This window comes from Oreochromis niloticus, linkage group LG5 (assembly GCF_001858045.2).
Source record: "Oreochromis niloticus isolate F11D_XX linkage group LG5, O_niloticus_UMD_NMBU, whole genome shotgun sequence".
Taxonomy (NCBI): Eukaryota; Metazoa; Chordata; class Actinopteri; order Cichliformes; family Cichlidae; genus Oreochromis; species Oreochromis niloticus.
The window spans coordinates 39,454,492-39,714,817 of NC_031970.2; the positions used below are offsets into that span (position 1 = coordinate 39,454,492).

Here is a 260,326-nt window from a genome sequence, read left to right on the forward strand (position 1 = left end):
AGAAAGCTCACTCGGACCACTTTGAGTGTGACAACTTCCAGTGATACGAACAACACAGAATCTGTACCCGGTAAGTGAAAGTGTAAATGTGGTTTGCCACCGTTTCGCATTTTAATCACGCAATTCTTTACTAAATAACAGTCTATGGTGAATGGCGTTAGTATCAGCACTAGCTGGTTATTAGCAGCAAAGTCTCAATTTTAACGAAAGTTTACACCCGTGGTTAGTAATTAACACCAGCCGCATGCTGCCAAAACTATATATGGCTTCATTTAATTGTCCCAGAGAGATTAGCCCCAAGGGCTGTAAAAGTCTCAGGTTTGTGTTTATAAAGAACATGTTTTTACAAGTCGAGAAAACTCAAGTAAAAACGTTAAAGGCAACTTTTGCAAAAATACCAACATTTGTGACTTTTTTTTTTTTAGAATGAAAAATAAAATCTAATCACAGTAATTGAATAAAATTGTGACTAATTTTTAGGGGACTTAGGAACATTTTATGTTGACATTTATGATTTTGCATTTGTGTGAAAGAATGTAGAATGAGAAATGTCACTCAAAAATATAATAAGCTAAGTGACACTTTACAGTTTCTCTTATGCTAACAGTTTGAGTGTACATCTGTTCATATTTTTGTCTTATTCAGACTCCACAGTGTTACGTTCAGTGGAATTAGACCAGGCCAGCATCTCCACACAACCCCCTGAGCCACATCTGCACTCAGTCCACACACAGTGGGAGGATCCTTCGCAACAAGACCATCAATACTGCGACAGGTCTCGCAGAAAAGATGTGCAGGATAAGATGACTCAGTGTGATGAAGTTGCATATTTCATTCTTCAAAATGATGCAGACGCTTTGCTGTACACTGGGATAGCCTTAGAAACATTTAACACACTTGTGTCGACACTGGAAGGATATGACAACAATGAATTTACAGTGCCTGTCCGAGATCAAGTCCTCATGACACTTATGAAATTAAAGAGTAACCGTGTAATAGGTGACCTAAGCCGCCAGTTTCATATATCACAAAGCATGGCCAGCAAGATCATCTCACACTGGTTAGACAAGCTGGAGGAAGTTCTCCGACCATTAATTCCATGGCTGCCAAAAGAAACTATTCAAGCAACTATGCCTGAAGCCTTCAAGAACTTTCCAAATGCTACATGCATCATAGACTGCAGTGAGACCCTTTTACAGAAACCCAGAAATCTGGGCTCAAGAGGGGAATCATACAGCCATTATTATTCACACAACACAGTCAAATATTTGGTTGCTGTTGCACCATGTGGACTAATCATGTTTGTGTCTGCGGCATATGGCGGCCGTTGTAGTGACAAATTTATCACAATGGACTCTGGAATATTAACATACCTAAAACCTGGTGATGAAGTCATGGCAGATAGAGGTTTTACAATTAAAGACTTACTCTTTGAGAGAAAAGTTAGATTAGTAATACCCGCTTTCACAAAAAAACGTAGACAGCTAACTGAGGAACAGGTAACATACACACGTCGGATTGCAAATGTAAGAATCCATGTTGAAAGAGCAATCAGACGCTTGAAAGTCTACAAAATACTTTCACAAATTGTTCCTTTAAGCATGGCTCCTAAAGTAGACAAGATACTGAGAATATGTGCTGCTCTAGTGAACTTAAGAGAGGATCTCATTCGTGATACACAATAATTGTGTATGTTATGAACAATTGTGGACTCAGGGATATTAAGATGATTACTCAGGACATCAAGTTGTGTAGTGTAATGTAATTATTTTAAAGTTAAAATTTGATGTACTGTGATGGCCAAACCCGTGGCCACACTCTAAAGTCGGTAACTTTTGTATTTTCATTTCTTCATTTGAACATAGTAACACATTTTAGTTACCAATAACTTTATTGATTGGTTTGGATACATTTGTTCTATTTGTAAGCGCGCACATTTAGTTTACTTATGTATTCACACCACTTCATTATTTTTGATTTTTGACTAACCTTTGTCTTTTTCTTTCTTACCGCCATCATCCCTGGGAGTTGCTGGACAAAAGATGGTAGCCAGGGTTTGACACCATTAAATACAAAGAGGGATAATTGGACCACACCACCACTTCCTGCTAAAGGGGAGAATATGTGTTTTCTTTACTTTAAAAACAAAGTATTTGTATTTAATTAAATATTTGAGTTTAGGGTTTAATGGGGTTTTGATTTTCTTCTTTAGTATTTAGTTTATTAACAAACTAGATTGTACTGCATTGTTTTGTGATTTATGATTGTGTTTGTTTGTTACCCCTCATGTGTCACAATGGTCTGATCAGCCATTATATATACCCTTGTATGTCATTTCATGTTTAGGTCAATTATGTTTGTTTGGGCAGTCATTTGGTTTGTTAAGTTTGCAGTCTTTGCATGAGTTCAGTTTTGTTTCTTTGACCTCTTTTATGAGCTCAACATTTATTACTTTTGTAAATATAATTTGTGGGGGTTAAATAAATGAAAATTATATTTTTTCTAATAATTCCTGGGACTCCTCCTGTTTTTCAACTCAGTCCATTACATGTGGTGTCAGGAGTGGGATCCTTCAGTTGAGGAGACAGGATTTTTTTTTGCATTTTTCTGCCCTTTTTTCTCCCCTGACAAACTTTTTGAGCCATGCAGAATGCTGTGCGCCCAAAGAGAGGAAATAAAATGGAGGCCAAAGAGGCCTTGCAGCAGCCAGAGAGGGAGAAGGAGATGGAGGAAGGAATTTCAGTTGTGGCTGGAGACACTGAAGGACAGTATACCAGGGAGCCAACTCTGCTTGATATTGCTGGGATTCTTCAGGCTTTCATGGGACAACAGGAAGTTCGAGATAAAAAGCAGAGAGAGGATGCTATACTGCAAGAACAGCGTTTTAAGAGTTTGCAACACCAGTTTCGGCTTTTGCAAATGGAAGTGCAGGCCAGAACCACCCCACTTCCAGAGCCCACATCAACTGATCCAGAGCCTGTTGAAACTCCAGCTGATTATCAGACACAAGCAACATCTCAGCATGAGGGTTCTGGCTCAGCCTCCATATTAACAGGTCAGTCTGTGCATATTCATCATCCTAAACTGGAGAAACTAGCTGTTGAAGATGATGTTGAACATTTTCTGACCACTTTTGAGAGAATTGCAGCTGCTTGTCGCTGGCCAGAGTCAGACTGGATTTTCCACCTCATTCCTCTTCTGACTGGTAAGGCTCGAAGTGCCTATGTTAATATGGATGTGGACGATTCACTGCAATATGAGAAGGTAAAAGCTGCCATTTTGCAAAAATATGACATAAACCCAGAAACATACAGGCAAAGATTTCGCTGTCTTAAAGTTTTTGATGAGAGTCCCAAGGAACTGTATGCAAGACTGAAAGAACTTTATGAGAAATGGATTCAGCGTAAAAACAGAACTATAAAAGAAGTTGGTGAAATTATTATCTTGGAGCAGTTTTTGAGAATGCTGTGTCCTGAGCTTCAGGTCTGGATTAAGGAGCATAATCCAAAGTCTGCTGCAGAGGCCGCCACCCTGGCTGATGTGTTTGTAGCTGCTCGAAGTAAGAGTCAGCCATGGAGCAACAGTGCATGGAAGGCTGCCCGAGATTCGCGTCGGTCGCAACCCCCTCAGCATCCTCAGAGGTCAGCGACGGGTGTGGGTAAGCCATTTACAAGGGAAAACCAGCTTCCAAATACCTTGAAGCCAGGTAAAAGGCCACCAGTGTGCTACCTTTGTGGACAGGAAGGTCACACTAAGCCCATGTGTCCTAATAATCAAAGCAAATTATCTCAGATGTGTTTTGTGCCTCATCAGAATGTGGATATTAAATCTGAGAGAAAGCAGTCAAATAAAATCACCACAGTTAAGATTAATGGACAAGAAATGAATGCTTTAATAGATACTGGCAGCACACAGACTCTGGTACACAGGAAATATGTGTCAAATGACTACACATGCCCTTCTGAAACCATATCAGTTTGCTGTATACATGGTGATGAAAGACCATACCCTACTACTGATCTGTTTATTGAAGTGCAGGGGACATCCTATCTGTTAAAGGTTGGTGTAGCTGATAGTCTGCCCTATCCTGTAGTTCTTGGGGAGGATCTGCCAGTCATCTATGATCTGTTGAGAGAAGTGCAGGAGTGTAATGTTGCCATAACAAGGGATCAAACTAAAAATCAGGATGAGCATTATGCAACCCTCAGTGCTTTACCCTTCTTTGAGGCTGAACTAGAGACAGAACCCGGGAAGTCTCGGAAGCCACGCAGTCAAAGTGTGTGTGTGTATATGTGTGTGTTATATATATCTATCTATCTATCTATCTATCTATCTATCACACACACACACACACACACACACACACACACACACACACACACACACACACACAGTGTTGGGAAGGTTACTTTTAAAATGTATTCCATTACTGAATACATGCCCCAAAATGTATTCTGTAACGTATTCCGTTACTCAATGAGAGTAACGTATTCTGAATACTTTGGAATACTTAATATATTATCATGCTGTTTACAACTACATGAATGTACTATTGCTGTGATTTATTACTGATACTGAAGGTCCGCGGCTCCGAACCGTAGTAAAGGGACCTCTGACTAACCCCGTGTTGGGCTGGTAGCCGAAAAATAGCTTTACTTTGTTGTCTGGGTCAACTTTGCTTGCCCGAGACAGAGAGAGGCGTTGAAAGGCTGCTCCAACGGAACTTATTTTTTCCGGAGGTAAACACGAACACAGTGTACAGTTGAGTCTTAATAGCTTACTTACAGCTGGGCTCGTCAGGCACTCTTCTTGGCTGCAGTGGTTATTATTATATTTACATGCTTCCAGCTCCCGTTTTTGCTCCGTGACAGCTCGGACTTTTCCTTTCTCTCCCTCCCTCGCTCACAGACACATAACGTGTATGGTAGTCCATTCTCGCTGCGGCACGGACTACACCGCCCATGAGGCTACATTCTTTAGGGCCATGCCTGTAGCATTCTGCCTTTTAGCTTAGCACAACAACAAAAAAGCGCTCTCTCTCACCCAGGAAACACGCAGAGAGAGAGCGTCACCCTGTAACCATGGCAACCGTAACGCTGCCGCCTGGAACAACAGAACAGCTGTCAAACAAACCCAAACAGTCCTGACCCGCGACAATATGAAACAGGGAAGTACCGCCGTGTAATCCATTTATTTCAACAAAGTAACTGTATTCTGAATACCACCTTTTTAAATGGTAACTGTAACAGAATACAGTTATGAGTAACTGTATTGTAAATACGTAACGGCGGTACATTCCGTTACTCCCCAACACTGTATATATAGAGAGAGAGGTGTGTGTGTATGTAGAGAGAGAGAAAAATCAGTTGAACAATTACTACTTTTTTTTATTCAACCACAATGTGATAAGTTCTTCAAATGAAAGAAAATGTTTTTCTCAAATCTACAATAATTAGTTGTGCATTCTTGACATTTCTTTGTGTTGGAAGATTACAGAAATACAGAACTATTCACAACATTTATTGTTGTCAGTTTGTCATTCATTTCCCACCATATGTTACAACTATGTACATTTTAGTTGTATTGAAATATTTAACAGATTTCATATTGAATGTCTCCTTTCATTCACAAGACGGAGACCAAACTCTGCAGACATGTTGGTGTCTGACTGTCCCATTTATAGTTGTAACATGCATTAAACCTTGCCCATTATCTTCAAGTATCTCTCATTTAACTGAAACCGTCCTGCTGCATACTCCTCTACAAGTCGAGGTAAGAAATATGAGAAGTAAAACCCTCTCAAGCGCTTTACTTGTTCCTTTACAAATGCTTCATCATATTGCACTGTAAATGAAACATACTCAGTAGGTGTCCAGATCACAAGTGTGGCAGTCTTGAGCCCTGTGCAAAACATTGTAAGTTGCACTTGCATGTAATAGCCTCTGCTGCCAGTTTTCTGCAGCTGCAGTTCTCAATCTACCAGTTTGATATCGCTGCATTTCTGGGTAAGCTGCTCCGTGAGTGAAGGATAAGTCGGCACAGGACATTTTATATCTAGAAGCACATCCGAGACAATGACCCCGTCAGGACTCGCAGAGAGCCATGGCTCCTGGATGCTGATAACACTACCCATGTGAAGGATGTTCATACTGTAACTCTCTTCTCTATGGTCTACCTCATAAATCCCTCCATAAACTGCAGTTGGTTCAAAATACAGCTGCTCGTATTATTTCCAGAACCAGATCCACTGAACATATAACACCTGTTCTTAAACAGCTCCATTGGCTCTCAATTCACCTCCGTGTCAATTTCAAGATCCTGCTTCTCACTTTCAAAGCACTTCATAACCTCGCTCCTCCATATCTATCCGATCTTCTCCATACATACTCACCCCTTCGTACACTCTGCTCTTCTTCAGCTTCCCTTCTGTCAGTTCCACCTGCTCGCCTGACTACCGTGGGACTCAGAGCCTTTAGTTGTTCTGCCCCGAGACTTTGGAATGCACTTCCACTTGCTCTACGGGCCACACACTGTCTCACCTCTTTTAAATCACTACTCAAAACCCATCTGTTTAGAATTGCATACACCTGATCTGTCTTAGGCCATTTTTACCTTGCTCAGTTTTTATATTTGCTTTTATACTTTTATGACTGTTTATGTCTAAATTTTATCTACCATGTTTGCTATATATACACATTTTTTTTAATGTTTTTTTATGGTATTGTTTACGTGCTACTGTAAGGTGACCTTGAAGGTCTGAAAGGCGCCTATAAATAAAATGTATTATTATTATTATTACCCTGTTCTTTCAGCTGATGACAAGCTCTAACTTCATTTTCTTTACCATAGTTTGTTTCATAATTCCCACGAAAGAAAGGGTACATGTGCTCAGATAAAAATTTGTCATTTTTTGTGGTGGCACGTACTGGAACTTTTTTAGCGGAGCTTGCTGTGAATCTGATTTTCCTGCAGTTGTGCCACAAATCAGATGCACTTTGCTCTTTTGTTTCTTCTTGTAATTGTTCTGCTTGCTCTTCAGAAACTTGAATGCATGCCTGGTAGAATGCCCTGCATGGATTACAGCTTAGTTTGTAACTGTGTGCTTGGTGTGGCTGAAAAAATTGCTCATCAACTTTACTGTTGCGGTGAGGACCTGCAGATGGCGAGGCATTGTAACACTTTCCAATTAATGTGTTCTTGAGGAGGAAAAGTGGCTTCACTGGTGCTTTGCTAACACTGTCAATAAAGTCTTGATGTGTAAGGTGATATGGTGTGTTAGGGAGAGATTGTGTCACTGCAGTCTGGGAGTTCACATCGTACTGCTGCTCTGCCCTGTGATGTCTGAAGTTTATCTGGCTTAGACGTTTAGGTTCAAGGTTCTTTGCTGTCCCTGCATTCCACCTGTGCTGCTCGTCTGTACACGCAAGCCCTGTCTTTCCACTGATCACAGCATTCTGCACCTGTAACAAACAATAGTTTTTTCTCACTGTCAATACTCAAGATTTAACATAATGAGGAAATTTACACTAACAAAAGCAGTACACGGTCGGTGTCCTGCATGTTATAGATATGACCCTGGGTCAATACACCTGAATCATATCCAAAACAGATATAAACACTGGCAAAGTCACCCATATTATCTATTTCATATTAATAGTCAGTTACTTTTTGATGCAAAAATATACATCCACAGTCTAATTTTTTTCAAAGTAGTGTGTGTGTACAAATATACATATATATAAACAAACATGTATTATACTACCCTGTGTCACTTCTTATAACTATAGTTTTTCTTGTCTTGTAAATTTGCCCTTAATGTGCAGTCTTTTATTTTTTTATATATTTTATCTTCGTGTGATTGTACAGCATACAGCCCACACAAAGTTAACGAGTGGCTTTCACATGTAAACAGTGCTCCACGTAATACTTGGCTAGATGGCAGTAGCGTGACTCCTTAATTACAGCCTTTGACCAGTTTCTGTTTCAGTGATTTAAACATTGTGATATCCAGATAAGTGATATACCTTCCACAGAATAGCAGCCGCATGACTACATGATCTCCCTAATCCGGCGATACAGGAACAGCCGACTGTCTCCACTACTCCACTTTCTCTTAGCATTACCCATGCTAAGTGTTTCGCTTGATTAATGCTCTGGCTCGGCTCTACAGCTGCTTTAAGAAAAATAAAGTCGCCTTGTTTGTTGAGCAGTACTTTATCAATTTTGTTGCTGTGCAGGTAATTATACGCCTCGGTGCTCTTGTAATTACGTAATTCCTCGCCATCAACGCCTTCGGAAAATACAAGGTAATTAATAATGTCGATGTAGCTAACATCGGGCCATAGTTTCATGTCATCTACCCACTCCGTGAGAAGTGACGGGTGAGGCACTGCAAGTGAACTGTCCTCGCTGCTTTTTAAAACATCTCTACTGTGTATCCACCTTCGATGTGTTGCCATTTACTCCAGGTAAAAGAAACTGCAGTGAGAGAAATCTTTATCAACAGTGAAGGTGTAACCCCGCAACTGTCAACAACAGCGCAAGCGGAAGTAAAAAAACGGCTTCCGCTATGAATCGGGGTAATGGCGCGAACTCAGAAATACTGTGGATAGAAACTCCATCATGCTAGCTAGTACACAGTACGAGTTATTGTAACTGACGGTAAAAAGTCAGCACAATGAAAATAAACTCCACCTAAACTTGGTTTATATCTGACCCAGATAGACTGCAGGTCATAACTTCTTACCTGAAGTTCAGTTCACCTGACACTCGGACCGGCAGCCGCCCCGGGTCTCTCCTCCTCCTGCCTCCCCTTTCCCTCATCCACCTGCTGGCCTCTGTGGAAGCTCCATTGCCACCACCAAACAATGGCGTTACTTTTACACACCGACCAGGGGCCCGTTCTTCGTACCTCGCTTACTACATCCAAGATCAAATCATCGCGCTAACTTTGAGCTCGCTAATCCGGTTCTCCGAACACACCTGTTGTTGACGATTAGTATAGCTGGATGAAGTAATCTGAGATCACTGGGTGGCTTAAAAGGGGCTACGCATCGATAGTAGAAACATTGATCGGCAACCCTGTGATTGGTCGGCGAAGATGTCGAAGGAGCGCGCTCAGTATTTCACGGCAGCAGACCAAGAACTCTTGATTGAGGGATATCAGGAGTTTCAGAGTTTAATTAAAACGCAGGGGAACACTGCAAAGGCTGCAAAAGCAAGGAGAGAGGGCTGGCAGAAAGTTGCTGACAAATTAAACTCGTAAGTGATCCATGATATTACATTATATCATGTGATATTATATTATACCACATTATATTATATTACATTATATCCTCTTTCACATTAGAGCCACAACAGGACCCACTAGAACATGGGAACAAGTAAAAGTGAAATATAAGAATATTCTACAGAATGGTAATATTTATCACTTATATTGCTTTTAGTCTATGACAAGAGACCCTGAAATAATCTGTTTGTTTGTTTATAACAGCAACCAAGAAAAGGGCAGAGCAAATAAAGACAGGTGGTGGTCCTGCACCCCCTCGTCACACCCCTTTTTGTACTGTGACATTTATTGACATTGTGGGTTTTTTTGTGTGTAGTTTGACATAACACTCCATCACTTTTACCTGTTCCCATGCAAGGGGTGACTGAAGCATGCACAGTAAGTCGGGAGTAAGTATATACAGTACAGTAAGTATATATGTATGTATATGTATATGTGTATATGTATGTGTATGTATATGTGTATGTGTATATGTATGTGTATATGTATATGTATAGAGAGAGAGAGAGAGAGGAAGAAAGTAAATAATACCCTCACGGGAAAATCGATATCTCTCTATGAGCACACCGTCGCGCTGAGCTAAAGGATCCTGTCTATCCCGCAATATACGCTAAATTCTGTAAACTCTCCTTATCAATCTTGCACCTTCCTTGCTCGCGTACAAACGGACAGGACATGGCTGCGACAGACTTCCCAAATCCACCTTCGCTTTTATAGCCGTGGTCTCTCATCTTGATTGCACGTAGTAATTTACTATTACTACTCTAAAATATGAATTACATCTGACATGATCTACTACATGTAATAGAATGATTAATAGTACATTTCCCTTTTTTTCGAAAATGACCTGTATGTATCTGTATGAAATCAATAACAGAATCAAATGCTGCATTATCTTTAGTTACATTGATAATATTTATTTATGGAGAAACAGTGGCGACATATCGCTCTTGCTTTCATATAACTGCAGCGGACATACCTGAGTGGCCGCGATCTAATCCTGTTTACATAAAGTAAACCTGCTCCCGAGCAGGTTTACGCTTACGGATCTGTTGCTATGACAGCAAGTCCCAGATGAGCTTCGGAGAACCGAACGATCCAAGATCACGCGAAATCGTCAACATTCAAATCCGGCTAACTTACTTAGCGAGGTACGAAGAACGGGCCCCAGCATCTGGCCAATCCACCACCTTTCATTGTTTATACCGTTACAAAACAAACAATCGGCCCACAAATACGAAAAATCCTCATCAGCCTATTTGCCCGGTGGGCTGATGGCCAGTCCAGCTATGCCTGAAGGGAGGGAAGCTCACCTCCAGTTATCCTTTTGGAACACAGCACCATATACTACTATCATTTTATTACATTAATACAGCAGAAGGTTCAGTTTTGCACAAATAGTTGCTAGAAACATCCTACTTTTTACGTTCTTTGAGCACTTTTCAGAACCTGTACTTTCACTTTTACTTGAGTAAAAAAGTTTAAATCAATACTTTTACCAGAATGTTTTTAATAAGTAAATTACCTTCTACTTAAGTACAAAATGTCTCTTTTTTGGCCACCTCTAACACACACACACACACACACACACACACGTGTGTGTATTTATATCCTTGTGGGGACATCTCATTGACAAAATGCTTTCCCTAGCCCCTTACCCTAACCATCAAAAATGAATGCCTAACCCTGACCCTGACCCTAAACATAACCTAATTGTAACCCTGACACTAAAACCACATTTTGAGTCTCAAAAATGTCTTCAAACTCGTGGGGACCAGGATTTTGGTCCCCACGAGGGCCGTTTGTCCCCACAAGTATAGTAAACTACCAATTTTTGGTCCCCATGAAGATGTTACAGTTTCTGCCCGTTGCTTGAACACATTTTGCAAAACTTTGCTCATTGTGCCAAAACTCTAAACACATGACACAACACTGGGAAATATACCATTCACATCTGTGCCAAATTGAAACTCTACTCTCAAAACCTAACATTCCTTTGTCAAAATGTAACTCTGTTGACAAAGTGACACATACTTGCATCATATGCAAACACTTTCAGATCAGGGGGAACACACTAGTCTACTTTATATAAAACACTGCAGTCTTTGATGGTCATTGTTTATTCAGAAGGCATATTTGCAGGAGACACATTTTCAAACAACCAAAAAAGCAAATAGGCCTACTCAGTATTGTACATTGCAGTACCATGCAGTCAGATAAAGCAAAAAAAACAAAAAAAACAAAAACACCATAATACAGTAATAGAAAAAAAAAACACTATACTGTAAACAAAAAATCATGACAATTGTGCATACGTGGGCTCATGGATCCTGCCGTCTGTTGGGGTCTGGCCACAGGACCTCATCGACATCGCAAGCAATGTCTTCTCCCGCTAGGCACCGGGGAAAATATCCCCTTGCATGTCGAAACCATCCATGGATTGCTGTTACCTGAATGTCGCCGCAGGCCTGTTCCATTGCCTGCAGAAGAGGCATGCGGGCATGTGGTTGGTGGTCATATACACGCCATCTCCAAGCCGAAAAAAAATTCCTCTATAGGGTTTAAAAATGGTGAGTAAGGAGGCAAGTGTACCACTTCAAGTTGATTGTGGTTGGAGAACCAGGCCTGGACCAGAGCAGCCCGATGGAAACTGACATTATCCCATATCTCCACAAACCTGGGCTGATCTGGGCTGTTCTGTACAACTATATTATGGAGAGCATCTAGAAATGTGAGTATATGTTGCTATTGTATGGACCTAGTTTTGCATGATGATGCAGAAGCCCTCGAAGGCTTATGGCGGCACACAATGTGATATTCCCCCGCGCTGCCCTGGCATGTGCACAATTGCCCTTTGGCCAATTACATTACGACCCCGTCGTCTTGTTTTGCACAGGTCGAATCCAGCTTCATCAATGAAAATCAATTCATGAGGCTGTGCAGCTCCATCCATGGCCAAGATTCTCTGTAAAAAAAAAAAAAAACAGAACATATTACTGTACTACAGTGCTACACATACAGAACCCTCACCCCAGCACACAGGTACCTGTGCAGCTCTCAGAATGGATCCATGTGGTGCTGATATGGTACATATTCAGCTGCTACTGGATTTCACCAATACTGTACTGTAAATGTAAAGGACAGTTACACTTACCCGTACATATTCAGCTCGACGTCCTTTGACCCTGTCACTGTTCCTCTCAAATGGGACTCTGTAGAGCTGCTTCATGGTGATGCTGTGTTTTCCCAAGATGCATCTGATGGTGGTGATGCTCACATGGTTTATGTTGTTGAACACTTGCCTGTCTGCAAGTATTGTCTTTCGTAGCTGGTGGAGACGGATGGCATTGTCTGCCCTCACTAGGTCCACAACGGCAAGTTCCTGCTGTTGTGTGAACAGGCGTTGGCGTCCTCCCCCAGAAGGTCTTCGAGTCATTCTAGAGACGTACAACCACATATTGTCATCGGTTTGCTTATTTTTCTTACAGTACTTTACTGTATATACTGTATCATCCACTGTACAACACTGTACTTCAATATAAGTAATCATGGTATGTTTCACAAAAACTACCACTTTGGCTGCAGAAGAAGCATTAGCACTCTGCAATATCCTGTACACTTGATATGGTCATGTGATATACTGTAGAACAGTGCTATAAGAACCATCTGAGTAGAGTAGAAGGTAGAGAGGTGACGACATACCTGTTTTCTAGTCAGAATGTTCTTATTACAGATGCCACTGTGAAGCGGCTTAGATGTGGGTGGACTCTCTGCCCAGCTTCCCTCATGGTCAGGCCATGGTTGATGACATGGTCCACCAAAGTTGCTCTTATATCATCAGAAATATGAGTCCGAGCATGGCCTCTTCGACCTCCTCCTCTTCCTCTCGCTCTCCCTCCATCCATGCTTGCAAAGTTCTTGAAATGGCTAAACTGAGGGCTTTTTGTAGTTGGCTGATTGGTGTTCAGTTTTGCAAGTGCCTTCAGGTGTGTATTTGAGTGGTTGCAATTACCTGATGTGTTTTGTATTTTGGATACATGTGTTTTCCAAATGGCACCCTGAAATTTCATTTTTGAACAAAGTGTCTTATGTATGAAATAGAGTGTAGTATGCAGGACCATGTGTGTTGCATAAAGGAGTAGGTGTGTTGCATAATTGCAACTAGAGTGCAAAGCAGCGCTTTTGTTTAAGGTATGGATACATGTGTTTGAGGTATGGTAACACAAGTTTCAAGTTGTGTTACTTTAGTCTGAGCATGGGTTTATAGTTTTCAAGCAACGGGCAAAAACTGTAATACCCGTACACACACACACACACACACACACACACACACACACACACACACACAGAGCGTATCCCACTGGTGAAATAACGTCAGTGCCAAACACATATCGCAGGCTTGACAGGCTTCAGTCTAACTATATTGACAGCGCGTTTCCATTACATTCAGACAGACGGCAAGAAGTTTCAGAATTACAGTAACTGAGGAGTAAACAACGTGTCGATATCACAGGCAGCAGCTTTTTGAAGTGAAGCTCATAACTGACGCTTTCCCATCATTTGTGCAGAGAGGAGGCCCATCTGCCGGTGTCCGCGTGTCCCCTCCTCCTCCTCCGAAGAGTAGCTACGTCACATTTTGACGTCGTGTTGATTTTGAGCGGAGAAGTAATTTATTTATAAACTGACGCAAGGGCGCTAAATCTAAAATAAACCGTGAATAAAATGTGAAAATACATAAATACTTTTGGTGAAGCAGCTGCACGTATGAAAGGTTCGAGAAATTTGACCTTAACACAATAAACTTGCTACGTTAGCGTTAGAGAGCGTTAAATAGAAAGTACAGAGGAAAATGACTTGCTAGCACAGCCGGTCGGGCTACATTTTAGCTAGCTAGCTAGCTAACCGTAGTAAGAGTGTTGTTTTTCTGGCGCCACCCTGCAAATACTGTTTGTGGTAGTTTGTCGTCTTTTATTAACCTTTCCGTTGTTACGTTGTGGACTCATGGACTTAGAACTATGTTCAACAGGGTTATAAGAGAACGCTAGCATTAGCTGGCTACCTGGAGGTTGCTCAAGAAACAAGCCACGGCCAGCGATAACTCCGGCTAGCCGACAGTTTTAGCATCCCTGTTTCCACTTTAGTTAACTTGAGTCTTTTGGGGGGGGTTTCGTGTCATATGTGTGGCAGAGGTTAACGTTACTCCATAGAATTATGGCGCCTCGCGTACAGCTGGAGAAAGCGGCTTGGCGTTGGGTGGAAACTGTGAAACCAGAAGAAATCAGGCAGGAGCATATTGAGCTAGCATATCGAATCAACCTCCCGGCCTGCAAAAGAGGTGCCTGCAGGTACAGTATCAACATTTCTAAACAATGTTTGTTGTGATAGCGCATGTTAGTGAAAATACCCCATTTGTTGAACTACATTATATTCAGATTAGTTAAAGGCTTAATGGTCGGCTGTTCCCTCGCTTGCGGACAAGCATCAAGTCTGTGGAGCAGTTTTATAGACTGTAGGAAAGCTAATGTAGACCCACTCTCGAATTTGACATTGCACAACTTAGCTCAACCTAGCACACAGACACCTTGCTAGGTAGTGTCTTGTTACGTTCCGCACTATTTGCTATGGTTGCGGTACAAAAACATTATTGATCTCACCTCGTGGCCCCTACCTGTATACAAATGTGTGGGTGGCTGTGTTGTAAACTATGCGTTGTTTAAGAACAATGTAGCCAAAGTGTGAAACAGTAAAGTTAATAATATTAATTTACTTTTCCAGGAGGAACTGCAAAGGGAATCCCAACTGCCTGGTTGGTATTGGTGAACAGGCATGGCTTGGAGAAATTGATGAAAGTGCTTTTCACAGTATCGATGACCCAAATTCAGAACGTCGAGAAAAGGTACTGCAAATGATTTTCTCACATGGCTTTTTTTTTGACTGCCTTGCTTGATGATTGACAGTCGAAGTCCTGGCCACATGTAGAAACAGTATATGTAAAGATACAGGTTATTTCTCTCTTTCTCTGCCCCTTTCTAGAACACATTTGTTGGGTTGACCAACCTTGGTGCAACATGTTACGTCAACACATTTCTGCAAGTATGGTTCCACAACCTGGAGCTGCGTAGGAGTCTCTATCAGTGCCAAAATTCAAGAGCAGAAGAACACGACACTGAGTCTGGTATAAGTCAAAACTAAGTACTGGGTTGCTTCTTTGTTTTTATTTGTTTTCCAAGTTCACTCGGCAGGTTTTAGCCAGATTTGGACAAGTGTTGTTGCTATGTTGTACATATACGTAACGTAGTACACGCATCGGTATGCAGTAGTTGGCACTTGTTGCTTGCTTTCATAGATTTCTACTGATACTGGTGGCTGTAGCTCAGGTGGTAGAGCAGGCAGGTCACCTACTAACCGGAGATCCCAGTCTGCATGCCAAATATCCCTGGGCGAGATACTACCCCCATGTTGTTCTCCGATGCATCCATCAGAGTATTAATGCTGTGCGAATGTTAGTTAGAAAGCACTTAGTAACAGATTAGGAAAAAGTACTTGTGTGATTGGGTGAATGAACAAGTTGTGTAAAGCACTTTGAGTGCTCAGAGTAGAAAAGCGCTGTATAAGAACCAGTCCATTTCCCATACTGGTTTTTACCCAAAGTACAAACATAGGGTTGATTGGTAGATTCTAAATTGGCTGTGTGTGTGATGCAAACGTGTCCAGAATCAAGCTGTTTGTGAATGTATGAGTAAATGTAACTTTTCTTGTAAAGCACCTGGGGCTCAGGTGGTAGAGTGGGTCTTCTACCAATCCCAGTGTTGGAGGATCAATCCCTGGCTCCTGCAGTCCTGGTTTCTCTGGTCTGTGTGGATGGTCCTTGGGCGAGATACTGAACCTGAGTTGCCCCAGTTGCACCTGGCGGTGTGAGTGTGTGACAAAAAGCCAAAGACTGATCATTACGTACACCATCACAACAACCAAAACGGAGTAGAATACAGTCGAGTAGCTACTAGAAGAAAAGAGGCATCGGACTCACATTCACTGTGATGGATGCATTGGAGAGCAGCTTGGGGTCGGTATGTTGCTCAGGGGTATTTGGCATGCACACAGCAAAATTCAAACTTTCTTGTGTGAAATGTGAAAGGCCCAATGCTCTGCTGCACTAGTACTCATTTCTACTGTTTTGAATGTATTTTCAAGTAATTGACATAATTTGCTAAAAGCAAAAGTTAACGTTTTATGTTAGCTACTGTGACAGAGCATATACAATATACTGTGAAGGCTTATCCTCTCTAATAGGCATCTCTGTCTATTTCAGATTACGAGCCCCAGTCCATCTGTGAGCATCTACAGTATCTGTTCGCTCTCCTGCAGAATAGCAACAGAAAGTACATCGACCCCTCAGGGCTAGTGAAAGCACTTGGTCTGGACACAGGACAGCAACAGGTACATTCAGTCCCATTTATCTATGCTTCCAAGGAGCCAGGCATCTAGCTTTGTCAAAATGATCTCACAATATCTTTTGAGACAATCTGAAGTTCTTTGTTGCACGCTGCTTTTGTTTCAGTCCAGTCTTTGTACCTGACCATTTTCAAAGGAATGTTTGTTAAGCCACTAAACACTGATCTGTGAATCACTCAAGCATTAAAAAGCACATATAACTCACAGGATGAATCACTGTTCTGTCTACACATAACGGAAACTTGGCAAAACTGTATTTTTAGCCGCTTTGTTACTAGAAGCCACAGTTTGTTCCCATAAGAGGCATGTTCAAATTACATTATATTTGAATAATATCAACACTTAGCGGTAAATCAGGAAGAAAAAACCCAGATATAGTCAATTAAATATTTTGCTGTTTGTTTTTGTTGTTTTTTTTAGGTTTTTATGTTTTCAAGGTAAGTCACCTCGAGAACTGTGGGCTGTATTACAAAGTCAGTTCAACCAGTGTGAGACCTGGATTCACTCCCTAACACTGCCAAACTGGATAAACAGTCAAATGAAGCTAGTTATCAACTAGTTAACCTAAGGTTTCCCCTGCTTGTGGCGTTGGCATCATGTGACCAATCTAAAACAGCCACTTCATGGGTCATTGGAGGCTTCTTCCACAGAAAATGTGCCACCTACTCCAGTCAGACATCTTCAGAGAACTGAGGTCACAAAATGCAATGCTGTTGCAACAAAGCACGTGTAATTAATGCTGTAGAAAGTGGCTGTTCTGTTGATTTAGCAGACAAAACGGTAAAATAAACATTTTAATTCCAGGGAACTATTTCATGGCCGAGTGTGTATTTGGTGCTGCTGTTTGTTTCTAAGGTCATGGCTGCACATTTGAGCTCCCAACTTTAAACTGGATCCATTCAAACGTTAAAGCGCACTGTTCCATATATGTGGCCATCGTGTTAGTTTGTTGCAGATCAAAGTGAAATGAATTTTACTCGTTGAACATTCTTAGTGTTCTGTGTTCCAGTAGCTGCAGTTCTAGCAGTGTAAAAACGACCGAGCAGCCGATTAGAAACACGTATACAAATGAAATTAAGAGAAAATTTGCCTAAGAGTTCAAAATGTGTTGAAGAATAAAGGTGGTCATAGCAAATATTGGCTTTCAAGCTTGTTAGGAATGTACACACAGTCTGTTTTTTGTCCTACTGACTTCAGAGCCCTTATTTTCAGGATGCCCAGGAGTTCTCGAAGCTTTTCCTGTCTCTACTGGAGGACACACTGTCCAAACAGAAGAACCCGAACCTGCGGAACGTCATTCAGCAGCAGTTCTGTGGACAGTTCTCCTATGTTACTGTGTAAGGCTTCTTATTACTTACACTTGTTTTAACCGAGTACTGCTTTGTGTGGATTTGTTTTTCACATGTGACATACTATTAACTTCAAAGGGATATTTACAGTGGACATGAAACATGTGTAAATGCTAATTTACACCACAGAGCCCTGCTGTCAAAACCTGACGTAGATGGCTGAAGCTCTAAGTGCTTAACATTTGGAGAACATGTTCTTAGAACATGTTTAGTGTCAGTACAGAACATTACATCACGTTACATTGGTTGGCAGGTTGCTGTCAATACACCTTTTGTACACATTAGTTTATGTTAGCTAGCTAATAACAGAAATAGTAACTTATATTGTATATAAGCATTTCATACACTTTTTTGCTGAAGATTAAGTTTTCCATCAGTCTGTATCCCTGCTAAACCTTACAGAACTGTAGTTTGAACCCCAACTGTGAGTGAGTTGTTGGGCCTTGGCTCATCAGAGTGGTATACAATGGCTTTTCTGACTTTGACACAAAACTATACAGTAATTTGGACACAGGACATTTGTGTGTCAGGCTGGTTGAATGCAGTAATAAGGAAGACAGGAAGGCTTCCTGTTCCTGGAAGCCTTCCTGTCTTCTTGGGAAATATTAATTATTTTATATCAGAGTTAGCATTTGGACTTCAAGATGAATCATTCAAAGGTGCTCAGCAGTTTTATGGTTTTGGTTTGAAGAAGAATGGGATGCTTAGTAAGTATTTAAAAAACTGGTAAAAGCTGAAAAACCTTTTAAAAATCACCGCCATCGCAAAAATGACCCAGCTGACATTTTTGAGAGTGCATAAAGCAGAGATGTGGAAATGCTGTTGTTTTGGCTGTTCATCAGGTGTAACCAGTGTGGACGATCATCTGCTCTTCCATCCCGGTTTTACGAGCTAGAGCTGAACATCCAGGGCCACAAGAACCTCACTGAGTGTGTCACCGAGTTCTTAAAGGTATCTGTCATTCAGCTACAGTCAGTCAGTTTGCAGATGACATTATTGCATTAGTTTATTTAAAATCAAAGTCAGTCACATATTAGCAAATATTAGAACTGTCCAGTTTGAATTTAATTGCCTTTAAATGTTCTGACTTTATTTTCCTTGCACCTCACTTTGCAGGAGGAGAAGCTGGATGGGGAAAACCGCTACTTCTGTGAGACGTGTCAGAGTAAGCAGAATGCCACCCGAAGGATCAAGCTGCACAGCCTTCCTCCAACCCTCAACCTGCAGCTCATGCGCTTTGTCTTTGATAGGTCAGCCATCACTCTGTATTTCTCTGATCTTTAATTTTTATGGTGGTTTCATTTAAATGGGGGCAGGATATCAACTAAATAATAATATTACATAAAAGTAATCAATTGATTTGGATGTCATTAAGTGAATTAAGTACTTGATCTCCTATAAGCCAGCTAGAATAGAACAGTCAATCAGTTCAGTGATATACTCCTGATCTGAACTCATTTTGTGTATAAAGCACACATATCTACAGGATGAAAGGTGAATCAGGGTTGGAGGGTTGGCTGTGGCTCAGGAGGTAGAGCAGATCATCTACTAGGTTAGTGGTTTGGTCCCTCGCTGGGATTAAGGATGGACTCCAAAGTATCCTTGGGCTGAGCCCCAGTGTGTGGGGTCAGTGGGTAAATGAGATATGCCATATAAAGGTTTAAGTGCTCAAATAGAGTAGGAAAAATAAACAACACCATTTAAGAACTAATTCAAGAATCACCCCCAAACTACATGGATAATTAATAATCTGAAGACAAATGGGACCACAGTCACCAAGAATACAACTGGTAGCTTCCTTTGCCATAATAGATTGAAATCTCGCAGCTCCTGCAGTGTTCCCCTGCTTAAGAAGGCACAGGCCCGTGTCAGTGTCGCCACTGAACATTAAAGTTATTCATAGAAGACATGGAAGCAATTATTGAAACTGAAACTACTGTGATCAGTTAAATCAAAAGCAAAATCTTTGGCATTAACTTGACCTGCCGTGTTTGGAGGCAGCGAACGGCTGAGTATGACCAAAAGAACAACAAACAGGAGGTGGAAACATTATGCCCCGAGCCTGTATTTCTGCTGAGGGTATAGAAGGACTCCAGTGTAATTAGGGCCCAGTGGACGGACTTCTGTACTGTAAGATCTTAGACATGAACCCCCTTCCTCGTCCAGAAAACTAAAGGTGAGTCGTGGAAAAAAACAGAAAAGGTGGGTCTGCCAGCATGACAGTGACCCAAAACATATCGCCATGGCAGCAAAGAAGTGGCTAAAGAAAAGCACGGTCATGGAGTCTAAATAACTCAGTCCCATAGACGATCTGTGATCTGAAGCTTTGAGTTGATAAGGATTTAGAGAGTGTCTATAAAGAGAAGGCTGAGGAAAATGTTTGTGTGCTGCTCACTCATTCTGGATCACAACAAATGAAAACTTGCGTTTTGTAGATCCTGATCACATTATGCTTTAAAAAGTAGGATTATCCATGAAATGCTTAACACAGTTTCACAGGCCGGCCCAAACTCCCATGTTACATCTGTTTTGAGTTTTAAACCAAGATGGGATTCACTCATCTTCAGACTTCAGAGTCGAATGGATGATGCTGGAGCAGCTGTGTTCACCTTTTATACTGTCTAAATAAAAATACATAGCAGTATTAAAATTGAATCTTATTTTTTAAAAAAATCTCTTAAAGTTACTTTTTTTAAGGAAACTAGCTGGAATTAATTAATTTAACTATTTATGTCATTGGTTTCTTCTGCTTTGAGGTCAGAGGATTTACTGACATGTGTTTTCTCCTCCAGACAAACAGGCCACAAGAAGAAGCTCAACTCTTTCATCAGCTTTCCAGAGCAGTTGGACATGGGGCCTTTCCTAGAAGAAAAGCAAGGTATGAGCAGTATCTCTGTGGGCCACAGAAAGTAGCCACACTGATTCAACAATCAGTTTCCACAAGCTTGTGGCAGCTTTACAACTGGAATGTGGTCCAGCTTATAGATAAGCAACTGTGTCTTGAGTGATTCAGTTACACATTGACAGCTACATTAGTTCACACCTAGTTATAGCGTGCCTCCATAGATCAAATGTGGATTGCACCTATGTATTTGAGGTACCTAAATAAATGAATAATCTGTTGTGTGCCACTTGTTGCACTTTAACAAAGTGACATGTAAAAAAGTTCACTTGCAGCCTGTCTCTGAAGTGGCCCCAGATACATTACGTATGTAGACACTGGTAAACTAAAGGGGCCCTATGCAGCACAGACCATCTCTGAATCTGGTCTGAGTGATTATATCTCATGTATGGTTGAGGAGTGTCTTACTACCCAATAACATGACTTATAATGTTATGTCTGTTTGTCTCTCCAGATGAGAAATGTGTCTACGAACTGAGCGCAGTGCTGATTCATCGGGGAATCAGTGCCTACTCCGGCCACTACATTGCCCACGTGAAAGATGCTCGTACTGGCGACTGGTACAAATTCAACGATGAGGAAATTGAAAAGATGGAAGGCAAGAAGCTACAGCTTGGTATTGAGGAAGACATTGGTAAGTAGTAAGTAGCATGGAAATGGGGACACTTCAGTGGTTCCTTTATGAAATCCCCATGTAACGTTATGTTATTGTTGCCAAATATTATTTATTCTAATGTATAATGTTCTCCCATCCATCCATTTTCGTCTGCTTATCTGGGTCTGGGCAGAGAAGCCCAGACCTAGCCACCTTCTCCAGCTTGTCTGGGGGAGCACCGTGGCATTCCTCGGTAAGTCGGAGAGATATAATCTCTCTCGCCGTAGGGCGAGTCCTGGATGTGCCCCATGGTCTCCTCCCAGTGGGACATGTCTGAAACACCTCACCCAGGAGGCATCCTTTTGACGTGAAGCAGTAGCTGCTCCACTCTGAGGCCTTTTGGATGGCCAAACTAAGGGAGAGGCCAGACACCCTTCAGAGGAAGCTCATTTCTGCTTTTTGTATCCATTTAATTCTTTCAGTCACTACCCACAGCTTGTGACCATAGGTGAGGGTAGGGACATAGATCGACCGGTAAATTGAGAGCTTTACTTTTACACTCAGCTCTCTCTTTATCATGACGAACCAGTACAGCATCTGCATCACTGCAATCCGTCTGTCGATCTCCCACTCCTCTCTCCCTGTACTTGTGAACAAGACCTCGCGATACTTAAACTCCTCCACTTGGGGCAGCAACTCATCTCTCACACAGAGTGGGCACTCCACCCTTTTGATGAGCCTCCATCAGTCTTGGAGGTGCTGATTCTCATTCCCACTGCTTCACACTCGGCTGCCAGCTGCTCCAGTGCGAGCTAGAGGCCATTATGAAAAAAATCTTTGACAAAGGGCAGTCCACCCACTGGGAACCAGTCCAACATATATAACTCTAACCCTATGCAGACAAAGCTCTTGCAACAGTTGTATAAGAATCAATTGGTTCGAAGCAACGGGCCAGACACTCTATGCTCCAGAAGCTCCTCCCACAGGACACTCCGAGGGACAAGGCTGAAAGCCTTCTCCAAATCCACAAAACACCTAGACTGGTTGGCCAAATTCCCATGCACCCTAAAGTATCCTCAAGAGGGTGAAGAGCTGGTCCAGTGTAGGGTTGGGCGACTGGACGAATATATTAGGGCTGCCACAAACGATTATTTTGATAGTCGACTAGTCACCGATTATTTTTGCGATTAGTCGACTAATCAGATCATGCATCCATTGGACGTAAAATGTACACCTGAAAATATGTTAAACGTTTATTTTGTGACCCAGAAAGAATAATAATTGTAATATTAAAACTAACTAGCTGCCGCCATTGTTGACAACTGCGCTGGGCCGCGCTATGAATTCTGGAACACAGTTTCTTCTTCTTCGGGGTTTAACGGCAGCTGGCATCCTTGTACATGCAGTGCTGCCATCTTCTGTTTCAGTCCGTTATTACACTCTTAAATACTACTACTTATTCCTGCGTCTTTTGGGATCTTACAAAGCTTCAAACGACGCGTCGACTATTAAATTAGTCGTCGACGATTTTAATAGTCGACGTAATCGTGACTAGTCGACTAATCGTGGCAGCCCTAGAATATATCGACTATCAACGATAGGCTGAGCCCATCAGCGATCGTTTTCACAAAGGCAATTATTTATTTATTTGCCCATGAGTAAGTTTGCTAATAATGATGGAACTAATAGAAGCAGTCAACAGAAAAAAATAATAGCGCTGTTTTAACAGCACCCTCTTTCATCTGCGAGCAAATGCCCCCTCCTCAGAGTGCGCCCAAATGACGGAGCTGCAGAAGCTGCTGATAGCCGCATACTCAGCCGGATGGTGGACACGTGCATGCTCATGCACGCTGGTCGTGTTTGAGTACTTTGCTCGCACTATACGTCTGCACAAGTGGCACACCGCTTTGGTTACATCCTTAGGTTTACCTCTTTCATCCCAAATGGGCAACTTTTTTTTTTTCTTTTTTTTTTTTTAGTGCTGTCAGCATTAACGCGACTAACGCGATTAACAGTTAACCCATCTGGAGCGCAGACTAAATCAAAACCCCTGAAATGTCTCTGTCAACGCATTTCGGGCAGTTTGTCCAAAGTTTGTTCATTCTGTGCTCCAGATGGGTTAAGTGTGTTAAAAATTTTAATCATGATGACGGCATTAACACTGACAGCCCTAATGTTGTAAATACCCAAATCAGTCCGTGCATGATTACATTGCTCCGCCCTTCAAAAAGTCTGCGCATGCGTGAATGCATCGCTCATCATCGATTATTGGACTGACAAATGTCGGTTGGAAAATTTTTACATATCGCCCAACCCTAGTCCAGTGTCCGTGACCAGGAAGATAACAGAAGATAATATCAACTAAGGGAGGGACTCTCCTTTCCAGCATCCTGAGCATCCATAGACTTTCACGGGGGGGGGCTGAGGAGTATGATCCCCCTATAGTTGAAGCTTTTGGTCCCCCTTCTTAAAGATGGAAATCACCACCCAGGTCTGATGGTTTCCCAGAAACTCTTCAAGGCAGTCAAAGTCTTTTTCCATGCCCTCTGTGAACTCCTCCCACACCCGGGTTTTTGCTTCAGCCACTGGTACACCTCCACCATCTGGTTTGGGGGTTAGCACCATGACGGGCACTAACCACCTTGGTGATCAGTCTGCCAGAGTCTTTGCCCTTGGCCTATGCCATTCACATTGTGGACCCGACCGCTATGGTGGGCTTACAGGAGGGTGGGCCCATGTCCCTTCTTTGCACTGCGCCCAGCCATGGCACTTCCCTTCCGGTACCCCAGGCCTGGCTTCAGGGCGGGGGCCCATGCAGAGTGAGCTGTTCCCTAGATTTGTCACTCATAGGGGTGTATAATGTTCTTTACTATTAAAAATGTAAACACAAGGTTTCCTAATAACAGCGTACTAGGTTTTTTTTTAGTGTTTTTTGTTTTGTTTTGTTTTGCAAATGTGTTGTCAATTTTACCACCTGAGGGATGTATACACTTTCTTATAGTTGTTTTTCTTCTTTATTCCACTTGTTTCCTAGCTGAGACGGTAAAATCCCAGACAAAAAAACCAAAGTGCAGTAAAGGCTATCACTGCTCCAGAAATGCATACATGCTGGTGTATAAGGTCCAGCAGGAGGAAAACTCAGGTCCTTTCAGGACTAATGTGGAGGTGCCAGGTGTGTAGATTTTGAATTGACTCTGGATGATCTCTACAACTGTTTGTGTTAAAGGTAAAAACAAATGGAGACCTCTGTGTGATGCATGTCTGATTGTCTTTTCTCTTTTCTGACCAACAGCCTTTCTTCAGAGGTTGGTAGACCAAGACAACCACAAGTTTGAGGAATGGTGCAGTGAGATGACTGACATGAGAAAACAGAGTGTGGATAAGGGCAAGGCTAAGCATGAAGAGGTGAAGGAGCTCTACAAGCTTTTACCCGCAAGAGACGGTCGGTAAAATCATGCCTTAATCATCCACAGTCCACTTAACAGAAACACTTAGAGTGTGCACATGTTTGTTACAAAGTATTCTTACATGCACACAGTGTGCTGTTTCCCAAATGTAATCTATACTTCGTCAGGCTGTTCAGGTATATTATTGGCTCCTCGAGCATCTTCATCTTCCGAAACAACACGATGGATTCACAAAAAACTCCATACCACGTTTAGTCTCTGGTGTCACTGTTGGACATTTTCCAGCTCTACTGTGTTAGACTGCAGCTGTCAGTATTAGTCTTTATGTTCTGTGTGTATTGCCTAGAAGGTCAACAAAGAAAATCAAGCAGGTGGAGAACTTGTGCTGTGCTGCTGAACAAGGTTTTGCTATTGATAGCTGCAGTCCAAGGCAGTGGAACTGCCTGATTATTTTTGCATTCGTGTTACACAGTGCATGTGACGTGTGAATAATTATTTAATTTATTATTTATGTCACACATTTTATGCGTGCGCACACACACAAACACAGCCATGTCAGGCCACGAATAGGATGTGATTTGTTGATGTCACAGTCATTAGTACAACAGATCCCCTCCCTGTACTGTTAAGGCACACGTCTTGGGATATAGCAATGGGTGGTCCGGACGTTGGCATGCTTTATGTGATGGAGCCATTGCAGCGGACCGTGATCCAAACAGAGTGTGAAAGGGTGGCCCGGGAGGTAGTAACAGAGTCAACCACCCACCAGATTGCCAGGCACTCCTTCTCAGCTGTGCTGTCCCAGGGTTCCTACTCTGACAGCTTCTGGCTGATTTAACCGGGCGGTCCCGCCCCCTCCCCACCCCCTCCCCACCCCCTCCCCACCCTCAGGAGCAAAACTGCCTACAGCACTCTATTTGAGATGTCAGTCTGCAGAATAAAAGGGAAGGAAACATTAGGAGTGTGGTGCAGGGGCTTCCCACGGAGAGCCTTCTTCCCCTGCACGAATGCCACCTGGCACTGCTCTGTCCACTGGAGCAGATCTGTAGCGTCCTTTCGGGTGAGACTGGGGGCTGGTGTGGTCCATGAAGTTCAGCACGAATCGGCAGTAGTAATCAGCCAGGAACCGTCTCAACTCTTTTTAGGTCTTGTGACATGGGCAGGATGCGACAGTTGTTGTTTTCGCACCTGTGGGTGCAACTGCATGCCTCCCAAGTGGTTACCCCAGATACTGTACCTCCTTCCATTCAACTCCAAAACTTCTTCGGGTTGCTGGTGAGCCCCGCCTGCCTCAGGGACTCCACTCCACTCACTCCTATCTTCAGCATTTCAGCTAATTCCTTCTGAATAATTTATCTGTGGGAGGAGGTAATGGTGGAAATTGGCACCTCCGGCTCCAGCTCATCTCTCTCCTTAACCAGGCTCACCAGAGAAATGGTTTCAGCCACTCTCCATGCTTGAAGGAGGTTGAGTTGATATACTTGTGTATACCTCCCCTGCCTGACTGTACCAACTCGTCACACGGCGAGTAAGTTTGAGGTCGAAAAAGGGAGTAATAGAGTACTTTGTCTTTCATTCATTCTTAGCTGGGCTTGGACCTTCCCCCCACTTTTTTTTTAATTAGGTACAACACTCCAGCTTTCTGATGAACAGCAACTCAAAGGGAGAAAATTCCATGGAGGCCTGGGGCACCTCCTGCACTGCAAACAACAGAGGGCCTAACCAGTGATTCCAATTGCGTTCATCCTCGTGAATGAACTTCATGGATTCTAAAGTCTTATTCAGACGCTCCACCAGCCCATTGGTCTGAGGGTGGTAGACGTTGGCCCAAACAGATTTAATGCCTAGTAATTCATACAGCTCAGTTAGTGTGCAGGGAACGATATGCCCTGCTCACTCAGTATCTCTTTAAGAGGGCCGACCTGAAAGGTCCAGAGTTTTGTCATATCCCATATGGTCCATTTGTTCTCACAGACAAAGGGAGGGTTTTGGAGGGCTGGCAAAACAGAACACCTCCCCCACCTCCATCCCTTTGTACTGTTTTCGAACGTCTCCTGGTGCCTGCACCTCCGACACTCCTTCCCCGATGTACGTGCAGCTCCCGGTGAGTGGGGTCCAGTGTCTGAAGCCGCTGAGACCAATGAAGAAACAGCAGAGAGAGAAGGGGTATTCTGTGCAGGCAGTGGTGACCGCAGTGGTGTTATCTCCCAGAGCCGCCTCCTTGGCACCAGATCCTGACAATGTCCTGCCACCTGTTGTGGCCATAACAGATTCTCTCGCCCGTTACCACGATGTTCCAGTTGGCTGGTCGACGTCAGTGGACGCACTCCAATGTGTCTGCCAGGAGCCCCTCCACGAACTGCTCAAGCAGAGTCCAACTGCCTAGCTTGCCAAGTCGTGCAGCCACCTGGAATAGGCCTGTTCCTCCGGCCACATTAGCTCCTTCCGGAAGCATCAGTGGTGGTCCTCTGGGAAGAGCCACAGCCAATCCACTATTGCCCATTGGATGTCCTAGAAGCTGGCTTTCGCCGCTGTGGATAGACTGAGAGCCGAGGCTTGGGCTTCTCCAAAAGGAGTGACAGCAGCCGCAGGACCCACTCCACTTCGGGCCACTAACACACCTCCACCGTGACTCGACAAACCTCCAAGAACGCCTGGGGGTCCCCCCCTTCCCTGATCCAGTAGAGAGTCCCACCGGAGCCAGGGGGAGCAGCAACGGTGCCAGTGAGGACGCAGACCAAGCAGCTAGCCTCTGCAGAAACTGCGTCTAGGATTCAGCCTGGTCTTGCAGCTTCTCCATTTGCACCTGCCCCATCACCACTTGCTCTTGCTGCAACGTTGCTAGTTCCACCACCGTCTGCACCAGTAATAGGACTGGCTGTGCAGGCTGTGTTCCCACATGCCTGCCTGGGTTTTGGCACCACTAAGACAAACATGTGTTCTGGGACCCCAGCATCACACACATACAGTCAGGTTTACAGGCCAGTGATCATTTATTTGCAGAGGTGATCCCTGGTGAGCTTTCACAGCTGCAAGTTCAGCTCTGCACCACACACACACACACACACACACACACACACACACACACACACACACACACACTCTAGGCCTCAGCAGCTACTGAAATGGGAAGGCATAGCATGATGGGTGTCAGCCAGCCTTCCCTGGCACTGTCCCCTGAACCTGTCGGTTTTTGGTTTTGTTTTTTTGCGAAACTGAAAGAGTAATTTTTACATGTGTAACATGATAATGTTAACACATGTATGTCTGGGATAAGGTACAGGGAACCTGTTGTTACCACAATAGAAGCCTGAATTTTTCTCCTTATGGGTGTGTTCCTCTGCTTTCTCTGTGTACAGGCGAGCCGTATGAGTTTATCCCCCTTGACTGGCTTAAGAAGTGGCTTGATGACTCCACTGCCACTAAAGAAATTGACAGCTCCCGCTTCTTGTGTTCTCATGACAAACTTCACCCAGACAAAGTGGGAGACACCAGGAAGGTTTCCATGCAAGCTGCACAACTCCTCTATGAACGCTATGGTGGAGGGCCAAGACTGAATGGTTAGACTTTTCAAATCATGAGCTCCTGCACCCGTCATAGTTTCATTTCTTCAAGTTACACATCCATCGCTGTCATTTTTAAACATCTCAGACTAATGAAAAGTGAACTAAGAGTTTCAAATTATACTCAAAATGACAAAATGATCTTGTTTCAGCACAAACCGTGTCATTGCAGCACATTTGCCACTGTTAAGGATGTCTAGTGCAGACACCTGTCAGATTCACTTATTACATGTGTTTAAACAGTTTTTGATAGGGTGTGCCTGGGAAAGCAGCAAACTGATAACATTTGTTTAAAAAAGTTTGTTATTGCAGAGAGGTCAGTAACCTCACGAGTATACTAGAATATGAAAATACTACAGATTACCTCTGTCTATATTGTATGTTCTGTACAACAGTATAGGTGACTTTGTGTGTTTGTTTAGAGTCGTCTTTGTGCAGAGAGTGTGTTAGCCAACGGTGCAGAGTGCTTCGGCTGAAGAACCAGCTCAGTGAAGATTACAAGGAAATCTCAAACCTGGTAAAGCGCACGTTCAGGTAAGCACACTCTGGCTAAGTGTAGGTTGGCGAATCAATGTCTTGACTTAAGTCCATATAAAAGTATATTTTATTGCACTGTGTATCAGTGGTGCAGGCTTCTGGGTAGGCAAAGCCTCTCTGCGGAGCTGGAGGCAACTGGCTTTGGAACAGCTGGAGGAGGATGAACATGAAACCACACACAACAACAGCCAGACCAATGGACAGGGACCACACACCAACAACAGTAAAGGTTCTAATAATCCTTACAATTGTATTTTTTCTTCTGTGTCCTCCACTTCCATTATTGTGTTTTTGTACCTGTCAGCCAAACTGAAAATAATAAGATATTTACTGCGTTTCACTCAGTCATCATTTGCAGATTTGCTGCACATAATATTCCTCATAATAATAATATAATAAGTATTGATTTTGACCTGATTCTGATGCTAATGCTTGTCCTGTTTTTGTTTTGATCTTCCCCAAAGAGAACTCCCCAGGATTGTTTAGGCGTTCTGTAAATGGGGTTTAATTTGCTTGTTCATAAAATGTATCTTTTTCAAATGGCCAGAAAAGCCAATAAAATCCATAGATTTTTGTTCATGACAGACTCTTGAATATACTCAAAGGCCATTTTATTAGGTACATCTGTTCAGCTGCTTGTTGACACAAATGTGTAATCAGCCAATTCCTTGGCAGACACTCGTGGATTTAGCCATGTAGACGTGGCCAAGACAACCCGCTGAAGTGCAAACCAAACATCAGAATGACATGTTCGCAGGGGCTAGCCACGCTGTTCCCAGTATTTCAGAAAAAGAGAAGCTTTTATTGTAACCAGCAAAGTGTCCAGTGACTATGTCTGTGCACCAGTCATGCTTTACATGTGTAGCCATGTTTGGCATCTGCATACTTGTTGAATGCAAGCGACCATGGTTTTGGATATGAACATCAACTGTTTGTTTGCAGAGTTCAGCTCAGAGCTGTCAGAGTGCACTGAGGATGAGATGAAGACTTTTAATGAAGATATCGTCTGCAGTCACGGTATTTGCCACCATCAGTAGTAATTATTAGATATGCAGATGTTTTAAACACTTTAAAAACAAAACAACATTCACTGTTATGGCTGTGCTAACATCCCTAATATAATTCTTATGCACCTACTGTGTAGGTGGTCTGAGTATTCTGGAAACTGAACGGAAGTTGGTGTCGCCTGAAGTTTGGACCAAGTTTCGGGAATACTTCCCCAAAGCCCCAGAATTTACCCAGGACCAAGAGCCCTGTCAGCAGTGCCTGGTTAGTCCACAGTAGTGCATCACACTGATCCCCTGTGTCGTCACTACAGCTACATTATGTTTGAAATACATTTTCTTTAAGCCTGCATCACAATTTGATCAGCCGCAGTTCATGTTGTATAGATTAAACATGAACATTTGTTTACAGTAAATGAAATGGTTTCATCTCCACACAGCTTGAGATGAAATTGGGATTGATGTGACCCTTAAATTAAAATCAGCTGGACAGCCTTCATGATTAATGCATAAAAATATTGATGGTTTCCACCAGTGTATTGGTATTCTATATTCAATACAATATATATTCACTACGGCAGCACGGTGGCACAGTGGTTAGCACTGTTGCCTCACAGCAAGAAGGTCCTGAGTTCAGTTCCACCATCAGACTTTCTGTGTGGAGTTTGCATGTTCTCCCCGTGTCTCTGTGGGTTCTCTCCAGGTGCTCCGGCTTCCTCCCACAGTCCAAAGACGTGGAGTTAGTAGGGTAGGTTAAGTGGTAACTCTAAATGCGAGTGCGACTGGTTTCCTGTCTCTGTGTGTTAGCCCTGTCCAAGGTCTGCCTCTCACCCTAGGACAGCTGGGATAGACTCCCCAGCAGCCCCCTGGAAAAGAATGGACGGATATATTCAATACATATAATGATATTGGAAAATTAATATTTTGTCCCTCTGACGATAACTACAGCTGACAAACTGTCATCTTTTAATATTGAGCTACTGCAGTCGATCAAAACCAGAAGAAAACCAGGAATCAACATGTGAACATTAGCTGATGCTGCTGAAGTGAAGCAGAGCAAAGTTACAGAGGTTTGATTAGAGACACTGCTAAGAGTTTTCTAATTTGGCATAATTTTAAAAAGTTTACAGTTCTTTGGTATTGAACAGCAGAAATGAGGCTTTACTGTCAGAGGTCTTTTTTGAAAAGAAAAAAGAAAAACAGCAGCCGACAGCGCTGAACACAACGGCAGACTGGTGCGTAATAAGCAAGCGAATAATGCAGAAAACAGAGATTTGATGGTAAACTGGTGTCTGAGCACAGAGAGAGAGAGCTGTGCAGGAAGTGTGATTTTTATCATGGTGGAAACAAGACAGCCAAAGTCAGAGGGAATTCATGACGATGTTTATCAAACCTGAAGCGTAGTTTGGATCTTCTGTTGCTGCTGGTTCAGTCAGTCTTGGTCAGAGTGATGAAACCTGCAGCATCAGAATCTGTGAGCTGTCGGCTTCCAGCCCGACGGCGTGTCTGTGGACGATCCACGCTCTGTGTTTACGTCTTTGTGTGGAACCCGTGTTCCTGCTCTCATTTACTGTTTTAGCTGTTTGGAGGTTGCTGAAATAGTTTTGTGAGCTTTAAGCTGAGATTCTGGCAAAATACATTTATATTTAATAATCGATTGAGCATTTAATGAATCTTTATCACTTTATTCAAACTGAAATAAAATTTTTTAACCCACCCCTACAAATGAACATGGACCTCTTCACCATTACCAGGCGCTGGTAGTTGGTAGATGTGCCATTTGGTCAGCTGTAGAACTGAAACATGTGTTTTCTCCAGACGATGGAGCAGGAGGAAAAGGACAATGAGGCAGTCAGTAAGATGATGGCCCTAGACCAGAAGAACCAACTGCTCAACCTCTTCCATGAGAAAAATCGACCAGCGCTCACCAAGTGGCCTCAGGTAAGCACAGAGCCGAGCACCACGTACTCGACACCGTACTCTCTTCATATCAGTAATACTGTTTGACTGATGATGACAGAAGGTAAATACAGACATTGTTTTCTGGTTTGTGTACCCAGGGCACAGATGTGCTTTATATAGTCCCTCTGTTTTTTGTGGATGAGTGGAGAAAATTCATCAGGTATGTTTGTTTTGACAGTAAAGTGATTATATGATAATACAGTTTGACTGTATGCACCATTCAGAACTGATTTTGAATCCTTGCCATTCTCCAGTTTCACTTTTACTTCACGTCTGTTTTTCTCTCTTCTGTGTGTTTTACACAGGAGACCTACAAAATCCTCCCCCGTGTCCAATGTAAGCAACACGTTGCTGCTCTGTCCACACGGAGGCTTCATGTTCACCTACGACTCGCTGATTAACGGAGAGGCACAACAGTGAGTTCTGCCTACATGTCCCAAAGTTAACCCATGTCTTACTCTTAAATTTGGGTTGTGTGTGTCGTTTTTACAGGTGTTCATTACATGACCTGCCTTGTAAAATGTTTTAAAATCCCAACAGTTTTTCTGTTTGGAAACGTCCATGAGCTCCACACGATGAGCATTTTGTTGGCAGTCGAGATCAAAGACGTTGCAGATTCTCTCTGCAGGATGGCCAATTAAAAGTCAACATGCAGTAAACGAATCATAATGTTTGATTAATGGCTCAGGTTTTACCCTGCTGCTATTCTTCAGCTGTTGGAAAGCTGGAGTCAGTCTGGAGCTCATGATCTTTGTTTTTGATGGTGTGTTGACAAAAATAATTTTGTTGGTTGTTTTGCACAGTGTAGCTCTGCTGTGGCCAAACGAATGGGATGTGATCAGCAGACTCTTCATCGTTGACCAGCCAATCTCCATCCACTGCTTGAAACGGACTACACCAAGTGGCTCCACCACCCAGTACACCACTCAGCCTGGTAAAAGTCCAAAGTCGGGTTAAGGGTCGAGCAAATTGAAGAGAAGAATTAAATTCCACTGTAATTTTTATAATCATTGTAATATAGAGCTGTGGATACTGCATGTGGACAAACATCTGAGGTTTTCACAAACCGTGGATACGTTACTCCAGACACCAGATCTTCATCCAAGTTATCACATGATATCATGTTTTATTAGGTCACAAAAACCTGCATGAAAGTGAGATCACTGAGGTAGTTTGATGTACAGACAGTACACCTCACATGTGGGATCAGCCCCCTGTGTGGTTCATTAAACAGCACCTTAAATATGCAGGGCAGGCTATAATACAGGAACAATTTAACCAGCTCATTCAGCTAAAGGACCAATGAGCACTCATGGTTGTCTGTCTGTCCAGGAATCACGACTCACACACTATCACTGTAACGCGTTATTAAGTAACGCGTTACAGTAACTACGTTATTATTGTGGTAACGAGCACGGTAACTAGTTATTATGCCAAAACCAGGAACGCGTTACTCGTTACTGGGATTTAGATAGGCTCGTTACTCGTTACTTCGTGTGGTGGATATCGCGGAGCTTCCACAGATTCAATAACATTAGCAAGTGGTGGAGGCCAGCAGGTGGATGAAGGAAAAGGGAGGCAAGAGGAGAGACCCGAAGCGGCCGCCGGTCCGAGTGTCAGGTGAACTGAACTTCAGGTAAGAAGTTATGACCTGCAGTCTATCTGGGTCAGATATAAACCAAGTTTAGGTGGAGTTTATTTTCGGTATGCTGACATTTTCGTACTGCGTGCTAGCTAGCATGACGGAGTTTCTATACAGCTGGGTGGGTGCTATGTTACTGATGTTGAACTTTATTCTGTTCATACGGTTAATTATTAGAGTTGCCAACCGTCCCGTAAAAAACAGAATCGTCTGGTATTCAGAGAAAATATTACGCGTTTCGTACTGAGGTGAAAAGGAACACAGTTTGTCCCGGACTTCAGCTACAATGAAAAAGACACAAAGCTGAAGCTGCACAGCTGCCTCTTCTTCTCTCATTCTCTCCTGTTTCTACTTCAATCACGAATAGGGTTGCCAACTCCCTGAAAAATAAATAAGGGACACCTGGTGGCCAGGGCCGGGCGACCCAGTGATCTTCACCCTTCCCAGTGTGGTGAATTTTGTAGCTCTTTTTTTTTTGTGTGTGAAATTATTTTTTTAACCATTTGACTTGAAGTTGATTTAAGTAGATGCATATTCTTTGTGATATGAACACATGGGAAACAAATGATCATTTAGCCATTTATCTTTAGCTCAAAATGACAACATTAACACAATGAAACAGGTCTCTTCCTTAAACAGAAGCCTGTCATGCTTAACTTTTGAGAATATAAGTAAATCATTCTTTAAAAGAACTCTGTCCTGCTTAACTTAAAATTATAAATTAATAGAAAACAATAGAACGAAACACATTCTTGTAACAGTGCACATATAGTGCTTTTAGTACAATTGGCTTCAGTTGAGGTATTATTTCAGCTTTTCTAATGCTAATCAGCTGCTGCCGTTTGTAAACCCGCTTGTTCCCATGATTACGCATCATAACTCATCATCATTATTCATCTATGTATTACTTTTATGTATTAGTCATCTATTTGTTGTAATCATCTATCCTTGCAGTTGTTTATTACACAAAATAAATTATATTATCACACTTCTGGCCACATAGCGCTGATATTCACTGCACATGCCCATATTAACCTTAACCAGAGGGTTTAAAAAAACAAACCAGTGTTTACAGACCATATCTGCTTCTGCCGTGGCCTGGTGGACAAAAAATTGGTTAAGGGTTCCCCGAGCTTTCACGCCCCTCATGTTCTTCATGTGCCCACCATTAGAAGCATGCCTATGGAAAAAGTGCGCCGGCACACAGTGCAGTGCGCTTTATAGGTGTTATCGTGCACTTTTCCAGCCAGGTGTTTTCCTTTTCCCATTCCTCCCAGTACTTTTGCAGCCTTTTTTTTCTTTCTCTGAGGGGAACAAACATTGCTGGTCTAATGCTGGGCTTACACTGTGCGATTTTTGGCCCGTTTTGAGCCGATTTTTGAGTCGTGCGACCGATTTGGTGATCGGCCCGAGTTTGGCCTTCATCGTGCGTCGTGCATCGTGTAGTATACATGGGGTAACGAGAAGCGATTAACACCTCACGACCAGCCCCGATCATCAATCGCTCGTGAGGCTGTCACCGCAGCCGCTCACACTGCGCACACGCAAACACGCAAACTTTGGTGAAAAAGACGGAGCAGCACGGCTGTGCAGCGTGTGATCTGGACACAAGCGATGGAGGCACTTGTAGGACTTTGGAAAGCTCATCCGAGCCTTTTCGATGTGGCCTCACAAAATTATCACGACCACAACAACCGTGAAAATAGTTGGATTTACATTGCTGCTCAATCACAGCTGCCTGATCAATGTTTTTCATTAGCAATTTAGCAAAGTTGATGGTGGTGGTGTGTGTGTGTGTGAGTGAGAGACAGAGAGGGAGAGCGAGCGGCAGACTTTCTGTTATAACCTTCATTTTATGGAGGCACAGTGTGAGCACTCAGGTCACATCAGAGCATCGGGCCGTATAGTGTCAGACCCTGCATCGTGACCTATGAACTTATAACCCCTGCGAGTCAATCGTGCAGTTTGAGCAGGAGCTGAATAACGTGACTGAAGAAATCGCAGTGTATGCCCAGCTTTAGGTGTACTGTCGTCCGAGACTTGCACCGCAGTGTCGGCGTTTGTTTCCCATTTGGCCATGCTTCTTGTGGTCATCTGTTGTCTTCCGGTATTTTCTCCGTAAGCGACCTTTCTTCGACCAATGAGATAAGCGGTAATCTGAATTGTCATACTCAGCTCATTGGTCACAAAGCAGGAGAGGGGCTGGGAATTATGTTTTCAAACAAAGTGTTAATTCCATTAAAAGTTATAGACTACTTTTGATTCTCACTGTATTACGGGACAAAGTGCGTCCCTTTTCAGCTCAATACGGGACGTGTACTTTTGTTTCTAAATACGGGACGATTCCGTTTTTCAAGGGACGGTTGGCAACCCTAATGATGAAACTGATCAATGATCAGCTGATCGGCTTTTCTCTCTTGTTTATTTATCGCCCACTTTGCACCAGAAAGAGGAAACCAGTGGATGTCACGCTAAACAACAGCAGCACGTTTAAGCTTGATCAGCTGTTGTTAGAATTTATTTAATATTAATTTCTAGTATCAGCTGATGTTTGCTGGAGCCACAGCTGTAAAGCTGCTGGTCATGATGTCGGTTTGGTTATCTGGTGAGAGGGAAACATGCAGATGAAACCAGGAGATGTCCTTACTGAATCATCAGAGCTGAACAGGTGATGGAGAAACAGGTTTACCTTTTAGGTGACATGAATGAGTTGAAGGGAAGTTATGAACTGTTTCTGAGAGACAAATAACACCAGGATCCTTTTCTAAGTAGCTGACAGCTGGTAACTGTGCAGGGGCGGGTCTAGCAAAGTGTTGCCAGGGGGCCATGTAGGGCATTAACAGGGAAAGGGGGGCACAAGGAAATACTTTTCTTTATTATTCTCATTTAAAATGTCTCACTTTTAATAAATAATTATCTGAGTCTTACAACAAACGATTGATAGATTGATACATATATACCATCAGAACAGTGTACATCACTGTCACAACAGTGTTTATTTTCATTCAAAGGCTTTATGATTTTTCCTATAATGGTGGGCCGGTCTCTAGTCAAAATGCCCGGGACGATTGTTTTGTCCCAGTCCAGCTCTGTATGCAGCTCATCTGCAGTCTGGTGTTACCTACATCTTCCTATTCAGAAGGCAGAATTTCCAAGTTCTGAGTACAATCAAAAGCACCACGACTGCAGTTTTTGTGTTGGATGTAAAAAGCAGGCTAGAATCATGGCGGCGGTCAACGACGGTCCAGGCGTGGGATTTCTCTCGTGGAAATGTGCACATTATTTTTTCCTTTCTATTGGTAGGTGGCACAGTGCACTTGTGGCAAGTAAGCAAGCTAGAAGACTGGCAGTCTGGCTGGGTATCCAGTTACGGAAGCAACACATTAACAAGAGAAGTCTGAGTAAAACCAAAGTTACTTTCCCTAGTAACTAGTTACTTTGAAAGTAACGAGTAACTTGAAGTAACTGAGTTACTTTTGATAGAAGTAACTAGTAATGTAACTAACTTACTAATTTAAAGTAACTTACCCAACACTGCACACTATTGGTCGGATTTTAGTGAACTGCTAACGGGTCTTCACCCAAACTGTGCTGAAGGTCACATTGATTGGTTCACAGGCACAGTTCACCTGTGAGCCTGATCAGATACTTCATCAGTGATGTTCTGGTTTTTGTCCTTGATTTATTTCAAATGGATGTGTTTATGTGTCCAGATCTGTGTTGGGAATGCAGAGAGAGCTTCCTTTTCCAGCAGCAGAGGGACCTCAGAGAGTATACCCAAGCCACCATCTATATACGCAAAGTTATTGAAGACAAAAGAGTAAAGACCTTTTAGCTCAAACATTTTCACAGCTGCTGCGCTGACTGTGTCTAACAGCGTCTTCTGTTACATTTATTTAACTGTGCATAGATGATGAAGGAGGCTGCACCAGAGCTGAGTGTCAGCAGCTCTGAAGCAGAGGAGGAGAAGGAAGAACATCCCAAACTGGATGGTGAGAAGGACCCCGACTTCAGCCAGGTAACCACACAAGCACCGCGCGTTTGCAAGAGAAAGGTCTCAGTAATTATTAGAGATGGCACGATACCACTTTTTTATGTCCGATACCGATATCATAAATTTGGATATCTGCTGATACTGATATGAATCCGATATAGTGTGTTTTTTTTTGTTTGTTTTTTTTTAATCAGTAAAACTGTTTTTTTTTTTTTTTATATCTTGCTGCATTTTGTGTAAGTTCATAAAAACTAAACTAAACTAAAGCTATTCTGTTATACCTGTATGTATAAAATACACTGCAGCCAAAATATTTCATAGTTCAGCAACACTGATCAATCTAATAAACTTAAACCTGCTCCATCCTCCCTATTCTGGTATTTTAAAGAGTACTTAGCAGAAATATTAAGCAACCTAACTAATAGGGTTGCAAACTCCCAGCAAAAAAAAATAGGGAACCACCCCCCACCCTCCACCTCATGATGCTTAATCAATGTAATCAACTTTAATTTGATGCAGGGTGAAACAAAATGCACAGAAATAAATTATTTTTCAAGAATAATTAAATAGATTCAACATCTTTCTTCTACAGAATTGCAGACTGCACAGATGGTACCTTCCCAAAGGAAAAAGTACTATAGCTTACTAGGGTATATTAGACTTAACAGTTACTATATACAGTAATGGACTTTTATACATTTTACATCAGATGAAAACTTTGGGTGTAAGATTCAGATAATTATTTATTAAAAGCTAGACATTTTAAATGAGAATAAGAAAGAAAAGTATTTCTCTGTGCCCCCTTTTCCCTGTTCATGCCCTATCGGCCCCCCTGGCTACACTTTGCTAGATCCGCCCCTGCACAGTTACCAGCCGTCAGCTACGTAGAAAAGGATCCTGCTGTAGAAAGTAATATTAAATACATTCTAACAACAGCTTATCAAGGTTAAACGTGCTGCTGTTGTTCCGCCGCTGGTTTCCTCTTTCTGGTGCAAAGTGGGCCAAAAACAAAGAAGAGAGCTGATCAGCTGATCATTGATCAGTTTCATGATTGAAGTAGCAACAGGAGAGGGAGGGGGAGAGAAGAGGCGGACGCTCCATATATCGGTTGTTAAGCTTAACGTGGGAACGCTTTACAAACAGAGATGAACTTACACACTTGCTTTACTTCTCTCTGGGATAACTTCCTCGGAGATGAAATGCTGGTTTGGTAGCGAGGCTACAAATGCTCAACCAGACCACTGACAGATCTCGCACGCCACCGCCGCTCTATCACGTGACGCATACTGATCCGACGTGCTACGGTTCTGAGCTGAGTTATGCTATGTCGTAAGTTTTGTGAGGTGCTTTTGTGATATTTAATGGATCGGATTACATTTTTTATTTCCCTCCGATATCCGATCAAGTAATTTAGGTCAGTATCGGACCGATACGTAATATCGGATCGGTCCATCTCTAGTAATTACTAAGATTTCTGTCTAACTCAGAGCATCCAAGACAAAGGTAATCTAACAACACACGCAAAGCTGTACTGTGATGTTTATGAACACACTCAGCATGGTGGAGGGGCTGCTTTGCCATTCAGGGCAGGACGTCTTGGCTCAACAATGAACGATGTGTTCAAAGCTGTCAGCCGAGAAAGTGCACAAGGCTACATCGGGCTCTCTGCGTTAACACAACCGAGAAATATGAATGAACCCAGACAAAAGTATCTCATTATAGTGCAAGTCTGATAAGCAGCTACAAGAAATGTCTGAATAATGATGATGCTGCTAGTAAATTTAGGAGTTTGTTGTTACAGTCACTCCTGCCTGTGACGGGTCTAAAACCTCACGTGACCTTAAAAAAAACCCATTAAGTTTGTTTACTAGCAGCACACACAAATATCCCTGAGTCTTTGATCGTTTTGGAGGGTTTTCCCCTAAAACTTGTATCTTGGACTAAAATCCATTATCTCTTACAAATGAAGACTTTGTTTCTTTCAGTCACAGGACGGTGCAAAACGGCTAAAGTTGAGTGACAGCAGTGTGTCCACAGCTGCTGCTGGTGTTGTGACCAACGTGGCCAAACCAGGTGGAATCAGGAGGAGCACCCGACACAGGAAACTCCGTGGAGAGAAAGCACTCATCGTTTCAGCTAATCAGACTCTGAAAGAGCTGAAAATACAAGTGAGGAATTCAGATTATTGAACACAAAGTAGTGAGTGGGCCAGCTTGACCAGACTAAATCCACTGTGCCTGTCATTGTCCAGATCATGCACGCCTTCTCTGTGGCTCCATTTGACCAAAATCTCTTCATTGATGGAAAAAGTCTGACAGATGACTCAGCCACACTGGGTAGCCTGGGAATCATTCCAGAGAGCATCATCTGTCTGAAGGTACACATCAGTTTCCTCATCCTGACACAACAATCGCTAGAACAATAATCTGACGTCTACAGGGATTCCATACATTTTCCTTTTCCTCCAAATATGTTCTGTTGTTTGGCTGCAGGCTGATGAGCCAATAGCAGATTACGCTGCAATGGATGATGTCTATCAAGGTAAGTAGGCCTGTGTTTGCTTCCACTGCAGCTGGATTAAAAGAAGGATTGCTTTCTGAAATTGGCTGTTCTACTTTGTTCACAGTGAGAATGCCTGAAGAGGGATTTAAAGGTGAGCATGCTTCCTCTTCACTTGTTTTACTTCAAACATAATAATGGTGTGTCACAGTGTAGGGCACAGAGGCACTGCAGCTGGGATATGGACCAGGTGAAGAAAAAAAAAGTTGGAATGACACCAGTAAACTCTTTCTTACTAACAAGCCCAAATGTTGGAAGTAGGAACCACATGTGGGCTGTCCCAAGTTCCTTGTGTCTGAAACAGCCTGTATATTCAGAATAAAGGATTTAGCCTTCAGATCTGAAATCTGCCCTCTTTGTAATAGCTGGAGGAGAGTCACAGGTAGGGGTGGCTGTAGGTCAGGGGTGGGCAACTCCAGGCCTCGAGGGCCGGTGTCCTGCAGGTTTTAGATCTCACCCTGGGTCAGCACACCTGAATCACATGATTAGTTCATTACCAGGCCTCTGGAGAACTTAAAGACATGTTGAGGAGGTCATTTAACCATTTAAATCAGCTGTGCTGGATCAAGGACACATCTACCACCTGCAGGCCCTCGAGGCCTGGAGTTGGACACTGCTGCACTGACTGGATACCTGGCTGCTCCAGTCTGCATGCCAAAGTATCCTTGGACATGATACTGAACCAGCTGATCAGAGTATGAATGTGTGTGTGAATAAGCGCTGCTGCTGCAGAGCCGCCTGCATGTATAAAGAGAGACGACGTGTTTGTTTTCTAATGATGATCGCTGTTAGAATCAAAAAGGAGCTTAAAGCAGGGTATTATTAAAGACAGGCCTACCCGCGTCAGCAAGTTGTTAGCCAGTGTCCATGTTTTTCCCAGTCCCATCCACAAGTTGGCAGCAGCAGAAAGTCTAAGGAGCTTGGAAAAGAAAGCTTGTTGAAGACGAGAAGCTTCCTCAGAACTGAAGAAGCTTCTTGGATGAGATCTTAAAAACGTCTTTAAGAAACTTAAAGAAGTCCAGATGCTTTTCTGTCCAAGCTCCTTGGACTACGATGACCTGGACGACTGAGATCCTTCAGACATAAACTCAAGGACTCACAATAGGATTCACAAACAGCTGATGTTAGGGCTGTGCAATATGACCAAACTCTCATATAAGACATTTATCATCCTGATAACCAGATATATCACAAAATAGTGCTTTTACTCTAAGCTCTGTGAATCTCAACTCGACCTGTGTGAAGTGTTTTCAGCTGGGCGTCGTGTACCTGCGGTCGATTTTGGCCGATGCATGAAGCTATACATTTTTAGATGCAAGTTGTTTCTTTGTGAGCATTTATTACACGGCGTGCTGCAGGGAAATACCTGTTCTAACGTTTGAGTCTAAGGTTTATGTGGAGCACCTGACGGCTCTTTTTTCGTACTCTGTCACGTGATTCTTGAGTGGGTGGTAGAAGAGAAAAAAATATTGCCATAAACAGTGTATTTTGCGACACCACGAAGCAAACCGTAGTGTATATTATGAAACGATAGATGTTTTTTTTATATTTCATCATATCATTCGTCATACAGACCTGTGACACAGCATGTGACTGGACTGTGTTTGTATTTCATTCTAATCACTGTGACCTCCTCTAGGCACCGGGCTGCTCGGGCACTGAGGACAGCTGTTGGTAGCTGTGCTTGAACTGGAACGATGACGGATGGAAACTTTAAAAAAGCTTGAATATGTGTGTCCATATAAATAAGCTCTTTAATTTGTTCTGTACTTTGTTTTTCTACATTTTGAGTAGGCTTTCTTTGATAAAACTGTGACTATCTTGCAGAGTTTCTCTACATGAGGTTGTCTGGCCTTTGGTATGAACGTTTGTAAAGAAACCAGGCTGGAGACGCTGTACTCTGAGACCTGGCTTCAGTTCAGATCTACTGTGGGTCAAGAAAATGTTTTATTTTTGAATCTTTTAAATTATGACAGAAGACAAATTGAAGATGATGCTCTTTCTTTCTGTTATGTGTAAGCTTATCTTGTAACTGCAGAGTTTTCAGGTTTGTCAGAAGAATGCACTAGTTACTGTTAATTATTGCAAATATACTGGCTCATAAATCTTAGAACATGTATTACCTCCACACAGTCATGTTATATATACATATATAAATATATATATATATGTATATATATAAGCATATGTGTGTGTTTGTACACACACTCGATGTGGCGTTTGCAGTTACATAGCTACAAAGTATGGAAATCATACGCTGGAAAGAATGAAATGGTGAGAAACAAATGTAAGCAGTGACACGTTGTCTTCTTTTCACTGTTATTTCTTATAAACAATAAAGTTATTTTCAAAGCACCCTGCCTTCACGTCATAATTTTGTGTTCATTCATGGCCTGACACCGCCCTCTCAGTTCATACGATACTTACTGAACAGTGTTCACTAACAGCCAATGAATGAACTTGCTCCAGGTTGCAGCAGCAGGTCATCTGCGTTCATATCATCCTATTCCTAGCATCGTCTTTTCTTACCTGACTGAACTGCATCCATGTAGTCTTCCTCTGTGGTCTTCCTCTTCTCCTCCTGCCTGGCAGCTTCTCACTTCATGTATAAACCATGCCAGCCGCGCCTCTGTCCCCAAACTCTTACCTGTGCTGTCCCTTCATTACTCACAACAAACATTTGACCTCCAGCTCCGCCTCTTGTTGTTGTCGGTGCAGCGTCTCCAGCCCAAACATCGGACGCCTCTCACTACCATCTTGTAAATCTCCCCTCTCAGATATTACACCAACACCTCTCCACCCTACCTGCACTTTCACCTCCTCTCTTGTGTACTGTGCTGTGTTGGACACCAGGAATTTAAACTTGCCCACATTCACTACTTCCACTTGTTACAGTTTCACCTTTCCACCCGCCTCATGTTCTTTTACCCATTTTCATTCCTCTTTTCTCCAGACCATACCTCCAGCTCGTCAAGCTCTCACGTCTCACTGTTGCTCAGTGTTGTCTGTGGGTGTCACAGTCCATACAGACTTCATCTGTTAACCCTGACGTAGTCCCACCCCCACCTTAAACCCACCCTCACTTTTGTGTGCTTCCTAAGTTCCTCACATAGTATCACAGGTCTTGCCTCAGCTCTATTGTATATTTTCTGTAGATCCACTGAGAGACTGTGCAGCATCTTTTTGTGTTCTTGATACTTCTGCATCACTAGAAAGCAAATATCACATCTGTAGTGCTCAGTATGAAATCATCAGACCGTGCTGCATGCTGATTATCACCTCTCTTCATAGCATACCTTGCAGTGGTGTGGCACAGCTGCTTATTGGATGGAATCATACATGGTCACAGTAGTTGAAACGTGCACCGTTATTTTTCCTGTTATCTAAATTCTAGTGAACCACTGAAATAATGACTTCTTGAACTTGGGCCTGAGATAACTGAAGGATTCTTTGTTAAACTGTGGATCGGTTACACTAGTTATGTTTTTGTTTGCATTGAGTGCTCTCTCTGAAACATCCCACAAATGCAGTGAACTGAAAGTAAGTCACAGAAATGTTCAAAGCAACAGTCGCTGTTTGAGAACAGTTGGTTATAAATAAGGTCCCTGTGGTGAATGAGCCGTTTTCTGACATTTAAACCAGCGCTCCCCAATCTTTGTTGCTCCACGGACGGTTTAATGTCAGACAATATTTTCACGGACCGGCCTTTAAAGTGTGGCGGATAAATACAACAAAACAAAAGAGAACAACTGTAGTATTTTGTAAATATAGTAATGAATTCACTGAGTAATTGTGTAACTTTATTAGCAGCGTCCTCCTGAAATGCACCAACAACACTGAGCGTAACATCCTCCTCTCTGCCCCTTAATGCTCTCTGGTCGCTATGGTAACGCGTAAACAGTTCTTTCAAAATAAGAGACACAACTACAACACGGGAAAGACCCAGGGAAACGGTGTTAACGATAAAAACCCTGAAAACCATCAACTTCACACCCGAGCCTCAACTCTCGCGGCCCGGTACCGGTCCGTGGGGACCGCTGATTTAAACCGAGCATCCGCTGTATTACGAATATATGACAGATTCTTGTTCCAGGCAAAAGCTTTTATGTATTTGTCGTTAATTTAATAATTTGTAATGAACTGTAGGGCTGTTGTTTTGTTTGACACGAGCCCACACCGGGACGTCCCCGGATAGAGTCCCGCTGCGGCTGTTCTGAATGAATACTCCGATAAAGGCCCAACGATCATACTGTGAAATGATTAAATGACGGATCATATCGACAGGACGGTTTATAACAAACCAGCTTTGAAGCAAACCGCTCGCTGTGATGAGACTTCTTCAACCGGAAGTGTCCCAATTTGTTCACGTACTGGTGTCGCCATTTTCAAAACAGTTGAGCTTTATTGCGCACAGCAGAATTGTTCAGCAGAGACGTTTAAATAAAGACTCGGATTGAATAATTGAAGGTACAGCCCTTAGTGAACGCTGCGTGCTGGGTGATCGTCTGCGGTTTATTATACTGGGAGCGCGCTTCACTAATATTACAGTAACTAGTTACCTTCTCTGGATTACATTAGCAACCTTAGCTAAGGCTACAGCTGGATAGCTAGTTACATTGTGGTAAATACAGGTTTAAGAAGACTGAACTTTAGTTGCTGATAAAACGTAGAGCAGTTGTTTGATGACACAATAAAGACACCACGCGTTACCGTGTCCGTCATTACGTGGTGCTTTTAAGACACTAGATTATGTTGTAATAAAAAAACATTAGCTTTTTACACACTGGTCAAATAAACTGTGCACCTCTGTGTGAGCTTTTCTCATCCCCGTATTACTTCAGCATGTTGCCAATGCACAGAGTGAGTACGTTATAAACGTAGTGTTAGTAAAAAGTTCCGATAATGATGCGAGCCTGATTGTGTGTTTGAACATGAAATGATTAGAGCTGTGGTTGGTGCAGTCGCCCTGAAACCTCCAACATGATGGAGCTACCCAACTACAGCAGCCAGCTGATGCAGCAGCTGTGGGCCTTGAGGAAGGAGGACCACTTCTGCGACTGCACCATCTTGGTGGGAGAGGGTCGTCATCGCGCACATAAACTGGTGCTGGCTGCCTCCAGCATGCTTTTCAGGTAGACCGTGATGACAGGTGACTCTTCTAAAGTCATATATTTGGACGTTGTTAATCTAAATAATCTCAGCAGAGATCATTTTGAGCCAAACTCAAGTCATGAAGTTTTAGTTTTGCTTTTTGTCAGCTGGACAAAAATGTTGTATTTATTGAGGAATGTGAAATATAACACGTGAGTAAAGTTTCTGACCAGGTGTTACAGATGTTATGTACTCCTTTTGTTTGCTCCCATCAGCACGGTGTAAAGCTGGCTGCTGCAGTCACTGTTCACTTTTATTAAACGGGAGCTTTAAAACAGAACGGTGTTGTCTTCGTCAGGTCTCTCCTGGATGGCTCCGACACCATCTCCATCGACACAGCTGTGGTTTCCTCGCAGGAGTTTGGCTGCCTCCTGGACATGGTCTACACTGGGAAGCTGCCTCCAGGCAAACACAATGTCAGTCGCATAGTCTCCGCTGCAGACAGCCTGCAGATGTATGACGTGGCTGTTGGCTTTAAGCAAGTCCTCACCAGCCTGGTGAACCAGAAGCCCCCAGTATCAGTGAGCTCTGCTCATGTGCCAAACCTCACCGTGACCAACAAAGCCCCGGATATGAACCCTGAAGGCTCAGCCTCGCCCAGCAAGCACAACCTGACTTCAGACCAGGCGGAGGTGACGGAAGAGCTGAAAAAAGAATCGTTTGAGCATGACAGCGATGACGCAGACGAGCCAGCGATTAAAAGGGCCCGCATGGAGCTCCCTGACACATCAGGTCGTTCTTATGTTTAAACCCATAGTTTGGGGAATTTAATGGCGGGAGTTAAAAGAAGGAATAATTCAAATCACACCTTTACTGGAAATAGTCTAAAACAAGCGTGGGCAACTCCAGGCGTTGAGGGCCTGCAGGTGGTAGATGTGTGCTTGATCCAGCACAGCTGATTTAAAGGCTAAATGACCTCCTCAACATGTCCTGAAGTTCTCCAGAGGCCTGGTAATGAACTCATCATGTGATTCAGGTGTGCTGACCCAGGGTGAGATCTAAAACCTGCAGGACACCGGCCCTCGAGGCCTGGAGTTGGACACGCCTGGTCTAAAATATTCTCCCTATAATAAATATGACATCAACTAGATTTTATTTTCTGTCCACAGGGCCTGAAGACATCAAATCCTCAGAAGGTGCAGACACGTCGGCAGCCAGGCTGTCCAGCGAGCCCGGTCTCCTCGCCGACATGTCGTCTGTTGTGGAACTGCTGAGCCAAGCTGCAGAGAGCCTGACAGAAAGAGAAAGACAGGTACAACAGGGGGCTTCTTCAGTTTGAACTCCATTTAATGCCATCTTCCCTTAGATCACGGCTCGGCTACCTTTCACACCCAAAGAGCCATTTGGACCCGGTTTCATAAAAAAGTGTGTTGTTTATGAAACCCATGAAGTGCTACAGAGAAAACTACATTTTATTCATGTAATAAACACATTTTGAACTCTTAAAATAATAACAAAAAACAAACACAATAAAAAAGCTGAACCTAAATGATCCAAACATAAACTGTCGTGAGCCTCATCCTCATATCGCCCCTGGGCTTTCTGAGCGCAGAGCCTCGACCTGAATCTAAAAATTAAATAGGAAAAAAATGTCACTAAACAATGAAAAATAAATATTTGCATCAGCATAGATATTTATCTTACCTGGTTAATGGGACGTCAGCTCCTGAGCCTCTGAGACCAACGTCTGCAAATCGATACTGTGTGAAGTTCACGCTGTCGTCTGTGAGGCGTAGCTGTTTAACATAGTTCGTATGTGGAACTGAAGACCCACGTTTATGTGTCGGGGATGGCATTCCGTGTTTCAGTTATTCCGGTCTCTCATCATTCCAGTTTTTCTCAACCACAGTGGGCTGCTGATGTGAAGTGTGACGCTTGTTTGAGCGATGAAAAATAATCAAATATAATTTTATTTTAATAGTTCAAGATCACAGTAATCTTCCAGTTTAGAACTACAATTTTAAAAAAGAACTAACACTAATAAAATTCACTTCAGTGAAATACTTGTAATTTATTGTCCCGAGCTACACGGAGCCGCACGTGGCTCCAGAGCCGCGGGTTGAGAACCCCTCCTTTACATAGTCCTTGTATTTGCAGCATGTACCTGTTTCAACTGTAATACGCACGTTGTTTAACATGTTTGTATCTTGTAGACTTTGTTGTAATCTTTTAAATGAGTCCTGAACGATAGCTCTCCAGGCTGTCCTCCTTTGGACTCTGGCTGCTTCTTCACTGATGCTGAATCAGTGTTAGCAGTCACTCAAACATAAACCAAAGCACTGAACTCCAGGGATGAAGCTCAGTTGTGGCAGACAACAACAATGAAAGTGTATCTTTAGGTAGTAGATGCAAAAGCACATATTTGTTCCCATTTCGTTTTTGACGCGTCTCACCGTGTGGAGAACCAGCACACTTGCTGTGCAGCTGTTCAAACCTTATGCTGCTGCTTGTTGTCTGCGTGTCAGCACGATGCTCCTGGCTGTCAGCTGCAGCTCTGTTTCACACCCACAGTCCCAGCATCCCGAGCCTGTCTGACCGCACCACCTCATGGTCAGCGTACTGTGACCACACAACTCATTTAGAGCTAAACCTGTCCTGTGATGACTCAGTGTGTGTAGCTTTGCTCTCATTTTACTCGGGCTTGGACCTCCATCCCAATCCCAACACCCCTGTGCTTTCCTGCTAAACAGCAGTTCAAAGGAAGAAAATCCCACAGAGGCCTGGGGCACCTTCCACAGTGAGCATGGATTCAGTGTGGGCGTGGGTGTGGTACGGCTCCATTAATGTGGGGTGGCTGTAGCTCGAGGGCGCCATCTACTGACTGAAAGGTTGCTCCACAGTCTACCGAGGTATCCTTGGGAAGACGCTGAGCCCCACGTTACTGTGTGTAAACGCTTGTATGTGTGAGGCATGTTGTCCCACAGTCACAGAGACTGCTCTGATGGACTGCAGCAGTAATGCTAAGCAGAGTGACAGCTCATGAACACTGCAGATCAGGTAGCATGTGGACATTTACTAAATGTTCAGTTATATCAAAGCAGGAATTTCATTTTGTTTGCACTTTGTGCTCTTTCAGGTTGTGTGTCAGTGCTGTGAGGAGGCTGATCCCAGCTCCGTGTTGGAGAAGCTGATGAGTAAAGTGAAAGAGGGTCAGATGGGAGAGGAGGGGCTTATCAAGCTGCTACGCACAGTCAAGCAGAGCGCTTCATCCTCCTATCCCACACAGCTGCTCCCTCTGCTGGAGGAGCTGGAGAGGAGCATGCGGCAGCCCGATGACAGCCAAACTGGAGGTAAAGACGAGCACTCGAGCACTGGGAGTAACATGAAAGAGAATGTGGTGGTGTCAGTGTAGTTCTGTCTTCATTAAGGACCGGTTGGTATTCATATACATATCTGTGTCCGTCCAACAGATCGACAGGATGTGATAGAGTGTGATAGGAAGCTTTTTTAGTGGATGTCTCTGCGTATTTTGAGTGTGTTGTCCATGTTTGCAGCTGACTCAGAGCAGAAGAACAGAAGTGAAGATCGTGTCCAGGAAGAAGTGGAAGATGAAAACAGTGACGAGGTGGAGAACAAGGAGGAGCAGAAAGATGCAGCTGTAGCAACAGAGTGTTCCCCTCCCTGCTCCTCTCCTCCCTCCTGTCACTCCAAACCTTACTGCTGTCACTGGTGTAAGAAGAGTTTTGATTACAAGTGTCGAATGCTAGCTCACATGAAGCGCTGCTCCCTGTCCCAGGAGTGTGGGCAGCAGTGTCCCGAGTGTCCTGAGAAGCTGTCTAAGCGGGCCCTGCAGCGCCACCGGGCCGAGGCTCACCGCAGTGCCGCTCGGGTCAAGAAGAAGGTGGCCTGTGACCTCTGCGGCCGCACCTTCGCCCACCCGTCGGGTAAAGTCACGTGACATTAAAGCTTTACTGAACAGGCAAGATTATTGATGTGATCAGTGTCTGTGCCCAACTCTGCACTGGAGCAAACAGCGTGCTAAATCCATCTCACATGTTCCTGCCACCGCACAGCTGAAGCTGTTCTCAGGCTGAGATGTGAGGGCTTTATCTACAGTGCCAATGTTGGTGATGATCAGAGCAGAGTAGGAACCAACGATAAAGTACTGACTTGTTTCTTATTATGGCTTCTGGTTTCAGCGTTTACTGTACAGAAGCGTCAGAAACAGTAAAACTACCTGAATTAGCAGGCAAATATGAATGTAGGTGAATTACCAGCAGACTGCTTTGCAAACACGAGGCTGCTGGTTTAATTCCAGTCAGAGATGGAAGCTAAGCGCTGTGAGCCAGCACTGCTAACTGCTGCACCACAAACCTCTTTTTCCTGCCCTCCACTGTTTCTTTGGTTGAGTGGAGTATAACTTTGTGTTGTGCTGCTTTACATTTGATGTTGGTTTTAGACTACAGGCTGTACATTGGGAAATCTCAAAAGGACTTAAAACAGGTCATTTTACCACCAAACAAACCTTCTAAGGCAGGAACACTGTACCTGACAGATGTGTGGTTTCCCCGCTGTGCACTCGCCTCTGGTCAACACAGCTGCAGTGCGTACAGCGTAGGCAGCAAACATGTCCGCTGTTTCCCTGGTATGACAATGCAACATGAACTCTGAGCTCAGTTCAGCTTGGTGCCAAATCCTGAGTGCAGTACAGCCATCGTTTCACTTTGTTCCATTTAATGAGTATTTCTCATTTCTTAGGTATGATTTACCACAAGCGCACTGAGCACTTTGAAGAGAAGCCGTTTGCTTGTGATGAATGCGGCGCCAAGTTTGGTGCAAACTCATCTCTGAAGAATCACATGAGGCTGCACACAGGGGAGAAACCCTACCACTGCAAACACTGTGACATGAGTTTCAGCGTGGCTGCTGCACTTGCATACCACACCAAAAAGAGACACTCTGAGGGTAAGACACACACACACACACACACCTGTGGGGTTGTGTGATATACAAATGGTGATATGTGTCTTTCACGTGTAACATCTTGTCACTGATATGAGAACAAAACAAAGATTCAACATCCAGGACAAACCAGAGAGATAAAGTCTCGAGACTTCAAACCCACAGAGTTATGATGCTGTCTGACACAAACACACAGGAGCGTCGTGTGTGGTTATTACCTGACACTGTGTGTGTGTGTGTGTGCCAGTCGATCGCTGTCTGTTATACACTCCTTGGTCTGAGTCTGCTGAATCCACCAATCAGGAGCTTGTATCTGCTTCCTTAGGCCCTTGTTATGCTCACGTGTGGCGTGATGATTTTCACATGACGTCCTGTGTCATGGTGGCGCGTCAGACGTACGTCGCAGCTGGGTTGAGGACACGAGCGTACGATTTTTTTGAAGCACAGAGACACACAGAGGTCTGTGCGACTGAGCTGTGGGCAACAAAACACAACAGCACAGCCAAACTGGGCAGTTTCCAGTTTGGCTGTGCTGTTGTGTATTTTTTTACCCACCTTTAAGACCTTTGGGTATCACTGCATCTGTGTGATGACGGTGCAGCGGTGAGCCAATCAGAGGGTCTACTGGCACCTCCAGGCTGTTTGCTCTGCAACACCCAGAAACCACCAGGATGCACTTATTCATGATTGACGGTCATCTGTGTGATCATCTGTTCCTGATGATGCAGTATTTCTATCATGCATCATGAACAGACAGCATTTGTGTGCTTCTTTGATTTTCCAGGGAAGATGTATGTGTGCCAGTACTGCAAGGCTGTCTTTGCCCAGTCCATAGAGCTGACGCGTCACGTGCGAACACACACGGGAGACCGGCCCTATGTATGCCGAGAGTGCGGCAAAGGCTACAGCCAGGCCAGCGGACTCACTGTGCACCTGCACACCTTCCACCGTAAGAACAGTTTGCTTTTTATTCTGAGTAAAAATACCAAGTTTGAAAAAGTCTAAAAATTATCTGTATCTGCATTTACATACCGGCTTCTTTTAAAATATGAAGGATTGCCACTGATGAACCATGAATGAAGCTGTTTTTGGGTTGGGGGGCACTTTTCATTTAACAGCCGTGTGGTCAAAGGCTGAACTTGAAGTTTTCCTGTAGCGGCTTCAGGCCAACGTGATTAATAATAGAACTTTATTGAAGGTGAGAGACTGCACCTGTACGTGCCAGCTGAATATAACAGGCACGTCAGACGTACGCTGTTGTTGTGGCTTCAGTCTTGCAGACGGCCTTTCTGGTCCTGCCAGTGGGTCACATCTCACCAAAGGGTCTGTTTTTTGGTGCACAGCAGTAACAGTCTCATATGTACAAATCGTGAATAATGTGAAACATCCTAAAGGTGAAACCCAGTAGAAGCGTCCACATGTGGATCTGATCTGCTGCCTGGGTCTTGACAAATCACCATCATCATCACCCTGCAGCCGTGTTTCCCGACCTGTTGGAGCACGGCGCACCTATGTGCCGCGCTCCAACAGGTCGGGAAACACTGGTCTACAGGATAAATTCAGGGTGGCTGTCTAGCTGGAGCCCGATTTAAACTTGTGCCAGTTATCAGAACACATCATGAAGAGGTTGCACCAAGGTTCAGTTTCCTTTCTTACTGGGAGCAATGGGATTGTTCAGGAAATACCCCAAACATTAGTAACCAGTGAGGGCTTCATCAGTATGTAACACAACCAAACAGGTGTTCGCACAGGTTTCAGTGACTGTGTGTTTGCTGCTGTGTCAGACCTGTCAGAGCCCCACGACTGTCAGAAGTGCTGTCTCAGCTTCTCGTCGCTGGAGGAGCATCGGCAGCACATCCAGGAGTTTCACCCAAAGGAGTTCCACAAGTGTCCCACCTGCAGTAAGCTGTTTACGAGCGCCGCCCTCCTGGACAAACACAAGCCCACGCACACTGGGACAAAACCCTTCAGCTGTGACCTCTGCAACAAGTCATACCAGGTACACCGAGCCAGTTGGATGTAGCCACCGTGACGGCTCCATGTTTGTAGTCTTAGCTGCGTCACCAGATGACAACACACTGCACTGAACACTGTGAAACGCTGTTGTATGGAATACTGGTGCAAGACGTGCAGTGCAACTGTTTGCTTTGCTAAACGCTCCATCATTTGTTCTTTTTATCATGTGGTTCAGACATAAACGCCGAGAGTGGCCGTCTCCTCACTCCTCCACACAAGTGAGCAGTCAGTGCAGTGCCTGTACTGGAACTGGACAGCTGGGTGAAGACTGGCAGGCACAGCGTTTTACCCAAACCTGAAACATGTTTGAGCCAGAATAGATCAGTCAGATAAACATATAAGAAAACAAAAGTGGAGCACAAACGTGCTGGGTGACCTGTGTCACACAGCAAACAACAAATATTTCCAGGGAATTAAAGGCAGAGGTAGCAGCTACTTCCTGTGTTGGCCTGTCAATCAATGCATGGCTTCACCCAGCGTGTGTTAGGATGTGTGGCTGAGGATGGACGTGCAGTGTGTTGGATTCATGTTTCAGCTGTGGAGGCCCCTTAGGCCCACACAGGACAGTATTGGGCAACTTGTGACTGCACAACTAAACACACACATTCATTTGTCATCTGTCTTCACATGTATTCATACATATACATATATTCTACAGAGTATTTGACATCTTTCAACCTGTCTTTTGCCATAGCAACTGTCAGGACTGTGGTACCATAACAGGACTAACCACCCCGATGTGTTTGCCAACCACACCCGGCAGCTCAAGAACCTGCTCCAGTGTGATGTCTGCTTCAAGTTCTTCCCTAGTTCCGTCAGTTTGGCCAAACACCAGGCTGCTGAGCACCAAGGTGAGCACAGGCCCCACACAGGCCCCACACAGGCCCCACACAGGCCCCACACAACCAGCAGTCCTGTGACAGAGCCGCGCTGTCCTTCACTGGAGGTCCAACAAAAACAGAATCTGTCTTTAATTCAAACACGAAATAATAATAATCATAATCATCTCTGTGTTTGCAAAAGATGACACAGACAATATTAAGCTGTCTGCATGTACTGTGAGTTATTTTTCTCCCACACTCTGGGAGGGGGGAATTAATGATGCATTCACAACCAGAACATTTTCTCTGTTTTCTCCACTACACATGCAGAGTGTTTTAAACTCCCCACACACCACAGAACACAGTAAATACACCAGCTGTGACACCTGTGACTGTTCCACGCATAGACTCTTGTTTCTGTAACTTGAGCTTAAGCACACAGAGCACCTTTGTCATTGCTGTGACCTTCAGTTTGTTAAAGCTCAGTGTTGCCCACACAGAGACCGTCACATACAGTCACTGTGAAAAACCTCTGTGTGCACCTGATGGTTGAAACAACACACTTCAGAATATAATGGTCGAATGAATGAGTGTACCAGTGCGATTTTAGGCCCTCTATGGTTGAATAAACACTTGTTTGTGGAGGTTAATCAAACCTATGGTGTACTGTGATATGGCCAAAGAAATATTGTGGTATCAGTATCGCCCAGGCTCCAGGCTCCAGGCTCGGGCTCCAGGCCCCTGGGACTTGGATAAGTGGATGGTTGGGATTTCTTGTGGTCTTGTTCTGTGTTAGATCTTAAGTGTTGTGGAGAGGTTGGTTTAATGTGCTGTTTTCACTGATCCTGAGTGTCTGTCCTCCAGGCTCTGTGGCTGTGCTGGGTGGAGATGAGGACATGCAGGAGAACATCTGCACGCAGCATATCAGCAGTGAGGCATTCGGGTGCTCCCTCTGCTCCACGCTCTGCTCCTCTCAGCTTAAGCTGCAGGAGCACCTGCTCTCCTGCCATGTGGAGACACAGCAAGAGCAGGAGAGCCGGGAGGAAGAGCAGGCCTCCACCTCCTACACGGTAATAAGCACATCACACAGAAGTACAGATGTAGATGAAATCATAATAATATCCAGGAGGTGACACTTTCCTGACAGCATGTGGTGTGAAATGTTTCCTGTATTTGTCGAGCTTAATCTTTGAGGCTCATCAGGATGATGATGGAGTAGTTTGTTCAGCTTAGGTGCATCCTGAGAGAATTTGCAGCATTTATATTTCAAACCAAGCTGAATCAGCGTATCTGACCAATCACATCACTGCATTTGGCAACCAGTGAGATGGAAACAGTCAAAAAATGCTGTTTTACCTCAGACACACAGCGAGGCGCTGCTCCGGACCCATGATGTCACTGCTTCCTCAGGTGTGGTCCCAACTTTATTAGCACTGCATCCTGAAATACGTATGTAAGCGGCCGTGATACAGCTGTAACTGGATGGGACGGGAGTCTCTTGCCCTTCCTGTGTAGGAACATGAGGACCAGCTGATCGTGGCTTGATGCTGACTTCATGTTTTTCACATCTTTGAGGATGAAGTTTCTGCAGTAAAGACTTCACTGGTTGATAAGGCATCCGTGTGTGCGCTGAAGCTTGTGTACTGTCACACTGCTCCACTGTGCTGTGTATTTGTTTCTAATATTAATAACAGTAACACAAAACCGTGATTTGTGTTATAATTTTGATATGATGCTTTCCATTCACTTCATGTGTTTACTGCACATTGTAACCAGAATGTGCATCAGACCAGTGAAAGTGTTCCCAGAGTAAGCTGCAGCCGAATAACAGTGAAACTGACTGAATGCTTATTAATGAGTACTGAGAGTGCAGCAGTGCTTCAAACCAGGACACCAACAAGAACACAGCAGGGAGTCGGAGCCTTTCCTGGGTGTGTGTGTGAGATGAGCGCTGGTTTGTCACTTACAACTAAAATAAGTCGTGGCTTCACTGAGTGCAGAAAAGCTGGAAACAGTTCATTTAAGCAGTGCAACCTTTACAAAACGTTCCATGTGACTATCTCTGTCTGACTCCACAGGTCATACCAGCCAATCCAACAGGGAGCAGACAGGAAGGGGCGGAGTCTGAGGAGCCAAAGCAGCAGGGAGTTGGTCAGCAGGTGTTTCTAGCTCTGGCAGATGGGCGAGAGGTGAAATCATCATCAGCAGAGCTGGTGGAGGTGAACATGTATGACCTTCTGAACAACTCTGTGGCCTTCATCTGCGAGGACAAACCAGCAGGCTGCGACTCTTAGCTGACATAAAACATCAAATTACACAACACTGGCTGCTGAGCTTGTCTGTCCCAGTCCCAGCTAATGACAGCCCATCATTTTCACAGTCTGCTCACGAGTTACTGACACACTCAGTGGAAGTATATAAGGGTTGTGTTGTTTTCAAGTCAGCACTGCATAAAGACATGAGAGCAGTGATGTTCCCTGCTCTGTCTGCGGCTCTCAGCACTGAGCTCACTACATATACAGGTTTACATTGTCCTTAAACATTAGGAACATTTGTTAGACACTGACTCCACACGTGGGACTAAATCACTAAACCGTGAAAGTTTATGGTCACTGTGGGCTGGTATCTGTGGACGCTAATAAACATGAAATACTTGATGCTGCTCTGTGGGATGTTTCCTGCTGTTGTAGCTCTAAAACGACTGCATTTAAGATTTCTCACATCAAATAGTTCACACTTGTTTATCCTGTTCAACGGTCAGTATTAGACCACAAACCATCGTTAATTGCAAATAAAGAGACGTGTGGCTTTATTACAGATGTGTTCACTTATTTATTACAGGTTCACAGAAGGAAACAGCTGACAAGGATCAGATAAATACAAACATCCACTGTGGTCAGCTGATAAACAACAACCCTGAGACAAAACAATCCAGCTAGTTCTCCTCAGGACAGTCCAACGAGTCCAGACCGAAGGCTTCGGACCCGGTCTTTCAGCTAGAAATAAATGAAATCCATCTTTTAGGATAGACTGTGCCGGGAAAAGTTCATCTCTAGACTAGATGTGGTATTTGGTTTGTCCTTCACTGAAACTGGAGTTCCCACTAATAGAAGACGAGTCTGTATTTGATGTATTGTGTTGTTGTAGATGCAGTAAGAACAAACTGCCTGCTGTCTAAATCACTTCAATGAGCTTATCTTAAAAAAATTATATTTGCATAAGCCAGTAGCTAACATGGATGAAGAACTTCCTTCTCTCACCCCAACCGGTCCCAGCAGATGGCCCCGCCCCTCCCTGAGCCTGCCGGAGGTTTCTTCCTGTTAAAAGGGAGTTTTTCCTTCCCACTGTCGCCAAAGTGCTTGCTCATAGGGGGTCATATGATTGTTGGGTTTTTCTCTGTATTATTGTAGGCTCTTTGCTTTAAAACATAAAGCACCTTTTAGGCGACTGTTTCTGTGGTTTGGTGCTGTATAAATACAGTTAAACTGTATATCCAATTAACATGTTTAAATAGTTTACATTCATCATCTGGATTATTGCATCTTGAAATATCACAATCTGCTTTTCTAGAAAGCTGAAGATCAACCTTTCTGTGAACTCCGCTGACAGTCTGCCCTGGATCCACCAACAGGGTTTGATGATGGTTGAAGTTAGAACAGCTTCAATTGTTGGTGAATCTATGGTACTGGCTGATAAAAAGATGACCCCCCCAGTCAACTGTAGGACATACTATCAGCCACTTCCATGATCCAGCCTGGAGCAGAGCGCCTGGTGCTGAGCAGATTGGACAGTGTCGGGTTTTTTCTTAGCTGGTTAATACCAGCTGTAAATGTACCTTAAAATCAAATCAGCCTTGTGAATCTGTGGAGAAGTCCACAAGGCCTCTTTAATTCAGGGTGATATCGGTGGAACTTTTGTGTCACAATGTAGCACCTGTAAGAAGTCAGAAGGCAAAAAGTATCATGAATTTTCAGGTTGGTGTATAACCTGGTGCAGCTCCACGTTCTCACACAGTCAACAGTAAATGCTTCATCAGGCTGCACAGTCTCACTGAGCATACACAGTGAACAGCAGTTATTGGAAGAAACTCCACAGATGCAGACACACAAAACCAGTTCAGGTGTGTCCACCAGCTCCACCTGTGGGACTCCAACAGTAGTCGGCAGCCATACTTAAAGACTCGTAATCTGAAGACGTAACGCCAACCCTGTAGTGTTTCACACTGCAGTTCTTCTACAGGCCACTAGATGGCAGCTACTTGTAGCACTCGAGGTATCAATAAAAGGAAAAAGAACCTCTGCCAGAAGCTACGTCCTAAAATCCCTTATTTCAGTTGTCCCGTAGTTTAATAAAAATATAGCTCACCACACCACAGCTGCTAGCTTGCTTGCTAACAGTGATAACTGGTAAAGATATTCCACGCAGTGATAAATTCCACACTTCCAAGGGTGCAAGTTCAAGAAGACCTTTTATTTCTTCATTATTTCTTTTGGACGTCTCTGCCATCTGCTGCTGGTTCCTAGCTGGTCAGCTTCTTGCGGGGTAGATAGGCATTAGTGATCTGGCTCATCACCACCAAGGCAGGGAATAGAGGCAGGATGAGGAAGGCCCACCACGCCACCCCCTTCACCGTGGCCTGGAACCAGTCAGTGAACATGGCAGACATCACTGTCACTGTGGAAAACAGGTAGACCACCAGGCCGCAGGTGGCATGGTACAGCTTCAGTCTGGACGAGGGGCAGGAGAGACGCAGCAGCTTAGGGAAAATCACAGCGATGCCGCAGGCCGTTTGGAGCACAGTGGCGCTCAGCGTACACATACCCAGCAGGCTGTGCCAGGAGGCCAGGTGTGGCAGCTCTGACACATTCCTGCTGGCCACAATGAACCAAAGTCCAGTGGCTGCAGCGATCAGGACCAGAGCCTGACAGAACCAGTGGAGACGGACTTTACTCTTCCATGATTTGAAGCAGAAGGGAGATCCCTCTGCTGAGAACAGCAGGATACCTTCGGTCATGCACAGGCAGTACTGCAGTGAGAGGAAACAGAGATGTTAGTAAAGGGGCTTATATGGTGTTTTAGTGGTGATACAGATCCAGTCATGAAAACTCAACAAGCGACTAATGAGATGTAGAGTTGTGGGAATTTATTCTAACGCCGGTTGGGTAGTTTTCTGTCTAATGCACATCAAGCTTTTCCCAGTTGATTCAAGGAGACAAAGCGTGTGCTGAATACACGAGTGACATCTAATGTGATTGTGAATAAGAAACTAATACAGCAAAGCGCAGCATCAGCATATTATGGGATGGGCCTGTAAGACTGTTGGTGGAAGTGGATGATTATAGTTCACTCATCATTTGGCTACAGAAAGATGTAGCAGGATGAATAATGAAGTCTATATTCTCAGACATATGGACAATAACCCAAAGCATTATCCAAGACTTTCTCAAGGCAAAGAAACAGGACATTGTTCAACTGCCAGTCACCTGATCACAACCAGTTCAGCTACAGGAGACTAAACTAAAGGTCGACAGAGCCACAAACAAAGCAGCGACTCCCAGCAGAGCAAGAAGGAAACTTTTGCTGATGTTCTACACTCCAACCAGTCACTGACTGCAAAGGATTTTCATCCAGACATCCAGTATTTAGCATTTTACTTCAAATTATTTTAGCCTGTCCAATTACAGTTAAACACTTAATGCATCATTTTTGTAAAATTCATTGAATTAAAAGCTGAAAATCGGCACTTCAGTCACATCTTGATTGTTTGAAATGCATCATGTACAAATGTACAGACATTTTGTACACAGTGTTACTTAAATCACTTTGCAAAAACAGTAATACACAATGTTACAATGCAAAGTGAAGAAATGTGAAATAAATGCTTTCCACCATCTGTAACACAAAGTATTTACAATATAAGGCAGCTACAGGTGACTGCTGATACTCAGGTGACTGGGATTTAACACTACATAGGCTCCAGCCTATGTAGGATTGCACCCCTCCCAGGCACCTGTCACACCAGGGGGGCAACATTCGATCCCGCAGCTGTATATTGAAATAAAGAGGCACAGATCATTAACTTGTTTACAATTCAACTGCAGGATTTATTCTGCACACCAACAGGGGAACAAGTCATTAATCGCCTCTGATAAGAACCAGCAATTCTTTGTAACGTGTGGCATAACAGCTGTCAGCGCATTGTCAAAAGTACAGGAATAACCTTGGCGAATACACATTAACCATCATACATATAGATAACATTGGCTCGCAGTGACCAGGTTGCCTCAGCCTTTGTTCCGGTTACACATACATATCACTTGCATCAAGAAATACAATGTACTGTAACTCACAGCCCATGAATAGCAAATAACTATTCATATACAGCACATGAGTGGCTATGCAAGGATCAATTACAGCCTTTGCATCCTGTCTTACTTCAACAAGACATATAGAGAACACACAACTGAGAACGTGCATTAGCATCGCTACGGTACTTGAAACTCACTTTCCCCGCTAGTTAGTCCCTTAGCCTAGCATGATCACGTTCACATCACGATCTCATTCAAAACACAACAGTACTTAACTTATAACGGTATACTTTCATTCACGAGTTCACAACAGTCTTATTGCTTCTACTGTGTTACCTATTAGTCATTTTGAGGACTAGTAACCCACCTGTATATTGAAATAAAGAGGCACAGATCATTAACTTGTTTACAATTCAACTGCAGGATTTATTCTGCAGATTTGCCTCCCAGGGGGGTTTATGCTTCTCCTGGCCGCTATGCGCCACCTAGTGGTCTTTTTAAGTAATGCCATGGAAGATGTAAAGTATAATTAGAAAATACTGAATCAACACTGAAAGATATAACAAAGACCAAAATATAACTGGGGTGTTCCCTTTTTTTTCTTTGTTTGAAGACATAAACTGAACTAACATCCCCATAAGTCTTTTTATCTCTTAACTTTTTAACTATTGGTGTAATCCAGAGTTACCAGCCACACATTTCAACTTAACCACATATGTTAACCTATTACACCATCCATAACTTAGCATCACTAAGACGAAGCAGGAGTCCAGTCAAGCTATCAGAGTGACTGAAAGGTAGATAAAGCTGGCTATCGTCAGCATGTAGATTAAAAGAAATTTCTTGTTTTCGCACCCACTGGCAGGAGATACAATGAAAACAGTAGTGGCCCAAGAATAGATCCCTGTGGTACACCCCATGGTAGAGGGGCCACAGACACAGTCTTATCCACCAAAGTGCCAAGGTGGAAGTTCCCACACAATGCTGTAGTCGAGAGATCAGCAGTCAGATCCAACAAAACAAGCAATACATGTTTACCACAGTCCATTGCTAACAAAATGTCATTCATAACCTTTATGAGAGCTGTCTCTGTGCTGTGAAACGGCTTAAAGCCGGACTAAGGAGCTTCTGGAATCGATCAGGTGATCCATCAGCGGATTGTGAACAATCGTTTCCAGGATCTCACTCAGACTTTCTTTATCACTGCATCAGATATATTGTATATATCAGCCATCTCTAAGCGTCTTTTTCTGAGTGTTAACATGCCCTCCTGCCAACCCCTCAAATCTATTATTTACAGTGGAAAGTTGACAGAGACTGGAGGAATGTAGAGGGCTGAAAGCTAGCAGGAAAAGAGGAGACCTATTTTTGAGAATACATCTGCATTCATTATTTGAAATATCCCCTTAACCAGCTTAGAAAGCCATGTGAGTGAAGAGCCACAGCTGAGCATTTACTCCAGCGTGTCATTAGAAAGGAAAGACATGGCCATCAGCTGAGAGCAGTTGTGGGTGAGAGGAGGGAGACGAGTGTCTGTGTTTGTGTGAGGACTGTAAACTTACAGCGACAGACATACACATCGGATGCCAAGAGAACAGACCTGGAGAGACAAACAGCAGATTAATGAGACAATCTGACCGCGTGCTGGAGCAACAGCAGCAAACTATCTGCCCGTACAGTAATCAGGAAAACCTAAACTTACCCACTCAAGGACACGGACTGTGATGCTGGGTCTAATCTGCACTTGTTTATATGTTTATCATCAGAAACTCAATCATTTTGTTTACTGGAAGAAAATCATGATTATATTTATTTTACTACTAGATTAATCAGTAAAGAAGCCCACACAGCTCTGTGATCATTCACATGAATGACTAAATCAGAACACAAATAACCAAAATCAGTTCCTTATATTTGGCAGGTTTAATGACGGTGATAAAACACTCGTACACAACACTTACTGGTTCCGGGTCTGGACAGCAGGGAGAGGACGAGCGTCAGGCCCAGGCCGGTGACATGAGTCGCTATCACCGCCACTCTCCGCAGCCACACGTACAGCCAGAAGTCCCGCATACCCAGGCCCTCTCCCACCGGGCTGTACTCCACGTCTGACCGCATGCTGCTCGCAGCCTGTCTGGCTACCTGCTCCAGCGCCCGGCGGGAATACGAGATGTGCTGAAGAGAACCGACGAGGAGCCCGTGCTGTCGGGAGGCTGCACGAGCTCCATAGTCGCGCGGTTACAGCGAGGACGAGCCGAGCAGCATCAGAGTCGGTGCTTTGCCCAGGCTCGTGTGTGCGCACAGCATCCCTTCGACGAAATTCATTTTGTTAAGGCCATTTCCGGCTTGACGACGCACACAGAACGGGCGGTGTGATCCCTCCGAGGCTGTAGAAAGTCTGCATACAGTCACGGAGCTGCCAGCAGACACACGCTGGCGGCGCCGGTTCTGCTTCCTGGTTCGACCTTTTCTCGGAGAAACTAGCAGAGGGAGCTGACCCGACCTGTATTTCCTGATTCTCATGATAGTCCGGCCTCGTGTTACAGGTGCAGGGAGAAATACTAAGAACCGTGCATAGGCACAAAGCATAGCCTTTAATTGAGCGAATTTTAAAGTCACTACATATACACAATATGTAAATAGGTGAAAATGATCATTGTAGACTTATCAATTATTAATGCACATTGTTGCAGATCATGTACACCCTGTCAAGGAAACGGCTTTGGCCTCTCTCAGCAGGATAATGCACCCTGCCACAAAGCAACACGTGGTCCAGGACTGGTTTGAGGAGCTGAATCTCCAAATTCCCCATTTCTCAATCCAAACAAGTCCAATCCTCACACGGGTCTTAAAGAATCTGTTGCATCTTGGTTCCAGATACCACAGCACCTTCAGGGGTCTGGTCGACTCAACGGGTCAGGGACCTTTTTGCAGCAAAAGGGTAACAAACATGACATTATGCCTGATCGGTGTAAATGGAAGCAAGCACATTAACATCAGAATTTACATGCATGTTAAATATGTTCCACAGGCCTGTCAAGGTGGCAGTAATTAGACCATTTGTTAAAAAGTCATCAATTTACCATGTTAGCTAATTATAGGCCAATCTTTCTTTCATCTCAAACATTCTTGCAAAAGATGATCACCTGCAGGTTTCAGAACCTATCACAGTTATCATCTTCTTTGGGCTTTGAGAGCAGACCCATCTCTGCTAGACGTCAGTGCAGCGTTCAGTACTGTTACCCATAATACTTTTTTATAGAGTGATGTGCTGTAGGTATACAGGTACTGCACTGCAGTGTTTTGTATCATATCTATCTAATAGACTCCAATTTGTACATGTAAATGGAGAGTCCTCTTCACACACTAAGGTCAATTATGGTGTTCCACAGGGTTCAGTGCTAGGACCAATTCTATTTACATTATACATGCTTCCCTTAGGCAGCATCATTAGAAGACATAGCATACATTTTCACTGCTATGCAGATGACACGCAGCTCTATCTATCCATGAAGCCAGGTAACACACACCAATTAGTTAAACTGCAGGAATGTCCTAAAGACATAAAGACCTGGATGGCCGCTAACTTTCTGCTTCTTAATTCAGATCAAACTGAGGTTATTGTACTCGGCCCTGAAAATCTTAGAAATATGGTATCTAAGCAGATTCTTACTCTGGATGGCATTACCTTGGCCTCCAGTAATGCTGTGAGGAACCTTGGAGTCATTTTTGACCAGGACATGTCCTTCAATGAGCAAAATGCAAATGCACAAAAAAATTTAAAATTATGAACAGATGGTCTGACAGTAATGCCGAAAAACTAGTTTGTGCATTTATTAGATGTAGCTTGGACTGCTGTAATTCAATATTAGGCGATCCTAAAAATGTCCCATTAACCTTTATTTGATCCAACATACTGCTGCCAGAGTACTGACAGGTACTTGAGACAGTCTGCCTGTTAATCCACACTCAAATTTAAAATCCTGCTCCTCGTATTAAATAATCATCTCAAAGACTTCATAGTACCATATCACCCCAATAGATCTCAGACTTTTCAGATTATCAAGAATGTAGTTAAGGCTGGATCAGGTGACCCTGAATCTGCTAAGTGTGTCTTCACTCACTGTGTTAACCTCTTTGCATTTAATCATTTAAACCCTGGGCATCTTCCACCGTGTCCCCTCACTCCCCACCAGTCGTGGCAGACGGCTGCCCCCTCCTCAGCCTGGTTCTCTCAGAGGGTCATTGTTGGGGTTTCCCTCTATTATAGCAGTCTTTAATAACATAAAGCAGCTTGAGGCAGCTGTGGTGATTTGGTGCTACATAAATGTGTGTTAATGCAGTCACATCATCTAGTTTATGATTGTAAAACGTTGTGTGCACTACTGAATTCAATCCAACATTCAAACTGGACCATGAGAGCACATTTCCAAAGTGATAAATAAGTGACAGAAACCAAGTGAAAATGACATTTTTAATCAAGTTTTATAAACCAACATTTAATTTAGCAGCATAACCAGATGGTCGTGAGGTATTTCTAAATCCATACGCTCTGAACTTCCTCCCACCCTCCTTCACTCACCCAGACCTACACACCCAGCTGCGATCCACACTACATCGACACTGCACATACAAACAACCGGTCACATTCACACCTGAGCGTATGCTCGACAGACAGAAGGCACACACAGACACACACAGTCCTGTTGGCTCAGTCCTGGACTGAGCAGAGCTGGCTCCCTCATCGTGGCTTGTAAGGCAGGCACACTTAATGGTGCAGTTTTGGCTGTAGGACAAAAGAAAATTAGTAAAATTATTAGTTTTGTTTAGACAGCTGCTCTTTACATTCACTTCAAAATAAACTCATGTACAGCTTGTGAGAACAAAGATCCATGCTTCACACAGAGCCAGTTTAAGACCGAGTCAGCCTGTGGAATATTTCACCAGCTCCTCGGAGCGTGGCGGGAATTTCTGTCCACCGCTGCTAGGCGTCACTGATCATCATGGAAACAGCTCTCGGTTGAGTAATAGTCATTTTTAACATCGTGCAGCAGACCTGCGTTAGTCTAATCCAAGACTATGTCGCTGACAACAAAGATTCTGAGAAGTGATCTTATGACCTGACTTATCTATGGCACTTTGTAATTACCCAGAGGGCAGCAGTAAACTGCTGTGTCTATGCAGAAACATGATTCCTCTGTATGCACTTTGTGTGAGGCACTGAGCTGGTTGCAGGGTAAAAACTGTCTGACTGGCAGCATCCTATCAGCTGTACAGAGGCAGTGTCATCAGCTACACCAGTGAACAAAGGTGAGCCGTCAGTATAGATACATGACGAGCTGTGAGGTAGCTGCACAGGCAGAGGCCACCCTCACTAACACAGTCATACAAGCAGAAACACAACAGAAACCACTCAGTTCACAAAAGAGGTTCAAGGGTTATTCCTAGTCGCCTTTGCAGGGGGTCAAGTGTGGACTGGAACTGCTCAGTACACCCATTTTTCCCTCGTCCAAACCTACCTTCTGTGTGCCCAGTTTCTTCTCCACACCCCCAGAAAGCGTCCCGCTTTTATTGTCTTTCCAGGGGTAGAAGTTTGAGCGCGGAGACGAAGTGGCAGAGCTGGAAGAAGAGGAGGAAGTCAGGCAGTGGGCTGAAGGCTTAGAGGAGGGAGCGTTATCCTCCGTACGACCCCCTTTGCGTTTCTTCACCGTTCCCATTTGGTGCTCAAAGACCCTCCCACTGCCCTGCCCATGCAGCCCTGAGTCTCCCACGCAAGCACGGCTGTGGGAATTGGTGGTGGGAGAAGGGTCTCCCAGAGGAGGGTGTGTCCGTCTGTAAGTCCAAATAGCCTTTGTGGTCGGTGACTGGGCGTCTGTGGGGGAAGGTTGGGGGTGGGGTTTGCTGCTGGGGGAAAGCGTGCCATTGGTCTGTCCGTGTGCGGGCGCTTTGGAAGATAAAGATGACACGTTGGAAGGCGGGCGGCCCCGGTCCTGGAGGACGATGCAGTTCCTGTCGGGACCCGAGTGCTCTCCTTCCTGGGATGGGGCTTTGCGCTTGCGGAGAACAGCGGCTGCAGCGACTTGCTCTCGCAGCTTCAACATTTGCTTGCTGGGACGTCCGACTGGATTCTTGGGTCGCCCGGGACTGGCGTACCGCGTCGCCGCAGGAGCACCGTGACTACCAGCGATGATGCTGCTGCTATTGCTCCCGTAGTTCTCTGACTGTGTGGATGTCGGGGGCCTCCCTGGCCCTCGACTGGAAGATGATGAGGATGACGCCACTTTGAGGGAGGAGCTAATATGACTTCCTGTGCGAACCTTAGAATGTGATGAAGAGGAGGACATGATGGTGGGAGACACTGATGTGCTGGTCTTGGCTGGAGGAGGAGGAGACTGAAGGTCTGCAGCTTGAGGTATTTTCCTGGACAGAGGGGAGAAGAACAGATGAGTCCACCGACAGTTTGACCTGCAGGTGTCTGACAGCACAGCCATGTTCACAGTGGCCACACCCCCGCCTCACCCTCACTCAGTCACCCTGCCACGTGGAACATAAAGACTAGACAGCAGTCTGGAGCTGGATGCACTGTGTTCAGAGGCCATCTCCTGATGGGGCATTGAACCAGCAACCCAGGGTGCACCTCTGTGCAAGCCTTGTTTGTGCTGCTTTAACATGTAACCATTGAATGTTTCTGTTCCTGCACTTCAGCAGTTTATCAGAAGGCGCCCCTGTGCTGTGTGTAAACATGTTGTTAGCAGGAAACCCTGCTGCTGCCATACGACACGGTTTCTTAGGACCTGCTCAAACGGAGCATCTGATGGAGGAAGAACGTTAAACGTGGCGTTGTTAATGCCACACATGTCACTGAGTATTTCACAAACTGCTGCTCTTTCTCTCTTGCTTTGCCTGAACGATTCAGACTGACGTGACGTTATGGACTGAGTGTTTTTAATGCCACAGCCTACCTGTATTGTTGCTGACTGCATCCATCCCTTTATCAACAGTGCATCCATTTTCTAATGGATGCTTCCAGCAGGACAGTGTCTCAAACCATCTCACACATTTCCTGATAACGTGTGTCAGGAACAAAAGGATGCTACATTGTTAATGTTTGGGTTTTTTACAGTGAATCAAATCAGCTCCAAGTCTGTTTCCATGCTGCTGTTCATGCCTGACAATATCAGGGCATGCCCCTAATGAGATGGCAGATGGTGTCCTGCAGGATCTCCCAGGTCCATGGATGTGCATCCCCACATCAGCACTCACTGACAACCAAACCTGTCGTGCTGAACTAGGTTACAGTCAGCATCTCCAGACCCCTCCATGTCTGTCACACTCAGGGTGAACTGCTCTGTCTAAAGCACAGAACGTCAGAGACATTCACACCAGTGGTCTGCTGCACATTGTCCTGTGGGGCTCTGGCAGTGCTCAGAGTTCCCTGCTAGCACAAAGGAGCAGACACCAGTCCTGATGTGGGTTAAGGACCTTCTGTCCATCTCCTGGAGACTCCTGCACGCTGTTGAGGCTGTGCAGGGAGATGCAGCAAACCACCTGAAAATGGCACACAGCCTGGAGGACTACCTGTGCAGCCTGTGTAGGGCGCAGTCAGGGTGCTCCCAGTACTGACACCGACCCCAGCTAAATGTAAAACCAGTAGGGAGAAAAACAGTGTCCGTGGCCTCCACGTGGAAAACCTTTCTGTTTGGGGTCGTTCCATTGTTGCACCAAAGCTGCTGAAAGTAACTGAGTAGTAAACACACACACGAAGCTGTTCACAGGGACGTCTTACTTCCAAAGATGGGCGCTGATGTGCTGTTCCAGCATACTGCTGAAGGCAGACCTCAGGTGGTGTAGTCTCCTGTCAAACGTGTAGATGCCCTGACCCAACACATGGCTTCCAAATGAGCACACCTTTAAAAAACAAAAATACACCTTTAAACATCGAGCACGGCTCTGGGTTTAAAATGTGCTTAGACTCAGTTTAGTTTCTGTACTAAGCAGTGTTGTATTTAGGCCATGTGTCAGAGGCTGTGCAGATATGATGGTCTTTGATTAAACATAAAACTGTTTTTGAACTTCACAAAATCATTTTAGCTGGTTTTCAAAAGTCTACTTCCGTTTGCATTCAGTCTTTGGTTAACTTTGATAACTTTGGTCTTGACTCCGCTGTAAGACTGACTGCCAGTTGTAATTCCTTGATTTTCTACATAAAGCAGTGCTGCAGTGTTTTTGCACCTCGCCTCCTTTGTGGACGGACACCAATCGTGGTGACCAGAGATGTTACTGTGCTCTGCTGGTTGAGACTGCCGTAGCGACACAAAGCAGCTCTCCATCAGAGCGACCCTCCCTGGAACTGAGTGGAAGAAGAGGCTCTTTGGAAAACAGCCGAATGCCATGATGGACGCCGTGACGGTGACCTACGCAGCCTGCCCGTGAGGAAGCACGAGGCAGGGCTAGCACCGACTGAGCCTTCAAAATAATGGGACTGTTTATAGATGAGCAATGACCCCAATGCAGCGCCCCGCTAATATCCAGCCCAAGGAAAGTCTGGGAGGGAAGACTGACGAGTACACAAGCTAATGAAACGTACAATTCCAACACTGAAGGAGGATGAAATTCCCAAATTAAGTAAAAAGCACTGGGAGCTCTGGGATCATTGCAATCATGCCAACTCTGTGGTTTATCTACGTCTCACACACACACACACACACACACACACACACACAGGCTGTGATGATGGGACCAGAAACAGCTCCTCAGGCTGTGCTGTGCCTGATGCACTGGACTCTGTTACTTGGGGAAAGCGCATAAATGATAACGTGATACAATAACGGTGCCATGGACGCCTTCCTGTCACTATTTAAAGTCCTCAGCCTAACGTGATCAGAGATGTGGTTAGGCTCGGCGGCTGCTGAGCCCCAGTAAGGACCTCTCACCGCCACTGGTCTGGGATGTGCAGCAGAAGATGGAAAATCAGCTCGCTCATCGTTTCCTTCTGCCTCGCTTTCATCACTCGAGATTCGTCCGTGGACCAGAGGTGAGGGGACTCTGGGATTACCCTCATCCAACCGCTGGCTCTCCTCCTCTGGGGCACTCTCTACCACAGCCGTAGACCAACTAGAAAACACACACATGACCATCCAGGATCAAGTTACACCCTCAGCAGTACATTACCACATCAGCGCATTCCCTATACTTGATGCACACACTGTACTGAGCCGGGAACTGGAATCATCTGAGAAGACTTTAATCTTGCTCTGTTTGGGGATTATGTAACACAAATACAAAATAACACCTGGGTGTTCGTTTAACCAGCAGACCCAGCATGTGTACTGTTACAGTAGTAGCAGTACTGTTAGCTGGTTGATAAAACAGTTTCCGCAGCATGTTTTCAGCAGCTGACTACACGTGAATCCTGCAAGCAAAACCATGTTTGAGCCGCTATAATCAGTAAAAAGATGATTATTTATCTCTAGAAGAGTCCTAACTTCTTCTATAAGCATCCTTAGCTTCAGCATTCTTCACAACCTGAAGGCAGGGAGGGTGACCAAAGGTCTCCTGCAGTGTGGAGTACCAGCTTGCTCCCTGGGGGCCTCTGGGCTGAGGGACTGTCCCGTCGAGGAGCCTCCCTCCAGGGCTTGGCTCCCCTTCTCTCGAACCCTGGTCTTGAGTTCTGCCACTAGCTGGTCAAAGTTCTTGCTGCGGCCCACCACCTTCCTCCTCTGGTGGATGGAGTGAATCTGAGGGAAGGACAGATCAGATTGTGCGTTTGCTGTGGATCTGAGCAGGCTTGTGTGACTGGGACTGACTGGATACTGTGGGAGTCTTGTCTTACAAACGAGCAGCAAAGGCCCAGAATCAATTCTTTCAATTAACAGGAGGACAGTAAACCAGTACTTTGGGCAAATGACATCATCCTCCACATTAAACTCTTCCCACAGTCGAGGACATTTTCATCTAATATCACAGCAAAAGTTGTCCCCCAATAATTAAACACCTGAACGACTATTATGCAAACAAGTGGAAGCTAAAAATGAAGCCCCCAGTTTTCCAGGACAGCTACAGTCATGGCTGACATGATTTTTTCCAGTAGAAGCACCATTTCTCCCAGAGAGCTGTTTTGGTATCACTTCCTGTATGTGCAATGGATCAACACTAAAGACTTTCACACAACTCAGAACTGGGCTGCACGCCCTTTGGAAGAATAACTGCAGTCAGTCACTTGCTATCAACAACAAGCTTGTTGCACCTCTGAACTGGAATTTTCGACCGCTCTTCTTTTGCAAACTGCTCGAGGTCTCTGCGATTTGAAGGACGCTCCCAGCAGCAGTTCTGAGACGTCTCCATGAGTGATCAGTGGGATTCAGATTAGCGTGTCGTCTTCACACTTTCAGAGGCGTGTTTGGGGTCCTCGTCCTGCTGACCTCTGACCCAGTTTTCTCACACTGACCCTACACTGGTAGTCTTCAGATTCATGATGCTCGCACACCGTCAGGCCAGAGGCAGCAACCTGCACCATGTCTGACTGTAGCTACGAGTGGTTTCCTTCGTAGGCCTCACTCTGTTTCTGATGGTCTCATGTGTCCACAGCATGTTCTCCCAGCAGGATTTAGGCTTCCTCACGTGCACTGTGGTACACTCCAGGCCGGCTTTTTGCTGTCTCAGCAGTGGGGTGGTCCTGCTCTCCTGCCTTTCATTTCGTTCAGATGTCGATGGATAGTTCGAGCGGACACCTTTGCGCCCCGAGTCTGCAGAACAGCTTGGAGTTGTTCCTTCACTGCAGTCTTTTATCAGCTGTTCTCTACTGTCCACGTGCAGGGAGCTCAGCTACACTGTGTTGTGAACACAGACACACTACACACAGGTCGACTGAACCTCTCTCCAGTTTAACTGGCTTCAGGTGGGACTGATATATGGCCAGCACCTGTTTCTGTGCCCAGTTTTGAGCTGTGTGTGAAACACTGTCAGAGTCCGTTGTGTTGATCCTCTGCACATGTACCAAAACATCTGTGACTGGAACAGTTTTCCTTTGTAATGTGGGCTATGCTGATGTGACGTTTCATTTGATCAGACTATGGAGACATTTGTAAAACTGGCAAAGAACACAGGAGATGAGCAGTTTCAGGAAATATTATGAGGAATGTGCTTTATTGGTGCTTCCAACCCGAGATGGAAAGACAGCAGGTTTGGGACAGACTGGACCTCACACCAGTTTGAAAGTGGGAGAGCTGTGGTGAAGACCACGATGGGAAATCTCCACTGTGGAAAACAGTGTCAAATGTTTGGTATTACATTGTCGAGGAGATCGATCCAGAGTGGAAAATACATCCAGCAACAAAGAGGACTCACAGCTGTGTAGGATAACTTCACTTCAATGATAGAAAGACATCTGACATTCCTACACAGGGAGTTTATTAAGGTGGAAATATTGAGCAATAATAGATGTGAGCTGAGTGTTTGAACACACAGACGCCCACGAGTATCACACACAGGTTTAAACAAATCTTCAGTGTTCCTTGGAAAAGTGACAACGGCGTTATGAGTGTCGGTGAGGGGAGCAGCTGAACTATGGGAGCGACTGGAAGAGCAGGACGATGGCTGCCAGGCTCAAAGCCAGCGTGCTGCCCTCTCACTGGGTCACAACCTGACAGCACGCCTGAGCGTGTACTTACCCACACATGAAGCACTAACATGGGACAGCATGTGCATGTGTGTGTGTTGCTTACATTGCATGTCAGCAGGCGGGTGCACACTTTCTTCCTGTCAGGGTCAAGGACGCCGCAGTGTTTGTCCAAGTCGCACTTCCTCTCTGAGGACACACAGAAGCCATGTGAGCCACAGTGTGACAGCACAAGCCCACACCTCTGTTCTTCACGTGAACACTGCTCCACACGTGTGGACACACTGTTTCTCTCACACACACAGATCCCAATCTATTTGAAAACAAACGGCCGTCTGCGCAGCTGCAGTGCGGCCGCAGCATGGCTGCAGCGGTTCAGCCATGCTGCGGCCGCGCTGCAGCTGCGCTGGCAGGCTGATCCTTCATGATGGATCACAGCCCGTCGGCAGACACTGGCTGCAGATTCAAACAGAACTATCCTGACAGTGTTGCACACAGCAAGTACAGCAATGACTAACAATGCACAAACACATGAATGCAGCGTTCCAGAATAGCTCAGAGTCACGCTCCACTTGTTTTAGCAGTGCCGCCATCTTGGATTGCGAGCTCGGGCCACATTGGTCGGCTCGGACTTTCCGAGTGGGAAAGGGAGCATTCCACAAAAACCTTTAGAACTTGGCATCGACTTCCAACTTATTCAGGAACGCACCACACTTCTACTGACATCTACTTTTTCTATTGCCTGCACGTCTGAACTTGTACTCACTGGAGGCCACTTTGTTGTAGGGTCTGGGGATGCGGTGGCGTGTGGCAGCTGAGGTTTGAGTGGAATCCTTTCTCACCGTGGGGTGCCTGTCACTGGGTGAAGATCTACCAGGCGGAGTACCTCCGTGTGGCCAAGGGGGATCTCTGAGAGACGCAGGTGGGGAGCTCATGGGAGGCTCGAGAGGTGGTGGCTGCTTGAATATCGAACAGTCAAAGTGACTGCTGTGGGACTTCTCCAGTGGGGAATGTCTTGGTGACAAGAGAAGAAGATCACAGTTTGTCATCTTAGCCAATGAAAAACAACCATGTATAAATAAGAGGGCTCTAATGAGCTCATTCACACCTTTTAGTCCTGCGCTCTACATTAGCTGTGCTCACTCTCAAATCATGTATTAGTTTCTATCAGTCACCAAGCCCTCTCTTTAACACAGCTCTGTGCTCATTGGTTGCAAACAGAAGGTGTGTGAGGCTTCTGTACTCAGAGCTGTAAGCTTGAGACTCAGTGATTAATATGATAATCCACCATGCTCCACCAAGTCTGACAGAAAATCAGGAACAGAAGAAGATGCCCACTTTAAAATGTGACGGCCTCATCATGCCGGCTTCTCTCCGAACACCAATCATTTCCTACAATCTGGAACGATGTAACAGGTACTGACACGAGCGGATTACAGCATAGCACACATCAGGACACACCAAAGGGGTTCAACTCGCCAAAACCAAGGGCTTTTTTTACTTTTACAGTGCATCAACTCCACTGTTACATAGAAAGCATTTGGAAACTTGCACCAGGTGAGATGAACAGACGTGTAAGTCGAAAATATTTCAGTTTTAGAGAAAACTCGAGACAGTCCACAGTCTGCCTCACAGGTCACACCTCATTTCTGGGTGTAACCCTGTGTGTAGTCCCCAGACTCAAACAAGCACTCAGAGTTCAAAAACAGCCAACACCGTTTCATCCCTAATAAAATGTTTCGCTTGGCTGTTACAACAGGTGTTATTATACAGTTATTATACAGTCAGCATCCATGGAGGATTTATGGAGTTAGCAGGAAGCTATGGCGCTAGCTTCCACCTAAAGATGATGCACCAGAACAGACGTTCTGCTATTACTTAATAAAAGATTCTGACTATGGGGTCACTGGAGCTGGGCTTCAGCTAGCTACAGAGCTATGGCTGATAATATAAACACATTAGCACCGTGAAAAAGAGGTGAGCATCACGTTTAAAGGTTAGTCATTAATATGCTGCTGTGTGGTTTGGATGACTCGCTACAAAGAGAGGCCAACACATTGTTTTTAGGGGCCTAGTTATTATTTAAATTAGATATAAGAACATATGACATTTTAAAATACCAGAGGATTTAGAGACGAGCAAAATCACAGCACGTCCAATCCAAGCTAGCCACTACACTCTGAACAACTGACATCATCCATTAGCACTCGAGCTCTGACATTTTGACCGGACTGTGTTCTTACCGCACTCCATCCTTGGAACTCTTCGAGTATCTGTACTGTGGTGGTGTGACGGGAGAAGGTGGAGCTGCCCGGAGCTGCCCGACTCCCTGGTTTCGACCCTCCCACGAAGCAGCGTTGGTCCCATGAGGAGGAGAGTGGCCATGATGGCTTCTCTGTTGGGTTTGCGGTGCCGGAGTGGGAGAGCGTAAGCGGGCGTACAGCTTAGCCACAGGCCCGTGTCTCCGCTCGCAGTGCTTTTCAAAGGCCTGTGGCTTCACAACCTGCCCGCAATGGCTGCAAACCACCAGGTAGAAGTCGTCATGGCCAGGGTAGAGGCCAAAGATGGACATGTCTTGAAGAGTGGAGAACACAGAAAGACGTACTCTCACTTAGAGGACCTACGGTTTCAAACATCCTAAATCTGGACACGTGCAGATCAGACATGCTTTTTGAGACTGACATGGCCGTATCCTGCTGTGCTGCTGGATCTGCTTCTACTGTGTAGCCTGTTCTATGGAGAAGCTGTAAGTCGGGGCTTACTTACCCGAGTGTTTCTAGACAAAGTTGAATGTGATGACATTTTCAGGCTTTGTTTTACTCACTACCAAGGTATGTGTGTGCGATATATCGAATATACTCGACGTATCGCGGGTTTTTCCACATACAATGGTTAAAGTCGCTTTATGGTAACCATTGAGTACAGGTTGCCATGGAAATATTAAGCTGTCTGCACGTAATCCATGCTGCAGATGCATTTGGATTTCACGAGGAGAATGTCAAACAAAATGTAGTCATTTGCAAAACATGCCGTGAAACTATCGCTGCAAAATGTAGCAGCACCACAAATTTATTCCAGCAGCTGAAAAAAGAAAAAAGTGTTTGAAACTCTGCATGTGAACGTCTCCCCACACACCAAACAACACGATAAGTAAACTGCTGTGACACCTGTGACTCTCGTTTCTGTAATTTAAGGTCGGCACAGTTTTTTTGTGTTATATGCACAAAGAGCACCTTGTGGTGCTGTTAGCACCTTTCACTTGGTGCGATATCCTAAATACTTCTAAACTACTAAAGCTGAGTGCTCACGTGCACAGCATCATGGTGCACACATGCTGAACACATAGCGCTGTGGGGAGCAGGGATATTCCCACATCATCTCCAAAAAAAGGCCGAGTGCGTTTGTGTTTATTGAAATGATGTGACATCAGAGCTCGTGAACACATCCCCATCTCCTCTTTTCCAGCTTGTGTTTGTCAGTGACTGAAGGCATTATGAGTGGAAGCCAAACGAGAAAGTCTTAGATAAAAACGGCATGAACGTATTAGCAGAATTATAAGTCAGTAAAGACCTTTTAGCGGCTGATAGCCATCCACTTCTTCCCCTGCTGCTTGTCACAAATAAACTCCCCAGAGTTCAAAATGCTGTTTTTCTTCTTTCTGGGTCAAACAGTATGTATGTATGTGCAAGTCAATATCCCACCCCAGGAGCAAGTACAGGTATACAGGATGATCACATGACAGTCCTCAGCCAGGCTCATCTAAATTCACCCGACTGGTGACCAGAATGCATCCGCTGCCCTGACCAGCGGCCGGCCAGTCAGCCTCATGGTGGTCTTAATAACAAGCTGGCTGTTTTCATGCATCCGCAGCACAAACACATATTCACACGCAGCCACACGCCAACATGTCGGTATGTGGAAGCTAATAACTGTCAGTAAAAGTTTGCCAAACAAACGTTTTCAAGTTCACCAGACTGGACGTGGGCATTTTATAGAAGCTAACGCTATCGGGGCGCAGCCCTCGATCAAAGCAATTAGACAATGATGGAGGAGTGTCGATGAAAGGCTCAGCCTGTCGTCGGTAAAATCGTCCAGTCGCCCAACCTCAGTGTGCACTTTGTTACAAACAAAAACATATCCAACAAAAACCTTCATGAGAAATTCATTGACATAAAAATGGGATTGTAAATGATGGCATAAACTGGTGAGGTTCCTCCGATGTGCACCATGAGCAGGAGCTTGGTGCTAGCTGGAACCACGCTCACAGCCCGGTCAGGCTGGCCTCGATGGAAACACTGCAAAGCTTCATTTAGAACGATGAAGCTGGCGTGCATGTGGCAAACACTCACGCTCCAAAACACCGTCGTCACAGACTCGTGTTACAATGCACAGCATTACAAAGCATATGGCTTGTGTAGTGTTGTAAGCTGTTAATATAACTACAAAAGAGAAATAGAAATTTAAGCCAGTAAAAGTTGTTACATCACGATAAGCGATCTCAAACTCAGTGTGAGCTCCATGAAGACTCTTCATTGCTAAACTTTTGGCTTGACAAAACATTCTGAGTCTGGCCAAAGTAGTTGGAAAATAATAACCTTACATGAATCAATAACCTACTTTTTTTTTTTTTTAACCAAACCTCCATAGCAGATTCAAACTAAGAACAGTGGGGACTTCAGATCACCCTTGTTTGGCTCTTATGGCCTTGTGAGTGGAGTGCTGCAAACTTCCTGAGTTATGGTGTCATGTTCTCATACACACAGAATAGCATTCAGCATGTGTATTTGCAAAGGTCTCCACGAAGCAGACGTGTGTTTGTCAGAAAAGCTGAATCTATAAGTATGAGGCATGTGTTCTCATGTTTCTAACCTGCACAGCCGGCTGCTTATTGTCAGCGGTGGTGCACACTTACCCTCTTTACTGAGTGACATTGCCTCTGCAGCCTTTTTGCCATTCTTATTGCAGTCATCCACGTCAGGCCCTGAAACACATGTTCAAGACAGCCACTGTCAGCTGTGATGTTGGCCACAGTATCATCATTAGCAATACAAAGACTCATCTTACATCACACATAGCCCATATTAATAAGCTGTGTTATGTAAGTGACTCATTTACAGATCAACCGTTTCTCCAGGAATTACTCGGAGTCCAAGTATACCATCAGCAGGGAGCAGCTAATGGCACTGGGTGGTGGGGGAGACTATCTGACAGAGCAGCACTGGAGAAACGCCAAACAGTGAGTGAGCGCACAGAGGTAAAGCTAGCAAGAACACTGTGGGCAGAAGCCACATATATGAGGAATCGTAAGGCGAGTCCATCATTGTTTAGAAAACGAAGGAAGCGAAGTGGAAACGACACACAAAATGTTTCCTTCTATCACAGGCTGGGCCAGCGGTGCAAAAGCGTCAGACTCCTCCTCCGTCACCGGCGTCTGCTCTGAATCCGGCTGCTGCTAGCGTTAGCATGCTAATGCTAACTACCTCGTCGCCACCGGCTAGTCGGGCTCGCATGGTAGCTTGTATCCTCGCTTTCCACGGCCAGCCATCCACACTAGCCTCCTTCCGCTCTGATGTCAGCCAGCCCTGCCGGGTTTCTCCACACGAATGGTCTCCCCTAAACGCTGCAGATTGTTTTATGACCACACAGGTGAAAATCACGCTACAATGACCGTGTCTTAACTATTATAATTTTTGTAACCTGGTGAAGACCAACATGTTACCCACCCAGCACTAGGACCCGGCAGGGTCTTTGTTTGGGTAACATGTTTAGCTCTGTCCTGCGTTTCCGCGAAAATAAACACCGCTGCTTCCGTTAAATGGCTCCGTACCGATCAGTGTTTGTGCCAGGGTGTTTCCTTACCATCCGCCGGCGTCATGCCGGCCCAATCGGCCCAGGCAGTCCAGCTTTGACCCACGAAATCATCGAGGCTAGGAACCCGCCGATCCAGAGCAGCCATTACTTTTACTGCGCGTTCACGAACCGCCATCATCACTGCGCGGCAAGCAACTTACGTCATTTCGCGTTCTCGACAGGAAAGGAACTTCCTGCGTGCGCGTGCTGGGGACACCCACACAAACAGAGGCAGAAGGCTTGGCTCTAGTCTCTCCCAGTTTTATACGGTGGAAATGACAGAATGTTATAAACACAGCACGCGCGTGTACATGGTTGAATGCGCATTGAAAACACGTAAAAAACATCACAGTTTTCACACGATCCGCTGCCACCTGCGGCGTGGTGAGGCACATAATCAATTGGTGGTCCACGACCCAGTTAAGGGACAGAGGCCATCTTTATGGTGCGGCCCACCCACTTTACCCCTCTGCATATCAGCCTCGCAGTAGTACTCCTCTATAATGTACCAAACAGCCTGGTTAAAGAGTCCTACAGTTCCATACCTGCACAGGTATGTTATCTGGAACAGCTGCTTTTCCACTCTTCATTCTGTTCACAGCTGCTGTTACTTTCATTGACAAATCATTTCGCCGTAGTTTTCATTAACCACCCTTTTCCTGACGAAGAATTGATCAAGTATTGGCACTTTAGTCTGTGATTAAAAACGGGATGAAAATGTTGTAGAGATGATCTTGTTGTGCAGAGACGCTCCCGTGCACATATGGACACATGTCACATTTGAAACCATGTGAGGCGAGTCACCAGTAAACACCACAGCCTGAATCAACTTTACACTGAGACATTTAGTCAACTCAAACTAAAAGAATTAGCTTTCAGAACTAGCACAGCGTAGCTGCCCTCACTTCCTCGTTACTAATCCTCTGAGCTTCCTCCACCTGCTTGTTGGGGGATGCACACTGACATTCAACATCACTCCTTTGATTTCCAGCTCCACAGTCATGATCCTGTCTGACACTTACCTTCACCAGACTATTTTAGATACTCTTCCTTCAAGATTTCTCCTACTCCATTTCACTTCCCATCCACACCATGATAGAACAGTTTGAACTTTGCTTGCTCTCTTCTGTCTCTTACCACATCAGCCAGCTCTCTCCCTGTAACAGTCCCTCACTGCCACACGCCTGCCTTTCCTTCTCTCTTGTTGCCTCTTCTTTTGTCTTCATCTAAGAGTAGCACATTTCTACTTGCACCCTGCTGAACAGCACCTGAGGTGATCATTGTTAACCAATCTAGTGTCTTATTCTCGATGTTTGAGCTAGCAAAGATGCTCCTCTCTCAGGTGAGACAAACAGCAGGACCTAATTCAACGTTCTTTATCGTACACTCACACGGGATAATGTTTGCCAGGATGCGGCACAGATCAGTGAAAGGATGTGGTCTTGGCAAAGGAGAAGAAGAGAATGAGTCCAGTAATCCACATCCACTGGTGGATATTGCACCAGTGAAAAGGGAGCACTGAGACTGCCACTGGAAGAAGGAGCTGTTGGAGGGTGAGCAGGCAGGCGAGTGCAGAGTTACCCAGCGTCCTGTGGAGGTGGCTGAATATGACAGGCTGAAAGCACTCCTATAACCAGCAAAGGCACACAGTAGACACAAGAACCAGGAATGTTGTTAGTTCACAAAGGGAATTTAACCAAAGGACCAGCCTGTTTAGTTAGTTAGCTTTGTTGGTAACTCTGTTAACAAACACGCTGACGGTGCTCTTATTGTGTAGTCAGGTGAGCCTCTCTGCGCTAGCTCCCTGTTCCTTACAGGGTCTATTTTTAAAATTGGACTTTTTGTTTTTAAATCAGTTAACCTTGTCACCTGTCTGAGCTGTAGAAACAACCATAAGCTAACCTTAACGATTCCACAGACTAAACATAAGTGTGGTGGTGACAGAGCCGTCTCTGTGGGAGGTTGTTTTTAATGACTTATGTTTCTATATTTTACTGCATCATTGTTGTGCATTTTGTTTATTTTAGTGGCATTTTACATTGATAAGCACGCTGTGCAGCATGGCCTGTTGTGCTATATAAGTACACTTGACCTTGAAGGTGTGCGTGGCAGTACTGGTCCATTTGTACTGCAGGTGGTCCAGCTGTGACTGCAGACAGCTTCTGCTGTGCACGTCCAACACTCAGAGGAGTCTAATAAGACAGAGAGGTGGCAGACTACAACTATAATAGGATTCTGGACCCTTCTAAGGTCTACACTAAAAGTTCAAAGGGGTCTTCAGGGAATGGTGTGACTCCTCCTGTGCATCTCCACCGTTTCTGTCTCTGCCCTTTGTTTTCCCTGTCTGTCTGTGGGTGTGGTGACCTACTTCACAGAGACAGGATCCTCCTGGGAGCTCAGATTCTCCTGGACACACCTGAATCAATCAAGCACAGGCATCATCTGACAATCAGCTGTCTGCCATTTAAGCTGCGTCCTGACGTTCATTTAGTCAGCGCTGAGTTGTCTCCCTCCTCCTCAGACTTCAGTATAAGAAGTGCTGACTGTGGGACTGATGAGATCCTTAAACTGCTCCATCCACCGGCTCACTCTGCTGTCAGCATTTGTTGAGGCGGCTGAGGTTTTTTAACATCTGTCCAACAACGCTCAGGATTTTCTATGAGTCTGCTGTGGTCAGTGCCATCTTGTTGCATGCTGGGACAGCAGGTTAAGAGTTGTGTATAAACTGATCCACAAGACCAGTAACGTAGTGAGGACGGAGCTGGACTCCCCTAAGGTGGTGTCTGAGAGGCGGATGTTGTCCAAGATAAAGGCAATGCTGGACAATACCTCCCACCCACTCCATGACGTGCTGGCCAGTCACAGGAGCACACTCAGTGGGAGACTGAGATTACCCATGATGCACCACTGAACAACACCGGAAATCATCCCTGCCCGTGGATACCTCTGTACCGACACCCTCTAATACCTCTGCAGAGGAAATAAAGTACAGTTTGATAAGAGGGGCACCTCAATGTCAGCATACATACTTGTGTAATATACTGGGATGTTTACTGTTCTTACTGTGACAGCATGATTTCCTCTGGGATTAATAAAGAGTGGAGCTTCTGCAGTAGCACAGGCTGCTTGGAGGAGCCCGGATCTTTTAATAGAACTTACAGGTGGCGTCAACACCTGAAATACAAACGTGGATATGAACAGACAACATTATGAAGCACTGGGAAGCCCTGAACTCACTGAAGCACAAACCAGAGGATGAGCAAAGATGTGCTAAAATATGAATAACCAAAGCAGGCAGTACAGTACCTACGCTTATATCCACCTGCTGACAAAGACTTTGAGAACCTCGGAGCTAACTGCAGTCAGCACAAAAAGCTTTTTGTTGTTTGTGAAACAATCATTCCAAGACAGGATGTTTCTAATCTTAGAGATACTGCAAAAATGGAACAAAGCAGTCCTATACAGTGCTTTAACATGCACGCTGGACTACTCTGAGGTTCCTTACAGTGTTACAGGCTAGTGCTGGTCATGGTGACGCTCTGGCACACTGTCAGTAACATAATACACACTCAGAAACACTGTGCCAAGGCCTGGTTTGTCTAGACGAGCAAGGCACGCGATCAGTCATGTCCCAGCTCCATTTGGTGTGTCACTGCTTCAGTACCTGACTCAGTGGTTTAAGGAAGTGAATCATGGGTCAGATCTTTGGTGAACCAGTCTGTGAGATACTGGGAGTCATGGAAGCAGCGAGGATGTTCTAAATCAAAAACAAATACACTAATAACACTAATGTGTTTTTATTTCACCAGTTCATGAGCAACTCTAGCCCTAGGTCCCAAACATACATGTAAGCTATGGTAATTATGCACCTGTACATAAGCACAGGGAGGCAGGGCCTCACAGCACAGGCACACTCCCAGCCTATTATAAGAGTGTGTGGTTCATTATGATATATTTTTATTTATTATGTTTACAAATGGCCAGAAGTCAGAAGCAAAGAGCGCTGCACATGTTTATTCATCAGACACAAACAGCAGCCCAGTATCAGGTAGAAATGCTGTCACGTGTTAAAGAGAAGCTGTCAGTTTTGCTCTTTGAGTGCAGAGCCGATGAAGGAGTTTGTCTCAAGCTTAGATTCAACCTGCTCTTCAGATTTTGTCCATCAGATGGCGCCAAACAGGACTGTGCTGAGTAATGAACCTTTTTCAATGAGAGCTTCATTTGACCATCACTGCTGGAGGACATCCAGAGTGAGCATCTGACAGATACCCTGTTTCTAAGATTTGCAGTCCAAAAACCTCAGTTTGATCTGAATTTAGAAGCAGAAAGTTAGAGCCCATCCAGGTCTTCCTTCTTTCTAACTAACTGGTGTGTTATCTGACCTCACAGATATATAAAGCTGGGTATCATCTGCACAGGAATGAAACCGTACGCTACGCCTTCAAACGTGCAGCTCAGCACTGTTCCAGCTCGACTCCACCACCCACCAGGGCCAGTGTGTGTGGACTTCATGTTCTCACTGTGTTTGTGTGGGTTATTTCCAGGTACTCCACCTTCCTTCCACAGTCCAGTGAAGTTAGTGGGGTTAGGCTGCAAATGGTTGTCAGCCTCTCTGCGTTAATCCTGCGTCATATTTGCAATCAGTCCATGGTGTACCCAGCCTCTCGCCCTGTGGCAGCTCGGAGAGGCTTCACCCTCCATGACCCAGATAAGAGCAAGAGGATGAATGAATGGATGTCTTTGAGTGGGCTGATGCTGCCACAGGGAAAAAGAACTGGTCCCAGCAGCACCTCAGTGTGTGACCAGGACTCCCATTGTCAGGAATAAATGAAATTCTACACAGATGAGTTTCAAACTACTGCACTGCCCTTAATTCATGCTCTAATCGCTCTAATAGGATATTATGGTCAACAGTATCGAACGCTGCACTGAGGTCTAGCAGGACAAGCACAGAGATGAGTCCACTGTCAGAGGCCATAAGAAGATCATTTGTAACCTTCACTAAAGCTGTTTCTGTGCTGTGATGAGCTCTGAAACCTGACTGAAACTCTTCAAATAAGCCATTCCTCTGCAGATGATCAGTTAGCTGTTTGACAACTACTCTTTCAAGGATGTTTGATATGAAAGAATGTTTTAGTTAAATAAGTTAATAAGATATGTGGTGCCGGTGTTTCGCTAATATGAGCTCACCCCAATGATATGAATGAATGAGACAGAACATATTTCAGTCACGGCTTTTTCTCCTTTTGCATAAACACAAATTCCAGCATCAACAACACATAAACAGTCTAATCAGTGCAATTCTAATTACACTGATGCTGCACAATGAAACTGGGGAAACAGAGTCAAACATAAATAATGTTACTAGAGTTACATTTAGACATTTAGTACAGTGTAGTGTAATAGTACTGCAATCAAACAGGAAGTAAGCACAGTGTGTCCTGAAAAGCTCCTGGAGTCAGTGTGTAACGAGCCTGTAGTGATACAAGCCTTCACCATCTGAAGACATGTTCAAAACATACAAGTGTTTCAAACACAGCAGACTGTAGTGTGACTGTTAGAGTCAAGCAGCATATCAACATGAGCTGGAGTGGTGATCTCTGACACTTTAATCTCCAGAGCCAGAAGAGAGGAGGAGACTTCCTTCATCATTCAGGGACCCTGCTGGATGTGAATCTGAGCTTAGGGTTTTGACACGTTAAAGGAACTGAGCTGAAGGGGGGCTGCTAAAGACCAGTGTTTCACTGGGGGGATTTCTCTACATCAGTGTGGGACAAAGCTTTCTTTAAGGGTGCATGGCTGTGTTGGGGGACCCTAACTACATGATTAGGGTCCTGGGGCTCCGCCTTCCTCCATGGTGGTGGGTGGGGCAGGATCCTTGTGGAACGGAGTGTCCTTGTAAATGAACCAGCAGTTACCTGCCCACAGGATCAGGTTCAGAAAGCCAAAAATCTGCAGAAACACATGAAAACACAAGTGATGAAATGAACCCTTTCATGCATGAGTTCTGACAGCCTCAATCAGGATTTTTCTCTGAAGTATTTTTATTCATCTTTAGGCATGAAAAAAAGATTTCTGAACTTCATTTTTTAAACATGCAGAGTTTGTTACATGTCCACGTAGGTGGACAACATACGTTTGACTTGTGAATTTGACACACACTGTGTAAAAAACTAGAAAATAACAGTTTTTTAAAAGATGACAATATAACAACACATATATAAACTAACAAATGTAACGGCAGGATATGCAGTGACACATCAGTGTCCAGTGTAGTGGTTTATGTGCAAGTTTACCAGCAACACTGACACACATACAAGGAACCAGCCTTTGGATAGCGGTCCACTGCAGGGACCACTGTGTGTGGAAGGGTTAAAACAGAAAAATGTAAAACATGACAAAAAGTAGACAAAGTTAGAAAAATAATTCTGCCACATATTAAAAGAGTCGTGAGCTAAACTGTTACCTTAAATCAAAAAGGACTGAGTTAGCCTTGGTTTAATATTTGAGGGTTGAATTTTTCACCTTTCACCATCTCAGTAACTACATCTTCACACAATATTTAAAGAAAACGTGTCATTGTTTGGACTCAGATTTAACTTCTGCTGCATCCTAATTCTATACAGAGGCCCAACTGTACTTGAAATAGTTTTCAATATAACAGATGAAATACTTCTTTACTCGAGTAAGTGAAAAAGAGCAGGCTCAAAGTAAAAAAGTCAAAAGCTTGTTTGAGGACGTTTCTACCAGCAAAGCTAACTGAACCTTTACATTAATATAGTAAAATGAGACTAGTGCATGAATATAACCTGTTTCAGTTTTACTGATAATGAATGGACTGAAGTGTCACGTAGAACACGGGCAGAGGAAAACAGGGAGTCTGCTTTTCTGTAGCCTACATGTAGAAGCTGACTTTACATTTAAACCTGAGCAGTAATATGAGGTGGGATTCACCCTTTATGTAACCCAACTACAGCCAGCACAGTGCTTTACTGTGGTAAGCTTTATATCCTACAATAAACTGCAAAGTAATTTAATAACAGAAAGGCTGCTGGATGTTTCCCAGTATGAAAGAAACATAAGTTCATATACAGATGTGACTTTTAGCAGATGCATGGTTTCCTGTTCTCAGTGATCACATTCACCTCAGAATCTGTAGCAGATGCACCGCAGGCATCAAACGTCGCTTCGTTCTGAGTTAGGTCACTCACAAGCTGCCATGCTTTCCCACCCGCTGATGACATCAGCCTTTTACAGCCGGGGGCCAAACTAACAAACAAACATGAGGACTTTTCGGTGTAGGACTGAGCAGTCCTCACCTTCAGATACAACCTCTCTTCTTCCTGTTCTGTCCCATCTGTCTGACCTGTTCCATCTCTGAGTGAACTTCACACAGTTTGTGCGTTTGCTGTTAATTGTTGAACATATTAAAGTTATATTTGATATTACCAGCCACTTAAAAAGAAGTGGCTGCTTTTATACGCTCTCAGCTTCTGCAGGGCTGGCTCGATGAAGCACCATGAACACGACTTACAAATCTCTGCATTCGTTTGAAAAACAACAAACAACAACCATGGACCCAGTTTCAGCTCTATAGTTTGGCCTGTTTCCTCTCATTGTACATGATTACACCACTGGGACTGCCTTTGTGTTACTGTTTGGGAAACTGGTGAATACTCCCTGTTCTACAGGCTCTTACAGCTGATACATATCAAACTGAATGAGGCTGTGAGGACTGTGTCCACAGCTGTTCGTACTGTCACTATGATTGAAAGTTCCCTGGAGATCCTGAGATCCTCCATCAGTCCCTTTGTTAAAGTGGTGCCAAAACTAAAATCCTCACAACAGGTTAATGACACCTGAACAACAAAACTCTCAGGTGAGCTCAAAGGAACACGGAGCCCTAAACTGGGCAATGAGGATCTCATTATTACCATAACAGCAGCAGCATGCTGTGGTTTTCTTTAAACAGCTGGAGGACCCGTCGTGTCAGAGAGAACGATCAGCAACAAATAAAATGCTCTAAAGTGCTCTGAACCTCAGGCTTTTCCAAGTCTGTATACACAAAGACGGCACAGTACTGGGAAAACATTCAGGTGTGTCTGGATATCAGCCTGAAACACCATGGCACCATGGGACAGTCTGTTTCTCCTGCCACAGAGGTTTAAGCAAGTACTCAATTCAATTCAATTCAATTCAATTTTATTTATATAGCGCCAAATCACAACAAAAGTCGCCTCAAGGCGCTTTATATTGTACAGTAGATAGCACAATAATAAATACAGAGAAAAGCCCAACAATCATATGACCCCCTATGAGCAGCACTTTGGCGACAGTGGGAAGGAAAAACTCCCTTTTAACAGGAAGAAACCTCCGGCAGAACCAGGCTCAGGGAGGGGCGGCCATCTGCTGCGACCGGTTGGGGTGAAGAAGGAAAACAGGATAAAGACATGCTGTGGAAGAGAGACAGAGATTAATAACAGATATGATTCGATCCAGAGAGGTCTATTAACACATAGTGAGTGAGAAAGGTGAGTGGAAGGGAAAAACTCAATGCATCATGGGAATCCCCGGCAGCCTACGTCTATTGCAGCATAACTAAGGGAGGATTCAGGGTCACCTGGTCCAGCCCTAACTATATGCTTTAGCAAAAAGGAAAGTTTTAAGCCTAATCTTGAAAGTAGAGATAGTGTCTGTCTCCCGAATCCAAACTGGAAGCTGGTTCCACAGAAGAGGGGCCTGAAAACTGAAGGCTCTGCCTCCCATTCTACTTTTAAATACTCTAGGAACAACAAGTAGGCCTGCAGTGCGAGAGCGAAGTGCTCTAATAGGGTGATATGGTACTACAAGGTCATTAAGATAAGATGGGGCCTGATTATTTAAGACTTTGTATGTGAGGAGCAGGATTTTGAATTCAATTCTGGATTTAACAGGAAGCCAATGAAGGGAAGTTTGTCAAGGGTACAAACACCTGTGTAACCTCAGTTATTAACTCCAGTAACTCTATTATCATCTTAAAAACATCCTGGATGCTAATGGTTTGGGCCACGACGCTGCAGTGCTCAGTTTGTGTTTAATGTGGAGCCACAGACACACTGAGACAGTGAATGCAGCACGAGTTTCTCTAGTGTCCAAAACAGCAGCACCTTCTACTGTAAGTGCCATAAGAGGCTGTACCTGGTGGGAGGAGTTTATTATCAAAACACCTGTTCCAGAAGCTTCAACGTGAAGACGAGCTGCCTTTTTTTTAAACAGAAAAATCTACAGTAAGTTAAAGGATTTCAAACGAAATGGATTCTTATATAGCACGTTTCTACTCTAGCTGAACACTCACTCATCCGTTCACACCAGCACGTTTCTCACATTAACACTGCAGCCACGAGGAAGCATCGCAGAGCAACGCGAGGTTAGGATATTAGGCTCGTAGGCTGGAGGAGCCGAGGATAACTGGCTCTATCCGGCGCTACAGCCGGCCCAACATGACAGAGCATGGATGCAGGTGAGCTGACTGGCAGCCTGCTGAAGAACAAAGACAGGTGCCTGACTGCAGTGATGAGGTGAGTCTGCTGAGGGTCACACACTGACAAACACCAACACAAGACCTAACAAAGTCTACCTCATCCAGACACAGTACGGTCAGACCTTTCCTCCTAAGGCACACTGCCCCCTCCCCGATCGCTTTGTTTTCTCATATTTGTGACACGTTCATAGTTCAGTTCATTTAACACATTTTAACATAAAGACAAACCTGAGTAAATACAAAATAAAGTGTTTACGTTTGTTTTCGAAGGGAGAAAAGCTCATCAAATGTAGCTGTGACACCGACTGTTGGCCCCGTCTTGCTTTGTAACCCTTCTCCACCCACATGACCCTGAATGTGGCACAGCATGCTGCTTCTCAGATCTTTCAGACTCCTTTACTTTGGCAGACTACTTCACTGATTTCTCAGTGCAGTAAATGAAAACTGCTTCTTACATGTACGGGGTCATCTTTGTGTAACAGTCAAATCTGTGTGACAAATATGCACAAAAAAACAACAAATGAAGGGGGAATCCTTTTTTCCTGTATAAAGCCTGACAGGAAGCACAGTACAGGCTTTTATTGCCTAGTTTGTATTTTATTTTGTATTCATATAATTGTAACTTACTTATTTTTCGATTTAAGAACATTTCTTCCTTAAAAATATTTTATGTCATGTAAACACAACTTTCTTTAAAAAACCCCAAATACTGTGTGCAGTTACAAAAGGAAACCAATGAGCACTCACTTTGAAAGAGCGCTGTTTTTGTCTGGATGTGTTTCTATCTCATTGCTCAGCTGATACAATGATTGTTGGAAATGTTGATTGCTAAACTGACTTGACTTGAAGTATTTCATCCTTTTATCACTCTACCACTCAAAGCTGTAGAACAAATTTCCCACTTTTCTGTTGTAAATGTTGCAGTTTACTGTCTCACTGCACTCTGAAATGGAAGAGTTTTCATGGTCTCGTGGTTTTTCTTTATTTTTACTACTTTGTACACTGTAGATACAAACTGAAGACATCAAATATATGAAGCAAGATATGTTAGATTCCTGAAAGTAGCCAGCTCCTGAAAGCAAACCCTCGGCCTTCTCTCAGTGAGCTTCATGATGTAGTCACCTGACATGTTTCACACCTGTCAGGGTTCATTTGTGGAATTTCTTGCCTTCTTAATGGAGTTGGGACCATCAGCTGACAGCCCTGTGTGACAACTGTTAGAATTCATATTATGGCAAGAACCAATCAGCTGAGTAAAGAGAAACAACAGGCCGTCATTGCTTTAAGAACTGAAGGTCAGTCAGTCGGAAAACTGCCAAAACTTTGAATGTGTCCAAGTGCAGTCGCAAAAACCATCAAGACTACGATGAAACTGTCTCACATGAGGACGCCCCAGGAAAGGAAGACCAGGAGTCCCCTCTGCTGCTGAGGATACATTCATCCGAGTCACCAGCCTCAGAAATCACAAGTTAGCAGCAGCTCAGATCAGAGCCCAGACAGATGCCACACAGAGCTCCAGCAGCAGACACATCTCTACATGTTCAGAGGAGACTGTGTGAATCAGGCCTTTATGGTCAAATAGCTGCTAAGAAACCACGACTAAGGAAAAGCAACAAGCAGAAGAGATTTGTTTGGGCCAAGAAACACAAGGATGGACATTAGACCATCTGTGCTTTGGTCTGATGAGTCCAGATCTGAGATCTTTGGTTCCACCCGCTGTGTGTTTGTGCAGAAAAGGTGAACAATGGTCTCCACATGCATGGTTTCCACTGTGAAGCATGGAGGAGGTGTGATGGTGTGGGGGTGCTTTGCTGGTGACACTGTTGGGGATTTATTCCAAACTGAAGGCACACTGAGCCAGCATGGCTACCACAGCATCCTGCAGCCACATGCCAGGACAGCACAATGAGCCCAAACACACCTCCAGGCTGTGTGAGGGCTGTTTGACCAAGAAGGAGAGTGCTGGAGGCCTGGCCTCCACAGTCACCTGACCTAAACCCAATGAGATGGTTTGGGATGAGACGGAGCACAGAGTGAAGCCAAAAGGACCACCAAGTGCTCAGCATCTCTGGGAACTCCTTCAAGACTGTTGGAAACCATTTCAGGTGACGACTCATGAAGCTCATGGAGAGAGAATGCTAAGAGTGAGCAGAGCAGGAATCAAAGCAAAGGGCGGCTGTTACGAAGGATGTAACATATAAAACTTTTGACAGGTAGTGTATAATTTAAAGAGAAATTAAGACAAATACTAAATGTACATACAAGAAATTGCAATTACTGCATGTTTACTTATTGAAAAAGAGAAAAAACAACAACTAGTGAATGATATTTTAAGAATATGTTTTACAGTTAACTACACTACTGCAACAAGCTGTGCCTGATTCTGTTTTAACACCAGATGGCAGTATTTGTCCTCAAACAACAGTGTTCTCAGACAATGATTACACAGCTCTGCACATAAATGGGTTTTTCAGCTGCATGGCATATTTTTAGGAAACCTGACGAGATGCAATTTCTTTCCCAGTTTCAGTAAAAGTCTATAAGAGAACAGTCAAAAAAAGCTTGGTTTTCGGTTGCAGACCTGTGTTATCAGTACAGTTATAATATAGTCTACATAAAGACAATATTATAGACATTCCCTTTAATCTCATTAGGTATGCTGAAAATAAAGCTAGCTTTGGTGGCAGCCTTCGTCACAGGGATCGCAGCTCTGTGTGTTTGGACATCCATCCTGGTTTAACTTCCAAGGAATCTGCACCGATTCCCAGGATGGCACTGGGGATCTTTCCCTTCTTAGGCGAATGTGTAGACCATTACACTGTCGCATGACCGAAACCATTTTACATTCATAGCCTTGTCTGAAAAACTACAAGACAGAATACAGCAGATCAAAACAAGGTTTCATACTGACATACGAGTGACTCTGCACACACAGACAATTAGTAGAAAAGTCCCGTCTCTAACACAAGCCTGCTTTATATTTCTGTCATCCACCTACATCCAGTCAGGAAGATCTCCCTAACAGTCAACATCCAGTTGGTGAAGGAGAGTCAGTGTGAAAATAAAAATATTTGCTTGTCTGCTTTCACATGCATATGAACATGAGTGACACCCCATCTTTAATCCACAGGCCCACCATCTGTAGCTATAACAGCTCCAACTCTTCTGGGAAGGCTGTGCACGAGGTTTACAAACGTGTTTATGGGAAAGTTTGACAATTCTTCCAGAAGTGCACTTGTGAGGTCAGACACTGATGTTGGACGGCTCACAGTCTCTGCTCAAACTCATGCCAAAGGTCATCAGGACTGAGGTCAGGCTAGTCCAGTTCTTTCACACTAAGCTCGCTCATCCATGTCTTTATAGACCTTGCTTTGTGCGCTAGTGTGCAGTCAGGTTGGAACAGGATGATGCCATAACCCAACCTTTTCCCACAGTGTTGGGAACATGGAATTGTCCAAAATGTCTGGGTATGCTGAAGCATTAAGCATTATTCTTTCACACCTCTACCAAACTTTACACTCGCCACCAAACCCAGGCTCATCTGTTGGACTGCCAGATGGACAAATGTGATTTGTAGCTCCAGAGAACAAAAACTGCTCTAAAGTCTGGTGGTGACATGCTTTACACCACTGCATCCAACACTTTGCATTGCATTTGGTTACGTAAGGCTTGGATGCAGCTACTCAGCCATGACAGCCAAACCCATTCCATTAAGCTCTCTATACACTGTTCTTGAGCTAGTCCGCAGGCCACATGAAGCTCGGTGGCATCTGCTGACCCTGCACTGTGATTTTACGTGAACTACCACTTTGTGGCTCAAATCCCAATCACATCCACTTCATTAAATTACCACTAACAGCTGACGGTAGCAAGGAATTTTCACAGCTGGATTTGTTGCACAGGTGGCATCGTATCATACACGTTGCTCACCAAGCTCCTGAGAGCGAGCCATTTCTTCACCTGTTTGAAGAATCAGACTGCATGCTGCAAGAATCAGGGCATGTTTGAAAACAATCACTTCCATGGCCGAAGGTGTAACACCTTAATTCAATGATCTGGAAAGAGATGGTTGAATACTTTTGGCAAGTACAAAGATACTGGGTCAACTACACACTAGCTACAGGAACTCTATGGCCATGGTAAAAGTTCAAGTACTACATTTATTTACATTTTGAGGATATTTCTACAATGTTTGTGCAAAGCTAACTAAACATCATGCTTTATTAATACAATACAATTACTTTATTTCAGTCTAAATTTCAATTTTAATTCATGTACTCGATGTAAATCAGTTACAGCAGGTAAATAAATACGAACACGCAACCAGTTTTCTAAGTAAATATATTCTAAAGGTGCTATTTTCATGAAATTCTTACCAGATGTTGAGAATTTGGACCCATTCAACCCACACAAAGAAACCCCATATCCTCACTACACGCTGGGTATGTGCAGCGTCCTGCCACACCACCTGATCTAACTCATCAGCAGGTGGTCATCAGCTGACAGCTCAGCTCCAGTGTCCAGAACGTAAATGTGATGATGCCGTAATAAAATCGAAAACCTTCATGCTCACAGGTGTACACACAGGTGATCACACACAAACTACACCCTTTTTGGCTCTTACCTCAAAGCACACTGTGCGCTGTCGATCTTACGTGCTGCACAATAATGTTTAATATTTAGTATTTACTGTCATATTCCCATAGATCATTGTGATGTTGTTTATTACTCTCGTTTTCTTCTGCTTGCTTTCTCTTTTTCTCAACAGGTGATCCAGATGATCGATATATGTATTTTTTTGTCTGCTTATTCTGTCGGTTTTTGGTTTTTTGCCCTCTTCCCCGCTGTTTTTCTTTCCCTCTTTCTTTCTCCCCTTTCTTTCCCCCAGTTAAGTCTGTCCCGTATTCAGCAAGTGAAAATAAAATAAACAATAAAAGGTGAATCAAATGGACCATTACGGCAAGGCTGGGATGGTCCATTTGGTAAAGTAAATCCGTTGGGTATCTTTCTTCGCCTTTAGACAATAATTCTGATGGCAAAAGAACCAAACGGGACAGGTTAAAAAAAAAAAAATAAAAAAAAAAATAAAAAAATAAAATCGATCCTCGACCTGCAGACTGGGGTGTCCTGGTGCCGTGTGCACTTAAGGAACGCTTTATGTTCAAACATGGTGTTTGTTGTGGACAAACTGTGGTTTGCACATTAGTCCAGTAACAGAACACCGCTCTGGTTCAGGTCAGGCTGGCCGTTCCTCCCAGTCACACCCCTCAGTGTCGTTGCCCACATGAGTGTTGAAGTCTACCAGTAGGACGACAGAGTCTCCGGGTGGAGCACCTTCAAGCACCCCACCCTGGGACTCTAAGAAAGCTGGGTACTCTGAGCTGTTGTCCAACGCATTTTTGTTATCATCGAATTAGACAGTTTATGTGGGGGTGTGTCCCTGATCTTAATGCTAAACCTATTTCTATTCTAGAAATAGTTTCTAGAATAGAAAAACGACGGCCTCTCCATTGCTCTGCTCTGTCCTCTCCAGGTATAGGCTCATTCAGTTTAAGGCTCTGCATAGACTCCATTACGCTAAGACAAAACTCAATAAAACCTTAGGTTTCTCCCTTATGTGATAAATGTGGTATTGTATGCATGTTTGAGTGGTTTTTCAAACAGTTTGTTAGGAACATCCAACTAAACTGTAACCTGGCCTGTTTGCCCAGGACTGCATCATGCTGCTGTGTTTTCTGTCTGTTCATTCTTCCTGTGTATAAACATTAAATGAATTATAAAAAACATCAGTGACTGGACCTGGTCGACCAGCCTGTAACAAACCATCAAAAGGTCTGAATGGGCTTCGGCCTCCTACACAGAACGCCTTACAAAACCCAAACTGGAAACACTGTCAGAGCTCGTTGTTCCACAGATCTATGGTACTGTGTTAAAAATGTAAGAGTCACAATCTAAAGCCAAAATCCTGTCTTGTTTCAGTACTATTTTTTTTCACTAACATCATGTTCAATAACACAAACAAGCATCAGTACCCTTACAAAGACCAGTCTTCAAAATGAATACAGCACCCACATATTTCTAGAAAAATACCAGCTATGTTGAGAGTTTACTTTCTGACTGTTGAGAATGAGTTCATGACCTGTGGGAACTCTGTAGTGGGCTCCTTTGTGGACGGGACTTACAGTTATTCAGTACACGATGCATCCTACTCACTGCACTGTTATTTAACAAACAGCTTGTTGCACATATGTTTCAACACAAGACGTGACATCAGCATTAGTTGAGCAAAGCCTCGTGTACAAAAACAGACATATTTTTGCTTCAAATTCTTACAAGAACATGCTAATTTCATCTGCGTTTTACATTTTTGCCGTAAACTTAGCCCTATTATTGATGTCATCGATGTAAGCCTTTGTAAGCAACACTTACACAGTGTTAGCAAAACTTACCACAGAGGCGTTGAGCCTGCCCATGGAAGGAAACTCTCCTGCTTTACAGCTGGTACACAACTCCACCGGGCGGTTGGGGTCAGTGGCATATTTAACATCGGTCAGGCCTTTGCCCCAGGCCGAGGAGGACACGAGCCAAAGGAAGGCAAAGGCAGCAGTCAGCAGCAGGTCCTATCAAACAGAAATGCTCAGCAATGTATAGTTTTCAATGACATTGAACTGAATGAAAGTTTTGGCTTCTGCCCTGCTCTGTGATGTTGAGTTACTACTGCATTTGCAGATTATAGGATGTGACCATTTTTACTTAAGCAGCATAAAGGAGGACAAAGCTTTCTCCGATGGTTACACCCATCAGCCGCAAGATTAAAACCACTTTAAGATGAAGCCAGTAACACTGATCGTCTTGTTACTATGCAGTGTTTTGCTGCAAACTTTCCGTCTTGAGTCTATATGGATGTTACTTTGTTGTAGGGTTAGGGGCTAACCCTAACCCATAATCACTGGTCTACAAAACGTGTACTCACTATGACGGGACCACGGCTGGTCTGCAGGTAGACAGTCCGGTAGCCCAGGTAGACTATGAGTGTGGCGGTGCAATAAAGGAAGGCAAACACACCAACACACACAAAGAACTGTGCTGAAGAGGAGAAGTCGCCCTGCAGATAGGTCTCAGTGCACGAAGAGCTGTTACACAGTGGTCGACAATACGATTTCATTGCCAACCTGAGGACAGTAGAGAGGAAGAAGGCACATTCACCTGCTGCTCTGAACACATCTGTTTTTATTATTGGATTTCAGAGAACACAGATCCTCACCTGAGTTACTTTACTATCCAAGGAATGCAAGAGGAAAGAAAGGATTCATCAAAACAGACTCAGAGTAAGCCTTCAGCTCCACTCCATTACACAGACAGTTTACAGCACAGGTGTCGAACTCCAGGCCTCGAGGGCCGGTGTCCTGCAGGTTTTAGATGTATCCTTGATCCAACACAGCTGATTTAAATGGCTAAATGACCTCCTAAACATGTCTTGATGTTCTCCAGAGGCCTGGTAATGAACTAATAATTTGATTCAGGTGTGTTGGCCCAGGGTGAGCTCTAAAACCTGCAGGACACCGACCCTTGAGGCCTGGAGTTCGACACCCCTGGTTTACAGGGACTGGAATTTGGAAACTGACAGCTTTCTTACAAGGACTTTGTCACCTGTCCAACATCTGTAAGTGTGGTCCCTCTTGTTCTTTTTAAATGAGGAAACAAATGGCAACTCTCCTGATATGATATGCTACATTGTGCCAATAGTCCTCCACTGTTTCTGCTTGGGATGAACAGGCTAGGAAATCAAAGCTCTTTATTGAAACGAATGATTAGATTAAACAGCATAGAGAATGCAGCATGTTTAGGTGGAAGCTAGCGAGCTAACTTCCTGCTAACTTCCTGCTAACTTCTAACTCGGTTAAATGTAAGAAATCCTGTTTTCATGGATGCCTGGATGTTAAACTTAATAGTTACACCTGGTAAAGCAGCAACGCTGATCCTTTTATTAAGATGAAAGAATTTAGACAGTTTTTAACTCTCAGTGATGCCGCAGTATTTGTTTGACTTTGGGACCTGTAGCGGACGGAGTTTAGGACCTAGATTACTCCGCGAGGCTCCTGACTACGGTAGCCGTAATGCTCCAACAATCCATGAAGCCGTGCGGCTTCGTAGCTTACCAAAGTCGTACTAAAACATTTAACAGATTTTTGAGCACCGTGTACCACATAAAATCAGTTCGAGGTCAGTAAGCACAACCAGAATTCATACATAACGCGCACCGGATTATAAGGCGCACTGTTGATTTTCGAGAAAATTAAAGGATTGTAAGTGCGCCTTATAGTGCGGAAAATATGGTATACAGTGCTCCCTTGTTTATCGCCGGAGTTACGTTCTAAAAATAATCCGCGATAGGCGAAATCTGCGAAGTAGCCAACTTTATTTTTTTACAATTATTATAGATGTTGTAAGGCTGTAAAACCCCTCACTACACACTTTATACACTTTTTCCAGACAGGCATGAACATTTTCACACTTTTCTCTCTTGTTTAAACTCTCTCAAAGTTCAAACCTTCGTAGAAAAATAAGTCCAGTGTTATAGAATGAAACCAAACGCACCCGCGGGTCCCTTTGACGGTGCAAAACGTTTCGTCGACATTGTTGTTTGTTGGGGAGAAAATGTACAAACATACAGCACAGCACTTCAGAGTCACACAGATTTGTGTAAATTTGACAAGCTGAACACATTCTGTACTGTACAGGAGACACGGCACAAGATTGATTGACAATGGTCTACAGCCAATCAGGACGCAGAACACAATGCGCTGTAAAAAAAAACCAAAACAAAACAACAACAACAAAAAAAACAGCATGTGAAATTGCACAAAAAAAATCCGCAGAACAGCGAGGCCGCGAAAGGTGAAGCGCATTATAGCGCGGGACCACTGTACAGAAGAACATAATATATTGCGATATATATCAGACCTGCGGGCCTGATGTTTGACATCCCTGGTTACGATCATCTGAAAATTCCCCCCACTGAGTTAAAAACACACAGGAAAATAATCATGCCTTTCCTTGCTGAATGGGCAGCCTGGGAGGTAATCACTGCCAGACCCTCCAACTCAACAGTGCTGCACCCACTCTGACAGGCTCCAGCTGATGTAAATGACAGAGTGGTCCACCTCCCTTACCTGCTGGGACAAAATAGCCCCCAGGCCTCTGTTCAAGGTGTCAGTCTGCAGAATGAATGGGAGGGAAAAATCAGGAGTATGGAGCAGGGGTTCCCCACAGAGGGCCTCTTTGCCTGCATAAACGCTGCCTGGCACTGCTCCGTCCACTAGACCAGATCTGGGGAACCCTTTTGGTCAGGTCTACAAAGTTCAGCATGAACTGGTGGTAGTAACCAGCTAGCCCAAAGAACTACGTCACCTCTTTTTCGGCCTTGGGATGCTGGCAGGATACGATGGCTGCTGTTTTATCCATCTGCAGGTGCACCTGGATCCTGTGCAGCCGCAGCATCCAGTCCACGAGGCACTGCAGTGGCTGGGGCTCCGAAAAAGTCGAACACACATGTGACAAATTGGTACAAGCTGTACGGAGTGGAGAAGGACGCTTTTTCCTTCGATTCTGGAGACAAGGCCATCTGCCAGCAGATGGTTAAACCCAGTGTGCTGAAAAACAGTGCAGTGCCCAACCTGGGGCATGGGACAAGCATCACACTGTGATCCTTCTGCAGTAGTCAACACTTTCTTCACTACAAGGACTGTAGTAAAGACAGGTGATGTGCGACTTGTCTATTACTTCCATCTTCAGCAGTTCAGCCATTTCTTTCTGCACAATCTTTCTTTAGTGTTCACGTAACTGACAGGGTCATGAACGCACTGTCACGCCAGGGTGTGTAACCAAAGGGTGCTCTATGAGATGGGTACGGCCACGCAGAGGGGAGAACACAGCTGCAAAACGGTGTTGTAATGCAGCAACGTCCGCTCTCTGGGCCTATGTGAGATGGTCATCACAATGGAGGGTGGCAGGAATGGTGGAATTTGGCACCTGCAGCCCCGACTCATCACAGTCCTTCACCAGGCTCCCCAGAAACGCAGTTTCAACCTCTCTCCATCCTTTAAGGAGGTTGATGTGATATACCTGTGTGGCTCCTCCCCTGTCCGACTGTACCACTCCACAGTCAGCATGACCCGCTCGGACAGGTCATGAACACATCCCCACACACTGGCCCAGCAGCTTATGAAACCCTGGCCAATCTGTTCCCAGTATTAAGGATGTGTCAGGCAGGAGCTAACCACAGCCTTTATGCATTTTGCCCTTGCTCTTTATTTGTAGCAGCATTATGGGATATTTATCATGACCTCCACCCAGCCTGCAGTGGTGAAGTACCTCGGAGCCACGTCCTCAGAGCTGGAACTAGCCGGCTCCCAGCCGAGCATTGTGGCTGCGTCAGCACCTCCCTTGGCTGACAGGTAGTCTTCTGCCAGGGTCACAGCAGTGTCCAAACCGGCTGATCTGTGGCAGTGGACCCACCCACAGTATCTGCAGAAAGCCCCGTGACAAATAGAGTCACAAACAATACTGCCATGGAAACGGTAGCAATAGTCCACCGGTGCAAGTCCTAAGCGGTCCACTCCCGCCCACTGGACATCTTGCTGGGTAAGCTGAGCGCCACCAGCAGGGCATTGAAGACCAGCAGCAGGAGCAGGCTCAGTGCCCACTTCCCTTTAGGCCAACGGCTCGCCTCCGGCCTGGTCTAAAAGACCCCCATGAAGGCCTGGGGTACAGGCTGCAAGGCCAGATACAGATGGGTGAACCAAGTGTTGCATCCTTCACAGAGCTGCTGGAGTGGGCATGATCCAAGCAGAGATGAAGGAGCAGCCCAGGAGGTAATAACCCAGGGAGTCAACCATGTGCCAGATTACAAATTCAGCAGGTGATCAAGTAATTATTTGCCCCACGATGACTTTAACATGCCATTTCTGTCCTTTATTGCTGTCACAAAAGCATTTCCATTTGTTCCCATTTCATTCTGATTAAACTGGTATTGAATTACAGTCCTAATGTTACTTGTGCATGGCCTGAACATCTCTGTGTCTTGGTTGCTAATAGAACACTAATAGAATAAAAGTAGCACACACTATTTTGGTTTCTACATCCTAACTGCAAGATGCACTTTATTATTATGTAACAGTATTATTGAGAGAAGTGTTGCCTCAAAAGTGTTACCATGACCTACAAACATAAACAAAGATATAAACTCAATTTATGAAGTTCAGCTTCATGAATCCAACATTTTTCCTCTTTTAAACATCTTTCTGTACATACAAACGTCTAAAACTACACAGAACATCGCTCTCACTTACTTACAAAACCTTAAATGCGTGTGCACCAATCCCCCTGATATGCACAGATCACATTACATGCATGTTTGGTTTTTTTTAAATAAAGTGGGTCTTTTTCTAAATAAACAGGACATCTCGTCACCCCTCTGTTATAAAACAATTAAAAGCATCACACAGTAGGGTATGAAACTTCATATATGGTTTAAATAAACTGCTACTACAAATACTGATCAACTATTGTGAAGTTTTCAGGATTAGTCATTAAGGTCATTGGTAGAAAGTCCCAGGGCTTAAATCTGGGACTCTCCACCAGTCACTCTTAGAACTGAAGAAGCTTCTCAGATGAGAGCTGACACGTCCTGAAGAAACTTAAAGAAGTCCAGATGCTTTTAAGACTTCCTTAAGAGAACTTCACTCAATTTAATTTTATTTACATAGCGCCAAATCACAACAACAGTCGCCTCAAGGTGCTTTATATTGTACAGTAGATCGTACAATAAGATACAGAGAAAACCCCAACAATCATATGACCCCCTATGAGCAAGCACTTTGGCGACAGTGGGAAGGAAAAACTCCCTTTTAACAGGAAGAAACCTCCGGCAGAACCAGGCTCAGGGAGGGGCGGGGCCATCTGCTGTGATTGGTTGGGGTGAGAGAAGGAAGACAGGATAAAGACATGCTGTGGAAGAGAGACAGAGATTAATAACAGATATGATTCGATGCAGAGAGGTCTATTAACACAGAGTGAGTGAGGAAGAAACCCCCAGTGCATTGTGGGAATCCCCGGCAGCCTACGTCTATTGCAGCATAACTAAGGGAGGATTCAGGGTCACCTGGTCCAGCCCTAACTATATGCTTTAGCAAAAAGGAAAGTTTGAAGCCTAATCTTGAAAGTAGAGATAGTGTCTGTCTCCCGAATCCAAACTGAAAGCTGGTTCCACAGAAGAGGGGCCTGAAAACCGAAGGCTCTGCCTCCCATTCTACTTTTAAATACTCTAGGAACAACAAGTAGGCCTGCAGTGTGAGAGCGAAGTGCTCTAATAGGGTGATATGGTACTACAAGGTCATTAAGATAAGATGGGGCCTGATTATTTAAGACTTTGTATGTGAGGAGCAGGATTTTGAATTCAATTCTGGATTTAACAGGAAGCCAATGAAGGGAAGCCAAAACAGGAGAAATCTGCTCTCTCTTTCTAGTCCCTGTCAGGACTCTTGCTGCAGCATTTTGGATTAACTGAAGGCTCATTAAGCTAACATCCGTGTTAGCCTGCTACTACCAGAGAATGGCTAACATCAAAGTGTTATTCCACATTACCTGTATTATATCTATATTCAAAATACACAGAGATTAGCATATACTCACTCCAGAGGATGATCTGCAGAGATGTACAACCATGAGTTTGCCTCCATCTGCAGCTGTGCACTGACTGACTTTTTCCAGCAGGTTATATATAGTGTCTGTAACTGGTAAAACTCTGTTTCCAGTACAGGGGTGATGGGCTGTTCATTTGGAAGGAGAAATGTCTGTTTTATTTCAAACAAAACAAAAAAGGGCAGGAATGGAGAGCAAGCCCGGATGTCCCTGTTTTACAGTTTGTGGACATCTGTGGATCTTTGTGAAGCTGGTACCATGAAATTTGTCTCAAACCCCCCAATGTGATCTGTGCGTATCAGGGCACGTGTGTTTAAGGTTTAGTAAGTGAGCACGAGCGTGGTTGGAGTAGTTTTAGACATTAGTGTGGACACAAAGGTTAGAAAATGATCCAATTCATGAAGCTGAACTGTAATTACTATTTATTCAGGTTTGGATGGACACTGTTGTAAAATAGTTGTACCTGTGGTCACTTTGTGTCTGTGTAAGGACTGGAGTACACATTTGTGAGTCCTCAAAAGTTCCAAACACATCTGTAAATCAGAGTTTATGCTTGTTGATCATATCGTACCATTGATTACACTAATGAGGTAAACGTGTTGACTGGAACTATCAGGACACTGCATCAAAAACTAGACTGGGAGAGTGCCAGTGCTCTTCAGTACCTGAATGGGTAGGCAAAAAACGCCTCTACAGGTTGGTCTTTGTCTGGACAACTGACTGTGAAGTGGGTTGTCCCAGTGTAACCTCCAATGGTGGCAAAGGCGAAGATTGAAAAGACCTGTTGAAGGCAGAAAAACACAGGCAGGCTTAAACAGAGGGGAGGCATTCATTTCAAACACAGGAAATTAAATCTGGTTCAATCCGGTTGTTCAGTGATGACGTGACGAATCCTACTTCCGGGCCTAAAGTAGTCTGCGTTTAATATGGCTTTTGTGTTGTTAACATGTTCAATGTTTTGTATTTTCTTCTATTTAATCTCAAAAAGCTCCTAAAACAGTCAGTGATCACTGTTGACCTCCCTCGGCTTTTATTACCGCTAATCATTTATTTAAGCTCAGTTTTTAAACCCTTACGATGTAACTACAGCACAGCCCATGCAGCAGTATATGAATGACTAACCTCGTATTGTGGATGGATTATCTCACTTGTTCTCCTGGCTGAAGTTTGGTCCGTTTACAGCATCCTGCCATGCGATTACATTTGTTCCTGACCACCGAGAACACTCACGTTAACTTTTATCGAGTGGAAAAAAAGTTAGCTTGTTTATGTTATGCTAACATAGCTGTGTCGCTAGCGGTCACGTAGCACATCATTATATACCAGCTAGCCCTACAAACGTCACTGCTGTTTAGTTTTCTGTCTTCATTTATGTTGGAAGTGATAGCAGAGCTGTACGTTTGAATTTGTTTCTAAACCCCTGCAGTCAGGACATGCAATATTGTATTTAGATGGAAGCTAGCGAGCTAACTTCCTGCTAACTTCTAACGCCGTTAAATGTCATAAATTCCGTTTTCATGGATGCCTGGATGTTAAACTCAATTGTTACACCTGGTAGAGCAGAACACTCATCATTTTATTACAGATGAAAGACTTTAGACAGTTTTTCAACTCTCAGTAATGCCACAGTGATCGTTTGATATATGGACCTGCAGCGGAGTTTAGGGCCAGACACGGCCAGTGACGTCAGACTGAACAACCGGATAAGGATACATGGGAGGAGACATCAACCGAAGTCAATATTTATTCATAAAACTTATTTTCATACCACTGTATGTGTTCTTAAGGACAGAGGACAGAGGGATGGATGCAAATCTTTCTCCAAGTTCAACAAGACCGACTGAATTAAATCATCTCATGATTTTCTCACAGCCTTTTGCATCTCCTTCTACTCCTCCCTGGCTAAAGAATGGTACAATATTACTACTTTTATTGTATAATATATTTTGCTGAACATTATTACTATCGTAACAATTTCCTGTTAATGACAAGTGCTGGAGGAATATAATACTGTTCATTTAGGATAAAGTAGCAGTACTGCACTATGAAAACATCCCTACTCAAACTGTCACTCATTAAATTGTGTTACTGGCAAATCTGACTAAAAAAATAAGTTTTCTATGCTGAAAAAGTTCCAACAGCATTATATCGATCAACATTACCACTATGGATATTTAAGACTCACGGTACTAACTTTCTATTTGTCTCCTGTAAATACATCCTGTTCTCAGTGACTGTTCTGTGCAGTTTGTAATGAGCTCCAGAAAAACAAAAGATGCATTTCTAAAATAAAAACATTGGAGCTGAATTAAAAACCGTGAGCAGCGTGTGACGCGATTCTGATGGTAAATATTTACAGCAGGATGCAAAATATGAATCACATTTTAAGGTGGCGTATTGGCTACAGATGGAAATTGATAAGAATTTAGCGATCCATTATCGATATGACTTATCGATTCTGATTGGCTCCACTCTGAGAGTCAGCACCATCAAAGACATCCATGCAAAGTAATTACACATGCTGGAGGTGTTTCCTGTCTTTGTTGTGATCAGTGTGGGTAGGGCTGTTCGATATAACCATATATATCAGATGACGATATGAAAATGTCATTATCGTTTGTTTCGTGGTGTCACAAAATAAACTGTTTACGGCAATATTTTTCATGGTTTTGATGGTCACTGTAGTGGTTATATTAATCTCTTAAAGTTCTCTCTTTCTCTTATATTTAATATAACCACACTACGGACAGACAAGTGACTGCTTTTATGCGTAGTCGTTAGCAACAACGACGGTAAAACCATCGCGTGTCCGCTTGTTTATTTTCCACATAAACCTTTCACAATATTGCTCAAGATCCTGTTGAGATTTTTCAAAATAAACTGAATCGGGTCCAGTAGGGGGCGTGTTATGGAGTAGAAGCGCAAACCACGAGGTCCCATTTATCTGTTAAATTACTTTATGGTTCACCTATTGTGGCCCAATTCAGAGATTCCTTAAGCTCTATTAAGAAAGTCAGCGTTGTTTTAGCTGTTGTTCTCTCCGTCTTTTTGGCTTATCTCGAAGTGAAATGCCTCCTAAGCAGCCTGCTCAAAGAGCACAGGCTAGCTGCTCAGAGACCGCTAGCAAAACTACCGTTAATCCGGTGACACTGCTAGCTTTCCGCAACATTGTCAAAGAAGTGATTCAAGAGGAAAATGACAACCTACGGGACGAAATTAAACAAGCCATTTCGCCCATCCAAACCGCTCTTGACGAATGTACTGAGAAGTTGGGCGAACACGAAGAAGGCCTGAATAATCTGGATAAGCGGCTAGAAGTTATGGAGACATGTTTCGCAGATCTGAGTAACCAATACAAGAAGTTACTGCTGATAACGGACGACTTGGAGAATCGGGGAAGACGATGTAACATGTATATTAGGAGTGCCTGAGGGAGCCGAACAAGGGAATCCCACTAAATTTGTTGCTGATCTGTTGCACGTTGTACTGGGTGGTCCCGGCGGTTTGGAGCAGGCTCCGATCCTGGACAGAGCTCACCGGGTGGCCGCATCCATTACTACCAGGAGAAGGAGCGGATACAGTGCTTAGCCAGACAGAAAGGCCGGCTGGAGTTTCAAGGGAAGCAGATCTTCATCTTTCCTGACTACAGCGCCGACCTGGCCAGACGCTGGGCTGCTTTCAGCGAGGTAAAGGGATTACTACAGAAAAAAGACGGAGTTCGCTACGGTCTTCTTTATCCTGCCCGGCTTCGGATCTCATTTAATGGAGAAACACAGGTATTCGACTCTCCTAAAGCAGTGAAAGATTTCATTGACTCCAAGTTTGAGTCATCTCCCGAATGACATTACATAAGAACCACTGGGACTTTCATACCATCGTGACTATATTTTTGTCAATCAATAAACGGACGATCTGTGGTTTAGCTTAGTTTCATGTTCAAGGTTCATTTAGAAATCTCAGATGTTGGTGAGCTTGCCCTTGTTTCCTGGGAGGTTAACTATATTCCAGTACTTGTCACTTAAAAGGGACTCCGGGGTCAGCTTTGATTAGAAGTGGAACAGGTCCGTTTTTCGGTTACAGGTAAATTTGACGTGGGAGTTTTTCTCTTTCCTTCTCTTAATTATTTTACTCTATTATGTTGGACTTTGTGACTTTCTAACTTGAATATATTTTGGACTACATGTGTGATTCATAGTTCAGATGCTTCTGCTTATGTGGGGCTGTGGTTATGAATAAGGTGAATGGGACTCTTAATAGAAGCAGGGGAGCTTTGGGAAATTGGTGTGGATCGTTTGGGGACAACACTGAACACGGGGAGGTGGGTGGGAGGGATTTATCTATTTTTTCTTTTGTTTTTTTTCTTTTTTGTTGTATATTATTTGCTCAGATTATTGTTAACAACAAGATTTCAGTGTACACCCACGATAGAATTGGTATTTGCGATTGAAACCGCCTTTTTCATCATGTACTTATATGGTGATGACTTCTGCTGATGACACTTCAACTGCTGTGAGTAATGGCTGCCATGTTAACTTTATTAGTTAGAATATGAAAGGATTGAACCACCCAGTGAAACGAAATAAGGTACTCTCTCATCTTCTTTATCTTAAAGTACATGTAGCGTTTCTTCAAGAAACACACCTTAAGAATACAGATCATGTCGGATTAAGACGAAATTGGGTTGGACAAATTTTTCATTCCAAATTCAATGGTAAAGTCAGAGGCGCAGCAATGTTGATCAATAAGAATACTCCATTTATAGTCTCTCACACAATAGCTGACCCAAATGGTCGCTATGTAGTTGTGACAGGGTCCCTGTTTAATACTTCACTTATTTTAGCAAACGTATATGCTCCGAATTGGAATGACTCAACTTTTTTCAATGACTTTCTTAATTCCCTTCCACAGATTAATACACACCAATTGATCCTTGGAGGAGACATGAATACTGTTATGGATCCAGTACTAGATCGCTCCTCAGATAAAAGACTTCCACTCCCTAAATCCTCATTAGTGTTACAGTCATATTTACAAACCTATGGGGCTGTTGATGTGTGGCGATTTCTCTACCCCTCCACTAAACAATATTCCTTTTTTTCTGCAGTGCATCAAACATATTCTCGTATAGATTACTTTTTTGTTGACAAAAAAATTGCTTCCCAGTATCAAGACTTGTAAATACAATAGCATAGTAATATCTGATCACAGTCCACTTGTTTTGGAACTCAGCTTCCCGGATGAACCCTCTGTGCACTCCTGGAGACTCAATCCTCTTTCTTTGTCAGATAAGGAGTTTGTGGAATATCTTTCCAAACAAATTGATATCTTTATAAGAACAAACATTACGCCTGGCATGGCCTACGGTACAGTTTGGGAAAGCTTAAAAGCATTCTTACGGGGCCATATTATATCATACTGTTCATACACCAGAAAACAGAAACAGAAACGTCTTTCTGAATTGATACACCTTATTTCGCAACTGGATGAGCAACACTCTACAACCCCCTCTCCAGAACTGTATAAACAAAGACTAACGTTACAAACTGAATTTAATTTAATCTCAACCCGGCAGTCAGAGTCTATGATTCTCAAATCTAGGGGAAGATGGTATGAACACGGAGAAAAAGCATCTAAAATTTTAGCACATCAGCTTTGTAAATCAGAAGCATCTCGTATAATCCCTGAAATTAGGACTAAATCTGGACATGTCACCACTACACCACAAAAACTAAATGAGAGTTTCAGAATATTCTATTCCAGTCTCTATGATTCTGAATCTTTAAACACACCTGAACTGTTTGAGGCTTGTTTTGATGGAATGACAGTTCTGACTTTAACCTCGGCATTCAGAGACCAATTGGAGGAGCAAATTACAGTGGAAGAAATTAAATTGGTGATTAGCTCAATGCAGAATGGCAAATCCCCGGGTCCGGATGGGTATCCGGTTGAATTTTTCAAGACCTTTAAAGACAGTTAATCACCTTTATTACGAGACATGTTCATTGAGTCATTTGTTTCAAAATGTCTTCCCCTAACGCTTCGACGAGCAAACATCTCACTCCTACTGAAGCCAAATAAGGATCCACTAGAGTCTTCATCATATCGTCCTATATCACTCTTAAATGTAGATTTAAAAATACCATCAAAAACACTTGCTGTCAGGCTAGAGCAATATCTACCGTTGTTAATTTCTCCAGATCAGACAGGTTTCGTGAGGGGTAGGCGTGGTTTTTTCAACCTGCGCAGGTTTTTAAACATATTACACACCAAGTCAACTACAGCGCCTGAAATTGCCTTATTACTCGATGCTGAGAAGGCATTTGACCGGGTGTAGTGGGATTATCTGTTTTATCTCTAAATAAATTTGGATTTGGCCCTAATTTCATTTCATGGATTCAGTTACTTTACTCCTCACCTATGGCACGTGTTAGAACGAATTCGTTATTCTCTTCTTATTTCCCACTTCTCCGTGGTACGAGACAAGGATGTCCCTTATCCCCTCTTCTTTTTGCATTATCAATTGAACCATTGGTGATTAAACTGCGAGCTGACAACTGCATTAAGGGCATCTTCAGAGGTGACCAGGAGCACAAAATATCCTTATATGCTGACGATCTCCTGCTGTATGTCAGAGCCTTTATGCTCTCTTCCCTGTGCTCTTGCCATTTTTGAATGTTTTGGTAATATTTCAGGTTACAAGTTGAACCTGCATAAAAGTGAACTTCTCTGTGTCAACTCTATAGCCAGGAAGATTTCATTTTCAGATTTTCAATTTAAAGTTAAATCAGGGTATGTGACCTATCTGGGGGTTAAGGTTACCCACTCATACAAAGGTCTTTATGAAAGAAACTTTGTCCTGCTGCTTAAGAATACTGAGACAGATCTTCAGAGATGGAACAATTTACCACTGTCATTAATTGGCTGCATCAGTTCTATCAAAATGAACAGACTACCCAGGTTCCTTTATTTATTTCAATGTATCCCATGCTACTTACCCAATAAGTATTTTATAACACTGAATAAGCATATCTCTGCTTTTATTTGGAATGGCAAAAGTCCACGAATTCGTAAAGATTTCATGCAGAGAACTAGGCCAGTGGGTGGATTAGCCTTGCCAGACTTTCAGTCTTATTATTGGGCTGCAAATATTCGAAATATGCTGTGCTGGATGACTAGTTTTACTACAGAGACTCCAGCTTGGCTCCAAATTGAGTCATCCAATTGTGGCAAAACGTGCCTATCAGCTTTGTTGAGTTCAGCTCTCCCATTAGAACTATACACCTATAAACGTAACCCTTTGTTGTATGACTCGCTCAGAATCTGGGTGCAATGTAGGAAAAGGTTTGGGTTACACTTAATGTCAATTAAAGCACCTATCTGCTCAAATCATATGTTCCCACCCTCCATGATGGATTCTGCCTTTAAAATAAGGGAAAGTAATTGACTTAGAAATATCAAAGACCTTTTTGTAGATGGGATTTTTGCCTCATTCACGCAGCTCCTGAATCAGTTTAATGTTCCTCGGCAACATTTTTTCCGCTATCTACAAATTCGCCACTTTGTAAAGAGTCGATTTCCTTCATTTCCGGAACTACCTGAGGAAACTTCTTTGGATAAAATTATTAATATAAACATTCATAAGAGAGGGGCGATTAAAGAAATCTATGCTATATTGTTAGATCTTCAATCTCCTTCTCTCTCCATCCTTAAAGCACAGTGGGAGAAAGTCTTTGGGATGACTATGACTATCTTTTCTCCATAGGGTACACTCTTCTTCGATATGTGCCAGGCATGGGCTCCTCCGATTCAAGGTCCTGCACCGATTACATATCTCCAAGGAAAAGTTAGCCAAGTTCTATCCAGGAGCTGACCCTCTGTGTAACACATGTAAAACAGAAACTCCTTCATACCTTTTGGACATGCCCCAATCTTCATAACTCTCTTTCAGAGATGTAAAACGTTAAATATGATCCTTCTGCTCTAACAGCTATCTTTGGGGTGATACCTCAAAACATCACTTTGCCAAAATACTATTCGAATTCTATTGCCTTTGCTTCACTTATCGCAAGGCGCCTTATACTTTTAAGATGGAAGCAGGAAGCTCCTCCCACACATGAACAGTGGCTTGCAGAGCTCATGAGGTTTTTGCATTTAGAAAAGATGAGATATACACTGGCAGGTTCAACCACCAAATTTCTTAAGGCATGGCAGCCATTCCTGATGTACATGGAAACATTTAAAATGACCACCTTATCATGACCGGATACCATATCTCTATATCACTATCATAGTTAACTGTACACTGAATATTTGTTTGTTGTTGTTTGTTTGTTTTTGTTTTGTTTTGTAGGGGTTTCTTTGGTTTGTTTGTTTGTTTTCCTTCTCTATTTCTGTTATCTTTTGGGGTATTGTACATACTGAACAGCAAACTACTGTATGTTCAAAGTTTTGTTATTAGCATGCTGCTGTGACTGAAAATAACATTTATAAAAAAAATAATAAAAAAAATAAACAATCACGTGAAATAGTATGCAGAGTGTTTACGGATGAGAAGCTAAAAAGAGCCGTCAGGTGCTAAAAAATAAAGCTTAGAACAGGCTTTTCCCCGCAGCACGCCGTGTAATAAATACTCACAAAGAAAACTGCAGTCGTTTCAACTTTTGTAACACTCGACTCCAGGTACACGACGCCCAGCTGAAAACACTTCAGGCAAGTCGAGCTGCCCGAGATTCACAGAATTTACAGAAAATGTAAAATTTTTGTGATATATATAAGACATCTATCGTCCTGACAACGATAGATGTCTTATATCGGGATATGAGATTTTGGTCATATCGCACAGCCCCAACTCCTCCTCCTTCCAGTACATCCTTGACAAGATTTCCTTTATCTGCCAAATCACTGAGATCCACTTCAGCACAACAGCTGCAAAGAACAGCTGCAACACAGGAGCAGACCCTTGAAATGAACGGCCCTCTGTGCTGCAGTACACACACCGAGTTAAACACCACAACCACAGACGCAGGAATTTAGCAGCCAGTAGGCTGGCTGAGGATTTTCAGGAATGAGTTTCATCTTTCAGGTGTATCAGGTTCTCCACTACATTTCTCAGCTTTCATCTCAGCCTTGCTTGACCCACCCCAAATAAAGCCACGGGGACAGACCCCTGTCCACACTTCACTTTAAACAAAATCCTACATTCGTATGTAGCACATCGAGGAGATGTATGTCAAAGGTCACCTAAAATCAGACCCTGCAGGTCACGCTAGCAAAAACAGCCGGAACACCGGCTCTCTGACGCCGACAAACTCACGTTCATGTTTACAAGGTGTGGCATAAACAGCAGTCTGACATTCAGTGGTGTCACTGTAACATCTTCCATGCAGAGGAATGCAGCTCCGCCTAGTCCTCCTCCAAGCCCCACTCAGTGCCATGAAACAACATTCAGCCCCCTTCAGATGTCAAGCTTACATTTTCAGATCATCAAACAAATCTTAGAGCAAACATGACAACAGAAAATGTTCATGAAAGCTCCAGCGACAGTGTTACCGAACATGACAACACAATGGACAACACAATCAGGAGTGTTGAGATAATTTGGCTATTTAAAGTCCAACAAAGGAGCAGAACAGTAAAGGAAGACTGTCCCCGGTGTAGAAAGCAGAGATGTTCCTGGCGACCCATTTCTTACTCGGGTAACCACCTAGTCTGAAACTAAAAACACTCAGATATTAAGCTAAATTAGAGAACAGTATACATTACTGTTACAGCACATTTTGGTCCCAGCTGCTGTCGTGACTTGAAATATGTGTAGAAAAAGGCTCAAAGATAAATTATTGAATCATTTGAAGACTAATAAAAAGCAGAAACAAATGAAAACCCTCCAAGCTAAGTATACCATGCAGGTTCGGACACCAAGTGGCTTTGCCAGAAACAGACTTATTGAGGCACAGTTCTGCTTTCTTTCCATCTATTTGTCACCCTAAACCTGTTGTCTGCGCCCCTCCATCCCTGTCACTTGTCCAAATTGACTCCTGTGGCCGTCAACTTCTTCTGAATGACGATTTCGGCAGGCCGTAAACGAACCTTTGAACTATCAGAACAAGCTAGTGTTAGCGGATGTTAGCCGCAGACACAGACTAATTCATCTCCACCAACAGGGTTTTTATGCTTTTGATCACCGCGGGGGACACTCTACTTTCTCACCCACACTGCCAAAGAAGTACATAATCAAATGTAATCTAAAGTACAGAACGAGGTCAGTGGGCCCTGCCGTTATCTTTACTGGCTAACTGACGCCATTGCTAACCAGGCTAACCCCTCGGCCAAACCCCTGCAGCCCAAAAACTCAGAGCTCAACTGTTTCCCACCAGGCTGCCCCTTTATTGTTCTTACTACTATTAAGTATCAAGAACCCTTTGCTTTGAAATGTCCTCGGTGAAGGAGGAATTCAAATCATCTGTGACGGCCTTGCAACTAACAGTGGACTCACATGGCTCCACTATAAAGGACCTAGAGCCTGTAGTGATGAGCTGGCTGTTGCTAACAGTGTGGTGAACACGCTAAGTGGCAGGCTTAGTTGTTTAATCTAATTGGTACAGTTTTATTTGATGCCCGATGCTGGTACATTTTGGTGTCCTAAATGTTTGGCAGCCATCTGCCACCAGATGGTGCACGGCTGTAGCCAATACAAATATACATGGCCAGTAAAACTCAGAGCCACAGGCCTGAGGGTGGTTCGCTTTGACACTGAATCATATCTAATAATGAACATTTACACCATCATGACGCCTGATTTTCAGCAGTGAAAGAATCTGCACGGAGAAACAGGGCAAAGTCCAGAAGGCTCACACCCAGGACTCCTTTAAAGCCGCACAGACACACATGCACAACCACTCATAAACATGAACACACACCAAATCCTCCTCATCCGGGAGACAAAACAATGTCAGAACTCTTTTTGTTTCCTATTAATGTCAGAAAGCCTTCCAAGGACACAGAGTAACAAGGAGGATGTGGAACAAAGCGTGGCAACACCACAAAGTTATTTCACTACAAATGACGAGTGTTTTAAACTCTGCATGTGAACGTCTCCCCACACACCAAAGAACACGTTAAATACACGTCCTCCCCGTCTTCGCTCGGGTGGAGTAAACCCTCAGAACCTACGGCCGATAGGTCGGGCACCCACATCGGTACCACTAAGGTCTTGTTAATGCTCGTGGTGGTGGAGTGGCGGCTGTTTTTAGGAAGAAGCTCCCCTGCAAACAACTCTTAACTGACTCTTATTCAAGTTTTGATCTTCTGACGTTTGAATCGGAGCATCCCCACCCGACACTCGTTGCAGCTGTATACAGACCTCCAAAATATCCCAAGGATTTTATTTTATTTTATCCGATCCCCTTTCTTAAAGATGGGAACGAGCACCCCAGTCTGCCAATCCAGAGGTACCGCCCCTGATCTCCACGCAACATTGCAGAGGCGTGTCAGCCAGGACAGCCCTACAACATCCAGAGCCTTCAGGAACTCAGGGCGGACCTCATCCACCCCAGGGGCTCTGCCACCAAGGAGTTGTTTAACTGCCTCAGTGACCTCGCCCCCGGAGATTGGCAGGTCATCCCCTTCATCCCCAGACTGCTTCCTCCATGGAAGACATGCTAGTGGGATTAAGGAGGTCCTCGAAGTATTCCTTCCACTACCTGACAATTTTCTCAGTCGAAGTCAGCAGTGCTCCACCCACACTATACACAGTGCAGGTAGAGCACCGCTTTTCCCTCCTGAGTCGCCTGACGGTTTACCAGAATCTCTTCAAGGCAGTCAAAGTCTTTTTCCATGGCCTCTCCAAACTCCTCCCACACCTGAGTTTTTGCTTCAGCCACTGCCCGCGCCGCGTTCCGCTTGGCCTGTTGGGCGTATCAGCTGCCTCCGGAGTCCCACAGGCTAACCAAGCCCGATAGGACTCCTTCTTCCAATTATTGACTCTGCCCTGAATATTTCCCCAGCTTCTCGTATTAATAGTTATTAATAGTTTTATCAGAAACTTGTGAAAAGTTCTTGCAGTTTGTTATCAATAAGATAAAAACAGCTTCGATCTATGATCGTCCTGCCTTCACATGACCGTTCTAAAATAAGATAAGATAAGATAAGATGGCCTTTATTAGTCCCACAGGTGGGAAATTTGTTTTGTTACAGCAAAAGTGCAAAGTTATGTAGCAGAAATTAGAAAACACTGGAATGCAATAAAATACAATAAAATAAAATAAAATACTATATACAATAGAATAAAATAGAATAGAATAATATATACAATAGAATAAAATAGAAATACAAATACTATATACAACTGAGTAGGAAAATACAAAAACACAACTTCGTCAGAAGAAGAATTGCACGTATAGCAGTCTTATTGCACATGTGTGGGTTTGTGTGTTTGATCAGCTGCAAAAGTCTTTATTGTAGAGTCTGACAGCAGTGGGGAGGAAAGACCTGCGAAATCTCTCCGTCCCACACCGTGGGTGCCGCAGTCTCCCACTGAAGGAGCTGCTCAGTGCTGTCACAGTCTCATGCATGGGGTGGGAGATGTTGTCCAACAGTGATGACAGCTTAGCCACCATTCTCCTGTCACTCACCACCTCCACTGGGTCCAGAGGGCATCCTAGAACAGAGCTGGCCCTTCGGATCAGCCTGTTCAGTCTCTTCCTGTCCCCAGCAGAGATGTTGCCGCCCCAGCAGACCACACCATAAAAGATGGCTGAGGCCACCACAGAGTCATAGAAGGTCTTCAGGAGTGGGCCCTCCACTCCAAACGACCTGAGTCTCCGAAGCAGGTACAGCCTGCTCTGCCCTTTCCTGTAGAGGGCGTCTGAGTTATGAGTCCAGTCCAGTTTGTTGTTCAGATGAACACCAAGGTACCTGTAGCTGTCCACAGCCTCGATGTCCATATCTTGGATGTTCAGTGGTTGCAGTGGAGGATGCTTGTGCCTGCGGAAGTCTACCACCAGCTCCTTGGTTTTACTGGCATTGATCTGGAGGTAGTTCAGCTGGCACCAGTCCACAAAGTCTTGAGTCAGTCCTCTGTACTCCTTGTCGTCCCCATCAGTGATGAGGCCGACTATTGCAGAGTCATCAGAGAACTTCTGCAGGAAGCACTGGGTGGAGTTGTGGGAGAAGTCTGCAGTGTAGATGGTGAAGAGGAACGGAGCCAGAACCGTTCCCTGTGGGGCCCCCGTACTGCAGACGACCCTGTCCGACACACAGCCCTGAGTCCTCACATACTGTGGTCGGTCGGTGAGGTAGTCCAAAATCCAGGTAGTGAGGTGATGGTCCACTCCAGAGTTCTCCAGCTTGTCCTTCAGAACCGAGGGAAGAATGGTGTTGAAGGCACTGGAGAAATCAAAGAACATAATTCTCACAGTGCTCCCAGCGGTCTCCAGGTGAGCGAGGGAACGATGTAGGAGGTGAATGATGGCATCATCCGCTCCAATGCCAGGCTGGTAGGCAAACTGAAGTGGGTCCAGTGATGAGCTCACAAGGCGCCGAAGCTGAGCCAGGACCAGCCGCTCCAGGGTCTTCATCAGGTGGGATGTCAGAGCCACCGGCCTGTAGCTGTTGAGGTCCTTGGGGCGTGAAGTCTTTGGCACTGGAACAACACAGGAAGTTTTCCAGAGCTGTGGGACTCTTCCCAGCCTCAGGCTCAGGTTGAAGAGGTGCTCCATCACACCACACAGTTGGTCCGCGCAGGACCTGACGACCCTCGAGCTGATGCCATCTGGACCCGCTGCCTTCTTGGCTTTAATCCTCCTCAGTTCCCTCCTAACCTGGGTGGTTGAGAGAGACAGGCTGGAGCCTTGTGTTGAGTGTGTATTGGATGCTGTTGTTGGGGGTGGGGAGGAGTGAGCAGGGTGAATAGAGGAGGTGTGAAGTGTCTGAGGTGTCAGAGGTGGAACAGCAGCAGTGGGGGTGGGTGAGTCTGCAGCCGATGTTGGAGACTGCCTCATGGCTGAATCAAATCTGTTGAAGAAATGATTCAGTTCATTTGCCCACCTCACATCCCTCCCAGGCAGAGAGTTCTGATGTTTGTGGCCTGAGATGGTTCTGAGGCCTCTCCAGACTTCACCAACATTGTTTTGCTGAAGCTGGTTCTCCATCTTCTGCCTGTAGCTGTCCTTCCCATTCCTTATCAGTCCCCTCAACTCTCTCTGCACCCTTTTCAACTCCTCTTTGTCTTTGGATTTGAAGGCCCTCCTCTTCTGCTTGAGGACAGCTTTAATTTCTGAAGTAATCCAGGGTTTGTTGTTGGAGAAACACCGTACAGTCCTGGTAGGTACGGTGTTATCCACACAGAAATTAATATAGTCAGTAATGCATGTAGTAAGGCTGTCGATGTCCTCTCCGTGGTCGTCACAGATCACCTCCCACACAGTCGACTCAAAACAATCCTTAAGAGCCTCCTCGCTCTCCTCCGACCATCTCTGCACTGTGCGGGTGGCTGGTGGCTCCCTGCGCACTAAGGGCTCATACACAGGGACGAGGTGCACCAGGTTGTGATCAGATCTGCCTAGGGGAGGGAGAGGTGATGAACTGTATGCCTCTTCAGCATTGGCATACAGTAAGTCCAGTGTTTTATTGTCTCTGGTTGGGCAGGTCACATACTGGGTGAAGGTGGGCAGTGTGGAGTCCAGTGAGGCATGATTGAAGTCCCCTGATATTATGAGAAGGGCTCTCGGAGATTGTGTTTGCAGTCTGCTGACCACAGAGTGGAGAGAGTCACAGGCTGCATCCGCGTTGGCCGAGGGGGGGACATACGCTGTTATCGCGATAACATGCGAGAATTCCCGGGGCAGGTAGTATGGACGCATGCTAACGGCTAACAGCTCAATGTCTCTGCTGCAGAGTTGTTCTTTTACAGTGATGTGCCCAGGGTTACACCATCTGTCATTCACAAACACTGCCAGTCCCCCTCCTTTCCTCTTACCGCTCTCTCTCGTCCTGTCCGCTCGCAGCATCTGGAATCCCGGTAGTGTCACGCTCGTGTCCGGAGTTAGCGGTGTTAGCCACGACTCCGTTAGCATCATGATGCTACATTGCCGGTACTCCCTCTGTGACCAGGTTAGCGACGTTAGCTCATCCATCTTATTGGGCAAAGATCGTACATTTCCAATAATTACAGAAGGAAGAGATGGTCGATAACGTCTCCTTCTCGGGCGACGGCGCTCCTTCCCAGCACGACACCCCCGTCTTTTCTTCCTCAGTTCACTGGGAATGTCGAGTCTGTCCGCCGGCAGTACCGCTGCGGGACGCAGCGCTAACAGCTGATCCCTACTGTAAACAAAGGATCCCTGCTCTGGGTCCCCAGACACGGGTGAAAAAAATAGAAAAAAACTAAGAAAAACAACCAGAACTAGCACAAAACGGTAGAACATGGTTGCAGAGTCTAATTACTAATACGTTAGTTATAAAAATTACTAGAAGAAAAAAGATAAGAAGGAAAGAAACTCAGAATGAGCAGAGCTGCTGTAACAGGCTGCCGCACACGGGGGGCGCCGGAAGTGGTAATATTCACCTGCTCTGCTGTTTTTGATCAGTTTGAGCCTTTGTGTTTCGATCAGGTGGAGGAACTATGTATGAAGACGTCATCTTGTCCAAATGATGTTGTTCCAACAAATCTTCTAAAAAAGATTTATACTATACTATACTATATTTAAAAAACCTAATCTCGATTCCTCGGTCCTCTCAGATTTCAGGCCTATCTCGGAGATTCCCTTCTTCTCAAAGATTTGGGAAAAGATTGTGTTTGTTGAGCTGCAATCTTTTGTAAATGGACACGATGTTCTTGAGAGGTTTCAGTCTGGTCTTAAAGCTCTTCACAGCACCGAAACTGCACTTTTAAAAGTTCTTAGCGATCTTTTATTAGCCACTGACTCAAGAGACTCAGCTGTGCTTTTGAATCTGACTGCTGCCTTTCATACTGTTGACCACAGCATCTTGATCTCACGATTGCAGCATCAAGGGTTTTCCATTCGAGTGGTTCATACCTGTCTGACAGGGCTTTCTCTGTGAACTTTGGAGATTTTATCCCAGCTCCCCTTACTTCTGGTGTTCCTCAGGGATCTATAATGGGGCCAATGTTATTCTCTATTTATATTCTGCCTCTAGGTCTAATTTTCAGTAAATATAACATTTGTTTCCATTCATAAGCCGATGACACTCAGATCCACCTTCAACTGAAAAGAAGCTGCTCTGCCCCGCTAGAACCATTACTTCAGTGTCTCAGTGAAGTTAAAGCCTGGATGGCCTCTAACTTTCTTAACTTTAATGAGAACAAAACCAAAGTGATAATTTTTGGACCAAGTGGTAATCCCAGCACTTCTCATTTGAACCTGCACAGCTTTGAGCCTTTTATTAAGTCGCATGCTAAAAATGTGGGGATTATATTTGGCAATAATTTCACCTTTGAAAAATAGATTAGCTCAGTTGTTTTTCAAACTGAGGCTTTTATCTAAGGTGAGATCATTTTTATCTTTTAAAAACTTTGAACGGATCATCTATGCTTTTATTACAATCCAACTGGACTATTTTAACTCCTTATATACTGGAGTTAGTCTAACCTGCCTTACAAGACTGCAGTCGGCCCAAAATGCTGCAGCTCATCTTCTGACACAAACTAAAAGACGTGAACAGTGCAACTTTAGACACCACATGGTTGAATAAACACTTGTTTTTCGAGGTTATTTACTGTTCAAATGTTAGACCGCAGGTCTAGCATTACACTACATTTAGGTGTCGAAAAACGTCCTGGTACGAATGAGTGTACGAAGCTTTTCTGTTCTTCCAAGCTGTTTTTCATCTTTCAGATTAGAATGTCTGGCAAGCAAATAACTAAAAATATTGTCAATAATAAATATAACACTGTGGAAATGTCTTGGGTTTTGTGTCAAGCTGATAGAAAGATAAAAGAGTTTATAGATACAATTTAAGTTTGGTTATTTGCTCCTTTGTTGCCTGTAGACATAACACTACTTATAACTGACGATATAATTGACACTAGACAAAATACTTTACAACTTCACAACTTTATTAGTGCTTAAACAAGCAGCTGTTTTTTTATGTGCAGTTATATAAAGTTATATAAAAAAGTATGTAAAGTTAAATAAAAATGTAACAGTGCAAATTCCTCGCTGACAGTTTAACCAAAAAGCATTTCCAGTGGAAATTGGCCGACATATCCTCAGCATAACCATGTATAATATCCACAAAACTTAAAAAGAGGTTATACACACACAATACGGTAATATTATGTTGAAGCACAGTACGTATCACTCCGTGAGGCTCCTGCCTACGATAGCCGTAATGCTCCAACAATCCATCAAGCGGTGCAGCTTCGTAGCTTAGCAAAGTCGTACTAACACATTTGACAGATTTTCGAGCGCCGTGTACATAAAATCGTTTCGAGGTCAGTAAACACAACCAGAATTCATACATAAGGCACGCGGGATTATAAGGGACACTGTCGATTTTCAGAAAAATCAAAGTATTGATTTTAAGTGTGCCGTATTTTCCAAAAAATACAGTAACAACGACGGCCCGCTAGCATGCTCTACCAAAAATAGTGCTTTGTTGTGTATCTGACAGACGAAAGCTAAACCAGTTCCACACCACTGAAGTTGCAGCAATGTTACAAACCAATTCTGGTTCATCCGTTTCATTCAACGATCTGCTTTCGCCCTTCTCATTCTCCGTCGCCGCCAATCTTTTTCCGCCATGTGCGTATGAAAACAAAGGCACTGCGCATGCGCGTTTTACCCATATTCTATCGCGATATTTTATTATGTGTGCCTATGCCAAGAGGCACACATATTACTATTCCTCGGATTTATTATTCTTCTTATTATTAGACAAGCTTCATATATGTTACCTCATTTTGTGCGGCTGGATCTGGAATGGTGTGCTATGACTTTTGGTGTTTATGACTATTATAGTTTTTTAAATATTAATATTTTAGTGAAAATTTTCCCACGCTCCTCTGCCAAACAGTTTTGACAATAGGGTTACATATGTTACATCATTTTGTGCGGCTGGAGCTGGGCTAGTATGGTATGACTTTTGGTGTTTATGACTTTTATAGTTTTTGAAATATTTAGATTTTAGTACAAATTTAGGCCAATTTCTAGGCTCCTGAGAAAGATTCTGCTTTTGGCACCATAGAAACAGACTTCATTTGTGGTGTGTTGGCTCTCTCTAGTGGTATACCGGGAGTAGTACGGGCTAAAACTTTTATTCTTGTCGGAAAACTCCATATCCCACAATTCATAGCACGCCTCTGCCAGTGAAACAATGGCGGACACCACTTGGATTCTATAATGGTTTTTTTTGGTGTTTCTAGGTCACAAAATAAACTTTTACGATATTTTCAGGCGAGAATGTAGGTGTGTAAACTTCAAATATCTGCTCGTTTTATCAAGACATCCCATATTCTCTTACGTGTTGTTGATAGCCAGCTAGCTAGCGCCGCTAGCCTCTGCCAGTGAAACAATGGCGGACACCACTTGGATTCTATAATGCTTTTTTTCGTGTTTCTAGGTCACAAAATAAACTTTTAAGATATTTTCAGGCGAGAATGTAGGTGTGTAAACTTCAAATATCTGCTCGTTTTATCAAGACATCCCATATTCTCTTACGTGTTGTTGATAGCCGGCTAGCTAGCTAGCGCCGCAAGCTAGCGCCGTTAGCGACCCTTCGTGAAAAAGCACCCAAGTTTGGCTTATAGTGAAGCGGCAGAAAGTCGTGTCAACACCCGATTGCTCGCCAAGGGTCTGTGTTCAGCTGGACTTATTTTTCGTTTATATGGGCCGATGATGCTGGAAACCGAAGGCAGGAGCGTGAGGTGAACTGAATTTCAGGTAAGAAGTTATGAACTGCACTCTATTTGGGTCAGATATAAACCGAGTTTAGGTGTAATTTATTTTCGTTGACCTTTTACAATCGTACTGCCACGGGAGTTTATATACAGCTGTGTGCGCGCTAAGTTACTGACGTTGGACTTTATTTTATTCATAAGGGTTAGTTCATAGAGTCAGAGAAAATATTATGATTTATTCTGTCGTTACGAAGCCTCCCCTGTCATTCTCTCGCGTGTTGAAACGTCAATCATGAAACTGATCAATGATCGGCTGTTCGCTCTTATTTCTCGGGCTAACAACAGCAGCACCTTTAAGCTTGATCAGCTGTTGTTACAATTCTTTTGATTTTAATTTCTAGTATCAGCTGATGTTTGCTGGAGCATGAAGATGAACTCAGGAGATGTCCTTACTGAATCATCAGAGCTGAACTGGTGATGGAGAAACAGGTTTACACTTTAGGTGACATGAATGAGTTGAAGGGAAGTTATGAGTTGTTTCTGAGAGACAAATAAAGACCAGCTAGGGCATTAACAGAGAAAGGTGGACACAAAGATATACTTTTCTTTCTTACTCTCATATAAAATATTTAGCTTTTATTAAATAGTTATCTGAATCTCACAACCAAAGTTTGTATAATAATACACAAGATTGGCTGTAGACCATTGTTCATAATTCAGAACACTGTGTAAAATAACAAAAAACAAAAAGTGAATGCACGGCCGGCTGTGTGGGTAAACCAACCATGTGTGAAAAGTGGTCCATAACGTAATGCTTCAAAGCGTGTTCGTGCAAACATTGTCGGGTCTGCCGTGGTACAATGGGACTTCTGCTCATGAACCTGTGTGCACAGCGTCTGCAAATCGGCGCTGTACAAAGTAACTTCATCTTTACACAAAACTGTAAGCTGTCATCTGTGAAGCGTGAGCGGTGTTTGTTTTTACCATAGTTCATGGTGGAGAATGGCTGCTCTTCTGAGTTTTGCTGTCTGTAGCCGTATGAATGGCAAACTACACTGATTACTAGCGGCATAGGCACACTTAAAATTTCTTCTGAAATTTTCGCTTTCTATTTTCTTATTGTTGCCCAACATTATACCGGTATTACTGTGAACGGTTTGATATGGGCCAGCCCTATTCACAGGTCAGTGTTAAATAGCTGTAACAAACCAACAAAGAAACAAAACAAACCCATTTGAAAATGGTCAGGTATGAGAGAGCTACTGCTCCAGACCATTTTAAAACACGTCTGTCTTCCTGCAAGCAAAAGATCAACAAACCAGGCTGGCTCAACACTTTTTGCATTTATATTTCACTCTCTATAGTTCACAGTCGTGTTGAAACAAACCTTACTGTACACTAAAATGGAGCAGACTGACACACTTTCACCTTCCACGCGTGGATTTGGTGGTGCTCTAATACACAGAGCACCACCATATGTGCAGGCACACAGGCAGGGGCAATCCTAATGTGTTTTCTTTTCTTCATATTCAGTCTATTCAAAATCAAAGGGCAGTTTCACGGACTCAAACACAAGTGAGATTTACAGCTTGTTCCAACACAAGCCAAGCAGCTGCCATTCCACATCAAACTCACCCCACGGTTCAGCAACACCAGGTACCAGCCACACTGGGAGTACCACAGTGGAATTTCCTGGTAACTGGTTCAGCTGGTGGTATGACCCAGTCCTACACATAATCAGGTTTTATGATGTGATAAAAGCTGATACCCTGTTCTAGGTTAACATTTCACTGAGGAAAATGAGTAAGGTCAGTGTTATAAAATGTAACGTCGACAAAACAGACACAGAAGTTTAAAGTTCTTCATTAGTTATTCAAGCTGTCTTCTTGAATACATGTACCAGTTTAATTACTGGTACATGGATAAATGGACTCCTAGGAGACATCCCAGTGAATATTCCAGACTTCACGCTGATTGGGATAAATAACGTACAAAGACATGTATGTGACAGTGCTTACCCATTCGAGGACACGAATAAATCCCAAAGGTTCCTTCAGCGGTCCAAGGTCCAGAGAAAATCCGGCCATTGCTTTCTGTGCACCAAAGACACGCAACCAGGTGTGAACGAAAAGTACCTCTACAAACGGCGATACGTGTTAGTCACCTTGCAGCTAACTGACCCTGCCCTGGTTAAAGCAGCTGCATGCTAACGCTAGCTCACGTCAACTTAGGCACTTTAAAAAACTCACAAACCTGAACAGTGTCCATCGAAGTGTGTAAAAACTAGCAGTTAGTGTCCCGGTACTACTTTTGTCAGTTTGCATGTAAAGCTAACTTCAAGTTGGTCCGTCTGCTTTCTGCCAACGACATAGGAGCTAACAGCAGGGGGCAGTCTCAACTGTGCACGGACCCTACTGTGAAACCGACATAGTACTTCCTGTTTTTACTTTTCAAAATAAAAAGCACACGTTTGAAATCAGAAAGCGATGACTAATTTTTCTTTCAATGTGATTATTAGTTAGCGTTTCTAATGTTGGAGGGAGCGGAAGGTAATGCTGCACAATGCAGTGTGATTTTGACAGTATTTAAAATAAATTGTGTGGATCACAACATAGCCGCGATAGCAGTTTGCACCCTAACTAACTAGATTTGGCCTATCTAAATAGTTCATAATTACTTACGGTGCTTATTTATTTATTTCTACGCCAGACTGTTATTCACTAAGGGTTAGCATAGCAGAATGAATGTCTTTGCTGACATAGCCCCTAGAGAGTGTATAACACTCTTGCTGTAGACGTGATAGAAGTTTTCGAATCTTCGACCTTTCCGTGCGACTTGAACACAGCACGCAGGCCACCCCTTCGTATTTTTATTCCACCGTCGCCATTTTGCTTAAGTCACAGTGCGCTTCTGGTTTTCTTCGAGCAGGCTCGGGTTTTTCTTGCCATATTCTACAAGTTTTCAAATATCTTTTTAAATTTTAAACTGGTAATTCAACACTACATACACTGTTTACATCATATGTATGGCAGTTACATTCACGCGTTATAACACGAACGTGAATACCACGGTAATAAACGGCCGTCTGAACGCTTAGCTCACGATTAGGTCGCTAACCGCCCAAGGTTTCGGTAGGCCTCTGTTATGTACACGAGCTAAAAAAAGTGTTCATCGATTAAGCATAATAATTTAAGAGTTCACATTTTTAAACTAGAGACTAGTTAGCCCGGTTAGCTATAAAGTCATTTTCCTTTCCGACTGGGAGTCACGTAGTTCATTAGCTTTGAGACACTTTTTGTAATTCAACAGTAAGTATATGAATGTTTTCTTGGCTGTCTTGGTCTTTAAATTTATATTTTCCTCGAGTTTGAGATTCGTTATTGTTATCTGAGTGTTTCAGTTTAATTTTTGTTTGTGTCCTAATTAAGATGACGATCATAGTTAAGGCCAATTGTCACTGGCAAGCTAAGGCTTCCGTGTGTAGAGTGAAGAAGCCTCCCAAAACAGTACTTGTAGATTTTCCTGCATGAGACACTAGAAATGTGAAAGTATGTAAGTGTCGAGCAGGCTTGTTTCATGTTGCTGTGTGGAAATGTGTTTGTCCTGTTTGTCTTTCAATAACCAGTGTTCAGTTCCCCGGGCAGTGTTTCTGATGTATTTGTAGGTTTAAACCCATCCTCTTGGCCCTCTTTGGGAATCCCTGGATACGGATAATTTGCCCCCAGTTGATTGGCAGAAGATTTTTTTTTCTCCAGCATTTGGTAATCAAGACATGAAAGTCCTGCAGCGTTTTTCCTCCCAACCTCCAGCATTCAAATGTCACAAAATGTGTAAAATGCCAACAAGCCCAAGAAGAAGCTGAGGATTTTTTTCCCACCAACCACCCCACCTTTCTCATCTTTTTTCCCACATCAGTTAGAGTTTCTTCTATTTTTTCTTGTTCATGCTGTTTATGTCCCCCTACTTATTTATGTCAGTAGCCACACCAAATAGTATCAATGATGATTTACAAGAAATCCCCAAAGGACTTTATTGCATCAGCATCAGTATTGTTTAGCGGTTTGGCAGAGATCAGGATGTCTCAGAAATGGGATGTCGTAGGAAGACTAATGTCTTTGGGAGACCCACCCCACTTTTCCTCTTATCTCATGGATCAAGTGTTCCTTCAGGATTTCCTTACTACTGTGGAGACTCCGTACCAGCTGTGCACTCAAGAGGCAGACCACTTCTCTACTACCTCAGGTAAATGAGCTGCAATGCTTCACACAAAAGCAACATTTTGTTGTTGAAATGTTATAGGCCATCTCACATGAGTACAGGTCAGCTTTACAGATTACTCTCAGTGCAGTTTTTTTGCCTTTTCTACAAATTTGTCAAATTGTTTTTTTTAATTTTTCTTGTGCAGAACATCTTGTTGTTTGTAGGGCTGCCACAAACGATTATTTTGATAGTCGACTAGTCATCGATTATTTTTGCATTAGTCGACTAATCAGATCATGCATCCATTGGACGTAACAGGTACAGCTGATTGCACCAGCAGCATCTGCTCTTATATAACTATCATTAGCTTACAGCTTTGAGTGTTGAAGGTATGTGCTAACTAAAAATAAAGACAAGATGATAGTTTATTAAATTTTAATGACATTTGCAGATTGTTTAGGTGGAGTTTAATAAACCCAGCCTTCTGCTCCTTGCTATCTAAAATATAACAGGACACCGGAGTATATTCTCGAGCATCTCACACTTCTGATAATCAGCTGTCTGCTTGACGTTTATTCAGCTGTGTGAAAACTATAACTTTAATCTCAGCCAAACCGATTTACTCAGGAACAAATAAAATTGTGAAAAAAGCCAAACAATAACATTTTTAAATTACCTAAGTGACTTATGTATCATGTTTAACCTGAGTAGCGAAAGACCGCGGTGGGTTTGAAAATGATTTGCCAGGAGTCCGGTGTTCTCACCGGCTCTAGTGAGCCTTGAACCCCGGCTAGCTATCGAGCTGGTGGGTAACAGACGTCTCTGAAAACGTTGGCGCTCTTTTGAAAATATGTGGTGTCTTGATAAACCAAGCAGATATTTGAAGTTTACACAGCTACATTCTCACCTGAAAATATGTTAAACGTTTATTTTGTGACCCAGAAAGAATAATAAGAGTGATATTAAAACTAACTAGCTGCCGCCATTGTTGGAAACTGATGAATTCTGGGATAGATTGGGCCACGAAGGATACACCCGACCCATCCTTCAAATCTGGGGAAATGAAGGGCGCAATTGTCGGAGTCTTCGAATTTGGACAGTCTTTGTAGTGTCGCTGTAACGTAATTGGCCTACAAATGCGGGCACAGGAGGATGCGGCTCCTGAATTTGGACACAGCTATGATACCGGACACAGCTGCTTCTTCTTCGGAGTGTAACAGCAGCTGGCATCCTTGTACATGCAGTGCTGCCATCTTCTGTTTCAGTCAGTTATTACACTCTTAAATCCTACTACTTATTCCTGCGTCTGTCGGGATCTTACAAAGCTTCAAACGACGCGTCGACTATTAAATTAGTCGTCGACGATTTTGATAGTCGACGTAATCGTGACTAGTCGATGAATCGTGGCAGCCCTAGTTGTTTGACTTGAAATCTAGTTGGTGATGTACAGAGTCTGGGTGAACGTTGTGAGTTGGTGCTTCATAAATAAAATGAACTGAATTAAAAATGGAGTGAAAAAGAAACACTCATTGTGTCATGGGGAGCACTATAACTATATGCTTTAGCAAAAAGGAAAGTTTGAAGCCTAATCTTGAAAGTAGAGATAGTGTCTGTCTCCTGAATCCAAGTGTTAGGAACAACAAGTAAGCCTGTAGTGTGAGAGCGAATTGCTCTAATAGGGTGATATGGTACTACAAGGTCATTAAGATAAGATGGGGCCTGATTATTTAAGACCTTGTATGTGAGGAGCAGGATTTTGAATTCTGGATTTAACAGGAAGCCAATGAAGGGAAGCCAAAACAGGAGAAATCTGCTCTCTCTTTCTAGTCCCTGTCAGGACTCTTGCTGCAGCATTTTGGATTAACTGAAGGCTTTTCAGGGAGTTTTTAGGACATCCTGATAATAAAGAATTACAGTAGTCCAGCCTGGAAGTAATGAATGCATGAACTAGTTTTTCAGCGTCACTCTGAGACAGGATATTTCTACCTTTAGAGATGTTGCGCAAATGGAAGAAAGCAGTCCTACATATTTGTTGAATACATATACAGGGACATACTCTGGTTATTGTCGTGCACCAGGAGGATCCCAGGACCCGCTGCAGCAGCGTAGGGCACCAGTGGTGGACCTGGAGCTCAGTGGCAAATGTCAATCCTCAGGCCACCCTCATGAAGTCTGTTTCTGATTGTTTGGTCACCTTCACATCAGTGGCCTGCTGTAGGTCATTTTGTAGCTCTGGCAGTACTCAGACTACTGCTGCAGCTCTCGATTGTTTTAGTAATCAATTAATTTATCGATTATTCCATCGGATACAATTACAGTGCTGGCGGTGAAGAAAAGCCAGCATATCAGCATTCTGAGGTTCACCTGTGCTTTGATGCAACGTTTTTGTGCTGCTGAAAACAAGACAGAATGATGGTGTAGATGTGAATTGATATGAATAGTAATTGATTGTCCAGCCTAAAGACCCTCAGGTCAGCGAGTTTGACTATTAGTTTGGTCCTCACGGTGTGTGTGTGTGTGTGTGTGTGTTTCCACATTAAACTATGCCAGTGTCATCACTGGTGCTGTTGTGTATCAGTGTGTGGAGCCTTTTCATCCACACCTGCTCCTGAATGTGTTTGTATTGCAGCTATGGGTGAAACGCTCACACATTGGCTCATTACACAGCTCTGTGTTAAACAAAGCATCCAGCAAAGTCTGTTTTTGTTTTGTTTGTTTACAAAAACCAAACCATTTGTAGAGATTTGGGCGACACAACATCCCTGTGTTGTTCCTGGTACACACTGACACTGAGCGTTTAAATATTCCATTGAAAAACTTCCAAAATGTACCAAATGTGTTGGTTTGGTTTGAAGTGTGATGTCTGGTTTCTGTGCTCTGTGTTGTCAGGGAGGTTCCTGTAGGCCCATAAGAGAACCAGCTGCTGGGTTTAGAGGTCGTTCTTTTTCATCACCAGCGCGTAAAACAGCTTTACTATGACCAGCCATGGAGACGACTGCTACTTCTTTTACTATTCTACCTGCAGTAAAGTAAACAAACCTGCTATATGCACACATTGGGCTAGAAAGTGTTGGTGGCCAGAAGGAAGAGTCCAAGCTTACTGTTTGTCTGTGCAGGGAGACAGTTGTCCGTTCAGACACTGTGAGGCAGCTATGGGGAACGAGACCATCTGCAGCCTCTGGCAGGAGGGACGCTGCTTTCGTGCTGTCTGCAAGTTTCGCCACATGAAAATAACGGTAAGCAAAATCTAAATGGAAGAAAGGTGAAGGTCTCTCCTTCAGGCTTTGCCCAGTCAAGGCTGTGTGTGCCTTGAATGGCCATTAATGAAGAGTAAAAAAGCCCACGCCTCCCTGTAAACCAGGATCTCCACTCCTGACTCCTTCTTTCAGATTTCTACAATGTGAAGTGCTGTTCACAAACACAAGGCTGGTTAAAACGGGGGCACGTTCCCTCACCTTCAGTTCTTAGCTACATAGTCCAGAGTGGTGTTACAAACCACAGTGTGGTATGTGATTAGGAGTCTAGACTTGGACCTCTGAGCCTCCTCTGAGAGTGAGGAGCGTTTCTCCTCATGCATGTTGTTTCACAACGTCAGATGGACACCGTATAATGTTCACATGTTAATGTTCTTCATCAAAACAGAAAAATCGAAAGGAGATCCCGTGTTACTGGGAGAACCAGCCGGCAGGCTGCCAGAAGCCACACTGTGCCTTCTACCATGAAAAGCCTCGCTACATAGAAGGCGTCTTTGTCCAACCTGATAAAAGTGAGTGGAAGCTGTTTAAACACACACACAGACATTTTACATCCACTACAGCAAGATGCTAATGACCGTGGCTGTTACCGTCCCAGACGTAAAGAAGGAGGAGGAACAGCACCACGAGGAACAGACTGTCCCGGCGGCCACGGTGAACCCTCAGCTCAGAAGTGTCAAGACTGAAACTCAGGAGCCAGTGCCGAGCCCCACCCATCCACCAGTCGTGATTAATCCAGCAGACGATGATGAGGATGAGGACGGTGAGCTGAATCTGACTTTAAAAAAGATTTCTTTATACAAGAAGTTAATATTTTGTTGATTCTAATCATGGATGTCTTTCAGATCAGTTCTCAGAAGAGGGAGAGGAGGGAAAGGGTGGCCCTTCTCCTAGAAAGCTGCCCAAATCAGGTGCCACAGCAGAGAGACACAAGCTCACACCTTACATCGTATCTCGGTTTGTCAGTTAAGCATCTTAGCCTCCCATATCTCATAAAATCTTTTGTCTTCACAGACGATTCACTGAACTTTGGAGTGAGCACGTTGGAGGAGATCCGGCTAAGGAAAGCCCTTAAGGCCAGCATGAAGAGGGCCGGTTACCCCCTCCAGACAACCGAAACATCCACCAATGTGGAGAAAGAAAACATCCAGACGTTTTTTCGACCAGATGTATTTGACTCAAGAGATGGTAAAAAGTGTAAACTTGGACTTTGAAAGTCTTGCAGGTCCCAGCTGTGTATGATGTTGCTTGTTCTGATTCTCCAGATGTTGTTCAAATCGTGACCAGCTGCGATTTTCCAGTCTTCAGTGTAACTTTGGTGGCGCTGTCCTCCTGTTCGCTGCTGCTGAAGCAGATCTACTTTAAAGCTCAACATGTTCTTTGTTCAGAGATGCTCTTGTGTTTTAACTCTAATCTCTCTTGTGTTTGAAGAGCCTGGGGGAGCCAGAGTTAGTGTGACTAAAAGACTTGGGAGAAAGATTAACAGCACTGGTAAACTTGCTCTCTTGCTGCAGTTGTCAGATACTATTGTGAGCAATAATGTAGAGATTAAAAGCTCATTGCTTGTTGTTGATATAGATCTAAGAAGTGCAGAAGATGTCCCCCTGAAAAGGAGCCTGGCTAGGCGTTTGGGTAGGGTCGTGGATGTGGACCAACCATTTCTGCCCCCTCAGAAAGGTCAGTACTATAAGAGCTCCTGCTATGGCCTCTGACTCATGATGGTGCCATTCAGACTGAAGCCTCGTCTATCTTCTGTTCCTTCAGCTCTCAAACCTGTAAAGGAAAGACTTGGATTGCTTTGTGATCCTGTTGCACCCACTCAACCATGTAAGCAGTCTGACCGATATGAGCTACACTTAGATTGATTGTGGAATAATATAAATCATACCCATGCATGTTTTCATGGTTGCAGCTGAGAGCAGTGCGGTGTCACAGAAGGTTCCTGAGCTTATCCACATAAAGACTCTGGAGGAGATCAAACAGGAGAAGGCAGTGAGGTCCCAGCCTGACAACCAGAAAAACACCAGAGCCACAGAAGTCACCGAGAGCAAAGCCAGCAGTGGAACAAAGCGAGCCATCGCCATGAATGACACCTCCACCTGCAATGTCAAAACATTTTCTGAGATTCTTCACAACAAGAAGAAAAGACAAGAGGAGGAACTGGAACAGAAGCCCTGCGCTGAGGTCAATCACACAGCAGAGAGAGATCAGGGCAACAGCCACGAGGAGGCCGACACAGCTGGGCCTGAGGTCACCAACGTGGGCCAGATTAGAGTAAAGACCCTGGAAGAAATCCGCATGGAGAAGGCAGCAAGGAGTCAGCTCAAGCAGGCAGTGGACGCTGAAAACAGGAAGAGGTCTTATACTGAGGAGAGCAGTGCCAAGAAGCCTCGCCTGCTGCGCATTAAGAAGCTGGCCCCCCAAAGTAAGGCTGCTTTTTTGCATATTATATCTGTGCTATTACAGGAAGTGCATGCACATCTGTTACACTGTTTTAATGTCTTTCTGATGGCATTTGGTTTTGAGTGGTTGGTAACACTTGGGGGGACATTCTATTAATATGAACTTTTGGTAAGACTGTAGCTGTGTCCAAATCCATGGGCTGCATCCTCCTGAGGACGCATTTGTAGACAGCGTACGTCACCGCGACGTGCCAAAGGCTGTCCAAATTCGTAGACTCCTCCGAATGCAGCCGACAAATGCGTCCTCCTTTTCCCCGAATTTGAAGGATGGGTCGGGTGTGTCCTTCGTGGCCCACCATATCCCAGAATTCATAGCACGGCCCAGCCAAACTCCAGTTTCCAACAATGGCGGCTGCTACTAAATTTTAAAATTACTCTTATTAATCTTTCTGGGTCACAAAATAAACTTTTAACATATTTTCAGGCGAGAATGTAGCTGTGTAAACTTCAAATATCGGCTCGGTTTATCAAGGTATCGCATATTTCTAAAAGTGCTTCGACGTTTTCGGAGACGTCTGTTACCCACCAGCTCGATAGCTAGCCGAGAGCTCGAGCGTCACTGAAGCCGCCGAGAACGGCACAACTCCCGGCACATCATTTTCAGATCACCGCGGACTTTCAATACTCTGGTTAAACGTAATATATAAGTCACTTAGACAACCTAAAAATGTTATTGTTTGGCTTTTTTCAGTGTTTTATTTGTTTGTGAGTAAATCGGTTTGGCTGAGATTAAAGTTATTAGATTAGATTAGATTAAATAAAACTTTATTAATCCCCCGGGTGGTTTTCACACAGCTGAATAAACGTCAAACAGAAAACTGATTAAACAGAAGTGTGAGATGGTCGAGAATTTATGCCAGCGTCCTGTTATAATTTAGATAGCAAGGAGCAGACGGCCGAGTTTATTAAACTCCACTGAGACAGCGGTGACGCTAATCTGAAGGCTAGACCGTCCAGTTTCCCCAGCCGTTTACTTCCGGCCTACCCGACCTTCTGAGGACCCGGCCCACGTAGACCGCGAAGGCCGGGTCCTCAGGGGGATGCAGCCCATGAATTTGGACACAGCTTGTATAACACAGGCTGTGTCAAAGGCCATAATTCCCCTGGGTGGATGAATAGATCTTCTATTATTCATTCCTTCTATTTTGTCTGTCTCCTTTCCTGTAAAATACCTGGAAATTAGGCAAGATTAAGCCGCTCCATAAGGGCGTTTTTATCCTTACCACGTGCCCCTGTTGCATAGCGCCGCATGCCGCAAATTAAGTATAATTTTTTTCACAAAACACAAACGACCGAGCCCTCATGTAACATCATGTAACCAAGCAAACGACACATTTTGTGAAAGCCAATAGATCTCACAGATTCCAAAGTGTCTGCAGGTTTCGTCACATCCCAACCAAAAGTTACTGAACCAGCCAGAGCCTCTGCTGCCGCTTCAAAACAGACATCCGTCTGAGACTGCAGCTGGTTTCCTGGTTAACTCCCACAATGCCTCAGATCTGTTTTCTGCCAAAAATCACAGTTTTCTGCCCAGTTACAGACATTTGATTGGACGAGGGCAAGGATCATAAATTGTTTACACAGAGATTGTAGACCATATAGTAAAGCATTGCTGGATTGTTTTTTTCTCCTAGCGTGGTTTTGAAACACTAACATGAACCTTATGTTGAACTTAGCAAGCAGCATCACAGCAGAGAAGACAAACAAGCCACACAGTCCATCTCCTGAATCCCAGGTACTGTCTGCAAGCCAGAAGAAAAGGCTTTCTTTATTTTTACTCACTGTTATTTTCTTTGTCATCAGCCAGACTGTTGGTAATGCTAATGTTCTGTCTTTGTAGACCAGTAACAATATCAAGGTGAAGACCTTTGAGGAGATCATGCGGGAGAAACGCCTTCGAAAGCAGGAAATGTTGGAACAAGGCAAAGTGGGAGAACCTGACACAGAGCCTTCTCAGAATCAGAATGCCAGCGATACCCTCAAAAAGAAGGCTCCTTCATCACCGTGCTCCTCCTCGCCTTCCTCCAAAACTCCACGTGCCGGTTCCACCGAAAGAGTTCCTGTTCGCAAGCTGATTACTCTCAGGTCTACGGCTGCATCACCTGGAAACAGTGTGGCTGCTCCTGAAACAACAGCTGCTGTTGTTACTGTGCAGAGCTCTTCACCACAGCAGGCTGGGACAAAGTCCAGCTCCAGGGTAGCTCCAGGCAAGAAGACGCAGGTCGCCACTGCACTGTCACCAGTCAAGCAGCCTCATGTGACAGGACCCTCTACTGCTGAGGAAACAATGGACACGAATCAGAAGGAGTCCCCAGAGCACACTGCAGACACCAAAGGTACTGTCACACATCTTTCTATTGTAAGCCAAGTGCTCCCAGATCACGCAAAGCACTTTATCTATGCAGAGGTGCTTTCTCTCTAACATTCACACACATTCATACTGCGGTGGATGCATCAGAGAGCACCATGGGATGAGCATCTTGCCCAAGGATACTTGGCATGCAGCCTGGAGCAGCCAGGGATCGTTTTAATCAGTCATTTTAATGGAGAGGGGCAGAATATCAACCAGAAACTAGAAAGGGAAAATTTCAGAAGAAATTTTATGTGTGCCTATGCCGCTGCTAATCACTGTAGTTTGCCATTCATACGGCTACAGAGAGCAAAACTCAGAAGAGAAGCCATTCTCCACCATGAACTATGGTAAAAACAAACACCGCTCACGCTTCACAGATGACAGCTTACAGTTTTGTGTAAAGATGAAGTTACTTCGTACAGCGCCGATTTGCAGACGCTGTGCACACAGGTTCATGAGCAGAAGTCCCATTGTACCACGGCAGACCCGACAATGTTTGCATGAACATGCTTTGAAGCATTACGTTATGGACAACTTTTCACACATGGTTGGTGTACCCACACAGGCAGCTGTAGCTTTTCAACTCATAGCCCAACACACACCCAAAGAACAGCCAAGAGAGCACAGACTTTACACCCGTGGGTCCACCTCCCCTGCAGCGGCACTGCAGACCACGCCCCGACACACACATCAAACACATAAAATAAATATTTATGCACTATCGCATTCACTTTTTGTTTTTTGTTATTTTTACACAGTGTTCTGAATGATGAACAATGGTCTACAGCCAATCTTGTGTATTATTATACAAACTTTGGTTGTAAGATTCAGATAACTATTTAATAAAAGCTAAATATTTTATATGAGAGTAAGAAAGAAAAGTATATCTTTATGTCCACCTTTCTCTGTTAATGCCCTACCTGGCCCCCTGGCAAAAGCTTTGCTAGATCCGCCCCTGCACAGTTACCAGCTGTCAGCTACACAAAAAAAGGAGCTTGGTGTTTACAGGGAGTGCAGAATTATTAGGCAAATGAGTATTTTGTCCACATCATCCTCTTCATGCATGTTGTCTTACTCCAAGCTGTATAGGCTCGAAAGCCTACTACCAATTAAGCATATTAGGTGATGTGCATCTCTGTAATGAGAAGGGGTGTGGTCTAATGACATCAACACCCTATATCAGGTGTGCATAATTATTAGGCAACCTCCTTTCCTTTGGCAAAATGGGTCAAAAGAAGGACTTGACAGGCTCAGAAAAGTCAAAAATAGTGAGATATCTTGCAGAGGGATGCAGCAGTCTTAAAATTGCAAAGCTTCTGAAGCGTGATCATCGAACAATCAAGCGTTTCATTCAAAATAGTCAACAGGGTCGCAAGAAGCGTGTGGAAAAACCAAGGGGCAAAATAACTGCCCATGAACTGAGAAAAGTCAAGCGTGCAGCTGCCAAGATGCCACTTGCCACCAGTTTGGCCATATTTCAGAGCTGCAACATCACTGGAGTGCCCAAAAGCACAAGGTGTGCAATACTCAGAGACATGGCCAAGGTAAGAAAGGCTGAAAGACGACCACCACTGAACAAGACACACAAGCTGAAACGTCAAGACTGGGCCAAGAAATATCTCAAGACTGATTTTTCTAAGGTTTTATGGACTGATGAAATGAGAGTGAGTCTTGATGGGCCAGATGGATGGGCCCGTGGCTGGATTGGTAAAGGGCAGAGAGCTCCAGTCCCACTCAGACGCCAGCAAGGTGGAGGTGGAGTACTGGTTTGGGCTGGTATCATCAAAGGTGAGCTTGTGGGGCCTTTTCGGGTTGAGGATGGCGTCAAGCTCAACTCCCAGTCCTACTGCAAGTTTCTGGAAGACACCTTCTTCAAGCAGTGGTACAGGAAGAAGTCTGCATCCTTCAAGAAAAACATGATTTTCATGCAGGACAATGCTCCATCACACGCGTCCAAGTACTCCACAGCGTGGCTGGCAAGAAAGGGTTTAAAAGAAGAAAAACTAATGACATGGCCTCCTTGTTCACCTGATCTGAACCCCATTGAGAACCTGTGGTCCATCATCAAATGTGAGATTTACAAGGAGGGAAAACAGTACACCTCTCTGAACAGTGTCTGGGAGGCTGTGGTTGCTGCTGCACGCAATGTTGATGGTAAACAGATCAAAACACTGACAGAATCCATGGATGGCAGGCTTTTGAGTGTCCTTGCAAAGAAAGGTGGCTATATTGGTCGCTGATTTGTTTTTGTTTTGTTTTTGAATGTCAGAAATGTATATTTGTGAATGTGGAGATGTTATATTGGTTTCACTGGTAAAAATAAATAATTGAAATGGGTATATATTTGTTTTTTGTTAAGTTGCCTAATAATTATGCACAGTAATAGTCACCTGCACACACAGATATCCCCCTAAAATAGCTAAAACTAAACACAAACTAAAAACTACTTCCGAAAACATTCAGCTTTGATATTAATGTGTTTTTTGGGTTCATTGAGAACATGGTTGTTGTTCAATAATAAAATTATTCCTCAAAAATACAACTTGCCTAATAATTCTGCACTCCCTGTATGAGAGTAAGAAAGAAAAGTATATCTTTGTGTCCACCTTTCTCTGTTAATGCCCTACCTGGCCCCCTGGCAAAAGCTTTGCTAGATCCGCCCCTGCACAGTTACCAGCTGTCAGCTAAATAAAAAAAGGAGCTTGGTGTTTATTTCTCTCAGAAACAGTTCATAACTTCCCTTCAACTCATTCATGTCACCTAAAAAAAAGGTAAACCTGTTTCTCCATCACCAGTTCAGCTCTGATGATTCAGTAAGGTCATCTCCTGGTTTCGACCAGCCGCTTCTACAGCTGTGGCTCCAGCAAACATCAGCTGATACTAGAAATTAAAATCAAATGAATTCTAACAACAGCTGATCAAGCTTAAACGTGCTGCTGTTGTTTAGCGCGATAAACAAACAAGAGAGAAAAGCCGATCATTGATCAGTTTCATGACTGAAGTTTGAACAGGCGAGAGAATGACAGGGGAGGCTGTCATAAAGTTCAACATCAGTAACTTAGCGCGCACACAGCTGTATAGAAACTCCATCGTGCTAGCTACCACGCAGTACGAGTTATTATAACTGATTGTAAAAAGTCAGCACAACGAAAATAAACTACACCTAAACTCGGTTTATATCTGACCCAAAGAGAGTGCAGGTCATAACTTCTTACCTGAAATTCAGTTCACCTCACGCTCCGACCGGCAGCCGCCTGCTTCTCCTGCCTTCTGTTTCCCTGATCCACGATCTACCACCGGTCGATCGGCGGTCACCTCGCCGCCTCGTTCCCCGCATGTTCTTTCTGACACACACCGGTGGATAGCTGCCCTCGGTTGTAGCTCCGCGTCAGCGACTACCAAACAATTCAGTTATTTTTTCCACATCGACCAGCATCTGGACAATCCACCGCCTTTCACTGTTTGTACCGTTACTAAAAAAAAAACCCTCATCGGCTCATAAAAACGAAAAATAAGTCCAGCTATGACCCTGAGTCAAAAAGACAGCCAGCTCGGGTTAGCTAGCTACCTGTCTAGCTCTTTGCAGGCACCGAAAACATCAGAGCTAATATGGGATGTCTTGGTAACACGAGCAGATATTTGAAGTTTACATCTGGCCAATCCACCACCTTTCACTGTTTATACCGTTACTAAAATGAATAAATAAATAAATCATCGGTCCATATAAACGAAAAATAAGTCCAGCTAAAACACATACTGTCGGCGAGCGACCGGGTGCTGACACGAGTTTCACCCGCCTCAATATAAGCCAAGCCTGGGTGCTTTTTCACGAAGGGTCGCTAGCGGCGCGAGCTAACTATGCTAGCGGCGCTAGCTAGCTAGCTAGCCGGCTATCAGCAACACATAAGAGAACTGCTGCTAAATAAACTACACCTAAACTCGGTTTATATCTGACCCAAATAGAGTGCAGGTCATAACTTCTTACCTGAAATTCAGTTCACCTCACGCTCCTGCCTTTGCTTTCCCTGATCCACGATTGACCTCCGCGTTAGCAAACACCGGTCGATCGGCGGTAGCCTCACCGGCTTGTATGTCTCGTTCGCGGCATGTCCTTTCTGTCACACACCGGTGGATAGCTGCCCTCTGTTGTAGCTCCACCACCAAACAACTCAGTTATTTTTTCCACATCGACCAGCATCATCGGCCCATATAAACGAAAAATAAGTCCAGCTAAGACACAGACCCTTGCCGAGCGATCGGGCGATTAAACAAATTTTAGCCACCTCACTATCAGCCAAGCCTGGGTGGTTTTCCCGAAGGGTCGCTAGCCGCGCTAGCTAGCTAAGCTAGCGGCGCTAGCTAGCTAGCTAGCCAGCCGGCTATCAGCAACACGTAAGAGAACTGTTGCTAAATAAACTACACCTAAACTCGGTTTATATCTGACCCAAATAGAGTGCAGGTCATAACTTCTTACCTGAAATTCAGTTCACCTCACGCTCCTGCCTTCGCTTTCCCTGATCCACGATTGACCTCCGCGTTAGCAAACACCGGACGATCGGCGGTAGCCTCACCGCCTTGTATGTCTCGTTCGCGGCATGTCCTTTCTGTCACACACCGGTGGATAGCTGCCCTCTGTTGTAGCTCCACCACCAAACAACTCAGTTATTTTTCCACATCGACCAGCATCATCGGCCCATATAAACGAAAAATAAGTCCAGCTAAGACACAGACCCTTGCCGAGCGATCGGGCGATTAAACAAATTTTAGCCACCTCACTATCAGCCAAGCCTGGGTGGTTTTCACGAAGGGGCGCTAGCTAGCTAAGCTAGCGGCGCTAGCTAGCTAGCCGGCTATCAGCAACACTTAAGAGAATTGTCGCTAATATGGGATGTCTTGATAAAACGAGCAGATATTTGAAGTTTACACACCTACATTCTCGCCTGAAAATATCTTAAAAGTGTATTTTGTGACCTAGAAACATGAATAAAAGACATATAAAACGAAGTGGTGTCCGCCATTGTTTGACTCGGTAGAGGCATGCTATGAATTGTGGGATATGTAGTTTTCACCAAGCATGGCACCCTTTAGGCCGTACTTCTCCCGGTATACCACTAGAGAGAGCCAACACACCACAAATGAAGTCTGTTTCTATGGTGCCAAAAGCAGAATCTTTCTCAGGAGCCTAGAAATTCGCCTAAATTTGCACTAAAATCTAAATATTTCAAAAACTATAAAAGTTATAAACACCAAAAGTCACACCATACTAGCCCAGCTCCAGCCGCACAAAATGATGTAACATATGTACCCCTATTGTCAAAACTGTTTGGCAGAGGAGCGCGGGAAAATTTTCACTAAAATATTAATATTTAAAAAACCATTCCAGATCCAGCCGCACAAAATGAGGTAACATATATGAAGCTTTTCTCAAAACTGCGGGGCGTGATACGTGCCGAAATTTAGGCGGAAGATGGAGAATAATAATAATAATAATAAGAATAATAAATCCGACGAATAGTAATATGTGTGCCTCTTGGCATAGGCACACATAATAATAAGAATAATAAATCCGAGGAATAGTAATATGTGTGCCTCTTGGCATAGGCACACATAATAAATCCGAGGAATAGTAATATGTGTGCCTCTTGGCATAGGCACACATAATCAAAACGTATTACATAAAAGCTATACATTGGTATGGTGTAGTTAAACTATACCATAATGGATTTAACTCACACCCACAAAGTCCCCCTGCTCATGAAGGCATGTGGGGTGGCTGTAGCTCACTGATCGGAAGGTTGGTGGTTCGATCCCTGGCTCCTGCATGTCAAGTATCCTTGGGCAAGATACTAACCCCAAGTTGCTCTCCGATGCATCCCTCGGAGTGTGAATGTGTGTGAATGTGGTTAGAAAAGCACTCAGTATAGAGTATAGAGTATAGTTTGTGAGAAAGTCTGCGATTGGGTGAATGTGGCATGTTGTATAGAGCACTTTGAGTACTCCGGGAAAGTAGAGAAGCGCTATAAGAGTCGGTCCATTTACAGACCCGTGTTTAGTTTGCCAGTGGACATGTAAATGATCCAGGGAAGGCTTGTGGTCGCTGACACCAAAATCGAGTCCTTTGTCATCAGTTTGACTCACGGTGTTTGAAGGAGCACCATCCCACAGTCAAGCAACTCCATTCTTTGGAGGTCTTTTTCTGCCCAGGGAACAGGATGACTTCACTGCACGGAGGCATTGGAGTGGGCCATGCACCGTAACATCTTGGACAGCAACCTGCTTCCCTCTGCTAGAACACCTAAGACGAGCCAGTCTTTGGTCCTTTATCTGTGGCAGGAACTGAAAGTTTGAGTAGCCAAGCAAGAAAAGGCCAAAATCCCTCCTGAGAGTTTCTTAAACCTGGTGACCACCTAAAAGAAATGTCTTACTGTTGTACCTGCCAACAAGGATTAAACACAACTTAGAAGCTGTTCATTTCTTTGTAAGTGAGCAAACATTCAGCAGGGGGTCAAATAGTTCTTTCCCTGCACTGTAAGCTGACCTTAAACTGACCCAACCAGGAGGTGCATGCTAAGTTTGAGCCAAACAGTTTCCCATTGCTTGTAGTTTGTAGTGACACACTGGTTCGCTCTGATATTTCTTGTAGCGTGAAAAGAAACAAAAGCATGTGAATTCTAACCAGTGACCAAACTATGGTGTGAGGCAGGATCTGAAAGTCTCTGCAGACTAAAGCATTTGATCGACATTACTTTCTACTTACAGGGAGACCGAAACTGAATGTGAAACCATCTGTGATGAAGCCTGCAGTGCTGGTTAAGCCTGGCCAGAGGAGGCGGGGAGCAGAACAGTCTGCTGTAGTTGCTGTTAAACCTCTAAACAGCCCTTCTGCACTGAGTGAGGAGCCACAGCAGGAGCCACGAAACAGTGACAGACATGTAAGGTTGCATGTGTTCAGTGTGATGCACTTCATATTTAATTTCTATTGTGATAATCCTGTATAGAGAAATGCAGATAAATGAGGGACTGTGAATTTGTTTTGCCTCGTCAGACTCTCCCATCCACCGGCGTGGATACTCCACGGAGCTCTGCTGCGCCCCACAGTCACTTCACCCAGCTGGAGTCTGGCTCCAGTTCTAGCCCAACAGGAGAGGAGCTTCAGACCGTCCCAGTCTTCAAACAGAGTCTAGGCCAAGAACACAGTCTGCTCATCAGTGGTGCTACCACCAGGGAGTCCTGCACGGTGCCCCAAAGGTAAACATGAGTCCAGACAGAAGAACAGATAAAAGAGTTTGCTGTGTGCTGCTGGCTCAGGGGCTCGAGGACGCTGTCACCCAGCTGAGTGCTCATTGGTTTCATTCCCAGTCTGGCTTTGGGGAAAGACCAATAAAAATACCAAGTTACAGTTGAAAATAAGTATTTATGTTCAGTATGCACTTTATTAGGTACACATAGTTATTACTGTGATAGGCCCCGTTTTGCCTGCTGATTCTCTGAGGTAGAGATTGAACACGGTGCTGGAAACATTGCTCAGAGGCTTTGGTCCACACTGATGTGACGCTTCGCCCCATTGTTGACTGCACACCAAAGACGCATATTTCTGATTCCAAATGTGCTGTGTTGGATTGTGATCTAGTAACTATGGAGGCCATTTGGCTACAGTACACTTACTATGAGGTTTGGGAAACCAGTTTGAGCTTGTTTGAGCTTTGTGATTGCTGCTGGGACCAGTGTCACCTCCACATCCTCTCGAGCTCTTCTCTGAGCCCTTGGTATTTCTCCAGCTTCTCGTGTTCCTTCTTCCTGATGTTGCTGTCATTGCTACATCGATCACTACGGCCGTCTCCTTCTGTTTGTCTACCACCACTATGTCCGGTTGGTTAGCCACCACCAGTTTGTCCGTCTGTATCTGGAAGTCCCACAGGATCTTAGCTCGGTCATTCTCCACCACCCTTGGGGGCATCTCCCATTTTGACCTCGGGACTTCCAGGTTATGCTCGGCACAGATGTTCCTGTATACTATGCCGGCCACTTGGTTATGGCGTTCCATGTATGCCCTGCCTGCTAGCATCTTGCACCCTGCTGTTATGTGCTGGATTGTCTCTGGGGCATCTTTACACAGCTTGCACCTGGGGTCTCGCCTGGTGTGTTAGACCCCAGCCTCTATGGATCTTGTACTCAGAGCTTGTTCCTCTGCTGCCATGATTAGTGCCTCTGTGCTGTCTTTCAGTCACTTCCTCTGTCTGCCGGTGGTACATACCGTGCAGAGGCCTTCCATGACTGTTCTTCTCCTTGCTCCTCTTCTTTCTTGGGTTTCTGCTGAGTGAGGTATTCACTAAGCGTTATATTAGTTATAGTAGGGGCTTGGTACCTAATCTTAGGTTTTTGTCCAGTTGCTGCAAGCTCCCGGTAGGACAGCAGTGCACACCCATGGCAACCCACGGGTGTCAGCTATACGAGTGTCTGACCTGTTTCATTGTTTTTGTAGTGGTTCCCTGAGATCTCTTTGTGTCTCTGCTCTTGGTGAAGACGTTCCACGCTGAGAACATGCCAGTTTTTCTCTGAGTTTTTTATGAAATTGGTCATGTGTCATATTTTCTATTCAAAGCACTTTATACAACTTGGCTCATTCACACAAGCATGTTTTTTCTAACATTCACACACACTTATACTCCAGTGGATGCAACTTGGGGTTAGTATCTTGACCAAGGGTATTTGGCATGCCGACAGGAGCAGCCAGGGATCGAACCACCCAGCTTCAATTTAGTAGCTGACCTGCTCTTCCTCCTGAGGTGGTCAGAACACCAGAAATCTGATTCTGGGCTGTGGCTGATTGCTCGGTCATTTCTAGCTCTCTGCAGCTATAATCCCAGTGTGAATAGATCAGGATTGAAGTGTTTTACAGGAATGTAGCATTTCAGTAACAAAGTAAGTAACAAGGCTTTCTGTCGTTCAGCTCAGTACAGAAGACACCCTCTCAGCCCAGATCAAGGAGGCTCAGCACCGCAGCATCCCGGGCTGCCTCCACCTCTGCCATGGATGACTTCGAGGAGCTGATCAATGAGTTTACTGACGACCACCTTGATGGTGATGTGGACCCCAGTATCGGAGAGGACGACCTGCTGCAAGAGCTTTCTGAAATGATTGACAGCTGAGAGGACACAATCAGCAGTCCGCCCCCGAGTCTCTCTGGGTTGTGGGACTTGGCTCCATAGTAGATGTTGGGCTATTTAGATGTATTTCGTTCTTAAAATATAACTTTTTTTTTTTAACCTATGAGTCCATATGTTGCTCTTTACATTTTCATCATCTTCTCTCAAAGACGGTCCTCTGTAATTTCCTCTTCACGTGAATATTTGATGATGGAGGAATTACTGTGCAGGGCCTCAGTCCTCTTCATCATGTGTGTTTATGATCCCACTCCAACAAAAGCTGTTGTGTTAGAGATGTGCTTACCACCATCCCAGGTTTGTGTGGATGCTGTTCATTTAGAGAGAAGTTATATCTGTATACTGTGTATGCAACAGAACTATGTGTTTGTTGTTCTGTGAGTGGACGAGCCTGTTCCCACATTGTGACATTGATGAAATAGATCAGTTTGATTTCAGGACTCTGTCACAGAACCTATGGGGAGTTTAGGGTCAAGTCATCATTTAAATTAATTTATTGGAAAGGCGTGTGTGCATTCATTCACATGTGATCGAGTGTATCCCCTGCCTGTGACTGTCCTCAGCTTATATATGTTTTATTAATGTGTGCATTTCTTTCATCACTTATGTTTAGTAGTGGACGTCCTTTTAACCCAGAACAGTTGGTGTCACCGTGTAAGAACTGTCGTTTGTTATTTATGAACAGCTCAGGGACTGTTTCACATGTTTCTATGTTCTTTATACAATAAAAAAAGAAACGGGGGGGGGGGGGCACTTTGATTTTAGCAGTACTGCCTACATGTTTTTGTTTGGTCTGTTAGTAGATCAGCTTACTTTCTCTGTCCCGACCCTCTCACACAGGCTGACTATTCAGAGTGATTTGTACATTTACTGTGTAAATAAAAATTATTTTGAACTAATTAGAATTCTAGTTTATTATTTATTTAATAATAAGTGTGTGTGTGCGTATGCAGTGGCGGTCCTAGCCTGTTTGGTGCCCTGGGCGAACTCCCCCTCTGGCACCCCCCAACCCTGGTACCCTCCACCCCACACATAAAATGTATGTATATTTTATGTGTATATATGTATATTAAGGATTGTACATGCATATAAAACGTATTTTACTGTAAAACCTGTTGTTGGAACAATACTGAATTTCACCAGAGAAACACATATATGAAGAGAGAGAGTATGCATAGTATGCAAACGGCTAACAAACAGCCATCATAATTCATCAGACAATAAGAACAGGACAAATCAACAACTGGCAATGACTCATTAATATTGTGCTGAACAGTCCAAAAGATTCAGTCAGCTACATCAGTGTCTACTGTTTACTATCAAAGCCAAGTGGCTAACAAATGTAAACAGAAGTTTTCACTATCCTGACTAATTGATGTCATCTTGTGTCTTTGTTGTGGTCAGTGCGATCCGCTATGCTGCTGCATGCTGGGGCAGCAGGTTGAGGGTCACAGACGCCAACAGACTAAATAAACTGATCCACAAAGCCAGTAATGTTGTGGGGATGGAGCTGGACTCCGTTAGGGTGGTGTCTGAGAGGCGGATGTTGTCCAAGAGAAGGACAATCATGGATAATACCTCCCACCCACTCCATGACATGCTGGCTAGTCACAGGAGCACGCTCAGTGAGAGACTGAGATTACCCATAATGCACCACTGACCGACACAGGAAATCATTCCTGCCTGTGTCCATCTCCCTGTACAACTCCTCCATCTAACACACTGTAAACACTGCTATAGTTACACTCTTTTTACACACACTCTTTTCTACTCTGTAATATTCTTTCAATTTTCTTGATATTTATAATCACCTCTGTTAATCCTTGATATTTATCACTGAGCGATCTGTATATATTAGTGCTATAATGTGTTGTTTGGAGTTTAGTCTGTTACTGTTACTATTTTTACCATTTCTTCTTGGAGCAACTGTAACCCACATAATTTCCTTAGGGATTAATAAAGTATTCTGATTCTGATTGGTTCAGGATGACCTGCCATTATCCAATGACACATCTGCTTACCTGTATCTTTTGCTCGTTTCTCCTCCTTTTCTCTTTTTTCTAAACTGAGCACCTGATGACTTTGAACCTTTCTTGTCCATCTTCCATTGGTTTTAATGTTGCACTCCAGTATGAACCCCCATCCCCCAACCCGAGAATCACCACAACATAATCTAACAGACCTACACCTTGGTTCACAGATTCACTTTGTCGAGGGTTTATTTCTGGGATTTCACCCAACCCAGGATTCAGGTCATGAATACATAATGGGCTTGGATTTACAACATTATGAATGAAATGTGCTCTATTTGGAAGCAGCAGGTCTCTCCTCCCCTTTCGACGGATTGTGTTTGAGACTTTAAATCATCAAACTGTAAATTATACATTTTAAATTGTTATTGATCCCTTTACCCCGAGTCCTAAAGTGTTGATTTATTTTCTTACTCTTCTTATATTTATTGTTCGTTTACTTGCACTGCTGTAACTGGAGCCTCGTCGTCTCGTCTCTCTATATACTGGACTGTATGTAGCGGAGATGACAATAAAGTTTACTTTGACTTCAGCAGCGCGCAGGCGCACCGAGGGCTCTCGCGCTCAGTTTTCGCTTATAGAATTTTGAAAAAACATCGGCGTAGATTATAAGTCTGTATCATGATGTCTGGTGTTTTCGTGTTTGTTGGTTTGTTTTTATTTTATTCTGCGAGTTGGTTATTAGATGCTGCTCCAGCCAGCCAGAGAATCCCCCGCCGCCCCGCCCTCTCCTCCCTGTGCCGCAAGCAGCAGGCGCACCTCGCAAACGGAGGGCGCCCTTACTCCCAGCAAATGGGCGACAGAAAACCGATCGGTGCCTGTGACATTCCCAGTATGCGCTGGCTGATGTCGGGGCAGCATGAGTACGAGCAACTTTTTTTGGAGATGCCCGTAATGCCGCCCTGGGCAACCGCCCATGTCGCCCCTATCAAAAACCGCCACAGTATGTAATGAGGTGGCAGATAGAATTGTAAAGCAGGCTGTTAAAGGAGATCAATTGGATTTAAATATCAGTGCTAGCAAAGCTAAAATGAAGAGCATGGTAAAACAGAAAATGATGGCAAAAGTGGTGGAAGGAGGCGAGGACAGGGAGATGGTTTTATTCTATTCAAAGGGAAACAGGGAAGATGAGAAGCACAGGGAGGAGCAGGAGAGAGGAGACAATCATATCTCAATTCAGATTTGGACACATTCATTACAGGGAAACATGAAACAGGGAGATGTAGTCGCTGTGGAATAAGTGAAACCATTTAACCTGTTCTGTTGTTGCACTGTCAAAATGATCAGGAAGAAAGAAGTCAACTGATTGAAAACCTGGGGAAAACAAGATTAAGCTAGATAGAAAGGATTTATTGCAAAGGAACTCCAGATGTGAAAGTTTTATGGCTTTATTTCAGTTTGTAAAACAGACTAATTTGTATGGAGAGACATGACGATATGGTAGTTGTTTTTTTGGGGGGGGGGTTGTTAATTTATTTATTTATTTGTGATTATTTGATATGAGCGAATTCTGGTCCACACTCCAAGCCAGTTGGTGGCGGTAGTGCACCACATTGTTGTTTGCCAACCGCCACAAAAACGTCGAAGAAGAAGCAGCAGCCGTGTCAATGGCCCCTCCAGGCAGCAGGTGGCGTCACACAGCTCGCAGAAGCCGGTGTATCTTAGCTTCCGTCGGAGAGGATGTAAACAGAAGGACACCGAGTCTTCAGAGAAAGCGGTTGAAAACATGACCAAGCTGGAGCTCCTCAACGTGTTTCTGAACGACAGGCTCACGGCGGCGGCCGAAGACATTTTTCGCGCCGTTAAAGACACGGTGGTGGAGTACCAGAGTGAAATCCTGCGCTCCAAGGAGGAGAACGAGCGACTCAAACGGCTCCTGAATGTGGCCGTCCAGCGGCTACTGCTGCAGTCAGGTGAAGAGCATCGGCTCACGGCGCTCACTGGTAAAAACCAGCCCAAGTGTCACTCATTGTCAGCGGTAGCTCCCACATAGACCCACGCAGGTGTGCTAGCACAGACACACGAATTCAGTTTGGTCTTTGGGCTTTGGAAAGAACACAGTTGGTAGTTTAACCTGCAAAAAAACAACTAAACCCGGGCTGATGATATACTAGAAACATGACGTCAGAGAGTTTCCCGAGGAGCCAGTTTCAAACAGCCAGATCCAGACACAGGGCTGGACTGGGACCGACACGTGATCGCTAACCGTCGCTGTTTTCACTAGTCGTTTAACCTAATTGTTAAGATTTTAACTGATGCCCAATGCCGGTGTCGTTGGGTAGGTATCCCCGACAGAACTGGTTTCCCCTGCGTCGGGAGAGCGGGTCCAGTTGACTCCACCTCCTTTTTAAACACCTTGACGTGGAAACAGTGACGTTTGACTTTAGTGAAAGGTGAGTGTCGGTACAGCAGCGATCAGTTTGTGGACGGGATTATTTCAACAAACCGAGGACGTTGTGTGTAATGAGACGATAGTCACGTCTGTGTGAACTCGACTCACATCAATTAATAATACACAATATTTACTCTGGTTGTTGCAGATCGCTGAAGGTTTGTGTGCTGGAAACCAAAACACCCACTGTTCAGTTTGTTCTTGGGAAACACGTTTCTGTAGATAGACCTCCAGACACCAGGGAGACACACTCTAACTACTTTGGCACAATCAGTGTGTGTCCAGTCAACATACATGTGTTAGACATCCACACTGACACTGACTGGATATCAGTAAAAAGACACATTTCTGTTTACAGCAGCATCCATCGCCTCAGAGTGTAACAGTGTGTGTCTTTGCACTACACTATATTATTCATCAGCATTAATCCCAGTACTGTGCTTCGTTACTTTGCTGTGATAAATACGGCACGACTTCAACCGTTCATGCTCAACAACGATATGGCTGAACTACAGCGACTCAGCAAAGAAAGGCTGTGAAACACTCAGGGTCACACATCCATGAGTTTATTACAGCCAGCTGGGGTTGGATAGCTTTTCCCCGTTTTTATATTTACTTATTAAAGTAAGTAAGAAGAACTGAACATGATTCACTGAGATAGAGAAATGAATGATTAGACTCTGGTCATGATCATGGCAGATAGGATGTAGGACAGGACGCGGTGGTGGTGAAGATGAAGACTGAGGCTGACGAGGAGGAGAAGGGTTGTCTAAAAGGCAGAATGACAGAGAGCACAGATTTAAAGCATGCGAAGCTGAGGCTGATTGGCTCAAAGATGATTGGACTAGAGCAACAGTATTGAGGGGGACAGCGTGGGTAGTGATGTAAAGAACAGAGGAGAAGCAGAACGCCCAGGAAAGCAGGCAGATGAGTGTTTCCAGGTGCTCCTCAGTGATGCAGAAGGTTACACATTTGGTTTGATGATCTGAAACATGTGACACGTGTTTAAAGAAAATGAGGAAGGAGGCAAATACAGCATTAAAGTGCTTTTACTTACAGTCAGCGATCAACGTGTTTCCAGCTTCGGCCATCTTCACACGTGCAGATTTGTGCTTCCACTACAGCGCCACTGTGAATCATAGTGTTCATTGACCGTGCATAAATCCACCCAGCATGACTGTGATGTCTGTCACCTTTCAGAACCCCACTCTGTGCAGGCCCAAGAAGACGGTCAGCTCTGTGCGTCTGAGTGTGGAAGGAGTGCAGAGCTGCTGTCACACATCAAAGATGAACAGAGAAACACTCAAAGCCACTGCTCGCACCAGGTAAGCAACTCTGAGGAAGGAAACTGCAGCAGCGTTGAGCCGCTGAGGTTAAATCCTCCACCTGCCCAAACCGCCTCCCTGCCTCCGCTTATATCCCCAGAGGTGAAGACGGAGACGGACAGGGAGGACGGCAGGAAACGGCAGTGTTGTAACAGCCTGCCAGCGGATGCTAACGCAGCTCAAAGTCATTCTCGTGCCACCGCTGCAAAGACACACAGGACTCTGAGAAATGAGCAGCAGGTGAAGGGGCTGCTGCGCTCAAACGGGAAGCAAAGTGCTCACATACTGCAGATTAAAAATGTAAAGTCCCTGAAGGCGTCGTCATCGCGCCCCCATCATCCGAGCCAGAGCATCCAGAGGTGGCACAGCTGCAATGAGTGCGGGAAGGGCTTCAACTTTGCCTGCCAGCTGGAGGTCCACATGCGCTGGCACACCAAAGAGAAGCCATACAGCTGCGCGGTGTGCCGGAAGAGCTTCACCACCGTAAGCATGTTGAAGAGGCACCACCGCATCCACACCGGAGAGAAGCCCTTCCGCTGCCACGTCTGCGGGAAATGCTTCAACCAGTCAGCTCACCTTAACACCCACTTCAGGCTTCACACCAGAGAGAGGGCCGGCTGGAGCCGAGCGCCGCACTGCAAGTTGTCCCAGTAGGAACTCCAAAAACTGTTTCTTCCAGTGGTGTACAGTGTGGTGTGTGCTCGTGTCTTGTTGTGCAATAAACATGACAACTGCAGATCCGGTGATGTGTGCTGGTATTAATGAGTGTAGTTGTAGCTACTGATGGGCGAGGCTGGACATTAAAGATGGCAGAGTAAACCATGTCTCCTTTGTTTTTTCTTTCAGTGCTGGACTCTTGTATCTTTGCAGTAGTGTGATAATTATTAATAATTATAATAGTTATTAAGGCCACAGGCTGTTCCTGTGGATGTTACCCAAACATGGTTCATAAGGGTTTGTTTCCTTCTCTGCTCTTTCTGTGTAAGGCTCAGTGTGGGTACTGTCAGTGAGAGCATGACGTCCAGCTCACTAAACTACTGGAGCACGCACATCTTCTCACCACCAGTCCAATCATTACTACCAACACTGTCATTAAAATTACATCCAGTTTAAATTCTTTGTTTCTCCATCTTTATAATCTTTATACAGTCTGAGAACGTCTCTGATTTCATTTGAACTTGTAAATATTAAATACAGCTTGTCGATCGTCAGGATCCAGGGCCTGGGCTGGCTCTCTGATTGAATACTCCTAATCTCTGATCTCATGAGTGTGGCCCACCATGGGGATGTACAGTTCAGATGGCGCTGAAGTGGGAGTGGTGCCTCTCCCAGCTTTAACTGCTCAGAAATGTCCACCCTGCTGATCTCTGACAAAAACTGCCCGGAGCAGCCTGGGAGGCCTCCAACAGCCAGGTTTGTGACAGCAGCTCCCTTCATGACCAGCACACATGAAACACTAAATGTATGGAGGCTCGTGTACATCGTGGAGCCCCGCCCTCTGATGTAACTGTGAAGCTGGCTTAAAAACATGTTCATCTTCTGTCAGTACAGAACATGACGTCAGCAGGCTGGGTGGCTGTGGCCAATACATTTACATTAGTTCATGTTCACAGAAGCAATAAGACTAAAACCAACAGTCACTTTAAGAGGATCACTTTCTGCCACAATGAGGTTATGAGTCAGCCGAGGATGTACGGTCTACTCTCACTCTCTTTAGCAGTCAGCTGTAATGCTCAGCTCTGTAAAGCACTTTATAAATAAGAACAGTGTGGAGGAGAGCCGGTTCACCAGACTGACAAGCTGTCAGGAACTTTCTCCTGGTCTGTCGGAGAGTCGCGAGCGGTGCAATCAGCTGATGTGTGGCTCGTTGTCCTTACTGTCCAGTTTTTTTGTTTTTCTGCTTTCTTTTGTTACCTGTAGTTGTAAAAACCTGACATTTCTGCAGCGCAAAGTGAAGAACAGAAGCTTCGAAGTCCAAAGTTTGAGAATCATAAATGGCTTCCAGCACACTCAGGCCTGTGAGGCTCGTTCAGACACTGAGCCATGGCTCTGTGCTACATGCACACATTTCTGCATCTCTGACATTCAAACACACTTCATGTTATGTCACATTCAATACTGAACTGTACATTGAGTCTTTTTAAAGGAGGCAGTTTGTGTTTTTGTGATGGATTTGCTGCTCCGAGGGAGAGCACACATGAGCTTTAAGACCTGGACAAGTTTGAAACTGTTTGTCCTCCACAGTGGAAAATGACTTTACCCAGCTCCCCGTCTCTCTGTGGACCTGGACCACTACACTCGCTGTCTTCAGAACGTCTGTCCCCCTTTCTTCTTTCACATAATGGTATGATCCCAGTCTGTCTTTGCATGTGATTGGCTGCTTGGTGTGCCCATTGAAATAAAGTTCCGCCCCTGCCTGCATGGATGCTCAGCAGGGCTCAAGGTTCACATGAAAAGATCTCCCGGGCTGAATGTGTTTGACCCCCCACGCCCCACTGTGTAAGCTGTCCATGGACCAGCTGCTCCCCAGATCTGACTGAAAACCAGCAGTGACTGAGCTTTGTCAGCTCTCAGGTCACTTTGTATTTATGTAGCACCAAATCACCACAGTCACCTCACTGCACCTTATACTGTAAGATAATGACCCTACAATAAGATGAGCAAGCACTTTGGCGACAGTGGGAAGGAAAAACTCCCTTTTAACAGGAAGAAACCTCCGGCAGAACCAGGCTCAGGGAGGGGCGGGGCCATCTGCTGCGACCGGTTGGGGTGAGAGAAGGAAGACAGGATGAAAGACATGCTGTGGAAGAGAGACAGAGATTAATAACAGATATGATTCGATGCAGAGAGGTCTATTAACACATAGTGAGTGAAGAAGAAACACCCAGTGCATCATGGGAATCCCCGGCAGCCTACGTCTATTGGAGGATAACTAAGGGAGGATTCAGGGTCACCTGGTCCAGCCCTAACTATATGCTTTAGCAAAAAGGAAAGTTTGAAGCCTAATCTTGAAAGTAGAGATAGTATCTGTCTCCTGAATCCAAACTGGAAGCTGGTTCCACAGAAGAGGGGCCTGAAAACTGAAGGCTCTGCCTCCCATTCTACTTTTTTTTTCTTCTTTTTTTTCTTCTAACCTGTCCCGTTTGGTTCTTTTGCCATCAGAATTATTGTCTAAAGGCGAAGAAAGATGCCCAACGGATTTACTTTACCAAATGGACCATCCCAGCCTTGCCGTAATGGTCCATCTGATTCACCTTTTATTGTTTATTTTATTTTCACTTGCTGAATACGGGACAGACTTGGCTGGTGGAAAGAAAGGGGAGAAAGAAAGAGGGAAAGAAAAAAACAAACAAACAAACAAACAAACAAAAAACACCTGAGAAGAGGAAGAGGAGGAAGAAGGGCAAAAAACAAAAACCAACAGAATAAGCAGACAAAAAAAAAAGTACATATCGATCACCTGGATCACCTGTTGAGAAAGAAAAAAGAGAAAACAAGCAGAAGAAGACAAGAGTAATAAACAAGATCACAATGATATATGGGAATATGACAGTAAATACTAAATATTAAACATTATGGTGAGATCGACAGCGCACAGTGTGCTTTGAGGTAGGAGCCCAAAAGGGTGTAGTTTGTGTGTGTGATCACCTGTGTGTACACCTGTGAGCATGAACGCGCTTGTTTTTAAGAGGTTCCTTCATGTAATGATCTGCTAGAGGGTGTGGGGGGGCCACTGCCCCGACCTCCAGGGCATGAAGCAGGTATGGAGGAGATCAAAACTCCAGACATCCAGAGGCCCCCAGAACACAAGAGACCAAGGAAGACCAACAGAGGGCAGCCGCGCCACTATCCCAGAAAGAGCTGAGGAGAGTCCCAGATGAGGGTCACTCAGCAGCCGCGGAGCAGAAGCCAGGGGGGGTTGCAGTGACGTGCCCGTGAGCTCCGCCGGCAGCCAGCTGTGCCTGAGTGACCGAGCCCCGGGCCGAGAGGCCGAGGGCACCCCATCCCCGAAGTGGCCCGAGCGAGCCCCAGGCTCCATGCCCCGATAAGCAGCCGCCAAGGAGTGAGCCGGTGGGTACCTGGGCGCCCACCCCCGGACACAAAGAACCACCAATGCACCGATGTCTGAGGGCGTCTGCCACCGGCAGGGGAAGTGGTGGGGGGAGATGGGCCTCCAAACCTTGGAGGGCCTGAGATGTCCCCAGAGAGGTGGCGTCTGATACCCAACCTGACATATAGACACAGACAAACAGGCACACACAGATACAAACATCTATTCCCACCCTCATGCTCTCAACACTCACCCAACGTGGAGACAGACATAGAGAGACACTGTACACACAATCACACTCCCCAAGCGTACTCTAAGCCCCGGGTCTAGGTACCCTTGCCCCTGGAGGGGGAAACTGCGCCCAGACCCAGGTGGTGTTACCCTTTTCCCTGCGGTGGGGAGAAGCAGACCGCCCCGACTCCGCAGCAGCAGGGAGGCCCCACATTCCAGACCCCAGTCGGACGGCCAACTCCTCCTCCTAGCCCCCCCACTCCAGCAGGCCGCAGAGAACGGGGTGTAGGAAGACTCCAAACCTCCCTCCACCAGCTCATATGTAGTGTTGATGTATGTGTGTTCTAAGGTGCATTTAAAACCCAGGAGGGCATGGAGCTACCTGCCAGAGCAGCAGGTAAGCGCATAGCCCCTCCTGCTAGCCCTCAATGTCTACGTGTATTTAAAATTGAGAGGTGGGCAGCGACGCCAGGGGTGAGGTGTACACCCTGATGGTGATTGGAATCCGTGTAGCATGCCCACCCCCAAGATCCTATATGTATGTGTAATGAGAGTGTGAGTAATGTGAATGTCTAAGTTGTGGGATAAAATTGAGGCAGAGGCAGCCAGAAGGGGACAGAGGGGGGGATGTCTCCTCTGCACCCTGGTGACACACCCCTACCCAAGGCCCTGCATGTGTGGGTGATTGTGGTGGAGCGGGAAGAGGGAGGCAGCTGGAGATGGGGAGGGAAGGAAGGGAGGGGCAAGTGACCCCTCCCTGGGGTCAGCTCCCCCGCTGACCCCAGTAGGCACCCCCATACTCTGCAACCCGCCAGGGAAAGGGGGCCCAGGCCCATCCAGACCGGGGCCCAGTGGAGCAGCGCCTCCCGGCCCCACAGAGCCCGGGACAGTCCACCTGACCCCACCACAGAGAAAACTGCACCCACCCCATCATCCACTCATCTTCCAGACTACACAAGACAATAGACGCCCAGGCTGAGATCTTCCTCCACCTCTCCTGTATCTCCCCCTCCTGCAGAGAGAGTTCCTGAAGAGAGGAAGGCTCCTGCAGGATGTGACAACCTCCCCCACCAGTTGAAGAGCCCCCCAGGTGGTTCGATGCACAGGCGGCACCCTGCGCCAGGACTGGGCCCCCATACACCCACCCGCCCACAACCCCGGCAACACACCAACCAGGACCCAAGCCCCTGAGGCTTGGCCAGGACCCCAGCCCAGAGACGGAGTGCCCCAGAACCTCACGCCCATCCCGGACCCACCCAGGGGCAGCCAGGCTACCAGGTCAGTAACCCACGTCCGTCAGCACAGACCCTCCCCTAGCCCTGCTGCACGCAGCCACGAGGAAACCGTCACCTAAGAGCCAACAGAGCCCCTAATTGGCCATGACCGCTACCCCGGGTTGAGCCCCCAAGGAAGATGCTCCCGGGGAACCCCCCGACGCCCTAAGCCCGTCCCTACCCCACACCAATCACAACAGTGAAGGTGGGACCAAACTAAGACCCCCCACCCCCACTAGGTGATGGAGCTGATCAAAGGAGCCCAGAGAAATTGATCTGATGTGGTGGCAGAGGCTGTATCAAGACTAATGTGATCTAATAGATAATTTCTATATTGGTTAGAATTAAGATTATTTTTATTTTTCCAGTTCATGAGGACTGTTTTCTTGGCTATGCATAGGGCAGTGAAAACCATGTGGGCTATATTCTTTTCTGTAGTGACATTATCTAAGCTGCCCAACAAACATACTAAAGGGGAAGTTGGAATGTTACATTTCAGACACTTTGATAAGTCTTCACATATCTCGCGCCAAAACTTCTGAACTGGTGGACAGAACCAAAGAGCGTGGATATAATTGTCCGGTGAATTGGTTTGGCAATGTGAGCAGTTGTTGGTAGACGTAAAGCCCATCTTGAACATCCGATGACCTGTATAGTGCACTCTATGTAGTATTTTGTATTGAATTAATTGCAGACTGGGATTTCTAATTAGATGAAAAGTTTTTAAGCAAATCTGAGACCAGAAGTTTTGGTCAAAGTTAACTGATAAACCCACTTCCCATTTTGCAATAGGAAGTGATATTGATTCATCTGTTTTAGAAAGCATTCTGTATATTTTGGAAAGTAATTTGGGGGTTTTAAGAGTAAGAAATTGAACCACACTTGGTGGTGTTTGTAGTTCAACTTGACCTGGTTTAAATCTCTTTTTTATTATGGATTTAATTTGTTGATATTCTAAAAATCTTTTCTTGTTGATCCCATATTGTGTAACTAGTCTGTCAAATGAAATAAATTCTGTTCCTTCTAGTATATGTTCTAAATATTTGATTCCTTTACTACTCCAATCTGAAAAGTTTATCATATTATTGTTTTGTAATATGTCAGGGTTGTTCCAGATAGGTGTACGTTTGCATGGGATTAATGAAGACTCAGTCAACTTCAGAAACTCCCACCATGCTGTCAGAGAAGAGCTGATGTTGATGCTTTTGAAGCATTCATGTCGTTGGATGTTTGAGCTGATAAATGGTAGATTTGAAATCTCTAGATTATTGCAAAGTGCTTGTTCTACATCTAGCCAAGGTTCATCTAAGAGGGTATGTTTTTGCCATCCTGAGATAAACTGAAGCCTGTTGGCTAAGAAGTAGTGCTGAAAGTTAGGTAGTTCTAATCCTCCTTTATCCTTGGTCTTTTGTAGTGTTTTTAAGCTTATACGTGGGGGCTTATTTTTCCAAAGGAATTTGAACATATATGAATCTAGAGATCTGAACCAATCTTGCGGCGGTTTAGTTGGGATCATTGAGAATAAATTTATTTTTGGTAAGACCATCATTTTTATAGCAGCAACCCTTCCCATGAGTGATATGGGTAGACATTTCCATCTAGCCAGATCACCTTCTACTTTCTTTAAAAGTGGGATATGGTTTAATTTAGTTAGATCTGCAAGCTTGGGAGAAACATTAATACCTAAATATTTTATATTTCCCGATTGCAGTGGAGTAGAAGAGGAATTATGGAAGGAGCAATTAATCGGAAGGACTGTAGATTTTGACCAGTTAATTGAGTAATCTGATATTCTTGCAAAAGAGTTTATCAGTTCAATCACCCCAGAGATATTGGTTTGTGAATTTTGGAGAAAGAGTAACACATCATCCGCATAAAGGCTGATTTTATGTTCCACGTTCTTGCATTTTATGCCCTTAATTCCTGTATTCTGTCTAATTGCTGCTGCTAGTGGTTCAATAAAAATTGCAAACAGTGAAGGGGAGAGTGGGCATCCCTGCCTGGTGCCCCTCAGGAGACAGAAGCTGGAGGATGTCTGGTCATTTGTTCTGACACAAGCTGTTGGGGAATTATATAATATTTTTAACCAGTTGATGAAAGAAGATCCAAAACCAAATTTATGTAAAGTTGCAAATAGAAATTTCCAGTTAACTCTGTCAAACGCTTTTTCTGCATCTAAAGAAAATATTGTAGTTTCAAGATTTTTACTGTATGAGTAGTCTATCAAATTAAGTAATCTACGTGTGTTAGTTGATGAGTGCCTACCTTTTATGAAACCAGTTTGGTCAGGATGAATTAAGAGGGGGGTCATTTTCTCTAGTCTCTTCGAGAGAGCTTTGCAGATTATTTTAAGGTCTACATTTATAAGGGATATTGGACGATAGCTTGAGGGATATACAGGGTCTTTGCCTAGTTTTAGCAGGAGATTAATGTTTGCAGAATTCATATTTGATGGAAGTCTGCCATTTTCTTTGATTTCCAACAACGTTCTGTAAAATACTGGTGCTAGAATCGTCCAGAATTCTTTGTAGAATTCTGCAGGAAAGCCGTCTGGACCTGGAGCCTTATTATTGGGCACACTTATCAGGGCTTCCTGGAGTTCACCTGATGTCAGTGGCGAATCCAGTGCCATTGCTTGAGTGTCTAATAATTTTGGGAGAGTTATGTTGTCTAAAAACTGATCAATTTCCTTTTTAGATGGGTTTATTTGTGGTGAATACAATGTTTTATAGAAATCCCTGAAAATGTTGTTCATTTGTTTCGGGTCATATATTGTGTTCCCAGATGAATCTTGAACAGCACATATAGTTGTTTTTTCTTTATTTATTTTTAGCTGGTTTGCTAGAAATTGACCGGATTTATTACTATGTTCATAATTTTGTAAGCGTAGTCTTTGTACTAAGAATTTTGTTTTTTTATCAATTATCTCATTTAATTCTAGTTTTGTTTTGCGTATTTTGTTCAGTGTTTCCTGATCTTGGTTGGACGCGTAGGCTTCTTCTAGTGATTTGATGGTTTTTTTCTAATTCCTAAATATTTTTGTTTTCTTTTTTCTTTTTATGTGATGAGAAAGAAATTATTTTACCTCTCATCACAGCTTTCCCTGCTTCCCATAGAACAGATGCTGAAGTTCTGGGAGTGTCATTACAGTCTAAATATAGAGTCCATTCTTTTTTAAAATATTTAATAAAGTCTTCATCTTTGAGCAGCGATGTATTAAATCTCCAGTTTTTACTTGGCGTAGTATTATTCTTCTGCATTAGTGTTAAAGATACAGGAGCATGATCGCTGACAGCTATAGGATGAATCTCAGTGTCTGAGATGTCCCTCAGCAGTGAGCTGCTGACCAAAAAATAATCCAGACGAGAGTAGGAGTGATGAACATGTGAGAAGAAAGAATATTCCTTACTGGTGGGGTGAAGGGAGCGCCATGCATCGCAAAGACCAAAGTCGCTCACATACTGTTTGATTATATTTGTGGACTGCCAATTACGCTGAGTTCCTGCTGTATTGAGCCTATCAATTTCTTCATTTAGTCCAAGGTTGAGGTCGCCTCCAAGAACAAGTGTGCCGTCTAAGTGTTCAGAGAGTGCACTGACAAAACTGTGAAAGAATGAGGGATCTATTCCATTCTACTTTTAAATACTCTAGGAATAACAAGTAGGCCTGCAGTGTGAGAGCGAAGTGCTCTAATAGGGTGATATGGTACTACAAGGTCATTAAGATAAGATGGGCCCTGATTATTTAAGACCTTGTATGTGAGGAGCAGGATTTTGCTGACTGCAGCCAGAAGGTGGCAGTAATGTGAAGGATGTATGCAAACACAAACTACTACTTTGCAGTATTAAATACTATTAAATATGTGCAATGGGATGTAAACATATAAACAACTAAACTGATCAGGGCAGAATATGAAGTATTGTGTAAAATAAACTATATAAACTGTAAGAAGTGTGAGTCTTTATATAGTTTTAGTGTACACTGAGGGCCATGGCAGCATTGCAATCTCAAATTCCTGTGTATGACTGTACATATGACAGTAAAGCTGACTTTGAGTCCAGGGTGAGGAGATGCTCTGCATATATTACAGAACCAGTGGCTGAGAGCGCCTGACTGGGTCCACCACGTCTTCATGAGAGCTGGAACTGGTTTATAACTGTGCCCTTGTTTGCAGGTGACAGTGTCATGAGTCGAGCACAGTATGGTGACTATTTCCTATAAATCAAGGCACCTTATGTTCCCATCGCTCTGATTTTCTTCTAAGACGTTGCTGACACTCATCGTTAGCTTCACAGTGTATGTCAGTGTCAGAGTTCACTGGTATAGTTTCCTCTTTGTTTCCTGTTGGCATCGGTCCTGATTTTGGTTTTGCTTGAACACCCAGAATGCACTGCAGTTGCTATGCAGAGCCCATAAACTGTGTATCCACTTACTTTTTAGTGTCTACAAACACAACACAACGTGTCAGACTTCCTAAACAGTTCATGTGGTGCTGAACCTTGAGTCGTGTGTAGAGGCAGAACTAAATGATATGAATGATGTATGTGGGGCTCTGTGGAGGCCAGCTCTACAGGTCAGCTGGTTCAGTGTCATTAGTTTGGTCCTTGTAACAGCTCCCTGACTAATTGTTGCCAGCACAGTACAATCACGTATTGTGTGGATATTTACTCATTCAGATGAGTAAATCCGGCATTTTATGGGCTCGTATTCCTGCAGCTGCTAGGATCAGTGTCCACCTTTAAGCTAAAGTTTCACTGTTTCTCACTTTCGCTAACACTGAATAAGCTTGGAGGTCAATGCACACCGACTCATGAGTTTAGTTCCACAATGATTTACATACAAAAACAAATAAAACAAATATTTCTTTGCTTATGGAGTTCCAAGCACTTAGACCAGCACTTAGTCTAAAGCCTCTTGTGGTCTCATCATATGTGAACAATGATGCATATAATATTGCACAGCTTTGTTTGAAAGTGCTCATGATGGTTGTTTTAAGTCTGCCCATCTTAAATGTGTTAATGTTGTCTGGATGATGTTGTCTTAACATGGACTCACTGTTGCAGCACTAAAGTGACGCCCTTAAAGCTATTCTTAGTTTCAGTGTTAGTCACTGAGTTATAGATCCTGTCTCTAGTTAGCTAACATAAACTAGAGTCTGTTAGCCACCCAGGCTGCTGACATCATGGACGTGTTTTTAAAACTGATTTGTTGCAGCCAGCTCCACAGAGTTACATCAGAGAGCAGGCGCCATGCGTCCTCTCATCCAGCCCACTAAAGAGCTGCTGATTCTTACAGGTGTACTGTATCCCATTTGACCTTTGACCTCTCCTTCAAGCTCAATAGATTGATTTGAAGGCCAAAGTGACAACACTGCTATACAGCGTTACTTAAAGCTGTGCTTATTACTGCTGAGGTGTGTAGAGATGTTATATGGGGATTGTGAATCTGACATTTTATTATAATTCTGTATGTCCAGTATAGTAAAAACCTATAAAATGTAAACGTTTTTCTTTGACTGCACTACAGACTGTTAAGGTATGTTTGATAAGAACAAAGCGAGCACAGTAAACGGGCCAAGTTAACAGGTTTGCGCTGCTGGCTGCTTCTTTTTGTTTGAACCCTGTCACAAAAATCAAACCTCTCTTATCTTTGGCCTTTGAATTCTCCCTCTTTTCTTTGTCCTCCAGCTCCACCACCTGCCCATCAGCTCCATGTGCACACATCTGCACACCCGGATGCTCGCTTGCAGACCCGAGAGAGCACAGACAAGGAGGGAGGAGGTGCGGAGACCACAACAGAGAGGGAGCGAGCCGGAGGAGAGCCCTGCACTGCATTAACGAGAAAGAGCACAGAGGAGGAGGTGGATAGTTTTCTGATGCCGAGCTGACGGTGCCCGGTGGTGGAGCGGAGAGTGGAGCGGCTGACAATCGCAGGTAAGCGGACGGTTTGTACTTTCCACCGTGATGGAGGAGCTATGATGGGCATAGTCGTGGCTCCCATAGCGCTGACGCATCGGGTGGTGTTCTGGTTCCGGCCGCACTGGATCCCGAGGAGAACCGATGATGTGAAAAATGCTGCAGCCTCAGCCACGTCCTAGGGGCTCGGAGCGCAGTTTACACGTAATTTGCACCGTTTACCGACCACTCTGTGCGCCAGATACCCCCCCACCCTACCCCACCGCACCGCGCTTCTCTCTGCGCATTTTCTGGATGATGCTGCGGTTTTGTGGGATTTTTGCTGCTCTGCGCAAATTGCAAATAAAGGTAGTTAGTCTGCGGAGCTGACCGACCCAGCCTGGTGTGTGCATCTGCAGAGGCCTTTGTGTGATGTGGGAGAGAGGTGTCATTGCAGAGGACGACCGAACGGGGACGTTTAAAGGGCTTCAACTTAGGCCCCAGGTCTGCAGCCTGTGCACACAGCGAGTCAGGTACGGCTGTGAGCGCCGGAACTACATCAGAGCACATCTGAAAGCCTGTTTATAGGAGCATGTGTCGTGTTACCAGACAGCACTGTTAAACTTCGTCATGTTCGTCCACTCAGAACAAACTTAGCTGTGTCTTATCACGCATTGGTAATCCTGTTCCAGCTCTGTGAGGAGCCATCAGCAGTGCACTCATGCTGACCACAGTGTCCGCTCCTCTGTCCTGACAGTGTTTAGTTAACAGAGCATCAGTGGCGGAATTATCCTCTGCCTCATGCTAGGAGCTAACAGTGGATCAATGATAATGATTGATTGTTATGTCTCATATGAACGTAACTAGCTGTGGTGGACCTGATGTCGATCAGCCCAGTGTATGGTTTGCATATAAACCTTCTGTATTAAGGTTACAGTACTGAGGACATGCAGCAGGAGGTTGATGTGGACGTTAGAGAACAACAGTGATTGGACAGCTTTGTTCTTCTCTAACGTGTGAACTCTGGAGCGTTGTTCTACGTTTCTATGACCTACATACATGCAGCATGTCTTCCTGTTGTGTGCCTGTCATATTCCTGGCGTTCCTATGCTGGATAGCGGCTGTGATCTGTGTGTTTTGCTGCCACAGAGTAGCTGTATGAATGTATTGACTTGTAATGAGAGCCTAATGCAGCTACCCTGTGTTTGTGTAGTTTCCAGCTGAGTAATAAATGATGTATAAGTCCTCTAATACATTCAAAAGAGTCAGAGTTAATCTGCTTGTAGTTCCTTTTCCCCACTAGAGGGCATCTGAAGCACAGACTGTCCCATGGTCAACCCATAAGCACATAGTCACGTTTTAGGATTAACAACATTAATGAGCTGCAACAACAGCAAACCTTTGTCTTTGTGAAAGTTTCACATTTTCAAGAACAAGAACCAAGTTCAGCTAAGTTTCCACACCTCATGTGGCCACAGCCAGTGTACTCGTAGTGGCACTCCCAGGTCGCATAGATGAGGAAGGCCGCTTGACTGAACACCTTTGTCAAATCAAACATCATAAAGAATAAGATCTGCACTTCACTGCTGTCAGGCAAAGATAAAGGAACAGGAGAGGAGGAGCATGTGAGGAGGCAGGGCAGGAGTGTGCAGCTGATAGTACTGATTAGAATTATTGATAGTGTTCAGATCAGCTGTATGTTCATGTACATCCTCGCTTACTGACGAGCCTGTATAGATGTTACGTTCTGTGTTCTCCAGGATCGTTGTTCTGTTCTGTTGTGAGCACACAAAAGGACTCAGAGCTTTCACAGGAAGTGAGGAGTTCAGAACTGATGTGAGCTGTCGACACCGCCGCTGAGGTTTGATCTAATATTTGTCTTGGGGGTCAGACACCTTCACACAGCAGAGGAAAGGCTGATAAAATAAGATCAGAGAGATTCAAATGTTAGAGACTCTCCATTTAGACGACGTGTCCTCTCAGGTCACAGGCTTTGATTGGACCTCTCCCTCAGGCTGACCCACCTTCAGTCCTTATTACCCCAACACAGAGTTCCCCTCTGTCCACACTGTGCTGCACACTGGGGCTCTGGATCGACATCTACCACAGCGTGTCAGGGCAGTCACAACAGCTTTGTTTGGTGCTTTCCTGCTGTGTGGGGCTCTGCACAGCAGCGGTCTGATGCGCTGGTATCAGTAGGCTAACTAACTTTCTCATGAACACTATAATCACATATAAGACCCTCTAATCGCCTGAGAGCACACACTTGGGTTAAAGTGATGCTTCACTGTGGTTTGCCATGTCCAAACACACTCAGCTGCTTTATCTGTGTAAGAGCTCGGCTGCAGAGTCCCAAACACGATGATAGCTCACACTTTAACACTTTAACGTATTCTTTTCTGAAGCCACGTTTGCCACTTATAATAGAGGTGACTTTAGGAACAATGCCCATCTGGCCAGCTGCTGAATGTATATTTGATCATTGAAGTTGCTTCCTGACATTGGCGAACAATCCCAGGCCTATAATGGCTCTGACCAGTTTACCCAGCACAGCTTCACACTGTCCTCAGGCACTGGGGTATGCTGGTTCTGACCAAGTCAGTGCACACTGCTAACATGTGACATACAGTACTGGACACCTGAATCACATTAGAAAAGAGAGCAGGTAGATTCCTCCTTAATGTGAAGGTTATGATAAAGTCACAGTCTGAGTAATTCCAACCATCTGAAGGTTGAACAAGAGGTCTGAAGCACAGCCTGTTCTTTAAAGGGTGGTGACACCAAACACATGAGAAAACATTCTGATGTTATTCTTCCAAGAGTTTAGAAAATGCTGTGTTACAGTAACAAAAGGTGAAAATACTGCGTCAGTAAAACATCAAACAATAATGTAGAGTATGCTGATATAAGACAAGACATAGAAAGGTAGAGATGACTCAAAGGAGATGAATTCAATATGAAAGTAAATAAAAAAGCCCTAAAAATAAAAGAAAATAACATAAACCAGAATGACTGGTTTAATTCACTTCAGTTTACTGTATATAGCACCAGTTCACTATAACAGCAGACTTACAGCACTTCATAGGGTGAAGACTCTACAGCAGGGGTGGGCAACTCCAGGCCTCGAGGGTTTTAGATGTGTGCTTGATCCAACACAGCTGATTTAAATGGTTAAATGACCTCCTCAACATGTCCTGAAGTTCTCCAGAGGCCTGGTAATGAACTCATCATGTGATTCAGGTGTGCTGACCCAGGGTGAGATCTAAAACCTGCAGGACACCGGCCCTCGAGGCCTGGAGTTCCCCACCCCTGACCTACGACATTAAAACTCCATCAGCCACTAATGATGCAGGAGTGATATAACAACACAAAGAGCAGCCTGATAATAAAGATTTACAGTAACCCTGTCCAGTAATGAATGGACTCGCTTAAATAAATATATTGCACATGTGCTTAATGTGCATGTTGAAGGAAATATGCTGGTGTTACTGGAAGACAAGGTCTTAGATGCTCTGTGTTTAATCAGTCGTAAGAACTTAAATTCTTCTCCTGTTTGTGACACTCTGGTTAATCAGCATGACAACGTTGCATACTCTGAACACAGACAAAGGGGTAATAATGTATATGATCCTGTAAGAGAAACCTCGGCTGTGGTTACATGATGCTGCAGTTCATGTGTTTAGTCAGCAGATGGCAGTGCTGTCATATACAGTAAACGTGTCCTTATGATCTTACAGATACATAGATGTATTATAGAGGCTGTTTCACTGTAACAGATCAGATATAGTGGCAGGAAATGAACGGATCCTTTTGTGAGCTTTAGTAATAAAAGCCGAGGTAACTCTAGAATATGTAGCAGCAGACTGTGTGGCTGTGAGCTGCTCTGTTGGCTGCCCTCCAGTATAAATGGAGCAGCCTGTGCAGATGGGGCACAGCCAGGCCAAGTGGATTGTGGGTAAGATGGTGCCCAGTGATTAAGGAAGCCTGCTGGCATCCCTACGATCACTTGGCACGGGGTATCTGTTGTTCAGGTGTATACATGCTCACCTGGCATGGGATTTAGGATGAATGCTGACCTGTAATATTTTAGCGATCGTGGCTCAAGAGTTGGCAGTTCGTCTTGTAATCGGAAGGTTGCTGGTTTGAGCCCCGGCTCCGACAGTCTCGGTCATTGTGTTCTTGGGCAAGACACTTCACCCGTTGCCTACTGGTGGTGGTCAGAAGGCCCAGTGGCGCCAGTGTCCAGCAGCCTCGCCTCTGTCAGTGCGCCCCAGGGTGGCTGTGGTTACAATGTAGCTGCCATCACCAGTGTGTGAATGTGTGTGTGAATGGGTGGATGACTGGATGTAGTGTAAAGCACTTTGGGGTCCTTAGGGACTAGTAAAGCGCTATACAAATACAGGCCATTTACCATTTTACCATTTAGTTGGCATATAATGCTTTCTGGACTCCATGCCACCAGCCACACACACAATGCAGTTATATAGTGAGACATTAGTGCATACTTTGATTCCTTTCCTTTGTCCTGTGCTGACAAATTGACGTCTCCTCTAAGTGCCTGTTGGCGTCCATCCGAGCGGAGATGCTTCAGTCAAACCTGCTTAGAAAGTGAAACTGGAGCTACCAGCTAATGTAAGCAACAATGCAACCTTGGTTAGCTCCATCACTCTGGAACGAGAGAGCACGCTTATCCATATCACCGTATCCATGATAGTAGATTTGGAGCGTGACAGAACATAGAGGTCCCTGGTGTCATTGCAGCTGCACCAGAACTGGATCATAGAGCAGTGAAGAAGGTGGACTGGTTTCTGTTGTTAAATGGGGAATAGATGGCTGCAGACTGCAAACAGGCAGTGAGTGGGAAATGTGTCTTACTGGAACGTCTAAGCACTCTGTTATGCTGTAGTTTCATGTCAACAAACACCTGTGAGAGGCTAATACTACACAAATACCTGTAAAGCAGATGTGAACTGTCCCAATGACACCAGGCCGAACCTGCCAATGCAAGAAGTGTCTCTCCAAAACATCAGGAAGAAGACGTCAGCCCTAATAGTTCTATGTATATATATGATGTTTGTAATATAACTGTGGGTGTGACCCTTATTAAAGCACAGGACACAGCCTGTGGAGAACACAGGTGATAACAACCATCAACTCTAAAACAGAATAACTTGGTAAAAACGACTCTACTTAAATACATTTACACAAAACTCTGAACAATAAACTGATAGTAGTGAAAAATAAAGAATGTGAGACACAGTGCTGCATGGGTCAGAGCTTTAATGACCGGGTGTGAAATGTTCAATTAATATTCCCTGCAGTTGATTTTGTTGCATCCAGAAGATAACTGTCAGTTATTAAATAGACAGAGAGCGTTGTTTAAACTCGTTCTGAAACTGTGAAATTATGGGAGGAGTTACAGTTAAAGTTCATTTGATGGAGGTGAAGGAACAGTGCAGCTCCATCACCTCCTGTAATAAAGAACTTTGAGCTCAGAATGGTCGCTGACACAGACTGTAACTATAAGTACACCCACATGTCAAATGTCGGCAAATGTTAATCCTTTGGTAGACATGAACACGTTCCTGGATATTCGACCACTCTTCATGGCAGAATGCATTTAAACTGGCTGGTTTCCTGGCTTTTAAGTGCAGTCTGCACATGTCCAGTAGGACTGAGGCTGGGGCTTTGGGGAGGCCATGGTCTGTTAGCCTGCTCGGTCCATCCTGAAACCAGCTTTGATTTTCTGCTTTTCACACTCAGGTGGCTCTGGTAGCTTTGTAGTGTTTACCTCATTCACTTTGTCTCTTACTAAAAATGGTTTGGTGATCTGAAACATTTGTAACAAATATGCAGAAAGGCAAGAAACAAAAAAACAGAATATGTGTGTGTATGTGTGTGTGTAGGACCTTCACTTGTTTCCTTTTATTTGAAATCCATGTGTGGTTTCCTTACCCTGGTCTCTGTTGAATGGCCATCACTTTGCAGCAGGCTCTATTTACAGAAACTGCTGCTTTCCCAGAGGGCAGGAAAGAGGAGAGAGAGGAGAAATACACGATGGATATAAGACAGACTGAAAGGAGACAGAGGTGCCGAACAAGAGTGAAAGATGAACACAGAAAAAGGAAACTTTACAGGTGTTTGGAGCAAGAGCACAGGCTGCCAGGAGTTAAAATAGAGGATGGATAAAAGCCTGGCTCTCCACTGAGACCACTGACTGGATGAAGAGAAAACAAGAACAGGGAGGAGAGTGTCTGCTATGTTTCCACTGCTCATGCTGCTGGATGCTGTTTAAAACGTATGCTGCACTGAAGAGAATTGAGAGAGCGTGCTTATAGTCTAAAACCAGTGGTTTGACCTACACATGGCATGTTTGATGTGTTTGCTGCTCCTTTCTTTCGCCTCAAGACTAAAAACAAGAATTCATATCATCCTTTTTGTCTTCTGGTTTTTAAATGCTGGAAAAGCATTTGTATGTTTCTTGGTGCAAATAGACAACAACCCATATCACTGTACAAGCAGCCCAACAGTTTCTTGATACTCTTCAGTGACCACATCAGCCACAAACACAAAACTGGATCCACAAACAGGCAGCAGCTGAAGGCAGCTGTAGGAAAGCTGAGTAGCTGAAATGCAGCTCTCTGTGAGTTCTGACTGCAAAAGTATTCAGTCTATATTTACATCATGCTTTGATTTAAAATCCTGTGTGGTCGGGTACAGAGGCTAATGGTGAGAATGCTGTGATTGTTTAAACATTTGTTACAGAGTCATCATGAGGAGTGCACACAGCCTGGAGTTAGTGCTGGATGAGGCAAAGCTGCAGGGAAACACTCAGCTGTGACAAGAACTGCACTTTCCTGTGATGCATATCCAGATAACTTAAAGAAACCTCTGAATAAGTTTGAGCTTTTTGTCTGCTTGTGGTGGACAGGTGTGTGTGTGGAGTGATGAGAGAGGACGTGTCCATAGCTCAGCTAGTCAGAGGTCTGCAGCTGAAGACAAAAGGCTAGCTGTTGCAGCATCATGACATTTGGCTGTGCACTGTGTTGTTGTCAGATGGGATTATCAGGCAGACTGACCAAGACTGTCATTAAAAGCTCTGCAGGGCCCTGTACAGGTACACAGGTGCTGATGTTCACACACTGACACGCCCCTTCACTAAATCACTCCATATAAACCATCATGTGTAATACTCTGACTGACATTTTTGTATTTTGTACTTCGCAGTCCACGTGTGCCTGTGACAGTACTTTTCTGATTCATTTGGTGCAGTGTTGCGTGTGTTACAGGGAAAATGAACATCAGCATTTCTGACGTTTTTCTAAACCACTGTAGTCTGTAAAGGTTTTTTATCTTAGTGCCCTGAGGTGGCTGTTGTTGTCACTGGGTGCTGTATACATAAAACTGAATTCAATTTAATACAGGAAGTTGATTTTGGCTCTCTGATGAAAAAGCCTTGGCCCCTGATAATGGACCAAGTAGATAATGGAGCCGATGCAGGTGAGGGGACTCAGCCAGGACTACCTTTGAATCATCCAGCTGTCTGACCCTGATATGAAGAAACCTGAGTATTCCTGCAGCTCAAACCCTGTCAGTCCCACCTGTTAACAGCAGCTGCCCTCTGGATCGTGGCACTTGTTATTTCTGGATGATTTTAGTACCCTGGACAGCTCCAAGGAAACATTACTGTATTATGCTAGGATAACGTGTAAGAGCTGTTTGCACTATAATGAACAATACTCTGATCTTTACCTTCACTGTTTAACAAACAGTTAAAAAGTGAATGTCCACAACTTACTGGCAGGAAATGTTATTAAAGCAGTTTCACAGGAGCAGAATCAAATAGTAAAACTCACAGATCACCTGAACTCTACTCATCTAACTAAGCTACTGTGAGCTAATGCTGAGTTTGTTCTCTTTGGTGAGGAGAGGTTGGAGGAAGGATGAGCACAGTCAGGCCTGAAGATGCTCTTCATCCCCATGATGATGATGAGCACTGGACAGGAAAGCAGCTGGGCATTCATGAAGGATGATGTCAATCGAAATCCTTCTGAATGAGCCGTCTAACACGGCGACGTGATGACGAGCCACAAATGGCCAAATCAGTTCACAGGTTGGCCTTTGTTCCCCTCTACTGTCTCTGCTGGGATTCTCCACTGTGAACATCTCACATCACATCTGCTCCTCTCACACAACACCAAAGGGACCCTTTCTCCCTCCTCTCCACGTCACATCGTCACATTTTGGCCGTCCAATCAAGTTGTTGACATTTAATCATCTGATGTCCACCCACACTTTTCCTGTCTCTCTGTCTGACTTACAAAATAATATATAATTTACTTCATGTTTCATTCAGTTTATGTAATTCTGCTTTAATTAGATTAGTCTTTAGCACATTCTCACATGATGTGCATGGTAACATAATCCCTTTACTCCAAATACAGAGGAATACTTTATTTTACCTTTTAAAACTCTGTGTTTGTTCATTAGCATTTATATATTTGTATTTATTATAAGTAGTAATGAAATAAAAATACTTTATTACTGTATTTAAGTACAATTTTCTGGTATCTGTTAAAATCTCCCAATTCTTTTAATCTTTGGGCTGAAGGAAGGACAAAACTCGGTGTATAAATGCTCAATCAACAATTATTTATTTCCATACAATTCAACACTTTATGAGCATAAACCATCCGGATGGGGAGACATGCATGAAGAGGGTCACAGCAAATCTCAACCTGGTGGAGGGTTACTCAGCCTCTTATAGCCTCTAGTGGCCCCCACCTAGTCGTAAAAGCCTAAACATTCACATTCTTTCTAACTCCCAGCGAGCCTGACTTACGGCCTTGGCTCCCTATTTTGTCTGCCTTCAACGACGGTGGGAGTGAAGCTCCCGTGGAATGTGCTCTCTGTCTCCTCTAATATCAGAAAAAGCAAGGTCCTGAAAACAGTATTTCTTATAACTCCGCAGTATAATGCATCATAAACAATATCACTCATTCACACTGAATCAGCAGTCTAATATAATACAAATCAGTTGAACAACTGTAATAGTTATCACTCCTTCTAATTCAGGAGAATAATGCAAACTAAAACTACATAATAATTTCACAATCATTAATCAGGGGTATAACATGGCATAAGATACTATCACAGTCTCACATATCTGTCCTTTATTTGAGTAGTTTTTCCTACATCTTAACAAAAATAAACAGTAATACATCCTTTTGGTGCGTCGATCACATACAAAAAGATGAAAGAGGCAAAAGCATTTAATGGTTTATAGTTTGTGTATAATTGATAGTGTAAGGGCTGAGCTTGGGCTGCTGTTGGTGCTGAGTAGGTGCCAGGTAATTTCAAATGCAGCGTTTCTATCAGCTCAACAAACACAAACTGTGTGTGTGCACTTTGTCTCTCAGTGTGTTGCAGCTGAAGGTCCAGCTGCTGCATTTGACAGGGAGAGAAAAGACAGAGAGCCAAGTTCACTCAGAGATGGAGACAGATAAGAAAGAAGGAGACAAGAAGAAGGAGAGAGCTTAGAGTTAAAGGAAGGATGCTCAGTGGTGTTTGATAGACTGGGAATTTGAAGTCCTCTTATTGTGAAGGTGAGTGTGTGGGGAATAGAAAGCAGAGTTGGACTGGTGCACAGCAGCTGTGTTCAGAGTAATGTCACATCATGTGTAAGCTGGTATAAAGATGGCATAAACAGTGTACTGTGAGTGTCGAGCATGGAGGTCAGCCAGGTCTGCTTCCATCTTATTTCATACAGTCGTGTAAATCCACTGAGAGCAGTAAACCGAGGAGCAGCAGCAACAGTACAGGTCAGCTGATCACAGCCCATACGCTAAGACAATCTGCTGGATCACTCAGTAGAAGTCATTGTCAGCTGTGATTCTTTTCCCTTGAGCCACTACAGCTAATTTTAGGGTCCTCCAGCTGAACCTAAACCGCTGACTGTGTTTTCTGTTTATGTGTGGAGTCACCCTCTACAACATAGGCAACAAAAGTGGAGCTATCAAAAAACAAACATTATTTTTCTCTGCTTACGTTCTACATAACTGATTCAAGCTGAGCACATTCATTAGAATTCAAATTAAGACTGAAATAATGTTTCCTTTCCTGTGTATATTTTTATTAATAAGACGTGAGGTTCAGTTAGCTTTGCACAAAAATAGCTAGCAGAGGGCGCCGTTTTGGCTAGCAGTGAGCGACCATAAGCTGTAGTTGAATCCGAACTTTTACTGAGTCTTTTTTAACACTAGAGTCTGTGCGTCTACTTAAGACGATTGTATAGAAACAGTTCTTTGTATGTAAAGTAGGACTGGGATATTTTCTTTACTCGATCTGAACTGGGGTTAGCTTTAACATGCTAAGTATGTCCAGTGTTGGTTGTTGAGCTGATTTAATGTTCGCTTTGCTTTGCTATGCTAACACTATATTTAATTCAATTCAATTCAATTTTATTTATATAGCGTCAAATCACAACAAAAGTTGCCTCAAGGCGCTTCATAGGTACAGAGAAAAACCCAACAATCATATGAACCCCTATGAGCAAGCACTTTGGCGACAGTGGGAAGGAAAAACTCCCTTTTAACAGGAAGAAACCTCCGGCAGAACCAGGCTCAGGGAGGGGCGGGGCCATCTGCTGCGACCGGTTGGGGTGAGAGAAGGAAGACAGGATAAAGACATGCTGTGGAAGAGAGACAGAGATTAATAACAGATATGATTCGATGCAGAGAGGTCTATTAACACATAGTGAGTGAGAAAGGTGACTGGAAAGGAAAAACTCAATGCATCATGGGAATCCCCGGCAGCCTACGTCTATTGGAGGATAACTAAGGGAGGATTCAGGGTCACCTGGTCCAGCCCTAACTATATGCTTTATCAAAAAGGAAAGTTTGAAGCCTAATCTTGAAAGTAGAGATAGTGTCTGTCTCCTGAATCCAAACTGGAAGCTGGTTCCACAGAAGAGGGGCCTGAAAACTGAAGGCTCTGCCTCCCATTCTACTTTTAAATACTCTAGGAACAACAAGTAAGCCTGCAGTGTGAGAGCAAAGTGCTCTAATAGGGTGATATGGTACTACAAGGTCATTAAGATAAGATGGGGCCTGATTATTTACGACCTTGTATGTGAGGATTTTGAATTCAATTCTGGATTTAACAGGAAGCCAATGAAGGGAAGCCAAAACAGGAGAAATCTGCTCTCTCTTTCTAGTCCCTGTCAGGACTCTTGCTGCAGCATTTTGGATCAGCTGAAGGCTTTTCAGCGAGTTTTTAGGACATCCTGATAATAAAGAATTACAGTAGTCCAGCCTGGAAGTAATAAATGCATGAACTAGTTTTTCAGCGTCACTCTGAGACAGGATATTTCTAATTTTAGAGATGTTGCGCAAATGGAAGAAAGCAGTCTTACATATTTGTTTAATATGTGCGTTGAAGGACATGTCCTGGTCAAAAATGATTCCAAGGTTCCTCACAGCGTTACTGGAGGCCAAGGTAATGCCATCCAGAGTAAGAATCTGGTTAGATACCATATTTCTAAGATTTTCAGGGCCGAGTACAATAACCTCAGTTTGATCTGAATTAAGAAGCAGAAAGTTAGCGGCCATCCAGGTCTTTATGTCTTTAAGACATTCCTGCAGTTTAACTAATTGGTGTGTGTTACCTGGCTTCATGGATAGATAGAGCTGCGTGTCATCTGCATAGCAGTGAAAATGTATGCTATGTCTTCTAATGATGCAGCCTAGGGGAAGCATGTATAATGTAAACAGAATTGGTCCTAGCACTGAACCCTGTGGAACTCCATAATTGACCTTAGTGTGTGAAGAGGACTCTCCATTTACATGTACAAATTGGAGTCTATTAGATAGATATGATACAAACCACTGCAGTGCAGTACCTGTAATACCTACAGCATGTTCTAATCGCTCTAATAGGATATTATGGTCGACAGTATCGAACGCTGCACTGAGGTCTAGCAGGACAAGCACAGAGATGAGTCCACTGTCAGAGGCCATAAGAAGATCATTTGTAACCTTCACTAAAGCTGTTTCTGTGCTGTGATGAGCTCTGAAACCTGACTGAAACTCTTCAAATAAGCCATTCCTCTGCAGATGATCTGTTAGCTGTTTGACAACTACTCTTTCAAGGATGTTTGATATGAAAGGAAGGTTGGAGATTGGCCTATAATTAGCTAAGACAGCTGGGTCTAGAGATGCTTTTTAAGTAAAGGTTTAACTACAGCCAGCTTGAAGACCTGTGGTACATAGCCGATTATTAGAGATAGGTTGATCATATTTAAGATTGAAGCATTAATTAATGGCAGGATTTCTTCGAGCAGTTTTGTAGGAATGGGGTCTAAAAGACACGTTGATGGTTTGGAGGAAGTAATTATTGAAGTTAACTCAGAAAGATCAATTGGAGAAAAAGAGTCTAACTTAACATCAATGGTACTAAAAGTAGCTGTAGATAATATTACATCTGTGGGATGATTATTGGTAATTTTTTCTGTAATGATAAAAATTTTATTTGTGAAGAAGTTCATGAAGTCATTACTAGTTAACGTTAAAGGGATGGTTGGCTCAGTAGAGCTCTGACTGTTTGTCAGCCTGGCTACAGTGCTGAAGAGAAACCTGGGGTTGTTCTTATTTTCTTCAATCAGTGACGAATAGTAAGATGTTCTGGCTTTGCGGAGGGCTTTCTTATAAAGCAACAAACTATTTCTCCAGGCTAAATGATGATCCTCTAAATTTGTGACACGCCATTTCCTCTCCAGCTTACGGGTTATCTGCTTTAGGCTACGTGTTTGAGAATTATACCACGGAGTCAGGTACTTCTGATTTGTGGCCTTAGTTTTCACAGGAGCTACAGTATCCAGAGTCGTACGTAGTGAGGAGGTAAAATTATTAACAAGATAATCGACCTCTGTTGGAGTAGCGTTCAGGTAGCTGCTCTGCTCTGTGTTGGTACAGGGCATTGAAGATGATAACAGTGGGTGGATTATATTCTTAAACTTAGTTACAGCACTTGCAGAAAGACATCTACTGTGATAAAGTCTACTCTCCACTGCTGTGTAATCAATTATTGTAAATGTAAATGTTATCAGGAAATGATCAGACAGCAGAGGGTTTTCAGGAAACACTGTTAAATGTTCAGTTTCTATGCCATATGTTAAAACAAGATCTAGAGTGTGATTAAAGTGGTGGGTGGGTTCTTTTACATTTTGGGAGAAGCCAATTGAGTCTAATAACAGATTAAATGCCATGTTGAGGCTGTCATTTTTAGCATCTACATGGATGTTAAAATCACCCACAATAATTATTTTATCTGAGCTGAGCACTAAATCAGATAAAAAGTCTGAGAAATCAGAGAGAAACTCTGTGTAAGGCCCAGGTGGACGATAGATGATAACAAGTAAGACTGGTTTCTGAGTTTTACAGCTGGGGTGGACGAGGCTAAGCATCAGGCTTTCAAATGAATTAAAAGTCTGTCTGGGTCTTTGGTTGATTAATAGGCTGGTGTGAAAAATTGCTGCCACACCGCCCCCTCGGCCTGTGCTTCGAGATTTCTGGTAGTTAGAATGACTCGGGGGTGTTGATTCATTTAAACTAACATAATCATCCGGCTGCAACCAGGTTTCTGTAAGGCAGAGTAAATCGATTTGTTGATCAATTATTAAGTCATGTACTAACAGAGACTTGGAGGAGAGAGACCTAATATTTAATAATCCACATTTCACTGTTTTACTCTTTGGTTCAGATGTGGATACTGTATTGTTCTTTCTTTGTGATTTTTTATGTTTAAGTTGTTTATTGCTGGTTTTTAGTTTGTTTTTTGTCTGTTTGGGAGCTGACACAGTCTCTATGGAGATGGGTTTTTGGGGGGGTAGCAGGAGGAGAGAAGCTGCAGAGAGGCGTGTAAGACTGCAACTCTGCTTCCTGGTCCCAACTCTGGATAGTCATATTTTGGGGGGTTTAATAAATTGGTCCATATTTCTAGAAATGAGAGCTGCTCCATCCAAAGTGGGATGGATGCCGTCTCTCCTAACAAGACCAGGTTTCCTCCAGAAGGTTTGCCAATTATCTCTGAAGCCCGCATCGTTTCTGGGACACCACTCAGACAGCCAGCAATTTAAGGAGAACATGCGGCTAAACATGTCACTCCTGGTCTGATTGGGGAGGGGACCAGAGAAAACTACAGAGTCCGACATTGTTTTGGCAAAGTTACACACCGATTCAATATTGATTTTAGTGACCTCCGATTGGCGTAACCGGGTGTCATTACTGCCGACGTGAATTATGATCTTACTGTATTTACGTTTACCCTTAGCCAGCAGTTTTAAATTTCCTTCAATGTCGCCTGCTCTGGCCCCTGGAAGACAATTGACTATGGTTGCCGGTGTCTCTAGCTTCACATGTCTGAGAACAGAATCACCAATTACCAGAGTTTGACCCCCGGCGGGTGTGTCGCCGAGTGGGGAAAACGGTTAGACACATGAACAGCTTGGTTGTGTACCTGGGGTTTCTGTTTAAGACTATGCTTCCTCCTCACCGTCACCCAGCCGCCCTCTTTCCCCAGCTGCTTGGGGTCTGCCGGGGAACAGCTAGCGGGGCCTGCGCTATCTTCGGCTGCACCAGCTACAGGGGCCTGGCTAGCTACGGGTGAATGAAGGGTGCGAAGCCGAGTCTCCAATTCAGTAATCCTGGCCTCCAGAGCTGCAAATATGCTACATTTGTTACAGGTATCATTACTGCTAAAGGAGGCCGAGGAGTAGCTAAACATCTGACACAATGAGCAGGAAAGTGCAGGAGGGACAGGTGAAGTAGCCATGGTGCTAACGAGTCAGCTACGAGCTAAGCTAAGCTAGCGAAACAGTACAGAGACAGTGAGTGAATACTTTGGCTATAAATTAGGTAGTGAGCACACAGAAAGGGTGATTCAGATGAAGCACGTGAAGATTATACTATGAAGAAGGAATGTATCTAAAAGATTTTAATTAAATTGCTAAGCAGAAAAGCTACTCAGAAACACCACTGTGTTTGAGCAGGAACAGGAAGTGATACTCTACCACAAAGCGAGCGAACACCAAGTGACAGCCTCAGTGTCTGAGATGTCCCTCAGCAGTGAGCTGCTGACCAAAAAATAATCCAGGCGAGAGTAGGAGCGATGAACATGTGCGAAGAAAGAATATTCCTTACTGTTGGGGTGAAGGGAGCGCCATGCATCGCAAAGGCCAAAGTCGCTCATATACTGTTTGATTATATTTATGGACTGCCAATTACGCTGAGTTCCTGCTGTATTGAGCCTATCCATTTCTTTATTTAGTCCAAGGTTGAGGTCGCCTCCAAGAACAAGTGTGCCATCTAAGTGTTCAGAGAGTGCACTGACAAAACTGTGAAAGAATGAGGGATCATCAACATTTGGACCATATACACTTACAATACATAGCCTTTTATCAAGTATAGATAGTTTAATGATTAAGAATCTGCCCTCTGGATCTATAACTGTATCGAGTACTGTGAAATTAATATTTTTATGTATTAAAATTGCTACTCCCCTGCTAGGAGTTTTCCTGTAATGCAACTCAGATTGGAATAAATGACACTCAGACAGGTTTTACAAATTAACGTGCACACGGGTGAGAGCTCAAAGGAGACTCACACGGGTGAGAGCTGTGGTCAGCCTTTATTTATACTCAAGCATGTTTGCGTCTCAGAAACATGCAGGAAGAGATAACATACAACTGTGCAGGCTTCCTGCAGAGCTTGCACAGCGTGCAGGCTTCCTGCTGAGTTTGCACAACGTAACTTCCTGTTGAGCTTGCACAGCGTAACTTCTCTAGTAAAAAAGAGCAAACACATCAAGAAAACATTAAATGAAATGTACTTCTAAACATAAACATAATAAAATCTTTCAACATTCCCTCCTGTTGTTTGATCTTTTCTCCTATATATATATACATAGCAACTCACTAACACTGTATCAGTCTATGGCCACTTGTAAAACATTTTTAGCCAGGACATCATTAATTAGTGGGTTTTGTGAGTATGTTATATCCAAATGTCTATCTCATTATCATCTTCTTCATTCTGTGGTAGGGTGATGTAAGCATTAATTGATGCAGTTACCATTTTTGACACCATGTTCTTCAAACAAGGTATGACGCATGAAGTGGAAAGACACAATAACAATAGTAGAACACCAACTAAAACAAGTCCTTTAATCAGCAGGGACTTCCAAGAGCCGCTTAACAACCATGCGAGCCAGTCTTCTGTGTTTGTGACATAGTCTTGTTGTTGTGCATCCCTGAGTTGTCTAAGTGTGTTCAGAGCATCAGTCATATTGGACGAGTGTACATTATCTGAAATGTATGTGCAGCATGTGTTGTTAAAGAGGACACATAGTCCTCCTTTCTCGGCGAGAATCATGTCTAATGCTACCCTGTGTTGCATTACTGCAATGCGCAGAGCGTCAATTTCTTGATTCTGTTTGTCGTTGATTTTACATGAAGCGTTCAGAAAAAGTCCAAAACAGTAGTCCAACGTCTCGATATGCTGGGCATGTTTCCCAACTCCGACCCATGGGAACAGGGCATGTACCACTTTCTGTCCAGTGGTCCAGAGCTTGAAATCCTGGGGGACATCTGATCCCCAGATCGGGTCGTGTGGTTGTACTGCAGAGACGTCTCGTCGTTGTCGTCGAGGCATCGTGGTGTTTCCCACAGTTATTTTGAAGGTGTGATCTGATATGAAGATGGGAGCGCAAACTCCGGTCCAGCCTGGGGGTAGTATGAAATAAGCACGTTGTCCACATAGCCAGGCCATTCCTTGCACCCAGTAAGTGCCGTTAGAGCGGTTGGCTGTGTTCACAGGGGCACCTTCTCCGTTTCCAGCAGTCTGATTACAATTAGTGGTGTTTCCAAGCGGTCTGTTACCGTTGTCTTGCCGGTAGCACATGGACTGGTTCTTCCCTGGGGTTTGGTCCAAGAACACTGGAAAGTGAATGGATGTGTTCCGGTTCGTCACGTTGAAGTTGATCCAGAAAAGTTGATCACACGTTCCATTGTCTAATCCAGCGTTTTCAGTGGTGATCAACTCATATTGTGGTGGTCCCGTAAACATACTAAACAGGTTAAGCGAGTGGATGGTAGAGCTTGTCTCATTAATGATGATTTTCTTATGTTGATAGCCAATGCCCGCGAAACTGGCAGCGCACTTGGCTTGTGTTTTATTCATGTAGTCTCCATAAAAGGTGGGATGTGTCGAGGTGCTTGGCATGTGGGAGCAGACGTAACATGCAGTGTTGTTAGGCTCTCCCTTAGTTCTGTCATGTACGTAGCGATACCATGCGTTATTCATCCATGGGTGAATGTAGTCTTGTGTCATGTCACGGAGGTGTGAGTTGTCATGTGTCCATCTTGTCTGCAGGTGGTGTTGTTCATCTTCTTTCTTTCGGGTGAGTGTCAATAAACTCACCAGGAGTGCAACACTAGCCACTAGGAGGACGAGCGTCTTCATGATGACCAGACACACCTGTGACCTCTGATGAGTAGACTACCGGCGAGAAGTAGAGGGCGGGGTGTACCCGATCAGCCCTCCCTTCACCAATAGATCACCATACAGGAGTTAGGGGTGTCGGCGTCTAAACGTCTAGGTTGTCACTCACTTTTTTGCAGTGGCTTTGATGAATCCAGGACGGTCTTTCTGCTATTTTGCAGGCAGTAGGTGTGGTGAGTAGCACTTGATAAGGACCTTCCCACCTTGGTGAGCTCCAATTTTTCCTTTGGAGTACTTTGATCAGGATCCAATCACCTGGTTTCAACCTGCAAGACACTGGAGAGATATCACTCGGCAGTTGGTTGTTTAGTACAATCTCTTTATTTTCAAGCAATTTAGTCATCCATATTCAGCTAGTGTAGTTTCTCTTATTGACTTATCTATGGGCTCACTTGTGATTGGTAGTGGAAATGGTCTACCGTGAATGATTTCAAAAGGTGTGAGTTTCTGAGAACTTTGTGTCAGTCTCATCCACATTTTTACCAGGCCTATACACTCAGGCCATGGTCTCCCTGTTTCTTCCATGCATTTTCTCAGTCTCTGTTTTATCGTGCCGTTAGTTCTTTCCACTAGTCCGGCACTTTGTGGGTGGTAAGCACAGTGGTGTTTGATGCTGAATCCTAGTGCTTCAGAGACCTTGCTGATTACTTCATTAACAAAATGTGTCCCATTGTCTGATCTTATCAGAGTGGGGATGCCATATGTTGGAATGAAATGGTTGCACAAACATTTTGCTACTGAGATGGCGTCTGCTTTTTTTACTGGATAGATTTCTGGCCATTTTGAAAATACGTCTATAATCACTAGAGCGTATTTTGAGCCTTGGCATTCATTTAGTTCAATAAAATCCATGGGGATTGTATGAAAAGGATGAGGTGGTGTGGGAAAGTTACCTCTTCTTGGTCTGAGGTTTCCCTGTGCATTATGTTTTTGGCAAATCATGCATGTTCTGACAAATGCCTTTGCTGAATTTTCGAAATTTTGAGTAAAGAAATGTTTAGAAAGTATATCTACCATCCCTCCGGTTGACACATGAGTGAAACCGTGTGTCACTAATGCTGCTGTTTTGTGTAGGGATTTTGGTAGTATTGGTTTGCCATTACAAGTCATCAAATCATTTTGCTGTGCACCACATTTTAACCATTTCTTTTGTTCTGCAGTTGGTGCGGCTTTTTGTCTATTTTCACTACGTCTTTCTTCCTCCTCTTTCCATGCTTTAAAATATTGCAACTCTTGAATACGTTTTGTTTTCTTTTTTGGATTTTTTTCAGTATTTATTTCTACTTGGAGGGTTTCTTTTAATTTAGTCAATGCGGAGGGGCTACATTTTCCCTCCCATGTGGGACATTTAGTTTTTTTTGGATTTCTCCATCTACATACACTAATTTGTCCAGCGCCTGGACATTTTTTCTCTAACCACTGCTCGTCAGCAGTGAGTTTTGAAGCTTCGTTACCCATTTTAATCCTTTACAACTACACAACTGCGGCACCTTCTCTGGCACGAGAATCGAGAGAGGTAGTTGACACGGCCTTCTACTTTCAAGCTATTCTTGAAAGCAGTGTCAGCTTTACGTGATAAAACACAACCTTTTTCTCTCTTCACCAGTACTTGGGTGGCCAACAGTAAACAAATTAGTGGAATAGTTCAGCCTCCTTATTGTGCTGTAAAATCAACTTATTCCATCAACACAAAAATAAAACAATAAATACCTTTATGCGCGCGCTAACTTTACCCACTACAGGGGAGCTACCAGTCCCAGACGAGCTCTATTTTATTTTAAAATGCTACCAGCCTTCTTCAGGCGAGCTTTTACATGCTACCAGCCCCTCTGGGCGAGCTTACACGGTTTTACGCAACGTGTCTCAGAGTGTCAATATTCACCTGCTTGTTGAGTTATTGCCGGGTTGTCAGGTCCTCCTCATCGACCCCCACCGTCGTGGACCACTTCTAAAAACGCTGGCCAGAACCCGAATTTCAACGTCTCTGGTCTTTATACTGTACCTAGACAGGAGCTGTCGACAGACTTCAGCGCGGGCTTCTCACGACGTCAGGACTCGATGAGGTTTTCCCGTGGGATCACACAAAAGTGTTATGTTACTCCGGCTCGGAGGACCAAGAAATGCTAGGAGTTTTCCTGTAATGCAACTCAGATTGGAATAAATGACACTCAGACAGGTTTTACAAATTAACGTGCACACGGGTGAGAGCTCAAAGGAGACTCACACGGGTGAGAGCTGTGGTCAGCCTTTATTTATACTCAAGCATGTTTGCGTCTCAGAAACATGCAGGAAGAGATAACATACAACTGTGCAGGCTTCCTGCAGAGCTTGCACAGCGTGCAGGCTTCCTGCTGAGTTTGCACAACGTAACTTCCTGTTGAGCTTGCACAGCGTAACTTCTCTAGTAAAAAAGAGCAAACACATCAAGAAAACATTAAATGAAATGTACTTCTAAACATAAACATAATAAAATCTTTCAACATCCCCTTTGTCTAGAGTTATAACAGGCTGAGAACACATTAGGAAACTCAGGTGTTTTAAGTTCATTCGAACCTGTTACAGGCCTGTGAGGCTCTGGTAGTAAAACAACGTCTGCCTGTAGGTTTTTGAGCTGGTTAAATATCTTTAACCTCTTAACCTCTGGAGCCAGCTCCATGCACATCCCGTGTGACAAACCTTAGTCTGCCCATAGATGTGTGTGTGTAGCTAATGTTAAACGTGTGTGACGCTTACACGGGTGAGGAAAAAAGGAACACATCACTGGTGTGTAAATAGAAAGAAGTGTGTGGTGAGAGACTCCATAAGTCTGACAATGTGTGTGAATATTAACTAATATGAGTGAGTGTGTATGTGCTTGAGTGTGTGTCCTATATGTCTGTGTGCGCTGTGAGGCTGTAGTGGATGTGCTGACACTGAGTGTGTGTGTGTGATCGTGCTGTTTGTGACTGTGTAAGAAAACAGATGATCGATGCAGTGAAAGAGAAGCACACAAAGCAAAAGGGTGAGCGGGAGGCAGGAAAGAGAAAACTGGGAAAAAAGGAAGCATTGTAATCAACACATCAACATTTAAGTTTCTTTCTGCAGTGATCAAACATGGCTCTGAATCTTCTTATCTGGAGTCTGAAGGTGCAGGCATGAATTTAAATAACACATCTACACTCTGTGTATCTATGGCATGTTTTGACAGCTGGGGTTGGACCACCAGGGCTTCCACCCCTGACCCAAACCAAAATGCTTCTATCCCAGTGAGATTCCCTTTGTAGTGCTAATAGATTTATTCCAAGGAAGATATGGCTGCCACAATTTATTTTCCTGTCAATATTTAGTTGGAATATTATCTCAGAAGGTGACATTTGCTTCCCTTGATCAAATTATTATGAAATCTTTACTTTGTTATCTTTGTCACTGTGTATAGTTTTGTTGCCACATAGAGTTGAGGTCAGGGGCTTGATGTAGTGTCTTCCACTGTGGGCTCAGGTCTGAGTGAAACCTCTGACACACTAAGTGTGCCTCTGTTTTACATTAATGCCAACAGACTGTCAGTGTCTGGATTCAGTGCAAGTCTTGTTGCATATATTAGGGCCAAGTGTAACATAGCCTCTATGTGTCTATAGGCCTGCATTGGTACTCTACAGTACTCATACAAAATGCACACAATACAAATATACTCCCAGTACAATGCCCACAGTGCATCTCCAACACAATCTGAGATCCTGTGTTCATTGCAGTGATTTGAAAAAGTCATACAGCACAATGTAGAGAAAAGTTGGCAGAGCCTTCATTGTGTGTCCAGTTGACAGCGACTGCTGCGATGTGCTCCGTCTGTAACAATGGTACTGAGTGGATGTGAAAGACTATCTTAGATCATCTCCTCAGCACCAAAACTTTTAACAAGCATACACAATATTTAATGTTTTTTTTCTTTTTTTTAAAATAAACACTTACATTTTGTGCAGAGCTTGTGAAAAGCTACTCAGCAGTCTCTAGATGCTTTATCAAAAAACTTTCCTTTTTGCTAAAGCATATAGTTAGGGCTGGACCAGGTGATGCTAGTTATGCTGCAATAGACGTAGGCTGCCGGGGATTCCCATGATGCATTGAGTTTTTCCTTTCCAGTCACCTTCCTCACTCACTATGTGTTAATAGACCTCTCTGCATCGAATCATATCTGTTATTAATCTCTGTCTCTCTTCCACAGCATGTCTTTATCCTGTCTTCCTTCTCTCACCCCAACCGGTCGCAGCAGATGGCCCCGCCCCTCCCTGAGCCTGGTTCTGCCGGAGGTTTCTTCCTGTTAAAAGGGAGTTTTTCCTTCCCAAAGTCGCCAAAGTGCTTGCTCATAGGGGGTATTATTTTAGGGGTTTTCTCTGTTTCTTTGTATTACTGTAGGGTCTTGACCTTACAATATAAAGCACCTTGAGGCAACTGTTGCTGTGATTTGGTGCTTTATGAAGAAAATTGAATTAAATTGAAAAAGCTGATAGTCCAGACAAACAGACAAATAGTGGACTTGGTGCACCCTCACTTGAATATGATCCTGTTAGTGGCCTGATGCGGGCGAGGGACGCCTGCTGGGACTCAGATGCTATACACCTATTGTTCTACCTCCTGTAGCCAAGGTCCTCGTCCTGTAATTTGACGTGATCTCTTGCATCCTACCCAGAGGGTGTCTTGGCATAGATATGGTGCACTTATTGGATCATCAGAGGTGGCATGGGAAACCTGTTCTCACTAAAATGGCTGACTTGTCCACAGCGAGACTGCAAACCTGTCTTTTGGTTGGAGGCATGAGAAGGCCTGGGGCATAATCTTTAAGTGCACAACCATACACCTGGATTTTTTGCAGAGGTTGGAGTGAGATGCTTTCCTCATGACCCTGCATAGAGTCATCTCCCATCGGGACGATCATTTGAGATATAGTCAGATCAGCAGAGTTCGGGAGTTGCAGGAAGCTTTCTCCATCATGACGCCCATTCTTCAGGCACAGCTTACAAATCAAGGATTCACGTTTTCAAGGATTCAGAGTTTGTTTCTATCATGTTTAAGATTTCTTAAACATGATAGTTCTTTTTGGCACTGTAATACCTTTTGTGTATGTACTAGTTAACAATGTTGGGTGGCTGTAGCTCAGGAGCTAGAGCAGGTCACCTACTGATTGGAAGGTTGGTGGTTTGATCCCAGGCTCCTCCGGTCTTCATGTCAAGTATCTTTGGGCAAGATACTAACCCCAAGTTTCTTTCAGGTGCATCCATCAGAATGTGAATGAGTGTATGTTAGTTAACAAGCACTGACAAAGCCTAGAGTGATTGGGTGTGCATGTTGTATAGAGCTTTGAGTACTCCGGGAGAGTAGAAAAGCACTATATGAGAATCAGTCCATTTAACCTCATAGGCATTATTTGATCATCTCCAGCATCGTTCCAGCTTCATTTCCTTCTTTCACAAATTAATGCAGCTTTGAACATAGTATTGTGTATGTGTGTGTAACCCCAAAGGACCCGACACGACTCAGAAACTCACGTTTGGTGTTTTTATTTTATTCACGATGTCACTTCAGCACTTTGCCGTTTGCACTGCTCCGGCAGCTCTCCTTCTCTCCATGCTCACCAGCTGCAAAGCTCTGCCTTCCCTACCATCACGCCCTGAACCCACTGCTCAACTCCTCCTGTGTTTTTTAGATTCTAAGTCATGGGTAAAGCAGATGAATTGTCAAAGGATCTGTAGGAAAAGGTAGTTGAATGCTATGAAACAAAAAAGGGATATAAGAAAATGTCAAAGGAATTGAAAATGCCAATCAGCAGTGTTCAAACTCTAATTAAGAAGTGGAATATTTGGGTTCTGTTGAAACCAAATCGCTGTCAGACCAACTAAAGTTTCAGCAACTGCCAAAAAAATTGTTTGGGATGCAAGAAAAAAGCCACAAATTACATAAATTTGAAATACAGGACTCTGAAAAAATGTGGTGTGGCTCTTTCAAGATGCAGAATAAGGAGGCACTTGAAGAAGGATGGGCTGCATGGTCGAGTTGCCAGAGGAAAGCCATTACTACGCAAATGTCAGAAAGTATCCCACTTACAATATGCCAAACAGCACAGAGACACGCCTCAAACCTTCTGGCACAAAGTCATTTCGAGTGATGAGACTCAAACTGAAGTTTTTAGGCCACAACCATAAACGCTACGTTTGGAGAGGGGTCAACAAGGCCTATGGTGAAAGGTCCATAGTTCCTGATGTGGATCGCTGATGCTTGGTGTGAGCTACAAATGTGTGGGATATTCAGTGAGAATTGATGGCAATAGGAATGCAGTAAGTTATCAAAAAATATTGGAGGACAATTTGCACTCATCAGCCCGGAAGGTGCGCATGGGATGTACTTGGACATTCCCACAATGATCCAAGTCGACCTGTGATTGGCTACAGAAAAATAAAATAATGGTTCTGGAGGGGCCATCTCTGTCTCCTGACCTCAGTATCATTGAGCCACTGTGAGGACACCTCAAACCTGCAGTTCATGCAACACAGCCCAAGAATTTACAGGAACTGGAGGCTTTTTGCCAGGAAGAATGGGCAGATTTACCCTCTGAGAAGATAAAGAGCCTCATCCACAATTACCACAAAGGACTTCAAGCTGTCATTGATGGTGAACGGGGCAAAACACAGTATCAAGAAGTGGGGTATGTAAACTTTTGCTCAGGTTCATCTGGGTAGTTTGTGTAGTGATTATGATTTAAAAGGAGTAAACACAGTTGTTTGACAACCATGAGATTCAGCCAACCATGAGTGAAAAGTTTGTGTTGGCATTCATAGTCTCTGAAAAATGGTTAAGAAATCAGGAGTTCTGCCAGGGTATGTAAACGTATGAGCACAACTGTAAATAAACGACATCACTTCCAACTCAGTCCTTGGACGTTAGCCTCTCCTTCAGAGCAATGATAACTACTGTAGCACAATCCAGCATTAAACTGATGTGAGTTGATTTAACTTGATTTGTTTAAAGCAGGAGAGATGGACAGAGACTGCAGAAGCCTCGGAGTTCGGGCACTGAGTCACACTGCATGTATTCTGTGGATTTTGTATGATTTTATTACATTTCCTGCATTTGTGTACAACATGACCTTACTAGCACTGCTGTCACGTAACAGATGGCATCCTGTGAGGTGGGGAGCACTGCCAGAGAGAAAAGAGGAGTTAGTTTCAGCAAGAGGTTGTGTCTGAGCTGGAGAAATACAGTATGAAGGGGCAAGGTGGAGAGTGGCATGTGGGACAGGTGAGTAAGGCAGCAGGCAAATGCTGGGAAATCACTGGAAGCAGATGAGAAGACAGATTAAACAAGGCACAGAACTGAAGTGGGTAAGAGCACGAGAGAGCCCATGACCTCCACAGAAACAACAATGATCTGGTGGGGAGTAGAGAAGCTAACTGCCAGGACCACGAGATTTTGGGGTTCCTATTTCTCTTTCTTATAATATTTCTGATGTGAACATCTGAAAAGCTTTTTTGCTGCGGAACACTGAAGAAATTTATGGTGGAATTGGATATCTACAAGTGAATAAAGACTGAGGTAATAAATACCTCTGGAACCAGAGGCTTCTTCCTTTTCCAGTTCTTCACCAGAAATGGAGCAGTGGAGTATGTCACTGCCCACACTTAGACCAAAAGCACAATTTAGGGTTTGTTTTCATTCGGGAAGCAAGCAAACGAGGGTTTTCACACTAGTCCTGTGCCTGCCTCCAGAATCCCAACTGCGTGTTACTGGAAGTGGATAATGGATGTGTCTGCTGAATGCTGATTGGTTGACAAGTGGGCCAAATTTGGGAAGAGAGCAATAGTCACAACCATCGGGAATGGGAGGACTGTAAAAAAATATCAAAGACGGAGAAACAGGAAAAGCACCGGCAGTGGCTGCAGTGGACTCTTTTCATTGTTTTTAACACTCGATTTCACTTCATCTCTTTTTATGTTGTTATGTTTTATGTTGTACCTCTGCTCTTCTCCAATAGAGCAAGCAAGAGTGGGCCACAGCGCTCAGCAGAGCCTGTGCAGGTAGCTGGGGCATCCCTGGACTGTGAGCCCTGCTCAAATATAAGTTCTGCTTCATAGTTTGTCACTATTGTTTCCTTTCAGCACCTCAGCAGATGGGATGTAGCCCCCCCTACACACACACTTTCTCTCTCTCTGTCTCTGGGTAGCAGTCTTTTGATACTTGTACTGCTCCTGTGATCTCCTCCCATTGCCTGGGGGGTTTTCTCCCCATTGTTTCTATTGTTTGGCTGTGAAAATGGGTTAAGAAAGGCAGCGGTGATGGACAGAAGGCCCACGACTATGAGAGAAGGGAAGAGTGGCTGACAAATCAAGATGGGGGAGTAGTTGTTGGATTGTGAATACAAGACAGAACATGAAGAAATGGAGGGTGGTGATTTGAGAAACAGAAAATCCCAGCCATGGCGACCACGAGCCCGTGTCCAAACACGGATAAGGAGGACAGTTAGACAATCAGGAAGTGCAGAGGATTAGAAAGGAGGATGCAAGGATGAAGAGGATGAAGAGGACGGACAATGGAAAGGCGGTCCAGCTGTCATACAGTGCTGGTAAAAAGTATTTGCCCTTCCAAATTTCTTACTTTTGGTTTATTTATTTATTTGTCACATGTGGTTTTTAAATGATGACTCTGTGAAAACACTGAGGTTTTAAATGTGCTACATAAATACCTTTTACTTCAGTTTCAGGTTCAGTTTGGTGACCCTGGCTGCCCAAAATTAGTTAAATGTTAACGTTCCTAATTCTTTGTTTTGTTCTTAGACACTGATGAAGTGAAGGAATGAAGGAAGAAAAAACAGATGAAGGGAAGATGAATGTAGGAAGAGTGGAGAGCAGAGGGTCACCCATCTACTCCTGTGAGCCCACCAGTTATTCTCTGGACCTTATTATCTCAGTGCACTAAATCAGACTAGCCCAGGCCATCCAATAATCCCATTGCACTAAGGCAAGCTGAGAATGTACAGCCAATCACCTCAAAGGTCATACTCACTGAGCGAGATGAGGACTCAGAGTTGCATTTGGCTGAATGACGATTGGCCTGTCAGAACACATGAATGTGCTAAAATACATAAATAATGGATGGGCAGAGCTTTCCTGGCACAAGGCTTTGGTCATCAGTTGTTTCATAAGGCTCATGGACGCGATACCAAAGGTCACTGCTCCCTACTTTTTACATTTAAAGATGTGCATTTTACACACGTGTGTATCACATTACCAGTGATCCTGATCTGTAGGTTTTAATAGCCTTTGCATGCACATGTAAAACTATGAATTACATTTAAACTCAACTCAGTGTATTTACATATGAATCTTAATATGGAAACAAGAAGACTATGAAGGGAAATATATTGCAAAATGTGAGAGCTTGTAAAATAACCCACGATTTTTAGGCTGTAGAAAATACAAATATTCCAGAAACAGCTATAATGTTGTGAACTTACAGCCAACATTTATCTCGTCTTTCTCAGGTGCATCCCTGTTATTAAAGAAACATCCCTGCAGGGCCAGGTGCTGAGCCCTGTAGCCTTTATGTGCCAGCAGTATGCAAAAGGCTTTGCTCTCAGAGCTTCAGTGATTTCTCCTGCTGTTTTACAGCTTTATTAAGTTTAGAAATATTTCAGAAACAAATATGTAGTTGTCTCCAGAGTCACAGACGACCACAGTGAGGTGCAGTGAGTGACTGGGTTGGGACAAATGCAGAGCTGAGCATCTTTCTGTCATAAGCCTCCTTGGTGTTAGTTGCGTCCTGCGTCTTAGGCTCTGCTGTGTGACTTCCACCTATTGGTTGGTCTTGTGAGCGTTCTGAGGGAAGCAGAGACCGTCAGCGGCGACTCACGTAGGTGATGATCCAGCCTAATACACACTGAAAGCTGAGGACACAGGTAAATCTTTAGCAGCATGGGGCTGGGTGATGAGGGCTTTAAAAGCAAATAAAAGAAGTTTAAAATGAATCCTAAAAGAAATGGGCAGCCAGTGAAGTAGAGCTAAAACAGGGGAAATGTGCCAAAAGAAATTTTGCACCCTCTGTAGATGAGTAATGGATGAAGCACTGACTCCTTTATAAGGTGCATTACAGAGGGCACCGAGGGGACGACAGTCTGTGCTACTGTAGGAAAAGGCGGGGCTTAACCACTGAGTTCTGATTGGTGGACAGAATGGTTGACCCACACACTACATGGGAATTAGTGATGGCACACACTCTGACAGTGATTGAAACATGGAGAGGTCTGCACAGAGACAGGTTCATCAGAGGCCAAGCACGTTACCTGACACACTGAGTGTCTGCTTCCCCTCAGGGTGCTTTGTATTATACAGGTAAAGACCCTACAGTATAAATATTAAATTAAAAGTAGTCATACACTCTCCTCTCACAGTAAATGTGTTTTCACGTACATAGTTTCTGTTGTTGTACATGATTCATTTGTAAACTGTTTTATGTCACTTTTGTGTTACTCCCAAAATCTGTTTACCCGCTTGTCTATTGTTAGGTGGTCATCCTGAACACGCACACTAAAAGTGAATGATTAGTGAATTCAGGCCACTATAAATAATAGTAATTACCACCAATGAGTCATAGCTGAAGTTGTTGGAGGGTCGGGTTGGTTGCTTTTTCATTTGAGTTAAATTCATTCACATTCTGTAGAATATTTTCATATAAGCTTCAGTACTGTGTGTGGAACTGCAGCTGGACCTGTGACTTAATCAGAGAATGGACAAAGGAAAAAGAAAGTGTTTACAGCCTACAGTAATAACCCCAACAATCATATGACCCCCTATGAGCAAGCACTTTGGCGACAGTGGGAAGGAAAAACTCCCTTTTAACAGGAAGAAACCTCCGGCAGAACCAGGCTCGGAGGGGCGGGGCCATCTGCTGTGATTGGTTGGGAGGGGAGGCATGCTAGACAGCTAATAATGAAGATGAAACCTAAGAGCAGGCAGGTTTTCTCCCAATCTAAAACAGCATTAATATAACATTAGTCAGCAGCTCTACATGAATAACACAGTTTATGGCACATGGATGGACATGTTACTAAAAGTTTGTTGACTCTTCAGTTTTTAGTTCAGTATAGCACAGCTCTAAGATCACTCCAGTCCTTACTGCATTTTTCTGATTTCACACTGTCAGAAGAGAATATTGTATAATATGATCAGCTATATGAAATGTATCTTTTTATCTTATTATTAAGGACATGTCTAAGTGACTTTTCACCTAGTAACTTGTGTGCAGCTACTAACCGCTTCCTGTCTTCAGAGAACAGAGAAGTGAAGACTCAGCTCTATTAGAAGAACATGCAAATGTAGTGAAGGGGAAAAAACCCGCTGCTCTTAATGACGTTGTTACCTTTGTACACACACACACACACACACACACACACAGGAACATCTTGTATAAATAAAGGACGCGGACAGTCAATAGACGCAGATCCTGTGTTCATGGCTGCCCTCGCGAGTGAAAGAACTGCAGTGTTTGTGTTTTCTAAACTCAGGAGTCTTGGCTAAGGAAAGAACAGCAGGGTGATTTAAAGAAATCCCCTGTCACACACTGATACTTCTTTTATAGCCAAGCCTTTTGCTAAAGTCCTTAAAAACACTTTAAAATAATCTATTGAATTTTCTCACGGTAATCTATAATTAGGTGTATCATGAGCCGTTTGCACTGTAAATATTAATCAGTGTAATTAAGTAGGGATGGCAGAAAACTGTAGATTGATCGCACTCTCATCCTCAGGAAGTCCCATGTGAACAAGTATAAACGTGCTTCCTTGGGTGTTGAGAAAAGGTCTCAGTCACTGTTCTGTTTCGTACTGTCTCAGCTATGAGCCTAGTTTTGAGTACAGTGGCTCATACATTCATTCATGGCCAGTGAGGGATATTCCAGTGACAGAGACAGCGAGAGGGTCGGACAACTGATCTCACCTGCTGCAGCTGATGTTTAAGTCTGTGTTTCAGCAGGGACCCACCAAATGCATTAAAGATGCTGCAAGCAGTACGATAAATCACAGCCGCCACGTTCAGCTGGCTAACAAACCAGCAAAGTGTCTCAGCTCTTAATTCCTGGAGCAACATGCTTGGACTCTTTCAAGGGGCTGTGATTTATTTCACCCTATGTAAACTGCCAAGATCATTGATAAATGGCCATGAGTACCTTTAACAAAGAGTTGATTAAAGCTCATAATAGAAGAAGCTGGTTTGATCCAGATCTCCTATGAAAATGAGAACATTCAAAAACATGAGGTTCTTATTCCACAGTGTTTTGATAGCATCCATTTCTATGCCCACTGCTTGGTAAGGAGAGTGAGATACATCCATGCAGCACATGCTTGAATACTTCTCAGATGTATAGACAAGTTCATCAGTTTTAGTGTTCATGCTCCTGTGGGTCTGTGTGGCATTTGAAGTCAACAGAGCATAAAAAGTGAAGGCCATGGTCAGCATTACAGAGGAGAGGAAATGAAACCATACGATGTAACCTTCAAACCACACACACACACACACACACACACACACACACACACACGCATGCACAGCTATATTCTGTGCTGTGTATTACTAACATGCAGGAAACAGGAGATGGTGTATTGTCTACCAACTGGGTGACTTGTGGGTCAGTCCCTGGCACCCAGTACTGAAGTGTCTTTGAGCAAGATACTGAACCACACACTGGCCCCAGTCCATCCATCAGAGTGAGTGGCAGTGATCACACTCAAAACACAGAGTAAAGAATGTGAATGTGTGATTATGGTGTATGTTACAGAGTGCTTTGTGTGCTCAGTAAAGCATCGTTGACCAACAGTAAACCATTGTTCTTCTGTTTTAGTCCTCTGGTGACCACAGTTCATTCAGTTCAATTCAGTTTTCTGTATATATCACCAAATCACAACAACAGTTGCTGCACGGCGCTTTATATTTTAAGGTTAGGACTCTACAATAATACAGAGAAACCCCCAACAATCACACATCCTAGTATGAGCAAGCGCTTTGGCGACAGTGGGAAGGAAAAACTCTTTTAACAGGAGGAAATGTCCAGCAGAACCAGGCTCAGGGAGGGGCGGGGCCATCTGCTGCGACAGTTTGGAGGTGAGGGAGTCAAGACAAAAGACATGCTGTGGAAGAGAGCCCAAGACAGATAAATAATAACTCATAGATAAATGCAGAGTGGTGTATAAACACATGGTGAGTGAAGAACAAACACCCAGTGCATCATGGGAATCCCCCAGCAGCCTACACCTACTGCAGCATAACTAAGGGGGTGGCTGTAGCTCAGGTAGCAGAGCAGGTCAGCCACTAACCAGAAGGTCGGTGGTTTGATCCCAGGCTACATTTGGCTACATGCCAACTATCCTTGGGCAACTGACCCCATGTTTGCCTACTGGTGGTGGTCAGAGGGCCTGGTGGCGCCAGTGTCTGGGGCCTCTGACCACTGCAGCCTCGCCTCTGTGGCTACAATGTAGCTTGCCACACACCAATGTGTGGGTGAATGACTGAATGTAGTGTACAAATGCAGGCCATTTACCATTTAAGGGAGGATTCAGGGTCACCTGGTCCAGCCCTAACTATATGCTTTAGCAAAAAGGAAAGTTTGAAGCCTAATCTTGAAAGTAGAGATAGTGTCTGTCTCCTGAATCCAAACTGGAAGCTGGTTCCACAGAAGAGGGGCCTGAAAACTGAAGGCTCTGCCTCCCATTCTACTTTTAAATACTCTAGGAACAACAAGTAGGCCTGCAGTGTGAGAGCAAAGTGCTCTAATAGGGTGATATGGTACTACAAGGTCATTAAGATAAGATGGGGCCTGATTATTTAAGACCTTGTATGTGAGGAGCAGGATTTTGAATTCAATTCTGGATTTAACAGGAAGCCAATGAAGGGAAGCCAAAACAGGAGAAATCTGCTCTCTCTTTCTAGTCCCTGTCAGGACTCTTGCTGCAGCATTTTGGATCAGCTGAAGGCTTTTCAGCGAGTTTTTAGGACATCCTGATAATAATGAATTACAGTAGTCCAGCCTGGAAGTAATAAATGCATGAACTAGTTTTTCAGCATCACTCTGAGACAGGATATTTCTAACTTTAGAGATGTTGCACAAATGGAAGAAAGCAGTCTTACATATTTGTTTAATATGTGCATTGAAGGACATATCCTGGTCAAAAATGACTCCAAGGTTCCTCACAGTGTTACTGGAGGCCAAGGTAATGCCATCCAGAGTAAGAATCTGGTTAGATACCATATTTCTAAGATTTTCAGGGCCGAGTACAATAACCTCAGTTTGATCTGAATTAAGAAGCAGAAAGTTAGCGGCCATCCAGGTCTTTATGTCTTTAAGACATTCCTGCAGTTTAACTAATTGGTGTGTGTTACCTGGCTTCATGGACAGATAGAGCTGCGTGTCATCTGCATAGCAGTGAAAATTTATACTCTGTCTTCTGATGATACTGCAGTGCAGTACCTGTAATACCTACAGCATGTTCTAATCGCTCTAATAGAATATTATGGTCGACAGTATTGAACGCTGCACTGAGGTCTAGCAGGACAAGCACAGAGATGAGTCCACTGTCAGAGGCCATAAGGGACAAGAAACATGTAAATGTGATAAATATGCAAATAACATAAAGACGCAGACAGGTGGCACATACTTTTTCAGAGTTGTACAACACAATTACAAGGAGAATTACCATGTGTTCAAAAACAGCACAAACAAAGAGTGAACTTGTGATATGCTTGATTTTGTTTTTTTACAATAGTTATTAATCTACAGGGTGGGCCATTTATATGGATACACCGTAATAACATGGGAATGGTTGGTGATATTAAAGTCCTGTTTGTGGCACATTAGTATATGTGAGGGGGCAAACTCCTCAAGATGGGTGGTGACCATGGTGGCCATTTAGAAGTCGGCCATCTTGGATACAACTTTTGTTTTTTCAATAGGAAGAGGGCCATGTGACACATCAAACTTATTGGTAATGTCACAAGAAAAACAATGGTGTGCTTGGTTTCAATGTAACTTTATTCTTTCATGAGTTATTTACAAGTTTCTGACCACTTATAACATGTGTTCAATGTGCTGCCCATTGTGTTGGATTGTCAATGCAACCCTCTTCTCCCACTCTTCACACACTGATAGCAACACCGCAGGAGAAATGCCAGCACAGGCATCCAGTATCTGTAGTTTCAGGTGCTGCACATCTCGTATCTTCACACCATAGACAATTGCCTTCAGATGACCCCAAAGATAAAAGTCTAAGGGGGTCAGATCGGGAGACCTTGGGGGCCATTCAACTGGCCCACGACGACCAATCCACTTTCCAGGAAACTGTTCATCTAGGAATGCTCAGACCTGGCACCCATAATGTGGTGGTGCACCATCTTGCTGGAAAAACTCAGGGAACGTGCCAGCTTCAGTGCACAAAGAGGGAAACACATCATCATGTAGCAATTTCAAATATCCAGTGGCCTTGAGGTTTCCATTGATGAAGAGTGGACCCACTATCGTTGTTCCCCATATACCACACCAAACCATCACTTTTGTTGTTCCAACAGTCTTGGAGGGATCCATCCAATGTGGGTCAGTGTCAGACCAATAGCGGTGGTTTTGTTTGTTAACTTCACCATTCACATAAAATTTTGCCTCATCACTGAACAAAATCTTCTGCGTGTACTGAGGGTCCTGTTCCAATTTTTGTTTTGCCCATTCTGCAAATTCTGTGTGCCGATCTGGGTCATCCTCGTTGAGATGCTGCAGTAGCTGGAGTTTGTAAGGGTGCCATTTGTGAGTAGCTAATATCCGCCGAAGGGATGTTCGACTAATGCCACTTTCCAGTGACATGCGGCGAGTGCTACGCTGTGGGCTCTTGCTGAATGAAGCTAGGACAGCCACTGATGTTTTTTCATTAGTGACAGTTTTCTTGCGTCCACATTTTGGCAAATCCAACACTGAACCAGTTTCACGAAACTTAGCAAGCAGTTTGCTAACTGTAGCATGGGAGATGGGTGGTCTCGTAGGGTGTCTTGCATTGAAATCTGCTGCAATGACCCGGTTACTGCGTTCACCAGATATCAACACAATTTCGATCCGCTCCTCACGTGTTAACCTCTTCGACATGTCAATGGCTGTGAACAAAGAGAAACTTGTAAATAACTCATGAAAGAATAAAGTTACATTGAAACCAAGCACACCATTGTTTTTCTTGTGACATTACCAATAAGTTTGATGTGTCACATGGCCCTCTTCCTATTGAAAAAACAAAAGTTGTATCCAAGATGGCCGACTTCTAAATGGCCACCATGGTCACCACCCATCTTGAGGAGTTTGCCCCCTCACATATACTAATGTGCCACAAACAGGACTTTAATATCACCAACCATTCCCATGTTATTACGGTGTATCCATATAAATGGCCCACCCTGTACATGCAGCTGCATGGTGTGGAATCTGAGCGTACCCATGCAGTAGGCACACGTTATTGTGTATAAATTGTGGTTAACGTTTTGGCCGTTTGAAGAAATTAAAGTGGTACTAAAGGACACACAAGTTTGCAGAAATATAACTGAAGACGAGACAAATCGATAAGTGCTTTTGCACATTCATGTGTAAACCTGTGTAAGACTGAAATTGTTATTGATTAGCACAGATGCTCAACATGGCCTCTGAGCCACAGATGGTCAGTTAGGTCGTTTTCCCTGTGTTTGCGTTGTCTCGGCATGTCATTAGACATGCAGGAACCTCGTACATATGTGTGTGTGTGTGTGTATGAGGCTTCTAAGGGTACTGCTGACCAGCTGCTACCAGAAACTATTGTCTCCAAACGACAGGACCTTATATGGCTGTGTGTGTTTGAACATGATGAAGACATTTTAAACGTATGTTTGTTGTACTCATACTGTATACAAACGTGGCTTTTTCACATGTGTGAGTGGAATTCTTCCTTTCAGTTAACCAGCACCAAAATCAGTGCACCTCTGTGCACGTCAGTGTGCATAAAGAAGCAAGTGGGGAGAAGGCTTAAAGGCTGAATGAGTAATCCATGCCTCTGCTTGGCCCTCCTGGCCCCACCAACTCATTAACTGGAAAAAACAAAACGACTGCACCTCCTGTTGCTGCAGACAAAGACATTTGGGACTGAAGTGTGTGTGTTTAAGAGGCGCGGGGGGGGGCAGCCTCTTCTTTTCTTAAGGAGGTGGCGAGGAGCATTAGACTGTTAACAATAGGGTTGCTGTGTGGCAGCCTTTATTTGACTCAACAATCAGTGAAGACGTGTTTAACACAGCACTGATGCCATGGCCTGCTGTCACTTTGTCTGGTCTGCTGTGTGCTCAGTTATCCCCCTGCCCCCTCACCTTTCCTTTCTCTGGACTTTCATGACTGTATGTCAACTGCCAACACTCATATTTTTAACCTTTTTGTTTGCCGGTGCTGCTGCTGCTGGGATCTACTGACAATGCACAAGAATACAAAAAACTTAAACATGTTAATGCAATGAAAGAGTCGTGTGGCAAGCAGAGAATGGACCCAGATGCAGGACTTGGCACACAGAATGAAATTCCAAACAAACATTATTACCGGCTACAGACAAATATAATAAAGCAATTTTGTTGTTAATTTTGTATGACAGATGAGTTGTGTGTCGTAAATCACTCCGAGCTTAGAATGAGTTTACCTTATAGTTTAGCTCCACAAGGTAAAGAAAGAAAACATGAACAACATGTAGAAATGTTGCTGCTTTAGGATGGATGGTGGAAAGCTGTCCTCTTGTCTGACCACTCAAAATGTTGAATTCTTTCTTTGTGTCCTGTCTCGACTGATAAGAAAAGCCAGGCTCTATGTAGCCTCGCACACAGACTCTCCTTTCCAGCATCCTTGCATAGACGGGGAAGTGTGATGCCTCTGTAGTTGGCGCACACTGTTACAAACTGCCTCAAAGTAGGTGACAAGAAGGGAGTTCACACAAGAAGTTTATTTACGTATAAAATTCTTTGTATATTTAATTTAAAATAATATACAAAACATAATATTTTATTTCCAAGTTTTCTTCAATATATAAATTAATTTTCTTGTATATACAATAATATCTTAAATCTAAAATAAGATATTTTTTAGATTTAAAAAATATCTTATTTTTTAAATCTAAAAAATAGTATGCAGTAGGCTGGTGATCTTTACATCACCAGCCTACAGGGTGGCCTGCTAGGGCTGTAACACTTTGTTCTAATAAAGTATATGTTTGTGGGATTTTCAAATCATCGGGGCTGGGGTGGACTCCTTTGTGACGTGGTGCGAGCAGAATCACCTGCAGCTCAGCGTGACAAAGACCAAAGAATTGACTGTGGACTTTAGGAGGACCAGGAAACCTCCGACTCCTGTTTGAATCCAGGGGCTCGATGTGGAGGACACCTCAGAGTACACACTGATGATAAACTGGACTGGGTACTGAGGCAGCTGAGGTCTAAACATCTGTTGCACAGTGCTCAGGGTTTTCTACGGCTCTGTTGTACAGCTTATTGTCTTGTAATATATCGTATTTTTTAATTTAGTCTGTTACTGTCCTTCGAGTCGTTGTAAACTGTTTTGTTGGGCTTTTTTCACCTTTTTATGATAAAAAAAATAAAACCTACAACATTTATAAAGCGCTTTGACCTTTTTTTGTAAAATATCAGTAACAGACATATGAAAACTGATGAAGAGTAGCTTTTACTGTATGCATCATGAAAGAGAGAGATGTTTTTTAATAAAAAAATAACCCTGGTACATTCCATTGATAACAGAGAGAGGTAGAGATATTCTATATATTATATAACCAGCAGCTAATTGCCATTTGCAGTCCCTTGGCAGGACCCCAAAGTTCACAGTGCAAAGTGGAAGTGTGCTCTCCCTGACTCACATACAGCTAATAACCTGGTTCCATGTGCTGAGTGTTGGAACTAATTACAGACATATCTCTGCACACCATGTTTATCAGGTCATTGTTTAATGTGGCAGGACGATGGCTGAACGTCTTACAGGAGCTGACTCAAACATTCACACTGTATTTTTCTGTTTGGGAATATGATTTTAGTCAAACGTTATGTGTGTTATCATTTTGCAACTCCTGGACCCAAGGAGCAGAGAGCTACAAAAGTTTTAAACCATTTCTTAACAGAATGAATTCAATTATTGACAAGTGAGCACCTGGGCAGGAAATATTTCCATGATGAGCATTCAGAGAGAGACAGGTTATTAGTGAGGGCCAGCAGACAACTGAGAGGGCTGAGGATGAGGTGGGATCCAGTGAAGACAAAAGAGGCTGGATGGAGAGTGGGCAGGCAGGTGAGTGACAGGTACGTCTTTGTTTCCACAAAGACTCACTGTGACTGCAAAACAAAAATCCTGGGTGAGTTCTAACTCGATCATATTGTAGAACAGGAGAGTTCTCCGAGGAACAACGAGCAAACCTAAACCAAGTAACTGGGGAGTAGATGTGGAAACAGGATTACTGAGCAAAGAGCAAAAAGTGGGTGAGCCAGTCTACTACCATGGTCAGGCTGCAGGTTCATGAGTGCCCAGGAAACAGTTAGGCCAATCACAATCAGGAACAAACTATCCAACAGAGTGTGCCCAGAGGGCGTGTGCATGTAGCACAGAGCCATGGCTCCGTGTCTGAATGAGCCTCACAGGCCTGAGTGTGCTGGAAGCTCTCTATAATTCTGAACCACAAACAAGCACAAGCAGAAATGTGCTGGACTTCTAACTTCGATTCATATGTTTGACTTTGCTGGGCCCAGCTGGGTCCTGGAGGTGATGAACTGCTCTAATTATGCTGCTGTGTATTCTGGATTTAGCCAAAGCCCACATTACCAGGAGTCCTGCAGTATCTGTTATGAGTCCCAGTCCTTGATGGGGAGTATTGGTTATAAAAATACTTCTGCTTACTGTTGACTCTCTCTGAGGTACACTTCCTGTTACAGTGGGGTCACAGCCATTTTCATACAGGCTCACATACTGGATCTGCTCAGCATAGTTGACATGCTGAGAGAGAGTGTGTTGATGGGAGCTTCCAGTTTCAGCTTCCCTGGTGTAAACAGGGAGCGGACAAGCATAGATGCACAAACACAAGATTCAGTTAACAAGTGTTTTTTAAATTTGCAACCCTCCAACCAGCAGTTTGTAATGAGTCATGCAACAGAGTGTGTGTGTGTGTGTGGGCACTGTCTCTGTGCCCGGGGTGAGATCTGCCCTGACAGGACACAGGTGTGTGTGTGTGTGTAGAGTCATTAAAGCACACCCTCACCCCACCGTGGCACAGAGTGACAGGAGTCTGGTTGTTTTCAGCTCCCTGACTCCTCAGTCACCATCAGGTCTGGTTTTCTCAGCATAGGAGGCAAGAATTTGTGATTGGATGTTTTTGCTAAAAGCATCAGAAACAGCTTGAAGCTGGTTGGCTGCTTAAAAAGCAGCGACGGGGGAAATGATGCTCTGCTGTTCTCAGGGCATCTGTTTAATGATATGCGAGGGTCATGTCACAGCCAGCAGCAGTCTGGATGGGAGCTGATTGATTTTTCTGTGGGTGTGGCAGCAGACAGACGAGGGCTGAAAATAGTGGCTGAGGTCAGGAGGCCAAACACACACACACACACACACACACACACACACACACACAGAGCCCTCAGGTCAGTTTAAACTCTGTTGGAGGGTGGGGGATTTGGGGTCTTCTTCTCTTTTGTCCAACCCCATCCCTCCTCCTCCTCTGCACTGTCAGAGTGTGTGCTCTGTGCTGCTTGCTCTCATCATTAGGTACAGCACCAGTGTCACAGCGTTCTTCTCATGTTCCAAGCTGACGTATTACAGTTTTTTACAGCCACTAGGACACATTTCTCAATACTTAGGTCACTTTTGCAAAACTCTTCACACAATTCTCCTAACTGACCCTCAGCTTGGCAAAGCAGTTCATTTCACATTCAAAATGCACTACAACTACCAAAACACTTTATTCAGGTCTCAAATGAACTCATTCTTCCAGAACACTAGCAAAGGTTGACAGCCGACAAACACACTTTGTCACCCACAAAACAATGACCTAAAAAACACTAACAACATGTAGCATCACACAGTGTTTTCTTGTGTAAAACAAGGACACATCTCTGTTCATAATTTCAATATATGTTACTGGAATGAATCAGACATCATGCAGAATTCGTTAATATTTGTTTATGTATTCTTATTTTTTTGCACTAAGTAATCCCAAAATACAAGAATTTGTATACACACCATCCACTGATACACATGCAATAGTAATGCTAATCTACTCGGTCTTCTCCATTTGGCCACAGGTTCTCATCCACATCACATCTTATGTCATCTAGGGCAATACACCTAGGAAAGAATCTTCTGGCATGCCTGATCCATCCCTGGCAATCTTCTGCTGATATCTCCAGGCATCCAGCATTCATTGCATCCAGGAGGGACATTTGATCATGTGGATGATGGTCGTAAACCTTCCACCACCATGAGGAAAAGAATTCCTCTATGGGGTTGAGGAATGGAGAGTAAGGTGGGAGGAAAAGAGACTCCATTCTGGGATGGGCTGCAAACCACTCGGTGACTGCACGGGAGTGATGAACAGTGTTGGTCAAGTTACTTGAAAAAAGTAATCAGTTACTAATTACTGATTACTTCCCCCCAAAAGTAATCCCGTTACTTTACTGATTACTTATTTTCAAAAGTAATCAATTACTTAGTTACTTAGTTACTTAGTTACTTTTTAAAAACACGATTTACAACCTGAATAGGTGATAAAGCGATAGATCTTTCAGCCCAATTCTACTTTTTCTGCATAATTCATCATACAAAATGTAATCAAATGGAAAAGTCTCTTTTTAAAACTTGTTTTATTAGTTTTAATCTTTTAACTTTATGCATCAAGCAAAAACTTAATTATATGCAACATTCTCTGACTGGAAGAAATTTGTTTAACATTTAAACCTATTTTCTGCACATTCCAGCACATAAAATAAAATATTTTTTTGTGTTTACACTCACTCTTTCAAATAGATGCAAGTAAAACACAGCAGAAAATAAATAAAATCAAAGACTAGCGGTCCTGTTGCTCTATTTTCACCTGTAAAGCATGACTGGGGTAGGCGGAGGTTTACCCTGGTGCAGGTGTGCCGCAGCGGTCAGTGGAAGAATCCGCGAGTTTCTCTGTGAATTTCACATTACGTCGTAGTACACTCGGTGCTTGCTTGGAAGTTTAGGGGTTTTTTCGCTGTAAAAAGAAGTTTTCTTCCCACGCACAACGGACACTAATGTTTTTGTCACTTTTTATGGAATCAAACTCAAAATAAGGTCAGTACATCCACGCTTTAAACGCTGCATGCTACACTCTGTCCCGCACTCGATATATTATGATCTGCAGACAGCTGTTGTCACGAACGTCGCACTCGCTTACGTCACTGTCATGAGACGTTCTCGCAAAAAATCACGGTTTTAGTAACGCGGTAACGCAGCGTTCCTACGTGAAAGTAACGGTAATCTAATTACCGTTTTTGCAATAGTAATCCCTTACATTACTCGTTACTTGAAAAAAGTAATCAGATTACAAGTAACGCGTTACTGCCCATCTCTGGTGATGAAATGCCACATTGTCCCATACAATTATAAATGTTGGCTGATTCCTTCTCTCCGCATCCCTTTCCTCACCTAGCACAACCCTTCCATAGAGATCATGCAGGAACGCAAGGAGCCGTTCAGTGTTGTATGGCCCAATTAGTGGTCTGTGTAACAGCAGTCCATCAGTGGATATTGCTGCACACATTGTGATGTTGGCACCCCTCTGGCCCGGGACATTCACTGTGGCTCTCTTCCCAATCACATTCCTCCCTCGTCGCCGTGCTTTGGCCAGATTGAAACCTGCCTCATCCACAAAGATGAAAATGTGGTGTGTTTGCCTGCCTTCAATCTCCATGACTCTCTAACATAAATCCACAAGGCAACATAAGCTGTTACAGTAGTAAATTTGTAAAAATTGTCTTTGTGTGTGTTTGGTTTTGTTCAAAAACAGATCTGTATTTTATTGTGATCTTACCTGGACATACTGGTTCCTGAGTTGCTTGACATGTTCAGAGTTCCTCTCAAAAGGCACAGTGTACAACTGTTTCATCCTGACCTGATGTTTTTTCAGGACTCTAGAAATTGTTGTTATGCTTACACTGTGAATATTTCCGAAAGTAACGTTGTCTGCCAAGACTCTGTGTCTAATTTCAGTGAGTTTTATCCCATTGTTTCTGATGACCATATCAACAATGGCAGTTTCCTGCACATCAGTGAACATCCGTCCTCTCCCTCCTGTGTGAGGTAACCGTTGAGTCCTAAGCAGAAATCCAACAACAATTACACAAAAGCTTATTTACTTCTGAAATGTGCAAATGCCCTTGCAGAATACAAGTTACCTGTTGGTTTGCCGGAAAACTCTAACAATAGATGCCACTGTAGAGCGTTGCAGATTTGGCTGCACTCTCTGACCAGCCTCTCTCATCGAGTGACCATGATTTACTACATGATCAATTACAGTAGCTCTGATCTCATCTGCGACTACAGCTCTTGATCTTCCTCTTATTCTTCTTCCACCACGCATACGTATTCCTCGCCCCCTCCCAGCCACTCTTCTTCCTCTTTCAGCCACTTCTCCATTTCTGGCTGGGTCCATGTTTACATCACAAAACAAACCTATTCAGCAGTTGTCTCCTTTTGTAATGAGATTGAAGGAGTAACACCTGTGTAGATGTTCATCTACAATGAGAATCAGCTGTGGCTGGTTAAACTGCATTTTTAGATTTAACATATGTTTCAATAACATATTGCTGTTGAATTTTGCTGTCTTATTCAGTTTTGCATTATGTTATTGTTTTGACCATAAGTTGAACAGTTTTGCAAACAGTATGTAAGTACATGCAAAATGTCCTGTACGTACAAAGATTTTTGGCAGTTGTTGTGTCTGAGGGAGAAAATAACTCATGAAATTTGAGAGATGTAGTCACTGAATGCATTTTGTGCCAAAACAATGATAACTGATCCTCAGTTTAGCTCACATAGACTTCTGTTGTGCTCACTGTGTGAGGAGTTTTGCAAAAGTGACCTAGCGTCTGTAAAAAACTGCAGATTCAGTGGTTTCCTTGTTTTGCTTTAACATTAGCTGGAGTTGTGGATATTAGCTAACTATAACGTTAACTATATTTAAAGTGCGGACTTTCTAAATGCTACTGCTCTGGATAACTGTTTTTGTCATGTAATTGGATTACACCCTAAGACCTGACCAACTTGGCTGTCCCACCTGAAGGCTGCAGGTGGGACAGCCTGAGGCACACAAAGCTCGTGACCACATTAAGGCTACGTCCACACTAATGCATTTTCTCTCCGTTTTGGCCTCCCGTCCACACTGAGACGGCGCTTTCCTGAAAGAAAAACACAGCGTTTTGGAAACGCTCTCGAAAACGCATACATTTCAAAACGCAGCTGTCCCGTCGCAGTGTGGACACACGAAAACGCAGACTTTCACATTTTAGTCATGTGATGCAGTCATGTGACCAATTAAACAACGATAGCGGAGTGCATTATACAGCGGTTGTTTTGATTGCTCTCAATTTTGACAGCCCTAAAAAGATGAATATCAGTCTGTACATGCTCCAGATAGTTTTTCTCCAAACTCTTCTCACTCGCTTTTGCGCATGCGCAGGACTGGAACGTAAGCGCTTTCATCCGTTTTAATGTGGACGCACAACTCTGTGAAAACGGCTGAAAACGATAGTGTGGACGCAGAGCGTTTTCAGATGAAAACGCCGTTTTCAAATCTGTCCGGGCTCATGTGGACGTAGCCTGAGATGGCACTCCCTCAGGGGTTAAACTGGAAAATAAAACAACAGATTATAACCAGAGAGGGGCAGTAACGCATTACAAGGAACACATTACTGTAGTCTGATTACCTTTTTCAAGTAACAAGTAAGGGATTACAATTGTAAAAAAGTAATTAGATTACTGTTACTTTCCCATGAGCACGCTGTGTTTTTGTCTTGTTTTAAGCTCGTCTGTTTACAATGAACTGAACTCTGTTAGCAGCTGAACAGCTCTCCTTCCTCTACAACCGTCTCCTGCTTCCCTTACAGACTCATCCATATCCAATTTATTTGTTATGGACTTCTCGCTTTTTTTGGATATAACTTGTACGTATCTTATTTGTGCAGATGATTATGTTATGGTGTTACATACATTCCCTGTGTAGGTACCTCTTAAGTCTATTTTATCTTCTTCTCTTGTCTTAAAAGAATCTGAATGTAAAAACTTACATCCTGCCAATGGAGAGATGCCAAACTGGTAGCAGTGACAATAAAGATGTGTTCTATTCATGGGCCGAGATCACCAAATTATATACCATGATGCGACGACAGGGGCTTGGACCGATCACACAGCATTACGTTTCCCTTTGTGAGCTGCTGGAAGCTGGGGGGTAAAGTGAACTAGCTTTAGTAAAATCGCTGTGATTACATCAGAATATGAAACGAGGAAACTGTTGAGTGCACAGCTGAAAGCTGGGCGGGGCTTTGTGTCTCTGTGCAGCAGACAGGCTCGCAGAGAGAAACACGACAGTGGACTGGTCTCCCACTGCCTGTACAAGTTTTGCACTTGTTAATTATCTCATGAGTCGCTGTGATTTGGACCACAGAGAGTTGCTGCTTCAGTTTGCTCTGTCCTGCCTACTGAGAAACCTGACACCGGCTCATTTGCATACCAACAGTGATTGGATGTTGAGCTGGGGGGCGGGATCACTGTGTGAGCCTGCGCACAAACAGAATGAGCGAGAGGTGAAACCATCTCATTTGTACCTTTTCCAGTGGATGTTTCAGCCACTGTAGTAAATCCTGTCCATATGCAGTTTGTGGGTAATCATTATTTTCTTTCTCAACTTCTAAAGTTTGATTTAAGGGGCCCTCGTGCCCCAGCGAAGAGCTTCCAGCTGTGCTTCATCAATAGGAAAATTCAGATAGCCTAACTAACTGAGGGGGCTTCCTCGGCTGTACTACATGCACGGACAAGTGTGTGTGTGTGTGTGTGTGTGTGTGTGTGTGTGTGAAACTCATTAATAATGTATGAGGTGGGATGGGAATGAGAGGGGGCGGTGACAGATGGGGAATCAGTGTGTAACACAGAGAGAAAGCCTGAGGAGCAGTGAGCGCTCACACAGAATGAGAAAGAAGCAAATACACTGAGATGGGTAGAGTACAGCATCTCCCCCATTTTTTGTATACTGGCATCTTTTATCTTTGTGGCCTTACTCTGTATTTGCCTGACAGTTGCTTAGTCTTTGTTTTCTCTCTTTTTTCCCTTTGGATGCTAAAGGATTGATGGAGATGGAGAGACAGCATAGTCACCCAGCACTGCTGTACACCTGGACAAAAGAGCTGCACTGACAGAGGTACTCATATTTGTACTGTTTCTGTGTGTTTGTGCAGGTGAGATAAACCAAGTTAGACAGTTTGATCTTTTTACTCAAAGATCACAATATCATAGTGACAATAACCACAGTAGCATGACACTCAGAATCTGTCATATCATGTGGATAAATGGCAGATATTTAATCAGAAACTTTCCACAAAGACAAGTCTGTGCTGAGACCTGTACTGCACTACTACTATTTCAAAAGAAACTGTGTATATGACACTAGTGGATGAACTGTTATTCTAAATGCTTCAAAGCTTAAATTTTTTTCACTAAATCTATATTTTGGAGTCTGCTCTGACCTCACATTAATCAGCCTAGTATCAGCCTTAAAACAGAAACCTGTGTAAGATATTACGCTTGCACCCTGTGTGAATGAATGTTGTAGTGCAGCTTGTTGTAGGAATTCTTTCTTGTTCCATGGGAAGAGGCCAGAGTAAGCCTGGTGCTCAGTATCAGTGTGAACGGTGCTGATTGTGAGCTGTAGACATGATCATTTTCAATTGTTTGATGCAGTTATGTCTGATATTGTTTTAATTTTTGTCCACAAAAATGTGCTCCAAGTGTTATCTGCTTTTTTGTTTTGTTTTTAAATGCCTTTATATTTGTTGTTTAAGTGATGATTCAGGCTGCTGGGGTTGAAATGAGGAGACAGTTACATGCATACACCTTTGTTTTTACTAATTAGCAAGGACATTGATTTGGAATGATACTTTCCCTTAAAACCACATTTTTGTCTGCAACAGTGACTGTTGGTCCCTACAAGTATAGTAGCATGTCAATTTTTGGTCAGCACACAGACACAGACACACAAACAAATACACACACACACACACACGCACACACACACACACACACACACACACACAAACAAATACACACACACACACACAGGTATTACAGGTACTGCACTGCAGTGGTTTGTATCATATCTATCTAATAGACTCCAATTTGTACATGTAAATGGAGAGTCCTCTTCACACACTAAGGTCAATTATGGTGTTCCACAGGGTTCAGTGCTAGGACCAATTCTGTTTACATTATACATGCTTCCCCTAGGCTGCATCATTAGAAGACATAGCATACATTTTCACTGCTATGCAGATGACACGCAGCTCTATCTATCCATGAAGCCAGGTAACACACACCAATTAGTTAAACTGCAGGAATGTCTTAAAGACATAAAGACCTGGATGGCCGCTAACTTTCTGCTTCTTAATTCAGATAAAACTGAGGTTATTGTACTCGGCCCTGAAAATCTTAGAAATATGGTATCTAAGCAGATTCTTACTCTGGATGGCATTACCTTGGCCTCCAGTAACACTGTGAGGAACCTTGGAGTCATTTTTGACCAGGACATGTCCTTCAATGCACATATTAAACAAATATGTAAGACTGCTTTCTTCCATTTGTGCAACATCTCTAAAATTAGAAATATCCTGTCTCAGAGTGACGCTGAAAAACTAGTTCATGCATTTATTACTTCCAGGCTGGACTACTGTAATTCTTTATTATCAGGATGTCCTAAAAACTCCCTGAAAAGCCTTCAGCTGATCCAAAATGCTGCAGCAAGAGTCCTGACAGGGACTAGAAAGAGAGAGCAGATTTCTCCTGTTTTGGCTTCCCTTCATTGGCTTCCTGTTAAATCCAGAATTCAAAATCCTGCTCCTCACATACAAGGTCTTAAATAATCAGGCCCCATCTTATCTTAATGACCTTGTAGTACCATATCACCCTATTAGAGCACTTCGCTCTCACACTGCAGGCTTACTTGTTGTTCCTAGAGTATTTAAAAGTAGAATGGGAGGCAGAGCCTTCAGTTTTCAGGCCCCTCTTCTGTGGAACCAGCTTCCAGTTTGGATTCAGGAGACAGACACTATCTCTACTTTCAAGATTAGGCTTAAAACTTTCCTTTTTGCTAAAGCATATAGTTAGGGCTGGACCAGGTGCCCCTGAATCCTCCCTTAGTTATGCTGCAATAGACGTAGGCTGCCGGGGATTCCCATGATGCATTGAGTTTTTCCTTTCCAGTCACCTTTCTCACTCATTAGGTGTTAATGCACATTTCTGGTGTGATTTTTGGGGTTTTCTTTGTTTTCTTTGTACCTTGACAATATAAAGCACTTAAACTCTTGTAGTGATCTCATATTGTATAAATAAAAGTGAATTTAGTTGAACTGAAGATTGAATAATAATGTTCTTGCTGTTTACTATTGTAAAGAATCACATGTAATTGCAGCCAAACATTGATACCAAGTAGAAGTGGTGCTTTACAAAGTGAAGTTGCACAGTCGACTCCACACTGCTACAGTCTGTATTAAACACACTAAGATTTCATCATATAATGTTAACAGCAGCAGGCCTTCCACATGGTCTCTACTCGATCATCTTCCACTAATGTCAGCAGGAACAACTCATCAAGACATTTTGTATAAATAAATCACATGAGCACATGTATATTATGTTGGATGCTATCTTAATACTATTATGGCATTACAAAAATATGTCATATAATTATCATGTCAGGAATGGTCAGTGTTGGTTTTGAGAAAATGTCACCTCAAACCATCAGGTAAGAGTCGGCTAACCGACTCTGAGACCGTCTGAAGCTCATCGTCGTTTTGGGATATAAAGAAAATAATTGTGTAGAATAGCCGACATATAAGAATCTGGATCCTTTAGTACAATTGATTGTGTTCAACCAACCCTGTGTCTAAAAATCACACTTCTTAATGAACTAAACAGCAACAGCATTAAAAGTTGATTAGTTCAACAAATGAACTTTTGGGAGGGTAAGGCTCGGCCATGAGTGTGAGACATCGGGTGTCTGCTGTGTTTGTGTCTTATTACAATCAGGCATTTTGTCATTTCAAGCAAAACATTGAAATTACATTGAAATAACATCTAAACCGTAGAGACCAAGACTGTTTTGGGGGTAAACATCAGATTTACTGGAGAAACCAATGTCAGTGGATGTCTGCATACTGTACCCCTCTAACAGTTTCTGAGTGTGCAGCTTCAGTCATTCACACCAGTGCCTCTGATATATTAGAAGTATTCCTTCATGCAGTCAGGTTGCACAGTACATACTTGTACTCCATACTTCATGTCATCACTCTGTATTATAAATAAATGAATAACCATTCAACTACATAGACACAAACAGAGATGTTACAATAGATGAGAATAGAGTTCATAACTGAATCCAACTGTATGGATTAGTTTGGAAATTTTAAAGCCAACATTTATAGTGGATACAGTGTTATACCAACAAACTGTGAAAGGAAAAGCAGATCCACATGATCATAAAGCAGCTTCACAAAGCGCTGGTCAGCCAGACAACCTCACACACTGCTGATGAGGGCATCGACCACATGAGGCTGTCTAAAGAGAGCACAGCAGACCATAACTGCTGTGAATAAAGCACATCTTAGTAAATATATTTAAGTACAACCGCCCACAATCACAGACATCCTGGACAATGACGTAATGTGCAAACAAGACAACAGTCAATATTTTTCTGATCATCTGTGGCAGACAGACTAGTGTGTGTGTGTGTGTGTGTGTGTGTGTTTGTTGAGGGATGCAGGGGGGTGGACAGTGTGGGCGTGGCAGAAAGGCAAACGCACACAGGCGCACACACAAACACATACAGTACTTCCTTTGTTTGGGAGCATTGTTGAGGAAGAGGTTAATGCACCCAGAGAGGAGAAAAGAGAGAAAGTCTAATGGACAATGACGGGCCTTTCACTGCAAATATTTGGTCTCATGCTAACCACCACCCATCCCCCCTCGCTCTCTCCACCCCCTCCTTTCATGGCCAAAGGAAAAAGATCAGAACAAATTGTCACTGTGTGATCAGGACACCAAGAACAATGCTCAAAGACATGCGTCACACACAAATCGAGCTCTTAATGGGATGCAGAGAAACGTGTGCGTGTGTCTGCTTTCAGTTTACTACTGTAGGTTCTTGTTCTGTGTACATTACAAGTTACAGGTTCTCAGGGGCCCTGAGGGCCTGTGTGACAAATGCAGCTGCCTTTGACCTCATCCTGTCACAACAGGTCGCTCCACATGTTCTCATTTGGCAGATTTGACACCACGCGCTCTTCCTGATGCACTCCAAAAGTGGATTTGTATCTCCAGCTGAAACCAGTCAATTATGGGGCCACTGTCAGAAATCGACGTATTTCCTTCTTATTTCATACTACTACTGCAAAAGAGATTACACAAGCTGTGATTAAATACAGAGAGCTGTAGTCTTTACTAATCGTCACTAACAGTATCAGTCAGAACTGCAACCATATTACCATATTCATACCATCTGGCTGTGCTTCTGCATGCTGGGTCAGTTTAGTCCTGGCAGCTAAATCTGTTAGTTCCATGTACAGGTGTGTGTAGACAGTAGTGCTGGATAAATACTCATCAGCAAAATATGTTTTAAATTTAAAAAGAATTATATCTGTGTCTTTGTACTGGTGTGGCTCATCTGAACGTAATGGTTCGAGTCATACACCAGCGCGCGGTTTGTCGTTATCAGTAGCATTAGCACAGCTAGCTGTTCCTCCATAGTACAGCTGGTATACTCGTTCACTAAAATACTGCGAGCTGTATACTTGCAGTGTATCTGGAAGAGGAGCTGAATAATGTTTCACTAACCAGGAGCTGTTGGCTGCACACTATCTTTACTTTATTTAAACACTTGTTTTTGGCATTTAGCCTTTATTAGACTGGATAACGGTGACAGTAGTGTGACACACAGAGTTAGGCTCAGGCCTCTACAAGTCATTTTGTGTTGTTTGACTGAGAGAGCGATATGAACACCTCTGCATCTTCTTTGTGCACTACCAGGCCACAACACTCGAATACAATAACTGTGCAATAACAGGTGATAAACTACTGAAACAACAGTGCTCCTGGGAGCAGGTGTGCTGTCCCTGTCCAGGCTGCCAGACGTGACCTCTAAACATACTCTTTTCTTCATATTTTGGTTTTTCTTTCAGCTTTCACTGTATAAAAAATGTGTATTTTGCACATTTTCACAGATTCCCGGCAGTTAAAAGTCAGTTTGTAAGCCTGTGATGCTTGGACTGGTCAGTACTGGAAATTGTCAGAAATAAACCACTGATTTCTGACAACTCTCCAGTGGTCGTATGGAGCGCTGTGAGTACTTCAGGAGAGTAGAAAAGTGCTATATAAGAATCAGTCCACTATCCTATTTCCAAAGTCTCATCATGCTCTGAATTTGTGTGTAATTATGGACTTGGAGAGAGGTTGAAGACTGAAGAAGTGGAAGGACATACAACAGACAAACATGTCTGTAGGGGTCAGTGGTTAACATGAAGGAAAAACAACCATAGCAGACTTCAGTCGTTTTCAGAACTCTGAGTATATTTCTGTTACAGATACAAACGTTCAACACTCCGACCAGCAGCACGTCTCAGCATGAACATCCCAGTGGCCCCCTCCTTAAATGTTACCACCAATAACATTTAACAGACTCCCCTACACACTGCGGCTACAAGTACTGCACTCATGTTAACACCACGTCACCCCCCCCCAGCTCTAATGGTTCACCCCACTGACAGTGTTAATCAGGGAATTCCCAATAGGTGAACATCATTAGTCCGTAATCATGTGTGCACCCCATCTGGCCTTCAGGAAGTTGACCTTAAAAAGAGAGAGTGGATAGTGGACTTCAAAATAAAAGCATAACAAAACCAAAACTTCCTATCAGACTATGTGAGTGTGTTCTTCACCTTAGTGAAGTCCCAGCCTTCTGTTAGCTGAGGGTACAGTATATAATGCATTGTATTATATAGTGATAATTTATATGATCTATGTATTTATTACATAAAAGATATTAACTGTTTGGAAATGTGATGAAGTCAGTATCATCAAACTAGACTCCCACCCTCAGTTGTGACTCACCTCACAACATGACCACATGAGAGGCACGTGGTCCATCTGCGCTCTCCACATGCTACCCTGCTGTTATAGAAAACATACAGAGTGAGCATGTAGTTAGGACAGGTAAGGTTTCCAGTAAGGGTTTAATGCAGAGGTGACCCAGGGGGGCCTGGGGCTGCTGTGCAGGCTCTGCACCAAAAGCATTAACTCATTTCTGCTCAATATTATCTGCTTCTAAATTGTTCCTGGTAAGAGTAGATGTCATCCTTAGACAATGAAAAGGTAAAGTAAGTATAGTAAAATCATTATTTTAATCAGCAGAAATCATCCATCCATCCATTCGCTTCCGCTTATCCTTTTCAGGGTCCCAGCTGTCATGGGGGGGAGGCGGGGTACACACTGGACAGGTCGCCAGCCTGTCGCAGGGCTAACACGCAGAGACAGACAAACATTTGCGCTCACATTCACTCCCGCATTCACACCTATGGGCAATTTGGATTAATCAGTTAACCTATCCCCACTAACTGCATGTCTTTGGACTGTGGGAGGAAGCCGGAGTACCCGGAGGGAACCCACGCAAACACGGGGAGAACATGCAAACCCCACACAGAAAGAACCCGGCCTGATGGTGGAATTGAACTCAGGACTCTGCAACAGTGCTAACCACCGTGCTGCCCCAGCAGAAATCATTCTGAACCAAATCCGCATGTTTTTGCCAAAAACGTTGTATTCCTATGTTGCTCGTAGTTTGATTACGTGCATCTGCATCAGTCTTTGGTTTATTGTGAGCTGGCATCTATCCGAGCTAGCAAACTGTTCGCTTGCACACAAATCTAACCTAGCAAATAAAAACTAGGAAGCCTAATAAGGGGAGTTTATCAGAGAGTTTTTGGAGGCTGAAATGTGACAAACTGCTTGATATGTACTTGCACATATTTGCATATATACTTGAATGCAGAAAACTGCTAGAAAACAGGTCAGGCATAGCAAAGGCGTAGGTTGTGATGCAGCAGCTGGGGCAGTGCCCCAGGGCGCAGACGGCACAAGCCCAAACTGACCCTGCCTCCACATTAATCAGCGTGCTTACATATTCAGTGCATTAGGTTAAAGTTGGAGAGATTATAAAGCTAACCTTATTCATGCAGTACACATTTTCCTTAACTTTTGAATAAGACAAAGGTGTGATGGGTGAGTCATTTGCATTTCTGTAATATGTTGAAAATATGCAGTCCCAGTGTAGTGTGGTTGTGATATCTGCACATGGTTGACGCTGTGTGAGGACCTGTGGCTTCCTTTGTACGTCGCAGGTTTATAGACTTTAGTGAGGCTGACTCGGGGCTTGTGGTTTCATGGTTGGTGTGAGCATTCCCCTGGCCTGTGGCTGTGGGTGCTGGCCAAGGTGCTGATTAGAAGCTGGAACAATGCTATTGATATTACTGATTACTTGTATATCGTGTTATTTTGAGTGTGTGTGCTTTGTCTGCAGCTCCAACAGCCCCACAGTACTTTATAATCACACACCCACATGTGGGCACACCATCTTACTAACTCACCATGGTCACCACAGTCCCAGAGGAAGGTTGACTGTTAGAGGCCAACTCACACACACACACACACACACACACATTTAACCCCATTTTGCTGGAGGAAAAAAAAAACCAAATAGAGGGAGGAGGACCTGCGGAAATTAAATTTGGTAATGGTGTAATTATGCCAGAGAAATGAGAAATGACAACTGTATGCATGTCCATGTGTGAGGCTGCAGAATGGCTTTATTAGCCACCGTGACCTCAAGGCAGATGGGGCCATGCTGGCAAATTAGGCCTGGTGGATATGTTTACAGAGCAGCACACACACCGCTCCGTTTTTACTCTGACCTTCAGATACTGGCTTATTTTACTGCTTCTCTTTATTTGTTATTGTCTAGTTTTATCTCAGTGAATGCTCTGTAGCTCACTAACACGCAATCACCACACATAATATAAAACATGGACAGTCCAGTGTTGAGATGAACATGCACATGCTCATTGGCTACTGATGTTACTTGTTAGGCAATCATACCACAGCTAATCCTCTAATGTAGAACATGGTGAGACTGACAAACCAGGATTTATGCTCTAATTTTTAGAGTTCGACCCAACTGTGGCATCGCCTCCTTATCATCGCCCCCCCACCCACCCACCCACACACACACACACACACACACACACACACACACACGCACGCACGCACGCACGCACGCACACACACAGATAACAGCACACACACACACACACACACGCACGCACGCACGCATGCGCACACACACACACACACACACACACACACACACACACACACACAGATAACAGCACACACACACACACACAGATAACAGCACACACATCTCCAGCTTCACACTCCCGCAGGGGCTGATTTTCCCGTTCACCTCCTCCTCATCGTCATCCCTTCTTACCCTCACCACCCCACCCCTCTCATCCTTTGTTCCTACTCCCTACCTCCTTCATTCCTCCTTCCTCTAGTGGGACTGTTGCTAAGGAGCCCTGGTGACCAGACAGCTTTCTCATTGGACAAAAAGGAGAGAGAAAAAAAGGAAGTTCAAAAGGCAGATGAGTGGGGGAAAGGGGGTAGTGTTTTCTTTGTATAGGTGTGTGTGTGTGTGTGTGTGTGTGTGTGCAAAGTGAGATCCAGATGTGGTAATGAGGTGACAAACTGACCTGCTGCAACGCTTCAGCAGACGTGGAGGAAAAGATAGAATATATGGATTAATGGATAGAGGGAACAGTGATAGGGAACAATAGGAGCCAAAAGGATGGTGTGATGGCTGCACTTACAGCCACACAGTGGTAATACCCACCATGTTGGTGTAAAGGCTTATAAGTAACATTGCATTCACATTTGTCTTTCTTTAAATATAGGAATTAATTTACAGGACAATAAATAACTGGTTTTGGTTTAGAATTAATTCACATATCCACATAACACTGCATTCTAAAATAAGTGCGCACATTTTAGTTTACACTGTTATGTATGATTAATCTTTTGTTTTCTGAGTTACCTTAGTTGCAGCTGCTCCAGTCCCTTGATTGAGGAGCCAAGAGGTGGAAAAGGGGCGGAGCGAGCTTTGATGGAAGACTGCTAATTGGTTCATTCCATAACTCGGGACCATGGGGGGGAATTGGAGTTCATTATGTTAGTTTCAGTTAGGTTTTGTGTGTTTTACCCCTCTGTGTTTTTGTGGGCTGATCAGCCACTATTTAAGTTTCCCCTTTGTCTCGTTAAGTTAGGTCAGTTTGTTTGAGTTATCAGTAGTGTTGTCAACTTTGAGTAGAGTTCTGTTATTTTGACCTCTTTTATGGGCCCAAGATTTTGATTCTTTTTGCATGATTTAACCAATTGTGTTTTTTGGGTTAAATAAAAAATCATTTTTTTGGACTTTAACCTGTGCCTAAGTTTCCTTCACTGCTCGGTCCATCACAGATGGGAATGACTGTAAAAAAGATGCAGAGAGATAACAACACGATGGGGATGGTGATTGTTGATGTGGAGTGATATATAAGAGTGAGACAGAGAGCACACTTTCATTTGTTCTGGCCGGCACAAAGAAACATCATGTCTGGACACACAGATGTTTCTGTGACTGCAGGGGTGAAGTACTGTCGACGGCTCATTTCCTGTTCTTGAAATAGGACTCACTCTAATCTTGGACCCACACCTCATTCTTTAAAGGAGTACATCTATGTCTCACAGACACTTGTTCAAAGCATTTGAATGCGTCAGACAGATGCAGCAGCAGCAGGAGCCACATTTTTACCTCCTAAGCCTGTTTGTCGCTAAGCTGAAAAAAATAGCTGAAGGTAATTTCTTATATGTAGATCTAATAAATGAAGTACAGTGGAGAACTGGGCAGTGTACTTATGTACTGTAGAACAAAGCACCAGTGAGGAAGTCTCAGTCCCATAACAGAAGGCTTTACTGGAACCAGATACATCTGACTGCTTTATTGCATGAAGGTTTTTATGGTTTCAAATAAAAATAATGACAAATAAGTTATTGTGTCTGCCCCTTCATGTATGCAGTGTACAAACGCATATATGAGCAGTGCATGGTCATCAGAATAACAGCTGCTGGTTAATCTGTGGTGTAGTTTAAGGACTTGCTTTCAAACAGCTGTTTTTACCACCAGGATTATATTACATATATATGTTATACAAATGTCATGAATAATTTCTATGGTGGCATAAACTGACCAAAGTGACTTTAGTGTGATGTGGCTGTCAGCAGCAGGTCTTCAGTACTTCAGATGGAGGCTGAATGATGAGTTAAGTATTGTAGAAACACGTTAAACAAAGAAGGTGTCGCTACAGACAGCTCCAGCATTCACACAGAGGTAGAGTGGGTTTATCCCAGTCGTCCCATTAATGGCTCGATAGGTTCCAAACGCACAAGGAAACAGTGGATTTGGGCTGCATGCAGTGCCTGATTCACCAGTGTCACATCCACCCGGGGCACCGTTGGAGGCTTGAAGGTCTCACACACTGAACCTCAGCCTGCGATGTAGCTTCCTGTTCCACGTCTCACTTTATTTCAATACAAAATAATGAAGCCATTTATTATTTATGCAGTCAGAATATTAATTTTCTTTCAGCATAAGACACACATCAGTGGCCGGGTTCAGCTATCTTTGTGTTAGACAGGCCCTCACCAGTGAAGGGTAAACGCTCTCCAAAGCAGATACATTTGAAAATGGTGCTTTCGCGTCGCAGTGTGGACAGCGAACCTGGAGACTTTTCGAAAATGATGACACCTTTTAGTCATGTGATGCAGTCATGTGACCAAATAAACTAAAATAGCCCTATTACAGTTTCTGCCCGTTGCTTGAACACATTTTGCAAAACTTTGCTCATTGTGCCAAAACTCTAAACACATGACACAACACTGGGAAATATACCATTCACATCTGTGCCAAATTGAAACTCTACTCTCAAAACCTAAACTCTACTCTCAAAACCTAACATTCCTTTGTCAAAATGTAACTCTGTTGACAAAGTGACACATACTTGCATCATATGCAAACACTTTCAGATCAGGGGGAACACACTAGTCTACTTTATATAAAACACTGCAGTCTTTGATGGTCATTGTTTATTCAGGAGGCATATTTGCAGGAGACACATTTTCAAACAACCAAAAAAGCAAATAGGCCTACTCAGTATTGTACATTGCAGTACCATGCAGTCAGATAAAGCAAAACAAACAAACAAACATAATACAGTAATAGAAAAAAAACACTATACTGTAAACACAAAAAATCATGACAATTGTGCATACGTGGGCTCATGGATCCCGCCGTCTGTTGGGGTCTGGCCACAGGACCTCATCAACATCGCAAGCAATGTCTTCTCCCGCTAGGCACCGGGGAAAATATCCCCTTGCATGTCGAAACCATCCATGGATTGCTGTTACCGGAATGTCGCCGCAGGCCTGTTCCATTGCCTGCAGAAGAGGCATGCGGGCATGTGGTTGGCGGTCATATACACGCCATCTCCAAGCCGAAAAAAAATTCCTCTATAGGGTTTAAAAATGGTGAGTAAGGAGGCAAGTATACCACTTCAAGTTGATTGTGGTTGGAGAACCAGGCCTGGACCAGAGCAGCCCGATGGAAACTGACATTATCCTATATCACCACAAACCTGGGCTGATCTGGGCTGATCTGTACAACTATATTATGGAGAGCATCTAGAAATGTGAGTATATGTTGGCTATTGTATGGACCTAGTTTTGCATGATGATGCAGAAGCCCTCGAAGGCTTATGGCGGCACACAATGTGATATTCCCCCGCGCTGCCCTGGCATGTGCACAATTGCCCTTTGGCCAATTACATTACGACCCCGTCGTCTTGTTTTGCACAGGTCGAATCCAGCTTCATCAATGAAAATGAATTCATGAGGCTGTGCAGCTCCATCCATGGCCAAGATTCTCTGTAAAAAAAAACAGAACATATTACTGTACTACAGTGCTACACATACAGAACCCTCACCCCAGCACACAGGTACCGGTGCAGCTCTCAGAATGGATCCATGTGGTGCTGATATGGTACATATTCAGCTGCTACTGGATTTCACCAATACTGTACTGTAAATGTAAAGGACAGTTACACTTACCCGTACATATTCAGCTCGACGTCCTTTGACCCTGTCACTGTTCCTCTCAAATGGGACTCTGTAGAGCTGCTTCATGGTGATGCTGTGTTTTCCCAAGATGCGTCTGATGGTGGTGATGCTCACATGGTTTATGTTGTTGAGCACTTGCCTGTCTGCAAGTATTGTCTTTCGTAGCTGGTGGAGACGGATGGCATTGTCTGCCCTCACTAGGTCCACAACGGCAAGTTCCTGCTGTTGTGTGAACAGGCGTTGGCGTCCTCCCCCAGAAGGTCTTCGAGTCATTCTAGAGACGTACAACCACATATTGTCATCGGTTTGCTTATTTTTCTTACAGTACTTTACTGTATATACTGTATCATCCACTGTACAACACTGTACTTCAATATAAGTAATCATGGTATGTTTCACAAAAACTACCACTTTGGCTGCAGAAGAAGCATTAGCACCCTGCAATATCCTGTACACTTGATATGGTCATGTGATATACTGTAGAACAGTGCTATAAGAACCATCTGAGTAGAGTAGAAGGTAGAGAGGTGACGACATACCTGTTTTCTAGTCAGAATGTTCTTATTACAGATGCCACTGTGAAGCGGCTTAGATGTGGGTGGACTCTCTGCCCAGCTTCCCTCATGGTCAGGCCATGGTTGATGACATGGTCCACCAAAGTTGCTCTTATATCATCAGAAATATGGGTCCGAGCATGGCCTCTTCGACCTCCTCCTCTTCCTCTCGCTCTCCCTCCATCCATGCTTGCAAAGTTCTTGAAATGGCTAAACTGAGGGCTTTTTGTAGTTGGCTGATTGGTGTTCAGTTTTGCAAGTGCCTTCAGGTGTGTATTTGAGTGGTTGCAATTACCCGATGTGTTTTGTATTTTGGATACATGTGTTTTCCAAATGGCACCCTGAAATTTCATTTTTGAACAAAGTGTCTTATGTATGAAATAGAGTGTAGTATGCAGGACCATGTGTGTTGCATAAAGGAGTAGGTGTGTTGCATAATTGCAACTAGAGTGCAAAGCAGCGCTTTTGTTTAAGGTATGGATACATGTGTCTGAGGTATGGTAACACAAGCTTCAAGTTGTGTTACTTTAGTCTGAGCATGGGTTTATAGTTTTCAAGCAACGGGTAAAAACTGTAAAGCTTAATATCAGTCTTTAGATGCTCCAGACAGCTTTTCTTCAAATTCTTTAATTCTCACTCACTTTTGCAACTTTGTACTTTTGTGTTACTCGCAGCAACAACTCCACCTCATTGTTAGTTCATTTAAAAAACTCGGTGCTTTTCCTCAACATTCTGCAGCGACGTTTCAAAGAGCCGGAAAGTAAATAAGCGGCAGACAGAAATGAGGCAGGTCGAATCTTCTTGCGTTTCACGCATACACAGTGCTGGAACGTAAGCGTTTTCAGTCGTTTCAATGTGGACGCACAACTCTGTGAAAATGACTGAAAACGCTAGTGTGGACGCGGAGCGCTTTCAGACGAAAACACCGTTTTCAAATCTGTCCGGGCTAGTGTGGACGTAGCCTTAGGCTTACAGTTTGTGACGAGGTTGAGACGATGGCTCCTTGCTGTTTGTTTGGCTTATTTCAGTCTGTGTATCTGCTCTCACTCATTTGTACCCGTGTGACTCCTCACACAGGCTGACTGTGAACATTGTTTAGTCTAAAGCTCTCTTTAAAAAAGTGCAAAATCAGCAACAGATAAATGTGAAATCCCATCACAGGGATGTGATGGTCAGTTGGAGGCCAGTCCAATAATGAGATGTTTTTAGCTCAGGAGGTACAGCAGGCTATCTGCTAAGGTTGGTGGTTCAACCCCTGGCTGCTCTAAATATCCTTGGGCGTGACACTAAGCTCTCCGATGCATGAATGTGTCAATCAATCAATCAATCAATCAAAGCTTTATTCGTCACATGCAGGTTGCCCTGCAGTGAAATGGGACCCCCCCGACCTTACACATACAACACAGACATTACATGGGGATACCGGTCGGAGATTGGTAGCATTAGAGAAAAACATTGAAATGTACATTACAATGGGAAAGTACAAGAGGAAAAAAAGAGACCCCTACTCATGCTGTGCTTCCATGGTAGGACAGCATGAGAACAGGAAACAAAAAAACTCCTCTGCACAAAAAAGCACATGAATGTCCACAGCACAACATTATGAAGGACATGACAAGCCACGGGGATGGGTGGGGGGTGAGGAGTTATCCGAAGCGAACACAGCAGCCGCCCTGCACAGCGCTATCATTCCAGCGCGGCACATAGACCCGCCGTGTTCCCCCGCAGGAAACAAGCATCGAAGGCGTTTGGAAAGGGAGAGGGATCAGTGTTTGCTTATCAGTGTAAGTGTATGTGTATGCGTGTCCATAGTTCAGCGGAGACAGTGTCCTTCGCCCTGCCAGGCTAAGTAAACAGTCTACCAGCCAACCCAGGTGGCCTTGCATGGGATGGGAAGGAACAGTCACAACATAGTCGTTATCAGGGATTGTTTTTGATCGGCTCCAGCCTTGAGCCCGCAGCTGGCGCCGAAGGGGTAGCCGTATAATGATGGTGATTTTTCTTTTGCAAACAACTCATAAGAATTTCAGGCTGTTTTTTAGCACTCCGACACTGGTCTCTCAATCTCCTTTTTTATAGCTTCGAGTTTCTCCAAGATGTTATTAGCCATCGATCCCGAGATCTTGTCACTCTGTTGCTCACAAAGCAGATCCTGAGACCTCACGACCGCAGCCAACTGATCCGAGATGTAGTCCAGCTTCCTCCCTGAGTTGTTGTTTCGGGTGGATTCGTTCCTGATGTAATCCAACATACGCTCAGAGGTGTTAGTTTGAGCATTCACCGCAGTCGTAAGCGCCTCCAAGCTCTTAACCATACTGCTGCTTTCAGTGAGCCCTTTCTGAGAACTCGCACCTCGTCCAATCGTTTCAATCCCAGCGGGCAGCCTTGTGGGGATTTGGACAGCCGGCTCCGCTCTCTCAATTTTCCGATAAGCCAGGGCCAAGCCAGCTCCGATCAGCAAGAACCCTGTTACCATGGTTCCGAATAGGTAGATATCTTCAGCGTCCTCGATCGACAGTCCCGCCAGGCACACGACCCTCCAGTTCTGCCACCCGTCCATCGTGTATCCGGCAGGGAAAGTCCCTCCAGGGCACTCGGGCTCTCCCGAGCCCAGACTTCTCGTTGAGAAGATGGTGTCAATAGCATTCAGAGACCAGTTGATCAAATCCATAATTCTCTTTTAGGTGTGCCTAAGAAAGCACTTGTGTGAATGGGTGAATGATGCAGCTGTGTAAATGCTTTGAGGGCTCAGGTAGAGCAGAACCGTGCTACAGAAGAACCAGTCCAGTTTCCTTTGAGGGTCCATCTGACACAAAGATCTCACTAATTAAAGAGGTGGAGCTAGCTGCTGTGGCGACCGCTTCACAATAAAAATAAAACACCTGAGTGGCAGTGGTGCTTGGTCTGAACACAGATGACTGATTGCACCTTCAAACAGAAAAAAGGGGGTACACATGTAACCTTTACTTGCATGGCACATATACAGTGGCTTGCAAAAGTATTCGGCCCGCTTGAACTTTTCCACATTTTGTCACATTACAGCCACAAACATGAATCAATGTTATTGGAAAGACCAATACAAAGTGGTGTACACGTGAGAAGTGGAACGAAAATCATACATGATTCCAAACATTTTTTACAAATAAATAACTGCAAAGTGGGGTGTGCGTAATTATTCAGCCCCCTGAGTCAATACTTTGTAGAACCACCTTTTGCTGCAATTACAGCTGCCAGTCTTTTAGGGTATGTCTCTACCAGCTTTGCACATCTACAGACTGAAATCCTTGCCCATTCTTCTTTGCAGAACAGCTCCAGCTCAGTCAGATTAGATGGACAGCGTTTGTGAACAGCAGTTTTCAGATCTTGCCACAGATTCTGGATTGGATTTAGATCTGGACTTTGACTGGGCCATTCTAACACATGGATATGTTTTGTTTTAAACTGTTCCATTGTTGCCCTGGCTTTATGTTTAGAGTCGTTGTCCTGCTGGAAGGTGAACCTCCGCCCCAGTCTCAAGTCTTTTGCAGACTCCAAGAGGTTTTCTTCCAAGATTGCCCTGTATTTGGCTCCATCCATCTTCCCATCAACTCTGACCAGCTTCCCTGTCCCTGCTGAAGAGAAGCACCCCCAGAGCATGATGCTGCCACCACCATATTTGACAGTGGGGATGGTGTGTTCAGAGTGATGTGCAGTGTTAGTTTTCCGCCACACATAGCGTTTTGCATTTTGGCCAAAAAGTTCCATTTTGGTCTCATCTGACCAGAGCACCTTCTTCCACATGTTTGCTGTGTCCCCCACATGGCTTGTGGCAAACTGCAAACGGGACTTCTTATGGTTTTCTGTTAACAATGGCTTTCTTCTTGCCACTCTTCCATAAAGGCCAACTTTGTGCAGTGCACGACTAATAGTTGTCCTATGGGCAGATTCCCCCACCTGAGCTGTAGATCTCTGCAGCTCGTCCAGAGTCACCATGGGCCTCTTGGCTGCATTTATGATCAGCGCTCTCCTTGTTCGGCCTGTGAGTTTAGGTGGACGGCCTTGTCTTGGTAGGTTTACAGTTGTGCCATACTCCTTCCATTTCTGAATGATGGCTTGAACAGTGCTCCGTGGGATGTTCAAGGCTTGGGGAAATCTTTTTGTAGCCTAAGCCTGCTTTAAATTTCTCAATAACTTTATCCCTGACCTGTCTGCTGTGTTCTTTGGACTTCATGGTGTTGTTGCTCCCAATATTCTCTTAGACAACCTCTGAGGCCGTCACAGGGCAGTTGTGGAGCTGTTTTGCAAAGAAGAATGGGCAAGGATTTCAGTCTGTAGATGTGCAAAGCTGGTAGAGACATACCCTAAAAGACTGGCAGCTGTAATTGCAGCAAAAGGTGGTTCTACAAAGTATTGACTCAGGGGGCTGAATAATTACGCACACCCCACTTTGCAGTTATTTATTTGTAAAAAATGTTTGGAATCATGTATGATTTTCGTTCCACTTCTCACGTGTACACCACTTTGTATTGGTCTTTCACCTGGAATTCCAATAACATTGATTCATGTTTGTGGCTGTAATGTGACAAAATGTGGAAAAGTTCAAGGGGGCCGAATACTTTTGCAAGCCACTGTATGTCTCCTTATGATGGTCGACATGGTTCACATGGTAATTAGACTCCATTTGAATAAAAACTTCCAGTCTCTTTCTGTGCAGCACAATCACAGTCACACTGATTATCATTAATATTTTAATACTGATATTCTGATCCCAACTGTCCGCTGTTATGGCGCTGTCATTAAACATAGCACTGCTGCTGGTGTCTCCTTACACCGTTAAAAGGGTCCGTGGTGGGACTGAAGGACGCCCCCTGTGTTAACATGTTATTGGCTGGGAGTGAGGATGCACTGACTCCATGTGACCTGGCCTATAATCAATCTAGTTTTATTTACATATCACCCAATCATCCAAGTGCTTTATAGTGTAAGGCAGGGGTGCCCAATCCCAGTCCTCGAGAGCTACCGTCCTACAGCTTTTAGATGCATCCTTGGTCAGACACACCTGAATCAAATGAATGGCTTGTTATCAGGCCTTTGCCAAACTTGGTGGCATACAGAAGAGGTAATCAAACCATTTGATTCAGCTGTGTTGGAGTAGGGATGCATCTAAAAGCTGCAGGACAGTAGCTCCTGAGGACTGGGATTGGGCACCCCTGGTGTAAGGTAAAGAGCCCACAGTACCACATGAGCGAGCGCGGGTGGATAGAAAAACTCAGAGCCAGCAGCCATTTGAAACAACCAGTTGGCAGTGAGGGGACACGAGACAGAACAAAAGGCACTGGTCTCATCACATAGTAATGACATCACAGCAGCAGCAGCACTGCTGAGATTAGCCTGGGTGTTAAAGAGGCAGCTGATGCTGGTATAGCTCTCTGTACCAGCAGGCAAAGGCCTTATTCAGGCACAACTGTGTATGTGTTTGTGTACATGTGTGCACACACTACTCAGTCTATCACTGCTGGTCCCTACTGACTCATACACAGTCTAGCACTCGCAGCACTGCTCTAAAAAGGTGTGTGTTTCTGTTGTGTGTCTGCACATGCATGTTTCCTCCCTCCCCCACCGTGCTGTTTACCCTGTGACCTCTGAACTCTATACCCTCCCCGTCCAGTGATGTCATTATATGACAGTGACATCATTTCTAATCTACAATCTGATCTCATTTCAAAGTTGCAGCCTGTAAGCCCTCAGCTGAGAGGATAACTGAGACATGCTGGGCTCATGGTTTGTGCAGTAACATGCAAAGTAGCATGAATGAGTTCAGACGATGATTTTCAGCTTTTTATTGATTATTCTTTACTGAGAAGAATTTAAACTCTGCGTTGCATCATCAGCTTTCCCCACAACGTTTTCAAAGCTGTCTGGTGTAAAAACATGTTTGTGTTGTTTCCTAACTGCTACTGAAAACCAATGAATGGATTTCATGACCTCCCCAAAAACCATAAATAACAATTGAACCAAGTCCAGAAATGGCACAGCTTTGTCTCCTGGATCATTTTTATACTGTCTCACTCTCCCCACACTTCTACAGGTCGACGCCTGCTGAGTAACCCGTCATCTTTGTGTGACAGTGTGATGATTTACAAGTAGATCCTGAAGGCGAGTGAGTGTCCATCAGTTCGTGCACTGAAGCTGAAGCACATTTGCAGCAGCACAATGATCCCAAACACACCAGCAGGTCCGCCTCTGAATGGTCAGAAAAACCAACATGGAGGTTTTGGAGTGACCTCGATCAGTAGATTGACATGCTTTGGCATGACTTTAAACAGGCTGTTCGTGCTTAAACTCTCTTCAGTGCGGCTGAATTAAAACAATTCTCTAAAGACGAGCGGGCCAAACTTGCTCATGCGAGAGGTTCATTGCCTGTTAATGGGCAAAATGCTTCATTCAAATTGTTGCTAAGTGTGTCATGACTTCAGCACAGAGCAGACAGGACTCTGCTATTCCACCTTTTCTGAAATCTGTTTTCGTTTTGACTGTGTGTGAGGTCAGTAAGAGTGGATATCACTAATATGGACGGTGTAAGCATCATTCACCCACTCACACACATTCTGATGGGTCAGGTTCAACCTGCAGGTCAGTATATTCCCAGGAATGCTTTAACATGCAGACTGGGGTAGCTGGGAATCAAACCACCCACCTTCCGATTGGCAGACGCCCTGCCCCACCTCTTGAGCTGCCCAAAGGCACGCTCGTAGAACTATAAACAGTCTCGAGGGGACTTTTCGTATTGTGATAGTGGGTGAAAACATAATTTGTCCATCCACATTACACTCAGCTGTAACTCTACATTAACAGATATACAAGAAGAATCATCGCGTTCAAAAGGCTGTATTTTATTAAAACTATGGATGTAGAAGCTTGTATATAACATTTCACATCTTACAGTATGAAGTGTGCGTCGCTGAAGAGTGAACTCTTCTGCTAAACAAAGCTGTGTCTGCAGAGCCAGCCATGCTCAGTGAACACAACCTCCAGTAAGGTGCAGGAAACGAGGACGCAGTCTGGACGAGGTGTCGAGGGTGTACGTGTGGTTGCCAGGGGATACGCGTGTGTATCTGGATGTCATGCTCAGTAGGAGCTGTGGGTTGGAAAATGACCTAGTTTTAACCGAAAGGGAAAATGGAAACAAAGACGAGTGGGAGAGGGGAGAAGGCAGAATGGGGCTGCAGCTGGAAGACCAGCAAATTCACTGGTTTGATTTCAGACAAACACAAAAAGCACACTGATTCTTATACAGCATGTTTCTACTCTCCTGGAGTCTCCTGGAGTCTTCAAAGTGCTCTGTACAACACGCCACATTCACACAAGCACTATCTTCTAAGGTTCTTAGTGCTTCCTAACTACTATTCACACACATTCACACTCCGAGGGATGCATCGGAGAGCAACTTGGGGTTAGTATCTTGCCCAAGGATATTTGACATGCAGACTGGAGGAGCCAGGGATCGAACTACTAACCTTCCGATCAGTAGATGACCTGCTCTATGTCCTGAGCTACAGCCACCACCACAACAGCAGGAAGGGAATGATAGCAGCACCACAGAGGGGCTACAGTCACTCATTAAAGCTTTAACTTTGTGTGTGTGTGTGTGCGTGCGCACACAGGGATTCAATTCAATTCAATTCAATGTTATTTATATAGCGCCAAATCACAACAGCAGTCGCCTCAAGGCGCTTTATATTGCACAGTAGATACAGAGAAAAACCCAACAATCATGTGACCCCCTATGAGCAAGCACTTTGACGACAGTGGGAAGGAAAAACTCCCTTTTAACAGGAAGAAACCTCCGGCAGAACCAGGCTCAGGGAGGGGCGGGGCCATCTGCTGTGATTGGTTGGGGTGAGAGAAGGAAAACAGGATAAAGACATGCTGTGGAAGAGAGACAGAGATTAATAACAGATATGATTTGATGCAGAGAGGTCTATTAACACATAGTGAGTGAGAAAGGTGACTGGAAAGGAAAAACTCAATGCATCATGGGAATCCCCGGCAGCCTACGTCTATTGCAGCATAACTAAGGGAGGATTCAGGGTCACCTGGTCCAGCCCTAACTATATGCTTTAGCAAAAAGGAAACTTTGAAGCCTAATCTTGAAAGTAGAGATAGTGTCTGTCTCCCGAATCCAAACTGGAAGCTGGTTCCACAGAAGAGGGGCCTGAAAACTGAAGGCTCTGCCTCCCATTCTACTTTTAAATACTCTAGGAACAACAAGTAGGCCTGCAGTGTGAGAGTGAAGTGCTCTAATAGGGTGATATGGTACTACAAGGTCATTAAGATAAGATGGGGCCTGATTATTTAAGACCTTGTATGTGAGGAGCAGGATTTTGAATTCTGGATTTAACAGGAAGCCAATGAAGGGAAGCCAAAACAGGAGAAATGCACAACCTGCTCCTGTATGTTGAGTTTGTAGCAACAGCCTGTGAAATGCTGAACTGTGAACCGTAAGCTGCTTGTTGTTGAGCTGTTCTGTTGCATGAAAACAGAGACAGGAGCGCTTTGTGGAACACACCCACAGTGTCCACAGTGAACCCAGGGTCAACTTTCACAGGGAAGCTGGCTGTTGGTGATGGCTGGCTAATCAATCTGATTGGAGTATAAAATGTGATTAAACAGCAAATAACACTGAAGGTGAAACTCGTTTGTTCTCAGTTCTCAGGAAGTTTCAAGCTTAATGATGAATTGTCTAATTGTAAGGCGTGCAGAGTGTCCATCTCCTCGAATCCACCGAGGACAATAATATGAAGCCTGTTACTTGTTGTTGTAGTAGAGTTTGCCTTGCTGTTGGCTAATCTCTAGGCTGATTATGTTGCTGCTGAATAAAAAGACGAGAACGTGTACGTCAGAACTCTTAGACGCGTTGTCGTCGAGCAGGACATCAGGCCCTTTGTTCTTAGCTCACGTTCCTCCCCAGATGTTAAATATGTGGCGTACTGTAGTTGGTGGGGTTATTATACACCCGGAGCCTGTACTGGATCAACTCTTTACTCACCTGTTGATATTTCAGTATGTTTCAGTCTGCTCTGCATCATAATGTACAAACCATCCCAGCTGACATGAACTATGCTTGGTGACATATTACATGCCAATTTTCACTGTATTACAGACAATCGTAACCTTCCCCATTCCTCTGCCCCACAGCTCACATATGTACACGATCTATCTCACCTTACAAAGTCTGCTCTGGATCCTTTTCTGCTCCGTGTAGATCGTGGGCCACAAACAGCCACTCTGATCTTCACTGGGATTACATTGTAAGAAATAAATGTGTGAAATATAGAAAGTTCTGGTAGCTCACTGCCACTGTTCACTTTAGCCTGCTTATGTTTTCTTTCTGTAACTGTGGTCGTAAAAAACTGAAACTTTGATGTCATTTAACTGTTTATTGTTTAATGACTGTGTGGAGTATGAACGGCCATAATGGACGTTTTCATCAGTAAAACAGTTCAAAGTCCAAAGTTTGAGCTTGTTTGAGAATCATAAACGGCTTCCAGCACACTCAGGCCTGTGAGGCTCATTCAGACACTGAGCCATGGCTCTGTGCTACATGCACACATTTCTGCATCTCTGACATTCAAACACACTTCATGTTATGTCACATTCAATACTGAAGTGTACATTGAGTCTTTTTAAAGGAGGCAGTTTGTGTTGTTGTGATGGATTTGCTGCTCCGAGGGAGAGCACACATGAGCTTTAAGACCTGGACAAGTTTGAAACTGTTTGTCCTCCACAGTGGAAAATGACTTTACCCAGCTCCCCGTCTCTCTGTGGACCTGGACCACTACACCCGCTGTCTTCTCTGCAGTTTTAGAGATCTCTGTGTACCATCCTGCTACCAGCAGCTACTAAGAAAGAAAACTAATTTCCTGTTTCAGGAAATGCATAAATAATAATGATTCTTTTAAATTCAGTAGTGTAGTCTGTCAGTGCATGTGTGAAACAGAAGTGTAAGCTGTTAGCTCAGCTGACCACAGAGCCACCAGTCAGACACGTGTGCGTGTTGTTGTGTACTGTACATGAGTTTCATACAAAGAGACAAAGAAAGAAGGAAAAGAACATCCTGGAGTCCCAAAGGCAGCAGCTGGTGTACAGATGAGCTCTCTGAAAGCACAAACACACACACGAGGGGAAAAACCCCACAAAGTCCTCAGGCATACAACAGTGTGTGAGTGTGCACACGCTGATAGGGTCGGTACAATATCTGACCGGCTGAATAAATCAGTTTTCCTCCCCAACAACTGTGTTTCTATTTGGGGAAAATCCACTGAAACATGAGTGGTTTGGTGTACTGGGAGCTTCTACCTGACCCAGTGTGCAGGCTTCTCCATGCTTCTGCATTAGTTGGACAGAAGAGGGAAAGCTGTGTGTGTGAACTGATAAACTATACAAAGTGTATTAATCTGTGTTCTCTCTGTTTCTCACCAGGTCTGCAAAGTGCTTCTAACACAGTGGGTGGACAAGGAAGCTGTCCACATACGTGAACGTGAGTCACTGATTGTCTCTTTGTTACTGGTACTCACTGGTGGACCATACGAGTCCCAGTGTGACAGGTTAGTCTTGATGCATGTCAGAGGTTACTGTAGCTGCATTCATCAACATTCCAAATATCACTCTTCAAATGTCCCGTTTTATGTACGATTGGTGTATAATTTAGAGTGTAGCTAACTGAGATCAGCACTGTACACAGCAGAGTGCACAGGCAGGATGGAGTCTGTGGTCTGTGACAGAATGAAGAGCAGCAAAAGTGAAAGACAGGTAGCCGTGTCATGATAGCACGTTACAATGACCAGATGCTGAGCTGCTGAGCTGAAGATGTTAACTTGTTTCCTTTGGGAGTAAACAGGATGGAAACCATTTAAAAGAATGTGTACGGAGGAAGACACACAGAGGGTTGATGTGACAGGTGGAGGATGCAGATGGGCTGCTATGGCAACACATATTTGTATTTTTAGGATGATGTAGAAACGTATGCTCCACATTTAATGCACATTATATAAGGAGTACATACTGTATATGTGGTGTATGAATATCTAGTTACATCTGTCACCTTCAAATACACTAACACTTTGTCACACACAGATGGACTCCACTACAAAGGAAGGAGAAGTCATACTCTCTCACTCCCCCCCCCCCCACCCCGCACAAACACATCCTCCAAACACACACACCCATGTTTTGTTTTCAAACTACATTGCAGTTTATTTCACACCTCAAACATTTAGTAAACAATTAAACAAATAAAAGTAAACGGCAATAATTTACAGGTAGCTATAAAATATACTACTAACTCTTTTACGCTGCGTCCACACCTACACGGGTATTTTTGAAAACGCAGCTGTTTCTATGCGTTTGGGCCTTTCGTCCACACGTAAACGGCGTTGCGATTCACTGAAAACGGAGATTATTTAAAACTCCTTTTTTGCGTTTCCGTGTGGACGAGGATTACAGAGTTCGTCACGCAATGACAAAGGTATGTGCCTCTTTTCACGTCACGCTGTGCGCCACGTTATTGTTTACATGAGATGAATTTCTACAATGGCAGATAGAGACAAAATACTGTTAATCTGAATATCTGCAGGTTTTACACTCAGTTACTGTTCCTCTGTTTAGAAAGGCAGAGGCGTCACGGTGTGATTATTTTACGCGTAGTTGTTTTTTCCTGTGTAATAATATTCAACATTGGTATCAATACATTTTTCAAAAAATGCCTCTCTGTGCAAAATGGGTTCAAAAACATAAACAGCTGTGGGATATGCGCGATCTGATATCGTCGTGTTGGTGTTGTTCCAGGATCAACATTGGAAGTGACCAATCAGAATGTTGTGACGTCATACTTTTGCGACTTCGGGAAAACAAAAAACTGTACTTAAGCTGCAAGAAACTGCCTCTGTCCACCGATCAACGGACCCTGACCCTAACCCTTTAATAAACGGTAAGCAGAATTGATATTGTCCTTGCAACATTGGAATTTCATAAATGCATGAATGGCTTGGCGCACCAAAGAATAACGTCACAACAATGTGAGTGGTCACTTGCAATGTTGAACCTGGAACAACATTTTCATGATGATCTGGGAACAACACCAACACAACGATATCAGATCATCCGTGGGATACTGTTTGTCCGTGATTTGGACAGCCCAGCGCTGCTGCCTCCAAACACGCTCCTTCCAGCTGTCATCTATATAGGTTCTCCCAGTTCTGCAAGCTGATCATTCTCGTTTACGTGCCCCACCCTCCCTCCCTCCTTGTTCTCCATTCTTTAACTCCTTCACTCCTATTTAGTACACGGGGATCTGCCAGGCCGGGAGCCAGTCCCTTTCGAGGCCTTCCCCAAACCGCAGCTCAATTCATGTCAAAGCATTCACCTTTACCTACTAAAACGCTGTCAAACCTAAAATGAGGACGTGGGCCCAGTGAGTGAGTTCTAGTCTTTGGTTTGGAAACATATTTGCCGATGCTTCATTTCCTGCTTTGCGTTTGTGTGGGAGCCCCGTCAAAAACCTGTCCATCATGCTAGCAGTGTCCAAACCTTCTTTTTTTTTCTTAATTCATACCACGCCCCCTAGAGGGGGCACGCCCCACACTTTGGGAACCTCTGCCTTAGATGATATACAAATATAAGCTCACGTTGGTCTCATCATTCTCATCAGCTGCTGTACAAGCTTTTGATGTTGAACAAACCGATGTTAGGGCTGTGACAGGGTTAGTCAACAGTAGGCAGTGTAAAGGTTACTATGGTTTCATTCATTTCCACAGGGGTGGCTGTAGCTCAGGAGGTAGAGCAGGTCACCTGCTGATCGGAAGGTTGGAGGTTCGATCCCAGGCTCCTCCAGTCTACATGCCAAGTGTCCTTGGGCAAGATACTAACCCCAAGTCGCTCTCCGATGCATCCCTCGGAGTGTGAATGTGTGTGAGTGTAGTTAGAAAGCACTCAGTATAGAGGTAGTGCTTGTGAGAATGGGTGTGAATGTGGAATGTTGTATAGAGCGCTTTGAGTACTCCGGGAGAGTAGAAAAGCGCTATATAAGAATCAGTCCATTTACCATTTCCTCAGGAAATAAATCAAAGTCAGTATAATGTCCTGTGAATATGTGCACACTGTGTTTTAGCACGAGGGATGGTAATTGATAAGAATTTAGCGATCCCCGTTCTATCATCGATATCACTTATTGATGCTTTGGGTTATCTTTGGCTCTGCTGTGAGAGTCACCAGCAGCACATCACAGACATCACATGCATGCAGATTAACTGTATGCTGTGGTCAATGTTTGTGCGCGTTGGAGGTGTTTCCCCTGTTTGTTGTGATCAGTGAAAAGAAGAAGTAATATATATAACACATATTAAAAGGCATGCAGTACATTGCTTAGTTACTCACAGGAGAAATTCATTTGTTATACTTTGGGCTACAGTCACACACACCAACACAAATCCCTGTCCTGATGAGGACACACATCCTCTTTTCCTGGGGCCTCTTAGTCCACAAAGCAGGTTTCCCCTTGAAAGCTTCAACTTTGTCTGCAACAGGAAACATGCTGCTGCTTCTCCCTGGAAGAAGCACGTCGCTCTGGGGGGGGGTTGTCACTTTTATCTTCATTTTGGCGTTTTAAGAACTTCTCCATATCTTTTGTGTCTGCTTCTGCTGGCTTATTGAGGCTGGTTAAACAACTCGCACCAAGCAGTGGGAAGCTGCACTGTGACTGAGGTTTTCATGGATAACAGTCCCTGCTGTCTTCAGTCAATAACCTCTGATGTCCCGCGGCCCTCGTGGCCTACAGGTGTAAAACTACAAGTTTTTGCAGCCCACAGGTGTGGCTCGTGACCCATTGGCCCAAGGTTAGGAATGACTGTTTTAGAGTAGTAAACACATGTAGTGTTTCATGTCTACTTAAAAATTAGAGTGTGTAAAATTTTCACTGCTAAATGTCAGTAGATTGCAGCTCACAGTCAGCTAGGCTCTCTTTTCTTCCCAGTTCAGTTGTTTAATCCTAGCTACAGTGGCTGCTGTAGGACTGACATGGTTCAGTCAGCCAGCAGAGATCAGACACATTTGACCCATAATGGCTGCAGCATTTCAATATATTCAGTTAAATTCAATTCACTTTGATTTGTTTTGGTGCCAAATCAGAAGGACGGTCGCCTTGATCGCTTCATGTTGTGAATTTACAGTCAGTTCAATATGTTACCTGTTTACTTCCAAGTCACCTCAGAAACTCTGGCCATCACTCATCTGTAGTGACTCTGGACCACATCCACACATTTTCCCTATCTGAGTAGTGAGCAGCATCAAGCTCTATTTAACTTTCTGAAAGGAATCCAACATGAGTGGATGCGTGAGTACAGCTCATCTTTGATTGTGATAGATGGTGATACTGAGGGGTGTTGTTGAAGACATGCTGAATCTTGTAGTAAGTGCTCCTGTTTCCTTCTGTTAGCTACTGTCAGTCTGAGGAAGCGAGACACTATTTGTCTATTAATGGAACAAACAGGGGCATCACTCACATGTGGAAGAACCACACACAGCCTCAGCATCAGCATAAAAATTTCTGCAACCCACAGACGCATGTTTCTTACAAACATGGCACCGTTTACAGCAAATAAACGTTCCTACAGGATAGGATTTCCATTCTGAGTTTATAAAGGAACAATATTACACACCATCCTTGCAGCTGCTGCTTAGGCCTGTACTTATATAAAAGTAGTAACACTACAGTATAAGTAGATTGTATAAAAATAAACTTTTACTGAAGGAAAAGTACAAATGTTTTACATTAAGTATACTTCAAAGTCTGTGCAGTTGTTTTTATTCTTTCAAGTTTACAGCTCAACAACGATCAGGTGGTTTGTTTTTATTATAATCTAATCTGCTTAATAGAATCACTGAATACATTCAAAATCACTATCAGAGACTTGATTTGTGCGATACTATACTACTAATTACAGTAGTATAGTTGCTGTACACCAGTGGATGTACTGATTTATCACTTGCTTAACTTTGGTACTGAAAAAACTGGAGAACTCTGAAGCACTCCCATCCCGTCACGTCCTGATCCTGATTCCTATACGGTACTGTAAACAGACTAATGGACAGGAGTGCATTTTACATTTTGTACATTTTTCTTGAGGATGCCTCGACCTCCAAACTGTCAGGAGCCAGAGTGTAAATCTGCTCCAGTGCTCCCAAAGCAGACACTCTGGCTTCTACGATGGCTTCTTTGTGTCTGTTGAGTTCTGTGCAGCTGAGTTATTGAAGTCACATGGGAGGTATTTGGCAAATATTCCTGCACACATGAAATAAAATGATTTGCTTGTGGTTATGTTTTTTCTTGTCTAAGGCTTTGAACATAATTACATCTGTCATGTTTCTGATAGCGTTTGCATGCATGGATGTCATCATTCTGTCTGTAAACATGTTGGCTCAAAGATTTATGAATGAATCCTTACAAAACTGTGCAGGGGTGTAGACTGGGGTCGTATTACCAATCTGTTAACATCTGGCTTACATCGGCCAAGGTCTTCAAGGTCAACGAGCTAGCTGCATCAGTGGCTAATGCTAAGTCACAGGTTATGTGCCCAGAGATTCAAGTAATGAGTAATATAGGGGATTACAATTGCAAAAAAGTAATTAGATTACTTACTTTCACGCTGCGTTACTGCGTTACTAAACCGTGATTTTGTTTGTGAGAGTGTCTCATGACAGTGATGTCCGACTGTGCCTGTTGCTTTATTATGTATTCAGGTTGTATATCATGTTTTTAAAAAGTAACTAAGTAATAAAGTAACTAATTACTTTTGAAAATGAGTATCAGTAAAGTAACAGGATTACTTTCTTGGAGAAGTAATCAGTAATTAGTAACTAATTAGCCAAATTCACAATAAGTACAGATTTTCTGTTGTTGTCAGACAACCAGTGTTGTGGTTGTTAATGTAATGTAAAGTAATATATTGGACATTACTCATTACTTTTCTTAACAGTAATGCAGTACGTTATTTAAATACTCATGGAGAGAGTAATGCATTAGATTATTCATTACATGAATGACCTGAAACACATTATTACCAGTAAACTGGTAATAATGTGACAGTTTTCAGGTATAAACAAAAAGCTGCCAACAGAAGGATGAGAAGCAGACAAAGAGACTCAAAGTGATCATTAAAGAGATTGTGAACAGGTAGAAACGGAGGCCTGACTGCTCATCACCGCTTTGTTATTTGTTGACGACCAGGGTCTCGTTGCTGAGCTGAGGTGCTGGCCCTGATATAATGATGATTGCTGTGATCGGCCATTGTGGACTCTTAGCGACAAATTAATTCGAGCTGATTAAGTTAACTGTGACATGTTATTTTCTCTCTTATAGCTAAAAGTTGCTCCATTATATTTGGCCCTACTTCTGTGGACACGTCCTATTTCTTAAAGTACAGCGTTTTCACCTTCACTACATCCGTTTGTCTTGTCATTTAGAACGCATTGCAGAGAGCTAGAGCTAGGGGGAGGAATGCTGACATATTTCAGAGCTTTCAGTCTCACTGACATTTTATCTCTCTTCTTTGTTATCTTGATTTCTTTCGTTTCATGACTCTACATCTGCAATTCAAAGCTGATTCCAGTCTCATGGCTCATATTGACATGCTGTCTCTAATCCCTACCCTTTCTTTCTCCTGTGTACTGACAATAGTTCAGTAATAAACAGAGACAGGGGGAGATTAGTCAGGTTATTTAGAGTGTGTGTGTGTTTGCTGACAGGGGGCTATTTATTTGAAAAATGTGGACTGATGCACTGCCATATGGTTTATGCATAATATGTGTGTGAAGTAGGTGTTTGGTGGTTTTGGATGAATTGTGACTACTGCCCATACGCCAAGAAGCTGTTGTTTGGCCTGTGTTGTGAATTCACTTTGGCTTTGGATTCAGGGTCACCTGGTCCAGCCCTAACTATATGCTTTAGCAAAAAGGAAAGTTTTAAGCCTAATCTTGAAAGTAGAGATAGTGTCTGTCTCCCGAATCCAAACTGGAAGCTGGTTCCACAGAAGAGGGGCCTGAAAACTGAAGGCTCTGCCTCCCATTCTACTTTTTTTTTGTGATTAATATTTTTATTGTATTTTAGAACACTACAGTCCACTGTAAATACAGATCACATCACGTTAAAGAGAAACAAAACATCAGCAGAACAGTAGAGAATAATACAAAAAACCCCAAAAAACCCAAAAAACCAAAACCATAGCCAGCCTTGACTACGTGGGTCTTGCTGCGTGCCACACTCTGAATACTTCATCAGAATTCCAATATCTATCTCACTCTAAGTTCTAGTCTGATCCTTTTATTCTGAACAGATATGGATCCCACTTCTGGTGGAAGCTCTCCGCTTTATTCAGAAGCCTGTATGAGAGTTGTTCTAGTGCAGCGAGTCTTCCTAGTTGAATATGCCATACAGAGACAGGTGGGGTGGAAGGGGCCTTCCAGTGGGAGATAATGAGTTTACGGCCCAGCATCAGTGCAGTCTGTACCCACTCAGCAGCCTTAAGTGGAACATGTTTAAGGAATGATGGGTCCCCCAAAACGAATAGCCTTGGTGAGAAAGGAATATCCCATCGTATAGTTGATGTGATAAAATCATGTATCTCAGTTTAAAAGATTTGGGTTCTAGGACAGCTCCAAAACATATGGGTCAATGTGCCCACCCCAGTCTGACATCTCCAACACTCAGGGGACTGTATGAGGTTCGCCCTGTACAGTCTGTGTGGCGACCAGTAAATTCGGTGTAATAATTTGAATTGGATTAGTCTCGTTCTAAGTTCCCTGGACACCTTTTTACTATTCTGCAAAATTGTAGTCCATTCCTGATCTGTAAAAACCACACCAAGGTCAGCTTCCCAAGCTAATCGGAGGGCAGGTAGCCCTTTACTCGTGCCCTTAACAAGCATTGAGTAATAATTAGAGGCTTCATGACCTCCCCCAAAGAGTTTTTTGATGTAGCTGACATATTCGATGATTGGAGGTGATGTGGAGGAAGAACCAAAGGTTTTGAGCAGTAACTGCTGGAGCTGCAGGTACCTCCAAAACTGACTCTGTGGCAACTGAAACTGCACTTTAAGGTCATTGAAGGACTTGAGAATTCTCCCCTGATACAGGTCTCCAAGAACAAGTATCCCTCTCTGGACCCACAGCCTCCAGAAGAACGGAGACTTATTAATGCAAAGTTTCGGATTGAGCCATATGGAGGCCTCAGTATGGAGGTGGGAGTTAAAATTTAATAGCACGGCCACCTTCTTCCATGTTGTCTGCAGGAATGAAAGAATGGGATGGGTTTGTATATCTGGTGAGAGCTTGGTGGTTAAAATGTGCATCGGGGGGAGTGGTGAGCACAAAGCACTCTCAAGGCTAAACCATGGGGGGGCTCATTCTGGAGGGAGAGCCCAATGAACCATGTGTCTCAGACTGAAAGCATAATGGTAAAACAGTAAATTTGGGACCCCCAGGCCACCCGAGTCCACTGGTTGCTGTAACTTTTTAAGCTGTATTCTAGGACGTCTGTTATTCCATATAATTTGATTGCATAATCTATCAAATTGATGAAAATATTTAGATGGGATTTTTAGCGGGAGTGTTTGTAGTAAGTAATTAAATTTTGGAGCACAATTCATTTTGATGATGTTAACTTTACCCCAAAGGGTGAGAAACAAAGGGGACCATCTAATTATGTTGGTTCTGAACTTGTCCAATAGAGGTTCAAAATTAGCCTGAGCTATGTTAGATAACAAAGGGGGGAATGTAATGCCCAAGTATTTAATACCAGTCTGAGGCCAGCTGAAATCCCCTGGCTGGAACAGGGTTTTGGGGCAGAAGGCTGTCACAGGGAGCACTTCAGACTTTGACCAATTTACTCTATATCCTGATATATTAGAGAACCGGTTAAAAATTCTTAAGAGAGCAGGTAGAGAGCATTCTGGCTGCGATATCAGGACCAAAACATCATCAGCATAGAGCATCGATTTGTGATTATTATTGTGGTCCTGGATACCTGGAAAATCAGGGTCTCTACGTATTGTCGCTGCCAGAGGCTCTAAAGCTAGAGCAAAAAGCAGAGGACTCAGTGGGCAGACCTGTCTCGTACCTCTGTGGAGGTCGAAGGGCTGTGATATAATACGGTTGGTTAGTATTGATGCTCTTGGATTGTTGTAAAGAAGTTTGACCCACCTTATGAATTTTGGGCCAAAGCCAAATGCTTCCATTACACAAAATAGAAAGTGCCACTCTACCCTGTCGAATGCTTTCTCTGCATCTAGGGAGAGGGCTATAGCTGGAGAGGAGTCCCCCATAGAAGATTTATTCTGGATTGCCCACATAATATCAATTAGGCGTCTAATGTTATCGGCAGAGCTGCGAGTCCAAATAAAGCCGACTTGGTCGGGATGTATTAGGTAAGTCATGACCTTATCTAATCTGGTTGCTAGGACCTTGGCTAGAATTTTGCAGTCGCAATTGATCAAGCTTATCGGTCTGTAACTCTTACAGTCTAGCGGGTCTTTGTTTTTCTTTAAGACAAGGGAAATAAGTGCCTCTGACAGTGTTGGTGGCAGGCTGCCCTTATCCAGGGCCTCCTCATACATTCGCAGGAGTAAAGGGGAGAGCTCCTCTACAAAGTTCTTGTAAAATTCTGCCGTGAACCCATCCAATCCAGGGGCCTTGTCAACTGGGAGGTTTTTGATTACCCTTAAGATCTCTTCCTTTGAAATTGGGGCATCCAGGGAGTCCACCTGTGTCTTAGAGAGAGTTGGGAATTTGAGGGGGTAAAGAAAACTGTTAATTTCCTGTGAGTTCGCTTGTACCTCTGAGGAGTACAGTTGCATATAGAAGTCTCTAAAGGCCTTGTTCACTTCAGTAGGTTTTGACACCATAGTGCCATCCTGTGCTCTAATTGCTGCTATGATAGTCTGAGCTTCTTTTTGTTTAATATATCTTGCAAGCAATTTGCCAGCTTTATCTCCATCTTCGAAGTATTTCTGCCTAGCCCAAAATAGGGAGAACTCCACTTTCTGAGTCAAAATCGAGTTAAACTCATATTTAAGTCTAGTTAGGTGGGTCAGACTCGCTGAGCTCATGTCTGCCTTAAAAGCGGCTTTAGCTATGGCACTCTTCCTCTCCAGATCTACCTGCTTCGTCAGAGCGACTCTTTTCTTGTATGAGGCATGCTGGATAATGAACCCTCTGGTGTAAGCTTTAAAAGCTTCCCATGCTACACCCGCACTGGGAGCTGTAGAGAGGTTAATTTCTATATAAGAATTAATCTGCTCTCCCAAAGACTGGAAAAAGTTGGGGTCATGCAAAAGGCTTGAGTTTAGTCTCCATCAGGGAGACCTGGGAGGGCTATCAAATGAGCCCAGATGCAGGAGCACCGAGCCGTGGTCAGAAATGTGTATACTACCAATAAAGCAAGACATTCCTGAGGGCATGATAGAATTTGACACAAGAAAGTAATCTATTCTTGACAGATCTCCAAAAGTTGATTCTGTTCATCTGGACGTAGCGTTTTGTGGGAGAAACGTTTCGTCACTCATCCAAGTGACTTCTTCAGTCTCAGCTGACTGCAGGGTTCCCCAAACCTTATAAACAGTACATTTGCATAATGACTGAAACCAGCCCACTGAAGGAACAATGGGCTGTGAGGTCAGCCCATTGTGGAGATTTTGGAGATTTACCTTCCTGGATGATTGAGAATGCATCAAGAGATATTCTTGACAGAGCGTTGTGGGGGGCAGAATAAAAGGTGTAATCTCTTATGGATGGGTTGAATGCTCTCCATATGTCTACCAAACCCAAGGTCCTACACATTTTTATAGCAACCGAAGCTGATCTAGAGTGTCGCTGTGAGGGAGTGCTTCGATCCAGTATATCATCCATGACCAAATTGAAGTCCCCTGCTATCAGGATTGGGTAGTCGCCCATGTCACTAATTTTGCATTCCAAGTTCGCAAAAAAGGTAGGGTCGTCAATGTTTGGTGCATAGATATTACTTAAAATCATCCTGTGGGCTTGAATCTCAGCCAAGAGTAGCAATGTCCGCCCATCCTCATCCCTAACCATCCGAGTGCATTTAAACTGTAGCCGCTTATGAATTAAAATTGCTACATACCTGACCCACCCAATCACGGCAAAGTTTATCTGACTCTCGGGGGGACAGGCGAGTCTCTTGAAGAAAGACAGTGTCAGCTTTTTTTGATTTGATAAATGTCATGATTTTCATTTTTTTTGATCGGATGGTTGAGGCCCTTTACATTCCAGGTCATTAAGGTAAGGGCCTTTTGGTACTTATTCGCCATCATGCAGTATGTATCTGACATACAACAGTGGGATAGTTTATTATTAGAACCAGGAGTTCAGTATCGAGTGTACAATATTTGGAAGGCTGGCAGTAAGTAAAATAGGGGGGTGCCAGGAGTTTTCCTGTATTGCAACTCAGGTCGGAATAAAAACGCTCAGACAGGTTTAACGTGTACACGGGTGAGACTCAGGGAGACTCGCACCGTGCAATAGTTGTCAGCCTTTTTATTCATAGCATTCTCAGAGACGTACAGCAAGAGATAAAATAGAACTGTGCAGGCTTCCTGTTGAGTCTGCACTTCCCCATTTAAGTGTAGCTTCCCCATTTAAGTGTAGCTTCCCCATTTAAGCTTAATACTGAAAGAGCAAACATATTTAGATAAAGAAACGTACTTTTAAGCATAACATAATAAAAATCCCAAAATCCTGAAATCTTTTGACATTCCCACCTGTTGTTTGATCTTTCCTTCTATATATGTACATAGCAACCACTAACAGTGCATCAGTCTATGGTCACTTGTAGACATTTTTAGCCAAGACATCATAAAATAGTGGGTTTTATGAGTATGTTATATCCAAATGTCTGTCTCATTATCATCTTCATCATTCTGTGATAGGGTGATGTAAGCATGAATTGAAGCAGAATAACAGTATTATAACACCAACAAAACAAGTCCTTTAATCAGCAGGGACTTCCAAGAGCCGCTTAAAAGCCACGTAAGCCAGTCTTCTGTGTTTGCGGCATAGTCTCGTTGTTGTGCATCCCGAAGTTGTCTGAGTGTTTTCAGAGCATCAGTCATGTTCGGTGAGTGCACATTATCTGGAATGTATGTGCAACATGTGTTGTTAAAGAGAATTCTCCTTTCTCGGCGAGAATTATGTCCAATGCTACCCTGTGTTGCATTACTGCAATGCACAGAGCGTCAATCTCCTGATCCCATTCGTCGTTGAATTTACATGAAGCATTCAGAACCTTTTGTCTTTCAGTCCAAAGTTTAAATTCCTCTGGGACATCGGAACCCCATATGGAATCATGCTGCTTGAGGTCTGGGGTGCTTCGTCTTTTCCTTGTTGTTGACGTTGAAGTTGACATGGCGTCCATGGTTATCTTGAAAGTGTGGTCAGATATGAAAATGGGAGCGCACTGACCTGTCCAATTCCCAGGAAGGATATCCCAGGCCATCCCTTGCACCCAGAAGGTGCCATTTGAGATGTTGCTGCTCTTCACGGGCCCTCCAGGAGCGTGTGTCTGTACTGCTTTGCAGTTGGTGGTGGTGTTTCCCATTGGCGTGGATCCGTTCTCTTGGCGGTAGCATAGGCTGTGGCTCAAATTCCCATTGTTTTCAAGAAAGACTGGGAATGATTTAGCCTTACTTCTGTGCTTCACTTTCAGGTCAACCCAGAACCATTCGTCACATGTGCCATTTCGTAGTCGTATCTGGAGAGGTTCCTCATGGTTGACCACGATTCCCTGGAATTGATGCCCACGGCTGGCGTAGCTTGCGGCACACTTTGCCTGAATTATGTCCATTCCCTTCGCATACAAGGTGGCGTATTGTGTTGTTGGGGGCATATAGGAGCAAACATAGCAGTCTTTTCTGGGTGTGCTATCATGTATATATCGATACCATGCGTTGTTCATCTTCTTTCTTTCGGGTGAGTGTTAAGAAACTCACCAGGAGTGCAACATTAGCCACTAGGAGGATGAGTGTCTTCATGATGACCAGACACACCTGTGACCTCTGATGAGTAGACTACTGGCAAGAAGAAGAAGGCGGGGTATACCCGATCAGCCCTCCCTCCACCAATAGATCACCATACAGGAGTTAGGGGTGTCGGCGTCTAAACGTTTAGGTTGTCACTCACTTTTTTGCAGTGGCTTTGATGGATCCAGGACGGTCTTTCTGCTATTTTGCAGGCAGTAGGTGTGGTGAGTAGCACTTGATAAGGACCTTCCCACCTTGGTGAACTCCAATTTTTCCTTTGGAGCACTTTGATCAGGATCCAATCACCTGGTTTCAACCTGCAAGATACTGGAGAGATGTCACTCGGCAGTTGGTTGTTTAGAACAATCTCTTTATTTTCAAGTAATTTAGTCATCCATTCGGCTAGTGTAGTTTCTCTTATTGACTTATCTATGGGCTCACTTGTAATTGGTAGTGGAAATGGTCTACCGTGAATGATTTCAAAAGGTGTGAGTTTCTGAGAACTTTGTGTCAGTCTCATCCACATTTTTACCAGGCCTATACACTCAGGCCATGGTCTCCCTGTTTCTTCCATGCATTTTCTCAGTCTCTGTTTTATTGCCGTTAGTTCTTTCCACCAGTCCGGCACTCTGCACTTCCACCAGTGCACAGTGATGTTTGATGCTAAATCCTAGTGCTTCAGAGACCTTACTGATTACTTCATTAATAAAATGTGTCCCATTGTCTGATCAATCTTATCAGAGTGGGGATACCACATATTGGAATGAAATGGTTGCACAAACATTTTGCTACTGAGATGGCGTCTGCTTTTTTACTGGATAGATTTCTGGCCATTTTGAGATCACGTCTATGATCACTAGAGCGTATTCTGAGCCTTGGCATTCATTTAGCTCAATAAATCCCATGTGGATTGTATGAAAAGGATGAGGTGGTGTGCATTATGCGCATTATGTGCATTATGTTTTTGGCAAATCATGCATGTTCCGACAAATTTCCGAAATTTTATCTACCACTCCTACCCCCCCTCTTGTTGACAATAATGCTGCTGATATGTGTAGGGACTTTGGTAGTATTGGTTTGCTATTACAAGTCATCAAATCATTTTCTGGCTGTGCTCCACCTTTTAACCACCTCTTTTGTTCTCTAGTTGGTGCGGCTTTCTGTTCGTTTATAAGCACATCTAGTGGTATTTGCATTGAGGAGTCAGACATTAATGTGTCTATAGTTTGTTGTGCCGCTGCTTTTGCGGCTTTGGTCTGCGAAGTTATTGCCTTCAGTGACCTCTGAACTGTTTTGGCAATATAAACACTTCCAACAGTGCCTTTAAAAGATTTCCATGTTGCACTGCCAGAAGAGGTAACCATCCCCCTATTCTGCCAGCTTTTTACAAAATGATGCACAGCAGCAAAGACATACTGGCTGTCAGTGTATGTGTTTATGTCTCGGTCTTCATGCAGTTGACAGGCACGTATGACGGCCGTGAGTTCTGCACTCTGTGCAGAGTGTGAGGAAGTTAGTGCTTTTGCTTCTAAAATCGTGTCTACTGTGGTTACCGCATAACCTACACAGTTCCGCCCAAGGCTACTTTGTTGATATCTACAAAGATATCAACGACACCAGCCTGTGGGGTGCTGTGAAGGTCAGCGCGTGATACAGCATACAGCAATTCTGATGTGTGACAGTGTAAGCTCATAGCTCACAGCTCTAAAACTAGGCATCAGCAAATCATATGCCCAAACCATTAAGTGTCACTGTGATCCACAAGTATGATCACAAATTTGTTTTCCAAACTTACTAAGCAAACAAACAAAAACAAAACAAATTGCCTATGGCATCAAGGCTTTGCGTTCATATTAATTGAGTGTAAGCTGCTTTCTTCATTGCAAGTGTTTATTACAATAAGGTTTAATTCATGCATCTTATCACTGAGTTCTAAATTCAACCTCTCTCCTCACACACACACGGTTTCCTGTCACCGACAGGCACACATTTCCTGTTTCTGCAGACTCTGTCTTTCATTGTATTTATAGTCTAAAAACCCTCTTTAATTCTACTAAAAACAATCTAAATCTCTTGATCTAAAAACGATACACCTTTATTTCACACACACTTTTAAATTGAGCTCTTTCAGACATCAGGAATCATCACACACACTGCCTATTCTCTCAAACTTCCACTTGTTCACTCACTCCACTATGAACCTTTGTAGTATTATACTTACTAATTCTTTATTATTTTTGTACAGATCACACCCAATCACTCAAAACCTACCACTCACAGCATTTACACAGTTAGAATCACTCAAAATATGCTTTCATATTGTAATGAATTCAAACTCCATTTATACAATTGTAGTGAGCAAAACCAGCATCTCCATGCGCGTCACCGCTCCTCATTAGCTTGGTAGTGTCCACATATTTATTTAATTCAGCTTCTCAATCTTGTAGCTGTTGTATACAGGGTTTGGCTCATTAGTTGTTAGTATAGGTCTTCATCTTAACAAAGTCCCATCTAAGATGACAGGTTTACAAGCAGGTCAAGTGTCTCTATGCACCTGATTAGTGTGGTTAATTCCTTATTTTCTTCATCTCATATATCATTGTACTGAGTTTGAGCAAACCTTAAGCTTGAATCAGACTACTTTTAACAATCTTCCACCTCACATCATAACTGACTGAGGTGCCTCTTCTTATTAATAGTATGTCATTATTAATGTTATCATTGTATTGTTTTTCCTTTTTTATAACAGCAATAGTATATTACAATACACTACTACTAATATACAATAGTATATTAGTTTATATTTTATTATGTATCCATCACGGGTCTGTGTGAATCTGCAGCTTCACACCTTCCCAAGCTGGAGACATTTTCCTTGGCTGAACAATGACACAGCCGTAATATACCTCACGCATCTCTCTTTTTATTTGATATATTTTCGTGTGAATTATCTGGTTTCATGCATTCTATTCATTCTAGGCACGGTCGTCATGCCAACTATGTTTCATTGTTAATACCAGTTTACAGGTTGTTAACCTTCCTATTATCTCCCATTATCATGCTTATCGCAGATAAGCTCTGCTCTAATTTAAGTTAACCTTAATTTAACCTTTTGTTTATTCCACTTCATTCCACTTTCCATGCTTTAAAATATTACAACTCTTGTGTATGGTTTGATTTCTTTTGAGCATCCTTTTCAGTATTTATTTCTCCTTGGAGGGATTCTTATAATTTAGTCAATGCGGAGGGGCTACATTTTCCCTCCCATGTGGGGGGTTTAGTTTGTTTAGGATTCCTCCGTCTACATGCACCAATTTGTCCGGCGCCTGGACATTTTTCTCTAACCACTGCTTGTCAGCAGTGAGTTTTGAAGCTTCATTACCCATTTTAATCCTTTTAATTTTAACACTTTACAACTACACAACTGCGGCACCTTCTCTGGCACGAGAATCGAGAGAGGTAGTTGACACGGCCTTCTACTTTCAAGCTATTCTTGAAAGCGGTGTCACCTTTACGTGATGAAACACGACCTGTTTCTCTCTTTTCACCAGTACTTGGGTGGCCAACAGCAAACAAAATAGTGGAATAGTTCAGCCTCCTTATTGTGCTGTAAAATCAACTTATTCCACCAACAAAAATAAAACAACAACAATACCTTTTCAACGCGTACTACGTCTTACGGACCAGGTTTATCTAAAATAGCTTCCAGCCCCTTTTTCAGGCGAGCGTTTACTTTTAGGAATGCTACCAACCCCTCTGGGCGAGCCGAGCCTAGACGTTTTACGTGAGGTGTCTGAGTGTTAATATTCACCTGGTTGCTGATTCACTGCCGGTCTCTCAGGTTTACCTCATCGACCCCCACCGCCGTGGACCACTTATAAGAACGCCGGCCAGAACCCGAATTCACGTCTCTGGACTTTATCCTGTACCTGGACAGGAGCTGTCGACAGACTTCAGCGTGGGCTTCTCACGACGGCAGGACTCGATGAGGCTTTCCTGTGGGGTCACACAAAAGTGCTGTGTCCCATCCGGCTCGAAGGACCAAGAAATGCCAGGAGTTTTCCTGTATTGCAACTCAGGTCGGAATAAAAACGCTCAGACAGGTTTAACGTGTACACGGGTGAGACTCAGGGAGACTCGCACCGTGCAATAGTTGTCAGCCTTTTTATTCATAGCATTCTCAGAGACGTACAGCAAGAGATAAAATAGAACTGTGCAGGCTTCCTGTTGAGTCTGCACTTCCCCATTTAAGTGTAGCTTCCCCATTTAAGCTTAATACTGAAAGAGCAAACATATTTAGATAAAGAAACGTACTTTTAAGCATAACATAATAAAAATCCCAAAATCCTGAAATCTTTTGACAGGGGGTATGGAAATAAGTAAAAATAACAACTGATAGACATTTAAACAAATGTGTCTGGGGTGACCGAGAACACTAGTCACCCTCAGGCGGGCCATGGGCCCCAAAAAACAAAACATAAACTTTATGGTCCGCGACTCTAACCAGTCGAACAGTCATAAACAGGACCCGTCGCCAGCAGCAGCAGCATAACAAGTCAATGTAATATGAGGGGAGCAGTCATTCCGGAACTTAGCCACCCGAACACACCTCTATGCAGGTTGGTTAAAATTGTCCTTTGGCAAACTGAGAAGGGCTTTATAATAACTGAATTACTAAAACAGGAGTTTAATAGACTTAGTGAGCTTCACTACCAAGCAGTATTCTCAAAAGTAGCACAACTGAATAAATCAAATCAAACCACAAAGCCCTATAATATTGAAATGAAACAGTTAGGAGGTGCAAAGTATATTGTGTATAGCGAGTTAATTAACGCTAGAGCAAAAAAAAGAAAAAGGGGTAGTGCTTATAAATCCAAGCTCTTGACTGTAAATAGCACCCTTAAGGTAAAGACAGAATGTAGTCCTGGGCTTTTTTTGGGTCGGTAAACTCACGTTTGCCCTCCATCATTTTCAGCACCAGCACCGCTGGGAACAGTAGGGAGAACTTGATCTTCCTTTCATGCAGCAACCGTTTGCAGGGATTAAAAGCCGCTCGTTTGTCCGTGACAAGTTTGGAGTAGTCAGGAAAAATCATGATGCGGTGGCCGTTCCAGCTCAGCTGCCCTAGCCTCCGCGCAGCTTCCACGATCCGTTCCCTGTCCTGGAACCATAGAAATCGGGCGATGGTAACCCTCGGGGGATGACCGTCAGGTTTGCGTCTCACTAGGCTGCAGTGTGCGTGGTCAATCTCCAGCCCGCCAGGGAAGTCGACCTTCAGGAGTTGTGGGATCGTGTTGCGCACGAATATCATAGTGTCCAAACCCTCGCAGCCCTCTGGAAAGCCAGCAAAGCGCAGGTTGTTTCTCCGTCCTCTGTTTTCGAGGTCGTCTAAATTCTGTCGTAGAGCGTTCAGCTCATCACTAGTAGCAGGTGGATTTTCCTTTAGCGCTCTGCTAGCATCCTCCAGGAAATCCAGGCGAGACTTAGCGTTGCTTATTCGGGTAGCCATATCCGCTAGCTTAGCCTCCACTGCCCTCGTAGCAGTTTGGATAGCATTGAGTTTGCTCTCTTGTGTCTCGGAGGTTTCCTTAAGCAGTGCATAAATACTTGCAATGTCCTTGGCCATTTGTTGAGTTGTAGCAGTCTTGATAGTATCCGACACTGAAGGTGAGGCGGGCGCACAACATTAGCCTTCGCCAAGGTTTCCTTGCTAGCGCCTTCTTGCCGACGAAGCGTAAGTTTTTGAGGGTGACTCGGCATTATGAGCTTTCACAAAGAGTCTTAAAGCCTCCCACCGTCTTGTGATGATATTTCTAGGTGTTGTGTAGCGTAATGTTCTATGTCTAATGCAAATTAGCTGCCACTGCGACGGAGCATCCCCATTTAAGCTGCCATCTTGACCGCTTACGTCACCGGACTCCCTCCCATTCTACTTTTAAATACTCTAGGAACAACAAGTAGGCCTGCAGTGTGAGAGTGAAGTGCTCTAATAGGGTGATATGGTACTACAAGGTCATTAAGATAAGATGGGGCCTGATTATTTAAGACCTTGTATGTGAGGAGCAGGATTTTGAATTCTGGATTTAACAGGAAGCCAATGAAGGGAAGCCAATACAGGAGAGATACTAACTGATCTCAGACCAGTGAAAGCAGAGCCAGTGGCAGCGTACCTCGCACCCTGCTGTCCCATCAGGTTACTATGAAAGACCAGAGGTTTACCCACAATGCCCTTGTGCGGACACCCAGAATGCAATGCCCAGCTCCAGTCAGCAGGACACGGTCCTGCCCATAAAAGAGAGACAGCTATAGTTTCCTATGAATATGAAACTAGCAGCACGTTGTTGTACTCACACTGTGATATCACCCTTTGGTTTTTGTCTTCATATTTTGAAGTGATAAATTGAAAGCTCCTGGTACCAACAGTCTGGTCCCTTGCATACAGTGTTTAATGTGTTAAATGCTAAATGCTGTTTATCCATTCACATATAAGACCTGCAAACCACAGTGCTTTAACGATTGTCTCTACAATATTAAGCTAAGAGGAATAATTCCCCAGTAAAGTGAAATGGGGGCTCAAATGATCTTAAATCCAAAACAACCCTTAAAGCACAAAATAAAGTTGGTAATAAGATAATGTTCAGATGATCCCTTTCCTCATTATTATTAAATTGAATTATTATGTCTGAACACTTTTCTAAACTCCTCCACATTCTGCTTTGTGAACCAACAGCCTGGCTCTTGCTGTGATAAGACTGAGCCCAGCGCTCGTGCTTGGGTTTGTTTCTAGGCTGCACTCTCTAGGGACGCACACAAGGACTCAGCTGTGAATGTAGGCCAGGCCAACAAACAGCTCTTCATGCCAGAATGGGTCTATGCAGCTACACGCTCGGCCCCCACCCCCACAACAAACACACACATACACACACTAACATGTTTGTTGTACATATACTGTCAGTCTACTACACTGTCTTCATCTAATGTGTCTCTCTTCGTCTGCCTGCTCACAGGTTATCAGCACGGCTGTCAGGACAGAGTCTAGCCAACTTTGAGGGGGCAAAGTCAGCCAGTTGGAGGGACAGAGATGTTGTGGCAGGACAAGCATGCGGCCCTGACTTTTATGTCATTACTGCTGCTACTGTGGCAGGAAGCAGCACCCATTGAAGTCCCAGAAGACCGTAAGTCACCCAATGCTACATCAACACTATACTGATGCTAGCTGTAGCTCCACACTACACTTTTCTAACAGTTATTAGATCAGTGTGATGTTTTTTAGGGCCCTGGCTTCAGCTCACCATTTAACCCTTTAAGCATATACTTCTGACACAACATGACACTGACAGTTATTTGTAAAGAGGAGAACATTTTTCAACTTAATGCAAGTGTGGCGAGCAGTGGAAGTGAATCATGCAGTTATTGTGAGTGTAGGGTACACATCTGATAGTGTTACTACTATATACTCTGCCCACATGAGCATGTGTTTGTTCATTTTAGTTTATTCTTTGGGTGAAAACTGAAAACATCCTTTGAGGGTAGGGTGGAGCTTTTGGGAGATACTTTGGAAATTATTTTGGGGGTTTGAATTTTTCAATTCTCTTCACAACAAAGTTCTTAACAGCAGCCTCATCGACACCAAAACCAACTAATTTGCATCCTAGTTTAAAATAGTTTTCAGGACGTTCCAGTGCATCCGTCTCAGTATACTAATTACTGTGAGAAATGATGGACATCTGAGTCCAGCTAGTGCGTTTAAGTACTAAGAGTCTACACAATAAATGTTCTTTATTGTACCCCGCACATAACACTTTCCTCTGTATATTTCCTTTGGTAAAGTGCTGTAATAGTATGTTGTCTCTTTGTCCCACACGGCTTGTCCTTTCCTGGCATGTGAACTCACTACAGGTAAGTCTTTATCCACTTTTCCTCCATTTGATTTGACCAGAGTTCCCACTCCTAGGTGTCAGGTTTATATTATTGGATTGTCATTTATGCTTAGAAATATCTACTCATATATGCTTAGAGTTTTATAAACAATGTCATGTTGATAGAGGTTTGATCCTTAGGAGTCTGCAAAGACGTTGTGTGCATTCCTGAGTGTTCTAGCATACACACTAACATCCTACGGTCATGGGAAGAGGTCGTATCTTTTCTTGCTGATATATAGTATAGCAAACACATCTATATCTATTTTAGTCTAAGTGCCTTTGTTTAGATGAACTGCTGGACTTCCAGACCAGCAGGTTTAGGGAAGTCTTTATGGGGTCACATTCTGACCCCCCCCCCCCCCCCCCCACACACACACACACACACACACATACCTACATACACACACAGACAAGGTACTCTTTGTTTGTATGTATACTTATGTACACGTCATATGTTAATGAACCTATGTATATTCATGCAACCTCAATAAAAGGGCAGTGTTTGTCCAGTTGGTCTTCCTCGTATACGAGAAACATAAAGAACTTTGCCTGCTTGCTGTCTAATGCTTTTTGCTGTTGTATTAAAATTCTCTCGTTCCAGCGGCGGGTCTGTGCTAGACAGACCCATCACTAGGTTTTTTAAAACAATTAATATAGTACATACTTACACATGCAAGCTGTAACTGTGGTTCTCTACTGGCCTATTCTCATGAAAACACATCAGTTCTGCTTGACAGTGGGCTCACATCTCTTGCTGTGACTGGACAAAAGTAAAGCTGTTCTACTTTTGGCTGCTCCCTTTTTTAAAGAGTCACCCTGCAGGTTTGATGTTTTTATGCCAGATGCAACCTGAAAAGCATCTGAGCATCATCTTGGGACTGAACTGGGGATCTTTGGCTTGTTATGCTAATGTGTAAACCACTATATTCAGTAATGCACTTCTAAAAAGAGAAAAAAGTACTCTCACGATAAAAATAGAATCTGTGAAGATATGTATAGATCTTATCTATAAGTCTTTAAATGTGTATATAAAAACCCCAACAAATTAGCACCTTCAAATGAAGCGTCCTATTAACACTTCCTCGAGCTTCCACCTTTTGGTGAAAGTATCTGCTGTGTATTTGATAACCTTGTACTTGTACATGTGGACCTGACTCCAAAGTTTTATATGGAGACGGATTCTCTGCAGGGAACCAAAGCAGTCCTTTCTCAAAATGATCGAACCCAGTGATGTCTGCTACTGGAGGCTCCTTTACTGAGAACACCTGCTTCCATACTACAGATAAATGTACCCACATGATAGTTTCTTGAAATGATTGGCTCTGCTCGTGCTTGTCTTGCTGGGTTAGCTCAACATAGCAAAGCTACAGTGACATACTTGACAGAGCTTGTTGTAGACAGTCACACTTACATGGAGTACTTCATAATTAAAAGACTGATTTACAATTTTTACCACTGTTAAATATTGTTGTTGACCCACTTAAAATGATCTTAGTGGGCCAGTTGGGAACCACTGAGCTGTGTATGATAACAGTTGTAACATAGTACAATATTAATGTGTATTTGTCTCTAATGTAATTAACAATCACAACTTGTGCATCTTATTCTGTTTCTCCTTGGCGTTACTTTGGACTAACAGCAAAGATCCAGCAAGACTGTAAGTGTTCTAACATGTTTTTGTCCTCACGTTCAGAGCAAACCTGCTGTCATTCACTCAGAGGGTCATATGTGGTTGTTTTAACAAAGCCAGTGGCATTTGTTAAAAAAGGTCCAAACTGTAATATTAAAACAGCGCTATGACTCCATCAACACCGTCATGAATCCTCACAAACGACCACTTAAGACCAGATTTGAATGCATCGTGTTTAAGTGCAAAGTTAAAACTCAAGAATACAATAAACATATTTTAACCTGAAACAGTCTAAACCTGGCCAAGCAGTTGCAAGTGAACGCAGAAGTATGCACTTAGTAAGCCAAAGTGAGCAGAGAGCCTTAAATGTCACTCCTGCAACATCCTCTGAATAGATGTGAGTCCACATTAGGAGGCTGCACTGTTTGCATGTGCTTCCATATCACAGCCTGGGTCTTTCTGACATGTCATTGACTTTGTTAAAAGTAAAATTGGGAAACATTCTGCTGATGACCCGACTTTGTAGGACATGCACATTTGTGATGCAGCATGTGAAAAAGTGAGCCAAGCACAAATGCAATCAAGAACTTTCTTTTATTTCCAGCCTCCTTTTCCATCTCAGCAAATATCTCTCAAACTGGAATTTATTGAACAGTTTCTGATAAACAATGCTCTATTTAGTCCCAGGTCGTCCTTGTCGAGCAAACCTCACGTAACATTTCCATACTAAACTCAACAGTGTAGTATAAATGTACTAGAGTTTTCATCAGACGTTGATTTATGGGCCTGCTGCAAGTGACTGTTTGTCTGTTTCCATTATTACTAAAGCACAGTAATAATAGAAAGTGTTTGACATCTTAAACATTCATAGAAAGTATCAAATACCATACCATGATGGCTCTTTACAAACTGTATTTTCTTCCAGTGGATGTGATTAGGTGGCAAACTTCTACCAAAGCTAGTGTCTTGTTTCTCTCTCCCAGTGAAGCAGCCCCCAACTATCATGAAACAGTCAGTAAAGAACTACATTGTGGACCCCAGAGATAACATCATCATTGAGTGTGAGGCCAAGGGCAACCCAGTGCCAACGTAAGCTCACTCACACACACGCACGCACACACACACACACACACACACACACACACACACACACACACACAGTCCCAACATGAATCATGGTAAAAACAAAACATTCATAAAGAACAACGAATGACACAGTGGAATTGAAGTTTTTGTATATAACTTCCATGTAATCAGTTTCTACATCATTATGGAAGGATTCTGGCACATCTTCCTGTTGCTGTGTTGCAACATTGTGGAGTGTTGTCACAGCTTTGTAGGCATTCATCTCCCTGCTGTCTCGACGTCCAGCCACACTGTTCCACTTTGCTTGATGGATCCTGACTGGGCCATTGCAACACCTTCGTTCCATTTCTTTTCAGCTGCTCTGGGATCATTTCATTTTGTTTGAGTCCAGTTTTGGCCAAATTTAGGCTGTCAGACAGATGGCCTCAAAACCATAAAAACCATAGACTTTTTAAAGGTTTGAGCTCTGGAGACTTGCTAGGCCTAGCCAGTCTCCAGAGCTCAAACCTTACTTGATATATGCAATATATTCTATTTGTGAATAATTGCACCAAAAGCTGCCACCGTGCTTCTTGCTGATGATCTTGTCCATTCCAGTCTTATGTGGGTCTACAGTCATGTGACATGCTTTGACAGCTCTTTGTCCTTGCCCATGGTGATGGAGAGGTTGGAATGGAAGACAATGCTCCTGTGGACAGGTGTGCTTTATACATATAGTGAGACTGGATGAGGAGTTTTTGTAATTGATTGATTGATTACAGTATGTGTGTCACTGAGCCAGTCTGTGGGAACCAGAATTCTGGCAGGTTTGTAGGGAACAATACTGGATTTTTGCTTGATATTCTGTCTCTCTCCATTAAAATTACATTACCATAAAATTAGAGCTTGTTCATTTCTTTGTAAATGAGCAAACTTACAGATTCAGCATTTCTTCCTTTATATGTTTTACCTTTACTGTCTTTACTGTCGTAGAACAAGAAAAAATATTTTACTTTTTTACTCCTACTACTCCTGCTACTTTAATACTGTTTATTCTCTAGCTGGTCCAGCTGGTGGTAGCCAGCTGAAGCGATGACTCAGCTGGACACATGTGCACTGTGTATGTTGCAACAGAGAGGAAACAAAAGTCTGGGAACTGCACAGGTCAAGGGAAGCAGGCTAGAGGGGACAGACATAAGTTAGTCCAGGTAATTTTTTGCAGAGGATTTCACAAAGGATTTTCCCACAAGGGAAGAAGCTCAAGCGTAAGCAGGCAGGTAAGTTGTAGAGGTATCTAATTAAGATTTGGTGGAGACAGACCAGCTCTTGCAGAATAGGGGTGCAATGAGGAACTAGAATCCACCGTTGGGCCCAGTTGATGAATGCACTCTGGAAACACAAAGAGAACTGATGTTAGTATAAGTAGGAAGCAAGGAGCCTGAGGAGCAACTAAATTGAGCTTAGTCACCACACTAGAGTGGCAGATAATCTAGCAGAGACTGGACTGCAGAGCTGGTCCATTTATACTGCTGCTGATGAGGCTGACAAGGGAGTGGAGAGACTCCGAGCACCACCCAAAGGGTTGTACAAGACCTCCTCAACCTTTCCTAGGCTCAGAGAGTTAAAAACACACAGTCCATTGGCAGACTATGGCAATCCTCCCCACTCAAAGGCCATCTACAGGCAGAGTACCGGACTGTTAAGGTTCAAAAGTTGGAGAAAAGGAGTACGGAGGGCTCACAAGCAAATAACAACTCTGGTCCGGAAGATGTGATCAAAGCAAAGATTTATTGATAACACGCGTGGAGTCCGACGCTGGGCAAAGTCAGCAATCGAACTGAACTCACAATGATTAGACAAAGGTTTTATATGGGTACAATAACAAAGCCCCCCTCTTTTGCAAAAATAGACAAAGTACAGCTTACATCACTTAAACCACAAAATGTTCCTGCTAACTTTAACATATTTTAAAGAACATTACGTCTCATCTCCATCCCGGTGTCGCCCCACGTACGCTTCCTTATCTTCCCGTAGATCAGGTATACTTCCTGTAAGCATCTGACAATCTGCCGGCACAATTTGCAATTGCAGCAAAAACACATCTTCACTTCTTACCTACCAAAATAGATCTGTTATGGTGTGTATGTGTGTGTGTGAGTGTGTGTGTATGTGGGTGCCTGCTGTGTAGGCTATGTATGTGTCATGACCTCGTCTGCACCCCTGCTAACCTCACACCTCTCGTCTTAGCCAGACATAAGGCCTGTGCACATACACAGCTGAACTCTGTGTGATTTCTAGGCTAAATGTCACACTCGAACCATGAAGGAAACTCACTCAAACGGAACATAACTGAAACTTAAGACTTACTCAAAACGATATAAGGTATAAATGATAAAAACTTAAATCTTAACTCTAAGGAATATAAGTAATAAAAGATAAAAAATCACTCCAGGCGTATGTCATGTAAGCAGGTGTGTTGCCATTCCTTTCAGAGCTCCTGTCCTCCTCACCGTGTATTGGCTGATCCTTAACGCCTGCCAAGAGTTTCTGACCTTCACTTGACCAGGAGCCACAGCTCTTTAATAAGCTCAAATGCAATCATGTGTAAAAGATTAAAATCATTTTCATAACAAAAGTTCTCTCTTCTCAGATCTACCAATATGTTTGCTCGTCTCTACTACAGTTCAATCATTGAAAATTACACTGATCAGCATACTTTGTGGAAATTACAGATTACATCATGGCAAAAGCATTTTTCAGACCCCTCATTCCCCCTTTTGACCTCTGACTGACCAGAGGTCACCATACTTTCAGGTGCTTCACTCCTCGTCCCACACAGCGACTCCCATGTCCATCAAAGGCATCATGGGTATGTGGGCTTCTGCTCCTGAATCCACTGCCTTCGTGATCACCTTTTCTAACAGAGCTCGGGCACAAGGAATGAGACAACAGCCACAGGTCACCAAAATACCCACCAACACAGCTAATGAAAGCATAATGGGAAGTACAAACCCTTTCCACTGTCCGAAGACCGAGGTCATCCAGCCCTCCAGCGGATTCTCAATTCCCGAATGTTCGTGCATGGTCTTAGAGAGTGTTTTCAGCCCCTCTAGAGCTCGAGTGACTGACCCGTCTGGAGCCGTGTTATTAGGAATAAAAGTACAGCATTGATCACCGAACATCGCACATACACCGCCTCGTTCTGCTAACAGCATGTCTAAAGCCATTCTATTCTGCACCCCCATCAACGAGGTCGGACCCACTTGCTCCACTAGCCCTTCCATCCCATCTCGAGTAAGGTTAGAGAGTCTCAGCAGATTATAGTGAACATAATTAATTCTATCCACATTCTTGTTAGGGGTCACAGGAAAGAGAGCAGCGATTATTGGAATATTTTCAAACCCGGCAGCTATTTGATCTGCAAGCTTATACTCATTTGGAACTCCCCTGGGCACTCCTATTGAGTCTATCCAGGTCGGCGAGTCCATCCTAGGATCATAAGCATGTGTTCCCTCAGCCCCTCTTTTTCCCAGAACGTGTCTCTTGCGCCTAGCTGTCAGTGTGCGTGTGTCGTGCGTTGGGAATGCCTTCACCCGGTTTCCTATTAACATAAGTGGCGCACCTAGCCTCACCATTGCGCACGTCCCCACGCTTCCCAGAGGAACACGAGCCAAGAGAGTTTTGTGTCCACAGTAATAATAAAGCCCACTTCTAGCCCAGGTCCCAATCGAAGTGTTTGCATCACTTACATTGTTTGTGGTTCTCCCCGTTTTGGTAACCGAACACCAACTTGGGTCAATTTCTCCCACCTTATATTTCATGTGATCTGTGGAGAACTTAAAACACGTATAATTATCTTTTTTCGGCATAAATGGTCCCGCCTTCGTATGTTTATCGGTTGGGGGAAATAAACTGGACAACACCGTGCAGTTTCCAGTGCTCACCACTCCTCTGGTCAGTTGCAGCATACAGTCATAGCCCCACTGATCCTCTGGATGTAGTGGTGCTGGTTCTGTGAACAAACGTGGTCTAGCCGACGCACAAGCCACACAATTTGACACTTGCTGCTCCTCGGCATTTAATGCCATCCAGTCCAGCCACAGGTTGCTGTCACTGAACCCGGTGGCGCGTTCTATCAAATCCTTTGGTTTTAACCTCGTATAATCTACCGTGAGGACTCGCCTGGCTTTTGGTTCCCGTTCCTCTGGGGCTGCGGTGGACGACTCGTTTCCTACTGGCTTAGGTTTTGGGTTGACAAGATTTATCCTAATCACCCCTGTCGGATCTGTTCCCACCATATCTATCCCGATTACCAGGTAAAACACACCTCCCGGACTTTCTGACCTAGGGAGAGCATTCCAAGGACCCAGGGAAAGGGTGATGGGGTTCTGAGAAGTGGAAAAATCCCTCTGTATTGCTATCCCTTTTAACCCTTCAGGCACTTGCGGCTGCCACCCCACTCCGGTCCATCCTACCACATTCCCCCAACCAGGAATACACCACTGGCCTGCAGTATAAGACCCCAGGACAGCGTGACTTCCCGACTGGAGTGAGGGCTCCCTCCCCGTGTGCATATGTCAGGGTGACTACAAATCCACACATCATATCCCCTCCAGCTGCTATTTACCCCTTCGCAATCTATCACTTCACATAAGTCAAACGTATACGCACTTGTGGACCCTTTAACGTAGTCCAACTCTAGCCCCTTATATCTGCTGAGACACCCATCCTTTCTACCCGAGATTTCACGCTTTGTTCTCACCCTTGGCCCCGTTTCGGCGAACGATCCCTCTTGTGGTGCTGGAGTGGGCTGGCCTCCGGGTCTGGACAGTTCGCTTGGGTTTTTCTGCAAAGTATAAACGAGCAAACATACGGCCATAATTAATATCATCACAGACATCAAACTCACAATAACAAGTAATATTTTAATTTGTGCCCTCTCTTCATGAGGGTCTAATTCACGGCGTGGCATTTTTCAGCGTGTATTTAATGATTAAAAATAAAAGATTACAAAGCGTGGTTTTTCTGTGTCTCTTTGCTGCTTGCTTTTTCTCTTTTTCAGCTACCCTTCTCCGGCCACTCAGTTTGTGGTTACTCCTTTCTGCAGGCGCGGCGACCTCCTCCTCAGCGGTTCTTCTTGCTTCGGCCTTTCGGGTAGACTACCGATCGGCCCGTTGCACCGGGGAGAGGATTTATTTTGCCTCTTAGATTTGTTGCCCCCCGTGTCCGGTGGCGCCGGGTCCTCGTCCACTAGGCTCTCGTCTGCTGCCGCACACTGCGTCCAATGGAACCAGGTGTCGCCTTTCCCTTTCAGCTGGACCGCTGTAGCCGTCCGCCCTGTCACCTCGTATGGACCTGTCCACCTGGGTTCCTTCCACTTGCGTTTGATGACCTTTAGCCACACCGCCTTGGCGTCAGGGACCTCTCCTTTCTCTCTGGGGTTCTCACACGTCACCTGTTTTGTGAAACTGGACACAAGGGCTTTCAACTCGTTAAAATATTCAGCATGAGACCTGTTCCTTTTCTGGGGCTGCTCCGCCGAGACCACTGTCCAAGGGGCTGGAAACTGTCTCCCGGTCAGCAGCTCGTACGGGGTAAAGCCTGTTGACTGATTCACAGAACATCGTATGGTCATCAAAGCAATGGGGAGTGCAGCTACCCAACTTAACCCTGTTTGTGCGCATATTTTAGCCATCTTATTTTTTAAGTTCAGATTCATTCTTTCTACTTTTCCCTGAGACTGGGGATGATACACTGTCCCAAATTTATGCTGCACTCCCAACATTCTCTCTACTTCTTGCAGATCCTGGTTTTTAAAGTGTGTGCCATTATCTGATCTAATCCTTCGGGGAAACCCGTGTCGCGGAATGTAATGGTTAATCAAACACTTTATTACACTCTTTGCGTCTTCCTTCCGGGTTGGCCAAGCCTCGGGCCAGCCGGTCAAGGCATCAACACACACCAACAAATACCTCACACCACCGGGGCCTGTCTCAATCATGTCAGTGAAATCAATAACAATCTCCTCTCCTGGTCTCTCAGGGATCAAAAACTTACCCGGCTCTGGTTTCACTGCTGGTTTGGGATTGTGTGCTCCACAGATTAGACATGTTCTGGCCTTCTCCTGTACCATGTTCCTTAATTCCGGGTGCCACCATCGACACAAGTTTTTCTCCATTTGTTTTATACCCACGTGGCCCAGTCCATGAGCTTCACTTACCTTCTGCTTTGCCATTTTAGTCGTCAAAACTGGACGCCCGTCCGGGCTCCTCCACAGGCCTTCCTCCTGCCAGGCTCCTCTAGCCTGCCACACCCCCTTTTCCTCTGGGGATGCTTCCTTCTGAGCCTGTCTGACCTCCTCCAAGGTGTTGGTGCTCCCCTCTTCTTCTGCCGTTACCTGCACCATTTGTCTCTGTCCTTTGTAGCCTGCGGCCTTTTTTGCAGCTTCATCCGCTGTCCGGTTTCCTCTTGCCACCGGATTGTCTCCCTGTGAATGTCCTTTGCATTTTACAATACTCACCTCATCTGGATCCTCTAGGGCTTTCTCCAGTTCCTCCATTTCCTTCTTGTGGCAGATCGGTGCGTTGGTTGCAGTTCTGTATCCAGCTCTCTTCCACTGAGCCAGCTCCACCTGTGCGGCTCCAAACGCATATGCTGAGTCAGTGTAAATGTTCACTTTCAGGTTCTTGGCCAACCGCAGCGCTCGGATCAGGGCTATCACTTCAGCTCTCTGGGCTGACTGCTGTCCCTCAATCCTTCCTGCCTCTATTACCTGATACTCCTGTCCTACTCTGCGAACTACAGCATACCCTGCTTTAAGTCCTTCTTCATCTCTGTGGCAGCATCCATCTGTGAACCACTCCTCTGCTCCTGCTATGGGTTCCGCTTTTAGATCCTTTCTCACTTTCTCTTCAACCTGGGCTTTCTTCACGCAATCATGTGGTTCCCCTGACCCCATTAAATCTGCCATATTAATCCCTTCATGTGTGAATGTCAGGTTAGGTGCATCTAGAACTTTGCTCAACCTCTGTTGTTTCAGTGGGGTCATTGTGAACGCCTGTGAGTTCACATAAGCCACTACACTGTGTGTGGTGAGCACTTTCAGTGGGTGTTCCCTTACTATGTGTGCTGTTTTCTGGATGATTTTTGCGACCCCTGCTGCGTGTCGTGTGCATGTTGGGTGTCTTGCTTCTATTGGGCCCAGTTTTATGCTAACATACATGAGCACATCTCTACTCCCCCCTTTTTTCTGAAACAATACACCATTTACAATGTCATTTGTTTCAGAAACATCCAGGTAGAATGGTTCATCGTAATTTGGCGTGGCCAAGTCAGTGGCCCTCGACAAATCCTGCTTCAATGAAATGAACGCGGACTCTGTGGCCGGTGTCCAAGACAACTCAGCCCTCAGGTTTCGAGCGCCGACTTTCTTAATCAGGTCCCTTAAAGGGGCGGTTTTACCTGCGTAGTTCGGAATGAACTGTCTGCTGTAACCTGTCAAACCTAGAAAAGAAAGCAGTTCTTTCACCGTTCGTGGTTTGGGATGTGTGAGAATTTGGTCTCTGTGTGTGCTCCTTAACCCCACAGATTTGTGTGCAATCACCCGGCCCAGAAAAGTTACCTCCGGTCGGACCAGCTGCAGTTTTTCTTTACTGACCTTGAAGCCGCATTCTGCCAGTCGATTCAACACTGCGAGCGAGGCTGCCGTACACGCCGCCATGGAAGGAGCTGCAATTAGGAGGTCATCAACATACTGGATTAGTGTGCAGCCCTCAGGCAGTTGACATGGTGACAGGGCTTCTTTCAGCACCTGATTGAAAATGCCTGGGGACAGTGCAAAGCCCTGTGGCAACCGTGTGTATCTGAACTGTCTGCCTCTGTATGTAAATGAAAAAATGTCTCTGAGTGACTCGTGCAGTGGAAGACAAAAGAAGGCATTAGCCAAATCAATACAAGTGAACCATTTCTGGTCCCATGTAATTGCAGTGAGAGCTGTGTATGGGTTAGGCACAGGAACAGTTTCAGTGCGTAGTATGGCATTAATAGCTCTCAAATCATGTGCCATTCTGTATTTCCCCGTGCCCTGTTTTTCAACTGGTAAAATAGGCGTGTTCCAGTATGAGTGTGATGGTTCTAACACCCCTACCTGCAACAGCCCTTCAATGGTTTCTGCAATACCTGCGTCAGCCTCTGGTTTGTGCCTGTACTGTGGTTTATTGATGGGTGCATCCGACTTCAGCTCGAAAAGAACAGGTGAACAGGAAGCTAAACCCACATCAGTTGGCCCTCTGGACCACAATGTGTCAGGCAGTTTGGGGAGTTCAGCCACTGCGTCTGGATGATCTGTTTTCTCTCTGCCATGTGTTCTGGAAATTTCTTTGTGTTCTAAAATCACAGCATCGTTAGACCAACAAAGTATACGATAGATTTTACATTTAGGAGCATACCAAACATTTGGAATTTGCGTACCTTGCCACCAAGAGTTGTCCAGCGCCCGCTTGACCATTGGCCCTAGTTCTCGTGCCTCATGACCAACATGGACCGCCAAAGTAATGTGAGGGGCTGAATCCTCTCCACATTGTACCAGGGCAATTGTTCATCCGTTAATTTGACAGCCGCGGCGACACCTTCTGGTCCAATGTAAATATTGTGTGTTTTTACATTCCAAGTTTCTCCTCTAGATCACTCTCAAATTGTTCCCTATAGGTGTCGTCTTCTTCCTTATCATAAAAAAGGGTGACGTGGTAAGGATCTCTAGGCTCAGAGTAGACGGCCAAGCTCATTATCCAGGGTCTCCATTGCTGGTATGTTCTCAGAATGCCTTCCTCCACCAGCCGTCCCCAGTATATTTCTGCTGTGGACTGCTCAGGGTCTCTGACCAGATATTGAGTCTTTGAAGGCGATCCCAGGCACGGGAATTCTTTTCCTCCTGGCAGAGAGACCGTCAGGCCGTCTGCCGAACACATAATAGTTGCTCCCAGTTTCACAAGCAGATCCTGCCCATGAGATTTACAGGCACCTGTGGTGACACCACATATCGGTGTTTCAAAGTCTGTTTTCCCAGCTGCGTCAAAGCTGGATCAGTCAGTGGCAGAGTCATCGGAATCCCGGAGAAACCCACAACACTGACTGTGCTATTTGAAAGCGTTGCACAGTCAGGTGTGTCTCTCAATGTGGAATAAGTTGCTCCAGTGTCCACCAGGAAGGGTAGTTCTGTACCTTCCACGGTCATCGACAGCATGGGTTCTGCCGCACCCACACTGTTCGGTCCCTCCGGGCGGCGTCAGTGTTGCTCCCCGTCCCAGCCCCAGTCAGCGACTGGATACTGGGCGACAGGCGCTGCACTGGGATTCGGAGCTTGGTGCGCCCCCTGTACGCAGCTCCTCCTCTGATGTTTCCGCGTGCCTGGGGTTGATAGCCCCGCCTCGCATAGTTATTATGCACCACCGGACAGTTTCGAGACCAGTGTCCTTCTGCTCCACAGGTAAAGCAGCAATTCCATCCGTCGTTGTTACGTGGCGACCCCGAATTCCGAGCTCTCAGTCCACTCCTGCCGGATCCACCACGCCCCCTTTGCGAACCACCGGTCCCCCAATTCCCAGCGGGTCTACGTTGCCCTGGTGCATTGGCGGGCCAGCGGTCATCAGGATAGAGATTCGGATCCAAATCCGGCCAGTCAGGCACCGGATCAGCCCCGGGTCTTGCCACCATTACCGTTTTGCTTGGTTCTTTCAGCTCCTTTTTCTTATTGTTAAGTTTGTCGCGAGCCTCCCCCAACTGCAACTTGACAAGCAGAGCCTGGGCTTCCTCGAGCTCTTTCTTTTGTTTATTCACCGAATCCTGTTCCTGCTGGAGGCGATGCACCACATGCCTCTCCCACTGCACAGAGTCTGCTACTGCAAAGTCTGGATTCTTCTCTAAGTCTGCTGTGACCTGTTTTGGCAGTCCTGCTAGAACGGCGGAACGGAACCGACGGGAACCCCTAACCCGACTTTCGCCCTCCTTACCTGGATGAATGCCTGTCTCCATCAACCACTGCTCCTTAGCTTTAGCTAAGAACTCCCCTGGTGTGTCTTTAGGGTCCCAAATTATCTTAGGAATCGTGCCGGTGTTGCGTGTTGGATACTTTTCACGAACAGCATCAAACAGGGCACTTTGGACCTCAGAAAGAGGGAGGTCATTAGCATACGTAGTGGTGCGAGCTAGCCCCTCTACATCAGCTAATCCTCCGCCCAAGAGGCAGCGTCCAGCGACCCCGCGGAAATCACCGAGAGCAAGTTCTTCTGCTTCGGTCAGTGTGGTCAGTTTCCTCAGCCAACTAGCCCCTCCTTCTGTAATGGGCGGAAGTTGTTTAACCAATGCTTCCAAATCTCTGATTTTATATGCTCTATACACTGGTTCACCACATGGACCAGACATCAGAGGCATATTCAGTTGTCCCTCCTGTACTCCTCTATCAAAAATTACTCTTCTATTTTCTTCACCTGTGTCTTTCCCTTTGATGGCCCAAACATTGATCTTCTCCGACCTGGAGTGGCCTGCTTCTGTTTTCCGCCTTCATCCTTTTTACTTCGCGGTTTCTCAGCCTTATGCTTGGACCTGGGTCTGACTCAACTTCTCCCTCTTCGGCCACTTCCTCTTCCTCGCCATCCTCCTCTTCATCACTCCAGGAAACCTCGTCCTCTATTTTGTCCTTTGACCTCCCCTTAAGTATTGCCCGCTTCATCACTTCCAATGTGCTGAACACCTTCAGCAGGGCCTCAGGCTCCTCATACATAAGACCATGCACTTCTCCTTCCCAGTGTTCCCGATCGGGCGTTTTTTCTGCTCCACCCGATCTCCTCATCTGGGCCTGTCCTTCCTTCTGCGGACCTGGCGATCCCTTGTGCTTGGGCCGGGCCCCCAGCTCCATCTTGGGCCGCCCTCCTCTCGGGTGTGCATCCCCTCCTCCTGTCTGTCCTGTCTTAGCTGTTCCAGCAGGTGTTCCTCGGACGGCGTCAGCTTATCACTCATGATCCCCCTTTGTGGCGAGGTTGGGCCTTCATCTGCAGCTGAGGCCTCCAGTCTCCCACCTTCACTAAAGGGCTGACGCCCCCCTGCTCTTACTTCTTCCTCTTGTCTCCTTATGTGTCCACCAGTGTATTCAACATTCACCACTCCTCCCAGGACTGTTCTTGTTTGTCCTTCAGGCCTGCGCACCTGTCCTCCATCCAAAGTCATCACCGGCATGACATAGGGTGGGGGTGGGGCACTTGGCATTAAATTAGCCCATGGGTATATTTTGGGTGTTGAGGGTCTAGCAGTTTCCTCTGTTTTTGTGGTCAAGTTCCTCATTTGCTCCTCCAACTTCTTATTTTCCTCTTTCAGTTGTTTTACTGAGGCCATTATACTCACCATATCCCCTGCTCTGGCCGAGTCATCCTCCTTCATCCAAGATTTTGCGGCATTCCACAAAAACAACCACTTAGAGCACTTGTCATGCACTTCTCTGAGGTCCTTCATTTCTGCCTTGGTCTTTCTATTCACTGAGTGACCCACAGACTCCTCTTCCAGTTGCTTCAGTTGTTCTTCACATCTTTTCCCTTCAGCTTGAAACACCAAGCTCAGCGCTATTTCATCACTTAATTTCTTTTGTTGAGATGTGATGAGCTTACTTACCTCAAGCTCCATAACCTGACATTCTTTTTCAGCCGCTTTTAATGTTCCAGCATTAGCCAGTCGAACAGCTTTCTTCAGCTGTTCAAGCTGAGCCTTCAAGGGCTTATACCCTTTTATTTCACCAGAGGTCGCCCTGTCACCCATTCTGCACACACTCACTTACCTCCTCCTATGACGTTTCTGGCTCCTCCTCCTGAATACTCTGTTGTACTTCACTTTCGGTTTCCACAACCCGTCTCACCACTCTGACAGCCGCTTCCTCGTCTTCTCCTGCTTGGTGACACACAGAGTTTAACCCAACTTATCATAAGCCATCCGTGACTTGACCACCCGTTCATCACAACACACTTCATTTGTTCTGACCCGGGTTCCACCTTTACACACCCTCATCCAAGCATGTCAAACTCGGCACCCTCTGCCGCTTCCACCAGGGAGACAAGAAACTCCGCCGCGTTAGATGGCACCCACCCCGGTTATTTCATTGTCCGCCAATTCCATTAATCCCGTAAACAATAGCAAACATTTATTTACATACTCATCCAAATCATCTAACTCAACTGTTGCGGATATGGACACTTCATACGGGGCATTCTCCGTTTCTCCATGGCAAACACAGTTAACTTCAAACACCCCTTCCACGAGTGAAATATCCACTTTACAGAACGCCTCCAACAGCATTTCGGTTATTTTCCAGCTGATTGTTCCCTATGTAAACCTCAAGTCCAGATTAACACTCTTCAATTTTAAACCTTATTATTTCAACCAACCAACCCGTTTTTATTTTATTTTATTTTTTTTTTGCTTTTACTGGTAAATTAACACCAACTCCCCCTATTGTATAATCTTCTACTCCTAATAAGTCCACTTTATTGCGTGCTCATTTCACTGTGATTTTTTCACTCAATCCTGTAATTTTATATCTATTAATCTGTCACGCTTATTAGTGGCTCATGATTGCTTAAGGCTTATGTCTGAACTTGACCACCGAGCCGGAGTATCATTCGATCCTAACAGGACGACCACTCCATTTTCTCTGCGTCAAGACAGCTCATTCGTCTTTAACAATTCTCTACTGATATGTCAGCATGCTACAGCTCGACATTATTATATGGCCATGTGCTTAACAAACTCAAATCATCCTATTAAACTTTGTGTACTTTATCTTATCTCACAATTTAATCTCAAAAGGTCATCAATTTTTATAATCAGTCCTATCACCACAGCATAGGCCGCAGTGAGTTATACTTAAATGCACCATGTGTTATTATGCAAGTAAAATTTGACCGGGTTTCTCAAAGGTACTTATTTGTTTATTTAAGCCTCAGGTAAAACACAAAAAACTCAAACGTCAATATCACCCGTTATGTATTGCCTAAATTAAAACAGCTTTAACTTCAAACATCCAGCTTTGCATCACAACAACAATATTCCAAAACCCAGCTCATCAATAACATCATTGCAGCAATGAAACAAAGCCCCATGTATATCCCCATAGCAAACAAAGCAACGTAATATTTACAGTCAGTTAACATATGTATAAATCATCTTATGACCTCAAAAACACTTTAAACCAAAACAGAGATCCTTGTGCGTTTCACAGCAGAGCTCATTTGCATATGTTCGTACTTTCACCGTCCGTTACCCGGTCCAGTGGTACTCTATGTCAAAGGACTAAAG

The 260,326-nt window shown here is 44.0% G+C and overlaps 10 protein-coding genes and 1 long non-coding RNA gene across 21 annotated transcripts in view; 6 read left to right on the forward strand and 5 right to left on the reverse strand.

Moving 5' to 3' along the window:
* LOC109200094 (uncharacterized) overlaps nucleotides 1-1,962 on the forward strand; it is a 2,466-nt gene extending 504 nt beyond the window's left edge. The window contains exons 1-2 of the mRNA XM_019355528.2: nucleotides 1-70; nucleotides 646-1,962. The exon at nucleotides 1-70 is cut by the window's left edge and continues 504 nt beyond it. Of these exons, the coding sequence (XP_019211073.1) occupies nucleotides 1-70; nucleotides 646-1,685 (1,110 nt within the window). The 3' untranslated portion in view covers nucleotides 1,686-1,962. The remainder of the gene's footprint in view (nucleotides 71-645) is intronic.
* Nucleotides 1,963-6,724: 4,762 nt separating this feature from the next.
* LOC112847001 (uncharacterized) lies at nucleotides 6,725-8,645 on the reverse strand. The gene is made up of 2 exons (XM_025907582.1): nucleotides 8,025-8,645; nucleotides 6,725-7,460 (listed from the first exon to the last, which is right to left on the reverse strand). The coding sequence occupies exons 1-2, from the start codon at nucleotides 8,457-8,459 to the stop codon at nucleotides 6,768-6,770; spliced, it is 1,128 nt and encodes a 375-aa protein (XP_025763367.1). The 5' UTR covers nucleotides 8,460-8,645; the 3' UTR covers nucleotides 6,725-6,767.
* A 5,080-nt stretch (nucleotides 8,646-13,725) lies between these two features.
* On the forward strand, nucleotides 13,726-42,610 carry usp48 (ubiquitin specific peptidase 48). 4 transcript variants are annotated; one of them, XM_019355523.2, is made up of 28 exons: nucleotides 13,733-14,060; nucleotides 14,477-14,634; nucleotides 15,065-15,185; nucleotides 15,323-15,464; nucleotides 16,599-16,726; nucleotides 17,954-18,078; nucleotides 18,933-19,041; nucleotides 19,207-19,340; nucleotides 20,883-20,968; nucleotides 21,447-21,626; nucleotides 24,622-24,759; nucleotides 24,880-25,029; nucleotides 28,354-28,554; nucleotides 28,980-29,091; nucleotides 29,181-29,323; nucleotides 30,037-30,111; nucleotides 30,239-30,363; nucleotides 31,917-32,039; nucleotides 32,159-32,220; nucleotides 32,366-32,476; nucleotides 32,864-32,994; nucleotides 37,416-37,522; nucleotides 37,613-37,720; nucleotides 39,682-39,864; nucleotides 39,948-40,073; nucleotides 40,189-40,237; nucleotides 40,323-40,349; nucleotides 41,895-42,610. In XM_019355523.2, exons 2-28 carry the CDS (start codon nucleotides 14,501-14,503, stop codon nucleotides 41,915-41,917), a joined length of 3,153 nt encoding a protein of 1,050 aa, XP_019211068.1. In that variant the 5' UTR covers nucleotides 13,733-14,060; nucleotides 14,477-14,500; the 3' UTR covers nucleotides 41,918-42,610. The 4 variants fall into 4 exon arrangements, with proteins under 4 accessions (XP_019211070.1, XP_019211069.1, XP_019211068.1 ...); XM_019355524.2 differs by having other exon boundaries at nucleotides 13,731-14,634; nucleotides 29,181-29,317; XM_019355522.2 differs by having other exon boundaries at nucleotides 13,734-14,634.
* Nucleotides 42,611-44,259: 1,649 nt separating this feature from the next.
* Nucleotides 44,260-55,957, forward strand: zbtb40 (zinc finger and BTB domain containing 40). 5 transcript variants are annotated; one of them, XM_005464829.4, is made up of 12 exons: nucleotides 44,260-45,115; nucleotides 45,217-45,387; nucleotides 45,705-46,138; nucleotides 46,516-46,658; nucleotides 48,483-48,696; nucleotides 48,901-49,290; nucleotides 50,105-50,311; nucleotides 51,093-51,257; nucleotides 52,093-52,307; nucleotides 53,019-53,175; nucleotides 54,010-54,215; nucleotides 55,224-55,957. In XM_005464829.4, exons 2-12 carry the CDS (start codon nucleotides 45,236-45,238, stop codon nucleotides 55,437-55,439), a joined length of 2,499 nt encoding a protein of 832 aa, XP_005464886.1. In that variant the 5' UTR covers nucleotides 44,260-45,115; nucleotides 45,217-45,235; the 3' UTR covers nucleotides 55,440-55,957. The 5 variants fall into 5 exon arrangements, with proteins under 5 accessions (XP_005464886.1, XP_005464885.1, XP_005464883.1 ...); XM_005464828.4 differs by having other exon boundaries at nucleotides 44,260-44,722; XM_005464826.4 differs by having other exon boundaries at nucleotides 44,261-45,115; nucleotides 45,200-45,387.
* A 127-nt stretch (nucleotides 55,958-56,084) lies between these two features.
* On the reverse strand, nucleotides 56,085-62,756 carry cyb561d1 (cytochrome b561 family, member D1). Its single transcript, XM_003459335.5, has 3 exons — nucleotides 61,415-62,756; nucleotides 61,016-61,053; nucleotides 56,085-58,171 (listed from the first exon to the last, which is right to left on the reverse strand). The coding sequence occupies exons 1-3, from the start codon at nucleotides 61,569-61,571 to the stop codon at nucleotides 57,665-57,667; spliced, it is 702 nt and encodes a 233-aa protein (XP_003459383.1). The 5' UTR covers nucleotides 61,572-62,756; the 3' UTR covers nucleotides 56,085-57,664.
* Nucleotides 62,757-64,073: 1,317 nt separating this feature from the next.
* On the reverse strand, nucleotides 64,074-77,148 carry atxn7l2a (ataxin 7-like 2a). Of its 2 annotated transcripts, none has more exons than XM_003459338.5 (10): nucleotides 76,930-77,148; nucleotides 75,983-76,051; nucleotides 73,314-73,644; nucleotides 71,837-72,084; nucleotides 71,177-71,259; nucleotides 68,979-69,190; nucleotides 68,387-68,567; nucleotides 67,240-67,361; nucleotides 64,973-65,873; nucleotides 64,074-64,239 (listed from the first exon to the last, which is right to left on the reverse strand). In XM_003459338.5, exons 1-10 carry the CDS (start codon nucleotides 77,057-77,059, stop codon nucleotides 64,222-64,224), a joined length of 2,295 nt encoding a protein of 764 aa, XP_003459386.2. In that variant the 5' UTR covers nucleotides 77,060-77,148; the 3' UTR covers nucleotides 64,074-64,221. The 2 variants fall into 2 exon arrangements, with proteins under 2 accessions (XP_003459386.2, XP_025763365.1); XM_025907580.1 differs by lacking the exon at nucleotides 76,930-77,148 and adding an exon at nucleotides 76,551-76,771.
* Nucleotides 77,149-80,914: 3,766 nt separating this feature from the next.
* sypl2a (synaptophysin-like 2a) lies at nucleotides 80,915-120,422 on the reverse strand. The gene is made up of 6 exons (XM_003459336.5): nucleotides 120,252-120,422; nucleotides 120,017-120,091; nucleotides 99,808-99,923; nucleotides 93,414-93,612; nucleotides 92,890-93,060; nucleotides 80,915-82,872 (listed from the first exon to the last, which is right to left on the reverse strand). The coding sequence occupies exons 1-6, from the start codon at nucleotides 120,264-120,266 to the stop codon at nucleotides 82,747-82,749; spliced, it is 702 nt and encodes a 233-aa protein (XP_003459384.1). The 5' UTR covers nucleotides 120,267-120,422; the 3' UTR covers nucleotides 80,915-82,746.
* Nucleotides 120,423-120,869: 447 nt separating this feature from the next.
* Nucleotides 120,870-140,330, forward strand: zc3h11a (zinc finger CCCH-type containing 11A). 2 transcript variants are annotated; one of them, XM_013267010.2, is made up of 17 exons: nucleotides 120,870-120,986; nucleotides 122,168-122,240; nucleotides 125,088-125,227; nucleotides 125,315-125,434; nucleotides 125,841-125,964; nucleotides 126,051-126,215; nucleotides 126,298-126,363; nucleotides 126,467-126,640; nucleotides 126,884-126,943; nucleotides 127,031-127,129; nucleotides 127,217-127,279; nucleotides 127,365-127,877; nucleotides 129,591-129,649; nucleotides 129,755-130,250; nucleotides 137,027-137,199; nucleotides 137,313-137,515; nucleotides 139,218-140,330. In XM_013267010.2, the coding sequence occupies exons 3-17, from the start codon at nucleotides 125,174-125,176 to the stop codon at nucleotides 139,414-139,416; spliced, it is 2,568 nt and encodes an 855-aa protein (XP_013122464.1). In that variant the 5' UTR covers nucleotides 120,870-120,986; nucleotides 122,168-122,240; nucleotides 125,088-125,173; the 3' UTR covers nucleotides 139,417-140,330. The 2 variants fall into 2 exon arrangements, with proteins under 2 accessions (XP_013122464.1, XP_013122462.1); XM_013267008.3 differs by having other exon boundaries at nucleotides 120,872-121,306.
* A 2,587-nt stretch (nucleotides 140,331-142,917) lies between these two features.
* Nucleotides 142,918-146,002, forward strand: LOC102079889 (zinc finger protein 250). Of its 2 annotated transcripts, none has more exons than XM_005464834.4 (2): nucleotides 142,918-143,374; nucleotides 145,054-146,002. In XM_005464834.4, exons 1-2 carry the CDS (start codon nucleotides 143,188-143,190, stop codon nucleotides 145,830-145,832), a joined length of 966 nt encoding a protein of 321 aa, XP_005464891.1. In that variant the 5' UTR covers nucleotides 142,918-143,187; the 3' UTR covers nucleotides 145,833-146,002. The 2 variants fall into 2 exon arrangements, with proteins under 2 accessions (XP_005464891.1, XP_005464890.1); XM_005464833.4 differs by having other exon boundaries at nucleotides 142,920-143,404.
* A 54,380-nt stretch (nucleotides 146,003-200,382) lies between these two features.
* Nucleotides 200,383-247,470, forward strand: LOC109200095 (uncharacterized). Its single transcript, XR_002060302.2, has 6 exons — nucleotides 200,383-200,452; nucleotides 200,578-200,653; nucleotides 223,776-223,833; nucleotides 243,382-243,549; nucleotides 245,936-245,953; nucleotides 246,910-247,470. It is a non-coding gene; the product is annotated as an uncharacterized LOC109200095 (long non-coding RNA).
* A 4,076-nt stretch (nucleotides 247,471-251,546) lies between these two features.
* On the reverse strand, nucleotides 251,547-254,676 carry LOC109200096 (uncharacterized). The gene is made up of 2 exons (XM_019355530.2): nucleotides 254,649-254,676; nucleotides 251,547-254,494 (listed from the first exon to the last, which is right to left on the reverse strand). Exons 1-2 carry the CDS (start codon nucleotides 254,659-254,661, stop codon nucleotides 252,072-252,074), a joined length of 2,436 nt encoding a protein of 811 aa, XP_019211075.1. The 5' UTR covers nucleotides 254,662-254,676; the 3' UTR covers nucleotides 251,547-252,071.
* Nucleotides 254,677-260,326: the final 5,650 nt, after the last annotated feature.

Coding starts and splice junctions, on each gene's coding strand:
- cyb561d1 (XM_003459335.5), bottom strand. CDS start 61,571: ATGCGGTCAGACGTGGAGTACAGCCCGGTGGGAGAGGGCCTGGGTATG. Junction 61,054..61,414: donor GCTGTCCAGACCCGGAACCA/GTAAGTGTTGTG, acceptor TTGTCTCTCCAG/GTCTGTTCTCTTGGCATCCG. Junction 58,172..61,015: donor CGATGTGTATGTCTGTCGCT/GTAAGTTTACAG, acceptor CTCTCACTGCAG/TACTGCCTGTGCATGACCGA.
- zbtb40 (XM_005464826.4), top strand. Junction 48,697..48,900: donor CGATGACAGCCAAACTGGAG/GTAAAGACGAGC, acceptor CCATGTTTGCAG/CTGACTCAGAGCAGAAGAAC. Junction 51,258..52,092: donor GCACCTGCACACCTTCCACC/GTAAGAACAGTT, acceptor CTGCTGTGTCAG/ACCTGTCAGAGCCCCACGAC.
- LOC112847001 (XM_025907582.1), bottom strand. CDS start 8,459: ATGGCAACACATCGAAGGTGGATACACAGTAGAGATGTTTTAAAAAGC. Junction 7,461..8,024: donor CGGCTGCTATTCTGTGGAAG/GTATATCACTTA, acceptor TGTTTGTTACAG/GTGCAGAATGCTGTGATCAG.
- zc3h11a (XM_013267010.2), top strand. CDS start 125,174: ATGACCAGCCATGGAGACGACTGCTACTTCTTTTACTATTCTACCTGC. Junction 125,228..125,314: donor ACTATTCTACCTGCAGTAAA/GTAAACAAACCT, acceptor TTGTCTGTGCAG/GGAGACAGTTGTCCGTTCAG. Junction 126,216..126,297: donor CGATGATGAGGATGAGGACG/GTGAGCTGAATC, acceptor GATGTCTTTCAG/ATCAGTTCTCAGAAGAGGGA.
- sypl2a (XM_003459336.5), bottom strand. Junction 99,924..120,016: donor TTATTCGTGTCCTCGAATGG/GTAAGCACTGTC, acceptor TGCCTTCAACAG/GTCTTTTCAATCTTCGCCTT. Junction 93,061..93,413: donor CCAGCCGTGGTCCCGTCATA/GTGAGTACACGT, acceptor TCTGTTTGATAG/GACCTGCTGCTGACTGCTGC.
- LOC102079889 (XM_005464833.4), top strand. CDS start 143,188: ATGACCAAGCTGGAGCTCCTCAACGTGTTTCTGAACGACAGGCTCACG. Junction 143,405..145,053: donor TCGGCTCACGGCGCTCACTG/GTAAAAACCAGC, acceptor GTCACCTTTCAG/AACCCCACTCTGTGCAGGCC.
- atxn7l2a (XM_003459338.5), bottom strand. CDS start 77,059: ATGATGGCGGTTCGTGAACGCGCAGTAAAAGTAATGGCTGCTCTGGAT. Junction 76,052..76,929: donor CGGCATGACGCCGGCGGATG/GTAAGGAAACAC, acceptor CATGTGTTTCAG/GGCCTGACGTGGATGACTGC. Junction 72,085..73,313: donor AGTTCCAAGGATGGAGTGCG/GTAAGAACACAG, acceptor CTTGTCACCAAG/ACATTCCCCACTGGAGAAGT.
- usp48 (XM_019355523.2), top strand. CDS start 14,501: ATGGCGCCTCGCGTACAGCTGGAGAAAGCGGCTTGGCGTTGGGTGGAA. Junction 15,186..15,322: donor ATTCAGAACGTCGAGAAAAG/GTACTGCAAATG, acceptor GCCCCTTTCTAG/AACACATTTGTTGGGTTGAC. Junction 28,555..28,979: donor TGGAGGGCCAAGACTGAATG/GTTAGACTTTTC, acceptor GTGTTTGTTTAG/AGTCGTCTTTGTGCAGAGAG.